Here is a 288,358-nt window from a genome sequence, read left to right on the forward strand (position 1 = left end):
ATGTCTACTAGAAAATGACAAGGGAAAGTTGAAATCGGTCGAGGTGTATCAAATGAAGTTTGTGGAATAGAGGAAATTATCAACCTATTTGATTCCCCATGAGCAAAGTCCGCAAAGTGCCCTTCACAACGCACTCAATCAGGTATCGGATAGCCACTGAAATATGTAATGTCAGCCACAGCCGGGACTAGAACCCGGCCCGACGGAGTTTTTGGATTCGATTCTGGACCTCGACTGCCTGCACCAAAACCAACCGAACAACCAACCAACACCAACCTTCGCGTTGAGTGAGCGACTAATGCAATATTCTTCTTCTTCATCCTAGCGGTTGTCCCGCACTATTGCAGGGTCCGCTGTTCTGCAAAGTCATCTCCACTTGGCTCGATCCTGGGCGTCTACTGGCATGGCGTTGATGGTCTTCATGTCTGCCTTAATTTTGTCGAGCGCATCTTAGGTCGTCCTCGTGGTCGACGTCCTTCAGGGCTCAGCTGCATTGCTGTTCTCGCCACGGAGTTCTCGTCACTACGCACCACATACCCATACCACCGCAGTCGAGCCTCCCGCATCTTGTCTGTGATCGGTGCAACTCCCATTCTTTTTCGGATGTCTTCATTCATGACGTGATCCAGGCGGGAGATGCCTAGGATCCATCGCAGCATCCTCATTTCCATGACATGCACGGCCTGTTCTTGTTTTTCTGTGGCCGGCCAACATTCTGTTCCATATAGGGCCACTGGGCGGACCACGGTCTTGTATACTTTGGCCTTGAATCGTTCGGGCATTCGACGGTCGCACAATACGCCAGTCACTTGGCGCCATTTCAGCCATGTTACATTAATTGGAGCTCGTGTGTTGGCGGTTGTGCTTCCATAGTTGCTAATGACAGAGCCCAAATAGTTAAACTTCTCGACCTTCTCAAGGTCTTCGCCGACGATGCTGATCGTGCCATCAGTTTGAGGTCCACACTCCATGTACTCAGTCTTCTTAGTGTTTAATCGCAACCCATAGTTGTCGAGTCGTATCTTCCATCGTTGAGTTCGCTGCTGTAATTCGGGTCTGGTGGTGCTGGCAAGGAAGACATCATCGGCGAACAGTAGCGACCAAGGATGTGATTCTTGGAGACAGGCCGTGAATGTGTCCATGCACAGGATGAAGAAGAGCGGAGAGAGGGCCGATCCTTGGTGGACGCCAACAGTGATTGGGGAAGGCGGTGATATTCCTGATGGGCAACGGACGGAGCTGGTGACGTTGGTGTTGAAAAGCTTCACCCATGACACGTAGACTTCAGGGACGTCGTGAGATCTGAGGGCATGCCAAATAAGGTCGTGTGGCACGCGATCGAAGGCCTTCTTCAGATCAAGGAAAGACATATGCACTGGCTTGTTCTTCTCTCGGTAATACTAATACAATATTATGGATAGGTGAATAAATCGCTCTGATCATTTCCACGCAACGCGGATAATTGCGGGTGGGTTTTAGCATGTGTCCCTTCCCACTCAGTGGTCGAGAGCACAACAGAGGGGGGATGTGTAGATGGATGGGAGATGTCAGGGGGGCGGGGGAGGGTGAGTCGATGTCGCAGGAGATCGGAGGCGGCGCAGCCAAGATTCCGGGCGGGTGGCATACACATAACGACATTTCCATTTACCAATTACAGATGGCATTCACGTCTGCGCTGGAATGGAGTGGGGTGGGAGGCGCGATGGCTTCTCAGCCGGGATAATTGCAGCCGCCTCCCTCCCCCCACACCCCTTCTAACCTTCCCCCCATCTCTTAAACGCACCCTCGCATCCACACTTCATACTTGAACCTCTCCTCTCCTTTCACCAGCACGCCCTCTTTGCCACATGGAGTAGGTAGTGCTAGAATCCGCAAGCACCGTCCACCTGTCCTAAAGGTTCCATGCGATGCATATACCGTGGCCCTTCATTCACTTCATCATCGCTTTTACCTGCAATTCATTTTCCTCCGACCAATAAAGGGCTGTAATAGATGATAGGCGAAACTCCGTGCGCGCAATTCCTTTTTTAGCTGACAGCTGGTGTTCTATACCACACCTATTGAGGCTAAGAATTGCTGAGTAGAATTTATATGAAGATGTTTGATCCATTGCCACATGCGCGATGATTCGCTGCCTCACTTCTTTATATGAAAAGAGGCGTTTTCGTAAATTAAGCCCTAATACCTGGTAAAAATATTCACTAGTTTGCGGGCAAATAAATCCTTGGTGGCTCAATTTATCACAAAAACTTAACTTCGCATTTGCACGAGAATAGAGTCGTTCACTGAGACCCTAAATCGTCATTCATTGAAACAAATCGGTCGATTGCAGGGAGAGGTTAATTGCGGCGAAAAAAAATCTTCCAAACGAAAGTATTTTTCACGGGTTGTCCACTGCGTCAGAGCTCCCACTCGGTGAGGTTAATGTCACTCCTGCGATTCTTCGTGACGTGGGGATTATTGGACGCCCTGACCCTGTCCTCTTCCAGAAATTCTTTTGTAAGTTCAAATAAAAATTGAGTTCCAGTTTTTAACATTCAGTGACGTCTTTAGAGCTTTTATTTCATATATTTGTCCCGGGAGAAGTCATAGAATGCAGGAATCGCTAGCAAGAGTGTAAATAGCAACGAAGAATGCGAGGTCCGTACCCAACATCTAGGAGTCACTCAGAAGCAGTGAATCGCAAGGCAACGGTTCGTGATGTCATAAAATAATAATCTGCGAAAAGATTATGGGTGATGTTTTTTTCCAGCAATACCTCTTGAAGTAAACCATTGTTTGAAAAACGGAAAAAAATATACAGGTCTCTTTATTATTTCGTTATCACTGTCGGCCATTTGCAAAAATTTGTGAAGGAGCCCATTTATATGGAACTGAGAGATCTTGTTATCCCTGCAAAATAATTCAATGCCGTGGATTTGGACATGAAAATTTCATTTTGCTAGGTTGAAAAGCATTACCTCCGTTTTCTTGAGAGTATATCGTCTGCTCGTAGTTTAATTTGTGGAATGCGGTAGAAGTGTAAAAGTTGATGTTTAGCGAAGCGCTTGCCGAACTTATTATATATCCACGGCGCGGTATTGTCAACTGTCGCCTCCGTAGCATTGCATTTCTACGCAGCTGGCGCATTGGAGAGATAGGTTCGAAGATTTCCGCAGCGAATTGATACGCTTCTAGGCTTACAGCATTGACATTGTAATCAATTACTCAAAACTTCGGCCTTCAAATATTGCTTTACGGGATCTCAGATGGAAAATGAATTTAAAAAAACTTCGTTGGAAACTGATTCAGTCATCCTTCAGAAAACCCTTAGAGATAATGCTTTCATTCTCGGTTCTATTAAAAATAATAGAATTATACCAACCTTTTTTATAGGTACGCCAAGTAATTCTAGTCTATCATGGCACAACATGGACTAGACAATCAGATCCTCTCGGTTTACAAACCTAAATGCTCCTTCATGGAAGGTTATTCGGGAATTCCACTGGGTCAGGGTCTCCAACTCCATCTCGGTCGACGTTTCGATGTATCGTCATCGTCATCAGGGAATGCCCAACAACTCATATGGATGGACAACTCATAAATTGAAACGTCGGCCGAGATGGAGTCGGAGACCCTGACCCGGTGGAATTCCCGAGTAACCTTCCACGACTCTATACGCCGGGAAAGCCTGCGATCATGCTTCTTAGCGCTTCTTGTTTAGCAGAACAAACGATGCGAATCATCCTTTGGAAGAGGCTAGCAGGCCTCGGGAGGGAGAGTAGAGAATTCGGAAACTTGATGCTTTGCATTCATGGTCACATGGCAGAATTTATAGGCAAAGGAGCAAAGCAGGTACGATGATGGTTCCCCTCCACCCCTCTATAATGTCTGTTGATTTGAATTTTAAGGGGGACGGTGAGCGAGCGAAAGACGCAAAGCACAAGCAATAGAAAAAGACTGTTTTCGTGTGCCGTGATCAGAATCAGCCCCGCTCCACAACATTGATCATTGTGTGTGCCCATGCAGGCGTAGGCCAAAAACGTCACGTGAAAGCAGGTGCCAACACAAAGGTCCACACCGAAAGGATTAGAAACGTTAAGTGTAGACTCCATTGAGTTATGATTGCCCTTTGATCGTGTCAAGATTTGTGCTCACCCGGTGGGATGTCCAACCTCAGAGGTGGTGTGGCACGTGACGCAACAAACGGTAATGAGAAAACAACGCAAAGGACGCGTCGGACACTATCTAAAGCAGCACTACGGGCTTTGGGAGAGTGAGATGCACCTAGGTACTAACTTTGGTTGCAATCCGTGCAGCCGTGTGGCAACGCATAGCGGACAGACAACCAGACATCCTCTTTTATGCATGTAGATGTCTGACTGAGTAAATTTTCTAATTGCATCACTTTGGAGTAAAAAGTAATCAGTGTTAAAAGATTCCAATTTCACTGTTTGTAACGGAGACGTCAATTCTTTCCATGCCACTACAATGGTCATATATTCCATAAACAATTACTGTCCAAGAGGATATTGAGGTTACTTTATTATTGACTCATTACTGACCATAGGAATTGAAAGCATTTCCTTATTAGGGCATACAGCAAACTGAAAGAAATCTGGAGTTAAAAATCATTAAGGAATTAATACTAAGTCAAAACTGCTAACAAAAATATTGTAGTGTGAGCTGTAACAACTTCACCGGAAGTAATAGGAGAAAATAATAATTTCAATTGTCACAATAATTTTCTTGTAGGTATGTCTGTAACAAAATCCATGCTAACTACAAAATAACGATGAATATGAGAAGCATTTGAAAGATACATTAGGTACTAAAAATATCTCGGAATTAATTGAACTCCTCCACAATTAAAAGTGGAAAAAGTCAACATATTTAATTTTCGAGATGTTAACGTGGGGAAGAAAGCCAGTTCTTTTCATAACCGGAGAGTAATCTTTGTTACTACTATTGACGTTTCAAATAAACCAAAATTTTTCATGAACTCTCATGCGTTATTCATTTATTGAAGTAAATGGTACGAATATATTATAATCTCATAGAGAAATGGGACAATATCTCGCAGCTTTTGGTGTAAAAAGAACTTGAATTCTGTCACATGAATGGAAATTACACTGCTGTGATTGATAACATCACAGCAGTGTAACAAAAAGGGTAACAGAGAGAAAAGGCAGCATTACGTGTTCAACATCAGGGTAGGTACGTAAGTGAATTGTCACATGTCCCAGTTATTTGAATGCTCACCAAACTGTCTCTCAACTTCAATACCGTGCTTTTACTCCAGCATACACTCCCAACGAACATGGAGCGAATGGTAATAATTCGTTTTGCATTCCCACCCTCCTTGGCACAGCGAAGTTTTCCGCGGATCCAATCCTTACGTATTCTTTGCCGAAGTTTTTTTTGGTCCAATTCACTCTAGTAAGCTTTCTTCAAGCCCAACATTTTCCGAAATACTTATTTTTTGCTCGCAGATCGTGAAACGTCACCACCAGCCATACCGTAGCAATCTTCTGGGCTGCGATGGGATATCAAAGAGGGGAAAATGGATCTACGGACACATGATTTCATCTCCAGTAGCTACACCAAGTTTTTCTCCCGAAGATATTCATGTTTTCTGAAAAGTGCAGCGAAGGATTTTTTTTCAAAAGTTTTTCTGGACACCTCTTTTCTTCCGGAACTCGCCTTCAATTTAGACTAAGAATTTGAATCCAGGGTCAACTACCAAGAAATATTTCAAATCAAAGCTAAGTAGAAATTCTTTTATCTTTTTTCACCTACAAACAAAAAAATTAAAGTAGTTCTTGGCAATTTATAAATTCCGATGTAAATTGGTAAATTATAGCCTTTGACAGAGAGAAAGTCTATAATCCATTATAAGTCCATTATAACAACATTTCTAGTTCCTATTTTGACAAAAATATACTATTCACAGTTTTTCTTCATCTATTCACCATGAAATATGAAAAAAATATGAAAATATCAGCATGAAAAAACTATGCAAATTAAGTGGCCTAAAATTATGTTTTTTATAGTTCAGTGTTCTTTTTAACGCAGCAATCGGTCCTGGCCAATAATTGGAACTATCTACTGCAATGACTTCATGTGGAAATAAGGCTTACGAGTATGGAGTTCAGTACAGAGTTTAGAGGGAGCATGAATTGAATCATATGACTGTTGATATATGTATGTGATTATGTTTGGAATATTTCAATAAGAGTAAACAGCTAGTAGGCGTCACTGATATGAGAAGTCATTTTGTCCTGTAACTTTGTGCACTAAAAATTTAATTTTTTTTCTACGAGGAATTCGGGGTGTGTAACTCAAGTCCTTTTGTCTCCTAGAGCGGGAATTTTTTTAAATTTATGCTCAAGTTTTCCTTTGTTGGGCGCCATTTTCGCTTCTAATGAAATCCCTAGAGGGACAATTTCTATCCCAGGAAGTGGACGGTTTTTATGGCAGTCTTGTGCGCGCATACTCTCGTACGGTCGTAAAGTTTCGTAATCATCTTAAGCCTTGCCGAGAGGGTTTCACTGCTCTTCCCATGCATATTGATGGTTCTTTCTTGAATCCTTGCGGTCGAAATACTTTGCCTTCTTATTTTGCTCGTTTGTTTGAATTATTACGCTGCACCAGAGCTACTGGTGGCGCAAGTCAATTAGCGACAATTGAAATTCTTCGGCATTTCCCCACAGTTCGCGACATCCTTAGTCAGAAAATTATGCTCTCGTTCATCCTTCACCGCGTTATCAATTAATTATGCAAACTGAAATGAATCCATAACTGCTTTCATTTTGCATTGGCGAATATTTTGGTTGCATACCTTGACTATTGTTGAAACATATTTTTTAACATTTAAGGGTGGAACGTTTTCAAAATATTTGGAATAAATTTGTATTTATGCTAGGGAAACAAAATGTAATTTACTTTATATAAATCATTCAAAACTAATTTGAGTTGGCGAGTTTGATAGTTCTTAGCTTTCATACGTCACGCTTTCTTTTTTAGCCGTCGATAGTTCAAACGCAGTGCTTAAATATCAAATTCTTTACTGCTGGAATGAGAAGGACCTGGAGTCATCTATATTTTTGGAATATCATTTTTTGAGGCTTTAACTTCTACCAAAGCTGTTTTGCAATCATCATCAGTGGTCAAAAATCCCAAGATTGGTTGAACGGCACTCTTTACTCAATTCTTCTGTCAGATTACCTTTTCACATCTACGTATTTCTTATTTTTCACACCCTGTGTTACCAATTCCATGTTATTTTCCGAGATCTTCCTTTTGATTTCCTTCCATGTACTTGTCCTTCGACCATTGCCTTCCCGAGACCATCTTGTCTCAAGATATTGCCTATGAGGTTTTTCCGTCTTCTCATTAAGTTTTTCACGAGGCTCCTCTTCCATCCTTCTCTTCTTAGGACTTCTTCATTACTTACTCGATCGATCATTCGATCCTCATCATTCTTCTGTTGCTGTCTGTTTCAAAATTTTATGCCAGTAGTAACGATTCACAAATTTTGGCCTTAACCGGCCAAGGTTATTATAACTTGTGCCGTTATCTAGCATTAGGTGACACAGCCGCAGTCAATATAGTAATTAAGATTCCTTGGAAATTTTCGATTTTTTCAAACTTATTATTAATACGATAACATTCCATTGAGTTGATCCTTATTAGATTTTATACTTTTCCATTGATCCCTGATACAACTATGGTTTTCATTATTTTATATCCCGAAAAAAATTTTAGACTTTCTCAGACAATTACTCTCGTAAATTTTATTTCGGGTTTCCACAGGACCACATTCACTCCTGACTTATTCCGGCATTTTCTGATTTTAGAGGTGCATTATCTTGAAGATAGAATATTAATGCGGTTGAGGATGCAAATTTCGTCTACCAGTTGAAATAATCTTTAGTGTTATTTCACTGAAAAATATCCCTAGGACTGAGCGCTGAAGCGTTCAATCCTTTATTAGCACAATATATTAATTATTTAAGTATAGTATATTCGCCTTTACATTGGTTAGTTCAAAATAAATACACAATTTTCCCTGTGGAATTTACGCAGTTCGAGTTAACTTGTGTCTGACTCAGCGAATATTACCCGCTCAATAGTCGATGCCATTTCCTAAGAATCTTTGAGTTTCAAGAACTTCATGACCCTGAATAGAAAACACTCAAATTTAACTTGACCTAAAAATTTTATTCATAAATAAAATAAAGGAAGTCAACCATTCCAGATCATAGACCAGTAACACCAGTTACCAGTGAACATAAAAACTTGAGCCAAGTTGTGCGTGTGACTGTTCAGAGCTTGAGGGACGGCTTGGACCGTGTAAATAAGTGCAGAGTGTGATCTTGCAAGTTTAATCGTGAAGAGGAAGGAGGGCTTCCGTCCGTAAAAGTGGTCGTCGAAAAGAGTTGATGCAAAGAAAGAGAGAGAGAGAAGCGGGTGGAGAAAGGAAAAGGTTGGGCTGCCGCCGTTTTTGGGGCTCCGTCAAGTTAGGGCGTACTCGCGTCTGAAATCAGCGAGCGGGAAGGAACCTCGCCTCTGGAAATATAAAGAGAGGGATGATATGATGAAGATGGTCGAGGGAGATAGGGAAGTGCAGATGAACTTCTTCTTGGAAGGGAAAGAGAGGGAGGAGATTCTTCCGAGAAAAAGTGACGTAAACTGAGTCAGCAAGCAAAGTGAGCCTCTTTTTTTTTTTAGACCGCCTCTTCCTTCGGTGGGAGAACGCGTCCGGATGGAGCAGTTCTCTCCTCTGGGGTCCTAAGAGGGGCTTCGTGTCCTATGAGGAGGGAGTGCCCCAAATCCATATTTCTCGCCTCCGCCGTCGTCGTCTTGTCCGGGAGAAGAGGCCGCGGCAGTCGGCGTGCGGATGGATGCTCTTCTTGTTTTACGACCCTCGTGTCCATTCCCCCCTCAACGATGGCCGCGGTCCACCGGACTACGAAGTATATTTCCCTCAACAAGAAACCGTCTAATGCTTCCCCTCACCTTCAAAATGGCAATATGCCAACTGAACTTCAAAGGAAGACAATGGTTTATTAACTACCTTTTTCCTTTAAAATTTGATCATTTCCTAACTCTACCGTTGTATATAACGGCATTGGGGGCCGCACTGTTGCACCGTTGTTCTAAACAGCATAATTTCCGATCAAGAATTAAATATTGACCAGCCAGACATATTAACGACTTTTAACTGCTTGTGTCGGAGGCATTCGAGAGCGGCTGTGTATCACACGTTATTAAGCGAGCCTTGGTGGCCATTACAGGGCGCATCACCAGGCGATAAATGAAAAATTGGAAGATGGATGTCATTAATGTCACTCGTCGTTAATATAACCTTTGCTGCATTATTCAGTCTTCGAATCTTCTAAGTTTTATGGCATATATTACAAGTATCACAGTCATTGCCCTTACCGTGCATCATATTTTATTAGAACGATGAATATGTCCAACGATCTCAGATGTATCTATCGGTATTTACTATTCTCTCTCATTGAAGATAATTTTGCAATGGCCTGTATCCTACATGTTTAAGTCGTCATCTATCTTGCCGTTCAATCTTAAAGCCTCGACCGAAAAAGAACGGAAAAAGTCCGTGCTCCGAGACATTATGACACAAACGATGCCAATCGATGCCCCAAACTAAAAAAAATTACGGACTCATCCTCGTTTTCTCATAAAGTAGTGTGGCTGGTATAGATGTGATTTATTTTTTTAAGCTAACTTTTCGGTTTATCATGTATGCTTCCAAATAGTCATAAAATTGAAAAGATCTTTATATGGATGATTATTCCCGCATCCGACCAATTAAAAAAATTATCAACATTAAAACACAGAAAACATGGAAAAAATGTTGAGAATGCCCCGGTGTGTCAAAATACTTTTCCTATTATAGGATACCAAGTATCATATGAAACCCCTTTTCGTAAATTTCCGTCATATTTTATGTATTTTCACAATCGGGTGCTTAAAATATAAGAATTTTCTATTAGCAGTTAATGGCGATGCCAATTTTTAAGATTTAGTAATTACGCCTTCAGAAATTAATGCAAATGTTTGTAAACTTGCATTTGATCCCGATACTTCAACTCCATACAAATAATATTTCACGAAACTGGTAAGACTTGGTAGCGAGCGCAACTCTCCTCAGGGGTCCGTCCTCGAGCACTGTATACAGGGGCTTCTGTGCTCCCCTCCTTCTCCAACCCCCTCTCCTGCACCCCAATCAACGCTTGTTTTCATAAACACCACACTTCCCTACAAACCAGCTTCCTTCTGTTGCCAAACTTTGGGTAATCTTTTCCTCCCCGATCGCATCCCTCGGATACCCACTCCCGTGTTACATTTACATCCCTTTGTCTATTTCCTCAGACCACCCTCTCTCTTCAACACTGTCTTCTGAATAAGGGAAGCGTATCTGCGAAGCGAAGGAGAGAGGAGGTTCTATCCCTTTTCAGCTTCACCCGTGTGTCGTGGAGAGAGAGGGAGGCGGCTGCCAGCCAGCCACCGAGAGCGTCTTCCTTGTGCGCGGTATCCGCAGCCAGCCTGACTCCCCGTCCTCGCCCCCTTCCTCGCATCCCTTCCTTGCCTGTGGTGAATAATTCAACAGGCCGAACGGGCGCAGGGAAACTTTCTTCCTACCGAACCCGCGCCTCTTTCTTCGCCTCCTCTCCCCATTCTCATTCCACATTCCCTTCCTCATTCCCCCACATTCTCCCTTTACACTTCACCCTCCCGCCGTGCCGTGTCGCTCTCCCCTGCACCATTCCTCGGGACGGCAAATTGGCTATGAGTCAGGTTTGATGCGTTCGTCGTTCTTTGATGTTTCCCCACGTGATGGGGAGGGGGGGCCTCTTCGGGCCGCCGCCATATTCAATTACGCCCACGTGGGCGGTTGGGGTGTGCGCGCGCACTTTCAGACCGGGCGTGTTGTTTATCGCCAACATGATCCTCATATACTGGCTGCTAATCTCCCGGCATATTCCGGCTCGGGAGTGTTGCCTGAGATTCCGCTTTTACCCCTTAAGGACCAAGATCGCAGGATTCCATGGAAGTAGCGTTAGGTGCCATTCTCGAGTTCTGAACACCTGAAACTCGGCGACTGGGAGCCACTTGACAACCACGTTTCCTTTCGTAAAAGGGTTTATTTTTCGTTGTGTGAAAGTGTTTGTTAAAATTTTGACTTTTGTTCCTAATTTCAATTTTGTTCTTCCTTCAGATATTTCATCCCACTGTTTAAACTATGGTCAAACTAAGTTTCGGCCGTCCACGAATTCAAAATTTCTTAGTTTGCTAGCAAATGCTATGGATAACAAATAAGCAGGGATCAGTAAGTTTATATTCTATTATTGTCAGTATAGCCTATGGGATTTCAACATTAAATTTGAACCTATGTTTTCTTTTCTTTCTCCAATCTCGGATTGGTTCATGAAAACTTTTTTTGTGAAACCCATTGTCAGCCATCAACAATAATTAAACAGCAGTGATATATTTTTTTGTTCCCAGCTGCTTCGGCGATATTAATCAATATTTTATATTTCAGTCCCAGCTATGAATCATGGAAATCAATTATTTTAGAGGGAATATTAGTGTGTTTAATAAAAAGTTCTACGTTAAACTATATCCATAAATATCTAAAAAGCATATAAATATTTCTCGTCGTCCAAAATATCAATGCGTATAGTTCCCCGAGTGGTTTTCTACTCGGTGTCCTTCTCGATCGACCACCAATAACTACACTAAATATTGCGAAGTTGCTTCGAGGAACTTTCCCTTCGTTTTATTTCCCACATTTTAACAAAGTCACTTTCTCGTTGTATTCTTAAATGTGGTGACTGAAACTACCAATAAGTCACTTCACGTTACTATTATTCATTTAATCTGCAATATTGATGGAAGATTGCCAGATTCGTAACTGATTGCAGGAAACAGCTTGTTTATATCACTGAAATTGCACACATGTTTCTAAACTGCTCAATCCTATGATGACGTACCAATAAATCAGTCAAACTTACTAAGACTTACAAATGAATCACTTGGAATTGATAGACTCCGCTGGGTGCTCTAGTATATTGGTGGTATGATCAGTAAATCAAGGTGGCTAATTCGAAGGATTGAAAGCATTCGCGATTTCCCTCGTTCCCACCGGCATTAGGTATTCTGGAGTCGTCACTCTCGGCTGTGGGTGCTCGGGGAGAGGTCAGCTTCCCTTATTTCGGGAGAGTGTGGGGATGAGGGATTATCCGCGGGCGACGAGGGCGTAATCGCCGGAACACGCGTTCTGCGACTCGGCCACCCCCGGGCGTCAAATTGAGAGGGCGTTGCCAGCCTTGTTAGCGGGCGCCCAGAGATCTCCTCCTCGAATAAATTGCGCCCGTTAATACCTCGCGAAAGCGCCATCACCTGTTGTCGGAGTTGTAGTGTTTCCGTTTGCAAAAAAAATTCCGCTCGCGCATTCAACCAGAAGATTAATTCTATTCTCTACAGAAATTCTCCTATCCTGTTTGTATTCCAAGGTGATACATAGTTGTGATTTGGTTTTATTTTTATCGTTCTTGGAGATTGTTTTTCATTGGTTCAAATCTTAATAAGTCAAACTTTTTTTCGCATAGCCTCTTCAACCCGCCTAGCAACTTTCGGATATTACATAAACGGGGCACTGAAATGAAACACAATATGTGAAACGGGAATAGGTATGGTCTTCATAGTATTTGATATTTTGCGAAGAAATTTATTAGGCTTGAGTAAAATCCGTTATAAATTTGTACCTTTTGTTGTACGATTGTCATTGCCTACTGCATATGAGGGATAATAGTCCTTTTACTTCATTAGGATGCACTGCGTTTTGAATATGCATAGAGTCCTACCGTTTGGAACTGAGAATCGGTTTCGCTGATTTACTCTAGAAAATATATTTTTTTATTTCTTTGAACGAATGCGTCGTATAATTTTTAGGTCTACTGCACTCTTTTTTCCTCAGACATTTTCAGGAGGAAATAAACGACAAATTAATGGCGTAGGTCTCCGAAACTCAATTAATGTAATATATGATCCAGTCAGCATATTGAAAATCCCAACTTCAATGGAAAATCCTCTAATATTAAACATTATCCCGTCTAGTTTAGTTTAAAAAAAAAATTTAATGCAATACAATTTTGGGTCATTTCATTTAATTTTTTTGGAACTCGAATTTATTATCCGATAAACATTAGCAAAAGATTTACCAAATTTAGCTGACTAATGTCCATTCGTTGTCATTTTATTGAATCTCTTGCAAAGCAATGGACCGAATATCATATATGTAGTAGAAACTGTGATGTTAGTGAATTAACAAGGTAATGGATATTGATGGGTGCCTTCGCATAATATGAAATGCGACGCGTACCTCCATCCTTTTGAGGTGTTTTAGTTAAAATAGCCCGTATTGAGCACAAGGGTAAAAATTCACGAAGGTAATGCATCATAGTCATGGCGAATCCTCATTATCATAAACTTTGGAGAGTCAGACGAAATGGACTCCGAAATCGCAGTGATCGAATTGGGTCGTAATTGAGCCCTTTGCCGTTGAAGCATGAAAAAACTCTCCCTAGCTAAACTCTTCCCAAGCAATCGAAAAAGTGTTTTTCACTTATAAAGTCACCCATCTTCTATAAAGCCTAATCCAAAAATGAAATATAAGATATAAATTTCGTTTTAGTGCATATTTAATGGGGATGATCCAAGATTTACTTTCTTCAAGCTATCGGGCAGGAGTCATGAGGCGTAACAAGTTGTAAAATCTACCTTTCTCTGAAACTCGTGTCAAAAGGTATCATAACTTTTGCCGAGAAATAACTTCTTTTAAGCTTATGACGGGTACTAATTTTTTATTAAATATCTGACGATCTAGGATTTTTTATGGGGTAGGAAAAATTCAGGGTATGAAAACTCAAGTCTGTAGAATGCGGTTACTTTGTGCTCAGGTAAACGATAATGGAATTTAAATTACCTCCAAATTGTACGTAATATTTATACGAGACCCGTAGACCCATGATTTTGGCCAACTTTATGGGGATAATGTACGAACATGGAATTGAAAATCATCTTTTTAATGTTGAGAAAATGACTTGGCTTCAACCGCAGTCTTAATCGTAGATTCCCGAACAGACTCCCTAATTTATGTGCTCAAAACATTGATGGCTTTGCTAATATAAGAATGACAAGGGAAGTGCAAAGTCCACCAGTTTGAATGGCCAATTTTTAACGCATTCACACTACATTCTTTAATCCTCGACGACCCACTTTCGCGTCCGAGCTATTCCGAGTAGGATTGCTACCGTCGCGTCGTATGGGATTGGCGAATGTAGTCCCACGATTCATCTCACGGCTTGTTTTCGCTCGCATTCGAGTGAAGAGAATCGAGGGGGGCCGTGAGGGAGTGTGGGGGACCCCCGTTTTTCGGTCGGTGGACCTGGAGCCGCCCGCGTCCGCCTTGGCCGTCGTCATGTGTTCGGCTAACAGAGCGGAAATCTCCAAGAATGGGAGTGATTTTTTATCGCGGGCTTGTGAGGTCCTAGGAGAGCGCGGTGGCATCGGTTACATTTCCATGAGAAGGAGGGTTTGCCGGCGAGGGTTGACGGAAATGGCCGGCCATTCTAGCGCTCCCCACCAACATGGCGCACTGCACCTCCTTCCTCAATCCTCGTCTTATACCTCTGTGCCACCATGGAGTGAAAGATTTTCAGACTTTGCGCAGTGAAGCCAGCCTTTTAATGTGGGATTGCAGGCAAAAATTTGCTTAAAATTTTGGAATTCATGTTTTTTAATGACTACAAAAAATAATAAGCCATGTTAGTTTAAATTCTTTATTCCAGAAGTGTGATTGAGTGGTAGAATTAGATAAGGATCTCTCCAATCACACCTTTGGTTTGAATATGAATACCACCCTTTCATCTAGTTATCTCCCGCAAAATATCGCTAGTTGTTGAGGTGATTTCAATGGCTTTACTAATGATTTTCTTTCGGATAACCTATGAACCCATTAAGTCTCGTTTCCCAATCTATTTGAGATTTCAAGTCACAGTAGAGCCCACCAACTCCTTTTATTCGTCCTGGCTCCATCGCAACCACCACTGATGAAGAACTTCAAGGCGATCATTTCCTTTCACAAGGATTCATTCAACCAAGAGGCAATAGGGAACATGCACAGATTTTGAAAGGTACTTGTCAGAGTGTCGCTTTTGGTTAATCATCATTCCGCCTTTTCAGGCACTCTGATGTTGAGTCAATTCTAATGTCCTGTTCCAGGACTGGGAATAACTTAAATATTCCGTTGATGAGGCATGTGTTCCGGATTTCCTGTAGCGGAAATCGGACGGGAGTAGCGGTCCCAGGGATTTATGTTTGCTACTCCTAGAGTAGCAATGTCAGTAACTTGTGATGATGATGTTCTTTCATAAAAATTTTTCCCTAGGTCCTTCAGTTTTTCTTCAAGTGGTGTTTCCTCCGTAATTAAGTAAAGTGCTTCGTTCCCTGCCCATTTAGGGATTTTGGTGATCGATCTCAGCGCCTTCCTGATGGCCTTGTCCAGTTTTCTTAGTGGACCTTTGAGAGCAAGCCCAGACCAGATAGGTGATGCGTATGTAATTGCCGGAATAAGTGTTGCTTTAAAAATTCTCAGTTGTGCTGAGAAGTGGCTTGAGTAGCCAGTTATTCTTGGCAAACTGTCGTTGCGTTTTACATACGTGTTGACGGAATTGCAGCTTCTTGTCTAGTTCTATTCCCAGATATGTTGCATGTTCACTCCATGGGATTGTTACTCCTCGTAGGTTTGTTGGAGCTGCCGGTCGAGGGTTTTCTCTCTTCCTCCGCTGAAATAAAACCGTTTTGGTTTTTGATGGATTTAGATTTATTCTCCATTGTGCATACCAGTTTGCCACCTTATCCAGGGCTGCTTGAAGGTACTTTGCAGCGTTTCTTGGTCTTGTAGATCGGCAAAGTATCGCAGCGTCGTCGGCGAAGAGGCTCACTGTAGTATTCCAACCAAAGTCGTTTGGGAAATCAGCAGTAAATATGGAATAGAGTTGAGGACCGAGTACCGATCCCTGCGGAACTCCAGCTAGTATTGGGCGATCGGTGGATTCTGCTCCATCCCAGCTGACGCGGAATGTTCTATGTTGGAGGTAGTTCCGGATTATCTTGATTATCCACTGAGGGTATCGGTATTTTTCCATTTTCCATATAAGGCCTTCATGCCAGACTCTGTCGAACGCCTTGCTAACATCAAGGAATGCAGCGGAACAGCAGCCATTAATGTTGAATGAGTTCGTGATGTAATTGGTTACTCTGAGGAGTGCGTGCAGTGTAGAGTGCCGACTTCGAAATCCATATTGAAAAGCTGGAAGAATATTGAATGTTTCAGTGTGATACAGCATAGATTTTTGGATTAGCCTTTCCAGCATTTTCCCCATGCCATCAAGCAGCGATATTGGGCGGTAACTGGATATTGCGGATGGTGTTTTGCCAGGTTTCTGCAGGCCAATAATTTTGGCTTTCTTCCAAGTGCTTGGAAAATAACCAATTTTTATGCAGCTGGTTAATATGTAGGCTAGCAAAATGCCAGCAGCTCTCGGTAGTTGTCGCAGGATTTAGTTTTTTATGCTGTCCGGTCCAGGTGCTTTCTTCTTTTTTAAATTTTTGAGCTCTTCGGCGATTGCTGATAGAGATACTACCGGCGGATCAGCAACAACGGGTGGTAGAGGTGTTTCGCTGATTGCCAGCTGGTTTATGTTTGCAGCAATTTCCGTTGCTTCATTTGGTCTGAAGCAGTCTTCGAGGTAGTCTGCGAAACACGTTGCCTTCTCGGACTTGCTGCAGGCTGTTCCAGTCTCCGTTCGAATGGGCGGGACCGTAATGAAGGGTGCTCGTAGGTGCCTCGCCATCTGCCAAAGGCTGCCGTCATCTGTGTTAAGGGAAGACAGTTTCTTCTCCCAGTTGTACTGCCGAAAGTCAAGTACTGCAGCGTGCACCTTCCTTTTGAGGTCTTGAAATTTTCTTTTGTCACCAGCTTGATGTGTTCGCTGATATTTCTTTCTGGCCAGGTTTTTTCTTTGGATTAGTTCCTTTATTCCGTCGGGGAGATTTAAATAGTCTGGCGGACTGCGTGTCGTCAGCGGTATTGCATGATTTGTTGCCTGCTGTATGCTGATTGTCAGTTCTGCAACCAGATTGTCCACTTGTTCTGGCGTGTCTGCGGAGTATACTTCCGGCAGGGCTGTGGTTATGTGTTGCCTGAATAAATTCCAGTCAGCTTTTGAAAGGTTTCGATGTGACGGTAGTGGCAGTTTTGCGGGCTTAATTCCAATGTGGCATATCACTGGATAGTGATCGCTCTCCAGAGATGGTATTGTACGACATGAGACAGAAACATAGATGTTGGCCAATAGAAAGATGTCCAGAACGCTGCAGGATCCGTTGGTTGCACAATGCGTTGCCTGGTCAGGGCCTAGTGCACGAACAGCACTTGTGGTTAGCCACTTTCTTAGGCTGTTGCCTCTCGCGTTTTGAGAGGTAGAGTTCCATTAGGAGTGTTTAGCGTTGAGGTCTCCGCCGAGTACCGTTGGAGGTCCTTTGTTCATGAGTTCAGCGTAGTCTGCTTCGCGGAAATCATTCCCAGGTCTATGATACGCCGCAACTATGTTGAAGTATCCAGCATCAGTCTGTACCTGCACCATTGTAGATTCAACGGAGGAGTTGGTTTGGGCAGGAAGTTGGTGTCCATTTAATCCGTTTTTTAATAAGATCGCGGTTCCACCGCTTTATCTCCTTGCTGGGTCTAGACCAATTCGGTCTTCGCGAAAAGTCTTATATCCAGGAATGGTCCATTTTTGAGTTGGTGTTAGCATGGTCTCGCAGATTAGTGCAGCGTCTATTTTGAATTCTTGAAGAAATGTCAGCAATTCCGGGGATTTCCTCTTGATCCCTCCATTCGCGTTCCATGTCGCGATGATGAGGCGTGGTTGCATCTTATTTTGTCTATGGAACGCGCTGGTTTAGTGCCGCGAGAACCTGAGACATCAGAGCATGTTGCTGCAATAGTTGTTGTTGTATACTCGGCGTTACTGCAACGAGAGCCTGGATAGTTGCTGTCAGATCCGGTACACCTGGATTTGTATCTGGTGCAGGTGCAGTCTTTGATCTTCCCTCATTGATGCCCGGGAATTCCGCATCGGAGCGTTGGTGGGGAGTGGCAGATGGCCCGCAGGTTGGAGCGTTTACGTTTCTTCCCCAGGGGTTTTGTCGCCCAAGGGTCGGGATCGGTGCAGGAGTTGGCTTGGTTATGACTGGTTGCGCTTTTTGCTGCGATGCTCTCAATTTTTCCAATTGTTTTTTGTACACAGGGCATTTCCGGGACATAGCCGGATGGTCGCCTTCACAGTTGCAGCAGGTGGCGGGTGTTGATTTAGGCACGGTACAGTCGGAACCGAGATGAGGGCCTGCACAGGACCAACAGCGTGGTGTTAAGGTGCAGTGTACGCTGGAATGTCCAAAGCGATTACAGCGATAGCACATTTGTGGCCTATCGTGTTTATAGGGAGTCAAGCGAAGATGGACTGGGCCGATTCTCTTGATCGCTGCAATATCTTTTCGCGTCCATTCAGCAGTGGGGCGGACCGTGATTTGATGAAGATCACGTTTTTCTTTGTTGCTGTTGAGTAGAGTTCTGACGGAAACAACCGGAACTCCTTCAGCTTCAAATAATTCTTTCAAGTAGTCAACGTCGAAATCTGCTTCTAGTCCGCGGACTAGATACGACATTGTGCGGTCGTCTGGTAGGGCGTATGATACTGCTTGTGCTTGCTCTTTAGCTAGTAGTTGTTTCAGTGCAGCATGGTCCTCAAGAGTTTCAAGGTGTACTCTGGTAAAGTCTCGGCGGATATCTAATCGGAATTCTCCTTTGACAACCGTTTTTATGAGCTCAATGGACTTTCTATAATCCGAAATTCCAAAGATAAGGTACGGTGGCGGGCGCTGACGTCTTGGTGGACGTTTTGGAGCAGCAATTTCTTCTTGGAGAATAGGTGCTTCTGGTGCTAATGCATTTGAAGCGTTTGAAGCTGTTGTTTCTCCTTCTGGGGATAATGCAACATATCTGTTGCTTGTGGCGACTTGTTTAGCGGGCTGCAGCATGGTAGGAGACTTGCGGCCTCTCTTCCGGTTGTTCTTTACTGGAATGAAAGCTCCAGTAGGAACATATTCATCATTTGTATCCATAAGGTCCGAAAGAGGGCCATTTTGGTCGCAGTTCATGTACATACGGTCCTTAAGAGGGCCGTTGGAGGTACTTGGCAGCGATTGCAGGCTTTCAAGTGAAGGCCGGGAGGCAGTAGGTGCTATTTGGGCATCCGGAGACGAAGTTGCAGTAGATATGGGCCTAAAGAGGGCCGGTAAGGAAGATCTTAATAAGGCCATTGCCGATTCTTCCGATTCAGCGGTTAAGGCATTGGCGTTTTCTTCGTTTGCTGATGGCGCATTGGTGACCAATTCCTGCTGCGGTTCCTTGGCTGCCATCCGGCTGCTGTAGAGCGTTGGATGTCCATCATTTGCAATGGACAAGTCGTCGTTGGAGGCATGGGCCGCCATGGATTCCATGGCGGCCAGTCTGCTCGTTGTGGAGGGCAGGGAGGGCTGGTTGGGGCCTAATACCCTAACGAGGGGACCCGGTCGTGTCCCCCAGGCGTGCAATGAGTTTTACCTCGTGCCTGGGGTAGCGACCGAGAAGACCTGGGAATTGTCACCGTGTGCAAGGCGCCGACCCGAAGGTGATAACCACGGTGACCAGGCTTGAATTTAGGAACAAGCCTAGCCAGCCGTGGCCCCCCGGGTGCCCTATTGGCGACGGGAAGGGCGTTGACGGGGCGGGTTTTCACCCGCTGATGCTGCCGATTTCGGAAATGGTCCTCTTAAGGGCCTAAGAGGCCGATTTCCTTGAGGGCGCTCGACGTCTTACGTGGTCAGGGTGCCCTGGCGGTGATCTTGACGTTTTCAAAATTGTGGTCGCAAATGGTCCTCTTAAGGACCGGTGGCCGGAGAACGCGACGTGGCGTCCTCGACGGCCCGGGGGATGTCGCCGGTGTCGCTCGCAGGCGGCTCCGATGTCGACGCTGGGCTGAGTAGGCAGGTTCAGGATGCTGGTGGTAGTCCACTTGACAGAGCTGACCGGCAAAAGGTACTTGAATAAGAAGCTACCAGCCCAAATGTGCTCGCCGAAAATTTCGCGGATGAATAATGCTTTTTAGCTGAGTTATGAGTCTTTAAAATAGACCTTCATCGGCTGCATGAAAACACGACATCATCGGAGCGTGACGTCACGGCACGGTATCCACTGATGACAGACTGAGGAAGTGGATAGAAAATTGATCTACGAGGGCTCAAATGCAAATTAGGTGGAAATAATTGCTGTTTTAACGTCAAAATGCGGACTGTGAATATATTAGGTTGCCAAGGCTTTGTTGAAACAAATAAAGGGGATTGTTTAGGGAGATTTGGAAAGATTAAATGAAAATAAATTGGTTACAGATTGTGATCTACGTTGGACCCCCATATCATTTGGTTAGTGGAATAAGTGTATTGCAGCATGGATATTCGATAGACAAACTTGCGAAAACCATATATATCGTGTTTATTGCCCCGCCGCTCAAGTACCTCTATTTTCTCGCCGGAGAAGATTTTTCCTTGTGCCCCAAAGGACAAAAATAAGAGAAGAAAGTGGTTGATGACCTACGGAATGGAGTTGAATACTTTAATTACATTGTCAACGGGTTTTTTCTCAACGTAAGTACACTCTTGAATCCGGATTACCGTTGGGTTTTATCAAAACGCCAGTATTTCTCGGATGGCCACCAAATTTAAGATGTATCACTCGTTTTACCTTGTAAATAACCCTAGAAATGTACCTAATAGTCCATCGATTGTAAGATTATAAACATAAAGAAGGTGGCTATTCATGAGAATAAATACCAATTACAATTAAACCACGGGTAAAATAAGGAGTATACGAGAAATATGTGGCTTTTGGTAAGGTAAATTAAGTATTTGCTGCTCCGATGCCCACAAAGTTCGCTGCATGTCAACGCAAAATCTAAAACTTCGTCTCGTTTCTGCAGTTAGTTTCTGTTCAAAAACAGGAACTTGAGTGCAGAGTAAATAGTATTTGAAACTTATTTCTGTGTCTATCAAATACTTTTATTTTAACCTTTTCACGGCCATTAGGGTCTCAACTCCGGCCGATTAGGGAAGACTAAGTTCCGCATGGTAGGTAACTAAGTAAATACATAAGATATATTTTCAGCTAGATATATTAAATCTTAATGGACAATAAAAATATTTAAAAACGTTCGCAAAATAATTTTCATTAATCGCATACTTATTTAACTGCCTTATTTTACTCGCGCATCGCGCTAGTGACGAAGCAATCACTGCTTTTCAGAAAATCAACCGCCATAAGGAAGTCGACCAAAAGTAAACTGAGGTATTGTGCTTTCTTAAATCCGTCTTAAGGCAATTTGCCCTTGTAGGAACTACTACAAAGCTCGACGAAATTTTTTACTTCGATATCTTGCATTGAATGCTCAACCACTCTTCTCTCTTACTTAGCGAAGTGAATGTTGCACCGTGCGATGACGTCAGACGGCGCTTCAGGTCACGTGAATGCAAGCGATATTTGAGCATTTTTAATTAGCGTTTATTGACGGTTGTGGAGTACTAGGAGAGTTTTGGCTTATATATTTGGACTCGTGAGAAAATTTTCTTTTCAATGAGACTAAATAGCATGATGAACAAATTTCATGCATGTTCCCCATTGAAATTTCCCTACTTTATTATGCAGCCGGTAAAATCCACCTTGACCTCATGTTCAAATGAGGGATTGATTTACGAGAAGAGCAAAAACTTTCAAACTAATACCAGTCAGAACGGTAAGACAATTGTACTACCTCTCATCGTAATTGAACCACCTTTTCAAATTGAATGCAAATCGACTTTAATTGATATTGTCGGCACTTGAGAGCAAATAATTATTTGGATTCACGTGCTATTCGGGAAAGTTTACTGCTTAAACTGGTTGAGCTAAAAATTAATTGTACAAACTATGACAGTAGATTTTAGGGCACCATCGTGGTAATTCGCGGAATGATGATTCATCGTGACTTCAGAGTGGAAATGAAATCGGCAGGATTCATACATGCAGTATTTTCCCAATATTTTATAAATTCAATCTCTAATTTCTACCATGACACTTCACTATCAATTTTTGCATGCATGATGGTGTGTGGAGAAAGCAACCGAATGTAACATTCAGTGAGAGATTTATTGCCTTTATAATTGGCACATACATATTGAAGTAGATAAACATTTAACAACCTTAGCCGTATAACATTGTAAGTAACTATTTGCATCTTGTCCATTGCAGAGAGACTGCTGCGCGACAGCCTTTGTATCATCCTGGGAGCTGAGATTGGGTTCGCGCCATTCTTACTAGTGAGTTAATAACCACCCAGATTTCAAACCATTTACATGCATCGAATGAGCTGCAGACTCATTACAACGTGTCGCGCGTCGGCCGTGTAAATGAATTCATTCGACGCGCAGGAGAATTTGAAGCAGTGCCTGGGCGCACACCTTTGCCGGGTGTGCTGGGTTGGTTGGGTGGGTCCCTCGAGTCAAAGTGTGGCGTGGATCAATCGAAGGAGAAGCGTAATTTTCTGCCACGTCACGGAGAGCCTTAGTCGTGGCGAGGAACCGCTCGCATGCGCAAATTATCTATGAGGGCACATTTCTCTCCTGGAGGAAAATCTGCAACCCCGGATTCTTGACGCGCCAATGTCACTGCTCTACTTCCGCATGAAACTAGTGTGTCATTCTCTGCAAGACGTCTCATCTGGGCCCCTTTTTCACGTGGCTGGATGTATTACATCTCTGTGTGCGAGAGCATGAAAGCTTGATTTGCCGCTCCTGCATTTTACTTCATTTTATAAAAATTAATTGCATTAAGGGCAAATGGACTCATTCAAGCTGCACTCACGTGCATGTAGTCTGTCATAGTAGTGCAAAACACATATGATAATCAGAATAAATTCCATCAAATGAGCTGCAGTCCTATTATTACGCTCAAAGCAATAATTTAAATCAAATTAACAATTAAAACACTTCGTTACTGCCACCCTTTATTGTAATTTGATAAATTGTGAAAGTAACGAAGTGTTTACATTGCTAATATGAAGCCCTTTCATCACGTATAAGCTTCAAATTTCGATTAAATTTAGAATAAGTTTTTACAGTTTTTGACAGTTACTGCACTTAATTGATAAAAATACCTTAGTCCTTAATTCATGATCCATATTTTTTCTTTCACCACTATGCTCGAAAATTACTTTCTCATGATCAAATTTATTTCTTTGCATCGAATTATTTCCTACGATGCCATTAACTCTCGAATGTATCGTAGTTCTCGATTTTTTTTTTATTCTGCCACTTTCTCACGGAAATATTCATTTCAGCTTAGTTTGAGCAATTAAGTATGTTCCCACCATTCAGTTTTATCATCAGAAAGGAAATGCTGGAACACAAGGCTTTGTATCGTTGGTAATAAGCACTAATTATAGCTTCTTGTTATGCAGGGGAGCAATCAGAACGAACAATCGCAAGAAAATAACTACTAATGAATTCTTTACTGCTTACGCTACGCTACGCTATCTCGGGTAACTGCACTGCAGTTATTCTTGCGATATTCAGCTTTTGCTGGTAATCGATGTTGTGGTGTGGTTTTTTTGAAATTGGCGTTTTTGAGTTAAATGGCTATTATTATGTGTCTATGGTATTGGGCGTGTAAGTGCTGATCTGGATCGTGGGTATTTGAAATGTGGATTGTCTGTGTAGTTCCATAGAGGAGTGAGTAGATTGTTTTGTGTTTTATTGAGTGACTGTTTGAATGATGTTGCCATATCATTGAGGCTTTGTGTCATTGTTTTGATATTTAGATTTTCGTGTATGTAAGTGTTTCGAACGAACCAGGGAGCTCCCGTGATTGTTCTTAATGTTTTGTTCTGTATGACTGTAAGTTTGTGTGAGTGTGTTTTGGCTATGGATCCCCACGCTGGATAGCCATATGTGAGAATTGGCCGAATCATGGCCGTGTAAAGGATTTTCTTGGTGTGTAATCCCAGGTGGGGCCTTTTTAAGAGGGGAAAAATGGCTGCAGACGCACTTTTAGCCTTTCACACTGCTGCTGTGGTGTTGGCGCTCCATGTCAGCTTCTCGTCTAAGATGACGCCCAGGAATTTGGAGGTTGTACTGCGTGAGATTCGGCTGTTGCCGTAGTAGATTGGGGTTGAGAGTGATTTTTTCCGTTTTCAGGCAAACTGCACAACTTGGCTTTTAGCCGGATTCAGCTTTAACTTCCATCTCTTCATCCAGTCTTCGATGTCGTCTAGGTGTTCCTGGATCCGATCAGCGGCCGTGTCTGGATCGAAGGATTTGGATATGATTGCGAGGTCGTCAGTGTATAGGAAGGTTTCTGTGGACGGATGGGAGGGTAGGTCGTTGATATATATGTTGAATAGGAATGGGGAAAGAATGGATCCTTGCGGTACTCCAGAGGAGATTGGTTGTAATGGAGATCGGGCTAGTTTGACGGAGGAGTAGAAGGTGCGGTCGGTAAGGTAGGACTGAATGAATTTAACTAGGTTAGTGGAAATGGGAGTGCAGCGGAGTTTATGGAGGAGGCCCTGATGCCAGACATGGTCGAAGGCCTTGGACTGATCCAGGAAGACACCCACGACGTACTTCTTGATGTTGAAACTGTATTGTATTGATTCAACAAGTGTTGTTATTTGGTGAGTGGTGGAATGGCTGGAGCGGAATCCTGCTTGTTCATCACGGATAAGTTGATGTTCCTTCAGTTCTGGGAGGAGGCGGTTTAAGATGGTTTTTTCGAGAAGTTTGCCGAAAACTGAGAGTAGGCTGATAGGTCTATAGTTGTTCGGGTCTTGCGGTGATTTTCCCGGTTTGGGAATATGGATGACTTTAGCCGACTTCCAGTCTTTCGGGAAGTAGGATGTCTTGTAGCAAGTGTTGAAGAGATGGCGTAGGTAGATCAAAAAATTCGGAGGAAGCTGTTTCGTTAAATGATTGATGAAGTTGTCCGGACCTTGGGCTTTCTTCTTTGGTAGCTGTTGGATGAGAGATTGAAGTTCGGCGGGAGAAACTGGAAGAAATGATGGGCTAGGGCAGAGTAGGATGGAAGAGTTGGATTCCTCGCATTCTTCAGTGGCGTCGGAGTTGTCTGCATCCCGGAACGTTTCCGCCAGTTGTTCAGCGAACAAGTTCGCCTTTTCGTCGTCAGTGATTGCCTGAGTGCCATTAAAGTCCACCGGGGGGGAGTAGTTTTACGGCAGCGAAGGGATCTGGCAAGCTGCCAGACTGAATGGTCTTTGTGAGACAATGTCGCGATTTTTTCGTCCCAGAGTTTTTGGCGGTGAGCTCGTATGGCGGATGTCACACGGTTTCTGAGGGCCTTGTATAAATTCCGGATGATTGGGTCCTGGGTGCGTCTCCACTGTTTCAGCGCGTTATTTCGTCGTTGAATCAGTGGGAGAATGGATGGCGGGAGTGACGTGTCGATTAATGGCGTCGGCTTCGGTGTGAAAGATGCTTCTTTCAGACAGAGATTCAGGCTGGCGTAAGGAGTGAGACGTGTTTTTCCACGTCTTCCGTGTTGGTACTGGAGCGCAGATCCGGGAAACTGATTTTTTTAGCTGATTCGGTGAATTTGTTCCAATTTATTGCCGGAGGTTGAGAGATGGTTGGGTAACAGAATGGGAGGTTGAGTAATATTGGGACGTGATCGGATGCTGTTTGCGGTAAGGTTGACGGTAGGAGGAATGGAGAAAGGTTTTTAGTGAGAAAGAGATCAAGAATATCGGCGGGGTGGTTGGAGTTTGCAGTGAAGTGGGTAGGACAGGGTGGAGGTAAAATGGTGAATGGGAAGGTGATATCGGCTAGGTGTAGATTCCGTCCTCTTAGATTAGTGGATTTGCAGCCCCACGCGCTATGCTTTGCGTTCAGATCTCCCCCTAGTGCTGCTGTGGATGAGAGGATGGATTGGAAAGCGTCCAGGTCTTTGGGATGGATACCATGTCCTTTCGGGGGCAGGTATGCGCTCCAAACGTTGAGATCGCCGTTTGCGGTGGCAAATTTAGAACCTAGTAGCTCCAGCGCTTCTGTGGGTGGAGCTTTGAGAGGAGTTTCAATGAGATTTTTTTGAAGAGAAGCATCACTCCGCCGCCATTTCCCTCTTTCCTGTCGCGTCGCCGAATGGTGTAGTTTGGGATGGTAAAAACGTCGTGCGGTCTCAGCCAGGTTTCCTGGATGAGTGCTATGTCCGGTTGATGCGAGTGTAGGATATGCAGGAATTCGCCTTTTTTCATTTTTATGCTGCATGCGTTCCATGACAGCAGTTTAAGGTGGTTGAGAGTTTTGTGGATTTTATAAGCCATTAACGATCAGTATGGCGCCTGTGATGGTTTCTTCGAGAAGAATATAATTAATTATTTTACGGATGAGCCCTGATAGCCAGGCTTTTAGGTGAGTTTTCCGCGAGTCCGTGGTGGCTGTGGGATTTTGTGGGGACCGGGGGGGGAGGTTGGCTGTGTCTTGAGGGTGACGGTCGGGAAGGGTTTCTGGAGGTTTGAGTGGTGGTTGGCGGGACTGGAGCTGATGGTTGGGATCGGGAAGGTTGAGGGATTGATTGAGAGGTGGAAGCTTGGGAGGCTGCTGAAGGTAATTCTGTTGGTGGCGGACGCTCAGTTTGGCGGCGGGAATTCCTTACGTTTGCTGGTGGAGGCGGTGGAGGAAAGTTTGCCTCGTTGAGATTTGGTGGAGCTGAAGCCGGGGTTTCACTGACGGTCTTCAGGCGCAGGATCCGGGCTAATTCTTTATATTTAGGGCAACCTTTGTAGACTCCTATGTGAGCGCCGTTGCAGTTAGCGCATTTTCCTGGTGTGTCTTTTGATTTCGTGCAGGCGGTATGATAGTGGGGTGTTGCACATTTAAAACATTTCGGTTCCAATCCGCATGTTTTATGGGTTTTTAAGCAGTTGCGGCATTGAATTGGTCCCGGGGATTGTTTGAATGGCACTACTTTAGCGCTAAGCCCGAATATATCTTTCATCTGCGTCAGTCTTGCTCTTTCGTCAGGGCAGTCAAGTCTGACCTGGAACATGGGTAGCGGGCGCAATGGCAGTGATGGAAGCGGCGCAGTGGGATCTGCCTGCCGGAGCTGATTCCGCTGTCTGTCATTACTGCTTTCTAATCATTGGAATGACCGCGCCGTAGGCGCGAACTTATGAGCTGTGCCGGTGAGATATTTCTCACCCTAACCAGCCAGTTAACAAATGAAAACAGTTAATGGCGTGCGTGTATCGTTGTCGGTGTAGTGATTTGTTCGCGAGAAAGAGAAACTTAAAATTAGACTAAATATTGGCGATTACACTATAATCTAAACAATAATATTTTACATGGCATTACATTGAGAAAGCGATGAGTACAATGTTTACATGGATTTTCTTTTTCTTTTCCTGCAGTGGTTTAATTCTTTTATATTTTTTTTAAGTTCTTTTTTTATAAATTTATATATTTTTTTTCGATTTTTTATAGTACAATATGTACTATCTTTTGTCATTTTTTTTTGATTGGGTATAATTTTTTTATTTATATTGTTATTATTTTTTTTATGTTTTTTTGTATAACAGTTTATATATATATTTTTTTTTCGAGATTATTTTTTACCACTGCAGTATATATATATATTTTTTTTGGACATATGCATACTAGAGTTTTATGAGGAGAGCCAGTTATGGACAGTTGGCTGTGGAACAAACAGATTTAAATGCAGTTACGGAATAAGTTGATAATTAATTAAAGTACTTAAAATTTAGTAATAGATGTCGGACTAAAGTTATAAGATTTGCAAGAAGATAGGAAAGACTCATAGAAGAGTGATTTGGTGAGGCAGTGTGTATTTTGTCGGGATACTTGGGTCGTAATCCCATATGTCTGTAAGTAGTGTGTTATTCGTGCCCTTCAGCCTGGACTTGAAATTACTTACAAGGGCGGAAATGAAGTCGTTCATTGTGGGAATGTTGTGAGCGGAGAGGACGTCGGACATACGAGTGAGTCGACTGATACGAAGAAGGTGCCGGAGAGACTTGTTTTGGAAAGTTTCCAGTTTCTGACGGATGCTCTTATTTTTCGCATAGATCTCTCACGCGTATAGTACAATTGGGCGAACAATTGATTTATACAATCTGGCTATTGACTGATGGGAAAGGGGAGAGGTGGGGGAGCAGAGGCAAGAGACTGCCTGTCGGACGCCGATGGCTTTGGAGATAACGGATCGTAGGTGGTGGGTAAAGGTAAGCTTGCCGTCAAGAATGACGCCGAGAAATGTGTGCGTGGTAGCTCTTGGAATCGTCAGCTTGTTGATATGTAGTGTGGTGTGCGGGAAGTGTTTTCGTCGACGTGAGAAGTGTAGATGAGAGCTTTTTGTTGCGTTTATTGTGATTTTCCAGGTTTTTGTCCAAGTATGAATAAGGTTTAAGTGTCTGTTGAGTTTCCTGATGTTTTCGTCTCCTGAACGAGACGACGCTGCGATGGCAGTGTCGTCAGCGTACATGTGTAGTGAAGTTTTAGGTGTACTGGGCATGTCGTTGACGTATAGTGTGAATAGCAGCGGACTCAGAAATGAGCCCTGTGGAACGCCTGCTTCCATAGGCCGAAGGGAAGAGTTGACCAAACCTTCGGCGACACAGAATTTTCTATTGAGGAGGTAGTTGGCGAGGAAATGAATGTCGGAGGAAGGGAATTGGAGAAGGTTTAGTTTATAGAGGAGTCCCTTGTGCCATACTCTATCAAATGCACGCGCAACATCAAGAAATACCGCGTCCGTCGTGTGTCCTCGATTGTATGCATGGCTTATTTTCTCCACTAATCTCAGGATTTGGTGAGTAGCCGACATTTTACGTCGAAAACCGAGTTGGTCTGGACGAATAATTTTTTTCTGAGTGACAAAGGATTCCAGTCTTGCCAGGATAGGAGCTTCAAATACTTTGGATAAATTGGACAGCAGGGAAATAGGTCGGTTGTTGCCTGGGATTTTTGGATCTTTTCCAGTTTTTGGAATTAGGATTACTCTCGCGTGTTTCCATTTTGAGGGAAAATGGGAGAGGGAGTAGATGTGATTGAAGAGATGAGAAAGGAGAGCATTGAAGTGGTTGCTGCGGCTGGCAAATCTCAACTGGAGGTTATTTATTTGATCTAGACCGGGGGCCTTTTTGGCAGGGAGAGTGGCAAGAATAGTACGGACAGATGAAGGGGAGGAAATCAAAATGTTATTGTCAGTTGCTGGAAGGCGATCACAAAACCAAGTTACTTTGAATTCAATGGGAGAACGTGTGGAATCTAATGAAGTGACTGTTTGTGAGTGATCGGCTTGGATTTCTACTTTAACTGCAGGATCAAAGATTAGGCCTTGGTCTGTGGAGATTGGAACGTGTGGATTTTTTTGTTTATTTTTTAGGCCTTTGATAGTTCTCCAGATTGGGAGGGAATCGTGGAATGAGTTGTCAGAGTTTTCTGGTTTTTGGTTTTCGAAAGTTAGTTTGGAGATATGATTTTCCCAGTATTGTTGATTGAGTTTAACAATGGACGTTTTGACGGAGTTGGCAAGTTTGTTATATGCTGCTTTGTCAATTTTGCTTCGGGACTGTTGCCAGACACGACGAGCGGTGTTGCGGCGCTTGATAAGTGACACTAGGTATTCAGGGAATCTGCGGGATTTATGAACACGGGCAGGAAAGGACTTGGTGGCGCGCTCTTTGGCAGAGGTGAGAGCGGAGGTAATGAATTCAGTTCGATTCTCGATTGCTTCGGGGGAGGGGTCGGAGATGAGAAGTTCGTTTTCGAGAGATTGGTCGAGAACTGAAAGGAATTTATCCCAGTCGGTAACAGCAACAGAACGAGGCGGAGAAATTAATTTAGAGAGAGAGAGTGAGAAGAATAAAGGCATATGATCAGAAGTGAAAGAATAAACTATTGACGGATGGAAAAGAAAAGGAAGGTTGAAAGAAATACCGAAATCTATTACGTCACACGAGCGTGGGGCGTAATGAGAAGGTTGTAAAGGAGCGAGAATTGCAAAATCCTTTTTACGGATGAAAGAATAGAGAGTTTTTCCGTTCGCGTTTGTTCTGTTGCTATTCCAACTGGGGTGTTTGCAATTCCAGTCGCCGAAGAACAGCCCATTAGGACTAGTAGAAAACAGGCGCTCAAGAGACTCAATGGTGATTATTTTGCTTGGCATGTGGTAGACAGAGTAGATGTTAATGGGACCGGCTTTAGTGTTGATTTTGACTCCAAGAGCTTCGAAGACTTCGGGGTTGGGAGAATTGAGAAGGGAATGGGTTAGGTTTTTGCTGACTAGAACTGACACTCCACCGCCCCTGGTGTTGCGGTCCAATCTGTATATGTGATAGTGTGGTGAATAAAAAGAAGATACGGTTTCAAGTGAGTTTCTTGCAAAAGGATTATGTCTATGTTGTTGTCGACGGCATATTGAAAGAGTTCGTGTTTTTTATTCAATATGCCGTTGCAGTTCCAAGAAATGACTTTAAGCTCGTTGGGTTGCGTGGTGTGTGTGTTCATTGTGTGGTTTGGAGAAGCATCAGTTCCTTGAGAAGAAATATTTTCTTCTCATTGTCAGTGGCGAGGGCGGAAAGTTTTGCAGTGATTGCAGTAAACCACGTGATTAGGTCACTGCTCTCATTTGCGGTCGGTGGGGTAGGAGCGGAAGGTTGAGGCTGCGGAATAATGGAAGGAAATTGGTTGCTAGAGGTGACAGCGGCGGCGAACGAATGAGGAAGAGCAGGAGGAGGAGTGGAGCTTTGGTTTACGGTTGTCTTGCGGCGCGCGTGGAAGGCAGCCTTGGCTTCTTTGTGTTTCACGCAGCCGAGGTAGGTGGCAGGATGCTCGCCGTCACACAATGCGCATTTGGCAGGTACGGAAGTTGGCTTGGTGCACTCGCGCCAGAAATGATTTTCCGCGCATCTGTGGCATCGAGGTTGCATAGAGCAGTGATTTTTAGAATGCCCAAATCCCTGGCATCGATGGCATTGCAGGGGCTTGGCGGGTTTTTTATAGTCACTGATTGTAACGCTCAGCCCTGTGACATATTTGATGTCCATGAAAAGAGTCATTACTGCTTTCTGTAGTACAAACCAATTTAATTGTGCGTTATCACCTAGTCCGAAAATATTTTTCCAACTTTCCTTTACTTTTCTCTTTAACGAGGATATCTGGCCAAGGTGAGGAAGAGAATCAAAAACAGAAAAATGGATTAAGATGCGCTCGAAGAGCTCTTTGTTTTCCCAAATCCCCGGAAATCCACGAAATCAACTGTATAAGTAGGTGAATCTTGGGAATGGATTCGGCCGCCGAGGCCGTTAAGAGGACCTTTTTTGGCAGTTTCCAAAATTCTTGAGGAAGTCGTCGCAATGGCTCCCGGACATCCAGGAACGTCAAGCGCCCTCAAGGGCTAAGGCCACATATCGATTGGTATCGTATAAAGACAGTTCATCTAATCACATTGGCCCTCTTAAGGACCTAACTCAAACTTTACTCGTAAATTGCCACACCACTTGCTCACAAACATCATTACCATACACTACATAACACTAGGTACACTCAACTGGCAAAGGCATCTGGGGGGAGGCGGGTGCAAACCCCAGGTGGCGCTCTGACCGGCCCTTCATTCGGTCGCTCTCGGTCGGCAACCCCAAGGCAGAGGGCAACCTCACTGCACGCCTTGGGGGACCCGTCGGGTCCCCACGCTAGGATACAGACACGCAAACATGGCATCAAACATGCCAGACTCAGACTCGCCGACCTCTCCGGCGGCAGTCCCATTCACACCACTTGCAGAAGATCCGCGCTTCCTTGCCCTCTTAAGTGTACGCGGCGCCGAACTTAGTACATTTTTTCTCGAACAGGCTGCAGCCACTAATGCCACCCCTGCACCGACCGCATTTACTCTTGTCAATGCTCCAAAGAAACGCAAAGCAAATACTCCGCCTACCTCCATCACCACTTCCCGCCCGTCCTCGCCTGTACTCGATACCAACCGCTTCGAGGTACTGAGCCAAGACGGTGAGGAAGACATGGATGACGAAACGCCAGAACCTGAACCAACCTCTAGGATCCCGCCCATTTTCATCAGGGATACCACAAACTGGCTAGAAAAGAGAAAAATCATTTACTCTGTCTGCACATTCCCACCGGTAGCTTCATTACGCAGCAACGATATTCTCATTCAGTGTCAAAGAGTCGACGACTTCCGGGCGACTACTGAAATCTTGGCTGACAAAAAAATCCCGCATTATACGTACCAGCTAAAAGCGGACAGGAAACCCCACTTTGTAATAAAAGGAGTGCCCGCAGACTCCACACAAGAAACGATCAAAGCCGAATTGGCCGCGAAGGGCATTACGTCTGAACATATTGTCCAGCTCCGCATATCCCGGCCCACGCCAGCCGAGAACAGACAGCGGAATCAGCTCCGGCAGGCCGATCCCGCTGCGCCGCTTCCATCACTGCCATTTCGCCCGCTACCCATGTTCCAGGTCAGACTTGACTGCCCTGACGAAAGAGCAAGACTGACGAAGATGAAAGATATATTCGGGCTCAGCAAAACTTCTCGAAAAAACCATCTTAACCCGCCTCCTCCCAGAACTGAAGGAACATCAACTTATCGGTGATGAACAAGCAGGATTCCGCTCCAGCCATTCCACCACTCACCAAATAACAACACTTGTTGAATCAATACAATACAGTTTCAATATCAAGAAGTACGTCGTGGGTGTCTTCCTGGATCAGTCCAAGGCCTTCGACCATGTCTGGCATCAGGGCCTCCTCCATAAACTCCACTGCACTCCCATTTCCACTTACCTAGTTAAATTCATTCAGTCCTACCTTACCGACCGCACCTTCTTCTCCTCCGTCAAACTAGCCCGATCTCCATTACAACCAATCTCCTCTGGAGTACCGCAAGGATCCATTCTTTCCCCATTCCTATTCCACATATATATCAACGACCTACCCTCCCATCCGTCCACAGAAACCTTCCTATACACTGACGACCTCGCAATCATATCCAAATCCTTCGATCCAGACACGGCCGCTGATCGGATCCAGGAACACCTAGACGACATCGAAGACTGGATGAAGAGATGGAAGTTAAAGCTGAATCCGGCTAAAAGCCAAGTTGTGCAGTTTGCCCGAAAACGGAAAAAATCACTCTCAACCCCAATCTACTACGGCAACAGCCGAATCTCACGCAGTACAACCTCCAAATTCCTGGGCGTCATCTTAGACGAGAAGCTGACATGGAGCGCCAACACCACAGCAGCAGTGTGAAAGGCTAAAAGTGCGTCTGCAGCCATTTTTCCCCTCTTAAAAAGGCCCCACCTAGGATTACACACCAAGAAAATCCTTTACACGGCCATGATTCGGCCAATTCTCACATATGGCTATCCAGCGTGGGGATCCATAGCCAAAACACACTCACACAAACTTACAGTCATACAGAACAAAACATTAAGAACAATCACGGGAGCTCCCTGGTTCGTTCGAAACACTTACATACACGATAACCTAAAAATCTTAACAATGACACAAAGCCTCAATGATATGGCAACATCATTCAAACAGTCACACAATAAAACACAAAACAATCTACTCACTCCTCTTTGCAAAAGTCAATAAGTATATGTAGCGCTCTCAAGGCGTTTCCAGGAAAAACGCTGTTATGAACATGACGAAGAGGCAGGCACCAATGGAGGAGATTGGAGGAGACTTGGACGAGGTGCAAGGGATTGAGCGAACTGAAAGGGAGAATGACAACCAAGTTTGAAATTATGACACCGAGCTTCAAGTATTCCCCATTGCGCAAAAAGATCTCTCCAGTCTCTTATAAACTACTCTCAGTTAAAATGCAAAAGCGACCATGGAGTGCAACTAAGTCATTAGAGGATAATAGCCGTCGATATTAATTTCTTAAGAATTGCAAGAAATAACTGTCTCCGTATTTATTCAATTGCCCTTTACACACCAAGGGATGGCATTTTCGAAAAAAATTCTCTGGGCGTGACTGATGTTCAAACCAAGATTTTGTTGGCCAATTTGTTTAATATTTTATTCAGTGCGCCAATTTATGAAATATATATTTGGTATAAACAGAGCTTCAACTGAAGAAAGTTTGCGTAGCATATCAACTAAATGATGCGTGATCAATTCCCGGTCAAACAGAGTTAAATATGTTATCATATGTTAAACGATATGGATATCGAGAGAATATGACAAATCAATTTAGATGGACAATATAAAATTCTAAAGTTACAAGTGTAAAATTGAAGAATAGATTACTCTTAAGACTCTTATTTTTCCAAGAAACAATAAAAGTTCACGGTAATAATAGAGCTACTTCCACTTCACCTCAAATACAAACTTTACGTATTTGTCTTCCGGTTACCTCAGAAATTCCTCCTCCAGTCCCATAACAGCTGCTAGTTACTTTCATGAAGGTGTAGACTCTCAAGATAAGGTGGTAGGCGACTCATAGGAAAATTTTTGCGTCAAAATTTAAATGGGAATGATGAGCAGGAAGAGGAAAGCGTAGGTGGGGAGGGAATCGACTCAAGAAAGCTAAACTTTTGATTGAATTGGATTCTGGCGGGAGATAGGTGGGGGTTGAGTGCATGGTTTGGGTTTGAGAGGAGGGGGGGAGGATAAACAGCAGAATAGGGAGGGATGGGGGAAGGAGAGCAGGGTGCGGGTTGAGGTCTTGAGATGGATGGAGAGAGGAGAGAGCCAAATGACCTCAAAGGGAGTGAGCGCGAATCTAAATGTGAATGCTTGGGAATGCAAATGTGGGTGGCGGCGTGGAGTGGTAAAGGAGGGAAACAGCGGCGGCCGGGTGAAGCAGGAGACTCTTGCCTACGAGACTCGACCGCCAACTCGTGATTCAAAAACAAACACATCATTCCTTGCATTTTCATTCAAGTTCACACAAGAAAGAGACACAGCTATTTTAGGCCAACCATCGATTTTAGAAATAAACTTTGGCGTAGTCAGAGTGCATATTTAATTTATACGAGTAATGTAACCTGATTCCAATTCAATTTTGCAAGTAATGCCTTTGGATCACAATGAGCCAAAATTTAGGGAAATTAGCGTGCTTTCAACGTCTTCATTATAACCTATACGCATTATACAAACAGAATTGAATGATAATGATATTTGATATTAAGTATTCAAAGGAAGTGGCTAAAAATCACAATTTATACGATGTTGATTCTCACAACTGTGCATCATTTAATTCTTGGCTAGCACACCAACTATCAATCTTTTTCACTGTTTCGTATAATGTCAATACATCTGTCACTCAGCTTACGAGATGCCTATCATCCCATGAATTTTCGTGTTGATCAAATCCGTTATCTATTTCACCTAGCGTTTAAGATCAATTTGGTGCAATTCTTCGGGCTACTAGGCAGCCTCTTATAAATAAAAATAACTCTTCTCATAATTCCTCTGTACCATGTATATGGCCGTTTTACACGGGGCATGGAATTGCGCTGGTTAGAGCTGCATTAATTTCTAAAATGGCGTGGAATTGCGCTAATGCATGAACGTAATTATAAAAGGGGCTATTTTGCCATCTCACGTCCACGCATTCTCGCATGTGTTCAAGCAATTCACCGCTTTACACGACGCAATTTTGGTTGCACCTTCGCACGTACGTCAGATTGCGCAATTCCGTGTACCGTGTAAAACGGCCTTAAGGCGAGTCAGTAGGATTAGACATATTCCCACAGAAGGGAATTGTGGAATTTTCTGATTGTATTTCCATTTTCTTTCAGTCTACGTTAACTATTATCTTAGAAATTCGTGAATATTATGTGTAAAATATTTCTCATTTCTTGAGCTGATCCATTTGCAAAATAATCATAATTTGCAACCACATTTCCCAATGTTTTATTTCTAAAACCCAATCTAATTATTAAAGTACTTGTTAAACATTTAGTAATTTTTGGAATAAATAATTATAAAATTAATTTACGCATTGCATCCAAATAGTAATCTATAGCGAATAATGTGATTAATATTTGTTTCCTCTATGAAATAACTTTAGATTTGCCTTGAATGTGCTAAATGCAAAATACCCATTGGTTCACTATTCTTGAATTATTTTGAATCACCTCTTCATTCGAGTCCTCTATCGGCTCATATTTTCATATTTACGTATATCATCTCTTCTGCATCATTTATCGTTAGATTTCTGTGAAGACTTCATTTTTTGTTATACATCCGTCCATTACTACTAAGTAAGTCTACCCATTTCATTTCCTTCATAGGTCTTTCAAAGGACTTCTATTCCTTGAGATCTACTTCTAGTTTCTATCGCTCTCTTTTGATCGTTTGGCGTTTCATGAACTTGAATAAAATTTGAAACACTTCCTCGTTAAATATTTGATCATGCGAAAAACCTTCAAGGTGTTGATTTGAATGTAATCAATAAAGAGCTGATGCATCTTATCAGTAAAAGCGATGTTCTATAAAAATAACAGGTGAGAAATATGTTCGAAATGAATTTTTTAAATCGATTGCTTTAGTGGTAGTGGTAGTACCTCCTCGACTCAATCGACCTCAACTCTCTTTCCAATCTCAGCCTTTCGTTCGCTCTCTCCTTTTAGAGTCAACCGCCTTTTTACTCCTGTACGGAGATTGATCCTATCCTCCCGAAGAGTCTGGTGGGGGTCCCCGCATATAAGTCCTCCCCATCCGACCTCCGCCTCACTGCTAGAGAGCACAGTGTCCTCCTTCTCTCTCTCTCTCCCTCTGCTTTGCGCTTTTCGCTGCTCAAATATTTGTGTGTGTTGAATGTGGGTCCCGTCGTCAGAATCTGATCGGACGTAATGAATGTGTCTTTCCTCTCATTTTGACGTTGGGCGGGGAAGCGGAGAAGGGTGAGGGGAGGCTGGGAAGCGGGTAGGAATGGGGGATGGGGTGGAGGGGAGGGGGACGAGGATGTCTCGAAGTATGCGTACATAATCACCCGCCCCTCCCACCCCACCCCTCCAAGTTCGAATTCCTTTCGCTCCAATTTCTTCTTTTTTCTAATCATCATCGCATCCCCTTCCCTGCCCTCCCCTCCCCCTCACCGGGTTCACATCATGAATTTCCAAATTTAATGCTCTCTTTTCTTTCGTTTCCCTTGCTCAACGAACGCAGTGCCTGCTCCTTCTCTCCCTCTCCCGGCAAACTCTCGAAGCGCGCACCGGCGCAAACAGTTGAAACAAGGAAACTACTGATCATCATGTATTCGGGGGAGGAATACTCAATTTAAATGAACATTTTTTTCTTACGGAGCACCTACGGCTAGTGCAGGGGGTCCTTTCAAAATATTCCCCTTCTGTTTACGCAGCCCACAGGGCTTTTTGCATCGGAAAACTCGCCGTTTGGAGATTAAACGTTCTTGTTTAGCAAGCGTCGATTAGTTCCAGTCGATAATGCTAAATTAGTTTCTTCCGGACGGGTTTATTGAATTGGAAGGCCTATTTAAATCCATCCAGGGATAAAAATTTATCTGGATTTTATGTTCGTTCACGGTCGGCTTAGTGAGCAAATGAAAATTTCCGTTTGTATTAAATACATGCCTTTACCAGCGTGGAGTCATGGAAAATGCTACCATTTAAAATATCACAAAGCACTCGTTACGGACCGTATTTACGTAATGAGGGCGGTCCGAATAATATTTTACCTTGTTTCATGTCGATGGATTGGCTGCATAGTTGAAAATTATCTTTATGGGTATTATTAGGAAAAAACCTCTTATTAGATCTTACTCTAGAATATTTATGCTGAAGTTAATTTAGTCATAATTACTGACATGCTTACATTTATGAGATCTAAGAACCCTTTTAATCTATTAAAATAATTTCATGGGACTAGCATTCGTTTTCGAAAATATACTACTATTCTGTTTGAAAGCCTTTCTGAATCAACGTGACACATGAAGAAATAGCAAAATTTACAGACTTGGCGAAGATTTGCGGCGGAATTCAAGCCTAAGATTATATCTTAAACTCCAAGAAGATTGTACAAAATTTTTGTACAGAATTTTTGAGCGTAGTGTAATTCATTATGAGGGACCTAAAGCATATTCAATTTTTCTACCACAAGACACCAATGAGTTTATGCATGTCTACGTAGGTTTATTAATAGAATTATTTTGAGAGTAGCCGGAGCCACCGTATTACTTGGAAAGCCGGAAAATTTTTATGAGTAGTTTTTAAACATTTCTGCCATCATTTTAGTCTGCGCAAATCTCGAGGAGAATTTCTCCAAGATTCTTTAATTCCCTCCTCAATTCAACCTAGCGGCATAGTTTCTCCGGGTTTCGGACAAGTTAAAATGAAGGCAAGAAATAAAGTTAACCCTTGCCCACCCAAAGGACCTAAAGTTTTACATTTAAGAAATATTTAGCCACTTCCACAGGGAAGGTGGCTGTCTTGTTAAATATTTCTTTTTATCGACGGAATTTTAAAGAGTAAAGTAAAACCACTAATTGCCGAGCACTGTGTTGATCTAAGCAATCCGTAAAATGAGCAAACGGCTGTGTAAATTCGTATTGTTGCGATGTGCACGTGATTTAATTGCGGTGTTTCACTCCAATGGTTTCTAGAATGTTTGATGTCTATATTCAATGTGAAAAACGCATTCATGATTTGATTTGATTATTAACCTTCATAAACTCGAGGAAACACAATAATATCGCATTTTGGAAGATGAGAAAGCAGCATAGATGTGAGAGTTGGTTCTCTAACAATAGTAGCAATCCAAACGGCGTGTGGGATTCATCCCACGGTTTGCTCGTAATGGACGCTATCAAGTGAACAAAATTCATCTCAAATCATTGTGTTTAAACAATAATTTAATATCACGGCATAAAACCAGAAAGGGTTAATAGGCAGTTTGGAAGTGGAGACCCATATGGCTTCGGAGGATGCATTGGTCCTTTTTTCCTCCAATTAGTGCTGCGCCGTGCTAATTGCAGCAAAATTGCAATTTGACGGCCAAAGCGGTGAGGAGGCTCTTGCCGCATGGCTACATACACTGAGTATGAATCAGATTGAGCGCTCATCCACAGCATGCTAAGTGATGTTTATTGGCTCAGGTTAAAAATAAATTCATTACTACCCTTGGGAATGTGTGCGAATGGCTGCCCTAAAGCTATGCTCTTTATGCGTCTATTCAAATTTATATCAAGTGCTGAAATCGAGTCTGGCAAAGGCTAACTAAACATATTTCACAAATTGACTTCATGGAAATTTTAATTTATATCCGCTATTTATGAAATTATCATAATTTAAATTCATAAGTTAAGAACGATTCAAATGCATGTGTTTATCCCCAATTTTTTCGAAGGAAGTTGCTTTCAGTTTTAAAATTCTCAAATTACATTCAAAACCTAGATTTTAATATAGCTATACCTTATCAAGAATCGTAGGCGATGTGTCCACGCCTGGTATCGTAGCTAAATTTTTTTAACATTTTATTTAAATTTCAGTTTTATCTCCATTGATGGCCCAAGAGGACATTTCAATTTCTTGAATACAAATTAGATCTATATTGAATGGGAAAAACGTATTCACGATGGATTTATTTGATTATAAGTCGTCAAAAGTTTAAGAACGAATAAATAAATTTCTGCTCTTAAATATATTCTCCTCCTTACTTGCTAGTTATTGTTTTCACGTGACTATGAAATAGTGATTATCTAATTAGACATAGAAATAGTATCATTGATTTCCAACCAATCGAAGTTAAAAATACTGATTTCACGTCAATATTATAAAAATGATAATTTAGTATTTCCATCTTGTGAACATTGATGCATGAATGTGGAAGGTAAATCTTTGTCGATTGGAAGAATCAACAAAGCTCGCCAGATGAACAATTATTAATAAATAAGTGAAGTAATGAATAATTAAAGCTTTTATTTATTCTTTTAATTATTTTAAAATTAATTTTTATTGGTTCACACGTGATGGGATTAATAAAAATTACTTCGTGATATGCATCTTTAAATGTTTGCCCAATGCACAATAGAATTACTCGCTCTATTTGCCCAGTTTTGGTGCGTTGTACTATTCTTGCTAAAACTACCTATAACATTGGATAAAATGTTGTTTTAGTTCACAAGGGAGATGAGATAGCAACTCGAGTAGCCTTAATGCCTTGGGTGATCTTTGGGTATTAGCCTCTGCTAATATTTGGGTAGTATTTGGGATATTTGGGTATCTGCGAGTATTTTTTAATCATTTTTTGCGCCATTATCGCTGTGCTCTGCCGGCTCTGCTGCATTCTTCGTCGGGTTGATAGTAAACTTGAATTTATTCGTGCGTTCTCTTTTATTCATGTCTCCCTCTCCTCTCCACCCCTTCACACACCACGTCACGAGCTCACGCCGAACGGGTCACCACTTCTCAGTTGTTCATTTTTCCTCGCTTGATTCGTTCTTCTTTGTGCTCGTATTATCGATTCCTTTCCTCAGTGAAAAGCTCTTTTGAACGTATCTGCGAACTCGAATACTATTGACGTCACCAACTCATGAAAAGCGGGTGGCAACTATCATGTTTCCTTATTATTCATTTACGATCGTGCCAATTCATCGTACCATCAAGGTTGAACGTTGGAGCGCGTCGCATCATTCCGAGGTCTCACTAAATCATTCATCCGGCAGTTGCGGTGTGTGCAAATGGCAGGGACGTAATCAACGCGAGCTTATGGCTCGTGCTTACAGGGAATTCATCGTTCATGGGAATAAAATCGCAATCCCCAATCCTAGCGCGAGGTAGGTTTAGTAGGTTGGTTACCTTTCGGGCTGGGAGGACACGGTGGTTCCTCCAGTTAGGCGCGCGAGCGGCCCTGGGCATCACACACCTAAATCACCTTGCTCAATCTCACGCGGCTAGGAGACACCTGTCCCTCTCAAAAGATTGCCACGTCGGTAGCCTAGTTGATCATGATGCTGAGTTAGCTGGCCAGAGTCTCGTTCGTTATCGGAATTAAGCGTACAAATTGCTCCACCAGCTAAGAACGGCCTTCAGCCACTACCCTCTGAATCAAGAAAGAGCTCATATTCCGGTAAATCATACCGGTATCTGGTCCTGGTAACTTTTTCCGCGCTGAGCCGCAGTCACAATCACTCCTAACGACGACTCTTTTCCAAAACCTTTAATTTTGAGCTTTGCAACCATATTCCTTCAGGAACCAAAGAGATTTGGCGAAAGAAGAAAGTTTTCATTGGAAGAGATTCACGTTTCAGAAATGGGCAGGCATATTTATCAACATTTATTTCAGCGATTTCAGCCTTCAAGGTTTGTTTTTTACTGTATCTTACACCTAACAACTCAGGCTAACAGTACTTAGAAATTACTTCAGATGATCGATCGATTAAAGCTAAGGGTCCCAGATCACTGTGACGTAGGGTCAATAAGTCGACTGGGGATGAATGGTATTTCGTCATGACTTGCAATTTCCCTTCCATCTATTTATTTCAATGAGATGCGATAATGAGTCCGGGTGAGTGACCCCTACTATATTTTTATTGAAATTCTTAATTGAAAACTATTACTTAAAATTAGTCAACCTGACTTAAGAATGACACTGAGCCCCTCTGCTACAGTCGATCAACCATAATAAGTTATTGCATATTACTGTTAGCCTCTTAGTGTTGGTTTGCGTGAGGTGCAGTGAAAGACTGACCCGGAAAGGCCAAAACCGCTAAACTAAATTTAATAAATGCGTCCGTCCATGTCAGGAACGCTGGGCTATTTTCTACCAATGAAGTGTATTAGTATTCTATTTAAACATTTCGCGGGCTCAACATGTGGAGGAGGAGGAGATTCACACTTCCCCTGCCGTCACGCTGGTGATTTTCATCGATGAATTAATGCTTTTTCCTCAATCGGTCTAATGTACGAAAGAAAAGAATTTTGAACTGAATTTACCTGTAATTTGATTCCCCAAAATTAAAGTTTTTCGAGTCTTCATTATGACTCGCTTACTAAAGATCTTTGTGTAAAATGTTTTAGATGCTAAATAAGATGGATGAATGGAGTCTGAGAAGACCTCTCTCATCCCCTGTCGAAGACAACCCTTGCGATGAATCTCTGAGTAATTAGGATTTTGATGAGAGAAAAAACAATCCTTATCTCAGATTAATGCAATAGCAATCATTTAGATATTTTAGACGTTTACTCTATCTGTACAACTACATGGAATTGTTTCTTTCTTTTCAAACACTGGTGGCCAGCGCCATCAAACCAATAACTAATTTTGAAATCTCCCATTTTTACTCTTCTCTTTCCCCCTTATCAAAACTCGGCTAATGTAAGTCCTTTTCGTGCATTCCTTTATTTCTTCTATTTTTCATTATCGCCATCTATTTTTCATCTCGACCTTTTCATTGACGAGTTTTACAGTGCCGCAGATTGTATCCAAACCACCATATCGATGGCTAAGTTCTAACAACTCGTATCTCAATTTCGGCCATTTTGAGATAGGTATCTTAAACAAAGTGTAATGAAATACACAAAATAGTAAAAACATTTAAAAAATTAAATACAACCAAAAAATGACTCTTTGTTTGCAAATGAATATTTCTTTTTCAGTTTTATGAACTTTTTTCGTGAAGTTTTTAATTTCAATGTACCAGTAAATAAATTAATAGTTTTTTTCTCTCCGGAAATGTTTTATTTTTTAGATACGTGTTGTTAGAACTTAGCAATTGATATCATCTCTTTAGTGCAGCTTTTCTCAAAGACCATGAAATTTTGTTTGACAGTGGTTTTGTTGTACGCTTTTTGATTTTCAATTCTTTTCCTGCATAACGTCTTTCTCGAATCGCAGATAGCTGTTTTTATATCTTCGCTTGCTTTTGCCCGGATAGCTATTTTAATGTAGCATTCTCCCTTTTTTTCCACATCAACTTAAAATTCTCTATCTCGTAGTACAAGTTTCCGCAGCGTAGCCTTTCATATAAACCGCAACTGCTTTCAGCGCAGCGGAGTCCGGTGTTTAGTATGAACATGTATGCTTAATGTATTTTTTGCTTGATGTTGAATCTTCTCTGCTCGGCATCTCATGTTCTGGGCATATTAATGTAGTGTAAACACGGTGAGGTCTTATGAGTGATTACGTGCTTTTGTTGAAGAAGATTTAAGATGGATTTACTACATCACCACTCAGCTGAGAAGGACACGTTAAACGTCAGGGCCATTTTGTTTCCATTAATTTTAAAAAATTATTGCAATTAATTTTTGCATATTTTAAGTAATGCAATATTACAGACTAAAATTGAAGGAGCATTAATATAAACGTACACGATAGGTGTTTTAAGCATAGGTTCAACTTGTTTCCAGAATTCCATCTTCGACTGCATTGGTGAAAGATTTATCAATTCAAAAGTGTATAAGGTCACCTTTTCGAAGTATAAATGGGCGATGTAGGCAGTAATGCTGAGCCTTTCAATGTCTTCGACTGCACGCAGTCTCTGAAAATTTTGAAATTTACAGCCACGATAATCTGCAAAGACATATGAATGTACTCTTTATATTATTATGAGAGAAATATTTTTTTAATGATTTCAGCGTCTAGGCAGAAACATGGAGATTATCTCGTGAGTAGTACCTCAGACATACTTAGCCACTAGACAAACTTTGCTTCGCTGTAATTACCCCTTGCGCACGGTACAGAGAGCGGGGGCAACAAGACCGTTCTCGCAAATTAGAAAGGTGGGCGCAGGGGTATGAAGCAAGATTTCATAATCACCCGTGTTCGGAACTTTGAATGACGTGCCAAGGGGGCGAAAGCCACACGAGGGAGAGCCAGCCACGAAGTTTCCCTTCCGATGCGCTGTTTCGCACAACCCCAGCTATGTTCAGCGAGGGAAATAATGACGAAAGCCCACGGCAAATGGGCGCATGGGGTGGGATGGTGCACGTAGCCTTCAACGGGAATTCTCTCATTCTGACTTACATCACTCCAACGCTCACTGCGGCCCCTCATTTGTGAACACAATCCCTGCTAGTTTTCGCCAATATTATTTCTAACGAATCAACGGCAACTGCCATGCGTTGTATAATACATTCCTCCTGTCCAGTCAGTTGTCTTCGATACAAATCTTTTGACCCAACCGCAGCTAACTTCTTGAGCGCTAGTTTTCTGAAAATATCGTTTTAACATTCTTTAAATCTTCATATTCAAGTTATTTAGATATTGCTGTGAATGGAGTAAAAGGTTATAATCTTCAATTTTATTTGTAAATCAGCTTAAGGTAGGAAGGCGTAATTTGGTGGAACTTGTTCACAGGAAACATAATGAAAATACACTTTTGTATGTTCCACAAGAGTTTTTAATACCGACCCAGGTTTCGGCAGTACACACTGTCCTTGTACACACTGTACACCTTGATAATGACAGTGTGTACTGCCGAAACCTGGGTCGGTATTAAAAACTCTTGTGGAACATACAAAAGTGTATTTTCATTATGTTTCCTTTATTTGTAAATATACCTGATGAGATTCTGGCAGCGGAAATCTGATTTGAAAGTGATTTTCTTTTTTCAGAATCACCTTTGATTATATCCTACGCATATTCCTTCGTATCCGCAATCGGTAGATAAAAATAAGAACTCTAGGCAATCCTTCTTTTTGGCTGTAATGAACAGCAATAATTCAGATGAATTATTTAAAAATTTTAAGTCAGCTTAATAGCATTAAGAATCATGTATTCATGAGTTGTTTTTTTTTAAATATTAATCTCATATTAGTGATACGGCTACCCAGCATCAGAAATAAAAAATGGATTCGGAAATAAACAATATTTTGTTACAGAAGGATCTTTTCCTGTCCTTCCGTGTATGCTCCCATAATACTGCACCTACAAATCAACGATGAATCACCCGCTTTTGACGAAAATTGCAATCTCGCTCTCAATTATCAATACTTACCCATTAATTTGACTCAAAAGTTTCGATCTTTTCATGTCGATTACTCGCTCGAGGTATTTTTTTATTCGACAACATTGTAAATTCTAATATTGTCTTTAAGGAAGTTTTCTAAATTACGTGCCAGTATTCAGTAACAGACGTCATAATTGTTGCAGCTGGTACCAAACTCTCTTTCATGTATAGTATTCCTATGTTTCGCATATTTTTACAAGAAAAAGTATAAAGAAAGTTCTTTATGATGCAACGTCTTCTCTATTTAAAACCACACCGTTTCCTTAGCATACTCATTCCCTTAAAATTCTTATTGATAGCGTGAAACTGTGAAATTTTTTGCACTGGTTGTCTAGTTGTTCATCATGTTTATAATTCGTGGTTGAACATGAATTGATCGAATTCTCACCTTTTGACCGAAAAAAATCAAGAAAAACTGTAGCAGGAAAAATTAAAGTTAACCAATACTTTTCAAACTTTACCTCGAACGGAAATAAAATGAAAAGAGCTCATTTGAAATTATTTGAATAATTTTGGAAATAAAAGAATGTTTCCGCATTGTGAAACAACCAATACGATATCAATTGGCTGGCGAAACAATTCACCTTATAATACTTAGTTGAAGATAAATATTCTTTACGATAAAACTTTGCAAAAAATAATCTAGCCGATATAATAAACACAATTTTACTAGAAAAATATATCAACCAATTTATCTTCTTAAAATTTAAGCGGAAATTCGCTGCTGCGAGGAATAGCTGCTTTGCATGTTAATGAAATACGTGCGTAAATTGCGCCCTTAATTTTCTTTTGAGTTTGAAGCCCTACAAGTAAACAAGTATGCGTATCACTCATCCTTTGAAATTTAATCATCTTCGATATGGAAAGCTCATCCGCCGTGAAGGGATGTAACCTGCGCGTACCCACCGTTCAACCGACTGTCCATTTATTCGGATGGCTGACGTCAGCTTAGAAGGGGCCGAATGAGAACGCCATTTAATCCGCAATCTTTGACACAAGAGGAAGGAGCCTGCCTTGCACATTCTAAGCGGAGCAGGCCGTTTGAGGAGGGAAACCACGAATCACTATGTGGAGTGGAGGGACCACTCAAGGCGGCCGCTGATACGGGCGAGACCAAGTGCGCAGCTCACTGATTCAGCGAAAGGTCGACTTCATTTCTAAGCGTGCCACCCACCCAAAAGCTAATTCTCTTTTTCATCTTCCTCTTCGCGATTTAGGCTTCCATCTTGTGCAATCTCCATGATTCATTCATGCCCTGCCTTCCTATCCATGTTCTCGGCCTTACAGCTCCTTTCCCGTCCTGCCTAGTTGCCTCCACATATTTTCATCAGCCATCCTACCGATTTCTCTCTATCCACTTCTGATTTTTTGTCATGAGCATTTCATATCTATTTGGCATTTTCTCTTGGTACTTCTTCCATCTTGAGTCTTTTGGTCGTTTCTGCTATTCAACTTATAGCCTTTGTGAACAATTTCTCAATTTTTTTCATTACTTTGATGGATTTTTTCAATTTTTACTGAATATTATTTACTGCTATCCGTTTTCCCTCTTCGCATCCGAAAAAATATTAGCCTCAGCCATTCGTTCTATTTTTATCCCATCCCTAATTCTTTCTTGAAAGTACTTTCAAAAATCAAAGAATTAAATCGCCGCTCTGATATCAATGCTTCTGAAAAACCAGTTGCTTTGGTTTCCCTGAAGGCCAGTTAATACAAATCAGGGGCCACTTATACCTTTTCTTTTAAAAACTCTATGTGATATGTGACTTTCCTGGCGATTGGATTCATGGTGTAGTAATGCATAAAGAACAAACCTACAGGCTAACATTTGCTACTAAAAATACTTAAAGAATATTATTATATCTGTGAAAATACGTTGGTGAATTTTTCAAATTTGTGAGTCAAATGTTGGCTAGGGTCTTCTTAATATATTCCGGAAATTTGAGGATAATTCCATATTTATGGTAAAAGTAATGCGTCTTGAGAAAGAGTGGTTAAGCAGGAGTGATATACCGTCTTAGACCACTAGATATCCCTTCCGACGAATTGAACGATCGCTGAAGTCTTTGAAGCTATGTCATGAGTCATATCAATCGTCTTGAGGATACTTACTCATCGTCGAAGTCCATTTTACTAGATTTTCAATATTGAATCTTTTTGTCCATACTCTTTTCACTGCTTATTCAGCAATGAGGGGTCGAGGAGGAGAAAGTGAAGGGGGAACGAGAATGTAATGCCAAATTTTGATTTGATCCGTAGTGATCTTTGCAATGGGCAGTAAACTGAGATCCGTATGCGGCTCAAAGATCGGTCTTGACGTGGGTCTTAAGTCGTGATGGATGTGGATTAAATTACAATCAACGCGTAAGTCTCGCAGTATAGCAAAATAACATGTATTTACAAGGTAATCAATGGCTTCAATTTCCTCCCTTAGAACTATCTTAGATGAACAGTGTCATAGCAACTATGTAGCAAATTAAATGAATTAAATTTTCCTTATATCAATGACCTACACCATAGTAATTTTCATGAAAAAATAGGCCATACCTTCTTGAAGTTGGGTATGGCTCAGAGTTTCTAGTCCTGGTAAATTGCCAGTGTAAATTCATTTTAATTTTATCACAAATGTCGAAGCGATCTCATTCCCAGCAAAGTTTTTATTCCTTAATACATAGAATATTAGACTTGAAATGCATTTATCATTATCAATTATGATAAAATCACATGGATAAATCTCATCACTTGGCCTGAGGGAAGGCCTGTGGCATATACGAGCGGTTTTTAATGCCTAGACTGATTCAATGCCTTGAATAATTAACTGTGATTGGGATTAAATTTTGCATTTGAAGAGTGATTTTGATATGATAAATTATTACCACTCATTTTGGGTTGAGTGCAGGACGTTAATTAAAATGGACTCCTTTTCTATTGACGTAATATGTATACGTATTTACTCAGCTAACGAAATCCAGCGGATTTTACTCTTTACCTATAATTTTGATCAGATTAATTTGTTATTCTTGATATTGAATATTTTTTTGCTTGAATAAATTGACATGTATTCTGTTGACTTTAACTTGGCAGGTGGGAAACTAGTACGGCAAATTAATCCTCTACTGTTAATGCTTGCATTTAGACATTTAATGTCATTTCTCGTTAACATAAGATTTTCGATCACGCACATCAATGCTTTATACTGGGTCGGCCTTCAGTTTTCGAACCCTGGACCTTCATTGTAAAAACCTCACCTAACAACCCATTCCTATTCGGTGTAACACGACGAGATGACGAGGACGTGGCCGCTTATCCACCTCCAAGGCTCAGGAACGCGGCTAGACGATGAGGAATGCGAGACAAAGATTTGTATGACGAATGAGCGGTAAGAGAGGCAGGAGTAAGCCGTAAGGGGAGGTTAGGATTAATTAGCGCACACAAACAAATAAACACTGCATCCCCTGCCCCACTCCACAACTCGGGGTAAAATGGCACACCACCCCCTGCCACGCTCCGAAACCGAGCGCGCCATGTTTAACTTGCTCCCACAAATTGGAGGAGTTAATTGGGGTTTACAGAGTGGGGTGGGGTGAGTGGGAGGAGGTTGGTTGTCGGTGGAGAGCTGCCCTCTCTGTTGTCAGGTTCCCGAATCCTTGCAAGCTCACGCAAGCATATATCGGCACACACATAAGCGTACCACTGAGCAGGATTCCCTTGTATCGAGGCGTAGGTCCCAAGGGAGAAGCACAAGTGCCACAACTTGAGAGTGTTTTTTTCTCATTCGTAGGGAATTTTTGTGGCTCGAGGGATTATATAAATGAGGGGTAGATGTTTCATTGCCGACATTTTTGCCTTCAAATTATCAATTTACTCCTGAAAAAGGTGTTGCCAAATGGTAGGTGAAATTTGTGGTTGGAGACATGGGGAAGTTTACGGTCTAACATCCGTTAAACGAAACAACAGGCCTTTAATAATACTCTGCTATCGGTGGATATGATTTTGATCTTATTAACGAGAAAAGTCTATTCTTTTACTTATCCGATGGCACAAATATTAATGCATAACCATTCACGGTTTCCGAGGAACGGTTTTTGAATTCAATCTCGACAATAAAAAATGAATATTTCTGGAAGATTCGTGAGCAGAGTTTTCAAATAGCCAAAGTTTTATTGAGTTTGTGGGAAATGTTTGCTCCAAGTCACATTTTTGTTTTTGATGCTTTCTTTTAAAAAAGCTGACCCAATTTATAAAAATATATGATATAAAATTAATAGTCAGAATATCCTATCAATCAAGGTACAGGAATTATTATCGTTTTATTAGTCCTGTGATTGATAAGAAGTGTTGGAAAAATATGTTTCAAGCTTATAAGCTCTCTCTTCCTCAATTTGCTGAGAAGCTTACTTAAATATGGATGTCGGGTAACAATAAGTTCGCGGGAGGGTTCATTCGGTGCTGATCGCAAGGCATTATAAAGAGCAAGGTTGGAGGCTGCGTTCATTGATCGAGCACAACTTTCGCATCTGAAAACTTCTTCACGACATCGAAGGTGCAATTTAAAGCTCAAAATTTGGGGAATTGCCTTACTTGGTTTTTATGCCATAGCAAGACGTAGGAAAAACTGCATGGCACCTTTTCGTAACTGATTACAAAGTACAACAAATGAAACAAGTGACTAATCACTCACGCAGTCACGCACACGCGTGCAAAGTCATAAACATAAAGGATGAAATTCGCAGCATAGCATATTTAACTGGCATTCAGGAGATCCTTATTCGAATCCCGACTAAGCGAAATATTTTTTCATGGAGAATTTTTTCCTTGATGTATGCACGAAAAAAAATATTTTTGTTATTCATAAAAACACCCGTATGCTGTTGAGAATTTGCCAAAAGGAAAAAGACTAAACATAGTAAATAATTTGTTGTCCTATATAAATCTCATTTTGAACCGGTGCAAACGTTATCCCTACTCTTGAATCTGAGACTCTTCCCTGTGGGCATATTGCTTATTCTTATGATATGCAGAGTGCATTTTTTTCATCAAATGGAACCGTATCATCTTAGAATAAACAGATTTAATTGTGAAAAGTTTCTTTGACCAATCGAAATCGTTTTAGCAGGAAGGAGGGCAGGGGCACTAATCCACAGAAAATTATGAATTTTAACGATAAATACACTTAACTGAGACTAATCTACATAAAAATATTCATATATCGCAATAGATACGTTTCCTTTGAGGGCATTATTTAAATCCAAACAGAACCAGAGGACCGAAGTTGATTTTAAGTGAGTGCATACTATGAACTTGAAATCTTAGATGAATCAAAACATACACTTATGATGGGAAATTTATTTATTTCTCATATAAGTAAACAAATTAAAGTAAATGCGCATACGTAACACTAGGTCTCAGGTCACACCTTGAGAATTTGCAGAAAGGAAAAAATAATTCTTCCGATCAGCGTTGCCCACTGAATAGGATTCAAAGGATAGGGTAAAAACACTGCGAGGGTGGGTAGGGTGTCATAAAAAAACCGAAAGTTTGAAAGTTGAGGGGGCACTTCCATTTTCCTATGCAAAAGCATGAAAAAACATCCCATAAAATTTTTCAGCTCAATCGGACAATATTTGACCCTGCCGAAACGCATTCTAAGTTTGAATTCTTGAGTTTTCCAAATTTCATGCAATGTTGCCTACCCTGAAGGAGGCTCGAGTGTTAACAAACCACCAATTTTAGCTCTATAGTCATTGACAGCAACACTTGAGTCAAAATGAGCTTCATAGCCACAACTCGGTGTGTTTACAAGTCCCGCTCGCCGTTGCGGCCGCCAGGCCCCAGTCGAGTACATATTGCTGATATGGCCCCGCCGTATCGCGTTAAGATTCGAGTTTTGCGCTTTCGGAATATCGCTCTGTTTATGTTAAAAGTATCCCGGCTTAGTCTATCTATCACTCATTGAGTTTAGTGTTGTGCACTAACTGAGAATGTGAGGTATTGTCGTGTGTTCCGAGGTCGAGGCTGTTTCGGTGGTGGCCAGAATGAGCGTGAAGTGGAAGGGTAAGCCGGTTATGCGAAGTGCGACAAGTGTGTGGTAGGTGAGCAATGAGTCCAAACATTTGCCCGGCAATGATAAACTCCCAGCGCTGCGTGAGGTTCTCAAAGTTTTCTTGTACAACTTACACTGTTCTCCAGGACCGATGTCAGTGGCAGATGCAGCAAGGATTACAATCAAAGAGTTACTTGTTGTGTGGGGAATGTCTAATATTCCTACACAGGAGGTCCGAGCAGCCATTAAGAAGCTCCTGACAGATTACGAGAACTACCGTGCCCTTGGGAAAGACAAAAGTAAAACTAGTGAGAAGTCAGTGTCCGCAAGAGAGGAATTCAGCAAAGTGCTCGACCGTCTGTTTGCCATCAGCTGCATAGGCTGAATAGCATCTGAATTGGGTTTTAAAGGGGATGAAATCCATTTAGTATCTTCCAAATCTCATCTACATAGAATGAGAGTGAATAAAAGGACCGAGACAGTAAGGCTTATCAAGCAAGACTTTCACCCTCAAGTACCTTTAGCAATGCACTGGGATGGGAAATTACTTCCAAGCAATGAAGGTATTAATACTTTCTTTTTATGGCGTCAATTATTTAATTGTTACTTATACTTTCTCCTATAAATTGTGATACTTAATATTTTGATTGTAGATAAAAACAAACTGGCCGATCGATTGCCTGTGCTGGTCACAGGACAAGGTATGGAGCAGCTTCTAGGCGTCCGGGTCCGGGTTTAACACAGCCTATTTAGTCGCAGCTCTTATCAAGGACTGGAAACTAGACAGTCAGGTCTTTGCCATAGTGTTCGACACAACTAATCAAAATTCTGGCCGATGGAACGGAGCTTGCGCACTTCTTCAGCAGCAACTTGGCAAAGAACTCTTACACCTTGCATGCCGACACCACATTTTTGAACTGGTGATTGGTGCCGTGTTCGGTTCCTTGATGGGAACAAGTAATAATCCTGTACTGCCGTTTACTGACACCTTGCGCAAAGAATGACCGAAATTAGACAAAGGCACTTGTCACTTTAAAGAATATATAATTTGTTAAATTTTTACTCGAGCTTTTAAACTCACATGCTTTTCCTGATTTTCGCAGACGCTTACCGTACAGGCTGTTTGAAGGATATTTTAAATGTAGATGACATTATCAAATTTTGTATTCTTCAGCTGCAGGTTCGTAAATGGCAAATGTCAGGATGATCATGGTGATTTAAAGTCCATCCTCAGGATTTATATTTAAAATTATGCCCCATATTATTTCAGAACCACCATCCTCGAGACGACTACAAAGACCTTTTGGAGTTGTGTATAGTGTGGTTGGGTGGTGTGGTTCCCAAGAAAGAGGAGTATGTGGTTCGCCCCCAAGGCCCAACTGACAAATCACGGTGGATGAATAAGGAGCTCTACGCTTTTAAAACGTGGATGTTTGGCAAGCAATTTCGTTTGTCGACACATGGCAGTGACAATTTTTTCAAATTGTGTTGCGTCATTGCAAGTGCATTTATGAAACATTGGTACACCTGTCCCGTGGTAGTGAGCGCTCCGAGAGTGGATCTTGAGCTACTTAAAGTCCTTGCTCGGAAGAAAGACCCTCACTACGCAGCAGCTTTGGCCAAGTTTTGTAACAATCTATGGCATCTTTCAGAAAACTTGATTTGTATGGCCCTCTTCGATGAAATGGTTTCTGACGACTAAAAAAGAGACATTGCGGAAGCAATCAGAGACTATTAGGGGCCTGATGATGACGCACCTCGGGCTACTCTTCCGCCTAATCGACCTATTAGTGAGCTGACTCTCGCTGACTTCGCTTTGAAAAATTCTATGAAGTTTTCAAAATTATTGGTATTTTGCCGACATTTTTGTCACGAGATCCGTGCACATGGAAAAGTGATGTAGACTATCAGAAGGGCCTATCTATACTTCAACACCTTAAGGTTGTTAATGATACTGCAGAGAGAGGAGTTCAATTAATAAAAGATTTTCTATTCAAGAAAAAATTGACAAATGATGAGGCTCAGAGGCAACATCTGTAACTAGTTGTTAAGCGGCATAGGGAAATGTATGGAAAAAGTGGCAAAAAACTATAGTTTTTCATATTGCTCGTTGTTCCCAGTGCTTTTGTATCCGCATTGTGACAGTATAATAATAAGAGAGCATTTTCTTTCAGAGGTTTCTAATTTTAAATCCCCCAAGACCCTTAGAGCTGGGCAACATTGCATGAAATTTGGAAAACTCGAAAATTCAAACTTTGAATGCATATCGGCAGGGTCAAATGTTGTCCCACTAAGCTGAAAATTTTTATGGGATGTTTTTTCTTGCATTCGCATAGGAAAATGGAAATGCCTCCTCAACTTTCAAACTTTCGGTTTTTTTGGGACACCCTAGAGGGTGGGGCATGGCTTCAAGTGAGCCTTTGGATCAGAGCATTTTGCAAAAATAGTTTTCTCGTGACTCATCATCGAATCAGGGTAGGCAACATTTCAGCACTTCCTCTCTTTGACCGTGCCCTGAGGACTGTGACGGATTCAGCCACAGATGCGTTGGCAGTTAACTCTAGTCGACCTGCTGTAAAGGCCGAGAGAACGCATTTCGTTGTTGCATTCTTCATTTTTTAAAGCACTGTCGATGGAGATTTATCCTGGATTTTTTCCACGCTTGCATTAATCTCTCCCGTCCATTTCGTCGAACGCTTGAAAGACATTTTCAGCGTTGCTGGGATGTTCCGCCGTGATTCCATCGTGGACTGGCATTCCATCACGGACAGACGCGTGGAATGGGCTTGTGGGGATGGGATTCGCAACCCCAAACTTCTGGTCGGCAAGTAAGTGCGCGTAAACTGGATTCTGTCGTCGTCACCTTTATTCCAATTATCCGCCGGCGTCATAACACGGCATGTGCCGACGTGGATATTGCGACAGACAGTCCCGAGCGGGCTCTAGTCTGCGGATTACTCCAAATTTCGATTGAACATCGGGAGATAATGGATGCAGGTGATGTGGACGAGATGGGACGGCGGCTTTTAGACCGGGATGGAGTCTGCCTGACTCAGTCTTTCTCAGATGAGCAAACGAAGATTTTGATATAGATGGAGAAGGCAGTATTGAAAAGGTTTGTAACATTTTCAATCTGGAGATCATCACGTTAAAAAACCATTAAATGCGGTGATTAGGCCTTACGAATGATAAATTAGTTTTTTGTATGTATTTTTATTGCCAAAGTTACTTTATTATCGAGCTTAATTTTAGCCTAAATTGCGTATTGATTTTGCAGTTTATCATAATTTTAGCATATAATAATTAATTACCGTAAGTAATAAAATGATATTCATTCAATGTATCTGTAAGAATATGCATTTACTGGCCTTTTAGAGTTGAACTGAATCAAAAATCCTATTTGAATCTTACTCAGAATCGTTATTTGCTATGAAACTGGACGCTTATTTTTTCGCGTAATTATCGCAAATCCCTTGTTTTAGAATGTTTACCGTAAGTGTTAGAAAAATAAAAAAAACCTGATAGCAGGATCCATTTCAATCCACTAAATGCGTGTACACATAAGATGCATAGTTAAATTTAGGTACATTTGAATTTCCTCAGCATCTATTACTCATATGTAAAAATTGAAAGAACCAAGAAGTCACATTTCTGTAGAAGCATCATGTTTTTTAGCCGTAGACTTAATATTTTATGCGTTCTTCTGCGAGTTGAGATCATTTTTCGACCTTTTTTGCGCGGATTGCCATTTAACATTTATTTTATCGTTATCATGTTTTATTTCAAAAGTAAATTTTCTGAATCAACATTCACGGAATGAGTTACAAGAAACTTACAACTTATTCCTGGAATATTGATAGATATTGTTGATAAACACGATTATACAATGCGTTTGTAGTTAGTAATACGAAAAAGGCAATGTGCTGATGGGAGTTACGGAATGTAATTTTATATTCCCCATAGCCATCTTTTATTTATTATTCATAGCATTTTTATTTAGAAAGGGTCCATTCGCTACAAAATTAATTTGAGTACTTGGTATGTTTTACTCCTTAAAATGAGATCGATATAAATTGAGTATTTGTTTTCCCTGAATTCCAGGTGACTCTTGCGTGCCTTTCGTCACCGAATAGTTTCACCAAAGATATGAAGTTACAAAAAAAAGATGAAAACAACACTTTATTCCCGCACTACAGTCATAAAAATTAAATATTTGACTTAAACTGACATTGCTTCAATTCATGCATGAGGAACATGCATAAATGACTTTAATTACTGCTGTAAGCCCGTGGTTAAATTTTCTACCCTCGTGTGTGCGGTTGGATTCACGTCGATGTCGGTAGGTGTTAATCCGTAGGTCCATCCAGTCTCTTTCTTACAATATGATAAAAGCTATATATATCTCATTTGAATATCAAGTTAATTTTCTTCCTTAGTGTAACTAATGCTTGTCCCGCACATCCTGCGGCGAATTTTATTTCTAGCTGATAGTCATGAAAATCTTATTGTAAAAGAGAGAAGACCGTGGAAAAATATGACCATCTTGATAATAAATTTTTCATTATAATTTCATTTTCCTCGTTCAAGGGGAATCGTATGCAAAGGGATTAGAACTTCATTTCACTTTACATTGAAAATATCGATATTAGATGAAGAAAGGCTGACACGGAGCATAAGAGATTGGTAACTTAAGACTAATATTACTATATTTGCAGTATTGAGGAAAACTTGAAACCATACGGTCAACAGCATAGGTAAAAATGAAATATGTCGTTATAAATTCGTATAAATAATCTTCCTTATAATGGGTACCTCATCAAAATGTAATACAAATGTGCATAGAATATTTTCATTTTCGCAGCTATGTTACCTACGCATATATAACTCGTGCATCGAATGCACATTAATATCGATCATAACTTCAAATGTAATTATTGAATACATTTGGGTTAGCTTTTACCTGATTATACACTCTAATTCTACTTTTTGCTTTGCGTTTCTATCTCACACCTCAATCAAAAAAACGGTATTAGCAAATATATCGTATCCTAGGAGATTGGTATAAATGTTACTCGCACATGAATCGATCAAGGGGATTGTCCGTTCCTGCAAACGTTGCCCTTTCAGGCGGAGAATATTGAGTGCCAGTCGTTACTCACATATCAGGCTCATCGACATTCATTTCTAATAAGCTGCTTGTTACTATTTTATTTTTAGCTTTTTTAACCATGGATTTACTACTCATGATTCCCTGACTAAGAGTTTCCATTTGAATTCATCGGCTTTCCAAGGTATCTCAAAGAGTCTATTTGTTTATCTATTTTGACCTTCAACTATGACTAACCCCTGCTCCCTTCCTGATCCGCAGAACCTTTGACTTAAGAACATTTTTTTTCGTTCTATACAATTCTGCAACCACACTATATGCTTTGTATGATTTCTGTCTCTGTCACAATCACGTTTATATAACTGCTTTGCTATTCTTAATGGCTTGTACGACCCAATTAGCATTACCCCATTTTATTCCAATATGTTTTTATTTGGTACGAGGTTCGCACTTAGTACTCGCACTTAGATCAGCTACAAGGAGGCAATCATAGTATGTGCTTCGGGGAAATTTTACGCTTGATTTTTGAGATTTCAATTGATTTGATTTTAAATGAATTTGCAACCTTGAAATCAATTGATATTAACAAATTTTATTTGATATTTAGCTCCATCTTCTGGAATTTTCCAAGTATTCGATCATCTTTTATGATTCTTGAACCAGGTAGCAGCAATTCATACATTTAATGACTCTCAAAAAGTTATGCATTTTTCCTATTTCATTTCGCTTTCCAAGTCTGTTTAGGCCAAACACATTTCCTTATCTTCCTCTACCAGTCCTTCTGTTCCAATCTCTCTATGTCCGTCCGATCTTACCTGCCCCTCACCATTTCTTTCATACACATCTTCTATTTGAACTTACACCTAATATTTTATGAAAGCATGCGTCAGAAATTTTCATATCGACGCCATTTCTTATTTTCCCGCTGAAAATTCTTGAAAACAATTGAGCATTTCCTCCATTAAATAAGCTTTCAAATTCCGTAAACTGCATTAAAAAAATAAGCTTTTTTGACCGAGATATCTCAAAAAGAGTGAAAATCGTATTTTCGAGCTGCCGGCCCTGGTGGGCCTCTAGTGAGCTGGAATTCTTGGGAGGTTAGTCCTATTTGATTCCAAATCGCATGCCCTAAGTACGGAAAAAATTCCGGAGGGGGGACTTTTCACCCTCTTATTCAGTTGTGCCCTTTCAAAAATTTATTTTATTTAAAATATATAAAAACTATATATTTTAAACGTAATGAGGGAGGTGAAGAAAATTTTCCCATCAATTCTATGAATGGTGAATGATCATCTCCTCGTCAGCATGGACGATAAATTATTTTACGGGGTATTTCTAGTAATTTCAAGCCAACCGGAATCCACCATGGCTGCAATGCATGCCTTTAAATAATTACTGAAAACATAATAGCCCCCGGAAAGTGCCGGCGCTGTTAAAAGTAGGTACACCATCAAGTTCTTTGGCCGGTTTTGTGGACTCTAATTAAATGCATTTTGCTGTATCACCAAAGGATAAATGTGCACTTTAACCCCTTGCTTGTTGAAACACCAGTGTTTGACTTCGCCAACTTCGCACTCTTCCCCGCCTAACACTCCTAGCCGAGAGATGCGCATGCGCGTTATACGCAATGCATGGACTCCTTCCACTAGCTGTTACCCAGGTTCTTTTATGGCACCACGAATTCAGAAACAGCGCCAATGCACGAGTATGACGAATTCTTCTGCAGATGCGTAGTTAGTAGCTGCCCTCAACATCCATCTATAATTGCTTCATGTTATGTTACCATCGCTTTATTCCCTGTTTCCTATTTATACCTATTAGAATTACTGTTTGAGATAAGCTATCAACCCAAGTAGTTGGCGTCTCCATTTTTGTTATTCATTCCAAATAAAAGATTTTAACCTTCACTAACCCTTAGATGCACTAGGGGGTATTTCAACAACCCTGGGCTCTTTCATTTAATTCCTATTCATCTTAGTGACGTAGGACTCCAAGGCGGTCCTAGGTAAGTGTTCCTATTCATATAAAATTTTATTCATAAAGATTACGTGACTGAAAATATTTAAACCCATGCGATAGTTTGACTACCTTACTTGGGCTACTACGGTGCGAGATGCAGTCACTTCTTTTCTAAACGCCCTGTGCTATTTTTATTCCCTTGCCAAAAACGGTCAAGTTTTTCAACATTCTACTGTAAATCACTACTATTAACTTAACTAAAATATACTGTAGCTATAATTTTGCTGAAAGGTTTTCTTTTGTGTGCCTTACAAAGCTATTTGGTGCTCGAAAGACCTTTCAGTAAATTTTGAAAACAAAAAAATGTGCATTATAAATATTATTAGTCATTTTAGTGGCATATCATAGATTAGTACCAGGCTGCAAATAATAGGTTTGCTGAAGTGCCCTGGAAGCGAGAATTGCCAACGTTGAGTGGTGTACCTCACCCGACAGACAAGTTAGCGCCAAATCCTGTGGTTTTAATTTAATAATAATTAATTGTCTCTTATGGTCCGCCTTTGAAAATCCAACCTCTTTTCCTTTTTTAAAATTCATTTTCTCTGACACTTATAGAAACAGGTTAACACTTATTGTCGAGTCCAGTCTTCACGCAATTAATTAGTTTTTCATCAGTATATGTAACAAGCATAAATGTATCATAATTTTATGATTTTATAAACTAACTAATGGTATTTTTTGTTACTGATTGTATTCACAGAAGTTCAATACTGCAAAAAAGTAAGTGCAATTTCGAACGTTTTTTTTTTGTGTCCCTTCTGGTTTTCTTGAAAACCGAATGCTTCTATTTTTTTCGAGGTGGTTAGTTTCACATATGCAACGATAAAAGCATCTATTTTTGTGGAAGTAACATTTATATTCCTTTTTGACTGCATTTAAATTAATTTTTATTTACAATTTTTTTGTTAAAGATCTTATTGTTCTTTTGACTGAAAAATTGAATTTACGTCACGCAATTTCGGATCGTACCATTTAGTTAACTGTTTTTCTCATTTACATATCCTGATTTTAATACCATCTATTCCACTTTACTTCGTGTATGTTTATCTTAATTTTTCTCTTTAACTTTATCTAATTTTTTGCTCTATTTTAAGCTTAGTAAAAAGTATCAATAAATATCTCCGAATGAAATTTCAAATTTGAAGCTGCGTAATATCCTATTGAAATGTAGGAAGCCAATATCTAATGCTAAAAACATTTATGCGACGAAATATATTTCTACCAAGTTGCATTTCGGATCTAATAAGGATAGTTGAAGAAAAAGTGATAGATTCCTTAAACGAGATGGAAAATGGCTCAAGACAGTAATTTATTTTCCGAAAACTGTCTACAGTGTTTGCAGAGTGCATCATTTTATCTAGTAAGATTACTTAGTATATATCATTGATTTTAAGCAATCTTTAAGGTTTCCTTATGCAGCATTATGGACATGTTGCTTTAGTTAGCCAGGGCAGGTCCGGTCGTATGTTGTCAGGGTTGTAGCAAGAGAACGAAAAGAAGTCTTAGATTCTCCCATTCCGCTGAAGTTCTTTCACTTGAAGCAGCAATGAATTTAAGGGAAGAAGGCAATGAGGCCGCCTCTAAAGTAGTATCGTAAAGCAAGCTATAATGACCACACCTCTGTGTTCGTACCCGAAGTCTATGTCCTCAAGAACACGTTATAATCAACGTAAGGCTGGAAGGCGATACTTGGTGGAACTTGTTGAAAGGAAGCATAATGAAGATACACTTTTGTATGTTCCACAGAAGTTTTAATAACCGACCCAGGTTTCGACAATACACTATATCATTATCAAGGTCCACGTACCATGATAATGACATAGTGTATTGTCGAAACCTGGGTCGGTTATTAAAACTTCTGTGGAACACGATAATATGTTGTCCTTTTGAAAATTTAAAGATCACTGTCCATATTTACCGAGCATAAGATCGATTTTAAAGTCAAAGGAGTATTTTCAAGGAAAGATTCATTTACCTTCGTTTTAACTACCGATCTCACGAAATCGTCCAAAATAACTGTTCTCGAATTTCTGTAAGGGTGACTGATTTTTTTAAGGTGTCATACAAAGTCCAAGGAAACCTTCCTTTCTCACTTTTTAAGCAGTGGATTCCGATCGCTTAGTTGCTTTTCACGAAGTTTCTCTGCAGATTTCAGTGATGCTGACAGAGTTTATGAAGTACGAGAAAACGCTGAGCACCAATTCGCTTCCGCATCTTCTGTGCTTCTCACCTTTTCTCCTCCTCTTCGTATCGGACATAGTGATAGGGCACGTTACAGTAGAGATTGGCATAAAAAGCACTCTACAGATCTCAAACTTATAGCATACCACACAACACTCGCTCACTCCAAAAATGCAACGGCTAAATGAACCTCTTTGCTAATTCTTCCCCTGGCCCCCCCTTGGCTGGGGTCGCTCCTCGTGCACATGTTTTATGGTGCTTACCCTATCAATGGAACTTATGGGAAAACTCAGATCGCCCATTTGTAAAAGGCATGAACTGGAAGGAGTAGTCTTTCGCACGGATTATGGGATATTTCCTGTCTTGGTGTCTGTGAATAGCCCGAAAGACCAAAGACAAAATTAGCGTCTTATTTCTAAGCCGTCAAAATTTGCTTACTTTCATGTACCATTGAAATAAAAACATTGCTGTTACAACGTATGAGTATTCTCTGTTCACGATTTGTAACGAAGGAGTACATATTTCCTGGTATGGATGGAGAAAAATCTCCTTTTCCACCCGATATTTTTCTCTCCGTTCGCAAGGAGTTTGCAAGGAAATGCAAGGAGAGAAGCTCGGCTCAGCGGCGCCCTAATACTTTTTCCTAAGATTAAAACCTCGTAACTCTCTTCAAAATTAAGATAAGTAAATGATTTTTTCACTAAAAATAACTTGGTTGTTTTTTATAAGTTTGATACGCAGCATATTGAGACCTGCGGCGTATGGAACGTGAGTTTGTAGGCGACTACTTTTTACCTTTCAAAAATCCAAATTTTTCTGTCCTAAAGGGTGTTACATCGGTATAACTACATCTTTTCTCAATTATTGTAAAATTGGTGAAAACCTTCAAAGAGAAAATAGTATGAAGAACTTTGCGTAGAGGATTCGATTAAATATAGTTAACAGTTATACGGCAATTGTGAGCAGAAGCTAAAGTAAAAAAATACACGTTTGTAACGTAACTTTAAGGAAATGTTTTTTAAAGCCTTTGCTATAATTTTTATGTAACAGCCATTGGCGCCAATGAATGCAGTGTTTCTTTCTGCATAATAGTGCACTGTTAAACTGTGGATAGCGCAATATTAATTTTTAAGTTGCTATTGAAAACACCACGCTCCCAGCCCTAAAGGTGCCCGAATCTCCACAAGAGCCCATGCTGACTGTGGAACTGAATGTGGAACGCTACCGAACAATACCGGAAGCGACCGCTGCAGTTTGAACTGGAGGGGAAGTTGTTTGCGTGGAAGGGGGGACTCGACAGCGAAGAAAAGCGCGGTAGGGGTGGGGGACTGGATTCCTCCCTCTGCGGTGTCAGATCTCGGTCCGCTGGCGGTCTGGTTCTCCGATGTCATAGAGAGGCCTGAAGAGTTTTTTATGTTACAAAAATGTGTCGCGTTAGGTGGTCAGCCCCTTGGTCGGTCTCTTTTGCTCTGGAAAGTTCTTGCATTGAATTCCGCCCCTTCAGGGTTCACTCTTCAGGGTCTCATGTCTTTCTTCATTCGTCACTCCAGCAAATGCATCGGTATATCGATAATAAAATATTGCATTGTGTAATTGTTAAATTAAACCGCATGACGAGACTTACTCCACGTCCGTAATCAATACTGCGCAACGTGAACGCAAAAAATTATGTATCACTTTCGTTAATTGCTGTTTCCTTTTTCTCTCCGTTTGTTGTTGCAATAAATAACAAAATCCACTTTTATATAACGCCATTACTCCGCATTATGGTGAACTTCAATTCTAAATTTTTCCTAAGATGGCAACGAAAGCATAATTTGTAGTACAGCTGGGAGGATTCCTAAATCACCTCTATTTCGAACGCTTCAACTGCAATAGTGAAAGGTTTTCACATTGTCTTTCAGAGTCCTTATTATACTAATAAGTACGAAAAATGTCTTAACATTCGAAAATTTTTAAAATGGGTGAACTTCATAAGAATACTTCATGAGAGATATATACGTGTTTATAGTTACATTCATTAAAATTCGTGTAAAGTTATTAAAGCTGAACTCCCGAGGGTTCCTGCCAATTTCATTTTTTACTTAACTATGAAGATGTAGTGCTGTAATCGCAACTAAAATATCAGACACCCGATGCTACTTCGTTATCAGCATTCTTCACTTTCATTATTCCTCTGGGTTCTACCTATAACAAATTCGTTTATCCACAAGAATACTACTCCATCTACATGCAGACATTTCATTTTTTCCATGAGCCGTTCAAGTTCCACTCTTTCAAACGCTTTAGAAAGGTCAAGAATAATCCTATCTAGTTCTAGGCCCGCAAACATAGAATATGCAATTTCTTGGCAAAACCCTAACATCCGTGTACCAGTTGAGTGACCCTTTCCAAATCCATTCTGGCAATCAAAAAACCCATTTTCACTCTCCAATAAATCCCATAAGTAATTAGCTTCCATAAATTTTAAGATCTTACACAAAACGTAAGTCAAGGTTAACGGTCTATAATTGTCAATAATGACTTCATCTCTCCCTTTGAAGAATGGAATTACTCGGGCTTTAATCAGCCACTATATAAACTGCTGTTATTTATGGTTATATTCAATAAATGGTAAATATATTTAAAAATAGCTAAACTATCAAGTTTTAGTAAATCAATGAAAGCACCATCTGATCTTACAAGGGGAGACCACGAAACTTGCTCCTCCTTTTTCAATGCCGTATTTTTTATGGCCTTCGGAATGGTGAACACATACCTGAACTAGTAGTGGTTTCGTTGAATGGGCCTTAGTTTGGCTGTAATTAATTAATTTTCATGCGGCACTTTTCACAATCAGCCTATAGTTTTATAATGTCTCACCATTCAGCAGGCGGGTCAGGTGGGGTAGTGGTTAGCGTTTACGGCTACCACCCAGTGGACCAGGGTTCAGAGCTCTATGATGGCTGTAAATTTTGTTGTCTTCATTGTGATAATACGGCGTCATCTTTTTCATTAATTTTAATTGCGACAAGCATAGACATGAGACTATTTTTTTATCATCATAATGGCGTTTAGGTATTTAAGCAGTGTCATTTCCAACGCGGAGAAGTGAAGGCTCGACTTTTTTCTCTCCTCAAAAACATACCGAAAGATAAGAGGGGGGGCTAAAACAGTGGCTTTTTTCTTCGAAGAAATGACATTTGTTGGTGGGCATCTTGTTATTATATTGGAAGGGCTACGGAAGATTTTGGGAAGCGGCGAGCACAAGACACATTTGGTGTAATTGTTGCTTTTAACCCTCTAGCCAGCACGACTGTTATTTCTACACAACCGGGCGAATGGCGTACTTTGCCCATGTTATGTGCATATATGATAACACTCGATTTTTTTTAATTAATCTTTATTTGTATAAATTAGTAAAATCTTGTACATTTATAGGTGATACAGATATAAAGGTACAAGGCGGTACACGGCTGGTCGCGCGGCGTACTTTATAGGCCACGTGTGACGGGTTCCTCTCGCTGATCTAAAAAAATTAGCTACAATATCTCGAACTTTGAAAACTCGCTATAAAGACCGTCAAAGTACATTGTAGGAATACCCGAGACCATTCTAGCCCAGAATAGTACGTAAGATGTTGCAATCCTTGGTTTTCGAAGATTGACGTATTTTATACGCCAGCACGCCCGGTCCAGGGTCATCAACTTTTATTTCATCCTATTTGTTAATTAAAATCATATTTCGGAATGGTTCTTTTAGCACATAGGTACTGTGTAAGTAAACTCCCTTTGGAGTAAAGTGAATGACAAGTGTTCGAGAAATATGGCATTTTATAGTCGTGTACTTATTATGTCTGTACGTATGTTGTTGATCGCCGCCAGCCTTTAATGGCACGTGCTCTCACAAGAGTGGTTTTCATTTTTAATGTAGAAGTTGATCAGTATAAGCAATGAAAAAATTAACATTTTGGCGCACACTAACCCTTGCTAGTGTAGTCGTCGTATCTCCGTGTTTGAAATGACACTGCTTAAATACCTAAACGCCATTATGATGATAAAAAAATAGTCTCATTGACATTGTCATGGCACTCTTTTCACTCTTATATAACCACTGTTTCCTTTGCTAGTGTAGTCGTCGTATCTCCGTGTTTGAAATGACACTGCTTAAATACCTAAACGCCATTATGATCATAAAAAAGTCTCATGTCTATGCTTGTCGCAATTAAAATTAATGAAAAAGATGATGCCGTATTATCACAATGAAGATAACAAAATTTACAGCCATCATGGAACCCCGAACCCTGGTCCACTGGGTGGTAGCTGTAAACGCTAACCACTACCCCACCTGACCCGCCTGCTGAATGATGAGACATTATGAAACTATACGCTGATTGTGAAAAGTGCCGCATGAAAATTAATTAATTACAGCCAATTCAACGGAACCACTACTAGTTCAGGTATGTGTTCACCATTCCGAAGGCCATAACAAATACGGCATTGAAAAAGGAGGACCAAGTTTCGTGGTCTCCCCTTGTTAGTGACATATTCATATGAAATCATCTAATGCCATTGCAAATTTCATAATGTGAGGCTTTGATTGGTCTTGATATAACTAAACCCTTTTCTTCCTCATGCCTTATGGACTACATGACATTTACATTGAGTCTATTATATTTCCCGTCTATTACTACATTGTGTAAGATTCCTCTTTCTAAAGATCATGCCCTATGAATAAAAAAGTTATTTATGAGGCTGAAGACAGCTTTTAACTCAAAATCCTTTAGCCGCAGGTGCCCCATTAATCCTACAATGAGGCTGTCACCCTGTGTACTTGAAGCGAGTCAAAAATTGAACGCAATTTTGGAGCGTAATTTATTCAGCACTCCCTCACTTGCACTTTTAAAGAAGGCTGTTTAATCTCTCACGGCGCGGAATGTCACCTGAGCATACAGCTGAAGCTGTGGCTGTCTGTTGTTTGCATTTAGAAATTATGGCATTATTCATGCGGATTACTGGTGAAATTAGTTTGATTCCCAATTGAGGAGATGGACGCGTAATATGAACTTCATGCAGATTTCCTGCAAAGTGCTGTGTTCATCTCATCCACAATTTTTAAAGAATTGCAACCCATGTTAAACACTAATTAAAGCGATCCTAATTTGGCCTTCAAACTGACTCTAAACTTTAATCTGGGTCGCTATTATTTTAAAACATTGGACCCAAAACATATTTTTCGCTACGATTTTCTGCGGAATTTTGGTGTTAAAAAATACGCCCATGCGCCCCAAAGGATACAGTGCTGCTACGTAAGGAGCAACGATCCCGGACTGACGGCCTAGGAAGCTTCATTTAACTTTAAGCGCCAGAATGGCCAGTTGGCGCAGTAGCGGTAATAATTGTTATGATAATAATGATGATGATTCGTTTTATTACTTTCAAAAGAACAACAATTTTCAAAATAAAATCACCGAGTTTTCGTACAAATCTTTGAAAAACTGTAGGTAGACTCTAAGCAAAAACTGCAGTGAAGATACCTTCCCACAAAACAAATCTGCTTATTTTTGTAAGAACAATGCATTAATTGCAATCAAAAATAATTTTACAATACAGTTTTACAATGACCCAAATGAGAAAACGACGAATAAAAAAGTAAACTTCATGATGGTATAAAATAAAATGTTTACTCTTGGTCGAATTAGCAACCATTCAGCTGTCTGTTTGAGAAGATTATTTTTAATTAAATATTGATCTTTAAATTCTGTGATACAATGTCCCAGGTCCGATGTACAGGAATTATGATTGAAAAAGAGGTTTTATCATCCGTTCAATAGGATGAAAATTAAGTTACATATTAGATTATGGTTTGTTCTTTGCAATGGTTTGTTTCCACTTCTAAAATAAAATAATTTAAGGACTTTATATACGTAGGGTGAGTGCCTTAACGTTTTAGAGCAATTTAAAGGCTGAAAACAAAGAAAAAGACTTAATATTTTGATTTACAGACAATGATTCTCATTCATATTTCCTGCAGTTCTGTAAATCATTGAATTATATATTGATAAGTTCCCTTTAGCAAATTAATACCTTATTTAATTTAGGCTGAACCAAAGCAAAATAAACTGTTTTTACCGGAATGGATTGAGCACTTATAACGCATTAAATATAATACTTGAAAAATGAAACATATAACATATGAGTCTCCCATTTTAACTGTATCTATGATGAGTCAAATATACTTCATTTCATTAGCTGCTTCAATCACTAAACAGTTACAAGATAATTTTGGATAGTCTACTCAATTGTAGTTATATATATGCTTTACTCCGGAATCCTATCCACCGCGCCATATAGTCTTTTTGAAGCAAATAGTTAATTTGATACGATTCTGGAGCATGATTAGCTCAGATCTGGCTCACTTGCGCTCTTAGGGGTGTTTTTTGGTCTGAGATAAATAAACTGAGCTACTTTTGAAGTTGAGCATACCACTTTTTTGTAATGGAATGAGTGAGATATTGTGATGTTGGTCAGTTCAATCACAAGTTGGAAAATCGCGGAATGGTTGGACTCCAAATAAGGAGGATGAACGAGAATTGTTGAGGGTGGACGGATGGGCGGTGGCATAGCTTTAGGGTGTTTCGTTGATACTCACATTTTTAAATAGGTACTTCAACCACGGTTTTGACTTATAAAATCACTATCAAGGCCCTTGTTGACCTTTACGTTGTTTTTGTCTTGAGAAATGTGTCAATGCCACGCATAAATGGCATATTGATCTAAATATATTTTTATTTTCCCTACGATTTCCAACTCAATTCTGGTTATTACATGAACCAAAAAAATTAGAAACTGAACGTTTCTCTCGGCTGTTGTAAATTTAAACCCAAGAATTACCTGGCTGTAATACTCCAGAAATCCATCTTCTGGTCCATATAATCTTTGAAGCGATTGCAATATCTGAGGCGAGTTTACACCTCAATTCGCCAATCCTTCCTTCACTTTCATCCGTAGTTAAGTGTGGTTTTGATTTCATATTAGAGTTCGTAAACTGGGCAACGTATCAAGCTGAGGCTTCTCCTTGTTTGTATTTGGAACAGTTAGAAGATATGGCATCAGAGGAGCAAATGACAAGGTGACGACTAGCGGAATGAATTGAGCTGCGAATCGGGAAGACGAATTTGGTGGTGTGGGGTGGGGTGACTTCTCGTTGACTTCGCCGTAACCGTGGTGACGAAGGAGGTCCCGACAACAGGCAGCACCTGCGGGTGCCAACCATCTCTCGTCTCAGCCTCGTCAAATCGTCCTCCCCCCCTCCCCTCCCCCACCCCCATCTTCCTTCTTACGACCTTTCCCTGCACCCCCCAACCTTCTCCTCCCAATTTGTGTCTTCCCTCACGTTCCAGGATAACACCGAGCCATGAATTATGCAGGCGTTTTTCGTTTCTACCCACGCAACAATCCCTCACAAGGAGTCACGCAGGCGGAGGGAACGGGGGCAGAGGGGGTAGGGTTGGAGTAGGAGCGAAGGCGTCGCGAAAAGGAGACGGGATTGGATTGGCGAAGCGAAAAAACCGGCAAGAAGAAAATGATGATGATATGGAGAGAAATGCACGGCATATTTATACTTTACGTATAGGTAAATACTACCACGTAAACCTCCTCAATAGGCGTTTGGCGGGGACAAGCCGTCGACAAAACTAATGAAAAGAAAATGGGGAGCATGTTGAAGATATTTAGCTACTTAATCCCACCTAATATTCATTTAAGTTCTTTATTTTTTGGTAAAAAATTTGATTCCCGAAACTATACGTTTGAAAAAATAACTCTCTTGTCGTTTCCGTCTTTCCAAGAAATGCACTGAGATACTACGATGATCTTCTCCATGTCGCTGTGAAAGATTTTCCATTGTTCGAGCAAACTAAGTCTAGCACCTAATCTCCGATTCTAAATCGGCTAATTCTCGGGATTGAATGGTGTATTCTTATTTTTACCGATGTAAATCTGCTTATGTATGAGACGGTCAAAACATTAGCTCTCTTGACTCTTGAAAAGTCAGGTGTTCTACCACTTGGATTTCCAAGGCGTCTTCTCCCTCTGCAGTTTTGTTGGCTTTAGAGTACAATGTGGTTCGTGCTGCCAAATGTGGCACTATATGGTAAAATTCCTTAAGACACCATGTTTTTGCTCACAGCGCCGGAGCGCTGCGGCTAAAGCCAGAGCTGAGGACTCTCGGGCGTCCATCGTTAATATGACGTTTAAGATATTGCTTTCCATGCAATCGGCTTTGTTTCTCATTATTTTAGTGGTTGAGAATTTTAAAAACATAAACCACAATTACTCACATCCTGTTGTGTAAGGCACTTCAAGGACAAGACTGCATTCATTCGGTGAAATGTTAAGCTGTGGATCCAGTATTTCCGATAGTTTTTAACCACCTCCCTACATGACTTAGGATGTCTCTATCCTCCCACTCTCCTACGCCCAATGCTGGCTTTTAAATATGCCTGTGATTGTCCATTTATAAATTTGAAATAAAAAATGGGTTACATCGGGCACTTAAAAGAAAAAAATATTTAGAGCATCATGAGGAGAGCCACAAGTTGATGACATTATATAGGAAGCAGTAGAACAAATTTGTAAGGATCTTATATTTATACCGCGTATTTGTGAACTGATCAAGCAAGAAAAGAGGAAAAATGAAGGGTAATTATTCAATTCAATATTCAAAAGAGTTGATCACAAGGATTGCAGTCAGTTAAACATTAACTCACGGTTATTTTACATGGAGATGTGGTGCAAAAGATAGCTCCTTGGAACTAGCAAATACGTTAACTATAACATAGAAGAACAGGCGTGGTCCCCACAGTGGTTGCGCGTACTTTTCTGTTCTTTCTTCTCCCTCTTGTCATCGCTCCCAAATCGGAATTATTAAAATACTTCGGTTTTCACATTTTAACTAGCGTTTATGAGTATTGAAAGAATAAAAGCTTTTAAGCTTGATAAAAGGAAATTATTGATATGTTTGCTCAAACTTAAGAAAAGCTGAAACATTTTTACCTTTAACTTTGAGTTTCTTAATTGAATTAGAATATTTGTTTGTTATCATAAAACATGCTAACCATAATGTGTCTTCTCAAGGGTCGGGATTTGCATGTTGAAATGACTCCACCTTGTAATAATATATGCCATTATATATGCAATATATACCATGATACAATTATGCATCTACCTTATCGTAATAATTTACTTTGTGTCCATTATTGAGCATGAATGCTTAAGAATTGTAAGCAAATTCCTATATAATATTTCATTTGAGATTCTTGGTATTATTCCATTCTACTTTTAACGGATTTTCCATAATTTTTATACATTCATTTGACTAAAGCGTATTAAGCAGAAATCTGTCGATGGTACACGAGGCCCCGCTGTATATATTTTACAACCATAGTTTTTTTATATCTTTGTATATACCTATTTACATTCCTAAAGCGTTATAAGGCTTATTGTTTTGTTTCCATTAACTACTGAACTCTTACTATCAGACTATATCCCGGATCGGAAATCTAAAATCGTCGTCAGACATCGTTTTGAATAACTTCAGTGTGATATTTAGTACTTCTATAACGTTAAGCTTTTTGAATGTTTAAAATCATGATATTGATTACCGTATGCATTAATATGTTTCATGTTTATCGCCCTACCCACATGTGTAGGGGTACAATACAATTGTAAACAATCGGCACGGTAATTATAGGCAGTAGTTGCAATGCATTGAGTTAGATAGGAAGTGCGCAGTTACCATTTGCAAATCATGGCAATTATCCTGTGCTTCATAGCTGCGGCCGAAACTTTTGAATTCGGACGAATTACTGGTTATTTCCAATAGATAATATAGTTACTTTCTACATTTGTAAAACGAAATTTGCTCAGAATTTTAAATTCACTGAAGTTTTCAAAATAATTAGACATAGCTATGTAGTTCTATCTAGTCTATAATGCTTTAGTTCAACTTAAATTGCCTCTACGAATCACGCTTTCCGTTTTCTTCTAGTACATTTCTTGTGCTATGCCGCATTACTTGCAAACAGCATGTTTAAATTCTTTGCAATATAAAATCTTAGTCAAAGAACAAACAAATTAGGTAAAGCGAGAGATTTTGCCAAATAATCTTAAAAGCAAGTGGAAATGTTCTTCCAAAAGCCGTGTAAATGTGGGAGAAGTATGCAGAGTTGCTCTTCTTTGCATTTTACTGAATTTATCAGCATTATATTTTCAAGCAATCAGTGAAAACTTAACAATGTCGACACAGTCACCTGATGCAACCAAAATCTGACGTTTCGCATGAAGTTACCACACTACTTCACCCCACTTCCAACCGGCATTTAAGGTATAAATAATTTTAAGGCATTCAACTTGGTACGATGTCAAAAAAAAACGATTGATGATGTAATATTTATCTTCTAGAGTACTTATGCTGGTACCAATTCCATCGGACAGATTGGCTGACCTTTGAAGGACAAAATGATCTTTTAGATTCGTTTGACTATAAAAATGTTATGAATAGGTTTTTAAAAAATGTGCAGGAAATATGTAATCGCACCAGACAACACTTTATTTCAATAGGCATTAAGGTTCAGTTTAGGTTTCATCCTTTCTTTAAAAAATCATGAATTCAGGAAATTAATGGTACATATGTGCAAAAATAATAAAACAACGGAAATCAGTTTTCCAATAAATAATGGAGCTCTTAGCATCCGAGTATTAGCAGGGTTCGAGAGCTAGACTTTGATTTTTTTGATGGTGGTGGAGGTCATCATTACGATGTTAGTGCCGTCCTTTTAACGAAGCAATTATATAAACCGAAACGCGATTCCAACGACGACATACACACGACTCAACTGTAAACAAATTAGTGTCCGTTGAATGTGTGTCACCCCGGGGAACTTTGCATTAGTTGAGAGAGGTCGCAGCAGTATCCGGGACGCAATTAGCGATTTCCGCTCGTCGTCCACGTGGGAAACAAACGTCTCGACGAGCGACGCTTACTGGGTTGCCGAATCCGTATCGACGCTGAAAGGGAGCCAAGGCGACCGACCAACCAACAGGCAGGTCATCGCAGCCGAGCCCAAACTCATTTGTGAAGTTGCACTCGGAATATACACATGAGAAAGGCCCTAAAAATGAGTATTCCCGGTACAACGCTCGGCGTGGTAATGAGGTCGCCAACGCAACCGAGCACAGCTCTCTCTTAAAAAAACTGAAAATTGAAACTTCATTGAACGGCGATCTTGGCGTCTGCGAAGTTTCCCGATTCCTGCTCAAGTGTTGTTGGTAGTGGAAGTTTCCTGCGATCACTAAGGCAGAGCTTCTGCATTGCTTTCCGCTCAACTTAGTGTTGTAATCCTGCCTTTTCTTTCCCCAGATGTTAAATTAGGTGCGCCAAATTCCAAAACAGCCAAGTTTCAAACTATCTTGAGGTTTCCTTCGCCAGGGAGTAATTTCTTGGTGAATTTATTAAAGTATACCGGGACTAGCCACGGTGATAACTTTTTACGGAGTCACCCGCAATGCACAAATAGTGCAAAAATCCACAGAGGAAAAATCATTCACCTTGACCGGGATTCAAACCCGGATCCCTCGATTTCCGGCCGAGTGCTTTAGCCAGTTAAGCTACCGAGACGTCATTCTCCCCTTGTCCGGTATAGTCCACAAATTTCCACAGGGGAGAATGACGTCTCGATAGCTTAACTGAGCGGACGTGTTTACTCCTCGCTCCGAGTTTGCCGAAGGACGAAAAATCCCCGGGTTGGGACGGCTGCCTGGCCCGCGGCCTCACCACCTCACCGATCGGGCTTCCCGACCGGCAGTTTTTCTTTTTGAGTGCACATTAGGCCGGCCCTTATTTTTCAGAATTGAGAAAAGTTATGTTTTCCTAGTCTCAAAATGATCCAAATGAGGTTCATATTCACGTGTTAAAATTTGGTTACTTTAAAATAACGGCAACCCGTGCCCCAATGGCCCTAAGTACTAAGGACCCTCAATTGAGATTTTTGAGGCCGAAAAAGTGCTAATTCTATGTAAAACGTAAAAGTAAAGTTCTTTAGGGCCGATGTTTTGTTTGTTTTGACCTATCTCTAAGCGTTTACGAGATATTGTCCGTCGTAATGCAATCCACCCCGCGCAAAGGGCGCTACCCCGCACCGCGGCGCCGCTGAGGTACGGCCCGCACCACTTACTAGAGACTTCCCCTCCACCCCCTCCACTCCCTCGGCACAGACTTTGCTCCTGCTGGCAATATTTGCATGCTAGTGGTACAGAATTGAAAAGTTCCTCTTGTGTCATGATTTATGTTTTTAAAGCATACAATGTCAATCTTAACCCTTCAACGCCGTCCTATGTACTGTGCACCGACCCCTTAAACCTTAGTTTGTTGCCACCATACGACCGCGCACAATTACCGCATGCTTTGTTCAAAAGTGCTCTTTATGTACAAAATTTTATAAGTATTTGATACAATTGTGTTTATGAAATATAAAGGAATGAAGGAAATGAGCAGGGCTTCCAGGGCCATAACAGTTGATAGAAATATTATATGAAGAAGAAACGAGGCAGTCAGTTCACATTTGTAGATCAATGTGGAGAGATAGTTAGTTCTTATTTATAGTTCGCAAAGGATAGAATGTGCTAAGTTTTTTTAGGATATACGGAGAAAAGTGGTGAAAAAAAATAGTTTATCATGAACACACGTGGCGTTCATTTTAAGAATAGGCCAACAAGAAAAAGTATGAAATTAACACTAAATTCGCACATTGAAGTGGTTGAAAAAGAAAGTGAAGAAATACTTGGCTCAAAGTTACTTACAGTGAGAGAAGCACTGTGTGTTTCTCTATAACCTGATGGGTTTGAAATGTTTCAGACTTAGTGCGAGAAAAACAGAAAGAAATGCGTTTCATCCATGGAACAAAATGAGAATTCCTGTTATTACAGAAAATAAGGTGACTGAAATGTTAGAAACATTACACAATGAAGGGATGAAGGTGCGACGACATAAAGAGAGAGTGGGAACTACCGTGGAGATTTAGAGAAGAGAATCTTTCGTAACAAAACTTGATGATTTGTTTGATATTGCAAGGGGCGGTGCCATTGAATTTTTGACGCTCGGTGTTAATCTCTCAGATAAATGTGCGTGGGATGAAGAAGTAAAATTCTAATGCAGTCAAATAGGAGCAGGAAATGCAGTTATTGGTGGAATAGATTTCAATATGCTCAAGAAAAAAGAAAAAGTTGTGGTTTCCCGCTCCTCGTGTTGCATCTGCTCCCAACAGTGACTTTCAGATCCTAAAATTACGAAAGTGTTAACCTGGACATAGCGAAAGGAGTACTAAAGAGGTTTTCAAACCACTTGTGGTACCTGAATGAGGAGTTCACAGGCCTGTCATTCTTTGACGGATTCTTTTCTGGGTGTGAAAAGGAAAATGTGATACGCCATATGAGGACACGTGAGGGAAAATATGATCCACCAAAGATGGCATTCTATAAACGTAAAGACATGAAAACGGTATCTATATCAAATGTTGTCACTACTAATTCGAGAAGGCTATTTGATGCATTGGAAATATGAACTGCATTCTTTGATGTGTCCACGCAAGAATGGTATGAACATCCTGATTACAAGAACGATTTGCAAATTATTCGGGGCCTTCAAGCGGTAGATGATTGTGCAGAGAGAGGGGTGAAACTAATTCAAGATTTTAAGTCAGTCACGTAGAAGAAAGAGAGCTTTCAAAATAAATTACTAACAATAAATGTGAATTTTCATCGTGGCAGCCCCTAACGTGCGCAAATACACTTTAAATGCCAAATATGGGGTGTCAGTGAAATATTAGAAACACGAAAATGTATTTTGTTTTGGTTAATATGTACTGAAATTCATGGACAAGTGAAAATACGAGTTAATTGATCACTTTGATTGGAAGCATTGTGAAGGCAATTCAATTCTTTTTAACGCAAGCACATTTCTTCAAAGACTACATCTTGCCATCAGGAGCAAAGTCTGTGCCGAGGGAGGGGAGGGGGTGGAGGGGAAGTTTCTAGTAAGTGGTGCGGGCCGTAACTCAGCGGCGCCGCGGTGCGGGGTAGCGCCCTTGGGGGTGGATTGCATTACGACGGACAATATCTCGTAAACGCTTAGAGATAGGTCAAAACAAACAAAACATCGGCCCTAAAGAACTTTACTTTTACGTTTTACATAGAATTAGCACTTTTTCGGCCTCAAAAATCTCAATTGAGGGTCCTTAGTACTTAGGGCCATTGGGGCACGGGTTGCCGTTATTTTAAAGTAACCAAATTTTAACACGTGAATATGAACCTCATTTGGATCATTTTGAGACTAGGAAAACATAACTTTTCTCAATTCTGAAAAATAAGGGCCGGCCTAGTGCACATTGATAGTGATTTTTGAAATGTGACTTTAACGGATTTGTTAAACAACGGAGGTGGTGAAGAGACAACTAATTAATCCAGGAGTGTCTTCTTCGTTTTATTTTCCTTTCGTGGCTTCATCATAGTGGTGTTTTATCTTGGGTACTTTCGCGAGTAACAGTTAGTGCTCGCCCCTGCCTGTGCAAAGTCTGTGCCAGGCAGGCGGGACCTGTCCCTCTGTTTCCCCCCCTTTTTTGTGAATACCCCACCCCTACAACACGTGTGACATGGAGGTCCAGCGTGTTAACACTGTGATAATATCCACCGACGACAACTTCAGAATCCCGACGCCGTTCGAGGTCCATGTCTTCGTAAGGGAGACATTGGGCCTCACGGTAGACTGCATTGACGGAATACAGATCGGTTATAACCGCCGGAATGTTTATTTAAAACTGAAAAACGAAGACATAATGAAGAACTTACTCCAAAATAAGACACAGAAGCTCCCATTCCCGACCAAAGAAGATAGGCTTACGGAAGCAACGATCGAATCGGCCGGGGAGGTGCCTACGATCGTTAAAATCATGTGCCTCCCTTTCGAGATGCCCTTGGCTGCTATCGCCGAGGAAATGCGCCGCTTCGGCGTGGTAATCACTTGTTGGGAAGGAGTGTGGAGAGGAAAAGACCTTCTAGCCGGAACGAAGACGGGGACATTTTTTGCGAAAATAAAAATAAAGCGAAATATCCCATCCTATGTCCCAATCAGGGGGCACAGGGCAGTGGTTATTTATGAAGGGAAGAAGAGAACTTGCGCTAGGTGCCACGAGGAGGGACACCTTCGAAAAAATTGCCCACGGAATGAGTTCGGGCGCCGATTCGCTGACGTGGCCGCCACCTTTACCTCGTCCCCCCAGGATGACGAGGACACAGTCGCTGATATTGCACAGCAGCTGTCGGCTGTGGAGGCTGACCCGACAGCTCAGATGACCCCCTCAACAAAAAGACCCCCCTCCCCATCCACGCCTTCCAAAGAAACCGCCGATATAAACAAAAAATCACGGAACAGCTCGACGAAAAATCATACCTTCCCCTCCCGGATTCCCCAGCCCCACGTCCCCAACGACTTATGATATAAGCAGAAGTCCACCTCCCACCACCAGCCACTTCCTCAGATGCCGAGGAATCACCCGCGGTGCGAGAGGAGCAAGAAGTCGAGCCGGAAAAGCACGTTAGTGCGAATCCAGCGTCTCCGACAATTTTGCCAGCCGAAGTGGACGCAGACTCAACAAATCTAATTGAATCAATTGCCTCCGAGGCTTTTGACATAACATCTGCGACTATTAGCCTCATATCCTCTCCAGCCGCCTCCCGCTCCCCCTCCCCCTCCCCTTCCAATATCTCGCACGTCAGCGAGACGGCCACCCTCCCATTCCTAACCCCCGTTCCGGCTGAACACCAACGCGACGGGACGCCGGAAAATGAACACGCCAGAGATGACGATAGCGGGGATTCCCGGGAAGGGGAGTCACTGCCGCTGCCACCACAGCCACGTCGCTCTAGATCCCGGCCCGGATCGGCGAAAAGAGGAGCTAAGATAAAACGAGCAAAACAAATAAAAACAAATGGTAAGTCTTCACAGCCTTAGCAGGTTTCCTGCCCACTGGCTAAATATGAATTTTTTAACGCTAAATATTGCGGGGGTCTTCAACCCCCTGAAGATATCATTGTTAGTAGACATGCTAAAGAGGTTGAACATCGACGTGGCATGTCTGCAAGAGACGATGGAGGGGGTCGTTGCCATATACCCTTAATTTATTTCCTATTGCTATTTCCGATCACTGCGCCCTTTTCCTTTCTCTCCCTTCCCCCTCCCCTCCCACTCTCAAATCCCCTTCCCCCATGTGGCGCATGGACACTCGGCTTCTTCGCGAACCCGAGCTGCGTGACAGGGTTCGGGCGAAAGTTGCTCAGATAATGGGCACTTTCGAACCGGACAAAAATCCTACCGAATGGTGGGATTTAATTTTTAAAAAGCAGATCTCTAAGTATCTGAAAAGAATAACACGGCAATGGAGAAAAGAAAAAAATAAGACGATCGACTTTTACAGGGATGCGCTCTGTGAGTTAATTACTATGAGAGAGCGCCCCAAAAACTTTAACGAAACAAGAAAATAATTGAAAGAATGTATTCTTTCTCATGAAATAACACGCTTCGCTCCTCGCTGCTGGCAGCGGGAGCTCGAAAGCGAAAAATGGGGCCCGCTTACACTCTCAGAGCTGAAGAGGGTCATTAAAATAAGGCATCGTAACTCCACTGCCCGCATGGATGTCCTTTTCAAAGAGGCAGAAAAGCATTTTGTAGATATCTATCAGCGCTACCCCGCCTGGCGGGAACAACAGTGTCCCCCACTCCCCGACCTTCCTACCTTACCATACGAAAAGATTAGCGAGCTCGAAGCCGCGATCCAAGGGGAGGAGGTGGAGGAGGTTCTCCGCTCACTCCCCAAGGGTAAGTCCCCCGGCTCGGACGGGATCCCATACGAGTTTTACACCTTATGCTGGGATATTTTAACTCCTTTTTTAATTAGACTATTTAACTTCTTTTATCTCTCCGGCGGCGAGCTGGCTCCTAGTCAGCGGACCGCCGTGATCTCATTACTGCCAAAGAAGGATCGGCCGACGTCGTGTGACGACTTGCGGCCGATCGCGTTACTCAATTGTGACATTAAAATTTTTACGCGTATTTTAAAAACAAGAATATCGGCCGTTGCCGACATTATCTTACATGATTCCCAGCATGCGGTGTCTAACCAACGTAATATTTTAGACGCCTGTGTTTTATTAAGAGACCTTTTTATCACGCCAACGGACGATTCTTTCTATTCCATTTTAGCAGTAGACTCAAGTAAGGCGTTTGACTTCATTCGTGTCGAATATATTTTATAGGTTTTAAAAAGAATGGCTTTTCCCGATATATTTTTAAACGCAATTAATTTATTGTATACAGATGCCACGGCCTGTCTTCGGGTAGGGGACGGGATCATAGGACCCATAGCAATAAGAAATTCAGTTCGTCAGGGGTGCCCCTTATCCATGGCCCTATTTGCAGTGGCAATGGACCCCATCATTAGGGGACTGCAACTGGTTGGTATTGGCATAAATCGTTTCGGCTATAGATACACGGGGATCGTGTACGCCGATGACGTTACCCTATTTTTAGACAAAGCAGAACAACTTCAAACAGCAAAAGAGGTAATTGAGGCGTACACGGCGGGGGGAATCGAGATCAATCACAAAAAGAGTTCAATCACAATTGTCTTGAAAGGAACCCCCCCACCAGATCCCTGCTGGAAGGTGACGACGAATCCGGTCAAAATTTTGGGACTGTGGTGGGAGATGCCAATACCCGCCATGATAAATCATAATTCGGAGACTGTGCTCAGGACAATAAATTTCAATCTAAATAAATACACTTGCGTAGTTCTTCCCCTGACGGTAAGGGTTAAGATAATCAATAATTTAATTTACCCGAAGATATGGTACGTGGCCCACACATGGATCTTAACTAGACAACACCATGCAATGTTAATTAAAAACACCAACATTATGATTTGGTATAAAATGCTTTTTAAAGCCAAAAGGCAGCAGCTTTATTTTAATCGCGATAAGGGAGGGTTAAATCTGCATGATGCAGGTCTGAAATCGAGAATAGTTTTTTACAAATTAAATTTTAAAATCCTGGGCGGGGAATCTGCGGAGAGGCGAGCGCTGCTTAAGGCGGCTTGGTCCGCCGGCAGCGCCGCCTCGCGCGAGTTAAAAACATCGCTGACGGCGGCTCAGTTAGTCGTCGAGCTCCTTCGCCCGGGCGAAGCTTACACATGTAAAACAATTTATGAACGGGTTTTAAGGGGAAGGGAGGGGAGTGCTGCTCCCCCCTCCGCAAACTCGTGGAGGAACTGGGCGGCATGCGGGGTAGAGGAGAGTGTCGCGAGCGATGTTTATGGCGTGATCGTGGGCCTATTGCCCACGCGGGACAGACTTTTTAGAATCAAATCCGCCGACACACCTCTCTGCCCTGCATGTAATCACATAGATGACATGCCACACCACGTCCTTGGTTGTGGGGATAGACCAAGGGCTTGGAAGGCTATACAATCGATTTTCAGAAGCTTTGACTCACTGGGTAGTGGTGCCACGATTACGGATTTGAATTTATTAATTCTGAACTTTAAACTGTTTCCAAATTTAAAAAACATCATACTTTCGGCCCTAATTTCCAAATTTATTAACCTTGTTTTACGTAAAAAGCCAGTGGGTGAGGGACTGCTAAGGTTTGTGATGCTTACGGACTTTGGTGGAATGCCGACAAATGTCAAGGCTTTCATTAAAAACGTTTTCAACGAAATTATTGAATTTGATCCGGGCTAGGTACATCTACCTACCTACCAATCAAGAAGACAAAGAGAGTAATATAATTGTTAATTTTTTTTCTTTGTCATTAATTTTTTCATTGATTCATCTGCAAAAACCTTTTCTCACTTTCTCAGTGTGTTTAATTTTGGCTACAATTTTGCAACAAAACTTCTAGTTACTGTTTTTTTTTTGTATTTCTAAAAGTGTATAATTTAGCTTGTGTATTGAAAAAATGGAAATAAAATTTATTGAAAAAAAAAAACTGGCTAAAGCACTCGGCCGGAAATCGAGGGATCCGGGTTCGAATCCCGGTCAAGGCGAATGATTCTTGGTGAAAATAAGTCTTGCTCTGGAAAAATTCGTTGTTGTTTGAAGAACTGGTAATTTTGGTGTAACATATAATACTTATCCAATCGTGTTAAATCAAGTGCACTAAATTCCTAACAGCCAATTTTAAAAATTTCTTTCAGTGGCGAGGAAAAAAATATCCTTGCTCATTATTCTTTCTCTGTAATTTTAGCTTCAAGAAGAGGTAATTTTTGTACAACATGTGGTACGAATTCAATTGTGCCGTAAATTATATGAAATTAGGGCTCGGTTTCAAGTAAAATAAAAATTATTCGAGCAATCTAACATCAAGTTCATTTGCCACCATAAATATAGGAACATTTTTATTCATGTCATAAAATTACTGTCCCCCCAGCATTTCTAATTTGAGCTAAAAAGAAAAAATAAACCACTCTGCGTTTGGCACAAAGTCCAGAGTTTAAATTTTACAAATGAAAGACTACATTTTCAAAGCCATTAATAGGCGTTTTGCGCATTAGCTTCATACTTGACTCTGCAATGATATAAATTCATCTTAATAGATATGATGTTTTAGCCGTGGTATTTTAAAGAATATTTACAAAGGAAAAATTTGATTTAAATTTCTAAAATGATGCTTACCACGGTTTTGGTTCATGTATTTGAATTTGATTAAAATTTTAATTAGTATTATTATTATTTTTCCTCTTCTATTCTTGACCTTGTTTAATACATTTTATGATATTTCTTGGAGTTTAGGTCAATGTAAAAACAAGTTATAGCCAACGTTTCGATTTATTTAAAATCATCCTCAGGGCTATGAAAGAGAAAACATGAACAATATAAAATACAAAGATGACAACGATATACAATATTTTTACATAAAAATGTTACGATCGCGTTTCTTATACAGTAATATAATTTAAAGTATACTCACATATATATATAAGAACAGAATAGAATACACAAAAAATTTTGACATATCTCTTAACTTTGTACATATCTATTGATGTTGTGTTACTAAGGTATTGCCACACCTAGTTACCATCAATTTTGATTGATTAAGTAAAAATAAATTTTACTGAGGTTATCAATGTCTGTTTTTTTATTACAACTGTTTTTTGTTTTTGATATGTAAACCATTTCTTTGAAAAGTCTTTACACTACTAACATGCATCATTTTCCGGGGTAAACAAAAAAATAGACTCTGTGCTATATTTTATGGAATTTTATTTGAAAATAAGCATTTTTATACATGTTCATGTGGCGGATTTTTTCAACTCAAAGGAAAAATGATCATCATAGCTAGTATATAAAAACTCATATAATACCCGTTATACCATATGCATCAAGATAATAATAAAAGGTGGGCACTATACCGTATAACATGTGAGTTATAGGTAAACGACTGCTGTTTAGGAAATGAAATCACGATATGAACATGAAAATAGCGCTAAGTTCGGATTGGATTACATAGTTCTCACTTAAAAACAAAAGCCGGCCTCGGTGGCGGTGGGGTAAAGTCCTTGCCTGCCAAACCGTAGGTCGTGGGTTCGAATCCCACCTGGGTAGGAGGTCCCTATCCAGGGCATGGATGTTTGTGTTGTGTATTGTTTATCCTCCGTTGTAAAGGCCTTAAAGTGCTGTTAACGGGGAAGTTAGAAATAAATAAATAAAAAAAAATAAAAAAGCATTGCGTTATCCATTTCCCCGATTTCTTTCACTCTCCTATGTAATCAATATTCAATCGGCAAAAGAGAAAGGGAAGAAATAAGTGCGTGGGAAAAGGTTATCTGTCAAGAGAATTGAGCTGCGTTAAACCAACCTTAGGATTGTTGAATAGTGATGATGATTTGAAAGAGCTCAGAAACTGAAGAGAACGCTATTTTTTTCCATCGATCGTCGCTTGTTTCTGAATCTAACCGTGGCGGAAAATCAATGGCCTCTCACGGGAAAGTTGATGGCGTCACAACGTACGCCACACATTCTTTGGCCTTGTCCGTGGGTTGCTTGTGGCTCGTTGAGTTCACTCATGTGAAAGAACTCTTCCCTCTTTGCCCCTGAATATGAGACAGATCCCTAATAATCATGAAATGGGCGTGGAAACTTTCGAGGTTTGTTCTAATTTTACACTTGCAAGCGAATAGCTGAATGGATAAGAATTTCTCTCCGTCTTCAATTTTCTATTCCCTCCTTTCATCTAATATCTAAAAAATTATACCGAAAGAGCATGGTATTATATTTTTAAAAAGGTCTGAGTAAAATACGGAGTTGTCATCTATATTTTTGTTAAAATAGCTGTATGCTTCCGAAAATCTAATACGCTGCGCGACTTCTTTTTGTAAATGGGTTTTGGGAGAAGTAGACGACAGCTGAGGTCATTCACGACAAGGGCAAGGAGGGAATACTGGAGAAGTACCGGGTGGTATTTATTTCTTCTCTTTCATTTTTCCCAATTGAATATTACATGGGGGAGTGAAAGAAATAGGGGGAATTAGGGAAATGGATACCACAATGCTTTCGTTTTTAAGTAAGAACGTAAGAAGAAAGTATGTTATCCAATCCGAACTTAGCGCTATTTTCATGTTTCTGCTCTTAGCCAAAGGCGGACCTCGGCATAGCGTCCCATCCGACGGACATGCTTGCTGCACTTAAAGTTTCCTTACAAAGCACGCAAACAGTGACTCGAGCAGTCTCTGTAAGTTCTCTCTCCCAGTCAGGATTTGAACCCGAACCTTTCACGTATGAAGCCAGTAATACTAGCCACCATTTACAAGTGTCCCAATAGCTGTTGTATCTGATTGTCTGAGGGAGGTGTATAGGCGGGTGAGGTAAGGTGTGGACGCGTATTTACACAAGCTGAGGTGACACTGCCAAACACCTCACGCGATGCAAAAATAAACAGCCGTCAACGGCGGAGTGAGCAGAAAAAAAGGAAGCGGTTAGTTTGATATTCGGTGCCAAACAAAAGTGATGAGGCGACGAAGGGGTGAGGTGACGAGGGGTTGAAATAGAAGACAAAAGCAGTTATCGCAGCGACGGAACGAACAGCAGCGGTGAATTTCCGCCGGCGGCGACGCGGATCAGCGGAAGGGAGTGGTCGCTGGAGACATTCGGGGAGGAACTAACGGTGGGAGGGATGCGAATAAAAGAGATGAAGAAACAAGGGGGTTGTACTATACGAGTGAGATATGCAGGAGTACAAAGAATAAAAAGAAATATTCACTCTCTCTCTCACTTATTTCGTAACGTATTATTTATTTTAAACTTAAATTGCCGTCTTCAAAGTCTCTAAGCTTATGAAATGTATGCAATTAAATATTTTCTTAGATTAATTTTTTTATTATTTTCGCCTCCGGGAAAATAGATGAAAATCGTGCTTGAGATGATTCAATTTTTTTGTCAGGGCCTGACAATTTCAGGCGTTAGCGTTCGTTTAAAATAAGTAACATTTCACGATAATTGTTACGTAGATCCGGAATGTGGTAATTTTGCTGTCAATATTAACTCCGGAAAGTTCAGGACAGGATTTTTTTTAAATATAAGCAAGGCAAGATAGAGAATAGAGGTGTGTTAAACAGTTCATTTCGACGAACCTTTCACTTTGAACCTTTTCAGTAAAAAGAACAGTTTAAAATATCTGTTCACGGCGGCCAGTCAGGGTTATTCAGGTAGAAAATATTGATTATAGGGTGTTTAGAGTATATGAAAGTTTGGTAGCATATGTTTGTGCAGCACGTCGTAGTGATGATTTGAAGCAAATTCTGTCCCGGGACTTCCATTGGTTTTCCGCGTGCGGACCAGAAAATGTTTTAAATGTTCCTCTTATGAGCAACTCAGACATTCATAAACAGCCTTTATAAATAATTTGAGTATAAACATCATTTGTGAATATCTCTTTAAGTCTCCTCTGTAAGATAATAATTTTTTCTCTTCGTTATAGCCTAAGTTTATCTATCCACTCAAACGATGCAATTAACAGGCAATAATAGCACGAGTAAGACGGTGAGAAATAATCAGTTTCATTGCCAAATTAGTACTTTTGGTTGAATGCAAAAAATAATTAAATATGTTACAACCATGTAACGTATTTAAGCATCAGATAGGGAAACAAAAGAAGAGTTAACGCTCTGAGGTGTATGTATGTAAAATCGCCATTTCGTACCTTTTATAGCAACACAAGGTAAAATATATATTAACCCAGTTAAAAGTCAATTCCGTTACGAATGATTTAATAACAAAATAAATAGTGAATGTAACATAATTTAAAAATTTCTGTATAACTTTTCCGTTGGTTGAACTAGATTTTTGCATTAACATAATTAATCAAAATAAAGTTTTAACATAATGTTTAAATTAACTTTGAACCATAGCACAAATTACGAACAGATAACCGACCCGTACATTGACCGCGAACTTGAATCATCGCATCCTGCAGCATATTGAATATATGCCCGGAATAAAAACTGACGAGTGTGAATTGGTATGACATGTTTTAATAATAGTAGTTAGGTAAACATTAAAAAAACGTAACTTATGAAATAAATAAATACCTTAATATTCTCAATCAAAAACATTCTCATCATCACAAACCTTTCACCTATTACTTGAAAGAAAAAGCAAATACGCATAGTCATCTTTGATATCTCCTCTCGTCTCAACCACCCGAATATCAGTTCGAAATTGACCTTTTTTGAGGAAACGATATCGCATCAGAGACATTAATTTAAGTACGTCAAAACATATAAATTACACTTAATTTACGACGTCATTGAGAAGTTAAAATAAAGTATTTGAATACATAAATTAAATCATTTTACTTGTCAATAGCCGCCCGACGTTCCGAACTAAATTAAACACTATAGAGAATATCATTTTTGTAAATGTATTATAGCGCAGCTATAGTTTAGCTAATATACTATAGTGCAACCACGACTAAATCAAGCACGCAAAAAGGATTTCATTTCAATTGGGCACACGAATTACACACACATTACATAGATAAGCAAATGTAAACGTCCTCATCTTTGTATCTCGCTAAGTAAACTAACACGTACAAATTGTATTCATGTATGTAATTTCACTACTCATTCACGTTATTAAAAACATAACTCTATGATTTATAAATTAAATTGAATGCATAATTCTCGTTATTCCAAAAAAGATAATTTCATTTCAATTGCACACACAGTACATAGCGAAGCAAATGTAAACTTCCTCATCTATATATATTATAGTAATCAAACTCGTACAAATGGTATATAACTGTCAATTTCCTGCAAATTCACGTAGTTAACAACATAACACTGCGATTTATAAATATAATCGAAGATATAATTCACCCTATCCCAAAAAAGGACATACAACGTGAGCATGAAAGGTAATAAACATTTAAATTCCATCCCAAACCTCACCTGCGAACGATTCGATAGCCTTAACGTCAAATGATGTGTTAACGAAGAGATGCTTTCGATCGAGAGCCGGAACACTTTCGAACGTAATGTTACACAATCGCTCCTTCAATTGTTTTCGACCTGTTTCGATCTAAACTCCACAGGAACCGGGTCTTTACGCTCGAACGTAAAGTTACACAATCGGCCCCCTGTTCATCGAACGCAGATGTTCAAATGAACACGAAATCAAAATGAACGAGAGATCCCAAATGAAAAGCCAGAGGAAACGAACGGCCTTTTCATACTGGTTCATTTCAGCGGAAAGTTTGGTCTGGTGGGTCGGTTATTTTTGACCCATCTCTAATGGAGAAAGTATGTTGATTACACAACTATTTGAACAAATAGGCTAATATACACGAGTGTTTATTGGCAGCAGCAAATTGTACTGCAGAAAATAATTCACCAAACAGTGGTTGATTCCTAGTGCATTACCGTCAAAATAACATGTGAGCTGCCAGCAATGAAAGTATTGGCAGCTACATAATTGAAAAACCAGCTAATAATATTGACCAGCAAAAACTATTGACAGAAAAATGATGAAGTTAATGCATACAGGTTGAAAATGAATGATGAGAAAAATGTTTAATATTTCTAATCCAAAGGAATTCTTTTACATTAGCCGAACCAATACTTTTTTTTACTTAGCATCGGGTAGGAAATTCCAGACATAAGAAAGTTGAAAATACTTTCGGCAGGTTGCAGTGCAAACGTCTTGGCATGAAAGACATTTGTATGATGACCAATTGACTATTTTTTAGGTAGATGATGCCCCTGGGAATTCACTTCCTATAAAAGTGAAAATAAAGGAATGTAGTCAGCCGGAATGGTTTGAGAGAATTTATGAAAATCCTTCCAAGAAGCTGAAAATGAGGAGAAATTCATGTTTTTGGTAAATTATAGGAGGTGTAGAGATGACGTTTGTAAATTAAATACAGATGAGTCGCATCAGGTGTAAATATATCATGGTATAATGGGTAGAAAAGGATAGTAATAATAAATAGTAATGAAAATTTTAAAGCAAATTTTTGTAAAAACATCGATAGGATGGAGAAGATAGTCTATTAAATACAAATGGAGTCGCCTTTATATCCCTCTGCACTTTCACTCTCCTTGAATATGTGGGTGTAAAGTAAATTCAAATTATATCATACACATATGTTAAAAACGTATGAATATAAGCTGCATATACAATGCAATGGGAATGATTAGTTCATTTTTCTGGGTTTATCTGTATGCCTACTGACAGTATTGGGATAGGAAAAGCAAATTTTGGTGGGTAGAAATAAATTAAAAGAGAGATTTTACTTGAATATGCCTCATATGGAAGAAATTCGTTGGATGTAGAAATTATGCGTGGGTGGAAAGTCCGATGTGGATATATGAGACTAATTGTAAGTTATGAACATTCATGAGGTCCAAATATTAACCATTAATATAAAAGGCTAAATACACGAAAAAAATACAGAAAACATTACTGATAAATAAATAATTAAGAGTTCATTGGATTTATAAGGAATTAGCTGATGATTTGGATGATATTGGATGAAGGTAATTGTCGATGGAGATGGAGGGAGGATTGAAGATGAATGTAATAGGAAGGTTGTAGGTAAAATATAACCTGTTAGGGAAAGAATGAGGATGTGATCCATCACCTCACATGAAGATTGACTCGACGGTAGCACTCGGTAGCAGCCTGGGTGAATGTAAAGGATAGCAGACGTCATCTGGACTGAAATCCGTCAGGGCTCATAACGTTATACTTCCAGTGGAATATTTACCAGTGGAAGTCCGAGGGACAAGTAGATACCTATGGTAGATATCGGAGGACTCTGGGAGCCTCAGGGAGAAGAAGTATCTTTGGAAAAATGAAGAACTGTGCACTATGTTAACCAATCTTATGATTCCAATAATTTGCATGTATTTAGCATGCACTCCTCCGTGTAGTCCGCTACGCCGTCTATGAAGTACACTTTTTGCCTCCCTTTTACTCGTATCACCAATGTAGTGATTTCTCAGGGATTTTTAATCACCACGATATTTTTCTACTGATTCAGGACAAAGGAAGAGCATTTTTCACAGAAAAAAGTTTATCTCTTGCAAATATGCCGCAAACGAGGTTCCTGAGAATTAATGCGCGTGATAACCTTTTTTTGACAGTATTTGTGTATTTTTTCGAGCGTGTTGCAGAGTTTTCTCACTCGCATGAAATCTGCTCCTGCATTATGGCCAATCCTTCATGGCCTATTGGCGCATGAAACTTAGAAAAACCAGAAAAGGTTTTTTCCTCAGTGCCAGCGGAGGTCGAGGATTGAATTTTTTGTCTCATTCTCTCACAACACCATATTTTTGATTAATATGGCATTGTTACGGCCTAATTTGGGTTTTTATTGAAGGAAATATAGTGGTCTAAGACTCGTTATTTGAGTATTAAATTTCTTATTTTTGCGTTATTTCGTCATGTGAATTTCATGATTCTTACACTTACTTAGGTTAAAGCCTCCTTAGCCTGTTTAGATGATAAACTTACTCGGTTTCAGGGTGAATTTTTGATTTCTCTTTCGCAAAATATTGTTTGAGTCAACTGACTCGCAATAAATGTTAATTTCCTGTGGTAAATTACATGAATTTCTGATGAAATATTCTGTTGGAGCAATCCAATATAGCAGGTACATAGTCAGTTTTTAACTTTCTAAAGGCCGTTTTACATGGGGCACGGAATTGCGCAGGTTAGAGCTGCATTAATTTCTAAAATGGCGTGGAATTGCGCGAATGCATGAACTAAATTAGGACAGGGGCTATTTTGCCATCTCGCATCCGCGCATTCTCGCATGTGTTCTAGCAATTCACCGCTTTACACGACACAATTTTGATTGTGCCTTCTCACGTACGTCAGATTGCGCAATTCCGTGTACCGTGTAAAACGGCCTTAAGGGTGCTTAATGTATTCAAACACGGTAGTATGAAATATAAGACATGGCATAATATTGCTTTGATTTTATTTGAGCGTGAGAATTTCTTTACCAAAAGAACTTCCTTTTAGCAAAAAGATAGTGAACTATATTTGATATGATTAAAAATAAGTCACATACGGGTGTATGCCGCGTGTCGTGATGGAGATAGCCCCGACGTTTCGCGACCGACTGCTGGTCACTTTTTTTTATATATTTGATATTGATAAAAATTTGAGATTATTGCAAAAATTTTGATAGATGCCTTGTTCTTGAAAAATATAAATTCACCCAGAATCAAAGAAATGTATACATGTATACATATAATGTACAATATGTGTATCTGAATGTATGCATGTATTATCATGGGATAATTTTCCTAGGGAAAAGCCTTACTTCTTATAAATAAACACATCATTAGTAAAAATATTTCAGGAGGATACTTATAAGAGTATTTGGAGCCCACTATTTGTTCCTTTTGAATTTCAGGGATTCACAGTATCACTGTGACCGAACGGTTACGAGATAACTTTTAGCTTTAAACAAAAACACAGTGCAAAGACAAGATCTTACTCGTATTTATCACTAAGTTAGTAGCTATTCTTAATTATCCACAATAAATAATAAAACAAATGCAACGCAGCTAAACCCGAGCCTATTTTTGCACTTATTTCTGGCGAATCATTCCACTTAATATGCGAAAATATTTTTTAAATTTAGGCCAGCATTTTTTGAAGATTTATACGGGATGATTAATGGCTGCTGATGTTATCATTTATTGTTTGCGGCTAAGTTGCTTGGGAAAGTAGAAAACTCTGCCGGTTAATTTACAAGTCTGGGGAATAATCATTCAGGAATTATTTGTCGCAAATATCACGAATGGAAGGATGGATATGCACCCGCCCTTAGGAAAACGAATTGGAGGGGCAACAGATTGTGCGGAATGGATTGTTTCAGCTGCATGATTTACATAATTCCCACGGGTGAACCAAAAGAGTCCCTTAATTATCACCCATCTATCGTCCTTCCAACTGGAACTATGTTAGCATTTGATCCGTATCGATAGTGATGTAATGTCCCCGTTGGATTCTGTGAATTTTTGATGTTTGATATCTTCGCGATTTAGCCTGAAATAATTATTATGGGAAAAGTTGCCAATTTTTTGATCCGTTGAGGATCTCCCGCAACTAATATCCCTCAATCTCTCGTACTTGCGTGACCCTCATTTCCTTTTCCTCGCATCCACTTTGCTATTTTTACTCTCTGAGATAAACTAACGCTATGACTAATTTCACCTCTCACCAATGCACGAATTTTCTCAAATTTTAATCGAGTGATAACAATTTTTAAGTAGTCTATCCAGCGATTTAAAATCAACCAGTTCGTGCTGCGTTCATAAATTTCATATGCAGTGATGAAGCGGTTAATCCATCGTATCAGGATCCACTAGTATGTTACATCACAAATGCATTTTGATTGAATTGCTAATTCTCCGATTTAGTTTCAATTCTTGCCCTCATTATCCTTCACACAAGGTACATGCAAGATGCATGGCTTCACATTTTACACTCACGGATGGAATCAACTCTTTTGATATATCCGCTGCAGTCTTGTCAAAGCATCAACATTTGCTAAACCCTCCGACTCAATATTTTGAGGAAAACCTTATTCCATGGTTTACACTTTTCTATGCGACGAACACCATGGGCAGATGGGTGTTATCTAGGGCTGTGTGAGACTCTCGACCACCCGAGACGAGACTTTCACTGTAGGGACGAGACTCTCGGCGCGGCGAGAGTCTCGCCTGGGTCGAGAGTCTTGACGAAACTCGAGACGCCTCGCCCCTTCGAGATTTCTCGGCATCCAGCGAGACTCCCGTGACTTCGCAACAAATACAAAAATTCTATTTTAGTCCTCTATTTATACACAAAATATTTTGAAAAAAGGATTATTTAAATAAATGGAATATCTTTCCAAAACCAAAAATAGTTGTAATGAAAGATCGAGATTGAAAAGTTTAGCATTTGCTATTATTTAACTAAACAAAATTGACGGGTAATCATTACCTTAGTTACCATAAATAAACATTGCGAAAAAGTAAATCAAATTTCTATAGAATTCTATAGTCTTTTCTTTTTTGTTAATATACTACAAAATATTTCTTTTCCATTATATTACTTATTAAGAAACGTTGTAACCCTGTGTCGTGTTTATGTATCAAAATTATATGCTTAGTTTCATTTCAAGCCCTGATAATGGTTTATAAGTAAGCCGATACGTCAGCAAAACTTTCATTTCAATTTAAAGACCTACTCTCCAAGACTCAAATTTAATATTAATAATAGAGGTAGGGCATAAATAATTTTTTTTTACTTTTCTAAATCTCTTGTTGGGATCTGTATTAGCATAATGCACACATATTACAAAAACGGATGTGGAGGGTAACTTATTAAAAAAATATTTATAGCGTGAATAAATCCGTAAAAGTCGTAAGGGATACCTTAGTAAACTCTATCATCGACTGATTGTGGCATCAATCGGAACTTCCCGAATTGCCCGGGAGTCTCGACGGGTGTCGAGAAGTCTCAAAGGGGCGAGACTCTCGACTCTCCGCGCCGATAGTCTCGTCCCGAAAATGCCGAGGAATGAAAGTCTCGTCCCGACCTCTCGCACAGAGCACTAGTTGTATCCCACGTCAGGAGCTTAAGAAACTTAGACGGTTTCAAATACTGCGCAAGTTTACTACTTTTTTAATTTCTTTTTATTTTCAGTGAAATATAGCGTTATAATTTCAATTCGTAAATATAAATAAAATACCTAAAGAGTAAAGATCCTTATCAGTGATGCCTAGGCTGAATCCGTCTATCATGTAGCCTTAATAAAAAATCTTCCGGAAGCATTTTTGTTTTTGGTTGTGAAAGTATTTTGGTACAATATCGTTTTCCTTCCATTTATCATGACCTCAGTTGTATTCTCCCTCCATCCACTCATTTGTTCTCTGTTCTTTCTTCTCAGTTTGACTTAATTGTTATTTCATCTAAATATTCATTCGATTGAACTGCCGTATATGTCTATCTGTAAATTTTGACATTTTTGGATCCATGGCCGCAGTAACATTGCGTCTTTGTCCTTATTATACGAGGGTAAACTTAAAAAATACGGTCTCCAAGGTCGTTGCGTCCCCGCATGAAGCGCTAGGCGCAATCTGCCAACACCACCTTGGTTCCTCCACTACCACTCTTGACCGCCGCGAAGCGTTTTCGACCACCCATTTCATCTGATAATATTTTTATAGCAGCCGTCTCTAGGGAGCTTCCCCTAACGTCTCCATTCAGGAGTGAAATTCGGTCTGTGATACGATTTTTGACAGGAAAAAAGGTGGCACCTGTGGGCACCCGAACAAAGCTAGTGAACATCATTGACGAAAATTTCCGCAGGAAACTTTTATTCCACCTGTTCAATAACTTTCAGTATTTCGCCTAACCGTTTCATTTTTATTATGTTTCTATTAGAGAACCTCTCATAGTACTGCTTACAGGAGAAAAACACAAGTATAAGTATATCTTTCTTGATCATTTAGTGCTTAAGTAAAATATACTTCCAACTTAATTGTAGAGTGCTCAGCGGTCAATGAGTCGTGAGCACTGAAGTCAACTGGTGAGTGGTAGGTTCGAGGACTATGCCCAAGTGGAGATTTTTTGACTGAGAAATCAAAGAATAAATATTTTCCCTTAGTATATACTCTCTATACCTTTTATCACATTTTATCAAAAAATATATCTGCGCATCGATTTTTATGCTCCCGATAAGAAAACTATTTATTTCTGGGCGTGTGGGCTTCGTAAAACTTCGACATAAGGAATGAAATGTGCTCTAGGGAAGGATTTGTAGCCTGCAACGTGCAAGTTTTGATTCCCTGCATTGGAGGAAGTTCAAGAACACATGTTCCTAGAAACTGCGCGAACCATCATTGTCTGGCAGTTTTTTTCTTCTCTTTGTGATCCGCAGGGCAGGAGGTGAACTCATGGACAGCCATCACATCCATGCCACGAATCCTGCGTGCGGAAGTAGTGCAAGTCAAAATATTCCCACGATATCCGGACGGATTTCTAGCACTTATGAACATCAGAAGCAGCTATTGCAAACGAATAGGCTGGCAAAGGTCGCAACAGTCTGAGCGAGCTTATCCGCTGCGCCATCCAGGGTAATATATCTCATTACACGGATAACGGCGCTGCAAGAGGGATGGATTCCGCAGCAGTTGTATACCTATGCAGTTTTGCTCGCTCGTGCACGAAGGGACTTTGCTACGATTTCGGGCGCCGACTGGGAGGGTGTGAGTTTGAAATGGGTGAGTTGTAGGCAGTTATGAAGCACCTAAGCAGTAGATATACATGGCCAGTGGCGACCGTTGGTCGAAGGTCGATAGCTTGAGTAGTGAGAGGGCTGGGTGGAAAAGTTTCAGGGCCCCGAAAACAAGGGAGCTTGGCAGGGGTTGCCCAGTGGGCGGCCGGGTGAGTGTTCTCCGCTTCCCATGACAAGACCTTCCACCGCGCATATATGCTCGAAAATTCTCGCGAAAGCGCCAAACTAGTCTATGGATCGTGTCGGATGCTGTTGCCTGCGAGGTAGTAGTTGAAGAAGGCGGAGGATACTATGTTTTCGGCAGGGGTGGACTTCAGGGGCAGCGGCTACGTGGTGGTGGAGTTAGTCACTCGAGCCGAAGCTTCATCCATCCCCCTCCAGCAACCTTCCCCTTGATCCTCAGGTGAACAGTTTGAGAGTTCCGCGTGAGTGTTTGGCGGGGAAGTGTGGAGGGATGTTTTCGATGAGGCAGGGTGTGGAGGAAGAGGCGGCGCTGGTAGCCGACGGATATGCAAATAGAGAGAGTACATACATTCCCACTGCCTTCACTCGCTGTGCCGGCGGTGAGCGGTGAGGAAGGAGGGCCAAAGCGCGCAACCCATCCCACGCTCTGCTTCTTTCGAGGGCTCTGCTTCCATTATCACCCTTATTCGAGGACAGGGTGGGGCGACTAGATGCGTAGACGGAAAAAGGGGCATCGGGCTGGTGTGGTGGTGGCTTCCCAAAGTATGGGCCCGCGTTTAAATCCCGGCAGTGGCGGTGGGTTTTTAAAGAATGCCCTGTGCTTGAGTGCTTTTTGTAGTACGCTTCAAGTTCAGCACTCCTCCCGTCAGATGGGACGTTTAGCCTTGTGCCCCCTCGGTGCCTTTCATTAAGAGTGCAGGATATTGCCGACGCCGGGTTTTTCTCCACCCATCCTTCCCTTATGGGTCAAATGACATTGGCTGTCGATCACATCCTCCATATATGTAAAGAAATGAAGCCGTGTAGCAAATTACATTTTCGGAAGCCTAAGTATGCCTATTTCAGCCATAAGTATAAATCTTACTACCATTCATGTTTCACATTGTTTATGTTCATCTCATTGTTTTGAATATCTTTTAAAATTATTTGAATGCTTTCTTAAGTTTTAAACCCTGGAATAAAATCACATTGAAGGGAAATGTTTATGGATGTACCCAATGTGAATCGTGTAACAACGCTCTAAGCCAACAAAACTTAAGAATAATTATACAATTTCCTTACAAGTTGGACAAACTTTGCTGTCATTGCTGAAATTAACATTAAGTTGATAGAATATTTGATGACCTTCGAAAAATAGCGTCTTTTTTACAAAAAGATGATTTCTACGTAGTACTACATTTCCCACCGTGTTTCTCTATTTTGTTGACTTTTAGACTGACTAGAGGATATATTTTTCTCTATTTCGAGTTGAAAATGTCTATGTAAAAATTTTGATTAGTAATCGGAACTGTAAAAAAAACGCTTGGCTTCGGAATCCGCGCTTTATGTGGATGGAGAGAGAAGAGCAGTTTCCAGTATTGAGGATTTAAAAAGACTTAGGCGCTATAACGCTATTCTCATCTCCGATTAATGTGCTATACATGGAAGCCCTAAGACGAGGACAATCTATAAACGTTAAAGAATTTTAACTAAAAAACTCAAGCTTTTTCCTCATCTATTGTAAATATATCGGTTATGTTAAGAGCTAATTTAGTAAATTTGACGGCAATGTCTGACTTCATTCCTCGCAATTATGCATATTCAATGTTACTGTAGTCCGTGGCCTTTTTTTCAGCGCATCTGTCGCAACCGTGCTCGGCCATGACTTCGAGGAAGCTCTTTTGCTTGCTTACTGTGTGCTTAGCTATCGTGCTGCCGCTGCAGCAGCTCAATATTTGGACTAGCCTCGGTTGTCATTTTGGATGAGGTTTTCTCCCCCGACGCCATCTTCGCACCGATGAATCATGATCGCGTTACAAAAACACGTTCCATGTCCGATTTGTATCCGTACCTTCCTAAAAATAGCGATTCCTAGAATCAATTTTGAGCATGTTTGCATTGAAGAAGAATGCTGCGAGTAGGAGTATTTCTAGCAAAGAATATAATTATTTTTGAACGAATTTTTACTTGAGTCCTGCTGTCCAAATATTGAGCTGCTGAATTTTTACTTGTTTTTCCTGTTCCAATATGAGTTAGTTTTCCAGCCTAAGATAAGTTAACTAAGGAAGAGCTTATTTGAAACTGACATAATTAATATCGGTCACATAAAAGTCAACAACTTAACCTCAAACTGAACTGTTGGAGATTCCTTTAAAAGCAAAACCATTTCTTTTATTTTCAAAAATGATTCAATCTTACAAACAAAGTGCCCACATAATTTGGAATACCAGTAATAGCATGAGTTTGTTCCTAGTCATTCTTCTTCGTCTATGACTGAAATTCGGTATTAGAATATGATTTAGCTATTCCGTCGACCATCATTTAGATTCGCCGCCGTCGTGAAACGTTTGCAACTCCATTTTTATTAACGTTTTCCGTATATACAACAAGATGTAGAAGTTGTAACCATGAATATCTTTTGTTCATTTTTTCTGCATTTTGTTGTAAATTATAACCAGGGTCCTAATTATTCTAGCAAGATCTTTTTCCGTGTAGCAAACATTTTGCGTGTAAAATGAGGTGACTTCAATTAAAGTATTCATTTGCTGATACCACCAAATTAACATGTTAGTGTGCCATCATTTTGTTGATATCGTGATTTTTATGTCATATTGAACATTTTTTACAAATGATGTGTGTTTAATTTGCCTTTGCGGTTTGCCTTTGCTTAAAAAAGTACTCCATGCAGGGGAGAGTTGCCTAAATCGCACCGCATCCCTAATCGCACCACCATCCTAGAAACCGATGCATTTGCATATTTGCAATTTAATGGCTGCATTTTGAACTTCACGTATCACCAAGTACACCGTATTTCAATTGTGGCCACAAGTGTAGTGACAAGTCAGGTGCGTAGGCATTGATAAAAGAAGTATCTCTTCTGATATTTCTTTCGTCTTTTTACAGGAATATTGATAACAAATACGTCGCATTTACATCGTTTTCGCCACAAATCGTATTTTTGAATTTTGTTGTGTTTCATTAGTGCTATTAACAGCGTGGTATGATCACGTGTTCAGGCAGTGGAAATGATTTCATATAAAATGGCGGTCACTCCAAAATTGCACAAAGTCTCTTTAACTGTTCGATGTAAGAAGCCTAAAAAAAAAGACTATTCCAAAGCATAAACACTCCTGCAAAAGACTTGTAAATCTTGTTTCAATTATTGCCGACTTTTTATCAAACAAAAAAACTAAATCTATTATTTATGTCCAAGATCTGACTTATTTAGTTATTTTCGTTCCTTATGTTACGGGTATTCTAACGCACATGTTTGCTCTATTAAGGAATTTAAAAAATAACCTTAAATGCTTCTATGCCTCTCATTGTCATTGAAACATCATTTCCTTATTTTGGCCTCCAGTGGTTGCGATTTGGGAAGCCGGTTGCCTAAATCGCACAGTTTGCAGAGGTTTGAAATTGAATTTTTATGCATGCATTCAACTTGGAATTGATTGTTCCCAAAAATTGTGGTAGAAGTAGACATTCCAGTTAACATCAAACAGCATTTTAAACTTATACTGCGTCCTTTATTTTTTAATTAATTCGATTTTTTTTCAAATTAGTGCGATTTAGGCAACCTTCCCCTAGAAATTCGTGTAATTGATGATTTTCAAATGCAAATTTCTGACATTTCATTAAGTATCTTTCAAAGGCCTGTGGTCGATGAGTCACAAATGGAATAGCAAATTTTGATGTGACGTTCACGGATACGAGATAGGATTCATTTCTCGGTCCGACCCCTTCAAAAAATCAAAGGACCTGAGACTCACGGCGCTTAGGATCGAAGTACTGGAAGCTTGTCGCAACCATGAAATCCATCTCTCTTTCCAACGACCGAGTGTGTCGTCTGGAGGTAAGCGAGTGAGAAATCCTACAACCCTCCCTCCACCCACTTCCACTTTTTTTTAACCATCCCCCGCCCGGCGTCTTTTCGTGGAGGCGAGAGGGAGGGTGGGATGCAGAGAGGGATGAACGAGGGGTGGGTTGGCGCAGGGGGGGCGGAAGGGCCGGAGTAGAGAGCGCCACAAAGGGTTCGCATCGAGGGTTTTCCCTTTATTTGTGGTTTTGCGAGGGGAACCGCGGAAGTGCTTTTAACGGCGGCTCGGGAGTTCCACCGCGGGAAACGGTTTCAGGGAAAAGGTATGCTGCCAACCAAGATATATCCAGCGATATGACGGATGGATTTGAATATTATCTCATGCAGGAAAATCACGTGGTTCCATTTCTATGGGTATGGAGCTAAGGCTTTTCTCAGAACGGGATGTTTTGAGCAAGTTTTGCCGAACTAAAAATAATAGGCCTCATTTAAAGTGGAACCAAAGAAGGAACTGGAAAAAAAACTTCTAATGAGACTAACTAACTAAGCCTATACACGCTGGATGATGAAAGTAAAACGTTTGCATTTTATGTAGTTTTACCCGGAACATTTTCCAAATAGTGAATGAGCAACGTGAGAATGTATTCAATGAAAAAAGTACGAGTCATTTCGTTCCCACGTGTCGACTGTCTATCTCACTGTTTTATGGATCTACATAATCGACTTCACGTATGTTTTCTTCAAATATATCATTTTATTTAATCCAAATAAATTTAGAGGTAAGGAAAGAAAGGGATAGGAACATATTATAGAAAAAGGACGAGGACAATTTGTGGGCCAAAGCAAAGGGAGTTTTCTTTGTATAAACCTCCGCCGAAATCATAGTAAATCAAAGCTTCCTGGTTGCGCAACTGGTTAGAGCACCCGGGAGGTTCTGGGTTCGTGTCCCAATCAGGTAGCATGGATTTTTTCCCTCTGATTTCTGGCTTTTTCCATGTACTACAGCACCGTTGTGCTCGTACTTTTTCTATTATATGTTCCTATCCCTTTCTTTCCTTACCTCTAAATTTAATAGAATGTTTACGATAAACTTGATTGTTTCTGGCTTTACTTTGTGAAAATCCATTCTTAATAGTAAAACGTTATTGTACTTTTCCACACGATTTAATTAATACGACCGGTTTCGTCGCAGAGGTGACATCATCAGGTACAGAAACCGTTGTAATAACAGTTATTTTGTTCTTGTTTATCTGGTTGCTATTATGTTGGTAGGGGAGGGTTGCGTTGGGGTTGGAGCGTCACTCAGCTTCAGGGGAATCTCCAATAGCGGGGAATAGTTTACAAAAATATTTTCATTTGCTAAAATTCCATTTTTTATATGCTTCCTTATCTCCAACTCCTCCAAGCAGTCCATCCTTCTTCCCTTTCCCTCAAGGTGGAGAATTTCCGGAACAAAATTGCTCCTGTGGTCGCTCTCCCATAGATGTTTCGCGAAATGCGATTTTTCTAACTCCCCGTTTCTCAAATGCCTTCCGTGTTCCTCTGCTCTTACTCGGAACGAACGACCAGTCTGACCTATGTAACAGGTCTCACAGTCACTGCACTTGAGTCTGTAAATGCCACTTCTATCATTTAAGTCAATTTTATCTTTTGTATTGCATAATAACGCCCTTAAGTTAGATGTGTTATTATATGCTATTTTAAAGTCTTCTCTGGGAAAAAGGTTTGCGGTTGCCTGTGAAATATTTCCATAATAACTCAATTTGCACCAGCGTTTCTTATGCTCATTATGAATGGATGAATGGTATATCATTTTCTGTGCCCGGAGGGAGTATTTATTCCTTAACAATTTATCTATGACACTTTCTTCGTATCTGTTTTTAACTGCAATGTTTTTGATGGTTTTGATTTCCATGGCGAGGTTCTCGGCAGAGAGGGGGATGTTGAGTGCTCTGTTTAACATGGCATGAAAGGCGGCTAGCTTATGAGAGGGGTGGTGGCGGGATTCGGAGGGGATGACATGGTCGGTGGTAGTCTCTTTCCTGTAGATTTTGAAGTCGTAGCCTTTTTCCGAGGTTGAAATAGTGATATCGAGAAAGTTGATACTATGGTTGGATTCTTTTTCACATGAGAACTTTATGTTTTTGGCTTGTGTATTCAGTTTATTCAAAAATATGTCCAGTTGCCTCATAGTACCAGTCCATATGGCAAACACATCGTCAACGTACCTGTACCAGCAATGGATAAAATTGGTGTTCACTGAATCTTCACTGAAAATTTTTTCTTCAAACTTGTCCATATATAGTTCCGCTAAAAGCGGCGATAGCGGAGACCCCATTGCCAAACCTTCTTTCTGTCTGTAGAATTTGTTATTAAATTTAAAATAATTCTCTTCCACACACACTGTCAGCAATTTCACAAAATCGTCGAGGAAGGGTGGATCGGCTTCGGCTTTCCTCAGTGTTTCTTCTGCTATTTTAACAGCCTCGGAAATTGGAATGTTAGTGAATAACTCTTTCACGTCGAAGGATACTAACGTATGTTTGGATGGCGGGGGTTCTCTTTGGGTGAGAAGATGGCACAGTACAGTTGAGTTCTTCACCCCGTATCTTGGCTTGAATCCGGTGAATTCTCTGAAGATTGAATTGAGGTGGGAGGCTAGTTTTCTTGATGGTGCAGCAACACTTGAGACTACGGGTCTATGAAGATTTTAATTATATCCCTAATTGAAATAAATCTAAAATGTACTAGGACGCCAATACATGGTAATTTGTATGAATCCGGTCGAAGAAAATTAATGCCCATTTTGGAGAGCTCAATAAGAGTGCATCTTGTATTGCATTCATAATATTCATTTATACTTAATTAATATTCTCTTCATTCATAAGAGATTCTCTTTATTTTCTCCTTAACTATTTCTTTCTTTCACTGTCGTCAGTGAACCTTTGCAGCTTTAACACTAGCATGACCGAGGGGGGTCAATTGACCGATTGCGTTTTTCTTTCGCCCACCACTTCATTATTTTCCTATCAATGACGCTGAGAGACTTCTAATATTTTGGAACAAATAATGTGAAAATGAATTTTTTTGGGGGGGGGGGAGGAATTCATGTCAGACCTAGAATGGCCGAGAGCGGTCAATTGACCGTTTTTATATTTAATACCGTAATTTAGATCTCACTATCGATTCTAGGTGTTAATTTCGTCAAATATCATAGAGTGCATTTTACCACACACGAATAGTACTCAAGTTTACCTTTTCTGTCTTTAAAGCAGTTTTAACGTGTGATTTTACAGCTTATGTGAAGGAGAGACACATAAGCAGAACCATGGTATGTTACGTTGTAAAGAGTCACTACTAAGCATTCTATAGGCAAAGGTGAGCATTCATGAAGCTTAAATTCATTGCTGAGTTGGTGCATAGCTGCTGTCAACCAAGCTAGGTGCCGCACAGTGGGCTGAAATCGAAAAAAGCTGGCAAAACCTCAAAAACGAATTTTTTGAGTGCGGAATTTGAAACTTTGCATATTTGTTGTGAATACATTAGTGCATTTTTTGACGCAAACCATTTTTCATTGGTAAATTTTTTAAAGAAATTACTTCACCTCAAAGTTGAACAAATGTCGCAGAAATTGCCCTCATTGAATTTTTTTCGAAAATCAGCCTGTTAAAATTAATGCCACACCTTTTGTAGACATTCAATAGAAACAAAAATTTACAATATTATTATTTGGTTTATTATTGTCAATTCTTGATAACTTTCGCGATTCAGTTGTATTATTTGAGGCCGATAGGATACAAAATGACGTACCCTGTTTTGTCATCGAAATTTTGTGTTCATGTAGGATTTTAAAAAAAGGATCACGGAGTTACCTCGAGATATTTACACCACATATACAACAAAGCATATAGAGTGTGATACCAGAAGTACAACTGCGACCACCTGCGACGCCGAAATTAAGATCGATTTTCGAACTTGCGGCACAGTTCGCAGTTTTACCAATGAAAAACGGTTTGCGTCAAAAAATGCACAAATGAATTGACATCAGCTGTGCAAAGTTTCAAATTTCGCACTCAAAAAAATCGTTTTTGAGGTTTTGTCCAGCTTTTTTCGATTTCAGCCCACTGTGCGCCGTCGCGTCGCACCCCCGCTTCTACAGCGCCCCTCGTTGCCTGCGGGGCTGCCCGAGCCCGGGGAATACCCTTTCGTCGACGTGTTACAACTTGCATGCCGGTCACTGTCTCGTCATAGGTGCTGCAGTTATCCATTCGCGTAGTTCAGTCCACTCTGTGATATTGCCCTCAATACCTATATAATATAACCTATACGTCAATATAACCTATATATCTTTCGAATAAATTGGGTGAAAACTTTTTTGTTTTCAGTTCATTGGAAGAATGAAATTTATTTGAAATGCGACAAATCATAAACATTTTTCTTAAATTATAAGTGGTTGAAGTTGTCACCGGTTGAGGTACAAAGGTGCATGTTAATTTTTCTTTCCCGAAATTGATGCGGTCTGTCGCTCAGTGGCATTTGTGGTGATCGTTACCACTGTCATGTAAACCATGATAATTGATGTTTCCGAACACTTCCCCGTCAACTCGTTCGCTTTCACGAAGTGTCGCTGTCCCGTGAACTTCGCTTCTTCTGAAGCACTCCTTCAATTTTCCTCCGTCCTGCATGTTCCACGGATATTTTCTACAACGTTCTCATTGAACGTGTTTGAATATATTTCTGGGTCGATCGGCCAGTATCATTGTCCCGTCGCGCTTGGTCTCTATAAGACGCCTTACTAAAACGCTAAAGTTAAATCACAGATTCAGAGGAAAGACAAAATGAAATACATAATTACACATTCCAAAAGAGTTATTTCCTGTCTCCTTGAGATTCAAATACGCATCTAATTCCACTATTTCGGTCACTGTATCTGAGCGCTTTCTCTTTTTCTGTCTCGAAGTTTAACGTGATGCTCTTGATTCTTAGATTTTTCGCGTTTTCACCGCGTTGTTTGCCATAGGCTGACGGCAGTTTCGCCTAAATTCCACAAGGCGTCTTCAGAATCGCAAATATCGGCATTTTGCGTCTCCTTCACACCACAGTTTCTTATCCAAATTAATCCTACGTTTTTTTATTTACATGTGCAAAAATTAATGTTTATCGATATTCTAGGAACACTGAATTTAACACTGATGTGTGTATTCTAAATAAATGTGTGAACACCGTGAACGTAATCAGAAAATTTGCTAACGTGCTAAGAGAGTAAAGAAATACACACCTTGAGACCGAATTTCTAGTGCTTCATGTTAATGCTATCTTTTTTATCCTTTTTTCTGATATGTATGTTTTATAACCAAATAAACTACAGGAAATAACGTGTATATTAATGTTAACTGTACTTTAATACACATGACGTATTATGTTTTAACTATGCGTATAAGTGAGGCATATTTTTATTTTACAATGTAATTTTTTTGGCGTTATTAATATTTGTTTGCAAGGTACAACTTTTTCCTAAAACTAAATCTAATCGCAAAACATAATAAGAACACTTCAAAACACACATTAGGTAAAAATATGGAGGGAAAACGAATGAAATAGCGCAAGAAAAGGGCTAACGGTCAATTGACCGCTGGCGGTCATTATAGGTATGCAGCTTACCCCGATCATTCTAGTGTTAACTTCTCCATCCTATGATATGTTTTCTTTCATTAAATATTTTGAGAATTCTACGTTTTTGTTCTATTTTATTGCCTTTATTATTATTATTACTATTATTGGTATATTTTAGCTCACCAATCGCACTCCAAATCCTCTCTTGCCCTGGTGGTGAAATGTTCCGTTCTGGTTATTGTATTCAAACAAATTCATTGATGATCGTATGGTAGACGATAAAAATTGATATTTTCCTCCACGGATAGTACAAACGCCAAAGCTTTATCTGACTTTCATATTAATATTGTGATAATTCTCAACATTAATATGAAAGACTTCTAAAGTCTCAATCAATGTGGACATCAAAAACATATTTCCCAAATTTTCATAATCTCTCTATTAGGAAATCTTTTTGATATCCTCATTGGGAAAATGTTCATGATAGTACAAAAAGTTTTCAATACCAGTTACTTTGAGTGACTCTTCCAATCAGAACTTACTCGCTTCCCTTTCATGGAATATTGTCTCCCATAGATATAACTATAGAAATTAATTGTTTAAGTTCTTTATACACTCTTAATGAACCAAACTATTGTCCTAAACGATTATACAAATTGGTTCATTTCACATTTTTTATCCCAAGGGGACTTCTTGGAGGAAGCCAAATATTCTATCCTGATTAAGGTTGATTTCTGTTGCCACTTCGGTCGCATTTTAATCGGTTTTCAAAGTTGTCCGCGGCGCGGTGATGAGTGCAATGCGATCCACTTTTTCCAATATTTTGCAGAATATTGTTTGACACAGCGAGGAATAGCATCGAAAAGTTATCAATCGGATAGATCACATAATCATGTATTTAAATTTCGGTTAACACCACTAATTATGCCTTATTTCCCCGTGAATCACTTTGTCCAACAGCGACGCGAGTGTCGACTTCTGTAAAACCATTAAAATGCGCGGTGGATGAAAGCACATTTGGAGGTCGACTTGAGGCTGATCCTCTTCTCTAATATTCGTGGTGTCTCTATTTTGAAGCTTCAACCGCTGCGATAATCATTTCATTTTTAAGTAATCTGATTCCCATTTGAACCCTAATCTAATCATTTATTATCAAAATCACTCATGAATACCCTCTACATCTCTTTTCAAAATTTTGGATTTTTCTCGCTTGATGCTACGAAAAGCGTGGGGGAAAAGCGCAGCAAATTAAGCTGCAGATTTTCCTAATCCTTGCAGCTATTTTCAAATATCCACCATCAATACTCGAGACTGGATTATAGTATTTCGCCAATCACATCAAATGCATAAAATGCATCGAGTTTTTGACGTAAGTGAATGTGACATGGATACATTAATTATTTTTATTGCCACGAAAATTGTTCAAAGGAAACCATCTGGTCAGTGAGACGAAAAATGTGTATAAACAAAATATAAAATTCGAAGTAGAGAAACCAAAAGCTTTCTCGCAATTTATTCGACATAAGGTCGCCATAAATATTCAGGTATAATTGGAAAGAGCTCCAGCATTTTGTGAGGTAAACCATTCCATCGAAAAGGGCAGGACGGAAAAATTTAGCGTATTAGATATCTGCATCGGAAGCTTACATGTGCGATACTTTATCACCAGATAGCTTGGTGCTAGGTTCACGCAGGATCACCAATGCATACTTAATAGTTACTACTCACACATGCTCCCTTCCTCTAGTGCTCCAGAGCCATTGCATATTCGCTATGTCCGTAGCACTTGCCTTCCTTTTAAATTTCCCATTACAAATCTTGCAGCTAAATGATGAATATTTTCCTTTGTTTGATCTCCACATTTAGATGAGCATCCCAAAACAGACGCGATCCTAAACAATCCTAGATAGGCGAAACAACAGTTTTGTACGCGATTTCTTTAGTTTTGCCGGAACTCTTTCCCAAGATCACCATGAAAATATTATGCTCTGAAAGATTTCGTCTTTGTCCTTCTGATTCTTTGAAATCACTCTTATAAATTGATGTATACTTTTTTCCATCAGCAACTTATCCATGGTGTAACAGCCATTCAACACAGCACTCTTTGAAATCTAATTGTTTTAGTTTTCTTCTCGTTAGACCATTACTCCAGCAGATTTAGATCTTTTTTGGTATGACTATCGTCTACTTTAAATGTTGCAATCGCCTATTAATATATACCCTATAAATATTGCAATCGCCAGAAAAATATTTAAATAAGACTTTTTAATCCCTTCATTTAAGCATAACAAGGCTATTTTTTCATTAGAGCATCGTGATGATTCTTATATCAAAATCTTTTGAGGAATCAATGAGAACTCCATCGATCGACTTGCCATTGTCAAGCTCCTCCGGAGGGGTTACTACCAAAATACTTCGTAAATACTGCATGAAAAACTACCTCAATTGATAGAATCTTTCAGTTAATAAACGCCTCACCTTTCGTCGTACTTGGGATATCCAATTCCACTTAAGGTGGGTAGAGATACCCTTCAGCAGCAATCACCGGTTTTTCTCTCCTGCTCACAACTGAGACCTGATACATTTCGCTCGGCAGATCAAGTATACCTAGACTAATGGCATTTGGAGATTTATAAACCGCTGTTATTTTCGCCTCGAAATCCATTCCTACAAATAAATACGCTGCACATGCCGTAGGTTTCGTCGGCCCGATGCAAAAGACAAGACATGCTTTCTTTAACGCCTATAAATAACTCACCCCCGTTCGTCGTTTCTACTGTAAATCCCTCAGTTGAGTTAAATACACATTCAAAGAATCCTTTGGAACTGGATACTGGCTTTCTCCTATCAAAGTATTTGAATTTTTAGAATGAATAAAAGTGCGCATTTTGTGAAGCGACCTCGTTTAACTTTTGAACATTTTTGGGCACATCACATCCCACACTCTTCATTAGTTATAACCAGTGCTGAATTTACTTCACTTAACTGTCCTTTCAACTTGTTGGAATCTCTTCTGTTTCGGATAAGTCCAACTGTACCCAGAACATATTCCTTAATCCAGCAATTAGGCTCATTAAAAAATCAGACCCTTTTTTTACATTCCCTTAATCCCTTCACAATGTAATCGATTCTATTAGAGCCGAAATTTCCTCTCTTTCAGGTACCACTAGCAATGATTCTCGCTCTTTCATAATTATTTCGTGTTGGTATGCACTAATCCCCAAGAAAAAGCTGTGTGATCCATAGTTTTTGCATGTATTGTATCGTTGGCAGCAGCATGCAATAAAAACCAAGTCTTCAACGCGCTGATGACCCGGGTTGATAATATGTTTTTCAAGCAATTCCGTTCTTATTCTGAGCAAAGGGCTCATCCAATAATGTTTTCGACACATATTGCCTGCCAACAAATCTCAGCAACGAGTCCCCCATGTTAAGTGCACTTGCCTCAGCACAATTTATTACTTCTAGTTTCCTTGCTGCTGATTTGGCACTAAATATCACTCAATTACCTGAGCCATCTCACTCAATCCAAGGCCTCGACTAAATGTCATTTTTATACGCCGATAAACTTTCGTCCTTCTCGGCAATAATCTCGTTTCCTTTTCTTTCGAGGCTGATCGTGAGACGGCGAGGAAGATTGTGATCCTGAGCAGGTAACTCGCACTTAGTTACTGCATTTACTCTCATTTACTGTTTAGACCTTTTTTTTTGCATTCTTTTCATAAGTCTGCTTTCTATGCATTTTTACTATATTTTACCTCTTCCTTCCCTAAAACTGAAATTGCTTTGGCATCAGCGTGACATTCATGGATGAGTGCAATTAATAAGAGGGTCTGAGGATTCAGTCTTATATTCAACCTCATGACTCTGATTTGCGCTCGGAGATTCCCAAATGTCGAGGTAAAGCAGAGGAAATTTCAGTCACTTTTTCTGGTAAGATTTTCTGAACGGAAGAGGTAGGGCGAAATCTGGATTTATTTTATATTGTCGTATGCGAATGGAGGATCAAAACTTTAAAAAATTAATGAATGAGGTCTTCTTTTGATCATGAGGTGCAACCAATTTCATTGAGATGGGTTCCGCAAAAAAGTTTCCGACAAGTTGACAGCGGAAATGAGCATTTTAAAACTATGTCGTGCAAAGCCCGGATACTTGATTTACGTCCGCTTCCTAGAAAAGAGGGTGATTAGAAATGCGCCCAAGCACGCCTTCCAATCCCAAGTAATCTACTTGGTGTGACCGAGTCTATTGGCTCGAATCCTTTCTGCTGAAAGAAGACCTTTGTGTTGGGAATAGTGGGGAAATCACTGCGATCAGTGACTTTTCCGCCGCTAACTCATGATTATTGCAGCTCAGACGGATTTATAGGATAATCACATGCCGCGAAAGGCTATGCAAATAGGAAATACGTCCCCCTAGGCGTGAGTGCAGAGTCTCGAAGCATTCGCATTGGACGGTTATATTCGGATTCGACGTCGCGGGTGGCGCGTAATAAACCCTTTTGGAAATTTCATTCCTTGAGTAATTCGTCTGAGCGTGGATGTCTGGAATAGAAAGTCACTCGGCTCAATGGAGACGTGTGGGGATTAATCGGCATCCGGTTTCATCGGGGCCACGCTGACGGAATAGGCAATTACGGCAAAAAGATCGGGGAAAGAAAAAGTAATGAAATGGAGAAAGATGAGTGGGATGGGGTAAGGTAATGCTCAAATAAGTAGCAAGAGGGCATGGAGATGGTAGAGAATAAAGTAATTCGACTGCGTTTCCATTAACCCAGAAAATTCCGCATGAGAGCAGAGAACACTTCTAAAGCGATTGAATGATCCCTAATTTATAACACCATGCCTAAAAGGGTAAAATGGGTAAATTTGGACACGGAGACGACGGGGAAGGAGAACGTGGAAAAAATTGCTGGTATTCGGGCGAAGCGGAGATTTTTTTAGTGGAAAGGAGATGAGAAATAGGAGAGAAATTATTAAGGGTGAGAATTATTGTCCTTCCCTACGTCTGGCACCCCTCGAAGACGTCTTCTCCCATTCCATTCCCTCGATAATATTTTTTTTCTCACACCACTCCCTCACACCCCCTTTTAGCCCCCGCGTCAAAGTCCTCTCCTCCACATTCCGTCTCTTCCGCCTCTCTTTTTTATTGCCGAGAAAAATATATTAAGGAATGATTTTTTCATCAGGAATGACATAATGATGAATGCTCAGATGGGAAGAAGCGCCATTTCACGCTTGGAGGAGTTCGTTCTCTAGCCCCACCCCTCCGTCCATCTCCCCACTCCACTCAACCATTCGCACTCCACTCAACCATTCGCACTCCACTCTTCCTTTTGCCGATATTTCTCGTCTGGCCAGAGCCTCGTCGCAGTTGTCTCCTCATCGCGCCAGCACTTAATTTCTCATTCGTGCTCGGATTCTCCAATATGTTTTGCCATCCAAAATCACTCCGTTTTTCACCAGCTTCAGTGGAACGTAGCATAAAATAATCCATCTTCTTATGCATCCAAGAGATATTCCCAAAAAGATACACGAAAAAAATATTTTGTTGCATACTGGTGTCAGTGCATGTTCAGCTGTCGAAAACTTAGTTTTTCTGCAATATTTTTTTCGAAAATGATGTCTGTCCACTGTTAGTCAGTTAAAAATAGTTTACTCGTAATAGCATTGCTTAACAATGATAATAAGTAACTTTTGATGTAAAATGATTGCAGTTAATCTGGAAATTTATTATGTTTAACCCTTTCAATAACCCAGGATTTCCGATATGCAACATCTAAATTAATTGTGCATCATTAAACTGCAACGCTTTTTCAGTGTATCGTAAAAAAGTAACTTTATGTAGTAAAATTAAATGTTCAAACCTGTAGCTTCCGTTATAGCATCATAGAATTGTAAATAAAACTGTTTTCCAAAATAACAAATATTCAAAACTGGTGACTCTTAGACGCGATACTGATTCAAAAGACAGTTTAAGGTTTTTCTCTCACTATATAACTTCCCACATTAAAGCAGTGTACCTAAACTTTCCAGTGTCTTCAATACTCGTGCCAAATATTGATCGTGGTTCTCAAGTACACAAACCTCAAGACGTCTTGATGAATACATATCATTCATTTGAAGACATGACGCCAGTGTTTACCGCCCAAACACCATGCACAAATATATTCCATTTTAATGGGGGTTGACCAATATTGTGGTGAGATTTCTGATCGGTGAAAATTTTATTTAATATTTTTGACAGCATTGATACGGATATAACAGTTTGGTTAACTGTGTCGTACAAATGAAATTGACGTATGTAAATCCATTAATGCAATACTTGAGCCGAGTTTAAACCATTTGAAATTTGAAAATATTCGCTACTTGATAATTTTATCTATTATTCGCCAAACGCATTCTTAATACACATATTCAATGTTTTACATAAGCATCTCCCTACATTAATGTAATAAATCTTTCCAGTATCCTCAAGCTTTGTTCCAATTCCCACCATAATACTCACTTTTAAAGCCTATGATGTCATATCAATGCAGAGCTGATTTCTGTCATATGTATTAGCGTAACGAGGTCAAATAAAAAGTAATAATGCCTCGTCATATACTCGATCCTCAAATGCGCAATTGCAATTGCCAATCGAGGCAACTCTGGAATCTATTAGCAATTCAATTGTTCTCCATCTATTTCAAATTTTGCGTGGCATTCTAACTGCTCTTCCAACATTTATTATTTGCTAATCGGATAAATTTTTTATGACCATTTCCAACCCCTCTCCGTGGAAAAGTACATTTCAACATATTTCAGCGGATTCTCTTTACATTCTTCCCTTACGGATCGCAACTCAGAATCACTAGCAGCTAGCGCACCATATTGAGGACCACCCCTCACGGACGTAGAGTTGTTTTTTTATTGTCGTCACTATAGTCGCAGTGACGGCCGAATCCGAGGATATTTTCAACAACGGTGGACATTTCTACACGATAAACAATAATTCCCCGCCGCGCGCAATCACGATCGCAGAATCGTAGCATCTGCAAATTTATTTTCTTTTTCCATGTCGCACCGTCGAGAGCACTCGTTTTGCGGGCGTAAATACGGCTTCGCGAAATGCAAACAACGCAGAGAGTGGTTTGGGAAAAGAGGGGGGGGGGTCATTCTCTCCGTCCATTTTATACCATTCACCTCCTCAGCAATACGGTGTCACATAACTGCTCCAGTTATAGCAGTGAAGCGCAGTGAATAATAATTGATTGGGGAGTCCTACCCTATGCTGTTCGTTGAGACCACGCGTTTGCCTCGCTGAATTATTAAGAGGATGCTCAATTGACTCGTATTTGCGACTTATTTCTTTAAATTTTATTCAAACTTTCGGGGCTTCTGTTTCATAGTTAAGCCATCTTCTTGAAATATTCAGGTCTAGGCCGTTGCCAACGTTCGCCTGTGTCTCGAACTCGATAATTCTACCCGAATATTTTCTCAGATGGTAGTTATACATGATTATTTATCAGGGTATACAATAAGGTCATCAAACAACTTTTTTCGAAATTTAAAGTTCGACATACGTCAAAATGTAGCCCGAGGTACCAAATGAACAGAGAAAAAATTTTGTTCCTCTAGGTTGACATCCTACGGTTGCACCAAGGTCGTTTATATGGAGCGTAGGCAACCCGCAACGCACGCCTTCTTTTTACGCTGCTTCGGTGTAAATGTCGTGATTTTAATAGTTTTTTTTCGGGCGATTCTGCACCATTCATGTCTGAAATTGTCGAGATTAGCCACAAAGATCGAATAGTCACGTCTTTTATACAATAACTGGTCTTAAAGTGCAAAGACACGTAAAAAACTTTGAAAATTACTTAATTAATAGCAAATATTTTAATTATCTGAACTCGCATGGGCATGATCGCACTAATATGACCCTTCCACTTATATATGACAATATCTTTCCCCTCTCACATCCTAAGGTATGGATCTCCTCATCTACCTATGTCCCGCCTTTGAACTAATGTCAACGCACTGCTTAGGCTACATCGTCTACGAAAATGGCTCCGTGGTCCAAATTTTGCAGCTCTTCGCCCACCAAGAGAACAGGTACCACTCCGGCTCTCAGGGTGACCCAGAACTCACCACGTGGAGGTGGCTGCAACTCGAGCTCCTCCCGTACCCACCCACCCTTCAACTCTAATGACTTACTAGTTAAGATGTAATCTTTTCTGGATCAAACTTTGACATAATTTTCCTTGATTGTATTTTCTGGTGTATGTTTCCATCCCTTTCGTCCGCTGAACTCATGCTCTCTGATGCCTCTGTGACCATTTTTACGTGTCTCTCGACGGCTTGAGTGTGGCAGGGTAAGTCAGGGATTTTGATCCGGGGTGGACTTTCCTCCGTCTGGTCGGCCAACATATATTCAAGCTCCGCTGTCGATATGTGATCCAGTAAAGGTGGTACTGTAACTGTAGTGTTTTCCCAATCGATAAAATTGGTGTAGTCAGATGCATTAAAGTTAAGTGGAGGGATGTGAAAATCCCGGATTCCTTCCTCTGGCGAATACGCCTCTCTTCAAGGCTTCTCTTCACACTTCGGCACTTTTATCATTCACCATTGCAATTAGGATGCTCTGGATGAGCGAAGAACGCATTTTTCTGGATGAATTTCTCAAGAACCTCCCTGTAATTTTTAGGGAATTGTCTTATTCTCTGATGCATTTCGCAAATATGTTTTGCTCCCTCCGTAATCTTCCAATTTTTCTTAATTGTGAACCACATAGGAATATAGAGTTTCATGATAATCTTGGTTATTGTTTTCAAAGCCGCTGTTGGTCATCTTGTTCCTATGTAAACGCGCATCACTCTGTTGGCCGTCGTTCCCCATCTACTATTATTCATTTCACCAGGATCGCGATCAGCCAGCTCTTGTGGGATGTATCCCCTGGCAATACCACGAGCCATGTCGAGCGAATATTTTTGGTGTGTGCTGATGAGTGATAGATCTAGATCAGGATCAAGCAGATCAAGATCAATCGTCTGAAATTTCACCACAGGTAGCTTCACAGAGGTCTTCAGTTGGCGACCAATTGGTCCAGTGTAGCTATTTGGTCCTGTCGTCGGCCCATCAAATTTTTCCATTATATGTCGAAGAGGGAGTTCATTTGAATGCAGCAGACACACACAAGTCTGTAAGACACGCCCGAGACGCACTTCCATAAAGCGTATAGCGCCTCCCCTCCAGCCGGTGTTGGTAGGACAACCATCGCAACCGATGCACCGTATGGCAGACGTGTCAATTCTAGCGGCTTCGAAAAAGTCAAGGATGGTGTTTCCGAAGCATTCTGCATCTCCTGTTTCAGGTGATGCATGTCCCAAATAAACCCCGCCGGGTTCTGCAAGAATAATTACATGCTCTTCGGTGGAAGTCGTGATGCGCACCTTATTGTTGCTGCACAATTCCCTGATTTTTTTCTTGTCTTTTCTTCCATCGAAGAACAATGCTATACTTGGTTGGTCTCTAAGCATTTCCATATCCTCTGCAGTCGCAAGCTCTTTGTATTTCTTCCTTTGGCGCGCAATTTTTTTCCGGTCGACAATCTTCGATGAATTTTCAGGTATGTCCTGTCCGACGTCTTGAAACGCTGCTGTGACGAGGGCTGCTGCAACATCGCTTGGAACGTTGTACCTTTCCCCAATTGGCAGGTCACAGGCAGCTTCAGGATGTTGCGCGAAGAGCTACTTGAGGATGGGCGGGAGGATGGCTGCCATTCATCGTCGAGCACAGGCGGCGAGTCATCTGGAACTTTAGTGCACAAAGACTTGAGTTTAGAACCAATATTCTGGGTGAAGGATGCTGACGCCTTTTTTTTCAAATGATTCCTCCATTTTCATCAATTTTCTTGTTTCTTTGGCAGCCTTCTTCCTATGTCTTTCTGTTGTTTTCCAATCAATGGCCCCAATCACTTGTTGTCTGGTTGATCTTTGGTCTAAAAGGAATAGTATTTCTTCCTTTTGAATCAACGTCTTCAGCTTACAAATGCACTTCGCCGATTTCGGAAGACACTTACATTAAGCAACATGAAATAGCCTTTTAGCATCTTCCTTAAATTTGTTGGAGTCTCGATGAACAACAGATGAATTTTTCTTCTTTGTTCTTTTTAAATTGTTTTACATTTTGTATGGTATCTCAGCACTGCCATGAGGATACCGCGGTTCGAGATGACAGGAACAGACGCATCGTTTCACACTTGCTCCACTCTATCGGCGACAACATGAGCAACCTCCTGGGCCTATGGATCAAATCCTCTTCTCTCTTGCCTCTTTTTCATCTCCAACCACATGAAATACTTCATAACATCTTCAAATGTGGGAATATTTTAAATTAGCTACTTTTCCCTCGTTAGACCACATTTGGAATACGCTGCCAGTGTTTGGGACCCTCATGAAAAAGGCTTAATAACAGAGTTAGAACGCGTGCAAAGAAGAGCTGCCAGGTATGTGAAAGGTCGTTACGATAGTCTTGTTAGTGTAACTGACCTCTTACATAAACTCGGATGGGAATCTCTGTCGGACCGTAGATTGAAAAATAGACTAAACCTTTTAGATAAATTCAAGAGCAGTGTCTTTTCTGACGAAGTTAACCATATCTTGCGGACGCCAACGTACTACGGAAGATCAGATCATATAAATAAAATAAGAGAGATAGATTGCAGAACAGACAGATTCCGAATGTCATTTTTTCCACGATCAATAAGAGATTATAACGGCAGCAATAGAACGCGTAAATCGATTGCATGACTTGTAGTGTAGCCTACTAACCTATGTAAAACTTACTGCATGTTTCTGAATTTCTATTCTATATTCTATTTCTAACAGCATATATTTGTTATTATACGGGACGTTTCTTGGACGGTGTGGTGTGCATGTGGGAGTCCAAATGCATGCTGCATGCTGGTGATTGATCACCCCCTGCCAAACACCCTAGAGGTGGCTCGCAGGGTAATTTGTAGATGTAGATGAAGATTTCTCCCAGACAACTGTTGAGGAGCACCGAAGAGATGATTCTCAACTGAAGAGCGTGTCAACACATTCATTGTTGATTTTAATTGCTATCCACTTAAAAAAAATCACTTCGGCACGCAATCCTTGCTTCACCAAACCTTGCGAAGGGGCATCCCCAAGAACAAGACAATTTTTCAATGGCATATGGGGAATTTATATAGTAAGGGAGCATGGAGGGGAAAGGAAAAAAGAGGAGAGGATACCAGCAGTTGTTACTTTGTGTTAATTAGTATTTACATAGTCTTTAGCCGCTCACTACCTTCCAATTTCATTACTTACCATTCCTCTCCGCCAGTTTTGGATCCAAAAAAGATTGCATCTTAACTAGTAAGTCATAAAATTTGAAGGGTGGGTGGGTACGGGTCGAGTTGCAGCCACCCCTACGTGGTGAGATCTGGGTCACCCTGAGAAATTTGGACCACGGAGCCATTTTCGTAGACGATGTAGCCTAAGCAGTGCGTTGACATTAGTTCAAAGGCGGGACATAGGTAGATGAGGAGATCCATACCTTAGGATGGGAGAGGGGAAAGATATTGTCATATATAAGTGGAAGGGTCATATTAGTGCGATCATGCCCATGCGAGTTCAGATAATTAAAATATTTGCTATTAATTAAGTAATTTTCAAAGTTTTTTACGTGTCTTTGCACTTTAAGACCAGTTATTGTATAAAAGACGTGACTATTCGATCTTTGTGGCTAATCTCGACAATTTCAGACATGAATGGTGCAGAATCGCCCGAAAAAAACTATTAAAATCACGACATTTACACCGAAGCAGCGTAAAAAGAAGGCGTGCGTTGCGGGTTGCCTACGCTCCATATAAACGACCTTGGTGCAACCGTAGGATGTCAACCTAGAGAAACAAAATTTTTTTCTCTGTTCATTTGGTACTTCGGGCTACATTTTGACGATTGTCGAACTTTGAATTTCGAAAAAGTTGTTTGATGACCGCCCCTAATACAACACAGACCCTGATCAACGTTTGCTTGCAATTCAAATTAAATATTTCATTCCAATACTATCTTGAATGTAAAATGAAAATATTTGAGATACAGGAAAATAAATCAAGTTACACTCAAAATATTTTACGAAGGCAACATGAAGTTTAAGCGAATTCATCACGAAATAATTTGAAGTGTTATTGGTAGAGGAAGAGCGATTCGCTCGTTCTCCTAAAAATGAATCAATACATTGAACGAATACTTTTCATCGGCCAAACGTCAAACATGCCCATTAATATTTTTACAGCACTTAAAATTTGCACTCATTTTTCAATCAATTATCATCAAAAAAGTGATTAAAATGTTGAAAAAGTTTATTCCTCTTTAAATTAAAGCAACAATTCGATAGAAAAGCAATTGTTTCATAGCCTATGGTGAGCCTCTAATACTTCCGCCAGCGCTAGCGTTGCATCCCCTTTCTTACCCCGTCCAAGGGTGTACATCGTCCGTCCATCTTTGGAGTTCTACAGAATTAAAGAGTGGAGATTTAGTCTGGAATAGGTTGATGAAAATAGAATAATGAGGGAAAATATATCCAGCCAACTTCCGTACCTAAATGTTAGCCAAAATCTCCAAAATCTTCAAATTTAATATCCCCGAGTCCATTTCACGGTACAGGAAATCATTATACTATTGAAGTCAAATTTTTATTTCTTAAAATAACAGCAAAAAAATTCATGAAGCAATTATGACTCTGTTAATTAGGATTTGCGTTGAAGAGTGAAAAAATCGTGCGTAAACTTAAGAATGGAATGGACTAGGACAAAAAATGGCTTGTTTTCGCAGTAAAATTGCATTCAATAATTGTACCAAGGAGCTTTGGACTCCTGATTTCATTTTTCCCGCAAAATTTGGACAGGTGGCATAAAAAATTATGCATACAGTAATAAATTGAAGCCAATGGATTACTTTAATAAATTTGATGATCATATATATCTAATGACCGGCGCATTTACACGACTTAGCATTCATTTGAATCACAAACCTTCTATTTTCCGGGGCTCTATGACAGACTGCGCTATCCGGAGTCCGTAATTAGCCAATGAAGCGGCTTCGTTTTGGTCGTACCTTGCTACGCATTTCACCCAAGGAGACATCAATGGCGGTGATCGAAAGTAATCGTGATTGTAAATCGAAAATTTCATAACTGTGTTTTTTGTTTGATAGCGTGCGTTGCTTTTCAGTCAAAGTGTTTGGCAAGTTTCTCGAAGCCAAGAAAGACAGCTGCATCCGTGATAATGGAGCCTTCAAAGGAAGAAAAATCAGGGATTAACTGGAAAACATTTTGGCTCTGAAGCAGAACGTAAGAATACGTTTGATTATATCAAACATGCCGTGTGAACTCGAGGGGGTAAAATTTACAATAGTTCAATGAGAAGATTCCTTTCGAGCAGAAATAATGGGCCTTGAAATTTTGGGGCCAACATGCAGACAAACACTTGAGTTGTATCTCTACAGTCCGCCACGTAACACACCCGAGGGGAAATTTCCTTCCTATCATTTTTTAAATTCATTGAATTTCGTTAAACCTTAATTTAATCTAATCATTCAATTGAAAAACATTCATCAATTTCAAAGGGTAAACCAGTGTAGTCGATATTTTGAAATAACATGTCGTATGATGTTATTTCCTGAAATATAGGATATTCCTTTAGTCACTACCTTTTAGATCATGTGCCTCATGGAGCGTTTAATTTTTTTTTAAAGTGAAGTGGTAAGAATACGCAGTTTTACCTATACATAGCAGCTTCATGGCTTAAAAGTCACATTATGCTGGACATAATTCAGCATATATATTGCTTTTTACAGTCACTAAATTAGCACATCGTATGCGCATACCTATTTTAATACGTTTAAAAGGGCTAATTCGTTGAATTTAGTTTCATAAAATGTAATATGATACCAACTTTTCATTATAAACCTATCGAATCTAATTTTAAACCTGAAATTATAAATAAAATAACAAAGTAAATTTCTCACATTTTGTATAACACGACCGATATTGTTTTGGTGTGACCATCTGACCAAATGAGGTTATTTTATTTATTATTTATCCATTTTATTCCTTATGAAGCTATTTAACCAACGCCTAAAACTTTTGATAATGAACTTGAAAATTGCATTTTATTGCAATGGGAGACATTTTTTAGTCTGAGATAGCCAACCCTGTTCGTTTGCAGTGGAAGTTTTAGTCAATTTTGGATGGATGTTATGATTTCTACCATGACCAATGGGAAGGGCCGAAATGGGTTGTGAATAGGGAGGGACAGACAAGTCAGAGGTGTAAATCCGATTATTTCCCGCCCCCTGTATATCCATTTGGATAACGTCCGTCCTTTCCACCAAAACACCCTTCTCTCTCCATTTATACTCCGAATGTTTTCAGCCCCCCAACACTCCTCGTCCATTAGCTTTTCGTATTTCTGCCGTCCCCAATCTTACCTCTCCTCTGGCCCACACAAACAACATTTGAAGCGATCCCATGTCACAACCTTATTCGGCCCTTCTCACCCCCCACACCACTCCGATGATATTCTGCATTTTCGATTCATTTGTTCCTTACCTCTTTTTATATTCTAGACAGTTAAAATTCATGGAAGTGGATCGCAGCGATCCGCTCGTCCAATAGCGTGAGAAATTACAAGAGATTTCGGTGTGCAACACTTCAGGGAACTAATTGTGACTTCGGAAGAAGGCTTAACATTCCCCAGTAGTTTCACTGGAATAAGCTGAATTCTCGAATTCAGAAGCCATTTATGCTCTCAGACGTTTACATGGAATCAGGCTCAAAGCAGCCATTGCTGGATTCGTTATATAAGAGGAATGGGAATCCGCGGAAAGTTTTTGAGTTTTGTTTTTTTTTTATCGTTTATCCTCCGAATTTTCTTGGCGTGGTGGATAAGCATCAGACATCATCCAAGTGGATAGGTATTCAAGACACAAAGTATTGGATATGAAGAGTTGTTAAAGGGATTTTAATTATCCAGAGTTTTAGAAAAGTATGGCAGAGGATTCCTTGGGGGTAGTCTTTGTGTAAAACTCTTTGGTAAGGAAGGATACGATGAAGTTGGGAGCATTGTCAGAACTGTAGGAGTAAACAGATGGAAGGCGTTGACATTCATCGCTACGGATGAAATGAGAGTTGAAAATTACCATGGTGTTCATGCAGCTTTGACTGAGAGAGAAAAGCTTTTCGGCTTCCCCCATGACTTTTGGAAACATTACACATCTCTGGGAAAATCTTCTAATATTAACGTTCCTATTTAAGAAATAATTGAATTTAAAATGATAATTAGTTCTTTCCGTATTGATATTTTGGAATGCGTCAGTATATTACACACTTAATAAAATTTAAATGATGCCTCCATACCATAAAATTGTTTTTAGGAGATATAACGTTCTAAATTTGAGTCGCAGACAGTGCAACGTTATGATATACTTATTTAAATTTGATAAGTCGGTCGAAATGTTTAATGATAACCATCCACATCATTTATACACAGCAAATACTGGCAATTATTAGAACAAGCTTATGTTTAAAAATGAGTGAAAATCTATTGTTTTTCCTGATAGTTTTAGTTATTATTACATATAAAATTTATATATTCATGCTTATCTAAAGCAATTGATCAATTATCAATTTGCCATATTTTTTTATTGACTTCGTTTTCACCAGTGGAATAGGCTAATTCACGCTTGCATGTATGTAAGTGATATGTCTTTATTAAAAAAATAGTGAATCGCATTTACCCTCCTCTGTTTTTGTATCTTAATTTTGCATATTATTAAGCAGTCTTACTCGTGACGTTATATTTAATTTGGAGCGCATTTTAGTCAATCCCGAACTTTGCTTTTTAGCAAACATTTCGCTCATATTTAGCTCACATACCTAACAATTCATGGAAAGTTGAGGTCCTGCTCGTGATACGTCGTTGTAAAAAATCTCTATTTTCAAATGATAATTAACGCTTTGATTAATTCATGATTTCCAATTATTTTATAATTTTCCGATTGATAATTTTCGACCGATAAAATGCTGCCCTAACATGGTCTCAAAAAGGTAATTACTTGGCCTTTCCATTAAAATCAATATTATGCGCATATGAATGACAGTAATGATTAATTATTAACACAAATACATGGGCTTTGGAGAGCAAAGCTTGATTTGGCGATTGTTGATTGGTGAATGGTTGATTACATCCGGTCATAAATTGTGGCTTGCATTCGGATGTCATTGAGATCAAAGTCGATAAGCAAAACGCATGGGATGGCCATAAAACAAAATCAAATAAATCGCATGGGATTTTTTCTTAATTGTCGGTCAAAAAATATTTCCTTGTTCATGAACGATTTCTTACACATTTTGATCTAATATTATTTTCATAATATATCTAGTGGTTTTTCAAATCTAAAGCTAGATTTGCCACGCTACGCTAAAAATAATGCTGATGAACACGCTCATCCTCGTCGTATAAAATAATATTTAAATTAAAAAACAAAGCTAAATATTTACCCAAAATACCTATTTAAGTTTTTTTGATCTAAATAATATTTTATAATGTAACGTTGAGTCGTCATGCATTAGCTTCACTGTATGTGAAACAAATATATTTAACGAGCAAAGTAACTTCACTACTTGTAAGTTATAGAATTTCTACAATATTTGTTGCTTTAATCAATTGATTTTTGTCGATGGTGGTTTTGTTAGAAATATGCTTTATATCCCATGATAGATTTACTTTATATATTTTTTTTAATTTCTTACTCTAAAATAAAAAAAACATATCTACCTGATTTTGCTGAGAAAACGAAGCTGATAAGTGGTAATAGTGCGTCCAAACGATTAATTGTTTTACTGATTTTGTGCCTCAAAGTTGTTTTCTTTGGATCAGCTCCGGGATTGCTAGTTAATGTGTGAAGACTCAGTTAGAAGCCAAAGAAAAACTTCAGAGTGAACTTTTGTCTGTCTACTTAACAGTGATAATAAAAAATGTAGCATTACTTTTTCTGCCCTCTACTCTAATAGCCCGTATTATTAAAATAACCGTACTTAGGAAGTGCTCATGCTTCTGTATCTCTTCTATTTTACCTTTGTAATTCTGGATAAAGGATTTTTTTGTTTTTTTAATTATTTTCTTATCATTTCTTGCTATTGATGGTTTTATTTCTTTCATGAATTATACGATTTTACGACTAAATTGTATCGGGTTATTTTGTTTTATAAAAATTGAATAGTTATTAAACTACCGAAAACAGAGCCAGCCAATCTTATATTATACTATCTTACCAATTCAGTTAGGCTTGCATGGAGTTCTTACGAAGAGATCTTGTAGCCACCCCTCCCTTCATGCACTTACCTGTTCAATTCACAACAAGTCTTAATCCCAATCAATCAATCTAAAATTCCTATTCTCTTCCTTCCTATACATCGTTTACCCAGCATTCTTCCCTGTAACTCTGTTTTCAACACCACATCCCCGCTCAGTACTCGCTCCATCCAAACCTATTTCTCCTCCGAATCTCACGTGGAAGCTGCCTCATGTCCACCCCACCCACAATGTCCAGCACTTATTGCTCCTCCTCTCCGCCCAATTTACCTTGCCAGCTAACGAATTGTGAAATTATTCATTTTCTTTCAGCTGTAATACATACCTTTTATTGAATACCGATTTCCTGCCATCAAATTTTACGCCAAATTTTTCTACTTGGAGACATTGAAGGCGTAAAGTGGGTCGTAGATACAAATCAACTTCGCGTAAAATGAATGGGAAGCGTCGTCCTTGACCGAGATGTTTTAACAAGCGTGCTTTCTTGCTTCCTCGACCGCCACCATTCAAATCTGGCGTACATCAAATGGGCTTCGTTGAATTCGCAGGAGTGGGACTAATTAATGTCATGAACCATAAGTTATGTGTGCTGATCCTGCCGGAGACGAGGATTGTATTTTCAGTTTGCGCTATCGTTTCAATGGACATCACCGTATTCACTTATTACAGATATCAAGTTCGTTGCATGACTTGCATCGAACCGTCGAGGTTACCTCAGTATTAATTCTCTTTCGTCATGGCGCTTCCGCCCATGGTGGGCCTCTGCCTCTACACAAAAAATGTTCCTTGTTTTTTTCCCATCCCTCCGTATTCATTAGCCGCGGATTTGCTGCGTCCGGCATCGTGAGTCCATCTGATTCTCTGTCTTGTGACGCACAACTTTTCCCTCATCATTGTTTTGAGCATTTGCCTCAATGGAGTAGCCTACCTACTCAATTCAGTTTTCCGAATTCCTTCCTACGTAGCCTAACCACTTCATTGTCCGTACTTTCACATATCTACGTTGTTATGTGTCTACATCATTATGTACCTAGATCTTCAATAAATCCACCCATATGTTCACGATACCTTAATCTTCATTCTTCCATTACCTGGTATGTCACAGGTCCATGCGCCTTCCTCCGTATGTTCCGCTTGAATTAGAGCACTTTCCTGGCCTGGCATCTTTATAGTCCATGTGTTTGATCCGTACGTACTCACTGGTCAGAACAATGTTTTACATGTTTTTAACTTGGGATTCGTTATTATTATTTGGTCTCTAAGTATCTATATAGAGCCAGTCTGAGGGAAATATGAAAATATATCCAATCGTTCGATGTAATTTTAGATTTCAGGAAGTCACACGGGCGTCCCAACCCATCTCATCCCTAACTATATCCTTTCCCCTTGCTCTCAGCATGAGCTATCTTATTGAGCAGCGCCGAACATTGAGCTCGCGAGCCTAGTCTTAATGAAACTGGGAATTGAATCGTACTTCGAAGTTCCCTAAATGGTCGTCGTGGCGGGCACTTCGTGCGATGGCTGAAGACATATCATTGCTGAGTGGCCGCTCGCTGGACGGAGTCATTATCACTGCGAGGAAATGTCCTCCCCATCTCGGGACTGCGATTTCAATCCGAGTGAGTGATTTCTTCATCACATCAGCATAGGAAGGAGGAGCGTAAGGAAAGCGACCTGGTGATTGGTGAGGATCGCTTGCGTTGAAGAGCGAAGACAGGAGGACGATAGCATTGTGGGGAGCAACGGACATTGACGCAAATGATGATGCTTTGTTGAATTTAGGAGACACGGGCAAGAACAACCATAGTGGGGAGGAAAACGAATTTCCTATGAATTCTATTCTTTTCCTCGAAAAAAAATCTTTCAAATTAAATGGAATCATATTTTTCTTCAAGTATTTTTTCCATCATCATCACTGGTCAACAATCCTAAGATTGGTTTGACGCAGCTCTCCACTCAATTCTCCTCTCAGCTCATATTTTCACACCTACGTATTTCTTCTCTTTCACATCCTTCTTTACTTGTTCCATATATTTTGTTAGAGTTCTTCCTTTTCCGTTCTTGCCATCCACTTTTCCCCTGAGGACTGTCTTCATCAGGACATCCTGTCTTAAGATGTGGCTTATAAGGTTGTTCCGTCTTCTTATTAAGGTTCTAATGATGTTTCTCTTCTCCCCTACATTTCTTAGGACTTCATCTTTCTCTCGTTCGATCCATTTGATCCTCATCGTTCTTCTGTAGTACACATTTCGAAGGCCTCTATCCTTGCTTTCTCCGCTGTTGTCATTGTCCATGCCTCACTTTCATGTATTCATGACTAGATGCCTCACTTTCATGTATATTATTCATGACTAGATGCCTCACTTTCATGTATATTATTCATGACTAGATGACCCGGTGAACTTCGTATAACCTTCCTATCGATCTATGCATGCATTATTCAATTGTAATCAGTTCCGCTAAGCCGTAATCCATATTTCTGGTTATAAAATATTTGTGGAAGTCCATACATTTTATGCTCGTCCCGCCTTTCAACCGCGTATATCTAATCATTGTGTTACAGATGCCAAGAAATAAGAGCCTACCTACAATTGTTTTTGGTCTGTCCTGTTTGTGGCCTGTTACCATTAAATGCGGTTATTTAATAAAGCTTTCTTGCAATTTGAATGGTAATAATATCTTCATTTATATTAAATACAACACAATCACAATACAGTTCAACAACTTAATACTTTCTGATAAACTGAACTTTTTAATTTAATTGTGTTTAAATATACAAAACAACTGTCATATATTTACATTTTGGCCAATCATTTCCCACTGCAGAACTAATGAGTTTAATGGATCTGATGGTGACACCAATTGTGGTAATTTTACTTTTCCTCCACCGCGACATAATCTGATAGATTCACCGCTGTATGTTAACGACTTACAATATTGACAAATGGTTTTCATTTTCCCAATCGCTACTGATTTATCGGCACAATAATCTACATCCCGATCGCAGTTGAATGCCACTCGTTCCAGGATCACCGCACCACTTCGTCCTAATCGATTGATTTCATTGTGTCGTGATCGCCGTTGTTGGGTTTGATTTTCACGAACTCGAAGTATTCCAAGCCTTTTCCCTTCATTTTCAGGACCTCTTTAACGAAATTCTGCCTCATCAATATGAATATTATTATTATTATTATCTGTCTCACCTGGTCATCAACACGGTTAGCACGTTAGGCAGCTCGTCGCACACTTCATTTAATTTTACGACCTAAGTTTGGCCGTAATCTCCTTAGCACTGCAAAAAAATCAAAGGAAAGAAAGTTCTCGCGGACTTAGCGGTAAATAGTGTTGCTATGTCAAACAGCATAAACTAATGACTGTCTTAACATATACTATAAACGATTAGTAACGAAATACCCCAAAGTAAGTGAAAACTTCTTGATTTTCTGGGTTTATTACGACGATGGATATTCAAGTTGATCAATTTTAATAACACTTTATCAGAAACAAGATGGAGAATGTCCTTCTTAAAGGAAGACATCAATCAACAACTTCGCCAATACCTTAATGTGGCATCCCACCCCCGACTCGCCCGGATACCACAATAGAACCGGGGGGAGACGTCGCACAAAAATAAAAAAAAATACAAATCCGCGAAGATCCCCCCGCATGGGACCTACGGGACAAAACTATGCCACTCACTTCTCGTAATTCACATAAAATAAAGAAAATATTCCCCTTCTGTGAGGATGATTGCGGGTGGGGGGTTCCCGATTCAAACTGATGGGTGACGTTCGGGCGCTGATGCACTCGTCCAACACGCATTTACGGGAAGGAAATCAGACGGGGCGAAAGGAAGGACGAAGGATATTTTCAATGGGGTGACCCATGAAGGAATCAGAACAAAAAACACTCTCTCAAAAACACTTTCAATTAAACAAAATATAATTCACACAAATAAGGTTGCATATGACAAAAAAACAAAAGGAACCCTCTTATACTCTAATGAAATATGAATTGGTGAAAGCCACTTATGAAACATCGATGATAAATAAAAATAAAAAACAATATAACTTGGTTTCTAGATGAAAATCAATGTAGAAAATGATGATAACAAAGTAAAGTTCGGTGGTGAACACGTAAATATGATACAAATTCAATGATTTCTTGACTGGGGAGGTAAATGATAGTCCATCCCGTCGAATGTAAATTTGGGGTGCGAACGTTAATTGTACTTGGTGACTGATTTCACTTTCACTTATGTAACGGGTGCGTTCCGTGACTGTTTGTCTTAACTTGGCTTGGCAGGAGACACAAGGGGGCTTTGGGGGGGGGGATAGCTGCAATCTTACTTTATCGTAGTCCGAGTCTGGACCAGGTTGGATCCAACACTCTCTCGTTCCATTTACTGCACTCCTTTCTCCCTTGTTGGAGGAAGCTGCATCCGGAACGGAGATAATGCGTCCTCTTCAGCTGGTCCTTTGCTCCTTCGGACGGGGGGGGGGGATTCTTCCGGATCAATCTTTCTGGAAACGCTTGGGCCCCTTGTCTCCTCCTGCCGTGCGTCGCACTGATTTTGGGCATAGGCTCCGCCCGACAGTCACTTTGGAATTCTCTCGTTCTCTTTCGTGCACCACCTTTTTATCATACCTCAACTAGGGGTGGGGGTAATGCACAATGAAGGGAGGGAGGAGTAATACGCCACTCATTCAGGGAAAACCCGAGCTCCCCTCCTCCCACACACACACACTCACACACAACCATACAAAAATCGACGGAAAACACATTCATCCCCTCTGACTCAACCCACGCCTTCCTCCACGGGCCATGGTTTGGGGGTGGGGTTTTGGAAAGGTCGTGGAACGAGCGGGTAAACAGGTAGGGAAGAAAATGCGCCGAGTAAAAATGCATTGTAATGGGGCTTGAACCATTACATTAAGGAAAAAAATAAAAACCAATATTGTTAATATATCCCAGGCGAAACGGAAGCGTTGAGGAAGTGTTGGGGAAGCGTCGGACGGAGTGTTCGGGAAGTGGCGGGCGAGTGTTGAGGTAGCGTTGAGGAGGTGCTGCGGAAGTGTCCGGGATGCAGATTATGGCCCACTTGGAACGCTTCCGGAAGGGGTTCGGAAGCGTTCAGGAAGTGTCCATCCAACACCTGACGCTGCCACATTGCAGAAAAATATTTCCATGTGGAAAAATAAAATTTTAATTGTAAATCATGGAAATAATAATGAACAGCAGGTTTTTTAAAATGAATGAGAGAAACAATTTATGAAAAAAATGCCGCGTCCAAGAATTGAATCTTAGGCCTCCGGGTACGAGTCGGGTTCGGTAACCACCTGTCTACCGCTCTTAGATAGTGACATGGTAATTCTAAGGCATTAAACCAGCTGCGACCCTCGCTGGCGGCGGTGGGACTCAGGAAATCTACGGCGGCACGTCCATCCTCTTCACTACCATGAATTGCACTGTGTAAAGCCGTAGCTGTTTTTAGTGTACTACCGTGATAACATTTAAAATGCTCCTTATTATCCCACACAGCACTCAACCGCTACTTCCACTCCCGCAATACTTCATCGACGCTCCCGTTTCACGTGGGTTGTTTGTGAGTTCTCTCAAATGCAACTTCAGCTGTTATTTACCCTTTCAATCATACTTTGTTAATTACAAATTAGCAATCCTTTGAGGAAGTCCTATGACCAAAATAGCGAAGCCTAAGTGTCGAGAGACGGGGAGTGTTCAGGAAGCGTCCGGGAAGCGTTTCAACCCGATAGTGGCGAGGAAGCGTCAGCGAAACCGAAGTGTCGAGAGACGGGAAGTGTTCGGGAAGCGTTTCATCCCGGGAGTGGTGAGGAAGCGTCAGCGAAGCCGAAGTGTCGAGAGACGGGGAGTGTTCAGAAAGCGTCCGGGAAGTGTTTCGACCACGAAGTACCGAGGAAGCGTTAGGCAAGCGAAAGGTCGACAGTCAGGTAGCGTTGAGGAAGTGTTTGTGGAGCTGCCGGGAAGCGTCCACATACCGTTAAACGCTTCCTGAACACTCCCGCAACACTCCCCGGACACTTCCCCGAATAGTTCCGTTTCGACTGGGATGGAATAACAAAAATGAATAAACAAAATACAAACGATTACATTGCACTTAAAGTAATAGAAATAGCTCTGTACAACAAAAATCTTATCGCGCCCTTACTTTGTGAACAAGTTATGTCAAATAAAATTCTTAACGACTAAATTAAAGGATTTATTTCCACGTTTTATTGTAGGTACTCACTTTCTCGTTTGTTCTTCCGGGAAAAATCTTGCATCTCAAATTTCGACAATTTCCTGATGAGCTAAGGCGCTACATTTCTCAAGATAGCTTAGAACTGGATGACAATGCAATGTTAATATACTTTTACTACGATCGGAACAGTACCTCGATTAATGTTCAGGAATAAAATTAACTATGTTGCTCCCAATATGGCCACTAAAATCTAATGGAGGCGTTGCAATCATTATAGGGGCAATAAAATAGCTGCTTGTAATGCGTAAATTATCCGTGTATTTTGTTTTTGCTGTTTATCTTTAAAAGAAGACTGTGATACACCATTTCTTTCATGACTTGCCCTGAAAATTGCATATTGCCTCGTGGAATTTTCGACTTCGCACATAACTTTTGTCGTCTCTATGTTCTATTCAACAATTTAAAAAAAACCAAGTTTGCCACAAAGCTATTTCAAATTGAAGGGCGGAGCTTAAAAAATGCCGTTTCATTATTTTGCCTGCTAACCAAGAAAGCTCCGGTATTATGTTTGAAATGGGTTTTCTTATGGCTCACAATTATAGTAAACACTATCGTTGAAAGTTAAAAGTCGGGTATAAGAGACAGAATATTTTGGACAAGCACATGGCGATTGCTTTTAAAATTTTAATCAATTACAAAATTCCTTTCCAGCAATTGAAAAAGTCTTAAATAGTATAAAAGCATTAAAAATAATATTTTTATAAAAATACCACGCTTTATCTAAAAGAAGTTTATAACGGCCTACAGCACCTTATATCATTGAAAATTTCAAATTTGATTGATGAGAAAGTTAAAATTAGTTTTAGAATGGCATTTAAGATATCAAAATCGAAAAACGTGGTGCGCATGTGAGATTATAAATTTAATACTCTCCGGTCAATGCATATCAGACTTGTACCTTGGCGAAAGCGAATATAAATTTTTTAATAAAACGTGGTTTTTTTCATGAAAAAGTTATTTTTCATGCCTTCATATGATTTTGTGAATAAACTTGGAAAGAGATGTCTAGCAACATTACGAGGGTAGGCTTTTTAGTGTCGGGAGTGAAGAAAACTATAAGAGTTCCAATAACGCAATTTTTTTAATTGTTTTTCAAAGTACTCTCCACGATAGTCAGTGCCTTTTTGAATTCGATGGAACCAGTCGTTATAACAATTATTTCATTCCTAAGTAGGGGTAGGCAAGATGGCTGTTTTGTAGGCATCAACCGCTACTTCAGACGTCTGGAAGCGCTTTCCTCGTAGCATATTCTTGATTCTGGGGAATCTGAATCCACCTGCATTTCACTTCCGAGCCTCAAGGAACACTACTTCCAACTACCAAAGAAATGTTATAACTTTTCGCGATTCTTTTGAGCTTTGAGGTTTATATTTTCATCCTCCTCACTTTAAAAAAAATATTATCCAAGCACTCGCTTTTAATATTCCTGAAATCGAAATTTCTATTTCAATTTGGTTAAAACATCAGTTATAACATTTTTTCTGAGGCTATCAAAAGCATAGGTTTGCGAGGTTTTAAGAATCAAGTTTTTAATCGAAGCAATGAAAGGAAAGTAACTTTCACATGCATTGGCTAACGAATGATATGCATTTTTATCGCTCAGAGTTCTGCTGAATTCAATGTCTCATCCCATCATCTCATCTCAGCATTATTTGCACTTTCCTCAACAATAAATCTCTTATCCCGTGTGATATTGCTACCATAGTTTCCATATCACGTTTCTTTTCATTCAATTCCTGCGAAAATATCATAAACATCCGAATTGGATAGAATGTATATATAAAGCTTATTTTATTTTGTTTTTTATTGTAACTACAACGTAAATCTTTTCAATAGATGTACATGTTTAGTAGTTGTCATAACCTTCAGCCATAATGAGAGATGAGTTTCAGAAGAATCAGAAGCAATATTACGATAAAAGTAAAGAATAAAACTTGGGACAGGTTATGTCAAAAGTTTTGGATCTGCTTATCCAAAGTGGAATGTGAAGAGGTTGAGAGGGCCGAAAATGCTCATTTCGGAAGTGAAGTCAAGAATTTCGATAAATCTTCGAATGGCAAAATGAATCAGGTGTGGGAGAAGAAGGGAATGCTATTTAAAACAGAAAGCCGATTACAAATTGCTGGAAAATACACGAAAACGTTCTCACGAAGAAAAGGGAAAGATATTCTTGATGCAAAGTTTTTGGGGAAACTTTTAAAAGGAATTCCATGCATTTATGAAAGAAAGAAGAGTGGATAAATATCTAATAGAAGGAGTCAGAAGAGGGGAATATCGTGAAGCCAGGGAAAATCATAATATGAGGCTTCAAACTGGAGAGACAAAAACTGTGGAAAGTTGAGATGGTGGAAACTGAGGAAATGAAACGAAAATTTTATATTGAAGGGATGACGTATCTGTAAAAACAAAGTTCGAAGGGAAACAGAAAAAGAAATATTGAAGCATGTAAAGTAATGGGAGGAAAAAATATTGGTTTGGGACGAAAATTCAACAAAGTGTGGTAGATTATGGAGTCTGAACGGAGGGAGAGATAGTAAGCAGAACGATTCAGCCAAGCTTGTATAAGAATAGAAGAAAAAATCCCAAAGGAAATATGTATTTTCTTCTTCAGTTCGAAATAGGTATACATATTTGTTTGTTAGGAATTGATAATAAGCAAACTATTTTTTAATAATTTCTATTATTTTATTAATTTGACAGAGTTACAATTAAATTTGGCCATAAAAGCCTATTAAAGTAATTTATTTTGCTCGTTGGTGCCTATTTGGTAGTACAATTAAGACATTCTAACCTTATATTCCAATGCCCGTTTTATTTTTCAAATGATATCAAGGTCCTTGACTCACATCTGTGCATATTTTAATTTCTTTTACCTACACCTTTTGCCAATAGTTTCACTTGTTTTTAGTTTTTCCTATGTTTGACAGTGTGTAGTTTGCGCAATTTGTCGCAGATTTTCCACATGTGAGATATTTGGTAGATCTTACGTACCACTATTTTCTGTCAGCTTCGTTTGAAACATCTACAGTTTATTCCACCTGAGATAATAATGCAAAACATTGTAGTTAATATTGTTTCCCGGCAGCTAACTACCTCATCATCATATGATTTAAGAGGTCGTCCACAATGGCGCAACTTTTTTTCATGTGCATACTTGTTGACAAATAAAAAGATACTAACCAGCCCCTTATTCATTTACTGCTTCGTAGGCCAGGGTACCTCCCTGTTGGTTGTATTGTGCTCACCTCCTTGGTGGAAGATGGATACACTTCTCGGATTAGAATCGTAGGATTGGTCTGCAATAGTCTTTCACTTTATCCCCTCTATATTTTCTCTTCACTGTACGATTGGTATCCGTGGTACTTCACCAACTCTCCCATAAAGCCTATTCTAAGTCAGACGTCATAGTATTTCCCTAATGATGTACTCTCCACTATGGCTTGAATCAACCTTTTATAACGTAATTTATGGCCAATCCAGGTGCTTCTTCTCCTATTTAGCATTCTGATTGGACGCTGTTTTTCCCTTTCCTTGTCACGCCTCCTCGTTTGTGACTATTACCACCCAGGATAGGCTCAGTCTTTTCCTTCACACTTCAGATGCGTCTCTTCCTTCCTCATCTCTCTGACTTCGTGTCAAGGTCTCGCTACCACTGAAAGTCCACTGTTGCAATTTCCGTTTCGCGAATTATATGCCACTTAAATGCGCGAATCTTTTATTTTTATTGAAGGAGAACTTAACCAGCTTTTGCTGCTTACTATTTTCTTCTTATTCCTTCGATCTGATGTTATTATGCTTTCCAGATAAATAAACTCGTCCACCGCCTCCAATGTATCTCCTTTCAGTACCACCTTTACTCTAGTGCCATGCCTGCTTGCTACTACCACTTTAGCCTTGTTTTTTCTTATTTTCTAGTTATTCTGCCAGCCTAAAATCTCTTATAATTCTTTCAGTGTTTCTTACAGTTCTATCTTGCCCTCTCTTCAAAAAGTGCAATGACATCAGCGACCTTTGTCCTGTCAGTCCTCTCTCCTTGTTCTTTTAAAGTTGTTGAAATGCTCAATTATTTCTCTCATCTCTTTTATTGCGACCTGTATGCATGCATAGGACAGTATTGCAGTGATTTCGCGAATTTATATTTCCCTGCGGCTTTTTTTATTCTTAATAAGTTTCGGAAATGGAAAAAGTCGGTTAATTGTAATTTTTGAAGTCCATTTTTACTCAATTATCTTCACAATATTCGGTTAAATGTGGAACATGAGGAATTTTTGAAATTATATCACAGGACCTAATTATTTATATTAAATTTCCAATTAAATCTTTCATGTCCTTCCAGTAATTCTGAATTATGGAATACGGATTTAGAGTTTCAGTTGTTATACACTAAAAAAGCTAAATCAAGTTCAGCATTTTTTTATTTTATAAATCTTTTGGAAGGACGTTTTAGGGTCATTCTCCTGTAATCGTATAAAATTATGTTCATGGACACTGTGGACATAATTTTGTACATTTCTACACATTGGACATACATAAATTTGACATATTGGACAGCCATTAAAAAACCAAAACTGTTAAATCAAAAATAAACTGGCATATTATTTTATGCACCATTTTTATAATTTTTGTACCAAGTTAGTAAAGATAAAAATATTGTATTCCTCAAATTCAATGTCCAAAGATTCCTCATTGATTCGACATACCCGTGGACAGTCTGACACAGATTTTCGAAGAGGTGCTTACTGTAATCTTTACTAAATTAATTGTTATAAAATCTATCTTTAAACAAGATAAACCAATATAAACATTACAAAATAGTCTTTTTGGGTTGCTTTTATTTCATAATATTTATTATAAAATGAAATAAAAGCATTTTTCCAACCCAAAACAGCAAAGTCCTTGGATACGCAGGAAAAAGAATTATTCATAGATTTTGGCAGCGCTGAACAACCAGTGTAAATAGAAGAGATTGTGAGCTATATTGAGTTTTTTGAGTTATTTATAAATATTTTCCAAAAATTTGAAAAAAGATTTTTCTCTGTTTTAATGCTGCGTTTCAAGATAGAAATAATAGCTACAGCAAGGAAATACTTGCAACAGATCTCAAATTATATTATAATTTGAGATCTGTTCCAAGCCAATCCAAGTCTTTTAGCCAATGAGATGAAATCTCTTTTTCGGAACTTCAATCACACTTTATTGTCTAATGTCTAATCATGGGTAATTTTGAAACCTGTTTGCACACGTGCGACATCTCGTATGGAATTGCGAATTACTATTTGTATGTGCAGCAGTGCGCTCACCTGAGGTTTGCAGAGCACCACTTGAAACGCGGCGATGTGCCCGCTGCCCACTTGCAAACTGATTCCCATTTCCATTCGCGGCCAATTCTTCCGCGGAGTGGATATTAAATCCCATCCAGGGCGGAGAGGCGTAGAGATAAACCCGAGGAAACTTTGAATGTATTTTTCATTCCAACTCCCCGGAGGGCGTGGAAATTTCGCGTGGGCCAACGAAAAAGATGATAACTTCCAGCGGAGAGTGTTCCCCCGCGTGGATGATGATGAAAATTAGCGGAAGCGCCTCAAAAGAACTAATTTCCTCCCAGCGTCAGCTTCCCCGTGAGCAATAGTTGGAAAACACTCTCCACTCTGTGAGGTGAGGTATTCTTGGCCGTTCCAACACAAGGCAACAATCGAGCATTCTCGCTCCCTCCCCAAGGGACTATCGGGGGAATCTCCTCAGCACCCTCATCTTTCTCCATGCATTTTTGTTTCTCGTCTAAACCCCATCCACACTCCAAACCACCAGTGCCCACCATTTCCCAATTTCATTCCCTTTTCCCTCGTACCTGAAACACGCGAATATTTGTAAGATATGTTGTACCATATATTTTGCAATGACGTTATTACGTAAATGTTTTGCAATATCTTCTAGGCTCACTCCATATTTTTGTTGATTTCATTGATTTCTTACTTCCTCCCTTCTTACTATCTGTAGATTTCGTCTCAAAAATAAATATTCTCTACAACAAAATCTCTTTTTATCCATTTATACTTTTTTACAAGCAGAGATAACTAAGTGGCTCGTGATATCCTATGCATCAGGTTAATTTTGACGAAAAGTGAATGAAGGCCTTTACGAGTTATACCTCAATCAGTACATCTTAAAAACTGTTTTTTGTACAAAAATTAATTTTCTTTGTTTATGAAGACTGATGCACCTGTAATAATAAAATCCATTACCTAGTCTTCGTGGCGAGTTATCTAGACTTTATATGAAAATTTTCCATAGAAACAGATTATAGCTTAGTTCAATTAATTATACCGTTAAAATGAAGTAGCCGTGATTATAAGATTGATCAGAATATGTCTATTTCTTTCGGAAATGGGTTTGTAAAGATATGGATAGAAACTTTTTGTATAAGACAATCCAGATAAGTTAAAAGCATTATCAAAAATATATTTGCGCCATTTTATCTCGGCGAAGATGTGAAAAGTAGCTTTATCTCACGGATATCTTAAAATATAATGGTCTACTTTGACGAATCATAATTTGGAATTTGGTCTAGGTACAATTATGTTGGAATAAAAACAATAAATATCTGACGGAATAAATTTTTACATTTATTCCAATGAAAAGTTTAAAAAGTAACAACTTGATATTCAGCTTGGCTAAAATATGGCTACATATTTCCCAGCAATGACTAATTTAACTTACCGAGATGCATAACTTTTAAAAATGACAAGAACCGCCAAAGTCGTGTCGTCGGTAAAACTAATTGTTAAAAATCCTATTTCGGCTACTCATTATTTGCTCCGACCCGGAACTTAGTTTGGAGCCCTTGGGGGATTATCCCACAGACGTATATAGTAACTTAATCGTTCACGGTGGGCTAACCTCTCATTTCCATAGTGTAATTTGTACTGCAAGAAAGAGTCTAGCAGGCTAAGATGGTGAAAAGTTCCCCCAGAGATTTTGAAAAATGAAAAATATACACTTGAAGTGCATCCAAAATAACACTCTGGCGGCCATATTGGACATTGACGTCACTGACAGCAGCGCCGCCATCGGTCATTTGAGTCTCGAATGTTTCTTCAAAGTTTCAGGCCTCAATAATGGAAAATAACCCCAAAAAATTGAAACACGATTTTTAGTTTTTTAACCATATCTCCAGTTTTTATTTGTGTAAAATCGTTATCTTAATTTTAAAATGTAAATACAATTATGTTCTATCATCCTGATATTTTTCAAAATTATTTGACCAAAAACTCAACTTTTACATAAGTTTGAAAATTTCAAAATTAAATTAAAATATTTAAGAAACAATAGACACGCCGAAAAAATGTGTTGTTACTCCTACCCTGAAGTATAATCTAAATTTTTTTCCAGATTTTTAAAATTGTTGGAACACGGTCAAAAACACGAATAACTGCTTTGCGCGATTTGCATCTATGTAATCCAAGAGGATATTTGATTTGATTGTTGAGAGCAACTATTATTGATCAGTTGATATTATTGATTAAGAATAAACATTGGCATGAACAATGCCTACCACACTTAGATTGATCGCAATTATTGTTAATAACCATACTGTTAAGCTTTAATTTCCTAATTACTGCGCGAATATGACAGAAGCGGTGATAATTGGTATATCGTCTTTTCGAATATGCATAACGGCCGTTACCCTGGACAAATCATTGTGTAGAATAGTATTGAAAACATTTGTTGAAATTGCGAGAATCCGAGCCTGCAGTTAGAGGAGGGTCTTTTTCCCCTCTGGGTCTTCAGTATTCGTGCTAACTCTGAAAAACTCGATACTAGCAACATTTTACTTTGCTATGACGATTAACACCCTTGAATATGTGCGCGGCCACGAAACGTGTGATTTACCCTTATAGCACCTGAAATGTATGCTTCAAAATGTAATTGAAGGCTGCTTGAATTGTAATTGAATATATCGTATTTCATATATTTGGAATCAAACACAAGTTTGCGTGGTTTTTCCGCAGGGAGTAGCAAATATTTTGCGCTCCGTTTTTATATCCCGGTCGCAAATCTTCAACTTTTTCTCCTCCTATCCCAGCCATCTCGCTCATTTTTTCGACTCTTTCTTCGTCTGAAGAGAGATACGAAAGAGAGACGAGCTATTCCGCTCTCTGCTCTGCTGCAAGTGCTGCCTCCTCTCGTCAAAGTTGGACAAACTTCTCCAGTTTGACGTCGGCCTCCCCCAAACGCTTCATCTCGTCCTCCATTCCGGCCTTCCTCACCCACTGCAACGCCCCCCCCCCCCCCGCCCCCCTTTTGCCCTCCGGACTGTCCCTCTACTTCTTCTTTCTTTCCCAGGGACCTTTCTTGTTCGCCGCTTTCTCCAAAAGTTGCTCCGATTCGCACAGCCCGGACCCACGCCTCCAAGGAATCCTATGCAACCCCTTCCGAACCCCTGGCGTGACGTTCGGTCCACGGGCTCCCATGAGTGATGCGGGAGGGAAAACTTGGACGACTCGTAATCGATGGTCATTCGTGGACTCTCTGCAATTTCTCCAGTCATTTGCGGCACTGACAGTGTCGCGCCACGGGGCCGTTGTGCTCCGCCCGAAATGCAATGCATGCAGGGCCGGAACTAGCCTTACATTTACGACGAAAAATAATAAGAAAAGAGAAATGAGGGACTGGAAACCAAAATTTAAATAAAGTGAAAGGAAGAAATGACGGGGGTGGAAGAAAATAAGTAAGGGAATCCCGCCTTACCTTGGCTTCCGCCCGAACTCTGCACCCCATGCGTCCTTCCACCACTTGATTCTCGTCAGAGCTTCGACGAGATAAACGCGTCTTCGCCTTGACCTCAGGCGAACGAATCCTGTCGTCTTCGCCCGGACCCAAGCGAATGAATGAATACCGGTGCCGCAGGCCTGCACCGTTCTTCCGGTGCTGCTCAAGCCCTCTTTAGGCAAAACAGTACGGCACAAAACAAAAAAACCAAGGCAGGCGGGAAAAAGAAGAAAGGAGGGAAATTCAAATGGAAGAAAAGAAGACATAAGGCTGTTCCGGCCCGAACAGACAGTGTGGGAATAAGGGGGGCTGGCTAGTCCGATGCAATGGGACAACGAGCGGTCTATCCACATATAATACGCTATTCAGTGGAATAGACTTTTGATACATCCATTACATTTTTTCCTAAACTTTATTTTTTTTGCTTGGTAAAAAACAATCAGGGAGCGTTACTTATTGTCTTCCGTATGTATATTCTTTGCAGATAACCGTAGCAACGCTGAAATGAATGCCGGCAGACAGTGAGCCATTCAGTTATACTCGTACAATGGTTCTCCGTGCTATGTTAGTATGCCCATCTGATTATTTTCTAAAATATTTCTTGCTAAATGGCGGACTTTTATCAAATTACCGTCTACCGCATTATATTCAGTAAGATGCACAAATACTAGGATGAAAGCTAATAGCAGAGATCTTTAAAAAGAATTTGTTACTTTGTGGGATATTAATCTGATTTTTAAAAAACTATTCTTGCATGTCAAAATATTATATGGGAGTATTACTAACACATCTTGCATGGTACATTTACTGCACTGTGCATGAGATATCTAAAACTGGTTCTCTTTTTCCCTTCTAATGAGGGATTTACTGTGAGAAATGGTGACGTGTTGAGACACAGAGTTAGAAAGAAATAATAACTTTTTTCTTTTGAATTCTCTTGAATGCAGCCGGTTTCAGTTCAAACGTGTCATTCTCAAATTGGTACTTGGCAAAAGTCACTCTGTGGTGGTATTTCTGGCTCAGAACCTTCAGTCTTAACGAAAGTGGAGTATTCAATATTTAGATAATTAAATCACTCTGAAATTCTATGATAAGCACATGTGTATATAGCATGCAACCTGCACAACACATGCACTATATTTTTCTCTACTATGTATAGGTAAAGGTAAGTGTAATACCTGTTGGTCGTCCCATAATTTGTAATTCGTGAGTATATGCTTCTGAGATAATTCGGAATTTGAAAACTAGTCATTTAAACATTGCATATTTACCGTGAATACTTATTTCAGCTATGGAAAGTAGGTAGCCAGCTGAGGTTCTCCAAAAAAGAATGTTAAACGCGTGCGGAAATACGATGCATTTTACCTATAACATATCCAAACTGCCTATTTTTTTAGTTAAATGTTAGAGAGAGATGAAATCGTGAAATATCTTTTATATTTCTTGAAAATCTTGAAAATTTATATACTGAGCACTATTTTGTTTCTTTTTTTCTGGGGCCCGTAGAATTACATAGGTAAAAGTGATTTTCTGAGTCCACATTACCATTACCAAATCGAATCAGGGGTGTTTTTCAAAAGTCTATGAAAGTTACCTCCATATGCATTACCCCGAAGTGATAAAGTTCAGGTAAAATAAATAATAAAATAATAATGAAATATCGTCTTATCTAAAAAAACAAACTCTTATAAAGCCAAATATATTATTATAATTTTAGACGTAATTTAAGTTTCCAAAAGTATTCTTTGGTTCTAACGTACTTCAATGTGCAATGTGTTAAGACAAAAATGAGTTTAGGGTAACATTTTTTTGAAAACCTTATTGCTTTCTCGCTGAATTTGGAATTGAAATCGTACATTGAGACTCTTTGGGACAAAATCAGTTATTTTTGCAGTCAAGGCTCCATCGGCTCAGATATTTCAATAGTAATTCATTTCTAAGAGACAAGGATTAAAGCTGTATTTTATGCAGTGATCGCCGTAACTCGGAACTCCAATGCAGCAGCTATATATCAAATGAATTTCTTGTGTCGGCTTAAGGACTAAGTAAAATCTTTACTAGAATATAGCTCTGTTCATGAAGTAGCACAGAGAGCAGAGTTCTTGTGAGTTCTATTGTCTCCGATGGATTTAGTTCCTTTTTTTGTCTTTAACACGCTAGAAAAACTTTGAAAGGTTCACTAACTTACTTATTTTCTCATCGTTCATATAGAACATAATGCTTGTTTCTAGCAATTGGTTCAGTTCAAAAAATTTTTATCTATTATAAAAAAATGTGTTTATATTACTGAATTTCTTTCAATTGAAATGTAGTCAGGATTTACGCGATAAACACCGTAGTTCTTGTGAAAAATGTATGCTGGAGGCCAAAAATCGTCGACATCCAAATAGTCCGTCGTTAACTTTTCAGTTTATTCTTCATGAATTGACAACCATTTAAAATAACTCCAAAAATGACAAATATTTGCAGTGAAAATTTATTTTTCGTTATAAATATAAAGTTCAAAACCAACATAAAAGTTTTTCTTATTGATAAAAAAAATAAAATTTATATTTATTACTTTTCCGTGTTATTGTAAAATTATTTGTTGCAGCACTGTTATAAAATTCACATTTGAAAAATGAAAAATGAATTGAATTTGAACTGATTTTTGAATAAACAAGTACCTAAGTGTACTTCTTCAAGCTTCGAGGACTCATGCAATTTTCAAGCCGGGTAGCATTGTACAGAGTTGCGACTCATGACTCCACTTTTGTTTGTTTCCACCTTGTTGAAACTTGCGTTTCCATTAACCTGATCCTCATAGTGCCTCATTGCTATCTATATATCCTTTTTTTAATGTTATATTATGTATTTCTGGATTGAAGCCTTCATCATTCCCTAGAAGAAGTGACCAGCAGTCGGTCGCGAAACGTCGGGGCAATCTCCATTACGACGCGCGGCATACACCCATATGTCACTCTTTTTTAATAGTTATATTATGTAGTTAAAAGAGCTTTGGCATCAACGCCCAGTGACATACGTCGAATATTCCTAATTCCATCCCTCTCGTCAGAAGTCAAAGATAAAAAACCTGCTCCAAGGAAGTCGGAATGCCGGGATTCCGACGAAGGTCGAATGTAAGAGCTTTGATGTGAGTGCGTTTGAGTTCTGGTGAGAAGGAGGTCAATTGGGCGAATTGAATGGATGGAAGGAAATGAGGGCCCCCTGGACCTTCAATGGCGGATAGACGGGGGGAGGGAAATAGGCTGACGGGCAGAGAGGAGGAGACTTTGATAGTAGATCTCGCCCGAGAATCACCCATTGGTGTGGATACATCCTATATCAGCTCCAAACTACGGAATCATCTTTGGTGTTTCTGCGATTTAAAAGTCCTTCAGAGAAGAGTATGAGCTTGGAATTTTTTCAGGTTCTCCACCGGGAGAGAGAATTGAAGGCTGCTCACACAGGACCACGACTTTTCTACCTGTGTGACGGTTACGACTAAAAGTAAATGAGTATAAGACTTCAGTAGCGGTGAGAATTTAGCCTTATTTAGACTTAGTAAACGAGCCTTTGGATTATTTTTTTTATTCTTGGACTTATTGGCCTAAATAATCATTTTAACCCGGCATAGATATCCTGAAAAAATTGTGATGAGAGAATGGACGAGGTGTCACTGTATCTATTACAACATTCAATTGGGGTGCAAGTGTATTCTTAAAGGACAGAAGTATTGGAAATAACTTCCAAAAAAAATTGGAAGTATTGGATTTATAAAACAATTTTTCAAAATTAACGGTCAATGATGTCTAAATAACCTTTAACTGAATTCAATGCTTCAATTTAACATTAGTTGCTAAGGAAAGAGTTCTAAGAATATTTCCACTTGACACGCTTAATCTTTGATATCTTGCTGTATGAAAATGTTGCCATGGAAGAGCTCGTCGCGAGATGCTTCTTCAGATGCAAAGAGAAGAAAGTTTGGACTGAGCATGACGAGATTGTCCTCGTGTCTATCATCATCTCTGATTCATAGTCCATCCTCTTCGCCATCGCAGCAGAGAAGAATCGAGCGTAGTGAGTCTTCGGCCCGCACCGATTGAGACCCCCTGGGACTCACACAAGACGAACGAAAGTTTCGGTGAATCCACGGAGGACGTTGAATTGCACACGGCTTTTTTGTCTTCCCTCTCTCCTTGATTTGATCGATTTTTTTCTTTTTGCATCGCCTCGTGTGCATTGTTTTTCGAAAGAGACGCAATTTATTGGCCAAACTAAAGAGAGAGGAGATCCCGGCTAGCTTTTGCTTTTTTTTGTCTCTATCGGCCCCAATCGGATTGCTCTTTGCTGTAGGTCGTTTTTCTGGACTGTTTTTCTTCGTGCTAGTCGAGATTGTCTCCCGGCCAAGTGAGTAACTTCAAAACAATGAGTTCATTTGATGGCATTATAGTGAACAGCGTCCTCATTTGTGGCCGCTATTCGTCGAGTCGATGTTATTAAAAAAAATAATAGCTGCATGGACGGATTCTTTTGTAGCGCTCAAGCACAAAAAATATATATTCTGCAGTAAAATGCATCTACTCTACCTTTTAACAAGAACTTATCTTTTTATCAGTAATTGGTTAAGTATTTATTCCTTTGACATTTAGTTTTTGGGCTACACGGAGAAAATATATTTGTTTCACAGGGAAATACATTGCTTCCATGAAGAATATGTTTAAATTCTTTTTTGACATGATTGTTTGTTAATTTTCCTGTCATTCAGATGGAAAGAGATATTTATCATTACAATTATTAATTGAAAATAAGTTTTATATAAATTGATTCAAAATTGAGTGCCTTTTTGTACATATATTGTGATAGAAATGCAAGCGTCAAACCTGCAAATCCCCACGTTGTTTTGACTCCATAAAAATTATGTAGATTCGGATATCATGGCGCAAAAATGTGTAATGCATGTGCTTATAGCTAAAATCTAAGATAATTTCAAAATTTTTACTTGATTTTTTTCATTTGCTATCGTGAAATTAATTCTCAAAGTCAATTAATTTTTTTAAATCTATTTTCGTGGCAAACTCACTTCGATGTATCAACGTAGATTCTACTCGTGAATTAATTTTGCTGCCCTCTGGATGGGCATGCAGCAAATATACTAACAGTAAGGCAACAGGGAATGAAGAGAAAGAGAAAGAAGAACCCGATATAGGGGAGAGTTACCTATATTGTACCACTTTTTACATTTCATTTGATGAAGATCAAATAATAAGTTACATAGTGATTAATACGAGAGTGGTTTGATAAGTCCATGACTTTTTGCAGCTATTACATTTTTTCGGCAAAAAAATGTTTTATTCCTCTACATAGTCTCCTTTAAGCTCGATACAGTTAGTCTAACGTTTTTCCAAATATTTTATTCCTTCTAAATAATATCTTTTATCAAGGCCCACAAATTCAGCATTCGTTGCAGTGATAATCTCTTGGTTCGACCCAAATCTCCAACTGTTTAGTCATTTATTCATATTTTGAAACAGAAAGTAGTTAGAAATCTGCAAAATTTGCATAATGGGGTAGCAGTTCGTGTAGCCTAGTTTATGGATTTTTGCCATGATGATCACACACGTGTGCACCCTTGCATTGTCTTGATGAAACAAAATGTTTCTCCTTCGTTTGCGGTCGTTTTTCCTTCAGTTGATATCAAAGTTTCCCAAAAGCTTCGTCTAATATGCTCCGGTGATCGTTTAACCCATTGTAAGGTATTCGAAGAGAATGACACCGCGTGCATCCCAAAATAAAAAGACTGTGGCCATGACCTTGTTGGCAGAGGGACCACCTTTGTATTCTTTGGCGCACGCTCACCCACAGAAAGCAATGGTCTTGATTGCTCTTTGGTTTCTGGTGTGTTTTGATGGATCCACGGTTACGAAAGGGCGCAAAACTTGCTCGGATTGCAACTTAATATCGCCAAACACTCCTTTGAAGTGGTGATACGGTTGTGCTTAAGCATGATCGTGAGCAATCGCGTGAACAGCTTTTTCATGACCAAATTTTCATGTAATATGTGATGTTCCCGCTCATTTGAGATGTCTACATCATCAGTAATTTCACACACTCATTCTTTCATCGCCCAATATTAATCCATGGATTTTATCCATGATTTCCAGCGTGACGACCTCTTTCGGGCGCCCTGAATTTCCGACGTCACTTGAGCTGGTACGGCCACTACGGAATCCAGTAAACCACCTCTTCACCATTGAAATTTATGCTGCAGAGCTTTCTTAGTATTTACAAAGTCTTGCCTTGGTTTCAGTGGCAGTTTTTTTCGCGGAAAAAATAATGATTAGTTAGCACGCGAAATACACTTTTTTCCGTTATTGTTAAAATTCTTGTAAAAAAGTTCGTCTGAGTTCAATGGCAGTCAAAAGCTACCTATATGAACTACTCGTCAACACACGGGCTCCCTGTCTAAGCTATGGAGCTCAAGTAGAAGCTAATCTTGCTTTTTACCTTGGGAATTGGAGATATAGCTAATTAAATAAGCTGCTATGGCTAAATGTAGTTCATCTATGCTCCACTTTTCATAATTTCTTTCAGGAACCATACTGTAATGGAAATTAGTAACGATAAATAGCAAATTATCAATGAATTACAGTTAAAATATTGCATTAGCTAAAAATATATTCATATGTAAGAAAAGCTAATTCATCATTTAATAGCGTACCGGTGTCCTAAATTTTACCTAAACAACTTAGAAAACATCTAGTTGTTCATAGTAGGCAACTCTGTCACTTTTTCTTCATCACTTCCTTCGAAACTAACAATAAGATTTACAGAATCATATTTTCGTGAGAACTGAGATATAAATACGAGAGTAAACTCCAAAGTAAGATCTTCAATTTTTTGTTGTTAAATGTGACATTTATTTACACCTTTGGTTACATCGTTAGAAAGGTCGTGGTTTCCGCTACTTCTTGATGTAGTCACCTGGTGCTCGATTACTTTCCTCATTCGCATGATGAACTTTTGAATCCCGTAGTCATACCAGATTCCGTCCGTTTTGCGTTGGGCTACTCTTGCACCTCGTCGTCCCTAGCGAACTTCATCCCTCCTGGGTGTTATTTCAGGATAAGCAACTTGTGGAAATCATTGGGTGATACAGTCCAAAAAATCATCTCCTCCTCCTCAAAACTTCTTCCGCAGATTCCACGCGCTGCTTAAAATTGTCTTCGGCGAGTTGTCTGGTCACCCACCTGGCGTGGCCAGAAAGGAAGGCCACTTGAGGCTCCATTTACAAGCGCTTTTAGCATCCATACATTTTCACGGTAAACCTCAACCAATTGGCGATTAATGTCGATATGTTTTACCTTTTTTCCGGTCAAAACTCGTATGACAGACCGAATATTACGCGTGGACGGATTCGTGAGAGGAAGCTCCATGGAGACGGCTGCTATGCCAACAATGAGCGGTCGACAATGCTTCTTCACGGTGGTCGAGAGTGGCATTTGAGGTAACAAGGAACACGGTGATGTTGGCGGATTGCGCCTATTGTTCATGCGGAGACCTAACGACCTATAATTTATAGGAGACCTTTATTTTTAAGTTAACCCTCGTATATGTATTTTCAGCTAATAAGTAACAGAGGTTTTTTCCACTTTGCTTATTAATGCTATCCCCTTATAGCCCGTTCAAAATAGGCATTGACCCTTGCATAAATTGCCAACCATCTGAAAATTTGCATGAACCTCAAGGATACCACTCCAATGAAATCATGAAAAGTCCCCATCGATACCGTGTGTGCAAAAAATTTTATTCAAGGTCAAAAGTCACAAAAATGAGTGTTTTGCTAAATTGGCCAAACGGTTAGTTTTATGATAAAAATTTCTCCGATCAAAATTGTAGATCAGAAAATTATCTACAGAATTGTCACATCACTTTTTTCTCTAAGATTTACCGTTTCTGAGAAAAAGTCATTCGAATGTAGGCTGGAGCTCTATTCTCCGTAGCATACATGACTATATTGTTGCGCTCTCCAAACATTATTGGACGCGTAACTCGCATATTGGTCACTAGCTCTCACCTGTCCATCCGCCAACAATCGCGACAGAGGATTTAGTATTCTCCATAATATACACACGTTTCCTCGCCAGTTGTGGTAGTTCACGAGGCGCATTTTTTAAGCGTAGTTTCCCCAGTAGTTCTACTCCACGGTCTGTTTTACTCGTAAATCAGGTCTTATTGAGCTTCTCCGCATGTATTTCTTCTTCCACTCCAATCTTCTTCTTCCTCTACATTCCCGTGCGTCGATGGAACTTGTTATAACAGCGATAAATTACCTGTTTCGTCGTTCATGACGGTACTTCTTCTGTTGAAAGTTCAACGTATGAACACGACTGGGCGTGACGACTGATGCTTGCCGTTGAACAAAATAAGCCCACTTTTTGCAACTAAATTTTGAACTAGACCCTTCCTTTAAGTTGCAAAAAAATAATAAAGGCGTTAAGGAGACGGGCGTAGAGTATGGATTAGCTCCAGTACATTGTGAATTAACTTCCAACTCAATTCTTCTGTACAAGGGCGTACCCAGGATCAAAACTAGGAGTGGGAGGCAAGCCATAGTTGTTCAAGCTGTAGGTAAGATTTAAGCGATTTTTCATTCTATGGGGGCAGCTTAGAATGAAAAATCGCTTAATCGGCCCTCTTCTGCCTCTCGCTGGGTATGCCCATGCTTGTGGATCCAGTTTATTGCCAAGTCACACTTGAACCTATTGATAAATTCGATAAAAATATCGCTGAGTAGAAGCTGAGGTTAATGGAAGGCAAGCAAATTGCACACGTTTTTTATTACGCGATTGTTTAGCAAAAAAGGACAAGTGCACGTGATTTTTGTTGGAGATAAATAGACTGAAAGAAGAAAGCGAATTCTGTGAGCGAAAGGAGTATTAAAAATTTGCATGCGGTGTTTTCAGGTGAATTGCCGATGAAAAAAACTGCAATATCCAATTTTAGCTGGGACTTGAAAGACCGAGGTCTAACAGCAGTCATAATACTAGGACAAATTTGTACATACTGATTTCATAAGTTCTTAATTTAACCGTTTATCTTTTAAAATAATTTGCTCTAAAGCATGTGTTAATGACCACGGAATATATTTTTAATATCTACAAACATGCGACTTTGTGGAGGATAATGAGAGTTATCAATGGCTAACGATTGAATATCATCTGGGATGATTGCTGCCGCAGCTTCCAGGATCTTACGTCACTTTTCTTTTCTTGATTTAAACGATCGTTATGATTATCAATTTAGCATATAAATGTTAATTTTCCGGGTTTCTCAGTGATAATAAACTTATTACCATATTCAATATTAATCGCAATTAAACACTTCTATTATCAAGATATGAATTTTTGCAAACAGTTTTTAATTCTTCCAGTGAAGACAGACAGTCGTCACTACTCTCAATGTAGGCAAATATTTCTTCCATGGCCAGATTCAATGCTTCATCTCGGGGACGACCAGTTTTACTTCCAATAGGTGGTTTTAAAAAATAAAAAAGGCAACCATGACTATAACTAGCTTCAGCAGCTACTAAATTATGTTTAAACCTTATGCGAGCGATAATTTTTTAAAATTATTATCAGAACGAATTATTATGAGCTATATGCAGAACACATTCTTTGAATGAAATTGTAGTAACTTTACAAATTTTAAGCCAATACCTCACACCTCGTTTCCTTTCTATTCTTCATTCCGTCCATCGCCGCAAAAGAAGGAATGATTTTTGTAACAAAACGTTGAGTCTTTTATGTGTACTATATACGATTTTATTTATTTTACTTTCGATGTACTGGCCTGATCCGCTTCACGATGTCTTTCAAACTGAAGCAATAGTTCTACTCCAAGTGTAATTTTTACAACATTGCACATGTTTTGCCACTGATTTTTGGCTTTTTTGGTAGTTATTGAATTTATTACTTCTTTCAGCACTTGCACCAGCAAGATGTCTTTCAGCCACGATCAGCAGAAGGTAGCAATTTCACTTGCAGGCAAAGGTCATTTTACAGATGAAGCCATGCCCGAAAGTTGCCAAGTACTAAATATAGCACAAACTTTAACTTATAATTCTAGCAACAACTACATGTTTTCACTAACAGTAAGAGGGAATATTTAAAACTAAACCCTCTGTCCCGATTGTTGGCGAATGGACAGGTGAGAGCTAGTAACCAATATGCGAGTTACGCGTCCAATAAGGTTCGGAGAGCGCAACAATATAGTCATGTATGTTACGGAGAATACAGCTCCAGCCTACATTCGAATGCCTTTTTCTCAGAAACGGTAAATCTTAGAGAAAAAAGTGATGCGACAGTTTTATAGATAATGTTTTGATTTAGAATTTTGATCTGAGCAATTTTTATCATAAAACTAACCAAAAAAAATGCAAAAAAACTCATTTTATTTTGACCTTAGACCTTGAATAAATTGTTTTACACACAGGGTATCGATAGGGACTTTTCAGGATTTCATTGGAGTGGTATCATTGAGGTTCATGCACATTTTCAGCTTGTTGGCAATTTATGCAAGGGTGCCCCTATTTTTTGGGCTAATTTGAGAGGGCTATTAGCTACGTGGAGATAAAATTGCTTTAACACTGCAAAATGAAAGGAACCGGAAAAAAAAACAAACCGTTCTCGAACCCACAAGTTGGTGACTGGTATTTTTGCATCTTTTACGACCTATTTGAAGCTGCACACGACATAAGTATCAATATCCTGCATCCTTCCGTTTTACCGAGGTGGTAAAAATTAGGAGCTGCTACAATATAGGCAACTCTCTCCCCTTATCGGTTGGCTGCTTTCAATGCGATCTCCCCTGCCTCCTCCCTCCTTGCTGCTCTATTGTGGGATTTCTGGAGCACAGCGGGCCTCAATGAATTTTCGATTCCATTCCGCGTTCACGTCGTTTGCTCCAAGTCATCTCTCATCTTGGGATGTCCTCCTGTTGGAGGACATCCCAAGAGGGAACTGTTGAAAATGCCACCGACCAGCGGCGAGACTAACGGCGGGTCTGGTATAATGGAACTCTCTCTCTCTTCGCTTCTAGCCATCGCCTCCTCTCCTAGATGCAGCCGAAAACACCCCTATTGATTCTCAAAGGAGAGAACATCAACGCATTGATCTCTTCGGATCGCGCCTGTAATAACAAGTGCATATCACCGCTCCCCTGCCCTCGCGTCTGCTCCAACAAACTCCCAAGAAATGGCACTTTGCGTGTGTTTGTCCTTCGCACTACTGGAAACAGGATCAGATCCGTGTATGAGCGAATGGCACATGGAGTTTAGCCTCCTTCACTTTTCACCGCTTTCTGTAGTTTTTTTTTGCAATTTAAGGTGGCGTTTCATCGTAACTAAGTGAAAGATATTGTCGATATCTTCTTTGGATTAGCTTTCTAGTCCTTTACATGGATCGGTTAGAATCGATTGGAATATGGTCGATTTGGAATAGATCTCCTTGTATTTTCTTTGTTTATCTGATTGGAATGGGATTTTTGAATGATTTTCGGCCTGTGTTCTGTGCATAATTCAAGTAAAGTTTATACTCTTTAATTTCGGTTTTATATCCATATTTCCGGGTTATTCAACCATTTTCACCTTCGCTAACATTTTTGTTGAATCACGACTGAATAAACTGGGAAAATGACATTTTCATCACCTATTGTCTGCTGGATCCGATGTAGGCATGTAAACTTGAGCCACTGAAGAGGCTATGGGTTTTGTTTCTATCTTCACCGTTACTTTATCGTCATCAAATTTCAAGTAGCTTATAACGCACATCCCAGTTTTCATCCTAAGTATTGTCCCCCCTCAATCATTCCCATTTAGCAGTCCTAAGCGTATTATTCTGTTTCTCCGATTCCAAAAGTCTACTTCTTCAGTCCAACTGAGTTTGCTGCATCCTAATACGTCTTCATACATTCGTCTCAATTCATTCTTTTTATTTCCACCTTCAAGTTCTCTAGCCTACCGTAACATTCTATAATCATTGACCGATGCATTTTTGTTTCCAAAATGTTATGAGTAGCTACGTTCCATTCACCGGTTGAATGAAAAAAATGGTTATTCTATAAAAAAAACTCTGCAGTGTTGGCATAAGAGCTTTAGTCCTCAAAGGCTATAGGCCCTCAATTCCAGAGAAAGGTATCCTTCAATCGGAATCTAAAGAGGGGGTGAGTGAGAGCCCGAAAGATCCAATCGGTGGACACGAGGTTCCTTTGCCCCACACCATTCCACCCACATTTCCACACTTCTGCTGATCGTAACTGCAGGTATTATAGCACGGTCGTAAGCTTTCATCATCGCAGTTTCTCTGGAGATCTGAAAAGAGGACAAGTTTACCTTCATAATACTTAACGCAAGATAATATCATCATGTTTTAATATAAAATAAGTGGAGTATTTGCAACTTTTTGGGATAATAGTGCGGTAAGATCTCTTTGCCTTCCACTCTGCAGTATTGCAACCATTAATGTGAATGGTTATGAGAAACTTAATAGTTGGTTGAGTAAGGGTTGATCTCCACTTATTCGGAACCCACCTTTCGATTAAATCACTGAGTGGATGAGGATACATAGTGAATCAGTCAATCAGTTTTTCGATGAGATGTATACAACAAGCTTTAAGGAAACCGTCTGACAAGTACACAGAAATTAATGCCGCTTCCGGAGGTTCCTTTGCTACTCTGATGCCGTGCCTTCAACTCTTGGCAGAATCACATAGAGGCAGGTGGGGTGCAGTAGAATCACTCGTCCGTTCTCCGTGGGAAGGGCAGAAAAAAAGGCCCGTTTCTGTCGCTTTCAGACGAGGCGCACATAAAAGAAGGACCATAGCAGGGGGTGGTAACGGAAGTGTTGGATAAGACTGGGTCGCCGTCGTCTCCGGGGAAGCCGGACAACATAAAAACGGGGAGACGAGGGGCGGGGGTGGGCTGAGGGCGGAAATTTTAAAGCCCCTCTCTGAGGTCAAGGCCGAGGGTAGTCTCCCCACCTCTTACCGTGAACGCCGGCGCAATGTTTTATGCCTTGCCTCGCGTTCTCCAGCCACTACGGCGTTCTCTACCAAGCCTCTCATCTCGTAGCCTCTTAACCTCCTCAAATTCTCGTCCTGCGAGCGTAAAATTTCATAGCCAGTCAGCCTAGATCCTTGCGTGAATGGTTGGAGAGGACAAAAAAAGCGATTATTAACCGTATCGTGCAGAAAGACTAGAATCTGGCATTAGAATATTAATTATACCGGCTGGAGTACCACCTTTGATCGGGATAAAGTCAGCCCAGTCTCACGACCAACCTGCGAAAGTAGGCATTTATGCTTAAATATCCAGTTATATATATAAGTATGTGGCCGATCGAGGAGAACGGACAAAATAAACACTAATTAAAACATAGAAACACGTAGAAAAGAACACTCACAAAGAATCTTGCAAACGTTTCAGCGGGTTGACCCGCTATCCTCAGTGTTGAAAGTGAACTGCAGATCCTCCAGTAGCTCTCCTTGGTGAAGTAGTGGGGGTGGAAGAAATATACACACACACACTTCGAATTGTTCCTCGACGAGGTAAATAACATAAAAAACCCAGGTTGGGCAGAATCACAGTATACAATGAAAGATAAAAAACACTCACAATAGGTACTAAATTTTCGGTAGCGTACTACCACCTTCCTCAGAGTTAGGTAGGAGACTAGGTAAAGGAAGCTGAGGGAAGGGGATATAGTGGGTAGGTAGGGTGCAAAGAGGGAAGGAAAGAGTGTGCTGAGGCAATTAAGGGATTATCGGTTGATATTTAAGCCGGGAGGAAGAATTGCTTGAAATAGCCATATGTTCGTTAATTCAATGGAGTTAAGTTTAAGTGGGTGGTCTGTGGGGGAAGGAAGGCAAAAACTGATATATTGTAACAATCATTGAATTAACGCCGATGAGTGGCCTTATGTTTCGCCACCGGGAGGGACGCAAAGTGAGAGGAAGTGCATGATGCCCTGTGGTTATTGATCCTTAGGTTAAGGGGAGATGAGGATTTGCCTATATAAAAGGAGGGACAGTGTTGACATTGAATGAGGTAAACTACATTCTTGGAAGTACAAGAGGCCGCAGGGGGTGGTGGTATACAGGAGACGAGATGACTAGGGATAGAAGGAGGGGTAAAAATTCGGCAGGTCTTACATCTAGGAGGACCGCAGGGCGAAGGTGTACTATTGGAAGTAGTGGGTGAATTGTGTAAGGGGTTCGTTGAGCGGAATAAATCTGAAAGGTTTGCAGGTCGTCTGAATGTGACAGTAGGGGGTTTGGCAAAAAGATTGGCTGTCTACTTATTATTTTTTAGAATAGGGAAGAGGTGTTTAAGGATAGATTGCAGGGATTGTATTCCAGGTAAATAAGTGGTGCAGAGGGAAAGGTCACGTGGTTTGTTTCTATTGCAAGGTTCTGGGGGGCATCTGTGTTTGAGAATTATTTTATAGAGAAGGGACTCTGGGTAGCCTCTCCTGAGGAGGGAACGGTAAAGGTTGTGAAGAAAATTATTCAGGGCATCAGGATTATTACAAATACGGTGGCCTCGAATGGGAAGGGAGCGTTTAGTGTGGGAAGGATGACAACTGCTAAAATTAAGGTACTGCTGCTTATTCGTGAGTTTTATACGGACCGAGGGGAGAAATTTGTTATTGACAAGAGAGATATTGACATCAAGGAATGTAATCTAGGAATTAGAAATGGTTGAGGTGAAGGAAAGAGATGATGAGGAATTGAGAGTAGCAATAAAATTTTTGAGGGAATCATTACCATGTGGCCATAGGAGGAATATGTCATCAATAAATCTAAGCCAAAGGAGGGATTTCAATGGATATTGGGAAAGGAAAATTTGTTCAAAGTGGCCTAGGTAGAGGTATGCGTAGGAAGGACTGAATCTACTACCCATTGCGCAACATTTGATTTGTAAATAATGCTTATTGTTACATGAGAACGAATTGTGCGTTAGGACGATATTAGCTAGGCCTAAGAGGAAGTCGGTGCTAGGGGTATGAGGAGCTGGGCGTTGGGAAAGGAAGTGGCGGAGGGAGGAAAGACCTTCAGAATGAGGAATGGATGTGTAGAGAGAAGTGATATCTATGGTGGCCGTGGTAATTTGGGTGTCAGGAGGAATTGGAGTGGATTGGAGACAGTCTAGGAAGTTGTAGGTATCTTTGATATGGGATGGTAGAGACAAAACTAGCGGTTGGAGGTAATAGTCAATGAATGCAGATATTCTTTCCGTGGGTGAGTTGCAAGATAAGATAATAGGACGGCCAGGATGGTTGGGTTTATGTATTTTTGACAAAATGTAAAAATGTGGAGTAAGTACGTGGGTTGAGAATGGAATTAAGTTTGAGTGGATGGGTACCCACTCAAACTTAATTCCATTGAATTAACGTACATATGGCTATTTAAAGCAATTCTTCCTCCCGGCTTAAATATCAACTGATATCCCTTAATTGCCTCAGCACACTCTTCCCCCCCTTTGGACCCTACATACCCACTATTTCCCCTTCCCTCAGCTAAGTGACGATTTTTCTGCATAGAAACGTTCCATGCCACGGATAATTGAAAGGATCGAGAAAATAAATCGCGATGAAATGTGCGGAGAACCGAACGAAGCACTTACTTTCACAGCTCGCACCCATATGAATACGCCCGAATAAATTATGAGACGTGAGTAAAAGGCGAGAAGGGTGCTGTAAGTACCCACACGCTTTGATTCCCAATTTGTCGTAACTCGACAGGGAAAAAAATCTCTAACTTTGTTTCCAGGTGAAAGGGTTAAAAGAAGAGCTCATATTCTTCATTACCCCTTATGCGATTTTATACACTTATAATGGCTGGCGGGCAAAGAGAAATCATATTTCCCAAGAGAGGATTTCCATATATTTGACTCCGTTGCTGAGACGTGTCACAGCTCTCTTTGGTGAGGCAGAATTGTGGAGGTCGCAGTAGCAACGGATAAAAATTAATTTCTACAGATGTGTAGCTGTATATTACTGCCGTAAATAATACTCTACGCGAAATAATACAAATTATACATTTTTGCGTTTTAACTGAGAATTTAATTGAATGGATCGTTTTTCAGAGGACGATTGAAATGTCTGAATATCCCATTTCCAGAAATTACCTCGCAAAATTAATTTCAAAATTTTCCCTATTGAACTGGTACTCATTCAATTAGACTTGTTGTTATTTTGTTCATTTTAAAAGTCTACATTTTAGCAAATATCTGATTTGTCTCTTTTAAGACGCCTGAAATATCACTATTTTCTTCTTACCATAGCCACCGTGCTATTTGCCCGTATGAATGAAAACGACTGGAGGCACATTTTCCCTTTAAATGTGTGTGTAAAATAGTTCGTAATCATTATTCTTACACCAACGTAGAATTTTCCTTTAAAATCTTTATTAAATTCAATGCAGTTCTTTTTATAAATCATCGTCTGCCAAATACGTAACGCTCGTACTTTTACATTTACTTTTGTTAGTGTGCATATTTCACTTAAATTAGAACAAGTTCCTTAATTTCTTTAACTCCTGGCATATGCTCCTTTTTTGGAGGAAATGTAATTTAAAGACTGCTGAGGAAACATAAACTGTGAGTCACGTAAATATTTGCAATGAACTAAAAGGTCACTTGCAAGATTAGAAAGATAAACCGAAATATTCCTATATGTCACTTAATCTAGTGCTTCTACAATGTCCATTTAATGAGGAGAATATTGGTTAAGGCTAATATGCATATGCCTTCCATAAGTTAACACCTCTTTTTTATGTTCAATATTTTCACGGCACTATAGGTAACTTATTTTCCTATTTATCGCTCCTTTCCTATATTTGTGGTGTAAAACACTTACTGTGATATGTTCATACATCACATAAAATATTTCCTTAACAACTTCATTCACTTTCATTGTGTGATATTTTAACAGCAAACAAATAAATACGAAGATGTCGAATGCATTCTTTTAATTAGCGGTCGTGATTGATAGTGTCCTCTGAATAAAAACATTATGTACCTCATAAAACTCCCAATTGACTCACATACTCCACTTTATATTGACTCCGATAACCTCCCTTCTGGACAAATGCATTTTATCGTCGAAAAAATGGCAAAATAGATATTTAGATCTATGTTTTTGGTGATGCTATGGTTTTTTTAATAAACCATTCCATTGCAACATAATGGTTTGAGCACCGAAAGGTAAAAATATGTAGCACCGAAGTAACTTCGGTATAAATAATGAAATTTCTGTGAAAATTTAACAAATTGATTTTTTTACGATCAGAGTATTTACTTAGGTTACGCAAAGAGCAATCAGGATTTGCAATACAGGAATGGTAGTTGTTAGCTATGCTCTGGGAAATATCAAATTATTCATTTATTGCATTTCTTCATTGGTTATTACTTATTATCCATAATAATTATATAATATTGGTTTCCAAGGGTTTACTTACAGTTTCTCAATTCCTTGTCGCCCCATAAATGTATTTCTCGATATACTTAGGGTAATACACATGTGTAATTCATATTCCATCCTATCGCTATTCAGTAATGAAATTGTCATCAAAGAGTAAGTCGATTAGTGGTGCACGACATGGAAGATAATTCAGCGGACTTCTATTGCTCTCTTGCTGCGGTGGAACTAAGTGGCCAAGTATAATTGTTAAATTTCCGTTCATCAAAGCTTTCTGTAAATATCGCGCTAAGCATGGAATTCAATTAAGAAAGTATGATAGATTCTACCGCAATCCACTGCAATTACTATTGTAACTTAAATCGCTCACTTAAACTGTCAATTTCAGGATTCAACGGGTTCCCTCTCCTCTTCGCCTCGTGTACAACGTATCCATTGATTACCCTACAGTTCCTTGGCCCAATTTTTGCATCTTTTTTTTCAAAAATTAACTTGTATTTTTTATCAGTGGTTCTGATGATCAAAGGATATGAATGATTCCTCTCTCAATCGTACGTCATCAAAGTACAACTCTTTCTTTTTGAAAGTAAGCAAAGCACCTGCAAGTATAGATGAAAATATTGATGTATATTGTAAATATTGTATAATCATGGGGTTTTAAATTGCTTAACACTAAGACCGCGGGACTTTGGTGGCCCGCCCTTTGAACCGCGAAGGCCCCAAAAATGGAACCCAACGAGTCATTGCCTTTTTTATCTTTTACAATGAATAGACGTGCCTTCTTTTGAAAAATTTAGAGCTAAGTAAGAATTTTAGGTACTTTTTATGATATTTATTATTTTTTTATTTAAAAAAGACACAACAGTGAAGAACTTAACGAAAAGTTTTAAAAGTAATTAGTCCAATATTAAGTAATGGTCAGTCTTTATTTTCTAGCGTGAAGGTAAACAAAACAGTAGGTATTCCATTAGCATAAGATATACAAAGACAATCTTCAAAAAGTATTGTAATTATCAACCAAAGAACAAAGACGTTAAGTCATTGGCGATTGGTATATGTCATGGTTACAAGCACAAAACCAAAATAAATATTTATTATTGCATTCTTCTTCCTCTTATTCAGGTTTACATGATACACACATTTATAACTCACGCCGCCTGTACACTTTTTACACGCAAGATACGCAATCATAAGAAGTTTTTCTTTCTTTTTTATTTCCTTTACCACAACAAGACATTCTGACTTGGCATCGTCGACGCCAATCACCCATGTCCGATAGCTCAACGGGAGCAGTCTTTATCCTCTTTCTTAGATCAATGAGAGGTTTAGTAAGTTCTTCTCCCAAGGCTAGAAAGAAAGTCGCGGGTAGAAATTTTAGCATTAGTAACCTCTCTGTACATAATACAACTGTTGATTCCTGCCAAGTCTAAAATATTACAGAAAGTGTGGAAAGTCCACCTGCGGGAAGACCTTTTCACAAAATATTTTCGGGTCATTTTGTCGAAAATATCCACTCCTGACTTTGTTTTATTGTAAAATGTCACAGTCTCGGGCTTTGCTTTGATATCGTTACCTATTTACACGTCCAAGTGCATAGAACTCATTATAACAACATTCTTATGTGGCTTTCCTTGATAAACAGTTAGCGTTATATCACTGTTAGTAAAAATCATACTATCGAAATGTTTTTCGCATGCCTTTTTCACACATACAGGCACTTCTTCGAATTTTGTTTACTGTCCCGACCAAGCTAATAGCCGTCGAATTGAATTATTCTGCTAAACGTAAAGACGTAAAAAATTATCACTGGCAATATTTCTACCCTTGTTTAGTTAAGGTGCCACTAACGTTTTCACCACATAGTCACCGAGTCGGTAACCCTCAAGTCGCTCATAATCTTTTCAAGATAAGTAAATGTGTTATTCGAATACTTGCTGTCATTATCGACTACCCTCAAAATATTTGGCCATTTTTGTCCGGTTATGATGCCATGAAGTGTATAAACCGACTTCTAGCTTTTGATGGAAACAACTGTTCATCGACCACTATGCTAGGACCTGGTATGTAGTTGCTCTGACAGTTTGATATGAATCTCTCCCAAATCTCAGAAATTAGGGCAAAGTTATTGTCCTTCAATCTTTGAGAGCGAGTTGATTTTTCATCACACCTCAAAAACCTCATGATTTCCCTAAAGCAATCGCGCGGCATAGCATCTATGCACAACCGAATACCGTTTTTTTTCAGACCAAAGTAAGTCGACCTCCATGCCTTTTGACTCGGTTGCGCCTCGCACATACAAAATTCCGAGAAAGGCATCTAACTCTTTTAGCGATATTGTCCAGTCATTGTTGCCATATACCCGATGCGCTTCTGTGAACGTGCACTTTTGAATACTTTTTAGCATAGAATCGTCAATAATCAAGCGCCCAGCACTTGAAAACAGCCCTGTAACATTTTGCATTTACGGTAGGCCCTGATTTCTCTTTGAGTATGTTTTGGTAACTGCGCCTACCAGTAGACCGAGAATTAGGGGAGGCTACTTTCCATTTAGAACCATCTGGTGCCTCAACAACTAAATCAACAGCTAATATTTTCAGATAACCTTTTCCATTTCTGTCTTTTGTTGTACGTTGGTGACGTGCATCACCATCTCCTCCTAACCCAGAAGCCACACCAACATCGTCTTCATCAGGTGACGTATCACCGGCACTCACAGAACCCGATATACGCGGCAGAATGACCTGACTTACCTGAGGAATAGCGACGTGTTGAGACAGTTTTGAATAAGGTGGACAACGTCGCAGCTTGACTATATGGCTCAGTATCATTTCTCTGGCGCATACTCTTTCTCCGGCCTTCGTAAGGTTTGCTGAAACAATAACGACTTTTCAGTACTCACAAAATACCAGTACACATACATATGTATAATTTTAAAATTTGTGAGCAATTGCATTTATGATTCTACGAATTTGTCTCCTCAGTAAAACTAATAAAAAGCTATCAATTTATTTATTATATACTAATGTTACTTTGCTGAACAGCTGGTACGGGGGTGGGATCCTCGTCGCTGGATGACTTTGCAGATGAACTTGAGTCGATTTCCTCTTCATAATCGCTATCTGGTGCAAACACCTCAGAAATATCTTCACCCTCAGAATTTCCATCTTCAACAACGTTTAGGAGCGCCAAAATTTCATCGGGACGTACACTTTTCCGACGCGCCATCATTCACTTTGTAACAGCTAATGAGGGCAGGCGTTGCAACTATGACAGCATTCACACCTCATGCACGGACAACCTCAAATGCGTTTGACCTGTCGTTCACAATGTGTCGGATTGCTTGCACAGGGACAAAGAAGGGGAAAGCAACACATGCACCCGCGTGGAGGAGAGGGGGACACTTACAAGTGCGCAGAGAGGAAGTGAAGGAAAATCACTGCCCGAAGAGCGCTCAGAAATGCTGGGACCCAAAAAAGGGACCTCCGCGGTTTAAGTGTAATCACGATTTTTTTCAATGAAGGATGGAGCAGGAGTTATATATTTTACTCAGTATTATGGCTATGAAAAATAAATAAAAGTCAGAAAGTTTAAGGACCGTACGGAAAAATCGTAAGCTGTGAGACAACTGTTTATGGTGACGGGTCCCAAAAAAAGGACACTCGCGTTTGAAGTGCTAAAAGATAATTCTGTAAGCATCTCAATTGTTCTACCTCGATCCATTGGAATGCTCTGAAATCAAGTATCTTTGAAATTAAAGAAAGAAGATTGATATTATTCTGTTATTTATTATAATATCTAATGTATTTTGATTTGATTGAAAGAATGTTGGTAGCTACATCATATACTAAGCTATAGCGCGAAAATATTTATTCATTATTTTATATTTATCTATTAATTAGTATAATTAATCTATCATACAGGATGTGACAAAAATATATATCTTTTTATATCTATTATAAGATTTATATTTTTATATCCCGCTTTTTAGGTTTTGCGATATATTGCCTACATAATTTACACTGCAATCGTTACAAGTGATGGTATAAACTACATTACTTCTGAAAACTTTAGGAATGGATTTGCATAATTGTTTTTATTATTTAGTGCAATGCGATAATCTATTCCATTCTTCAATGTTCTTTTCATTTTTTTAATGAAACTTCTCATTAAAATATATATCACTCTCCATGTATTTTATCCACCAGTGTATGCTAACTGTACCGTCTTCGTTTCTTGTGATTATGGAATCTAGGGAAGGGAAGTTTTTAAGTAGGGATGGTCGGATCGTATACCCCGGATCCAAATATCCGCGGATATACCCTTCACAGGTTACTTCGGATCCAAATTCTCTGAATGCATCGAATCTGGATCCGAAATTTTAAATGTATTTTTCATTGAATACATCGTCCGATTAGAGGGGGTGGAAAGAATTCTGATCGTCTCTTCGCACGCGCAGTAGCACAACAGCGCTTGTCCTACGCATGAACCATTTCACTTAAAAGCTCTCCTAGGAATATCTACGCAGTAGAATTCAGCCGTGGAAAATTTTAAGGCAAAGTACGACAGTCATAGTGTAGACTCTTCCCAGAGGGTTGCACAATCATCGGGGTAATCTCAACGGCAGTAAACACGTCAAAAGTAACTGCGTCGAAGATTTAAAAAAACAACCTTGCCCATCCATCAGCCCGCGCTTCTGATGTTTTTTTTCCTTACCGGGGCCACACAGTACATAAATCATTATCTTCGCAGGAAAATATCAAGTTACTCGAGAGCAATAGAAACGTATTTCATCCCCACCCCATCTCACCATTTCATTTTCTCTGCTTTTTATCCTACCTGCTTCCGATGACATGCATGAAATTCAAAAAAGAATGAGACCAAACGCGTCACATATCTAACATTATTGAGATTTTTTAAGCCCTCATTGATTGGGAAAAAGGTTTTTTAGTCACAATAAGACTATACCAGTATTCAACATTGCCCAAAAGGCACAAAAAAATAGCGTGTCATCAGTACCGTCAAACAAAAAGATAAAGCCTGGAACCGCCAACTTCAAGTATCACATAGCTCGCCCGGCTTCACTTAGAAGGTAGCGACTTCACAAACTAGCAAGATCTGACATGTTCGTCCTTGACTCCTTCATTCGTGGCATCGTTTCTGGAAAGACGGAGGGAGCGCGTTCCTTGCCCTCAACCTCTCCTTTACGCGCTTTTGCTGCCCACCACTTCATATAGCCGAGCGGTTGTTTATTTCTGTTCTGTCAACTCGTCCAACGTGGGGTAAATATTGTTCTAAACTTTGTTACTTGTGTTGCAGATTGCGTTGTCAAAATTTAATTTCGTTGCATAATAATAAAAATGTCTTCCATTTTCTATAAACATTTTTATTGGGATTAGGAGACCCATAGGCGTGCACTGTGACATAAAACAAACCTCACCACAGCTGAAAAACTTGCGGGAAAAAACATCAGTATGCGATGACAAAGTGCAAAATTTGGGGAAACATACGTGAGGCATATTATAATTTCAGTCATTTTTTAATCCGAAGATTGAAACCTATTTTCATTTCCAAACGCAAGCGAAACAGTTGAGCGTGTAAAGATATTAGTGTTTTTATAAAATACCTTGAAATCTCATTAAAATGCTTTTTAATCAGTAAAAATATTAAAATTTGTGTGAAATCTAAATATTATTCCTTTGATTGCATATACCCAGAAGAAACTTAAATAATTACTTCGTTATATAACGGGCAGTTGAATTTGCATTTGAATCCGAAAGTATCCGAAGATTCAACACCTGAAATTTAGTATCCGATCCGGATCCGAGTCCTCAAAAAATCCTAGATCCGTCTATTCCTAGATTTTAGTCTCCAATAATTTTTAACTTAGGGTGGTACCTATTGACTGAGCTTTCAACAATATCAATCTTTTCATTGAGCAAAATTTTTAGAAATGTTGTCAACATATTTACATAGGGCTGTGAGTTGAAAAGGTAATATTATCATGACTTCATCGAGCAAATAATTCAGCCAGATCAGCTATGATGGTGGCATTAAGGCAACCAAGGGCTACTCCATCCAGAAATTTGTTATATTCGTCACGCCTCGATCTGTAAAAATGTTTATGAGAATGATTCATTGTGTGGTATGACAGGAAATATGAATTCAATTACCTTCCACAAATTTTATTTTGCTTATAAATTGTATTCCCAGGTTTTTCAAATGTTCTTGTGTTTTTTAACGTTTAGTTTTTTATGTACTCATTTATTCGTATGCCATGGAATAAACCGAAAAGTTCCCATGTGTCAACTTTACTTTAATTTTTAACCTACATCTAACAAAGTGTTTAAAGTTATCATTATATAGATATTTGTCTTGCGTATAAATCCAGCAAAGAAATATCTCCCTGTTGCACCCTTTAGAGTTTCTGGAAAGAAATTATTGCATAAAAAGTAGTCAAAATAAGTTAATTACGTCGTATCTATTCTTATACACTTTTTATGGCTTCACTCCGCAAACGGGTTAAAAAAAATGAAAGAAAACGTTCCCCGGAAAGATTCTAAAGAGAAAGAAAAACGCCCGTTCTGAACGATATTTCAAATGAGACACCGTCTTGCGCAATGTTTCAACTAGCACCCCGTCGCACCCCATTTTTTCATCGCAAGTGTATTTTTCCTCTAATGAGGCTTTTCTTTATTCCAATCCGGTTGTCTCCATCCGACCTCTCTCCCATTCACCGAGAAAATATTACTTGTGCAACTCTCTTTCTGGAACTCTTCCGACAGACGGCAGGCAATGAGACCATGTAAATGATTCATTCTACATGATTCAAGCATTACGTGAGCACCAAATGAGATAATGTCCTCAGTCAAACTTTTTACTTAAACAATATGGGCCATTTGAAACAGGGTAACTAAATTGATGGATGATATGACTGCTATTTTTGGCTATTTAAATATATTGGCATGACAGCTCGCGGTGAGTATATAGAAAGTTTCAATGCTGTATGAAGAGTCAATTTGAAGCCAAATTGACTCTTTAGGATGCATAAAGTTAACATCATGGTATTTTTAGTGAGTTGATTGAGCTGGATACTAAATTTTCGCAAGTAGATTTCGCATTTTGACGGAGTACACTGAAAGACGAAAGATGGAAAATCGCGAAGATAATGGGATACAGCAAGCTACACTTAATGCATGTAGTGCAAAATAATGCTATTTTATCCATGAAGTGGCTCTAAGTAAAATTAATCCATGAAAAGAAAATATTCAAGGTTTTCAAGCATTTATGATTCATGATTCACCACTTACTTCCTTTCATTCACTCAGTGATTCAACGTGATGGTTGGTTCGGATAGGTGAAGGAGGAGCTCATCTCAAACTAAGAGTTGTTTGAATATCACACATTCAGGGCAGGAGGCCTAGTTGCTTTTGATAGGCCACCTCGTACTTTGAAGATTTTGTTTGAATTTATCTGAAGCCTTCACCTGGCATTTGAACCTGGGCCCCTCCGATTGGCATCAAAACCCTCCACTTATCGCGCTCCTCCATACTTGCTATCATTATTTTTCAAAGTTTGAAAAATAGACAAAGCCCACATTTTCGTCGTAAGCAAATATTATTTCTTCCTGTTCTTAGCTGAAAATGATTTTGAAATAAAAATCGGAGAGCTGATCATTCGATTTTTATTCTTATTTCCAACTGAAAATCGTGCTTTAATTTTTATATAGCTTCCTTTTTATTGATAGCTAAAATATATTTCTTAATCATATTCGCTGTTATCCTATAGGTAATTTTTATAATCACTTCAAAGGCTATCATTTTATAGCTATTTCATTAAAAATACGTGCAGATGTGTTTAAATAAAGGAGTTATTTCTAACCTCCTACACTTCAATATGGGGTTATAATGCTGGAAGAACTGCTAGAACGGAGACAACTCTGCAAAATTCTGAATCTGAAATCCATCTTAAATATTCTTCATAGATATCTTTCAAACATGCAAGTACGATGGTTCATATATTTATATTAAACATTGCACAGTTGGTAATAAGTAGTATCTCATTCAGGATATTTTCTTTAAGTTCTTTGAAACGGACGTTCTTTAAGTTTGTAAAATCGGACTCACAAGCAGGTGGGGCATGTACACACGCTCTTTGAATGCGGAATCACGCTCATTTTATCCAATTTTCGATGCTTACTTAGTTGCATTTCTTTAGTTGCATTACAAGTTGTTAAATAGCTATAAAATGAAGGACGGCTAAAAAATATTAGGTGGGTGGTTATAAACGTGCTTCTTTCTTTAAATTCCCTGGTTCTCTAGTTAATTATCTACGCATTTTGTGTAACTGTTGCACTCGGAGGTCGTTTTTTATTATTATTATATATAATATTTATATAATTATATATATTTATATTTTTTTGATAGGCTGGAGGTCGTTAAAGCCCGTGATTTTCAACTGCACTATAAATTGCGTGAAACCGCGTGGTATCTTTAAATTACCAGAGACGGAGAGTTTCAAATTCCTTGCATAGAACTGGCCGTGGAACTAATCGGGCGGAATGGATATAGGGATAGTATTTAAGCTCTTAATTGGAACTTTATCCTTCATAGCCCAAATATTTGGACGTATAATTAATCGTATCTCCGTGAAGCGCATTATGGTATGGCTCTGAGCAGAGCGAGTAGAGATATGCATCAATGGGTCAACGTCCTTTTTGCCAGAGATGAACTTCCAGTGGAGCTCAATTTATTCTCCTTAATCAGCCAGAGCAGCCCATGTATCCAGCTCAAAGCGAGCAAACCGCGGGCACCTACCTGCATATTGGTGAGCGATCGATAGTAAACAGCAGCGAAATGGAACAAAAAACATCCCCTTTTGCGTCAAGCATTTTGCACCGGAAATTTCTCCTGGTTTTAAAACATTGTAAAAACGTTGCGATGCTGTTTCAAATGTTCCGAGAGCGAATAATCCTTCAATGGACTGCAAAAAGTGATGAAACATTAGGGACACCGTCCACGGCCGCGCGCAACAGAAGTTATGATATAAACGGCAAAATATCCGAGTGTTTGCGTGCGGAAATGTAAAAGAAGAAGTTTGGAATAGCAGATCAAAAATGCAATGTCAGAGCCGTGTAAATTCTCGCCGCTGCTCTTGGCAAATGCACTTCGAACTCTTGCTGCCCAAACATCCATAATTTCGCAGCATTGTCACGTTTTGTTTTAAACACAGGCACTTTACCTCGGCAACACTTTTCAACTTGGAAACAGCCTCCGGATATGAGGTTTCCCAAATGTGTTGCTGCACCGCAAAGTGCAAAAGAAGTAATATATGGCTACCTTCCAAGTTATATGCTCATATTTTTGGTGATTGCCCCAAAAAAACTATTTCTTAGCATTTTTGTGTTCTCTTTCACAATGCGATTTCTTAAGCTCTATTTTTTATGCAGTAATGTTGTACCTTTGGGAATTGTGCGAGCACTTACGATTCAGAGAAAACAGAGCGAAAGAAACCACATGCTCCTGAAAAAGTTCCGTTAAAATGAATTGTTCCCTATCGTCGATCACAAGCATCCATTTTAGCTAGCAACTTTGGTGACGGCATTGCCCATAAATTCCCAATTTTTGTATGTAGTTTTTCGATATATGATATATTTTTGAGTTTCAGCTCTTTAATATCCAGTTTTATTTTATTTATGAATCTAAGACAGGTACAACCCACTCATTCTATGACCAAAAAAATCAGTACATTTCACCGAATTTGTAAAACTAAATATCAGCAGTTATACTAGGAATTCTTCTCACTTTTTTAACCCACGATATCTAAGAAATGTAATCATTAATAGCGTAGAATCGATAGAAGTTCCTACTAAAATAGTAACAAACACTTTTGACTGACTGGCTGGAGTGTTTTTTTAAGGTCGTTTTCAATCACTTCTTAAATAATTGCGATTGACCGGTATCTCAATGACAAATTTCCCAACATGCTGTTCGCAGTTTTGTAGGCATGGAGTGAGTGACGTCATTTTCGCCCGCACGACGTGCCGAGGCCACAGCGAAACTCACGTGCTGCTGCATTAAAAGTAACAGCCTCGTCCCGGCGAGCGGGCGTTAACGGCCCAAACCGAATGCATAAACGCCGACTGGATTCGTAACGTTTCGCAGACGTCTGCTCACGAACACGCTCCCGGCGGCCAGTCTGGGAAAAAGAAGAGAGCACGCGGAGCGGCATCTGTGGAGGGGATGGCGAAATGGGGGCGGACACCTTTTACGAGGCGAAAGAGCAATAACCCTGCCCCGAACCCTGCCCCGAACCCTGCCCCCCAAGCAACAAGAGCGCTGCTGGACAGCAGGGGGGGCTTATATTTAATACTTCAGAAACGCTTTATTTTATATGTACTGGGTGCCTCTCAATCATTACTCACCTCTGTAAAACAATCACTTTTGAATTATCAGTATTGCCTCAGGCTCAACTTTGTGATGGTCATTTTAATAATAAAATAAATACACTTTGTTTTATTCCACCAATTTATTTAATGGTATGACGACTTTCGACGCATGGGCGTCATCACCAAATCGAATGTAATCAATCTGATGATGATGCCGCTGCCTCCAAATTAGTCATGCCATTAAATGAATTGGTGGAATCCAACAAAGTTTTTCATTTTATTGTGAATTATCAGAATTAATCAGGAATTGCATTTTTAAGCTCCGTTCTGAGTTCCTATTTCATGGTTCAGGGCGTATTTCGAAAACTTATAATTAAATTGTCGAGGTCAACTATCTTTCCATTAACAATTTTCTTCGATACAAGGCATCAAAATCTATTTTCAAACGATATTAACTGTTTTGTAACTGTATTAACATCGTGATTTCTCAGATTTTAAAATGTAAAATTTCTTCAATGCGCTTTTAGTACAAAGAACTCCTCAATTTAACGAAATTTCCATTGAGTTTCACAAGTTGACCCATATTTCCACACCACAACAGCTGCGATATTCAAACGTTAGAAAACCTTGTTGAGTAGCTAGGAATTTGATTGCTTGCATGAAGGCACTGCGAAGGCAAGGTCACATAGAATTGAAGTTATATAGTTCAACTTAAAAATCCTCGGCATGAAATATCTTCTAATATTGAATATATTTATATTTCAATTAATGGAAGTAAAATTATTTAGGTGTTTGTTTTTACTTCTACCCATTTTTATAATTTTAAAGTTGCTATGCTGTAGTAAAAAATTCATGCCTACCTATTGTAGGAGTGTATTTAAAACGTTTCTGTTGTATGGATAACGGCCTAAATATTTCTGTAGGAAATATCAATTTGATGTCCAGTAGTAGTTCCCACTACATCTTCTCTATGCCCCCCTGATCTCCCAATTACTTTTAATAATAAACCACTTGCAACCTTCCAATTCTGCCATTTTCAGTTGATTCATGTCCATTCATATGCTAACGCATATCTAGTTTATTCACTCCTAAATACTTTTCAATCTAACCCTCAATTTCCATCCCAGTACTCCAACATTTTCCCTCTTTCAGTTTTTTTTAGATCAATCGTAATTAACTTCAGTTTCTTTGGTTGTTTATTTCAATCCCAGCTGCCATATTATAAAAAAATACATATTGATTGTAAAGCTCTTGGATAACTTTTTCGGCTCTGGAAAATTACATTTTTTCGCGATTATTCTCTCATAATTTGTGTATTGTGTGATGCATTTTAATCGAAATTTTTAATTATATGATCACTTTTTAATATAAGAATAAAAATCTCTTTTAGTCACGATAATTTTTCAAACCGTTGTGTTTAGGGGCTCAGCGTAATAATTTATTTATAGGCTTCTCCGCAAGGCCATGATCTGAGAATAAGCCTCTTGTCTCACGCCTAAAGTCCCCTGAAAAAAAAAAACAAACAAAATATTGAGAAGCAAAAATTTCATTGCGTCAAAATAATTCAAGAAAATATTGCACTAATTTGACCTTGGTTTTTACTTGCGTTTGCAAATAAATGCACAGATATTTCTTCTGTCACCTTTTGATTCCTTTCCTACCTTTAATTTGATGCCGGCAATTAAATCCTCAGCATCCTCTAACTTCGCATGCCAAGCCTTATTCCCCTACTATTCGCCTCCTTCAGTAGCGCCCTTTTTCTAGTAATTCTAGTAATTTACTAGTGATGGATGAAATAATCGAGTACTAACGCATATTATTGATCAAGTTTAATAGACCTACGGTCATATGGATGCATAGTCATGAAAAATAAGGAAGACATCGATTCTTTATTTTCAGCCCAAGGTTGGAGTTCACCGAATGCGCACAGCATTCTTATCTTTGACCAGCAGCTCTTCATATAATCCCATTACATGGCATCGCCTCGAGCATCGAATATTTGGAACTATTACCAAATTTCAACCAGTGAAAATTATGCTATATGTAATCTGTGTTCAGTAAAAATATCTAGAGGAAAAGAATCGCACACTACTTCTGCCATGTGGAAACATCTGAAAGCTAAACATTCATCCAGGTTTCAAGAATTGAAAGGGTCAAGTGCATTAACACCAGTGCTGACTCCAGCTTCTCCTACATTTGGTCCTTTAGTTATCAGAATTGATTCCCCAACCAAAGGTATTGGTGAACCCACTGCTGATGGTAGTCCTAAATCGATTAGCTCAATTCCTAGTCCAGATTCTGCTGCTTCCTCCTGTGGAGAACTCAGCCCTTTCAGACAACCTCCAGGGAAACGCAAGTTATTGTCTACCAACCATCCAACTCTGAGATCATTTGTTGATAAAATGCAAAGCCTGGAGACAAAAGAACTAAAACAATTACCAAATTAGTAGCTGAAACGATCTGCAAAGATAACCAACCACTGTCCATAGTGGAACATGAAGGTTTTAAAAAGCTGATTAACCACCTTGAGCCGAGATATGTAATGCCAAGCAGGAAATTTATTTCCCAGAAGGTAATTCCAGATATGTATGTGGAAGAAAAAGTAAAAGTTAAAGAGAGTTTAAAGAAATTGACTCTCTTGCAGTCACAACAGTTATGTGGACTTCAACGCCTTCTGATGATTACCTTAGTTTGACTGTTCATTTTTTAGATGAAAACTTTGAGTACCATAAATTGTGCTTGGAATGTATTCCTTTTGCAGAAGTTTCACACACAGCCATAGCAATAGAAACTTTCATCACAAGTACTATGAAGGAATGGAATATTATGAGGAAAGTTGTGTGCTTCATAAGAGACAATGTTCCTAATATGGTTGCAGGTTTAGAGCGCAGTACCTTTGATCACTTACCGTGCTTGGCTCATACGTTTCAACTAGTCGTTTAGGATGGTTTACTGAATAAGAGTGAAATTAAGACAATTTTGACATCCTGCCGAAGTGTGGTGGGACATTTTAAGCATTCTTCTAAAGCCATGAAAGTGTTACGAGCTTCTCAGGCCACACTAAATCTCAAACCTCATCGTTTGCTACAAGATGAACCTACAAGGTGGAACTCACAGCTTCACATGCTCCGTCGTCTTGTGGAACAAAAGCAAGCTGTTTTATTATCTGCTTCAGATTTAAACATTCAAATTGATCTTTGTGCTCGACAGTGGACGACAATAGAGGAAGTGATACAAATACTGGATGTATTTGAAAGAGCTACTTTAGTTGCCAGTTCAAGCCAAGTGACAATTTCAGAAGTAATTCCTTTAGTGAATAGCACCATTCATGCGCTGCAAAACTTCAAATCAACTTTAGGTTCTGTTCAAGGCTTTAGAAATGATTTATTTTCATCTCTAAAAAGGCGTTATCAATATGTTGAGACAGAAAAACTGTATGCTCTTGGTACAGTACTTGATCCCCGATTCAAGGGCAGTGTATTTTTGAGAAAAGAAAACCTTGAGCAAGCTCAATCAGCACTGATTGCTGAAATTTCAGATATTAACAGCCAATTAAATTGTAATGACATGCCATCATTGGACCATAGTGAAGGAAACACCACTGAACTAGCACATGAACAGAAAGGAGGCCATAGTATGTGGAGTTACTATTCTCAATTAATGATGCCGTCTAATAGCAGAGAGATGAATCACGCTATGTCCCCTGAAGAAGAAATAAATGCCTACATGGCAGAAGCATTACTTCCGCCGTCTGCAAACATCTTTAAATATTGGAAGGTCAATGATAAGAACAAAAATTTGAGGAAACTCGCAAGGAAGTTTTTAATTTCACCTATGTCAACAGCATTCTCCGAAATACTATTCAGCACATCAGGAATCATAGTCGATAAAAAACCGAGGAGGCTGGACCCAGAGAGAGTCCGCATGCTAGTTTTCCTGAATAAAAATCTCCATTGAAGTTTTAAAATTTTTTGTGGCCCAAAACGATTGTTATAATTATTTGATTGTATCTTGTTTATTGTTATACCTTTGATTGTATCTTCTAAAAAAATACATATTTCATGTAAAAGTGTGTGTTCACAAATTCATTTCTTGCCACATGAAGGTATGAAATTCAGCAACAGTTTAAAGCTCCCTCTTTTTAGGCTTTGCTTCTCTTTTCTTTGAATTAATAATCAATTTATTTGGTGGATTCGAAAGATTCGAGATTCGAAATATTCGAGATATTCGAGAACCTTCTGAGATTTGAATTTGGATTCGGATTCGAGAAAATATAGGATTCGTCCCATCTCTACTTTTAAGTAATTTTTACGTCTTATGAAGAATATAATATCCTTTGTATCAGGCATAAATCTACGTTATTGGGTGATATCTGTTAGCTGCAGTTACACATGAGGGACTTTAATTTGGGCGAATAAAATTGAACATGAGAATGAATATGCCAGCTAAATAAAACTAATATTTTAACTATTTAGAATCGATGAATCAATTTCAAGTGTACATCTTCTAAATGCGTTAGTGTATCCTTCCCATTAAAGCTTATTTGAATGATGGAATTTGAAGTACTCAAAGTCTTATGGCTCTGCATATCGAAATTAGAAATCGCCTATTCCTTCCATTTCCTTCTATTACCTCATGACTCACTAATTTTTAACAAGATTGCATCAAATATATGTTATTATATTATCCAAACTCAGATATAAAATAACAGAATTTATCCTTCACAAATCTTTATGAGGAAGCGCTAACGATATTGATTGATGACCATAGGAATAAATTATATTTATTGTCATACTTCCATTATAAAGGCTTTTTGTTTTATGTTTGGTATTTCTCAAGGAAAGCATTAAACCATTTTAATTTTTTTACTTTCAGATTGCAATTCAATAGAAACAAGAGACATTAGGACTCGAGGGTTTACAGTCACCGGTTGGTATTGCGGTGGAAGCTTACTCATAATAACTACGGCTTGAAAGGTATGCTATGTTTCCTTATGCATAAATGTGTTGCATATTTTTTAAATTTTAAATGGTAATTCAATTTAGAAAGTCAATCTCAAGATCAGAAAAACGATTAACTCCGTCGGAAAGATACCTCTCGCAAAGTCGGAATATTTAGTTATTTCTATTCATCCTAATTTATTTCTTACGTTTTGTGGAACTTATTTATATCTTAATTATTTATTTACCTGTGAGGCAAAACTAGTAGGACCACCACAGCTATTTTGTTTTATTTTTTTCCCTCCAGACGATTTTTGTTCCAGTGTGAATCACCGGGAAGGGAATGCTTTCTTAAACCTCGTAGATCTCACGCACTGCTTATGAAACAGATTTATCTAATGGTTGTTTTTTTTCGTACCCATGCCTCCATAACTGTTCTACTAATGCAATTTCTTAACTAGTTAAGTTACATTTGACAGCCACGCCAACAAATTCCAACAGGGATTTTGTATCTCTATTTCAAAATCATTAACTTTTATTTCATGACCTTTTTTCAAAAAAAATATGTAGGTATTTACCTACCAGTTCTGTTTCAGTGCCTTATATTTTGTTTGAGCACTTTTTTCTATAGATTTAAGAGATTCCTTTCTATTTTTGTAGAAAATAGGACACATATTAGCAATTTAGGACGCATAAAAATATTAAATAGAGATTTGAGATTTTTAATTAGAATAAATTCATTTCTTGAAGAAACTTATACTACCATAAAAGCCTTACAAAGCACACCACTATTAAATTTCAGGTAAATTCTCTTGATGAAGGATATAAATTGGTAGCTTAATTGTACCCCGAAAATTGATAATTACGTGGTCATATTTGAAAATTTTTGGTATCAATAACATGTAACGCAGGAGTATATCTACCAGGTTTATTGATTAAATACATGAGATTTACTGTAGCTCCCAACGTATAAATTGTTGACAGCCTATTTCGCATTTTTAGGGAATATACCTTTCAATTCTTTTTTACAAATCCTCAAATATTTCATTTGTTTCTGAGGAAATGCTTGAATACCCTATAATCAAAATTTTTTTTTAAAAACTATACAAACAAGAAGCAATTGGCATCCATAATCGGTTGCAGTGAAAGAGAGCCTGGTTATTTTGAAAGCCAACCGACACACATTCCAGGTGGCTTTTTCATCGCATGAACCGATGCGGTTTTCCGAAATTTCACCTCGATCTCATCAATGTCCTTTTTGTCTGATCCAGTGACCAAACGTTGACGGAGTAATCCGCTCTTTTTGACCGTGGGGCAATGAAAATGAAACTCCGTTAACGCAGCAATCGCGTTCACATCACTCACTGGGTACGTACACAAAGGTTTCACATGACCGCTTGGTTTCTATTCCGTTTCACTAGATACTTGAACGCCGATAGTATTTTTTCACTTATATTTCCCTAGCATGTAATGTGATATTTCAAAAACAGATGAATTTCTATTGTCAATCAATTCTTTTCAATTACAATCACAAAATTTTTTTTATAATTAACCGATAATTATTTGCTTTCTTTTCTCATTAAAACATCCGTAAAGAGCAGAAACATTCCAATTGATATTTCGAGGCTCTTTTGAAATGCTACGGAAACATTTTGAGAAATAGTATCACATTTTTTTATGATATCCAGGAAATATTTTTCACTAATTTGACGAGCTTAAACTTGTTACTCTACAAATATGCTCCAAAACACACCCCCTGTACATTTCCCTAGGCGTCAGACCAGGGTGTTGAGGCAGTCATTTTCTTTGAATGCCTCGGCAAGCGGGTTGATTGTAATATCCAATTTCCTCTCTGCGCTACGGCGCTTTTGTCATCCGCTTGCATCCCGACCCCGGTGTCTTCCCTAACCTCACTTAAACTTCCCCCATCCCTCTCTGAGTCTCCCCACCCCTGTTCGACACTGGAATCTACTTCTCCTTCACCCCATCCAAAGTCTCCCACCCGCTGTGGCCTATCTTAACGGAAGAGGCGAACCCCCACCCCTCCTCCTATTCCTCCCAATCGCCTTCTACTTACCCCACCCCTTCTTCCTTCCGTCTCCCACAGGAGAGCAATGGCCTACGTCTTACGTTGCCATGGTAGCAGTATGGATCTCATGGCCGCTGACGCGACGGCTCTCCCCCTCCTCTTCTCTTTCTCCCGTTTCCTTCCTTCCTCCCTCTCCACGTACCCCCACCCTCACCCTCCTAGAGACATTCCTCCTCTATCCATTCTGCTTGCTCAATCACTCTCACGAGGTCTTTAAGAAACCGCAAAACGAATTCATCCTTTCATATTATTCGTACCTTGGGTAACTGTAAGAATAATGCGGTCTCTTAGTAGATTTTGAGACCAAATTTTATCAATTTCTCATTTTTTATTGACAAAGATAAGCTAGAGTTGCAGTTACTTTCGTAATGTGATTGGCTACAATGGGAAAATCATGTAATTAAGAGAATTACCACGAAAAAAGTCATCAACATCGTTGAGTATCACAAGCATGTAAAACTCGACTATCTAAGTTTATAATGTTGGTAAAAATATAAAAGGTGCGGAGAGGATATTCCAAATAAATTTACAGTGATGCGAAGGCTGTTTTAGTCAGAGAAATATGTATTACCATCCTTTCCTCTTCCGTCTCACCGACGCACAAACTCGACACATTCCACCTTTGCTCATTCTGCTGCCTCATTCACTTTTGCCAGGCCTTTAAGAGATCTCCTACATAAAGCGAAGTTATCGTCAAATCATTTGTACCTTGTAAAAATTTTTCTCGGGATATTGCGCGGGTAAGACTATATAAGAGCACCGACGTTTCAGGTACACCCATGCTCACGACCGCTGTAGCACGTACGGGTGTAGCCGTGAGCATGGGAAGCGAGTCGACTCGCTACCCATGCTCACGACCGCTGTAGCACGTACGGGTGTAGCCGTGAGCATGGGAAGCGAGTCGACTCGCTACCCATGCTCACGACCGCTGTAGCACGTACGGGTGTAGCCGTGAGCATGGGAAGCGAGTCGACTCGCTACCCATGCTCACGACCGATGTAGCACGTACGGGTGTAGCCGTGAGCATGGGAAGCGAGTCGACTCGCTACCCATGCTCACGACCGCTGTAGCACGTACGGGTGTAGCCGTGAGCATGGGAAGCGAGTCGCTACCCGAAACGTCGGCGCTCTTATATAGTCTTACCCGCGCGGTATCCCGAGAAGAGTTTTCACATGTTGTTCGCCGGGAAAGAGTATAATCATACATTTGTACCTTGACTAATTATTAGAAGAGCGTGGTCAATATTTTACTTATGACTTTTAGACATGTTTAAGCTGAAGTTGCAATTGTTAGTGCAAATATAAGCCATCACTCAATCAGACTTACGGCACTTCTAAAGATACCGAGTGAAAATTCTTGCTTTTGCATCTATGTAATATTTATTTAATCATCGCCCTATCACCACCTTGAGCAGTCATGCACCATGAGCATTTAAAACCCGATTTTCTAAATATATAGCTTTGATAGTGATGAACTAAGAGCGCAAAGATACACAGTTACGTGCAGTCTATTTCATCTGAAGAAATACGTAGGTACAATCTCTACTCCACCATCACGCCGCAAATGAGGTCATCATCATTTTCTTCCTCCCTTGGCTAACTCTAAAGATATGTGGTCTGTTAGCTGATTTTACTGCACGTGTAGATTTTTTTATATTTTTTTACAGAAAGTAAGTAAACAAATTTTTTAGAAGTTGAATTTTTTGCCGATGATCAGGTAATAATGGCGAAATTGTGCTACTAACTTGATGAATACAATTATTTGACTGTTAGATATTAAATTAATCATCACCAGCATCAATAATTGCCACGAAAATATGTAACGCAATTTTTATGCATGATTTCGCCAGAAAGTTATTGGGTACGGAGATAATGTTTAAAATAAATGCTCAATAATGCGGAGGATATTTTTAGAGGACCACCCCCCACTCCTCGTCTTTTATCAGACATCATAAAATATTCCATCTTCCTCATCCTCCCTTTCTTATTCCCTTTACCGCACTCTTTATGGAACGACAGAAAATAGTCGTCGTCATTTTTTTCTTAGCTTGGATAATTGTACTAAAACCGTGCTTTCTAACCCGATTTCTCCAACATATTTTATCAGTTTTTCATTTGTCCTTTTTCGCAAATGTAGGCTGAAACTTCCTGTTTTTATTTCAAACATTGATATGGCTAAAAATTTATTATTATATCGATATATTGATTGCTATGAAGTATATAATATTGATTGATATATGTATGACAAAGATTGATTTGTGATAAAATAACTCTATTCTATAAATCAAGGCATTTATTTTTAATATGGATAACAGCATCAACTGCGTTTAACATGTGAAAAGCGTTGTCTTAATACATAATCTTCGATATTTTTAAAAATCAGAACGTCCAGGCGAAAATATTTGGATGTTCAAAATGTTTAGGGACTGCTTTGCGGTGGAAAGTCATCTTATTACCATCAAGTTAATCGTCTTTTTGGCCCAATTACAGAAAAAATGAGAATCGTTCATACAATACAAACACAGGGGTCTTAGAAGGCCCAAAACAGCTGTCCAAATAAAATAGCATAGGGGTCAATGCAAACTCTTCCTTATTAAGTGCTTACAAATGAGATATTGGATTGTAAAGTTAACCGTTAGAAGAATTAAGTTGACAAAGTTTTATTTGCTCTCCCTTAACATTAAAAAGAACTCAATTGTAGTAGTAGTAAAAGCACTATCTACTCAAGTACTATCATGGAGAATAAATGGATTGATTTGCTCACATCGACATGCTACGGATATTTTTGAAAACCGATTAAATTGCGCTCTAAGTATTGCCATTGATGAAGCTTCTACGGCACGGAATGTGACCTCATCTATATATTTATTTTTCTCTTTTAAATCTTCTCATTTGCAGAAGGAAACGCCAATTTGGTCTCAATGACAGAGAAGCTAGAGTGCAAGTAAATGGAACCGCTCTTCCGCGAAACTCTCTGCGGAAATAATGCGGTACAGTTCCATGGAGAATTGACAAAGTATAAACGAGCCCACGTGCTCCTGTTACTAAATGCTAGTCAAAGTAATGAGGTGCATGTTAAAGATACGAATCATACGCTACCAAAAACCATGCACGTATTAAATATCAATGCAGTGGTGAATGAATACATACAATAATGCATACAAGTATGATTCCTTTGGTAAGTCTTTTAATGCTTCAAAACATTTACCGTTAATTAGAGAATTGTTTCTTTGGTGTCATCATTTGAAATTAGTACTTTATAGTCATAATTACATTTCGAAATATCATTTTTTCTTTACGTACCAATTAGAAATATTCCATTTACATTACTTTAAAAGTTCGTTGCTAGTTATTTTTTTCTCTCAAAAATTGAGTAAAGTACTAGAATGGAGCACAAATCCTGGAAATATCCACACAATCTCGATGCACAAAAATATTTTGGGATGTAAGTTGTCTATTTTCATTGTATCTTAAGCAAGAATCTAGATTCAGTGTGATACGACACGCGTATATGGTATTTTGATTACTTTCCTTACTGCTGTTATTTATGTTTGCAATAAAATATAGCTGCTTTGGTAAATTTCAATTTTGACGCTCCATGGCTAAGGTGCTGCCAGGAACACAGAGAGCCCGAAATATTGCCTTGCTTTAACAACTTATGCAGGCGATACTGACAGAGCATCCTTTTAGTACAGTGAAAGGACTGAAATTGGATTAAATAAGAAAAACATTGGACAAATGTCGGAAACACTAACATATGAATTTGAATAGTCAAAAACGAATGCGTCCGAAGCAACTTCAATTACAAAAACGGAAGTATGGGATGATTTTTTCACGCTTTGTTATGGATGTAAGTTCAATTTTTAGCTGTTTATTCTGCAATGAAGTATATTTCTAAGTAACGCAATCGAGACTTAAGCTTTTTAAAATGTTAAACTTCCTCCAGTGATCTCTATATGGTGGTTTGTAAGTAATACCTCTGCTACTAATTTAAAGGAGCTTAATTGTGATCTTGCATGAGTATTTCCATTTTTATTAATTTCTTTCAGCTAAGCTCATGAAAGTTTTTAAGGAAATTCCTAATGAAGGCTATTTAATTTACTTTCCATCCTCATCATGATGATCCTCATTATGATGTTGGGTTTGACTCTTTAGTCTCCAGTAATTTATTGAATAACTTTTACCCATCCAAGTGCCATGAAATATAAAATTAGGACTTAAGAAAAAATAGGTGATTGCGCTTTGGATACAACTTTTATGAACAATATTACTACTAACTTCTAGCATGTTTTTGTTTGAAAAATGGGCTCATAGACTAATTTTATATTTGAAATTACCATGTAACATTTTATCTATCTCTGTCAGCATTGAAGATATTGTTTTTCTTAAATTCCCTTCGTTTCTTACCAGAGAAGTTAATTAATTAAATCATAAGATGAAAATTTACATGAAATCGTTGCAGGCACCATTGCGAGTGAACTGGATAGTCTAGCCGAGGAATATAAAATGTAGATACCCGACTGGAATTCATTATTTAAGCTATTTTACGGTATCAAAGCTCCGCTGCCCTAAATTATGACCCTTGCATTGAGATTGGATAGTAATGTCCAATTGAAAGCTAAAATGATAGCATGTGTGCCTTTATTTGCTTTTTTGGTCCGTTTAAATTGAAATGAAACTTACAGCGGCTAATTAGCTTAAATTTGAATCAATTGGAAACCCACAGTAGCGATTTCCCGTGCACCCTCATAGAAGGTTTTTTTTGCCTCGGTTAACTGCATGCTATTAACCTGTGTATGTTTCGTATCCGTCTTCTCCAGTAATTACGGCTGCCTGGAGAAATAAAAGTTATTACATTCAATGACCAGTTTCAATGCTAATTCTACATTTATAAATGGAAAGCGGGAAAAACAAAACCTATTTTGTAACAAATTTTGTAGACTGCTATTTAATCTCAGTTGTAATTCAACAGAGGAATGACTCGTGAACTCTAATAAAACCTCAAATTCTTAGTACTAATTTTTTATATATATGTGCTTTATTTTATGCTTCCGAGTCTTCTTACATTGGCTTCTTTGGGCCATTTGTAGCGAAAACTGTCGATAGTAATGTATAAAGAAAAATGTCAGCATTTTGGCAAATTTTTGGCGTTTTCATCTTTTCAATAAATTAACTTAACCTATTTTGATAATGATAGATGCCCCTCTGCCCGATGGCATCTCTTTATTGATTGTGTAGTTTCTCTTGATCACAAATTTTCTAGCTGTTTCATCAACCAACTCGCTTTCATGTCCTATTTTTTCGTAAGGGAGCTATCCTTCTTGACTCAGTTCTCGGATTCCTTTTAAGTGTACAATTTTAAAGTTTCAGTATTAACGTAATATATATCAAATTTTTGGTTCATACATGTTTGAAAATATAGCTAAGTCAGTCTGAGTCGTTTTCTTATGCATGGCACAGCGTATAAAAGTTAGAGAGAGAATCATAGCTTTTGTAGATTTGCAGCTGAGATAAAGATCAATTTCCTTGAGGGATATAAGGATAAGCGCATTGAGTTAATCCAATAATCGAGAATTGAAGGTCACCAATTGGGTCGCAAAGGACGCCGAAGTGAAGCTCCCTTACTTCCCCTTGACCTCAATCCTCGTCGCATCAAATGTAGGACGCCCCAAAGAACAATGATGGTATCAGGAGGATAAAGCCTACAGAGGTGCTACATTTTAATGCCTATATGAGAGTATTACACTAGGTATTAATCAAAAACACTACCCCACAATCCGTCTCTACAGTTCGGGGGTTGTTGGGCTCCAGCCATTTGCAACAAAGAATTGAAAGTTAAGGATATTTGACTAATGATTCCCATATAGCATTTGTTTAAGCCCCACATTGTTCGGAGGAAAGCAAATTTCTATTCCGTTCGGGAAAAAATCTCTCTTAGTTCATCGTTCGTGGCGGATCTAGGAACATGGTGAATAGAAGGGATTACACTACCAAATATTTTGTCTGATTTATAAAGCATTGGGTGTAAGAAAGGCTTTCACCAAATTTTACCATTGAGCGCAGAATAATTTCGCCCCTAGAGCAGTTTGAAGTTTCAACTTGAATTCCGCGCCAAAAACGTATTTCTCGGGCGACGCCATGTTGATGACGTGTGAACCTTATAATGTCCGCATCGCTTGCATGAGGAGTGCATTGTCGTATACGTTATTTCGAGTATAAGTACATACTAGACAAAACGGAGAATTTTAAATGAGTGGTAGGAAACCTTATGTATATTATTGTGTGTTGTGACATGTGAATTTACCTCTCGTTAAACGCCGGAAAAGTATTTTTTGTGGTGCCAAACGACCCAGACCGGGGAAGGCGGTGGTGCGACGCTGCACGGAGACTGCATATTCCTTCAGAAATAGGCTGTTTTAGAATGTGTGAGGGCCATTTTAATGTAAATCTCTTCTGCTTCTCAAAGTGATTTAGTTTCCATTACTCCTTTTGCTGTCTTTGACCACAAATCGCAAAAATTTCGTAGGTGCTTAAATATATACGCACTCAACGGGAAATTTTACTTTTTAATTGCAAATATATCATTCTGCTTCAATTTATGTTGGATATAATGATTATTTCGAGTGCATTTACTGCATATTTGCCCTCGTGTTCTCTCTTTGTTTCTATCTTGCGCATTAAAAGCCAACCACTGCAACGGAAAGGGTGTTCGACGCTAACCTGGTTATGTGCCAAATAGTACAAACTAATACATGATAATCTCAAATTTGTACTCCAGGAACACTATGATATCGAATTACTCACGATAAATAGAAATAAGCGCGTTTGACTCCCGGTGCCGCCAGGTCTATAAATAGAAGAACAAATAGTAATAAATAATAAACACGGATAACTTTGCAAATCTTACAACAAAACAGCGAAACCGGAGTCAAATACTTACTGAATGAATACTAGCAAATAGTTTGAACTATCATTAATCGAAAAAGAATAATTGACAAATAATAAGTTATAATGTGAGACTCCTTTCGCCAGACTTCAAACTGTACGTTAATGATAACGCCAGGATTTTATCCACGATTTTTATCTCAATTTTAAAAATTCGCATCGGCAATAATAAAAGCATAGTATCAAATGCAGCGAAATAACGATTGTATAAAACCTGTTAATAAGAAGGGAAAGGAGCTGAAGAAATTATGAGAGACAGTGCCGACCCCTAAATCTTCACTACTCGAGCTCAAAGCGTTGCTCACTAGGTCACCGCCGCGGCGACCCGTCACATGACAGAAATCATATAATAATTACTTTAACCACTAAAGGTAAAAACCGGTGCAAGTATGCAGTAAATGCTCACGAAATAATCATTACACCCTACATAAATAGAAGCGGAATGATAAATTTGCTGTATAAAATAATTTGTACCTTTGTGTGCATGTATATAATCCAAGCGGAATGTCAGCGGGGTGAAGCAAATAACTACGAAAGGAGTATAGGATACTAAATTTCCTTGAGAAGCAGAAGTGGTGCCACAAACTTTGTCCTAAAACTTTTGAAAGTGATTGTACGTGTAACTCTGATGTAAATATAAGTGAACTTACGGATATTTTCATGTAAAAATCCCCATCTCTGAGTTACTCTTATATTTTGATGACAATAGTTTACCATTTTTCATAGTACAAAACTGACTTAAACAATTATCAGGAACATAGGTGGACTTAAGCGAGACCTCTGCTTTAAAAAAATGCTGTTCCGTCGAAATCTGAATGTTAATTCTAAAAGAAACGGAGAGAAACCCGAATTTCCTCCCTTCAGAGGGCAAGAAAACAGCTATAACTATAGCACATTTGTTCATTTATTTCACAATTTACATCCGGAAACTAAAAACCAGTAATAAGTAAAGGATTATATGATGGTAAGTCCACAAATTAAAACATCCACGATAATTGCCGTGATTACTGTCTCTTTCAAAAGTGTAAACATTTCATCTTAAGAAGTTTCATTTCAATGAAATGATTATTTTTGAGGCAAAAAATTGTCCAGAGTCCGTGTTAATAATGTCAGTACACTTCTGGTATCTGCCAGAACAAAATTATCATTGTGTTTCGCCATGTCGATAAACTTTAGGCCACTATTTCCACGAACGCAGTGTGTTTACGGCTTCTTCAAGCATTACTCTCGCGACATTCATGAGGTTCACACGTCACGCGGCGTCAGCCAATGGAAATACGTTTCGCGCCGTGGGCGTGGCCGAAGCTCTGAGCGGACTTTCAAAGCAACTTATCTCGGTTAAAAATTGAATTTGAGCTCTAAAATTTGGCGTGTGTGTTTTTCATTCATATCGTTTTGGTTTTAAATAACGAAAACCAATTTTTAATTTTGAGTGTTCCCTCCTAAATGAAATATATCTGTTATAAACTGCTCCAGTAATCTCAGCCGAGAACGAATATGTCCTAGCTTCTCCCAACCTAATTCTTACTGAAGCTGTAAAATACACTGTCTCCGTTCACAGCTATTTGTGGCTCATCGCGCAGCTTTTCATTTACTTAGTTCGTGGGTTAAATCCCTCTGCGTCGCCTCGCTTATGGTCACCGAGTAATGAAGTCACGCACGGCCTGTTGAGTGTAAAACTCTCTCTCTATCTCTTCAACCTGAATACATTCCCGTTACACACTGGACGAATCATAGCTAATTCTGGGATCCTCTATAAATATTTATTATATATGATTCCCGCGATAGGCTTGTTTATGCAGGGAGCTATTTGACATAAACTGACGACTTGATGCTCACTCCATCCACGCCGTAATCATGTAGATAGTTTGCAGCCCTGCGTAAGAAATGTCTACTGCGCATTTTTTTAGGATTTAGTCCTAGTCACCACTTTTGGCTGCACGCCTGAAAGTTGCTTCTATATCAGGATGGTGATGATGGTATATTGCCAACGCTATCCCAAATTAATTAGAAGATTAATATAAATTTCACTTTTAAGGTGGATAAGTAGGTATGTACCATGGTTTCGCTGAAACTTTTTGGATCTAGTTACGGAATTAGTTCCTGTTATATTTTGTGGGTCAATTAGTTTTATTGCAGAAAATATTGAAAAAGGCGCTAGCATAAAAGTTTTTTCTCTTCAAAAAGTTATGATAAGATTAAGGGAAACATTTTTCCACGAGCTCCTTTTAATTCTCATAAAATGAACAAAGAGCATTCCGACAACTTGTAAAATTAGATTTTATGACTACGAGGGTCGTTTCATAACTCCGTTACTTTTGAATTTCCCGGTTAGATATAAAAATACTCCCGTTAATTTCGACATATTAGTAAACAAATATCTGTGACAAATAGAGCTAGTTCAGTCGTTTAGTTTGCTGTTGAAGCCATTTAAAGAAGACAACCTTGTAAATTTTAACGATAATCGGAAAAAGTGAATTTGCACAAACTAAACATATTTTGCGCGAAAAAATTATCACCGAAACCAAGAAAACACTTATAAAAGATAAATACAACGGAAACTCTGCGCCATCAATGGAGAACTTGCATGAATTTTTTTTATTTCACAGGCGGAGAGAAAATTATTCTTTGAATTCAACAAAGAAAACCGCAAGTATATCTGAGTTTTCCTTTGCGAGATATTCAATGATAAATATAACGAAATTTAAAGCGTGCCAAAAACTCCCTCACCCTCCAAGCCACTGCCAACTAAGCCTCGATGACGTCATAGGTGCCTAAATATCGCACGAAGCAATTGTTGTGACTGTTTGTAATAGTTTCCAGTAATTGTGAGAGCTTCGTTTCTGAGACGTGTTGATTATTTTCTATTTAAACCAAAGTAACCGACGATAGAGGCTCTGAAGCCCTCATATTTTGTATTATTTATAATATTAATATCTAAGTAAGGGCATAAAATATAAAACTGGAGCAGTTAATCCAAACATTTTATAATACCTAAATAACATCGTTGTAGGAGTCTGAGCCATGGCCGTTGGAAGGGGGATAAGTTAATTGTAAGTTGACGTAATCGACGGCATATCATTCATTTAAGTACCTATGTAATTAGAACAATTTTGATGTTTACTAATGCTTACATTAACTTCATCCATTTATTCGTAGGTACAGGAGATTTGGTTGTTTAGAACTGCCTGTGCATGAATCATGAGGTGAATTCCAGTCAATGCAACTTTTTTCTCGCTGATTGGAGACATTTAGGAACATTTTTGTGCCAAAATAGTTTTATTTTGAAAGTGACATCTCCCGTTAAGCTACTCCTAATAATCTTGGCTGCGGACCACGGGAAAATGGCAACAGTGCTTTGGAATGGGCAAGGTAGCGGGCTGTTCGAACGAGTTACGAGCATGATTTCGCCATCTGGTACGCTCATATACACTCCAAGGCTTCAGTTATTAACCAGAGTATTTTTTCAGTCACCAGCTATTGATACCAAGTTCGCAGGCTCTCAAAATGTCAATCTTCCATCGTACTACAAAGGATACACACGGTGTCTCAATTAATAGATTATTACTTCTATAGCACCTGGAAATATAGTGTGGCTCTAATATTATGTTCTCCGTGTCGCTCTTAAAGATATCCATGTCCAATTGTTCAAACAATATACGCCTAGCGCGCAGCCTCCGAGTCTCCAGCGGCTCCCAGCCTAATTCGCTTAACATCTACGTAACGCTGTTTGTACGCCCGTAGCAGTTTTTGTCGAAACCCGCAGCTTTCCTTTGTATTTTACTCAGTTCGCAGCTTAAGTATTTCTGCACCGGATCCCATACGGTAGCTGCATATTCAAAGTGCAGACGGACGAGTGCGAAATAGCACATTTCTTTCACTTTCTCATCCAAAAATCTTCCCACAATACGCTTAACGAATCCTAATTTCTTCAGGGCCATGCTACAGATATTCCTTATATGTGTTCCCCACAAGAGGTTCAAGGTAACTCCCAGGTACTTCACTTTATGTTAATACCATCCATAGAATAAACATGGTTATAGTTGGACGAATTCCGCAAGAAATGTACCAACATGCCTTTGCTGAAATTATGTTCGAGTCCCCACTCTTGGCTTCACAAATAAACGTTGTTTGAGTCCGATGATATAATTTCATACAGTGGTCACTAATTTCGCGATAGATGACACCGTCGTCTGCAAATAAACGTATTTTCCTGCTAATGCGGGTGTAATGTATATAATGAACAACAGGAGGCCGATTAAACTTCCTTGTGGAACACCTGATGTAACTTTTACAACATCAGAGCTAATTCCGTCAAGAACTACTTCTGGTTTAAAATCACTGAGAAAGTCGCGTATCCAGTTTACAACTGTTTCGTTTAATCCACATAAATGTAATTTGTATAAAGGTTTGTTGTGAGGTACCGTGTCGAAAGCTTTCTTAAAATCCAGAATTAATGCGGCAACTTGCCTTTTCGATTCACCAGATTTTAGAACATCGTGTGGGAAGAGCGCGAGCTGTGTTTCGCATGAAGAACGATGCGGAACAATTGTAAAAACCAAAAAACGAGACAAAGGAAACTCTTCTGGGGGCATCGAATGAATTCAAACGAAGAATATTTGGCGAATATTTATCTGTCAACCCTAAGGTTGTCTCATTATTCGTAAGAGAGATACAGGGAAATAGCGCTGTAATAATAACGGAAGGAAAGAAAAATTTCTTAAGAATACATTAACTATCGCACTGACAAGTATTCTTTGGATTTGGCAAGATATTTGTCATACGTAAATGCACCCATCTACTACTCACAATCAGTCCTCTTTCAGCCATTGCGGCTTAGTTCTTTGTAGATAAGGACTCAAAAACGCTAATAAAAACGCACCCATTAATTACCATCCAGATTAGTCGTGCAATTTGTATTGTACATGGAGGGTCGTAGGAATGAAGGCGAGGTCGGAAATTCCGATCTGAACTCTCAGCCTAATGACGGTCGGTCAGAACTAGGTTGGGTTTCGAGCAGGTATCAAAAAAATTAGCTGGATCTTAGCGATAACTCAAAAGCTTAGGTACATCGTGCAATTTGTATTGTACATGGAGGGTCGTAGGAATGAAGGCGAGGTCGGAAATTCCGATCTGAACTCTCAGCCTAATGACGGTCGGTCGGAACTAGGTTGGGTTTCGAGCAGGTATCAAAAAAATTAGCTGGATCTTAGCGATAACTCAAAAGCTTAGGTACATAATTTTTCCATGGGCATATGAGACAGCAATTCATACAATGAACTATAACCGTCTTTACCAATATTCTTAGCATTAATCGGTACAGTACAATAGTATCAATAAAGTAAATTGATACTAACCAATGTTGCTCGGATCCTGGTGAGATTTCGGTCGAAATAAATCTAGTTATAAAAGCTAGTTAAAAATTCGCGAGCTGCATTGCTTGGCGCTAATCTAGGTGCCTGTCATGGGACGCCGAAGGGAAAATTTCTACGGGAGAGAAAAGCTCTACTGTCATTAAGGCAGGTAATATCAGATATCAGTAAATTAAAGTCATTTAGATACATCTACATAATACCCCTCTAGCCACCTCTAGGGTGTTTGGCAAGGGGTTATAGTTCACTGTATGAATTGCTGCCTCATATGCCCATGGAAAAATTCATCAATCAATATCAATATCAAAATATCAATCATCAGCATGCAGTATGCAACAGGATTCCCACATGCACATCATATGGTACAAAGATCGTGACGCATGATAAGGAATTATACCGAAAGTCCCGAATCGCAATATAAATCCCAAATAGTTCCGAAGTAAGAATCCTGGCTGGGGTCAATTGCCGTAGTTAAGAAATAAGAATCCCAATTTGCAACATTTTATTCATCGTACGAAGTGTAACGTTATTATTGGAACAGGAAGTTGGCTAACAGATGATGATTCAGACAAAGAGATCTTCCCAAAATCGTTCACCGTTTATCGGAAAGATAAAATGAAGCGAGCTGGAGGCGGAAGCTATTGCTGTAAAGAATTCAATCGTCAGCCAAGCGGTAACCGTAACTAAAACCATCGTTGAATCTGTGTGGTGCTCAATTAGTTGCTTAAAATCCAAAACTATATTAGTATGCACGTATTACAGACCACCAACTCAGATATCGCATCTATGTTGGATTTTGGAAACCCAATTAAACAGCATAGCATCCAAGTACCCTGAAAGAAGCTCAATTGTAGGTCGAGAATTTCACGTACCTTCTGAAGATTGGAGACGCATAGCTTCATTCCTGGTGGGAGAGATAAACTGATTTACGAGTCACTATTATACGCCTTTACATAAAATTTACATACATAAAAAAGTCTTAAATGGCATCCGTACCCAACCGAGGAGAAATTATTCTTGATTTATTAGCGACAAATGTACCTAATCGGGTAATAAACGTGAGCACACTCGAAGGAATAGGTGGCCATAGGGTAGTAACTGCCAAGCTATCTCTAATTACCGCTGAAAATTTTAAAGAAGAACGCAAAGTTTTTATTTTAAAAGAAGCTGATTTTTATCGGTTTAAGATTCATCTGTAAAATGCTTTCCGCGCGTTTCAAGAATCAATACCAAAGTTAAACTTAGGGGTACTTGGCAAGCTTTTCTTTCGCTCGTAACTTCGGGAATACATAGCTACATCCCTAGTAAAATTAAAAAAAAGAAGGCAGCGAACCGAGATGGTATGACGCGGAAGTGAGAAAATCATGGAGGCGACAGTGAACGTGTCATGATAAAATGAAAAAAGTCGACGCGAATTTATCCGCTAATGAGCGCGAGTTAGTAAATGAACAATATAATTGCCTCAAGCCGCCACAAAGGAAGCGTTCAAGAAACACCAGTAGGGCAGTTACGGGATAACCCAAAAGCATTTTGGTCTTATGTCCGGAAAGTTCGAGGTAAAACGATCGATTTTTTCCACGATCAATACGAGATTATAACGGCAGAGATAGACTCATAAATAGATTAAATGACTTGTAGTGTAGCCTACTAACCTATGTAGAACTTAATGCATGCTGCATATCACCCCCTGCTAAGCACCGTAGAGGTGGCTCGCAGGTTATTATGTAGATGTAGATGAACTCATTAATTTCCAAATTGCAGTCATAGCGGTCACTTTTAGGGAGGGAGGCCCCCCACTGGGAGGGTCGTAGAGATGGGTCTGCGAGGATGAGCGCGTCGAGGAAAGGGTTCGGGATTAGGGACCCTATAGAGGGTGTACCACGCCCATCTTGGAACTACCAGCTCCATGGCCCCGCAAAACGCATCTTAACCGAAAAAAATGCTATTACGCTATCGATAAATGTCTAACAGTAGAGTAAATATTGTCACTGACGTGTTCACCTCCGTTGCTTATCGTAGATATGACATTTCACGATCAAGCTATCAAGATCAAACTGTGTGTGAAGGTTTATATCCTATTATTTCAACGAATAGTAGTGAGTAAAGTCACCTGTTTCACTTGCGTGGGCTAATTTAAGGCTTTTAATCAGTAATAAATAGTTGTTTTAATCATAATGAGCTCTGTTATTGTATGTTGTACGTGATAAATATAAAAATGGTAGTGACTTCCTGTTTTTGACTTTTTTTTTTGCCTATTTCCCACTATATTTTTATGGTATATGCTGGTATATTGTGTATGGATTTACCTGTATTATTGAAATAAGTTGTAGCTTGTGTGTGTTCGCAGTAGAACCGATTCGCGATCTCACATGTGGATTGTGTGCAGACTCTGCAGACAGGACGGATAGGACTACCTCCTCTGCTAATACGGCGTTACTAAATTCAACAGCACAGCTCGTAAGCTTACGATCGTTATTATCAAGTATTACTAGTTTCCTTTATATCTCGGTTTGCCGCCGACGCATAGCAATAATTTGTCATAACAAATTCCATAAGGGTCGTGGAATCAATTTTTGGTGTCCTAAAAAAAGGCTTGTGTCCTAACACCCCCTGCCACACGCCTTTTAGGTGACTTGCGGGGTATTACGTAGATGTAGATGAATTTCAGGTGTACTATTTGAACGAGTGGCAACGTTATCATCCATTTTTCTGTTAACTAAAACATACGAAGTGAAACGCTTGCACTTCATCATCCCGATGTCGCATTATTAATATCCCAAGTAATAATCGTGGCACAATACCAATAGGAGAACCTGCCCAAGAGTAACAGAACAAAATAAAGTGACGATGAGCGGCTGAATACTCCCTCAAAACTAATTTTACAGCATGCGCTTAGCGTATTTCCCAGCTCCCTACGATTGTTAAGGCACCTATGACGTCATGCCTACCCTCGGCAACGCTCGGCTGACTTCGCGCAGTGGTCGGCTCAGAGATATTTTTCTCGATTTTAAATTCAATTTTTTAAATTTCTTTTGATGATAAATGGAGAAACTTTAGGTATATTTGCGAGCTAATGTATAAATTTTACTTATTCAAAATAGTTTTTAGAGCAATCGACGACCCATGCAAGTTCCCCATTTAACACTAGCATGCCCGGCCAATCATGCCCAAGTGGGTCAATTTGACCCAATATGACAAGGGTTACATATTTAACACAAAACCTGTAATTTCTTCCCAGATGATTTATTCATAATATTTAGAAAGAATTTGGGAAGGAAGGAAGAAATTTAGTCTGAAGAAAAACAATAAACTATTAATTTTTCAACAATTCCTAAGAAATTATGGGAAACTTATTTCCACAAATTTGTGAAAATCAGTCTCTTTTTCTTTGCAGGATTTGAGAGCTACAATGAATTTCAATGGCACCAGGTTGAAAACAAAAATTTTAAATAACATTTATAGTACAAAAATCCATAGTGGTTTATTTGATTTATGCAACCGAATTACATACCTTCGATTGAAAAATTTTTCAAAATACTGGATATGAATGATGATGCTGCTTAAAATTGAAGAGGCATAATTAAAATTAATACTGTCCATGGAAAATAAGTTAGCACTATTCCAATTACTTAAAAAATAATACTGAACAAAATATAAAAAGAAAACATTTTTCTGAATTTCAATTACTCTCCGTTACGACTGTAAATTTCATATTTGAAGTTACAGCATGCTAAAACCATAGAATTCAGCAAGTGAACATGGTTTCCAAATATATTTACCAAAACAATGCATATTTTTCAGCTCGAAAATTTATTGTTTTATGCATATTTTGCATATATATTTGGACTCCGCTTTGTATTTTCCGCACACAATTTTTTTGCAGCAGAAGCTCTTTTCTATCGTTTTGTTTTTTGCAGTCCGTTTTCACTTCACATCATTTACGTGATGTTTTCATTCTACTTCAGAATCTGAATAATCCTTTAGTTTTTTGGTATTTCTACACTTACAGTAGTCTTCCCTCCGTTCCTCAACTATTTTTTGGATAAAGTTTTTACGGAAAATATTTGATCCTATTATAATGATGTAGATAACATAGGTGTTGATAGCAGTAAGATAAAGTACATTATGAAAAGAATGAACTGGCCAGCGTCGGGCCGAAACCTTTGCTAAATACTTTCTTGCCCTATGGTAGACAATATTAACCCCGTACTTCGTTTCATTGTAGAAGAAAACGGTCTCGGGGGTCTTTTTATTATTATTTGCAAAACCAAGTGAGTGGTGGGGAGAGCTGATAAGTGCAACACCTTTAGATTTTTTTTCCTTGGTAAATTGTACACGTGACGTCCTTATTTTTTAGAACTTGAGTAAAATACAATGGCTCTCGTATGGTTTTCAATATCTTCGCGCATTGCTTACAGAACCAATGATACTTGTAAATTTATTCCTAAGTTTCTTTGCCCATTTAAATGAGGTGAAAATATTGTTTGTGGTTACGTCTCTAACACATTTAAGTATGGCTCCATTATCCATAGCACCAGTTGTCGGAGATACGCTGTTCAACCGGTCTATAAACATTTTTCCCTCAGTAGGAAAACCCGCTAAAATTGTATTTTGATTGCACGCATACGGCCACCTAGTACTTCTATCCATATTTGTCTGGTTTTCAGGGAATGAATTGTGCAAAAGTTCATCTGGCTTTACTTGGAAAGAGTTGTTCATCGACAGTAATATTCGGTCCAGGCTTATAGGCCACGATACAGTTTACAATGAACATACTCCAGACGGTAGAGGAGAGAGCAAAGTTATCTTTTTTCGGGCTAATGGAGAAGGTATTGCTCTCATATAATCACAAACACCACATCATTTCACATAAACGGCTTCTAGCCATTGTGTCCTTACAAAATGGAGAGCCCTATGAATCTGATCACAAATAATGGATGTAGAATTTTGCGGACCCTGATATTCCTCGAGCGCACAATATGCCAATAAATGCTGTATCTGTAGGCCTCTGCTAGCGTGCACCGCCTTTATGCGTCGAAGCATAGATTTATCTATAAAAAGTTGCCACGCACTTCTAACACTTTCTTCTGAGATGCCTTTTTGCATGAGGTGTAGGTCATGGTGTTTCCCTTAGAAAATTTTGCTGCTCCTGCCTACCAAGGGCAATTGCACCGAAACCTACTTCTTGCCACTTGGTCGAACCTGTAGCTTTCTATTCTATCCCTATTGCACATGAAGCTTCACCGCCACTCATCTCACACTAAGCAAAATTTGCAGAGTTATTTCCAAGTCAATTACGATTTCCTTCATTCACGCGAACTACTTGCTGAAATCAACCTTCGCCATCCTCTATTGTGGAATACTTTATCAGAAAGGGTAATTGTTTTTCCCAGCAGGAGTAGAGTACCGTTTTCAACCACCTGCAATACCTGAAAGCCCGCATGCATGCATTGACTGTGGTTGCTTGCGTGAGGGAAATATTCAAATTAAATTTGAATTCAGTAAAAGTATTTATAATTTTTGAATTAAGTGAATAAAGTAACTAAGTTAGTTCTATCTTCCTTATTTATTACAAGGCTTAGTGATGTCTCTCTTGACTATTTCCACCTCAACGCTATAGGTTTATTCCTGACTAGAAACATTCTCTGTTGAAGTGGAAGCTTCGGAATCCTGCATATAGCTATCGTCACTTGAGTCAACCGTGAAACAGTCTTCTCCACAGTCAGATTCACATTCGGGGACGCAACGTAGCAGATGCATGATTTCTCTTGCGGCGAGAATTAGTTTGGAAGCCATGCCTTAGAATCAAATCTATTTATTGAAATGCACAGGTATCATAGGCACCTTATGAAGCTACTTATTCTGCTGTCACCCATTCAGAACTGAGCAGGTTGAAATGATAGCACATCGTGCTGAAGGATCAGACAATTGGTAACGTTAGAAGAGAAGAAGGGTAATGACCAATTGAGGAGAGTGGACGCAAGTAAGTCACTCTATGTGACCCAAGAGTTAGAGTTCAATGCCATGTATCACTTCTGAACAACCCCTAAAATAATAAAGCAATGAATGCAGATGGAAATGAACTATTATAACAGCTGTTAAATTGCATGCAAAGGAATAGTCAATAGGATTCATATGAATTTCAAGGCTTGGGTCAAAATGACCCATCCGGGCATGGAAGGTATAAGAAATGAGAAAAGGTTGAAAAATTAATACTTTCAGGCTAAAACTTTGCAGAGAGGAAAATCCATAAAAATAATTAAAAGTCAAGGAATATGAGGTTAAAAATTTTCATCATTTTAAAATATCAAGATAAATTTTATCTATTGGGTCAATTTGACCCAGTTGGGCATTCTAGTGTTAAATTATGAAGAAGTGGTTTGCTGAATTACTTCGTGGTCGTACCAGCATAAGTGACGTCGAGCGTTAAGGTCGCCCAATAGAGGTCGTGTAAATCCATTGAACGATACTGGATGATCGAAGAATGAAAGAAAATGTTATAAATGATGTTGTAGGCATCTCAAGTGAGCGCTCACACAAAGTTTAACATGAATATTTGGACTAACTGAAAAAACTATCCGAGAGAAATGTGCCGAGATGGCCCACATCAAGCCTAAGCACAACCGTATGAACATTTCAAAGGAGTGGTTAGCGATGTTCAAGTGGAGTTTAAACGAACTTTTTCGTCGTTTTGTAACCTTAGATGAAAGATGAGCCATCGCGATACAGTAGAGGCCAATGAACAATCAAGAAAATTGTTTTCTTTTCGGGTGAACAAATACCAATGAAGGCTTATGTGGATCTATCGGCCGACAAGGTCGAGGTCACGGTTTTTGGGATGCACACGGTGTCATTCACATGTATTATTTTAGAAAGGGTAAAATCATCATCTGTAAATGATATTCAGAGATTTTGGACGGATTCTTCACGATTTGAAGGAAATCACATTTGATGGAGAAAAAAAGAACTCTGCCGTCAAGACGGTGTACGGATGCACACGTGTTTAGTCAGCGTGCTGCAAATCCATAAATTAGGCTACGAACTGCTAACCCCCATCATATTTTCCAGATATAAGCTCCTGAGACTACTATCTGTTTCCTGACATGATGAAATACCAACGCATTAAGAGATATTGGTCGAACTATGAGGTTATCATTTATAGGTATATCCTTTATACGCCTATTTTGAGGGCCTTGGTAAATCCTATAATTTAGAAGAAATTTTCAAAAATTGAAAATGCGTTAAACTACATGAATCGGGCTAAAAGGAGTTTGTGTACTGGTACACTTTTTGGCCAAAAAATATACATTTTATTAAAAAAGTCTCGTCTAAAAAACTTGTGAAACCACCCTCGTATTAGTCATTAATTAGATAAAAAAGCCACACAAGGACATTATTCACTGTAACAAATATTCAGATGTTCCGAATGCCTTCTAATTACACTAGTTAACAAATTTAAACTATTTTTTGCATCTGGTTTGTAAAGGAGTGGATTTACCTAATTTTGGGGTGCTGAATATACTGGTAAAATCAGTTTATCTCTAGGACGTCATATTTCCTAGATCCACAGCAGAATAAAAAATGGTAATAGCAAAAATGGACAAAATTAATAAAAAACGAAAATAAACATTCAGAACGTTTGAAATCAATATACTTTTGTATGATGTATGGGCATGATGCCAATAAAATATCCAAAATGTTCAGAAGATATTTTCACCTTTGATCGTCTTTGGTTTTTGAAAAATGCGACAACGGAGCTCTTCTTTTGTTTGCCGTTTCATCACTCTCCCTAACAATACCCCAGCAGTAGTCACCCATCATCAAAGGGTTCCAGTGACCTTGGTAATTTTGTTCCATGGTAAGAATGTCTTGGTGAAAGCGTTCACCATGCTCATCGCTTACGGCTCCCAAATTTTCCAGGAAGAAATTAAGGTGAGAATGTAAAAAGTAAATTTTAAGCGACATTCTACACCCCATGTTCTTGCAGTTTTCCAACAGATCATTCACATTGGTAACATAGTTAATGTCTTTTCTGTTTCCCAAAAAGCCCTTCACGATTGCTTTAAAAGAAGACCAAGCAGCTAATTGGATATCTGTGAGTTTGGTATCAAAGGTTGGATCTTTCAGCAATTTTCTTATTTGTAGTCCAACAAATATACTCTTTCAGCTTTGCCTCACTTACTTTGGTAAACTTCTCTTTTAAGTGATTGAAGGCCTCACCTTATTTATCCAGAGCTTTTACAAAGTTCTTGATAAGGCCCACTTTGATATGAAGGGGAGGCGAAATGATTTTATCGGGCTCAACCACAGGGTATTGTTCACATTAACGTTTCCAGGAACGTATGACTTCCTTATAGGCCATTTCTTGACTCTATAGTGGTTCTTGGTGTCGCGGCTCTCCCAAAGGCACAAAAAGCAGCAGTATTTCGGGAATCCAGCCAGTAAACCTGTAAGGAGTGCAACAACTTTGAAATCACAGCAAAGCTGCTATTCATGATCCTTATATTTGATTGCCTCTAGCAGCAAAGCCATGTTTTCATAAGTTTCTTTCATGTCTACTGCGTAAGCAAAAGGTACCGATGGAAATGCATTGCCGTTATGCAGTAGTACTGCTTTCAAGCTGATTTTACTGGAGTCAATAAATAGTCGCCACTCCTGTGGATTATGTTGTACACCTAGTGACATCATCAGACCATTGTCATCCAGTACATAAACATATTGAATTCTGCAAATCGAAATATTGAGCGAAGGAAGCACCTCTTGATCTGAAATAGGAAATTTTTGTCCCTGGAGCTAGAAGGTTCCGTTGTTGCAGTCGTGACCCCAAGAGTTCAGCTTGTTGTTTTGAAAGTTTTAGATTGCGAACCAAATGGTTCAATTCCTCTCGCTTAAAGAGCTGAGGCGAAGTGTCATGATCTTGAGGGCAATACTCTTCTATATATTCAATACTTTCTGATTCACTTGACATGATGTCTGGTTCCGTGGCTTCCAAGTTACAGACAGGAACAGGCAACCCCTCATCATGGGGCACAGGAAAATGCACTGAAGGTACATTTGGATACTTTATTTTAGGTCTAATTTTGCTTGAATGTCTCGAAATATTAGTAAGACAGAAGTAACAGTCTGAATAATGGTCTTTAGGCTCACACCACAGCATCGGAACAGTGAATGGCATGGCTCGGCGTTTTCCTTTCAACCACTCGGTTAAGGTTGTAGTACAGGTTATGCAGGCAATATGAGGTGCAAAATTTTTATCTTGATCACCAAGAGGGCAATCAAAATAAGTTTTATAACCTTCTTAACAAAATCAGTGATTTGTTTTCTTTGGGTTTTTGGTGTATATTTACAATTAAACATCAAAACAGAAGGACAGCAAAAAGCTAAATACTGAATACAATAAATAAAAAAACCTTTAAAAACTCAAAAATGGTACGTGCTAGAACATTTTGAAAGGTATATTCGGATTCTACACACCAAAATACATACTATTTGATGTATCACATCCCAGATGCAAAAGTAGACTAGACTAGGCCGTTGACTAGTGTTATTTGAAATTTCTCTACCCCTCATGTGCTAGAATCTGCCAGAACAAATTTTATGTCAAAGTCTCTGTGATTTTATCTTGTGTTTAAGTATGATATGTCGTCAGTGGTGTGCTACCTGTTTTTATGAGAGTCGATTTCAAAATGCCGGGGGATATATTTTATTCTCATTCTTTAGTCATATGGCGAAATGAGAAAAATACCGTTAGAAAGGAATTACTTATGAGTAAGAAGGGCATTTTATTGCTTCTCCCATCATTGCTTAGATAATCTGTATGAAAAAAAGAATTTCTTTGATGAAGAAGAGGAAGGCCCAACTATGGCTAAGATCAGGAAAAGGAGTCATATCTGGAAATAAATGGAAACCATACCGAAATCGCAAATGTGGAATATTTAAATTATTTTTCTAAGTTAACTAAGTTAATAATAAATTGACTATTGGAAGGTTACTCGGGAATTCCACGTTCTCCAACTCCATCTCGGGTGACGTTTCAATGTCCGAGTTGTCCATCGTCATCAGGACAGTCATCATGGAATTCCCGAATAACATCCCGTGATTCTGTACGCCGGGAAAGGCTGTGATTTTTCTTAATTAATTCACTGTAAGAACTAACAGGAATTCCAAATTCATTACTTTACCTAGATATAGCATGTAATTTTTCATCATCATTTGATCCCAAATGAGACTTGGTGCAGTGAAAATACCCCATCTGGTAACCAAGGATTATAAAAATCGACATAACTCGGCACTATTGCGATGCCTGGATATTCCTTTAGACGTATCCACTGTGGGAAGTACTGCCTAAATTTTTTCTGCACCTATGTATGCCTTCTCCTCCCATCAATCTCTTCCCGAGTATTAAGCAGCAAAGAGCAAGAGACTGCGTTGTCTCATCGTTCAGTGATTACGGCAACTCCCTAATGCACGCGACGTGCATGCGCGGGTTGTGTAGGGGATCGAGGCGGCCCACGGTCATGCATTTGCTGATGAACCGGGGAAATATGACTGTGAAAGGGTTTTTGTGCGAGCAAAGTGGTTGCAGGGATTATTGGGGGGGTGGAGGAGATTGGGAGAAGAGTGTAGCGAAGCAAAGGGGGGAGGAGTACATGTCGAACCCTTCTGGGACCTCTCCCACTCTCTCTCTCTCTCTCTCTCTCTCTCTCTCTCTCTCTCTCTCTCTCTCCCCCTCTCCCCCCCTCTCTCTCTCTCTCTCTCGCCTGTCTCCTTTATTAGGGCAGCAACCAAAGGACCACCTCCTCCCCGCCAGCAACCCTGCCCTCATCGTCGTAAACTCCTCATTGTCTTTCGCGTAAATAAGTCTTCTAATCATACCTCCTCTTTGCTCTCCGCCAATAACGAATAGTAATCAATTATGGAAAATGGAAACTTATTAAGCTGACTACTAAATGAAGGACGGGGAGGGGATGATAAAGTCCGCGTTAAAGGTAGAAGTTCTAGATAGAGAGGAAGGGGAAGGAATGCAACAGGATTACTAGATTTAATGAGAGGGACTATTCCTTTGTGTGAATTTAAGAGGAAGGTAGGGAGTGGTAGGGGGTTCGAAAATAATATAGATATAATAATTCATATTTACAAATCTTTTGATGAATAAATTTTTCTGAAATAATCCTGTCTCATAATTAAAATATATATATAAATAACGACATAATTTTTCCTGAATGTTAACCATCATTAGGAGCAACTGATTTGATAAGAACTATTTTAAACTCTTTCACTTCTAAGAAAACTGATAAAGGTAATGATTTGTATTTCTCATTTAGCAGCATTCACAATAATTGCATTTCAGGACACGACATCATTTATCAATTACTATGCGACTTATATAGCAGGGTGATAAGAGAGCTTTGTTTTATGATATAACAAATAGATCAGATATTATTGTATTTTCAATAATTGCACTTCATGTCAGACCTTATTTCATTTAATTGAACGCAATGATTATAATTCGATGCCATGCTTAGCCTAGAAGAATTCTATCGTTGCATGTTAGCATAAGTTTATAAACTGCTTATCACCATATTCGTATTAAAATGACATTTATGACCTGTATATTTTACCATCTGAGACGTCAGATCGACTTAATTCAAGGTCTACCAGTTGAATAAAACAAAAAAAAATTGTATTTATATTGGGTTCACTTTCCTCTACCTAAGTACGACTAAGCGAATTAAACTCTTTGAAATTTAAGCCGAATGAGTGACAAATTAACTTTATTTAAGTCTCAATTAATAGCACTGGCCATATATGCATATGTCATTTAAATATTTACATTGAGATGTAATTCTAACTCCTGCAGTCCACGTTTTTCCGTATCAATATCTATATATTCCGTATCAGGGTTCTAGCTCAAAGGAAAATTACGAAGCCATAATTTTATATGCATCGCGTTAAGAGGTTATCAGAGCGGCATAGAAATATGACATGAAGAGCATTATGAGCAATTCTGGTCAATCATATGAAACAGATAAGGAAATTATTGGATTAATTGATCTAAGATATCACAAATGGCATTTCTATTTCCCCAATAAAACTTAAATTCCAGTTAAACCATACTTACGAATGAATTGTTTTCGCATTGAAATCAGTTAAAATTATTTGCTGCTGACATTAAACTTACAATTTTTCGAGTAGCTATAGTTTCATTCTGATATATTTCAGTTTTCGGTTCTCGTGGATTCCATTTAGTTCAAAAACGTGACGTTGTCTCGCCATGGCGTCGCCACTTTCCGGGAAGGCATCGATTTGATCAGGTCACTTGTACGAGCTTGATGATTCATTTATCTTAGACTACTAAGAAATGGTTGGCTATCAGTAACAGCCATCCCTAGTAGCAACACGAAACCTTAATATCATAGTTAAAAATTTCTGGCAAGGAAGATTTTAAATGATTCCTCGAGCATATGCTATTTTTTCAATTGTGCTTAAATCACTTTCATGTTTAATTAATATTGATTATTCCTCTAAGCGTTATAGGGCTATGTTACGTCTAATTAAAGAATGTTGGCCTGTGATTTTGATGAAAATTTGTCTGTGAAAAATTATCTTTATATATGCTTCATTAGGACAGTTAGTTAAATATTATTTGGAAATATTTTATTTTTGTGAAATATTTTCGAAATTTTATCGTGTATTAAATGGAGAAAAAGATATTCCGTTTCAATAATGAGTTAATAATGTTGCATAGCATTCCGATGCAACAGTGGAAACTAAAGAGCTGTTTCCAGATTTTCTGGGGTGCTTGATTTTTTATTCTAATTTTCTCAGATGAAAATATAAAAAAAATAAAGAAATTTATGCCGAGTAATACAGCCAAAAGTTTATATTTTAAAGGGTAGTTACAATATCGTAAAAGAATACACTTAGAAAGACTGTTGCACCAACAACTGAATCTACGTGTGCGAAAAGAAAGGGAAAAGGAAAAAATTATTTTATGAAGAGTCTGAGATATAAGTAGAAGAAAAATAAATTCTCAAAATTTAGAGGGCTCCGAGAGCAGGCCGAGGAGGCCAAACGACTACTTAGGTCTAATAAACTACGTGCTTATAAAAAAGAAAAGACTTTACATTTATATAGTTTTCTGGAAAATACAGAAAATGGGAAAACGCAAAATCATCTCATAACACATTAAATCTCTTAAAAAAAGTGCACACTGTGGTAATTTGGGTTTAAACAGGATGAAAAAATCATTGCAGAAAAGGCTATGGTTTTGTAAACTTGGAGATAATATTTTGGTGGTTTAAGTAATGCCTGAGATATCAGTTATACGTTTTAATTTGGCATTGAAAGAGGCACATAGAGAAATGAGAAAGACGGAGATAATGGAAAAGGGAAAAAAGATACCTTGGTATACCTTGGTACTATAATCAGCTCGAACAACAGTGGATCACATAGCACCTAAATCCGAGTTAAGCAAGGCAAAGCCGATTTAAATAAAGTTTTTAGACCCACAAGAAAAAATGGAACTTTAAGAATAAAACTTAATATGAAAATCGGGGATCTTTTTAACTCATTAGATGTTGAAGCTGAAGACAAGATCCGGAGATTTCCATGAGTAGGCCGCATCACAAGATGAGAACAAGAGACCCTATTAGAACAAATTTTGACACAAAAATCTCAGAATGGAACCGACCTCCTGGACGACCAAAAAAGATGGCAGGATGACGTAATCACTGTTATGAGGGGAATGGGAGTCAGAAGCGAAGAGGACGCAGCGGATGTGAAGAATTGGAGGCAGACAATTGCCGAGGCCAAACACCAACAACTACGGTATAAATGACATTTGGCGAGTTATGATAGTGTAAAGAAAGCAAAGGTCTCATGTTCTGTACCGCAAGAATTTTGTATTGGAAGATTCTAAATTCACGAAATATTTTATAACATTTTTACATGGTCAAGATTGAGTGGAAGTAACATTTTTATATTGATATTTCTTTAGATCCTAACTACTGGAATTCATTATGCTACAATAATGTTGATAGACTATCTTATCAAAATAAATGAAGCTTACTAAGACCATAAAAAACTATGATAGTAAAAAAATTGGTATTTGGAAGTTTTTATTCTTGGTGGATATCATTAAAGTTCACTTAGTTAAAATGGCGTGAGTTTCATCATGCAGGTTTCTTCACGACAGTTTGTTTATCATATCCTCGGCGAAAAAAAAAAATTCACGCTAGCATAAAAAAACGAAATAAAAGAATTAAGAGCAGCTGTTGCGAGTATTCGGCTCCTCTTGAGCGCAAACTTTGGCATAATTCCTCATCGCCCCAGGCGGAGAGGCCCATGATGTAATTCCCTTTTTGTCTGAGTATTGAGTGGCCCTTTGCTATGGAAACAAGATATGCGAGGCGAGCGGAGAGGAGATTTCTCAAAATCCTTGCGCCTTGGTGGTTCTCAGTGGCGTGGCTGCGAGGGCGGGAATTTGACCGGACTATTCCTACTCGCGGAAGAAGACAAAAGATTGGCCAAACAGCTGCGAAAACATCAGAGCGTTCCACGACCACCATGAATGCCCGAGTGGGATTTCAAATCGTGGTAAGCGTTAATCCTGAACCAGATCTCGAGAGAGTATTGGCGCAGAAGATAGGATTTGATAGAATGTAAAAATGTACACCTAATTAATAAAAGTGTGTCGTTTCGATTGTTGCGCAGCAGTTGCATTGATAACGTGGAGAATCCGTGATGGAGGGATAAGAAGAAGGGGCTTAAATAGAGCTTAATCTGGTTCGTATAGCATAACTTCTCCGGGACGTTCTTCCCAGCTCCCTCGAAAACTCTTTTTGAAAAGTTTCCCTATCTCTTTCAACCCCTCTCTCCCATTCCTTCTCCCTTTTTCGGTCTCTCTACATTCTTCGTCCCTTTTAACCCACCCCCTCTCTCTTTAAAAGGGCTGCTCTGAAAACTTTTCCGTTTCTTCTCGCATTTCCTCTCCCATGCCCTCGTATTCCTCTTTCTCTCTCTCAACTGCCTAACCCTTTCGTTTATTCTTTATCTCTCTTTTCCCTTAGGTACCCCCAACCACCTCAAAACCACCTCCCCCGAAACGACGGTGCGAGGAAACAAATCCAATCCTCAAACGCAAGACCCGACTATCTCTCTTGCATTTAATTTTTTAAAACGCACTGAATTACTTCCACTCATTTTATGTTCATCTAAGTTTAATAACCTAGTCTTAAAAAAAGTCTCGAAGCGATACCCAAAAGTTTCATTGAAGTTTCATCACGCTTGCTGCGGCGTGACCTCACGCGCGGCTTCCTCCCAGAGCAACAGAATATTTACTATTATTTTGTCTCCATTTTGCGAATGTCGCCATTCAGTGGAGTTAGAAGTTAGAGACTTGGTTAGAAATGTATTGGGTCCATACTGCACGCGTTAGTGTAGGTGGTGCGACCAGACCTTAAATACGACCAACCCATCTGGGACTACAACCGCCCAGTGGTTCACAATCTGGAAAAGTGAGGAGGCACGGTGTCCTATTGAAGGCAAAGTAGAGAATATAGCATCTATAGGTTTTGAGATCACTGATTAAGATATTGGCATAGGAAATCCAAAAAATATTATCACTTGGAAAAAGTTTAAAATATTTGTTAAATAAAATATTTTAGTGCCTTCAAATGAAATTCGATGATATTTATTATTTTATGAAAATGATTTATCAGCTAAATCGTGTAATATTCCTCGTTCCAAGTTACTTGTAATGGCTATACGCAAGACGATATACCAATTATAATCGGAGAAAACTTCTCGGCATGCAATTTCATGTGAAACGCCCACATTCCATGATTCACACGGCCACACTCCCTCACGTCACATCAGAATGGCTTTATAGTTGAAAAATGGGATTGGCGTCACCATGGTTTCGTCTAGCACTAACCTCTGTCTTACGCAGAGGATGCGAAAGCCCAGACCAGCACCGAGTACCTACAGCGGGCCCGTGTCGCATTCTTGAAGCAATGTGCTGGGAGAGCCTCTGTCGTTGTACATCCCCAAATCCTGTAGGTCTGAACAGTAGCGCCCACATGTTCCTTAACTTCCCCTTTAGCCGCTTCTATTTGTGGAAGGATCCCGAATGAGGCTCCACCTCTAGGCATTGGATATAATATGAGCCTATTTTTGACCCACTAGTGATTCTCCCTACTCTGTATTCTATAATTTGCTTATTTTCATTACTACTACAGGTTTTTACTTCATGAGTGTCTTCTGTAAATACTTGATAAAAAAATCAAGAACAATCCCAACAAAGGCCATTTAATGGGATTATTCATGAAGGGCTCAGATTTATGAAATATTTTCTAAATTTACTCACCAGCAATTAAATTATTTTGCCCTATATGGCTCCTGTAGGATTGATTGTTCTTTGGAAGATCTTTTCTCTGGCTACTTTCGTCTTACCTCACTCTATCTGTCTCTGCCTTAAAGAAGAGTTCGAGACACTTTTTACTTCATCTAAAGTCTTTTTCCTTTTCATTCTCTCATAAAAAAATCTCTAGTCTCTCTTATAAAAACTTTCCCTCTCTTAAAATAAACCATAAGTCAAGTCTCTTGTTTCATTTTTCTATTCTCTCTCTCTCTCTCTATCTCATTTCATCACCTCCTCCGAAAAATAGAATCTGACTACTCATCTCAAAAACAAATCCAAAACACTTCCTGTTCTCCATCTTCATTTCAGTTATTTTACGTATTTTCTATTAATTTTTGTTCACATAAGGTTCTCAAACGACTTCCAATGAAACTGGAGCATCTTTTCAAAACCTAAATTTACATTTGAGAATATTATTGATCTGATCTTTGTTATTTAAAATACGTGCTCTATTGAATAATTTCATGGATATATATTTTGCTTTAGATAGATGATACTGAAAAAATAATCTCTGTCGCTACCCTTAATGTGCCCCTTCGGTGCACATTACTTACGGTGCATAATTTCTTACAGAACGGTTCGAAAAATATTACTTGAATATGTGGCATTCAACTATTTTGTCCATATTGATTTCCCCATGATAGATAAATCTAAATATGATAATCTTTCTCACCCAACTTTGCTTTTATCCGTCCAACTCGGAGTTTCTCTGCCTTGAAAACAGTTCAGTGAAATTCTTCACTTTGCCATACCTCCTCTCCCTCCTGATCCTTTCTCTGTCTCCATCGTCCTAGACTTCCCCAAATCTCCCTCGAAGCGCCACCCGCACATGGAATCCAACCTCTAACGCCTCTCCCTCCCGGCTCACTTCCTCTTTCGTTCGGAACACCACAACCCCCACTCCTCCCCTCCAACCCTTCTGCGAGCCTTTCGCTTGCCAGAGCTCTTTAGACCGTCTGCTTCTCCCTGGCGCAAAGTGCCCGCGCGGATAAAAATCCACCCTCCACCCAGTCTCCCCTTCAACTCCCGTTCATATCAGTTTCCCTCTGAGCCCCACGAGAACAGCCCCAATTCTCTTTTTTTTGCCTCGCGCTCACACATGATCCAAAAACTTTACCTTTTCATTGTGTGGCGGCTGGGGTTTTTATACATATATATTCACACACACATCTACCCTCCACCTCCCTTTCTGGGTTGTTCTCTTTCGCTGCTCCTCCGCACCACCCCCATCACTCTCCCCTCTCTTTTCATCCTCTGTCGCTCGCTCGGAGGGAAAAAAGACGGATAACACATTTCTTTTACGGTGCGCGGCACACAGTCGAGTGCTGACAAAAGCGCAGTCCTTCTCCCCTCCTGCACCCCCCCCCACCTGCTCCCTCCCCTCCTTCCCCCTCCTCTCTATCTCGCCGATCCATCTGCCCCTCCTCCTCCTCGGATGCTGTGTCTACTCTTCACCCTCCTCTCATGCTCTTCCATTCTCCTGTATGTACGGCACACTTTCTCCCTCCTCATCTAGACACTTCTCCTATCTCTATTTTGATCGCTAATCCCTGGGATATGCTATTATGCTTACCCCATATGTCATATCATCATCGGTCTTAATTTGTCACTCAATTGGAATCATATTGCTCATGTATGCAGCTTTACGTTACTTTAATCACAGATAAAGTAGAATTGACTCACATGGATTTCGTTATAGGTTTTTAATTATATTCTTATTGCGTAACTATGCGCACTCATTTTTAAGGTCAATATCTTGCAGTACTAGTCAACTCATGCACCGCATTAAAAAATCAGTTTCTATATAGCTCTCTAAGTATAATTATCAAAGGTGTAGGCAAGTGGAATTTTCACATATATATACATATATGCACGTTCAATGGTGTCAGGCTCAACTTTGTGGAAGTTGAAGTTCACAAATGAAAAAACGACTTCGTTTTCTTCCACTAATTTATTTTGACGGTACGACATGTTTCGACCTTGAGCGGTCATTTACGAGTACCTTGGTACCGTCAAAATAAATTAGGTACTCGTAAATGACCGCTCAAGGTCGAAACATGTCGTACCGTCAAAATAAATTAGTGGAAGAAAACGAAGTCGTTTTTTCATTTGTGTTCTATATATGCATTTTTTCGTTCATGGTCATTCATGAATGAAGATAAATCGCAAAGGATGAGGTGAGTCTCAAGGCGAAGAAACGATAATTTTGGAAAATTTATATAGGCGTGTTATTAAGGAGTCACATTTTATGTATCCACGGACGAAAGCAAATTAACGAAAAGAAAGGGAGGCAAACAAAATTGCTGCTACTCTTTCTGCAGTCTTCTTTCTCTTTCTTTCCTTATTTGCCTTTTCTCCTTTTGTGAACAGCTCACACTTTCACACTGTCAACTGCACTCTGGCTTTACTCTTTTAATGTCATTTCGATCGACTGATGCTAGCTCGTCACGAGCCTCTCCTTCAGCATCGATTCCAGCGTCTCAATCAAGTGATTCACATTATTCATTTCTGTCTTCGCAAAGTATCTCTAGTCTTCCGCAAAGAGAATACATCTAACTGTGCCAGTATAGGGTGCCGACAGACCTAGTAAATTTCATGCAATCCTGTATCTCTTGTAGCTAAATGAGCATGCGTCTTCGTCAGTATATTTGCAGAATATGTTCACACTTAGCTCCTAGAAGAAAAATAGGCACCATCAACGTACGCCAGTTTGGCATGAATATTTCTACGGTACACAGGAACCTAAGGTTCAACTTCATCGTAATAGAATAAGGGTTCATTATTTAATTAACTTCAATCCTAACTTAAGTACAGGTTTAGCTATAATTTGCAGAGTTTACTTATAGTAAAAAATAGTGTAATTTAACAGGTAAAAAGCAGTGATTTAAATCGAAAACTTGATTCTAAGAGAGAGTAACAGAACGCATTCTAGTTTCCATTCCTAGTTTTTAATTCCAACATGCAATGATTCAGAGGCTGGGGAACCCAATAAAAGTCCACGAGCAGCACCAAAATATGCCAAGGAAGTCAATATTTATTTGAGAATCTTATATATAAAAATGAATCGCAAAATGTGTTGGTAAGCGCATAACTCAACAACGCCTGGACCAATTTGGCCAATTATTTTTTTTAAATGTTCGTTGAAGTCCAAGGATGGTTCTTACGGCGAGAAAAAAATCGAATAATTGCCGGGAAAACCCTAAAAACAGCCCTTTTCTTTTTCACATACAAACGTTTTCTAACTAAAACGTAGAATCAATTTGAGCTTTATTGCTATTATATAAAGTTCATATTAAATTACAAGCACTCACTGTTATCTAAGAAATTTAGGTGTGTTCCTAACGTCAAAAAGTAAATTTGCACTTTCTTACCGCTATACAAAGTTCAAATTCAATCATATCTATCAAAACAGTGTGCGTGTGTGCGTTGGAGCACAGAATACGTCGTTGGAGGATTTAATGTCGCGTTCCGAAACTAAAAAAAAAGTGATCGCGGACCCGACCAAATTGAATAGTCACAAAATATAATAATAACAACTTGGTTGGATTCGCGATATTATTTCTTTTGTTTTACTTTCGGCAGGCGACAAAAAAATAAAACATTGGTATGGCTTTAAAGGATTTGACTTCAAGTCATATCAGATTTAAAAAAAAAACAAATTAAAAAAACAACTGTCAATGTCGATTTGCCGCCTTTGCCGGTGTTGTTTTTCTTGGATTTTCTGTTATACTCTACTGAGTGTGCTTTTGTTTTGTTTGCAGTGTTTTGTTATCTACCTATGAAAAAAAAGTTATTGCATGTGACACAATATTTTAATAATGCCTCCTATAAGACGAGGCAATTTAAGTAGAAGAACACGAAATGCTACAAACCAAGCTAATTACCGATCTAATCGTACTGCACAAGAACGTGACGACCGAAATGAACATGAAAGAATTAGGATATCACAAACACGTGAAGCGCGAGCACGACTTTCAAGTAATAATCGCGCAAATTTGAATCGAGCTGCTTCCAGTTACGATGTGTCAATTGACTACAGTAACTACCAATGTGTTGTTATTGGTTCTATGAACTCGGTTTGCTCACATTGTAAAGCATTAAAATACAAAAACGAAGCCAATGGATTGTGTTGCGCAAATGGTAAAGTGAAATTAATACCATTGAATCCACCACCAGAGCCATTGTACTCATTGGTTTCAGGAATAGGAACAGATTCCATACACTTTTTGAAAAATATCCAACAATATAACAATTGCTTTCAAATGACTTCATTTGGGGCAACAAATGTGGTTCGGGAAAATTTTATGCCAACTTTCAAGGTATGTATTAAAGCAGTTAATCATAATTATTTTAGCGAACAATATTTTCTGATATATAATTTATAATAACAAATATTATTTAAGTTTGATCACTACATACATAAATTTATCCTACACATTGCTTATTTATTTTATTTTATAGTGTTTTGGTACAAATGTAATATATATATATTTTTTAATTTACAGATACAAGGCCAAATATATCACAGAGCAGGTTCATTGTTACCAGTGCCAGCTAGCAACTATGAATTCCTGCAAATTTATTTTATGGGCAATTCACAACAAGAAATAGATCAGCGTTGTGCATATAACAATTTAGTAAAGAGGCCTATTGTAGAACAATTACAAACTTTTTTTCATGAACACAATCAATTGATTATATTGTTTAAAACTGCACTTGATCTGATGCCATCTGATAATCACAAAATTGTAATCAGAGCTGATAAAACACCTGCGGGTCAACATGCAAGACGTTTTAATGCACCAACTATTGATGAAGTTGCTATCGTTGTAGTTGGAGAAAACCTTGAATCCCGTGATATTGTTTTACATCGTCGGAATGATCAATTACAACGTATAAAGGAAACACACCGCTCATATGATGCACTGCAATATCCCATTATATTTTGGCAAGGTGAAGATGGCTATGATTTCTCAATAAAAATGATAAATCCCATTACAGGTAATTAAAATATTAGTTTAGCTATGGCGATAATATCTCAGTCAATATATTATGTATTTTAATTTTATATTTCAATGTTATTAAAACAAAATATATTTACAGGTTCTGAAATCATCAAAAAAGTAAGTTCAATGAATTATTATTCATACCGCCTAATGATTCGGGAAAATGAAGACAATCACATATTGAAATGTCGGCGATTATATCACCAATATGTTGTTGACATGTATGTTAAAATTGAAACGGAGAGATTAACATTTATCAGGTTGAATCAAACTAAACTCCGATCTGAAGAGTATATTCACCTTCGAGATGCGATTAATACAGATGGCAATGCACAGAATGTGGGACGGATGACAATTCTTCCAGCAACATACATCGGAAGCCCTAGACATATGCACGAATATGCTTAAGATGCCATGTCGTATGTTCGTCATTATGGTACAGCAGATTTGTTCATCACATTTACATACAATCCACACTGGATAGAAATCATGCAGGGCAATCACCCATTGATCGTCATGATATTACAGCCAGAGTCTTTAGACAAAAGTCGAAATCTTTGATGGATTTCATCGTAAAACATCATGTGTTTGGTGAGACACGCTGCTGGATGTATTCTGTGGAGTGGCAGAAACGAGGATTGCCACATGCACACATTTTGATTTGGTTGGTTGAAAAGATAAGGCCAAATGAAGTTGATGCAGTGATATCAGCTGAAATCCCTAATGTACAAGTAGATCCTGGATTGCATGAGGTAGTTATCAAAAACATGATACATGGTCCCTGTGGAACTCTTAATCAAAATTCACCGTGTATGATGGATTGTAAATGTTCGAAACGATATCCACGGACATTAATATCGGAAACAATTACTGGTAATGACGGTTATCCACTGTATCGTCGCCTATCGACAGCAGACAATGGAAGATCAACAATTGTAAAAATAAATCAACAAGATATTGAGATAGATAATCGCTGGATTGTTCCATATTCACCCATTTTATCAAAGACCTTCAAAGCACACATCAATGTTGAATCTTGCCATTCAGTGAAATCTATTAAATACATTTGCAAATATGTAACCAAAGGGAGTGATATGGCTGTGATTGGAATTGGTGCAGAGAATTCCAATGATGAAGTTACTGAATACCAAATGGGCCGCTATGTTAGTAGTAATGAAGCAATTTAGCGAATATTTTCTTTTCCAATTCATGAGAGACACCCTTCTGTTATTCACTTAGCTGTGCATTTAGAAAATGGACAAAGAGTGTATTTTACAGCAGAGAACGCAGGTCAAAGAGCTGCTCATCCACCATCTACTACATTAACAAGTTTTTTGAGACATGTCAAAACGATAATTTTGAACAAACATTGCTATATTCTGAAATGCCAAAATATTATACTTGGAATCAATCCTCAAGGAGATTTATACGACGGAAACAAGGAAAACCAGTACCAGGATAGAAAGAATTAATTCAAACAAATCTTCCACTGTTGAATGAACAACAGAGGTATGTATTTGATACTCTTATGAAAGTAACAAATGATGAAACTGGGGGGATTTACTTCTTGGATGCACCTGGTGGTACAGGAAAAACTTTTTTGATTTCATTAATATTAGCAACAATTCGCTCACAAAATAAAATTGCACTTGCACTCGCTTCGTCGGGAATCGCAGCAACTTTGCTTGAAGGTGGTCGAACAGCCCATTCAGCACTAAAATTGCCATTAAATATGCAAAGCAATGAAACTCCAACCTGCAACATTTCGAAGAACTCTGCAATGGCAAAGGTTTTGCAGCAATGTCAATTGATCATTTGGGATGAATGCACGATGGCACATAAAAAATTTTTGGAGGCTTTAGACAGAAGCTTAAAAGATCTACGGAGCAATCAGAACCGATTTGGTGGTGCAATGATTTTATTAGCAGGAGATTTTCGTCAAACATTGCCAGTGATTCCACGATCAACGCCAGCTGATGAACTCAACGCATGTCTAAAGTCATCCAATTTGTGGAAATATGTCAAAGTACTTCATTTAAGCAAGAATATGCGTGTTGAGTTGCAAAATGACCAATCTGGAAACATATTCTCTAAACAACTCATTGACATTGGTAATGGCAATTTTCCTATTGACATGTTGACTGGATGCATTAACTTTCCTCAAAGTTTTTGTCATTTAACTCAATCAAAAGAAGAACTCATTCAGAAGGTATTTCCAGATGTTGCTCAAAATTACAGAAACCATGATTGGTTAAGGGAACGAGCTATATTGGCAGCCAAAAACATTGATGTAAATGAATTAAATTTCAAAATTCAAGAACAAATTACAGGCGAATCGAGGATATATAAATCAGTTGATTCAGCAACTAACCAAGACGATGTAGTTAACTATCCACCGGAATTTTTAAACTCGCTGGATTTGCCAGGATTGCCACCTCACAATCTTCAATTAAAGGTTGGATCGGTAATTATAATGTTGCGAAATATCAACCAACCGCGCCTTTGCAACGGCACACGGTTAGCGATAAAAAAACTACTAAACAACGTGATAGAAGCAACTATATTGAAAGGAAAGTATAAAGGAGAAGATGTTCTCATACCGCGCATCCCAATGATTCCGACTGATGTGCCATTTGAGTTTAAACGACTACAGTTTCCAGTGCGGCTTGCTTTTGCTATGACCATAAACAAGTCCCAGGGGCAATCATTAAGTGTTTGTGGTATTAATTTGGAAAACCCATGTCTCTCACATGGTCAATTGTACGTTGCCTGTTCCCTTATTGGAAAACCATCAGATTTGTTTGTCTATGCGCCAGGTAATCAAACAAAAAAACATCGTTTATCACAAAGCACTACAATGAAAATAGAACTGATTTTTTTTGTTAATAATTATGATTTACATGATTAAAATTACTTACTTTTAAATGCTTATAGTGTTTTATTTAATTATTTTTAATTCACACCGAATTATTACCAGGGTGACGGTTCTGTTCAGGATAATTTTTTGCAAAGAATATAAAAAAGGTAGGAACAAAACACTGCCACATTACAAATTTTTTTGACAGGTCAGCTAGTTTTTCAATATAAATAATCCTTTCTCTATTTGCTTGTGGATATGAAAAGTCAAATGGAAATGACATCACACCTACTTTGGAATTGAAAGCTACAGCATGAATTGCCATCACATCTACTTTTCTCCAAATATAGGTAAATCTAATGCTGAAAATGTATGCGGCAAATTCTATTCATAGAAAAATCAAAGCAGCAGCTCTAACAGCCTTGAAAGCATGCATAAAGCCATCTTGCCTAAATCTGCACAGCTGGGCTTAGAGTAGGACTTACGGAATTGTGAGTTCAAGGCTTTAATTGAAAGTCAAATTTTTTCAAAGGATGAAGCTAAGTATGGTCTCCTTATCAAAATAATGTCAACTATGCAATTTGCCATTCATAAATGTGTTTTTGAAATGTTTTCTATGCCAGAAGGTTTGATTAGATTTGGCAATAACTAGGGAGGTAAATTGCACTGAAATATATTGATTGACCAATGGGTCTTCCGCTGTGTACCAGTATACCAGTATAAGGGATATATTTTTTTTTACTCATTTACTCATTTATTCATTTTATAAGTATGTACCTACAAGAAATAATGTTTATACAACAGTTTAAATTTTCAAATGAAAACAAACATTCTGGTCCCGCTAAGCCGAAATTGGCTTGTCAGCAGGTGCCAACTTAAGCATTAAAATTTGTGTCTTGTAAAAATTACTAAATTAACAATTTCATTGACAAACAAATTAAACATTTAAAAAATCATTCTTAATAGCAAATAAGCGTATCATTATATAAAATACTTTTACATTCCATTATAAACAACCAGTCAGTACCCTGTCTTAATTTTTCTTTTTACTTCACTCAACGTTTTTAACTATTTAAATTCACTCTTCGAATTATTAAACAGTTTACGTACAACAACTTTCAATTGCCAGCAACCCTTATGCGTATAACATCGCGGAATCTCATAGTTTCCTAAAGCCCTCAAATCAATATTACTATTATTTCTTTTCCTTTTGTATCTATTATTAAAATAATTATCAATTATTAATATGTACTGATACAATTTATCAAGTGGTTATTTACCAATGTCTTTAAAATACGAGTCACCTGAATATCCACCATCCTCCTCAAAGTTTGTTTGATGAATCTTTTTTAAAATCCTTTTTTGGTTGGACTTCAATCTTTTCATATTAGTCACACCACATGATCTCCACACAGTAAGGCCATATCTGAGAAGGCTCTCAAAAAGGCCGTAATACATAGTAGTACATTTTTCGTGACGCTGTCCTTCAGATACTAAAATTTGTACATAATGCATCTGAGCTTTTGGTTCAATTTTGATACATGAGAATTAAAAGTGAAATTACAATCAACTATCAAACCCAAATATTTATATTCGTTCACTTGTTCTAAAATATTACAGTTACAAGTTATCATGTTGGAATGTAGACATTCATGACCGTGAGATTTAATTTGTATTGATTTAATATTAGAAGCAAGATAAGTGATGTACATTGTTTTAGATTTTTTTTCATTTAAAATTAAATTATTGTCATGGGACCATTTTAACATATTATTGATATCATTCTGCATATTATTCACGGCATTTTTGAAGTTGACATGACTAGATATCAAGACTGTGTCGCCAGCATACAAAAGTAAATTACATTTTTTAATACATTCATGCATATCATTAACATAAATTAAATACAAAATTGGCCCCAGAATCAATCCTTGGGGCACTCCCATTTTTATGCTGATAATATCACTAACAACATTTTGAACTTTCACTACCATCTTTCTATTAAAGAAATAATCTTTAAACCAATCAAGCAACAACCCTCTCACTCCAATATTGTATAACTTTTTAAGCAACCATGTGTGATCAACCATATCAACAACAATACATACATATATAACATATTTGTATATTAATATTATTAATATACAAATATGTTATGTATTATATAATAAATATGTCAAATATGTTATATGTTGTTATTTATTTGTATATAACATATTTGTATTATAATATTTATTACATATTTGTTTAATAAAGGTACTCTTTTTCAGTATTCCTATTTTATATTACACATTCCTAATGAAATGTTTGACGGCTCCTAACACGTTAAATTCAGGATAAAAAAACTAGCCTCTCATGTTTCACCCTTAAATTTAAATGTGTAATAGTGTAAGAGATGTTAATTGGGTATGGCTCATCGCTTTCATTGCCAATTACTTCTGCTTATGTAAATCATGTATTGCAAAATAATTTATTTTTTGAAGTCCAATGTTCGTCAGATTTCATTCTTTTTTACCACAATTAATGTAATATGTTGTAATACAACACAAGTGCTGAAGAGCACATCATATGAATTTGAAGCCACTAACTGAATCTATTGAATACTATACATGGCTGCGTGGTGCCAAGAAAAAAAATTACGTACAAGTTTTTGATATCTAGCGGTACAAATCTCTGGTTATCGGTAAACCATGAGCAGCCAATATTTGAAATTCAGATGCCCCTCTAGCAATTATAATTGCTTCAAAACACTTTAACTATAAAGCTAATGTAACCCTCTTCATTATATCAATTTAATGTCCAAGTTCTCGACCAAACTTCCCTAAATATGATAGACTTAGCCCAACACGCATAATTAGGCTAATTTTTCTTTAAACCCTTTTTCAAATTTATGTTAATATATTCTACACTGTCCATTAAGGCAGGGAAAAGGCAATAGGAGCCATTCAGGGTGCTAAATTAATGGAGTATACAATCAAAAACCCCATGTATCAAATTTATTTTAAAATATTTTCTTTACGTTATTTTCCAATCGAATGAAAAAAGATTTTGTTTTTAACGTTTAGTTTTTTGGGCACTCTCTAATTTCTGTTTTACCAGTTCGGATAACGTTCAACAAAATAGTTTCACTGGATGCTTCTAGAATGGCGGCTGCAGCAGTATTCATCGTGTATGATTTCAATTGCATTTTTGAATCGCGAAGTCTTTCATAAGCCTGTATGGTAGGACTGATAATTGATTGCGAAGTGATTGGTGTCTTCGAGTAGCTCATAAGCGCAAAAAAACATAAGCAACCAGGAAATGAAATGAAATTCTAGTTAAAAGGTTCTAGGCATTACTGCCCTGAGTCAAGAAGGCCATAGCTTATTCTCTTATTGGATGAAACTTCCAATACAAGCATGAAAGACCAATGGTTGAGACTAGAAAATTGATACACAGTGCATTTGCTCCTTAAATTGTGTTCAAAATTCATTTTTTACAAGACGTTTGGGAAGACCAGTGGCTAAGAAAGTAATATCTTGCAATATTTGAATTTCAGGAAAAAAACGTAACATTTTTTTCGGCTAGAATGAAGAAAGTTTCTTTAGACGTGAATTGCGTTTCGTTTATTTCAAGGTGCCCATCACTAGCCATAAGTGATTTTCATGGAGCCTTTTCTTTCAGGGAGCATACGGTCAGCAAATAATTGGGCTCATTGCTACCCTAGAAATTGCGTAGTTACCTTTTTTGAAAATAATACCTGGTTGCCTTGATAAAACAACGAGTTTACATTGAAAAAAGTTCAAGTTTTGAGGAGGGCTGGAAATTTTTCAAGTATATGCTCTATTTTATATGAAAGCACTAAATTTCCAAATTGGTAGATTTTTTGCTAACTTCGTACATTTTTTTATCATTTTGTTATGCTATGTGTTCCTTTAACTAATAACACAGATTAACAGTGGTTTTGGTGCCGGAGCTTTTAAAGCTGATTTAAAATATAATAGGGGTGCTGAATCCAAACATGATATTAGTTTTTTTTCCTACCACCTCTAGTTTTCAAGATTCAGATATGTTGTTACTTACGTAAAAAAATGTTCATTATGATGACATGGGATAATTGCATAAATGATAAAACCCACAAAATGTAAAGACTTGTTTTATCTATAGGAATGTTAAATCGCCTTCAGTTACAATAGTTTTACAATACAAATAGTAACATTTTTTACTGAAATAAAGCACTTTAAAGAAAAAAAAGACGTAATAACGTCACTCAACACTTCGGAAGCTTCTTTTGCGCGATTTTCTTGCGTGCACTTTGTTAAAACAGTCTCGTTTTAGTCACCAGCAGTAATCTGCCATCATATGGTTATCCTATCTTCCTTGGTTGCGATCTTCCATTTTTTTGATTTCCTGGTGAAATCTTTCACCTTGTTTTTCACTTCTGTCGCCTTAATTTTCAGGAAAACAGTCTAAGTGACTGTGTAGGTAGTGAAATTTTATGCTCATATTACATCCAAGTTTAAAGTTAGTGAGCATATTGTTTACCAGCTCGAAATAATTCTCACGTTTGTGATTTCCCAGAAATTTTTTTATTACAAATGAAAGCCAACTGTTTTTTTCAATCTCATTCATTGACTTGACAAAAGCAGGATCCTTTGTAAGTTTGTCTGATTTGTGGCCCATCAAAAATACCAGCTTTAAGTTTTTCTATACTTATTTGCGGTATTTTTATTGTTATGTAGCCGAAGCATGGTCCATCCTTGTCAAGAGTCTTTACAAATTGCTTCATTAGGCCTAGTTTAACATGAAGGGGTGGTAAGGTGATTTACTCCCGTTCAACTAAAGACTCAGCAATAATGTTTTTACCCAACAATTAAGTTTTCTCTCTTTGACCACTCCTTCTCAATAAAGTGGTTTGTCTGTCCCTGCTAGCACAGAGGCACAAGAAACAAGGATATTTTGTGTTGCTAAATTGTTGCCCAAGAAGAAAGTTCATAATTTTTAAATCTACACAAATCACCTAGCGATGTCCCTGGTATTTTATCTTGTGTAAGACCAATACTATTGTATCATATTCTTCTTTCATTTCAGTTGAATGAGCGATTGGTATTGAGCCAAACTTGTTATCATTGTGAAGAACACATTTTAAATTACGCTTGGAGCTATCAATGAACAAACGCCAATCACTAGTTTCATATTGCGGTAGTCCCATTCCTTTCAGAAGACCTCTAACGTCTAAACAAAATGTAGGATTGTCTTGTTCAGTAAAGAAGGGTAGCAGATCCTTTTCTCTTGTGCGAAAAAAAATAATTTTTGTACCTTGTTCCATTAAATTCGTTTCATGCATCCTTGAATCTAGTAGTTCAGATGCAGAAATTCAGTTCAATAAGTTCAATTCTCTAACAAGAGTTTATCTTGATTAAATAGTTGAGGATTTGTTGATACTACCTCGTAGTACTGTCGCTATCGTCAATAGAATCAGGAATGTGTTCACATAGCTCGTAATCATCCTCACATACATCTGGTAATGTCTGTAATATTAGGATCGGAATTTCTTCTGAATGGGGTACCGGGCGTATAGCTGAAGGCAAATCTGGATATTTCTACTTCTGACGATTGTTTCTATGGATTCCCGAAACATTTACTATGCAAAAATAACAGCCATTAATATGGTTTGTAGGTTCTCTCCAAACCATTGTCACACCAAACTTTAAGCTTTTCCTTTTTCCTGTAGTCCACTACCCCTGAGATTCTGTACATGTTTTTACACACAACATGCGGTTCCCACTTTTTACCTTGGTCACCAAGCTGAACACCAAAATATCCCGGGTATGCACGTTTCACAAAGTCTGTAATATTTTTCCTATTTTCTTTTAAAGTATATATCCCACAAATGTAACAAAACACATCACAATGATTTACACAGATTCTTCGAATTGAGCTCATTTTTAGAGATTGCTTTACAAAAACTTTGTGAATTTGAACATTTGTTTTCGGAAATCCCCTTACCCATTACTTACTCCCGCCTCTCCATTTTCAAAGACACGCTCTCTTTTTACCCTATCCCCCCTTTTTTACTCTTCTCCACTTTTCTGTGATTCTTCCCACGTATCGTTATTCTACAGTTATGACTAGGGTCCTTTTCCACCGTGGGTTTCCCACTTCCCTTAGTTGTATCTTTTCACTCTGTCTCCACTCCGTACGCCTGTTTCCCACTTCTTCAAACACGCCAAATCCTCCCCAACCCCTTTCTCAAAGGTATAAAGGTGATTTTCAAAGCAAATACTGCAGTGTGGTTATGAATTAGTTTATTTATAGATTGAGTTAAATTTGAAAAATATTTTCTGAAATATATCAAAAATTTAAAAGAATCTAATCATAAAATGCGCCGTATCTAAAAAAGTAGAGCTGTTACATAAAAACGGATATCATATTTGGATTCAGCACCACACATATTGTCAATATTAGCTCAGAAACTCCCGGTACCAAAAAAAAAAATTTTTTGTTTGCCTGTGTAATTTTTCACAGTAGTTACTAGCCGTGAAATGCAAGAGCTAATGTACCAAACAGCGGCTAGAGACTTAGTTGAATGAAAGTGGTATAGTTGCCTGCATCCAAAAATAAATAAAAAAGTTTATGCATTAGTGAAATGTTCAAGAACAGTGTTCATCGTCATTCACCTGTGGTGCTATTCCTTCTCTCTTTTATTATTCCTCCTCCCATTCCTCATTCACGTCATCCTCTCCCGATATTCTCACTCTTCTCAATCCGCGAAAAATACGCTCTGCCCACGGGCACCTTCCTTCTCAGAATTTTAAACACGAAAGGAAGAAGGGGAAGGATAGCGTAGCTGACATGGCGGACCGAAAAGAAGAGAAACAAAGTGATATAACGAGGGATATGTAAGGAGGCAGCAGAGAGATGTGTTAGCGGATGGGGGAGAAGTGTACGCTATGGGTGATCGTCAGAAAGGTCTTTTTTTTTCATTTCAACTCAGGGAGCACAGGGTCAGGAGAGATGCCTTGTAGTCTCACTGCCTCGCTGTGCGTTTTCCATAGTTCTCTCTTGAAATGCTCTGCTTTTTCACTGATAGGTTAAATCGGAATGATTTTTGCCATTTTTACTCAAATTTTAAGCCGTTCAAATACAATTAGATTGAGGAATATCGGAAGACAGTCTAAAAAGAAAAGTCTAAAAAGTATAGTCTATAGAATCTGTTACAATTTAGTTATCCTACTTTTCTAATTACGCGTTTAAATCTTATGATGACTGGCATGGAAATCTATGGATAAAGAAAGCCATGGGACCATATGTTTCTCAGGTTTCATAACGTCAACCTAACTAACAGTTTTTTACAGTAAAATTAACTAACTAAATCGAATCATTCCAATAACTTATTTATACTTTTATTACCCCATATCTGTTACGTATTTACATTAAGACGGTCGAAACAGTAACTCAGACCCCTTGATGTTTCAGTGACTCCTGAAAGCACAAAAATAGCAAAATTATATCTTAAACATGAAATTCTGTCATCTTTTAATTTCCTGAATGATAAGTGTTCACTTTCAATCTATACAATGACAATATCAAAATTCCTATTCTCCGATTTGAGAGTAATTTTCTTTTCTTTTCGGTTACCTACCAAAGGATATGACAACTTGGACATGCAGTAGAATATTTATGACAAAAACACCTTAAAGTAAGTTAGATCCTGACCTAAGTTTACATAACTTGGTGTCTGGATTCCCTGAATTCTGTTTAGGAAAGGTACCAGTAAAATATTAGGGATTCAGTATGTGAAAACATTCTCGTGAGCTGTGGAACCCCATAAATTGGGCAATAGGAAAATCTGACCAGAAAATACTTTAATCCTTCGTGTCAAAGTGCTGGCTTCACATCGAAGAGCACGGAATAAGTGTGAGGAATGAGCTGAGAAAGGTATATCAAATAATAGGAAAAGAGTAGAGGAACTGTAGAGCTCAGAACTTGGAGGATAGATAATTTCATAAGGTGCAATGCCTATGGGATGGATATTACGTAGGCGAAAATTGCAGGAGTAATTCCTTGAGGAAGTCCTGGATGAAGAAGAATAAAGAAGGAACGAATAGACCAGGGAACTGAAGGAACAAACTTGAAAATATGATAAAAAAAAGACGAAAATAAATAGGAAGAAATCCTAGAAACTCGTGTGCGGAAGGGAGAAAAATGCGTCAGATATTAGATAGGGATAGCTGTAGTTTATCAGTCTTTGGATAGAAATTCTGTACGGTTGGATGATATATTGCCGAGTATTTCTCTACAGGCTTCATAGTGAGGAAATTATTCCTCAAGCAATCACTTTTTTATATTCCGGTAAACTCAGCAAAACGAAAGTTTCGTCAGGAAATAAATGAAATTGTTGGCTGTATATTAGCGGCATAGTCAGTATCGCAGTAATTCGTGTTTTTTTTTACTCCTATTTTTTCCAAAAACTGAAGGATACCTCACGGGACTAAAGGAACTAGAATGCGAAAGAGATAACATGGAGTGGGGACCGCAGTAGAACAGTTTTAGTAGTGTAAATATATATTATGAGTATCATTCACACGTCATTGCCATCCGATTTGACTTTGCGAAAGGATTCAGCGTCGGCAGATGTTAATTTTGGAATTACTTGCTGTAGCTTTGGCGGCGGGAGCGTGCCAACCAATCTACTGCTGGTAATAAGCATCCATTGCTGTAAAAATAAAGGAAGGACATACCTAATGCCCTGAATGAACTTAATATTTTACTTCTCGGTAATTTGGAGATCCAGGTTTACATCCCCTTTAACCCAAATAACTTTCATTGTAGTGAATAACAAATTCCGGAATTTTTTTCATTATTGCCTGGCTTAGGTTTCTCATCAAGTCACAATTTTGGATTCAACGACACAAAAATAACAGAACGACCAAACCCACTACAGCGGTTTCCAAGAAAAGTTTTCTTGATTGCTGCTTTCCAGTAACTTACAACACTACACAAAGCCACTTTCTCAAGAAACGCTTCTGACCTCAATGAGCTTGAAACAAATCCCTTTCATCATTTGCGTGACGAGAGAATCATTTTGTATATGTTTATCGAAAAGGATAGTGACTAGTGTGATACGGAGTAGAGCACTATATGAGTCGGAGACATGGAAACATGGACACTAAGGAAGGAGGGCAAAGAAAACTGAATGCGTTGGAGCGATGGGTGCGGAGAAGATGAAGAGGGCGAAGGAAAGACCAAGTGCAGGATGGGAGAGGAAGTGAGGTGACAGAAGGTATTTTAGTGGATTTTAACATCTCCTTCCCACTAAGATCTCGCTCCCTTCATTAGAGGCATGAGCGACAGGTAAACGAGGGAGGTGAAGGGCGAGAATAGGTTTCATTGATAGAATAATAGGGAGTAAGCCATAATGTGGATTGAAGGGGAAAGTCCAAGTTTGGGGAAGATATTTTGCGGGTTCAAATGCTAAATGCTACTGGTAAACTAAAATTAATCGGTAAAATACTTAAATAATATCTGACGTTCGTGCATTTCGGCGGGAGCTTGGGAAGAACTGTAGTCATGTCGCTCACGATTCGGATGTTAAAATGGCGGATGCCGCCATGATAAGGAACCATCATTTAAACACGTCACGCAAAGGATGGTTTTTTTCGAGCTGGGGTGGAAGGTGGTGTTGCACGCATCTGTTGTCCCCAGTCTAGAGCATATAGTGACGTTCGCCGCAACAAAAGATGAACCCCGAAGTCACGTTGTTGTTCACCTTTACTGAAAACCGCGTGACTCGTGCTCGTTCGTGCCAAAACAGGGATCGATTCCCTTTTCCCCCAACCGACGTCCATGTCTTATGAAAAGTTCACTTTTTCTTCTCTCAATATTCCTTGATTTCGTATACTTACACAGACCCGAAATCGCAATTAATATTTCAAGAAGAATTCGGTTTATTCATTGAAACGGAGGATAACTTACGACGAAGAAATTATTCCCCAATAACCCCTCACTCTGTCATATGTTTTTACTACGAGAATACGCTATTTTGTGATCATTTTTCATGGGTTGTTCATGCCATTAGTTCATCTATTTGTTCATATAGGAACGATAATTGAGAAGTGTATGAGTTCTCAAGAGTTCAAATAACAATAAATCACGAGGGAAAAATGCGAGATAGAAAGCTGGGAAGCGGTGAAAGGTATGAGTTCGTGACGTCATCATTTTATTTGTGCGTTTGTACGAGACTAGGGTTTTTCACCGTAAATAGTTCCAAATGTGGGCGAAGGAAAAAAAAACGGAAAATAGCAGAATCCGATTTTTTCAATCTATAAAAATCAGTAGTGAAAGAAATTCGTGAATGAGACCATAATCGCTATGCAATGGAAATAACCGAAATAGGTAATCCCACCCTTTAGAAAGGCTTCTGAAAAATATCTGGCGTTGAACTATCGAAGAAAGCCATGCAGATTCCTTATGTTCCACGCGATGGAATTTTATTTCAAAATATCTTGTAGAAGTATCTCAATCTGGATATATAGATGTTTCTATGAATGACGTCGGGGAGTTTCAAGGTAGACGATGCTTCAATTCTTCAAGCATTTCACCTAAGGTCTTCCGATCAGTGCTACAACCAGGCCTCAGTATTTACCAAGGTGAAAGATAAAATCAGTGAAATAATCATCATCTGCATTATTTTATGTAATCTAATTTTACGTTTACTGACTAGCAAAGAAACAGTCGGCAGCTAGGATCGTAATATTTTTATTCATTTTTTCCCTATTTACACTTTATGCTCAGCAAATATAGTTTACGAATCAGTTCTCTCCTCCATATTACTCAATATATTCTTGATTGAGGAGACAAATCAAGCTTTTGGAGAATAGGGAAAGACGATAATATATAAGTATCAGCGGAGTTTTTGCCTTTACACACAATGACAACAACCCTCTAAGAATGACGTATGATGATTATTATTAGGGTATTATACCGATTAAGGTAGGATTCCATGGAGTGTAGAAGTAACATTCTGGGAGCCACCTTTTCCTTCAAGCACTGCCCTCTTAAATTCACAATATGGCCTACCCCCTTATGAAAACCCTTTTCTTTTCCTTCCGCTCCTTCGTTACCAAACATTCGACCCTCTAATAATGTTTTCAACATATCCCTGCTAAGTACTGGCTCCATTCATACCTTCTGTATCCTCCGTTTCTCGTTTAGAAGCTGCCTCTCCTCACCCACCATGTCCAGCACTTCGTTGCTCCTCCTCCTCTCTGTCCATTTCACCTTCTCCAATCTTCTCTATACCCGCATCTCGAATGCATCCAATCTTATCTCGTCATCCTTCAATAGTGTCCATGTTACCGCACCGTAGAGAGATACACTCAAGATCAAACACTTCACAAATCTTTTCTTTAAAATCTTACATAGCGATCCTGTCAGAAGCTACTTCCTGTTCATTAACTCCTCCTTTGCTACTGCAATTCTCTCCCTGATGTCCACACCACTGCATCTGTTTTCCTCTAACGTACTGCCCAAATAGTTGAATTAATTTTCGTGCTCAAGATTTTCCCTACGTACTTTTATCTTGAGTCTCGCATTCCTCGCTCGCGATGCTTTACAATATATGTATGACGATAAAAATAATTAATTTCAGTGAACGGAGAGCACTTGCTCTCTTCTGCAATTACTTTGATGAAATGAGTTTTCAAATTGTTTGAACCAGCTCTCTCATACAAATTTTCTACTCAACTTTTATGAGCAGTGCCCACATCGTTTCTTAATTAGAATATCCACGAATATTAGAAATGAGGATTCTGGAGTCAGCCTCTGAATGTCTTGTCACCGACCGTGTGTTCACCAAAGTCACTGACGGACAAAGTGGTCCAAAGTTAACGGGGAGATAAGGTATAGTTAGAAGTATCAACCAAAATTAATGTACATGATGATGTGATTTATCAAATGCATAGCTTTCCAATGCCATTACTCGCAATTACGATCCTTATACTGCAAAAGTTTGGGAAAAAAGTAAATCGCTTTGCACTCATCACCGCGTCGTTTATATTTTTGAAAGCTGATTAAAATGTGACCAAAGTGGAGAGAACAGAGATCAAACTTCGATGGGATGAAATTTGGCCTCCTATATTCAATCCCCATGAGAATTTCTATCGATTCGTATCCCTTTTCGTAGGCACTGCGTGAACAAGTGACTTTTTAGTGTGTAAACTGCGTGCACTGGTGCTAAGTTATTTACACTGAAGGTGAAGTTTGCTATTTAAAGAAATCATGCGTAGAGAATGTGCCTTGGAAGGAGGCGGCTTGTTGGTGTGCTTGACCGGCATTCGTGTGATCCGGGTTCGAATCCCGGCATAGCGAAATGATACTCCGATGGCAAATTTCATCCTTGAGGTAAACCCTTCACTTGTCTTATTCATATAAACAGATTCCAGTTACAATGATTACTTACGCCAATGGCGCTATGAATCCGGCTGAATGCAAACGCTAATCCTTTTCAATTTTTTTGCGAAAGTTTTGCATCAACAATTCTCTAGGAAATAAACAGCCTCTCTTGGAATCATCATTGGAAGCATTAAATCAGTGAAAGAAAAAGTTTTCAGTATCAACCAATCGACAAGATGTTAAAAAAAAAATTCGGCAAAATTCGGCCGGCGGATATATGTATGTATACTCGCTTTGCTCGCTGGGGGGGCTCTGCCCCCCCTAGGCCCCCCCGAAAAAGGCCTGCGGCCTGTTATGCTCACTGTGGGAGGCTGAATATCAATATCTAGAACAAATGCGCCTTAGCATGAATTGGGGCTAGTATGACGAATTTTATCGAAATATAATTTATCCTGACCGCGAATGATTTCACTTCAGAAATACCTCTATTTAAAGTTTTAATGAATCGAGATACGCAAATATCTCAGCTTTAATATCCAACGCAATGCGCAATAAATCTGGTGAGTAACGAATCACAGCCTTTGGTGTACAAGACATTGTGAATGTCAAGATTTCGATAATTTTCACAGTTGTATTCAAGTCACTCAAGGAAACGTGATTTCCGCAAGACAAATAATTGAATAAGAAATACCTTTATTTGCACTTATCTTCCATATTGTATCATTCACTGCCTATTCACTCCTGCAGCTCACGAATAACATTGTACATTAAAAAGGACATTAACGGAAAAAAGAACGTAAACAAAAATAAAAAGTTATCACCATCACGATAAATTAAAATATAATCATTTTTACCTACCTATATTATGTAAGGCTTGTTTTAAAGTCTTTCTACTACAATCGTGTATCGCGAACAAGATACGAACTATAGTCAACAGCACGAATCATATTTCTAAAATGGCATTTAGTGCACTTGTTAACTTTGAAATTAATAACCACCACACTTTCGATGTAATATACCAAAAACAACAACTTATTTCCTACCTTATATTTCTCCGCTTTTCATTTGAATGCGCTTTGATTTAATTTAAACATATATTTGTTCTTGCGGAAAGAAGACGCAAAGCAATAGACACTTCAAATATTATTTTCCTTGTTTCCTTCCTTATATTTATCAGTTTTTCGTTTTAATTCCTTTATCTTCTTTCCCAATTTAGCTCCTCTTGTTTGCATAAACAAATATGTTGCTATGATTGTTCGTTTGTATGACTGCCGCGCCGCCATTGGAATTTGGTGGCCATTTCTTGAACTAATCCCCATACTCAATTTTATATGAATAGACCGATAAATAATTGTAAATTTCGTGTTTTCATAATTTTTCCTGGGGTTTCAGACAATTTTAGAGGGGGTCTTCATTAGACTTTTTTCCGTATCTCGTCTCGTTCACCCCAAACATTTGTATGAGTGAGTGAATGAATGAATGAATGAGTGGTCGTTAGGGGACTTTATGGAATATAGATTAGTTATATATGAATATATGTATTGTAGAGACTTTAATCATTCCCTTTCTCCCTCTCTATCTCTTTCTTTCCCTCTCTCTCTCTGTCTTGCAATGAAATGATTCATCAAATAACCTCGGTTAGTTTGTAGGCTGTGTTGTTCATATATTTTCTAAGCAATCCTTCAGACTTTCAACTATTCGCCACATTAAATTACGGCTTTGTTTTACTAGGGAATACAGCATCTATAAACTCACTAAGCTTTCTTTGTCAGCTTTAATCCATCGCCAGAAGTGATGTACAATTCAAAGTAAGTCTAGTAAATGCCTTTCATGGTAATGCTAAGGAACTATGGAACCATCACTGCAATACGAGTTTAAAAATTGAAATTAAATACGGAATTTAACTTTTAGTATAAAAAAGAATTAGCTAGTCCGGTGTGTTTTATAAATGTATAATTCGCCAATACGAGCAGTGAGAAGTGGAGTCACTGCTAGATGCATCACACAAATTTTAATCGAGCTTCATTCAATTGATTTCTCAATCCGTAGACTCTTATCTTCAAATATAAGTCCAAAGCCGAATAAGTATTCGCTCTGGGTTAATTTTTTATCGCTAGTCCAAAAACTTATTACATATTCGTTAAGTAGAAGTTACGTCGTAATGTCTCTTTGATATATGTGAGCCTGCAAAACTAAAATTTTGCAACCAAGACGCAGGGCTAAGTACAGATTCATCTTCCAACTGCTCGCGCTGTCAAAAAGCCATGTGGCACGAATGTTTTTTGCGGCGAATAAATATTTAAAAAAAGGAAACTGGCGCAAAAAAATCACGGGAAGTAATCATCGCCTAATCGTTCTCGCGAATGGATGATTACCTTCCAAAGAACACGGCAAACAAAGAAACTGAGTCACAGGCTACACAGCTCGGAGAACAGAAAAAAGGAGAAGAACGCCACCCGTCTCTCTTTTGTCTCTTCAAAAGAAATAATCTCGGATAAATAGCCCCCTCGCTCCGAAGCCCGAAAAGAAATGGAAAGAAAAGGCATCCACCACCAAAGCATCGAATCTGCACGGCCCGCGAAGAGAGTCAGACATTGGGAGAGAAGAGAAATATATATATATGACGATTTCGGAAAAAGACGAAAAACAGATAGAGGTGGAGGACAATCGGGGATGGGAGGGTGAAGTAGGAGAGGAGAAAGAGATGAAAGGGAAGGGAAACCGAGGAGGAAAAAATAAAACGGTCGTGTGAATGCGACGGAAGAGCGAATATTTGGTATAGGGAGGAAAAACGAAAGGGAAAAACACTTCGAGAAATCCATCGAGGAGAAAAAGAGAGAATGGAAGAGAGGAGTCAGTGAGGAAATACCGCCAAGTGGCAAATGGGCCGCTTCTGGGATTGACAAATACACGGTTGAAAATGTTCGCTTTTTTAGATTTCGAAATTTGTGGAGCCTACCGACCAACAAGTGAGAAGCAAACCTTTCTTCCGCTAAGCTCAGCCCCGCCGAGGTTTCTGTCCTCAACCGCGGACTCTCTTTCTCCCCAACGCCTAGGATTAATCCCACTGCTCTCCTCACTGACATTCTGCATTTTTGCCGAAACCTTCGTTGGAAGGTTTTCTGGAATTCCCACATAAGACAACAGGCGCCGGAGGGTATTCACAACGCTCTCCTCAAATTCCACTCCCCTTCCTCTCACCAGCCCAAACCTCTTCCTCCCCACCACCCGCTTGAAATTTTCATCAACTGTCTCCTCTCTAGGGCCTCGAGTGATTCTTTCCTACGCTCTCTCCACCCGCCACCAAACCCCTCGGAGTCCGCCGCCATCAGGAAACTCCAAAAAAAAACCCTAACATAGTGATTACCTCGGCTGACAAAGGTTCCACGGTCGTTGTACTTGACACCAGCGACTATATATCGGAGTGCAACAGACTATTAGGTGACTCTTCCTCCTACTCCCCTCTCTCATCAGATCCTACCTCTGATTTTCACACAGAATTGAATGCCCTACTAAAAACAAAAGGTCCCTCTAAGGGCCTAAGCCAGTCGGATATTTCCCTTCTCTTACCAGCTCACACCACTTTGCCATCTTTCTACATCCTTCCAAAAATTCATAAAGCTAATAACCCAGGCCGCCCCATAGTTTCCTCTCGAAACTCTCCTACGGAGCGCATCTCGGCCTTCGTTGATTTCTATCTCCAACCCTTAGTTCAGTCCCTTCCATCATACATCAAAGATTCTCATGACTTCCTTTCTAAACTCAATTCTATTTCCCCCCCCCAATCAGCCCATTATCATGGCCAATATTGATGTAACCTCACGGTACACTTCAATCCCTCATTCTGAGGGACTCGCTGCTCTCCGCCACTATCTTTCATTACGACCCACACCTCAAAACCCTAGCACTGACTTTCTTCTTGATCTTTCCCATTTCATTCTCACCCACAATGCCTTCTCTTTTAACAATAACTACTATCTACAAATATCCGGCTGCGCCATGGGAAGTAGGTTTAGCCCTTCTTATGCCAATCTTTTCCTTGGCCTGTTTGAAGAAAATTTCCTCACCAATTGCACTCTAAACTCTACAAATTACACTTCTTTGGCTCATATACATTGACGACATTTTCTTTCTCTGGCCTCATGACATCGAATCTCTTAATACCTTTGTTTCTTCACTCAACGCTTCTGCCTCAGTTTCTTTTACCCCTTCCATCTCCAAAACCAATATCAACTTCTTAGATGTGGACATACACCTTGCAGATATAAACAAATTCAAAACATCGGTTCACATCAAAGCTACTAACAAACAGCAATACCTCCACTACAGCAGTTGCCATCCACCACACACCAAACGTTCCATCCCTTATTCCCTCCATGTCCGGGGACACAGAATTTGTAATAATCCCGAAGACCTTCAAAGTTCCTCTCCAAACTTCACACCTCTCTTCTTCACCGCGGCTACCCCGAAAAACTTTTGATGAATAAAATAAGAAAAAACCGGCTATTTCCAATAAACCCCGCTCGGACAAAAATTGCTCTCCTTCTCTGCTCACTACCTACTCTCCTGGTGCTCATGTGCTACAAAACATATTGAAGGACTTGTACCCCATCCTTTCCAAGCACAAGTCAGGCCACAGGCGAATATACAATCATAATTACATATAATAGAAATTGAAACAAAGAGGTAGAAACATAAATGCAGGACGATGACACTGTGGCGTGGAGATGGAATAAAAGGCCGATTATACATGGAAAAAAGTTCACCTGAACGGGGAATCGAACCACGGACTTTCTGCTTTCCGGGCAGATGCTCAGACCACCGAGCTATCCAGGCTAATCTAATTTCCGGTGTTTTCGGCGGGGGTTTATACAACCAAATCCCCCTAGGTCTAGCCCCATGAGTTGGCCAAGAGATGGCTCTGGGCAGAGGTCCCGCCACGAACGAAGAATTCAACGCACACAGAAGAAGAAATGGACCTGCTATGCTATACCTGGACCTGGAACCGCACGTGCTATATCTATCTTACTGTGTGTGTGATTGTGACCATCTTTAATTCCATTTCTTCTTCTGTGTGCGTTGAATTCTTCGTTCGTGGCGGGACCAAGGCCATATATGTTGGCCTTGGGCGGGGCCAAGGCCATATATGTTAAAGGTTCTGACAACCCTACCTGGAGGCCATTTTGATTCCTGAAGCCGAGAATGTTTGCTTGTATGTGAACGCTTACTACTCGCCAAGGATACTGTTTATTTTCTTTTAGCGACAGAATGAAGGACTTAATTGTTTCGATATTACTCCTAATCATAGGCGGATCTAGGGGGGGCACGGGGGTACCAGCCCCCCCAGACCCTTAAAAAATACTCAAGACTTTTAATACGGTCCCATTATCATTGGGTTCATTCGTATTACGAGGTATCCTTAAGCCCCCCAGAACAAAATCCTGGATACGGCCTTGCCTGTGCCCCCCCCCCCCCCCCCCAGAAAGAAATCCTGTGTCCGCCCCTGCTCCTAATTACTGATGTATCGTCTCTCAGCAGTGAATGTACTTCTGAAGAAAGTAACAACGGTGTAGGATACTTCAAAATGCTTTGAAAATCTCTGCATTCGTATTTAAAAAATGAGGCAATTCATCTCCAATTTGTGGCCTCAACGCATAGAAAAGTGAGCGAAAATTAAGGAGCGGTGATGGTCCGACGAATGCTACGACGTTGATTAAAGTTGAAAAGGAAGCAAATGTTCCACTATTTTTAAAGACGGGCTATAATTGTTAAAAAACATTTGAAAAATTTAGTTGAAACAATTCAATGTACTAAATAAACATATAGTGCTATATATACTATATAAATAATAATATATTAAATGAATTATAAAATATAACATGCACGAATAAAAATGGTTTTCCTCAACCTTAATTAATCCAGAAAAAAAGTATTACTAATAATCTCTGCTGAAGGTAATAAATATTTAGTAAAACCAACAGCATTGAACACGCACGTTATTTATTTCTATCAATTTAAGCGCAGTTCCGCAGATTGAGATAAGGCACTTCAAATACGAGGCAGTCACGTCACAGGCTATAATACAGTTCGATTACCTTTTTGCATCACTCCCATCCCCACATAACATATTGATACAGGTGTCACACTGTACCAACCCGCAAACCTGTTTCACCACGAAACCACTTAAATAGTATAGGGAGCCCTGATCTACTTCATCCATAGGAGTACAAGTGGCCTTAAAATTAGTCGATGTCTCCTCCTCTTGGACCTCCTCTACCCTTGGTCCAGAAACATTGAGGAAGTCTGCCAATTGAGCTCCCTCATCGGGATCACAATTCCCCTTGAAGGGGACAAGCATAAATTGACCAATCCTTATAATTTTGATGGAATTTTTTAATTGAACAGGGGATGGAATTGGGTTTTTAACCCGCACACAGGAGAATAAATTCTCTAGCGAGTCCTGGCAAAACCTTGACGTTAAAACATAATGAAATGAACAATCATTTAATCGATAATGTTGTATTTGCAGCATAGTCTCTGTAGTCAATTTGATTCCAGTCTGGACAGGCTTCCTTTTGCCATCCCCAACACTCATCCTTTCACTTACTCCCACAAAGTATTTCAAAAATTGAACACTTGTCTCATATACATCCAGTCTAAGTTTACTGAGAGCCATTACAGTGTTCCTTGAGCACATTAACTCAAACCACCTATCGAATTGCTCAAAAAACCAAGCGGTGGTGAGAAATTCATTATTCCAACCTAAGTGCACCACACAGTACCTAATTCCAGCAGCAACATCATGGCTCATCAGTTCTCTTGCAGTGCGCACCCTCATTTTTTGGTATTGCCCTACTTCCACATGGCCCTCGTTCAATTTGGGAACTATTTTCAGTTCTCTGTTCGCCTGCAATTCTACAGGTTTCCTCACAGGATCTAATGAAACTCTACTACTAGGTAAACCATTATCCCTTACATCATCTTCATTAACATAAATAAATTTGCTATCAAGAAGGTGGTTGCGCAAATTCTTAATTATATGACAAACATCTACCATGAAATACACCTTTGAGCCAGTGTTACTTGGATGAGGAAAAGTATTTGAAGTTACTGAATACTTCCCACAAGTAACTCCGAACTCCCTCCATACAGCCCGATTACAACTTCCCATGTCACAAGTAGCACAAGTTACTAACAAGCCAATATCGAAGCAATTTTCAATTAAATTAATAACAATACCCTTTACATCATCGCTATTGAATGAATTGCCTGTGTAGTGGTAAGCCACTGCTTGTTTCCACCGTGTAGAAACCCCAGCCAACATAAAAACCAAGGCATGCGTAGCCACTGCCTCAGAAGGAGGCAGTGTCCGGTAACCAAACAAGGTTTTAGAGCTCCTGTCAAGCTCCACTCTTTCCTCAATGGCCATTTCATCCATTAACAGAACACACATTCTCTTCCTCTCATTCATGAAGTCCACCATAATTCGAAGGAATTCAACAATCTTATCTTGGACTCCAGGATAAAACTGAAAACCCTCGAGCTTTCGGCTCAGAGTTTTATCACTGGGCAAGGGGTAATTTAGCTTTAAAATGCAATTATAGCCTTTGACACCGTACGCAAATCTCAGCTGTAGTGCACTTTTTACATTGATGTTTGACCACTTGTGCCCCTTCGTTGCTTTCATACCCAGCGCTAGTATTTGGTCGGGGTTGAGGAAGTCATTTAGGGCTTTAGTTGTCCTCTCCAATTGCTGCTCCAAAGTCCTCACCTTCCTTTGTAACGATTACGCTTTCGATTCCAGCCGTTTAATTTTCTCATCCTTGTCCTCCTCTGTCTCTTCTGCCAAAGCTGGAGCACTAGCTTCAATGGAAGCTGTAGGTGATATTGGTTCATCCATGCTGGGGTCCAGGGATGATTCATTATCTGAAATATCCATGGATGATTCATAAATTGCAATGGTTCATTCTATGTGCAATCCGCCAAGTTTGAAGAGTTAAATATTAGAATCCTTAGCATAATAGCTTATGAAATAAAGAAATTTATCCCTGGATGCCAATATTTTTCACTTGGATTTTTAAAACACAGGTTTCGATTGACTGATCACTAAGGAAAATACAATGGGATCTAAACTTAAAAAAAAAATTTTAGTGATGCCTAATGCGTGGACATATATCATCACATTCCTTCATAACCAAATCTCATAAATATTTTCATCGCAGGTTTCACTAACATAGTTATTCAAGTCCACAATCATCGACTACACAATCAACCTTTCATCCGTTCCTTGTTTACAATTATAATTGAAATAAATTAGTCATCTAGACCCTGAATTATGCCATCGCTCGTTAAAGAGAGAGACTTTATTCGTGGATATCTTAAATACGTTTTTACCAATACTATATATACCAGATAAAATAGCATTTCTACTCACCAATCAATAGGGAAGAAGCATCTCTTTTTTTTTTGGTGGCTTTCGAGGAGCTTTCGCGGGTCGGTGAGCGAAAATCTCTGGGATGGCAAATGTTTTAAGGAGTTTACGACCATCAGCTCTCTTATTTTCAAGGTGATGAGAACCGAAGTGAGCCTATCAAAAAGAAAGGAATCGTAAATTTTAATCTTCTAATCTGATTACAAATCAAAATAACACATGATGCATAAATAACATCAGCACATTATCTTTTTTTCAACGTTTTCCTTGTGAAAAACGTTCTCGGGCATTCGTTCATGAGCAGTTTGCAATCAGTGTGAAACATCAATATAATTCCGAATTCGCTTAGCATAAAACTGTGATCATTTACGTACTATCACTAACAATAGAATACTGTCTCATTCAAAGAAAAGTTTAGTGAACACTTACCTCGCATACCATGCTGTACGGCGTGGGCTTCCAAGCATCGCGGCGAATCTTAGCAATCCAAATTTTCTTCCGCTCGGGATCTGCAGGAAACCGAAATAACCTAAATCCCTTTTCCGATCGATTATTACATCCAACAGCACTACAGCAGGGCATGATTTCGCAGTCAACGAAATAGTTGCCTTGCAATGTGCGGATTTCGATCACTATTTAGATAAAATATGAAAATTAATTTGATCTGAACGTTTGTAATGCTTGTAAGATTTCAGAACGGAGTAAAGCGGCCAGATAAAACGTTTCCGGAAGACACGAAATACTCGAGAACACCAGTATCAACCTGTCGCAAAGGAATAAACAAATAGATTGAGGAATCAAAATGGCGTCGGAGAACACCGTTGTCAGCAGAGGGCCCAACAATGGTTGTCAGAACCTTTAACATATATGGCCTTGGGCGGGGCCTCTGCCCAGAGCCATCTCTTGGGGCTAGATCTAGGGGGATTTGGTTGTATAAACCCCCGCCGAAAACACCAGAAATTAGATTAGCTCGGTGGTTTGAGCATCTGCCCGGAAAGCAGAAAGTCCGTGGTTCGATTCCCGGTTCAGGTGAACTTTTTTCCATGTGTTTTCGGCATTTACTCCATCTCCACGCCACAGTGTCATCGTCCTGCATTTATGTTTCTATCTCTTTGTTTCAATTTCTATTATATGTAATTATGATTGTATATTCGCCTGTGGCGACCTGTGTGAATGTGAATTTGATATATAAATTGTAACCCACCCGTCCGCACTCCGTCCGGGTTCCACTTTCAGAGGGGGGGGGAGGATGGTTTGGAGGGATTGCTCAAGGTGAGCGGGTCGTGGTTCGATGGCTAGGGGAAATGGAGGGAGGGGGAAAGAAATAGGAACATAAGTTGGGGTAGGTTCACTTGCTGAATGGAGGCTGGCGCGTACGAAATAATGAAGGCTTACGTAACAGTTTACAATTCCAACAACACGTTTAATGATCACTTTAAATAGGAAATGTTCCACAAAATACATAAATGAATAAATCTTTGAATAACACAAATTAAATTACTGCTACTGGCCAGTTAGGAACCTAATAACATCAATTAATAAATGACAGAAAAGAAAATAAACCCTGATTACAATTGTTGGCGTGAAATATTATAAAAATGCTTGAAAAATGACAAACGCCAATTCCAAATAATCTTTTATTGTCCTACTAACTACCATTAATCATTCACACACACACGGGGACACGGGGGAACTTAAAAAAATATAAAAAAATGTACGGGAGAATGGAAGAGAGAGGGGAATGGGGAGTGGGGCTCTTCTGATTCTGTTGAAATTTGGGGATGTTGGTGGCTAGAGTACTTATCACTCTCGCTGATTTGCTGGTGGAGAAGATGTCCTCGACTGGCTCGATACTGCGACTAATATCGCTGTGGGATGAGAGAACTCCTGTGTTGGCGGCGTGGATTGACGTCTTCTGCTGCGCGTGCTAGGAAGATACCGTCTTATCTCCTCTTTCCAAAGTCACCGCCGTTTAATACTCGCGTCTTTTTCCACGCTGGCTGCCTCCCTTTCTTTCTCTCTCCTCACAAAACTGGTGCTTCGTCAAGCAGAGCTTTCGACTGATTTCTCCAGCAGAATAGTCCTTGCATGTCGTCCTTACTCCGATTATATAGCCACTTTCTGGGAGGGGGATGGGTGGACGGAAAAACCCCGGGCATCGGGTTTTTTCGGCTATTCTTCCGTAGGGGAGGGGGGGTAGTTTCTGTGGAGGGCGGGGTTGGAGGATTTCATCATCTCCGTACGCAGGTGTTCCGGCTTCACAGTGGGATGGGGAGAAACATGCTACGTATCACGTAGGCACCAGAACTTTCCACTTCGTAGACGGGAGAATTGTGGTAGGGATGGGGGACGGAAAAATACAAAATCTAGTCATTCATTCATCACTTTACATTCATTCACACATTCATACACACATTCACACAAAATTACATGAGCATTTACATGACATTAAATAACACTTTACAATATTTATTCGACCCTTCATAATTTACGCAAGACTTCCCTACCTCGTAAATGCCTCTTTACTACACCATGAACCGAGCCAAACGGCAACGGCTACAAAATATATATATACGTGTACAAAGCTAAGAGTGGTTGCAGAGACTGCATTCAGGTCACAAGTTTATGTTAATGGGGATTGGGTAGACTAGATGGCAGAAAAGTTTTGTTGGAAGGTAGGGAAGATTCCCGACACTTAAAAATTTTAAAAATGCCCAAGTTTGAGATGTTTTCGGGTAATTTTTATTCAACGCTCAAGATGATGGAATCGGAGCGTCACCGACAGAATATGATACTCGGAATTTTATTGCGATAGATAGGGCCGTCTTTTAGATTTTTAAAGAGTTACCAAATTTATTGTTAAAAACTCAAAATCTGACTTTTCATTTTTCTAGTCATGCAGTTGCAATTCGCGGACTCTTGCATTGTGAAGCGTGGCGTGAGAGAGGGTAAGCAAATCAGAAAATATGCCGCATTGCCATAATTTTAGCGCATTTATTTTATCCAGGAATTATTAAAAAAAACTAGTTCGCCATTTTTGATAGTAGTGGCCGAGTAGTAATATGTGTCTTGAAAGACCATCCTCAATATTTTCGATAACCATAATTCTCTACGGTGAAATATTTACTATAATCATTGAAGATGAGCCAGAATAAAGCGTCGTGTCAATGGAGGATTTTTGAACGCTAATTTCATGTCTATGTACATTTTACATCCTATTAGTACCCCCTGATTTATTTAGTTTTAACATATATTAGTCAAAAGTCTTATGACGCTTCGTTAGGCTCCGTACAAAAATGTATAACGTAAAATAAACTTAAAATACAATAGACTGAATACAGATATTGAATGCCATAGTTCTTATCTGCTTATATGATGATATTTGTGATGCACTTGTCAGTTATAATGCAAAAACCTGAGGGTACACTTTTGTCTAAGTTTTTTATTGATCTTAAAATTTTAATTTTTACTGAATAATTGTACTTTTAAAGAGGATTGTAATAATAGGAAAATTGAATGATTTTTTATTCTCAAGAGCTAATCAGAAGGCGAAGTCTATTATTAGCCTAGTTAAATGCAATATTCCGCTCAATAGAGCCTTAGTGTAATTTTCACCCTGTTAGTTTTTTACGTCTGGCCCAGCTGTCATAACTTGAATAAAATGCTTTGGTGGCACTTACTATCCGATGTGGTGAGAAAGCCTTGCGTCAAGCTAGAGAGAAATAAATACAATACTTTGACCAAAATAGATGGCTCTTCCGAGTTTCCAATTACAGGTGGTCGGTGAAGCCCACGTGAACCACGTGTGGAAATGGAAAAAAAATTGTCCTCGCTCAAAACCTTACTTGCTTCGCCTTGCAAGATTTGCGGAGGTTGGAAATTAGACCTGATCAGGGACTCGCATTCTTCGAACTCTCTCTCTGGACATGTAATACTCGCAGGAACAATTATGCCTAAATTTTCCGATATGTCCATTGCAAAGCTGATATCTGCTTCCCGGCTAGAGGAGGGGAAAAATGAATGCTTTTCAGTATAGGTTACAAGTGATACTAGTACACTTCAGCCTCAAGTGCTGTGTAGAAAACATTGCGTACTCGCGCTTTCTTGCAGTACCTACTTTCTCTGACGATTCCTTGCAACCTAAGCTCCCAGTTGTATCCACTTAACTGGCGGTAACCACAAGTACATTGTAACCGATACTTCACTTTTGAATTATCTTGGAGGATGTGGAATGGCGAATACCGATTCATCCGTAGTGATATCAGGTACTTGGACACATCTCTGCACCCACATCTCTGCACCCACAAATCACCACCCACAAATCACCACCCACAAATCACGTGAAACAAATCACCACCCTTTCCATAACCTGATGCTTCATGTTATTATATTCAAATTCTGCAGAAAAAACAGGCGAAGACAGATATAGGCAAAGAATGGTGTAAAATGGAGGACCAGAAAGGAAGATATATTTAATGACGAAAATATTATACCACTAAAGGGGACAATATACGTCGGCGGTAAAAAAACACTCGAAAGATAATGATAACCATTGGTACTCTAATGTTGGTTTGAAAACCCACGGGAGCACTGCATTTTAAATACAACTTCGCAATGCAGAATCTATACATGCAGATTTTGACTTCTATCGATAACGCCTTACAATAAGCATGCATTGATCGTGCTTTATTGCTAGTAATGCATAATTTGGGTCATATTCGGTTATTTTTCTTGGGTTTCAGAAAAACAATAGATGGATTTAAAGTCTTGCAACAAGAAACATATGAATAAATTAAAATTGTAATTGATGCAGATTAGCTTCATTGTCTTTCATCCGGGTGAGATGAGTGACCAACATGATTTGGCGGCTTACTCATCTTCTTGGTATGGTATTGGAGGAGGCGACCGACAGCTGAGGTCATTTGCGCCATTAGGGAAGGGGAAGGTAAGGAAGGGTGGAGAGAAACCCGGCGTCAGCATTAGCCCGCTCTTAACGAAAGGCGTCAACGGGACCACGGCTTAACGTCCCATCCGACGGACGGAGTGTTGCGCTTGAAATGTCCTCCACACAACATTCAAGCAGGGATCGGGCAGTCTCTGAAAATTCTCTGCCACCGCCGGGATTTGAACCCGAGCCCGCCGGGTGAGAAGCCAACACTCTAGCCACCACACCAACCCGATCCCCTTACTCGTCTTCTTGCCCACACCAGGGACGGATAGAGAGTAAGTGACCAAAATATATCGGAGATGTTTCTAACAACTTGGGTGGAAACCTAAGGAGAGTAATTAAAAATAAGTCCTCAAATCAATTCATCAATGATTGATTATTCGAATCATTAGGAATTTCACCGAACTTTGGGTTTATATAATAATCAATAAAAATTTAAATGTAATTTTAAATGGACGCCGTTTTAAGTTTCTAAGCATTTTGTAAAATTGCCAAAACTGCAGTGCTATTTTTTCTTTTATTCTACTCGTTGTGTTTTGCGTATGCGATCTATACCTCTGTCTCGTCTTCCGTTTTTATTCAAAAAGATCAATAGCTTTATCTCATCCTATGTAATTATTTTATTTTGTTTTCGTATTCGTAATTCAGGTATTCAAGACATACCTTCTATATCGATTCCATACTTATGTCACTGAAAATGGAGGATGGTTGAGAAGGGAATGTGATATCGAGCGATCGAAGGAGCAGAGGACATGAGAAACAAAAGCGCAGAGAGCCGCAAAAGCGCGCGCGGGCGCCAGAGTGTAAACGGAAAGGAATTAAGAGTGGAGAATGTGGATGGCGGGAGGCGGGAAGGATACAAATGGCATAAAGGATACTGAAAGCGGAGAATGTGTGCCCCCCCCCTCCATTTCCAGTCATTGATGTTCCCGTTTGAAGGCAACCTTTCCTCGCAGAGTATCGATAAGCAAGTCATGCATTCGCTTGGAGTATGAATGTGAGTATTTTCGTTGAATTTCTAAATCGATAAACATCGTGATTGTAAATCTCGAGTATTTTCACTTGCTAAAGTATTTGGAGGTGAAACTGCGTTTTAATGAATTGAACCTTGATGAGATATTTTTTTAATGCGTGGATTGTTTGACTTTTCTGGCAGAGTAATTATATTTTGTTGCTTTGACAACGCTAATATTTGCGCCTGGTACTGTAACGACCCATTTGAAGAACTTTTACGCATGGAAGCATCGAAGTCGCCCTAAAACGGAGTGAACCTATATCAGCATGTTCCACTGTATTGAAGCTGTGATGTAGGTGGAATAAACATTTTTCACAACATTATTTTTTTCTTGGGACTAGTATTTTATTTATGAGGTTTTAAAGTCATGATAAATAGTCGCCAGAAGTCGCAAAATGTTTGAAGGCTACATTGAGGAGTACGTTGTCTTTATGAGGATAAAAATACGTAGAGTAGAAATCTACGAAAAAATATTTGCCCCTCTCCAAATCACCCCTCTGGCAAAAGCCTTCCTTCATGTATCAGGTGTCGTGAAAGAGATAATAATTATGGGACTATGTTCCCAATGCCGTAAGACATCTGAAATAAGTGGAAACCGTAGAGTTTTACGCAAGACTTTGAAAGGCCAAAATAAAATTTCACTTTTTCAAAATATATGATTTGTTATTTCATATAACATATTTTGCTGAAAATTGACCATTTGACGCCAGTTTCCCCATTTCAAAGGTTTAGGGTTATTGATAAACCCTCTCACCTCAATCTCCTCTACACTGCAACAGCTGCTTATCATTTCAATAATTTTACTTTTGTTCAAGATTTCGGAATTTACCTGAAAGGCACTGTCTACTGTTGTATTTTACTCTCAAAACCCTGTGTTCTGAAAATTTTCTTTCTCCTCTTCTACATATCATATATTTTTCCTGCTCTTTGAAATGGATTTACTGGAATAGTGCTGCTTATCAAGCTTTCTGTTTGTCGATTTTAAACAGTTGAATGCATTTAGTTCAACCATACCTACTGTTTTACACCACCGTTTAATGAATTTTCAAATTTCAAATATATTTTTAAATATTTAATTTCAAATATATTTTCATAATATTTAATTTCAAATATATTTTAATACTATTTTGCAATATTATTTAACGATTTTCCTTTCATTTTGTTAACGATTGCGAATTTTACAAGGGATTAAGCACCTTTTATCTTGCCGTAGAATTAAATTTTTCACTTGAAATGCTAGAAAGAAAACTTGCACCACGAGTTAAAACAATGTTATTTATAGAGCCTTCCTATTCCCATATTATTCACTATTGGGTTCATGATGTGGTCTTTGGATTACCAATTATACGTAGATACATGTTGGCTTCCTCCTATCCTTACAAGAGGCCACGAATGAAAATGAATCATGTTGGTCGGAAGATGTCTCCGCTTGCAAGCGGCTTTTCTCATTCTTTCTCCCAAAGGAGGAAGCTGTCTCTAAGTAGAGAAGGCCACTGTCCGTCCCATGGAAGCTTGATTTATGTTCCACTTGTTGAGTGCTCTTTAATCGGCCCAGAGCGATGCATTTATTTTCAATGTGGAATTTTTAATCGCAAGGAATAGCATTAAAATGCATATTTGAATTCTATCGATCAGGAATATAAATTTCGGATAAAGACCCCAATTATACTGTATTTCTGCGTGAAAGTCGGATCTCTCTACTAGTCAGTGACACGAGTGACGTTTTTGTAAACCCATTAAATGCGCCATGGCGACAGCAGATTTATAGGTCTCTCGCAGTATTCGTGATTTCCCCTTAAGAAAGGGAGTGTCGCCGCAGCGGTATCATGTTGAAACTTAGCAGTGTGCTTGATTGAGCGTCCAATGTGCCTCAGTTTTGAAGATACATCTTATCGAGAGAAACCGCTGAGAACACGCCTAACCATCGTTGCACTTATGCTAAGAAGTAATGCCAACGAACCCCTTCTGCGCTCTTCCCCGAGATCCCGAATATAATGACAATATGAAAAATATAATAGTAATAATTTAATTATAAAAAATCGAGGTATTGCTTTGTCACGAGTTGCTTAACCAAGGCAATTTACAAGTAGTTTCTACCGATCTAAGGCTATGACCCATTGGACGGTTGAACAAAAACACGCATAACATTCTCCATCACGCTGAGAAGTTTGAACGTGTGGGACCTGTGGGACAATTGTGTATCTTCCCTTGTCTAGCACTTCACACTTTTTTCGAAAATAAGAACTTTTCTGATTATAAGAGAATGCTGTGGTCATCAGCGATAAAAATAAATAATTGAATGCTAGATTAAGGTGAGAAGATGTTGAGTTACTTTGGTAGTCCTAAAGTTAGGCAATATGGAAGCAAGAGGCCGACTTTTTTAGGCATGTACTGGTGGCTTGCCGGCCTCTGGAATAAAAGTGTTCGTAATTTTTTGCTGACTATGGAATCACCAATTTTTTGAAGTCCAAAATTCAGTTTCTCCTTTAAGTCTTGTTCACAACAGCCAAACTTGCCTTATTTTGTCGTAACTACGAGTTAGAAACTAATAAATTACTTCTGTTGGTTCACAACGACTTAAAATAACGAAACCCGACTCAGAAGAGTCATTTGTTGATAAGAGCACTATTTTCTCTTTAAATCAAGAAATCGTAATAAATTTAATTTTTCCCATGGAAACACGTGATCATAATAATAATATGTTGGGTTGTTGGCGGAGGTCTCTCGAGTGTCGAATCGGGTGAGCTTTTCGATGTCGCTGGGAAGGAGAGATGGAGAAACCTCACCCGGAGTAACACCCGAGAGATATTCCTCAATGCTGTTCGCTAGGTAAGCATCAGGCATTATTCCGTACCGTAAGGGTTCCCTAACATCAATTTCACGACAAAATCGAGGTTTTTATAGTGATTAAAGGAAAATGCCATCCATTGGTCTGGTTCATGAGAAGTCGCGTTACGCAAAGTTAAATTGTGAGAATGGGTTTTGCTCGTGGTATGAGCTTTAAACAGGCAAATCGCAACCTACCTTAAGAAGGAGTGCAACAATGATGAGAGGGGAGGGTATGTGATACCCCGAGGGAAAAATAATGAAACCGAGATGACCACGGCGGGACGGTGCATAAAAGCTGCCAACACTGCTGCAACCACAATCACCACTCCTCTTTAAGAACACGCTGGGACGAGGGGGGAGATGGAAGGGAATGGGGGGCGGAGACATTTTCCAGCGCGGGAATTAAGACCGGGGGGAGGGATAGGATTCTGGGCGGGAAAGGACGGAATAAAAAAAAGGCGAAAAAAGAAAGGTGAAAGGAGCGAGGCGGTGTGCGTGCGTATTTTCCCCGACTTGCAGAATGAATGTACGTCACAATGACACGTAGTGCCCGTAGCGGCGAATACTCGAAAATGAGTACGGGTAGTACTACTCACTCCCCCCCAACCCCTCGCATGCCTCCCCTCCCGTCCCTACGCCACCAACCCCCTCTGTCGGCCACGCCACCAACCTCTCTCTCGTCCTCCCCTATTACCCCAACGCAACGGGGCGCTCCGTGGTTATTTCGTCCTCTCTCCCTCTCTCTCTATATTTCCTCTAAAATGGGGAGAGTGGCCTCCCAATTCAACTACCCCATCCACCACTCTCTTTTTATCCTTTCTCTCTCTCTCTCTCTCTCTCTCTCCCTCTCTCTCTCTCTACCTTTCACCGCGTACTCCAACATCGATTGAAGAAATAATTTACCCCCCATTCCCAAACCGAACCTACAATTTCTTCAGTACTACCTAAACTGTTTACTTGATATATAACTAAAGGTATTAAGGTCAATGTGGTGCAATTTTTCCATCATGCACTATAGAATAGTTAACAATTTTCCACTCTTATAAAAAAAGTTTCACTGAATATAATGATACAGTGCATCGAATCTTGTGATCATTAATTTTTTTAATTAAAGTGGAAAATTGCAATTTATTCTTCATTATATAGTGACTACTATCTAGAAGAGAAGTATATAAAAGGAGAGACGATGGGGGGCCGCCCACCCCTCTCTTCCCTAATAACAAAACTTTGAAGCTCTTAAGCTGTCTAACGCCCGCCCGCGCCGCCTGCAGTTGTAGTAATTCCCTTCGATCTCCTAGTACTGTAGTATTTCCTTAATGTTATAATGTCACATTCATTTTCAGTATTAAGTTTAATGATATAGCAAACCAAACATTAGTCTTTTCGTCCTTCCCAACCTCAAAAAGATTATATCCATGCACGCTACTGGTCCAGAAAATATACAAACATGACTAAAATTTCATTTAACGAATACAATGAAAGCAATTCACTCGCCCCAGCGCATTAATGTTTCCTAAATAAATTCAATTCAATTCATCTATGTACTCACGTTCCAACCTAAGGTCGCGGGTTCGAATCACACCTATGTGAGTGGTTCACCACCTCATGATGAGTGGCTTTTTTTGATTGCCCCCCGCTTGCTCATTATCACAATTCCATATGCGATCAAAATTCATCAATGCAAAATAAAACGTTAGTAATTAATATTGGAAATTTATCTTTAATGATTACCAGGTGAATAGAATTTATATATTAAATTATTAAGTGAAAGCCGTGATTGATTGGACACATTAATATAATTATTCTTGTAGTTATAGTAGATCGAAAATGAGAAGGATTGGCTATTAATGCGAGCACGTCGGTTTTCTAAAATGTCCATGGCGCGGGGATGAGTGCGATTAGATCCACTTTTTTATTAATTTACAATATTTTGCAATATGATATAAGGGATTGAACGAACTACGGCCGTTAAACAGTTGAAAGAAAATTAATTTCCCAAGACCGTGCTCTTTGATGGGCGGATGGGAGAGGTAATAATGCTAACACGGGGAGTGATGGACAAAATAAGACACTGACGGAAATACAAACTTGAAACTAACACACGCACAAGCACTCACTTACTCAGGTTTGTGAAAAACACGATACCTACAGTGACCCACCCACACAATAGAAAAGGACAAATGATAAAATAAATAAAACACGCTTTCATTCACGCACCTCGCGGGTTTGCTCCAAGGAACAAAAGGACGCGTAGGGCACACGCACTCACTCACTCAGGTTTGTGAAGCTCTCGCTTACGACAGTGACCCACTCACACAATAGAAAAGGACAAATGATAAACAAATAAAACACGCTCTCATTCACGCACCTCGCGGGTTTGCTCCAAGGAACAACTGGCCGCGTAGGACACACGCACTCACTCACTCAGGTTTGTGAAGCTCTCGCTTACGACAGTGAGGTGCGTGAGTGAGAGCGTGTTTTATTTATTTTTTTCATTTGTCTTTTTCTTTTGAGTGAGTGGGTCACTGTCGTACATGTTAATTAAGTGTATTTCATATACATGATTTGTAGTAACTGGAGGATATTTATTCTTTTTAAATATCTAATGCTAAACGGTTCAACTATCGTCTTACGCACAGGGTCGTCATTTCTTTTGGGGTACGGATTCATAATTTTCTGCTGCAACTTGCAGTGACACCCCTCAGCAGTTATTTTTCTGAGGTCTAATATGCGTATGGGAGTGGCTTCTTTGTATTCATGAATCAGTGTTTTTTTTAGTCTGGTAAACTAATATATTTCATTGGAGAGCCACTTTAAACACTGCCATCTTCTTAAATTTTCCAGAAATTCCGTGAGAGGGGCCGCCTCTCCCATCTCCCCCCGCCCCCGCCCATACCCGCCCCCTTAAACCGACATTGCTGTGGCAATGTACAACTCTTTCTCTGTACGCAGTGGTCGCCAGGACCCCCTCCCCCTTTCTCCTTCCCGGCGGCGAAACCACGTCGTTGCTGTGGAAAAAATGAGTAGGTACTTTTTTTACCACCCCTTCCTCCGTTCCTCAATTCATCTCCAGCTTGACGCTATTCCACGGAAGTAAACGTGGAGTTGTAGAGGAATGGCTGGAGAGAGAGAGAGAAAGACAGGAAGTCCGTAATGGTTTGTGAAAGAGGAGGGAGGGAGGGAGGCGGAGAAAGCGGCGCCATCTTGCTTTCCCCTTAATTTCTCCCGCCATATCCCCGTGTCAGCGAGCGGATTCATCGTAGGGCGATGAATGTGCACCCCAAAACTATTGCGCACCTCGGGAAAAATGGCGCGGATATCACAATGGAGTCGACCAGTCGATATGCTGTCATCCACGGCACATTGAAATGGATTTGCGGAAGTTGCTATCCGCGATATCTTTAGTAGAGGGATCCTGTAATCACCGAATTAAACTTTAATTAGAACTTTAAACCAAAATTTACACCCAAGATGATATTTCACCATCGAATTCAATGCTTTCCTCGCGATTATAAATAATTGATAACATTAAACATCCCTGTATTCCATTTCGTAATTTTACGTTCTATATTCGTAAACATTTAAATATCGTAAAATTCTACTTAATATTTACGAAATTATATGTTAAGTGTTTTTGCATGCAATACAGAATGTAGAATAAGAATGTCCTCTTACTAACATTCCGATAAATTTTTAATTTATGGTCAATACAGCCAACACAGAATTGCAATCATAAAGCATGCTGTATTTATGTTTTTCTGCCCAAAAAGTAATTAATATGGGAGCAAAACTATAAAATACTTATTACATCTTTTTTCCTTTTTACTCGTCTATAAATGTAAGTACCTAAAATAAGTGCTTTGTGTATTGTGACATTGTAACTGATTAGATTTATACGTTGTAGTTTCGCCCTTATCAGACCCAGAATAAAGAGAATAAAGTAATTCATTGAGAATGTCGATCGATCCGCTAAAATATCATTTTTGAAAACGGATCGCAGGCTAAGGAAGGAAGTGGAAGCTAAAATCAAGCTTCCCCGAGACGGCCTTCTCTACGTAGTCAGTCCTCATGGTAAGAATTTACAAGAGTGCCTACAGCGCGGAGGAATCAAAAGTTAATGCCGACATTGAATTACTCAACTGCGGTATAACTCTGGAGAATGTCAGCATGTGAAGAACTTCAAGATGAATTTCATTAAAATCCCTTTACCTCACTTTCTTGGAGAGCACTATGATAAATACGTATGAAATTCCACATCGACATTAAAATCATTAAAAAAACACTATCCCTTCTTTAGTAAAGACTGAAACCACCAAGAAAGTAGTATTTAATTCCAAAAATTGAAAAGGTTAAAAACATTTATATTAATTTTGAAAGCGAAAATATTTGCAGATTTTTAAAGGTTTGACACCAAAAATTTCGAGTTAAAATGAAATAAAACAATATGGTCACTAACTTGAATACGCCGGTGGATTGATAAGCTATTTTGGCAGAAATTTTGAGGGCAAGGGACATAACAATAAGGATCCCATGAATACAATTGCGCTGGTATTGAGGGCGCGTTCGGGGATATGAAGAAGCTTATGAGATAAACGATGTCTAGAAGTGTAAATAAAAGGTTAGCAAAAGTTCTGATCGGGAGCGTTGCACGAAATAGTGGGCGCTGAGAAAAAAGAAGAGATGGGTTGGGTGGAGAGAGGGGAATGAAGGAGGCTGGTAGAGAGGAATAGGAAGTGTCCGGCGTAGTAGTTGGAGAGAGGAAACTTGAAGAGGTATACAGAAGGCCTTTGTGGAGGGTTTTTTAGGAACTGGGGAGGGAATGTTGAAAACATGTCCAAGCCGAAGATTTAACATCAAATCACAATTCTCTACCCACAACTGAGTGACCATTCGAGGTCAAATGGCTGAAAATAGAGGTCTGAAGTCATCTTCAATGACATTTTTATCCATCCATCATTTGATGCGGTAATCGCTACCGTACTGTCGCTGATCCTTACAGTCTTTACACCCATGCACGTCCATTTGGGGACAAAAGCGAACAGAGAATTTCTTCATTGGATTTTGCACGAAATCAAATATGTATGTGATTTGTCCTTCATGACACAATGCTCTTTACATATATTTTACTTACCTTTGACCCCGGTTTGACTCTTCAGGTCAAATTGTTCCCAATGGTTATCTGAATGCGTCGTCATTGACTTTCGCACCCATCGTAACCTAAGATTTGATATCTATGTTGTTACTTTTATCAGAGTCGGGCATGATTGTCTCCCTGTATTTTGACCCCTACTTAATGTTAGACATGTGTCTTTTGCAGTGGGAAGTGTAATTCTCATTTATTTTCCTTCCAGGTCTTAAGCTTCGTGAGAGATAGATTAGACTTCAATTTAGTTTCGACCCTCGTTATAGATTCCCGGGTTTATATCCTTCTCACACCGTTCTTGCATTTCGTTTCCAAGAAATAAACTTTTGAAAATTTCATGCATTTTAATATACTTTCGTTTTGATTGCAATCCCCGTTGAAATCCACGTGAGAGGGAAGGTTCATGTGTGAGTGAGGAAGAGAAGGAGACAAACGTGGTTGTGGAAAGAGTTTAGTAAGTAGGTATAGTTCCATTTTACGGGCGGTGTTAAAGATATGGCGGGTAAATACACACAAAGAATCAAATAGTTTTAATAATTACGGAATTGGTAGACCAATTATCAAATAAATATTATTAACTTCCTGCGATATAAAAATTTTCTTGCAAAATCATACGTGAAACTCAGCACTGAGAAAATATCTATGCGTAATACTTTGATTTTATCTATCTGAACTTTTGGTTTGTCATTTACATTCACGTACAAACCACATATCAATATATATGATTTTACACTTTCCCGGCGAACAACTTTAGAAAAATCTTCTCGGGATTGCGCGCGGGTTAGATTATTTAAGAGCGCCGACGTTTCGGGTACCGACTCGCTACCCATTCTCACGGCTACTGATAGAAAATTCGAAAAGACCGTTGAAGCCCAGCGTTAGGAGGAGCCGGATTGGTCGAGATCCGATTGTTGTAGCGGAAGACCGTGGACCAGCGCACGGTCTTCCGCGACAACAATCGGATCTCGACCAATCCGGCTCCTCCTAACGCTGGGCTTCAACGGTCTTTTCGAATTTTCTATCAGTAGCCGTGAGAATGGGTAGCGAGTCGGTACCCGAAACGTCGGCGCTCTTAAATAATCTAACCCGCGCGCAATCCCGAGAAGATTTTTCACATATCAATATTCGATGTATTATTTATTTATAGTCAAGGGGCTCGTTCAGCTAAAACTGTGCTAAAGTATAAAAGGAACAGAGTATCCGATGAGAGGGGGGGGGGGACGAGGAAATGAATAGTGAACCTGCAACCCGGTGAAATAATCGGGAGAGATTAGTTTTCGCGAAAAAAAACGAGGGTTTTATTTTTTCCACCCACCATGTTCTTTCGCCCTTCGACTTTTTTTCGGCTGACGCAGTCTTCCGCGCTGAGTATACATCGCCACGGAATCCAAAACTTATTCCCTTCGCCGACTCGAACCCTCGCGTTCTCTCCGCTCCGTATGTATGTATCCCCACCTGCTCTCTTCCTTCTTCCCATTCCTACCTCACATGCGAACGCCGCTCGTTTACCGCGTTCGTCCAAATGCCACCGCCTACACTGGGCTTCCACGCCGCGCCGATCCAATTCAACCCGCTAGAGTCAACATTACTGCGTCTGAGCGGGATACGGACGACGAGAGGTCTCCTTCCTAGCGTCCGCTTTCAATCTATTCGAGCAAAATGAATTGAATTACGGCCGTGGATTGTGGAATGAATTGCATTACGACAAAAGAAAACTTTAAAAAATCGTATTTTTCGCTTATCGAATGGTGATTTTGGACCACTTTTTATATTCCAAATATACTCATCCATATACCGAATGATTTTCCATTAACACTATAGTCAAGGTTGGCATAAATGAATGGTTACTGTTAAAAATAAGTATTTGAATTTCGTTTAAAAGTTTTCACGCATATTGAATTTCGAAAATGTGTTTTGATGCACATAAATGCACAATGACTCGATGTCTCATTAACTTAATTATTTTACATGAAGTACAGTGAGTCCTCGTTTAACGTCACTTACCGTTCCTGAAAAATGTGACGATAAACGAAATGACGTGAAATAAATGAAACGAAGTGAATATCGGCTCCTAGACCTCACAATTCCTATGAGAAAAAATTTCAGCGTATCATATCTGGGGCATTTTTTTACGGTGGGAATGCCAAGCTATAGCATAAATATGAGTTCCTGTATTCATCGACGACAATAGCAGCACTGACGTAAATCCTTCTCCATTTTTGTATCTTCCAGCATTTGCTTTTCGGCTTCGCTATGGTGGTTGCCCGGGCGAGCGTCGCCTGGGCATCATCCAAGGTTCTTAGAGTACAGTCTAAGAACCTTGGGCATCATCATCGCTGAAATATCGTCGCGGTTACAGGAACCAAAATTATTGTGAACTCGGCGAAAAAAGTGACGACAAAAACTCCGAGTTCTACACGGAAAAATGCCTTGAAATCACTTTTTAAGGTTCCTGAAAACCATTATGCCAAGTAAAACCTTGCGCACCTACGCAAGAATTCATTGCTAAGAAATTTTTGCTAAAACCGTAATCGCAATTATCAATAAACAACACTGTTTTACACTTTGTATAGACTGACTATATTACCGCCCACAAAACGAACAACCTGCAACGCCCGCCGCTTCGCCTTTTTTTCGCGCGAAATTTGAAAGACGTTACGTTATCGCGAAGCGTAGGTGCGATAAACGAATGACGGTCTCAAAATTTTCGTGACGTTATCGCGAAATGACGTTAAACGGGGTGACGTAGGACGAGGACTCACTGTAAGTTATTTCACAATTGCCCATTGTGACGTTTTCGGCACCTTCGTATTTGCCGACAGTAATAAGTGTTAACAATTATTACTGTCGGCAGAAACGAAGGAAAGGTAGAACTCCCACTTCGATAGGAAGACGTCGAGTCAAACTACGCTGAAGATCGTCTGCTTGCTGTTTTTTTTCTTTTAGTTTTTGGCTTTCATCCGTACGTTTATGTATTTCTAAAATTTAATTTGTGTGCCTTTTAGTGTTCTAAAATGTAATGTGTAATCAAAACATGAAAATTTTTCAGACTATTTGAAATTGAAGGAAGAATAGGTCTGTGACGAATTCGTACCTCTGGACTCGTACGGCAATATAGAAAGATGCAAGACAATAAATCACTATCAAAACCTGATGTCTAATATTTCATAAATCCTTCATGATGTCGTCGTATCGATGTACTTTAGAGTGAAGAGTAGCTATAAGGGTAAATTCTAACATTTATACATGGTATTATTAGATATTTTTTTACTCTGTTGCTAATTCACAAACTGAGTCCCGTAACTTTTTATGGGAAAGGGAGAAGGGATGTTGTTCAAAATTTTATTGTGATACCAGAGAATACCGATGATCCTTATGTCGTTGAAAGCTTGAGGAATTAAGATTTGGAATCTGAGTCACCTGATGACTCTGATAGTGCTCCAGAAAGATTTGGTATTATTGACAAAACTGTCATAACTATCACAAAATGTGTCCCATTGATTTACGAAATATTTACTTTAAAATATTCATCCTTCATTCATTACAGCAGTATCAATTCGACCGAATCGATTCGACCAGATAAAATTTTAAACATTTAACATTTTACAAGGAAAAATACTGGCAAATATCTTTGCATTATTCTCGCAAGTTTCATAAATATCACAAATTGTATCCCATTAAAAAATCAAAACTTCACTTGCAAATATTCTGTCTTCACTAATAAAAATTGTGTTAATGATCCGTTTTCCAAGAGATAAGTATGGAAAACTTTGATTTAACAAGAGACACAATGTTCACAATTGATCTTGCATTACTCACGCAGCTTTCATAACCATCACAAAAAATTATAAAAAAATAACAAAATATCACTTGCAAATATTCAAAATAAATGCCGATTTTCACATAGTGACGTCCATGTTTTCAAGAATACACCACACATTTTTTTCAAAGGTTCATTCATTCTTTTCTGTTTTGTATTTCAATATCGATTTTGATAATTTCTCGGTCCTTTTTATGCTATTTCTGTCATGGAAGGTATTTATATTTAAGGTATTTTGCGACGAAAACTCGACAGTCCGACAACCCTAAGACAACTTTGCGCATACAAAATCCCTTTTTTTATTCTTAGTCTCTATTTTTTGGACTAGGAGGTAAGTAAAGACTGAAATAAAATATGTACCCTTCTTCACTTTCTCGTGATTTTCAACAATTTTTTTTTCTAAGATAACGCAAATATGCTGCGTCTTTTCATAATTTGGTGACGTCATCTGTGTTGTGTTTCATTTAGTCGTTTGCTGAGACCTTTCATTAAGGGTTGGAATAGCTCATAACAATTGCGAACCACGAGAGAACCATGCACAAGGTTAAGGAGCAGCGACGATGCGGTCTGCCGCTAGACATGATTTCGAGGCCTATCTTTGAAATGTGAGTTCAAGCGATCGTTGATTTTTCGTCGCGAATAGCTCTGGAAGTGGGCGAAGCACAGTGCGCTGAAATAAAAAAATATTTGGAAAAAATTTTGGTTACGTTTTTCATGGTTCGAACCTGAAACTTTGCGGCAGTATTTAAAAATAGTTAGCAAAATATGGTGTGGAATCGCAATTTCCGTACGAATTTGCCGATTTCATTTAGCATGCATGCAAATTTGACAAAAATTTTAAGGATCGGCAGTTTTCAGTTTTCTTGGAGAAACTCTCAGCATTAGCACCTTTTGACACTGTCGGAATAATTAAATGGGATAAGAAGCTGTATTTTGTAATTCCTCGTAAACTTTATTTTAATCTAGTTAAAGAGATTTTGAACGGAGTTTGAGGGCATTTACGTTACAAAATGGAGGACACTAATTATACGCGATTTTTTACTTGCGATGGAGGAATGGTAGTGTTTAAAAAATATGGACGTCGACATATTGAAAAAAGTGTCTAATGAAGTGTTATAAAGGCATATCTGAAAAAAAATTAAAAATGCGTTGGCAATGCCGAAAGTTTCACTAATCTCTTGAACGCTACGCTGGATCTCAGCTGCGGGCGCTGAATGTTGGAAACACACGGTTTGCTTCATTTTTTCGAGTTATGACGATGTTTTCTCTTCAAATTCTCCATGTTTTGAACGTTTCAAGCAGTCATAGACATTTATAGATCCTATAGCGATTTAATACGCAGGATATTGTGCAGAATGAAGGGCAATTAATAATGCTTCTTCGCACCTTTCCCAGAAATACATCACATGAACACCCTTTACCAAAATTAACTGCGTTTTAAAACAGAAACATGACTTGGAATATGAAATTATGAAGTTCTATGATGATAATTTTGTGTAATTTTAAACCTGTTATCCACGCCCTTAAAGACGTAAAAAGACAGTCGTCCCAAATAGGGAGTTTTCGGCATTATGATTCTCTCTTCATAGTATTGAAAGTTGATTTCCAATCGTAATATATATTTATTTTCCGAGGTCCCTTTCTAGCCTAAAATGAAATGATATTTTTGCGTGAAATTAATGCATTGAAAGTTGGGAATAACTGAAGCATCGGTATTCCTCCGCCTATTTATTGTCCTATTTTCTGTATATAGTAACTCTTACTGAAATTATTTAAAGGCAATGCTAAATAAATCCTTTGATGACGGTTTTGACGAATTTCAATTTTCTTTAGCTGTGTGTGGAATGCACTACTCTATCGTCACAATAATTGTGGCCCTTTATTTAATTCTAAAAGGTGGACCGCTGGCTTTTTCATCGCAATGAGACTTTCTTCGATAATTTTTCTTTCAATTTTGCCTATTCATTTCTTTTTTACGCGAGACTGGCAAGTTACAGACAATAATATTGGGAGCATTTGCAGCATGACCTGCAATAACATGCAGCAGATAGCATTAAACACTCACTTTTAAGTGTTTATTTTTAGGACTCTGTAAATATTTAACAATGAGAAACCACACAAACTCTTAAAGCATAATCAATAAATGCGTGTATTTATATGGTGGTATGTGGTCACTTTTGGTCTCCCTATCGATACTTTAGTGTTGGAAAGAAAGAAAATGTAAACCCGGCTGAATATACTGATCGGATAAAAATTATGTTTTAATAATATGTTTCAAATCAATGCAGGCCATGAATTACAGCTTAGCAGAGGATGTTTAATAATCACAGTTTTTGACAGCTATTCCATTTGTTCTCCTACAATAATTAACATGTAGAATACTTACCTACAGTAGCAACTATAAAAAGCAAGTAAGGATAAGTAGTAACTATAAAAATATATTTTACTAGTAAAATTATGATTGACCAAGGAATTATGGGGTAAAGCTGAAATATTGTGACATAACAACTGCAAAACTAATGACGATGTTGGGCTCTCGGTTTTTTCTTTTTAAGAATTAACTGAGGAAATGAAAGCATGTAAACTTTAAATGTACAATTTGCTGTTAAAAACGCAGAATATCTCCATTTCCATTCAATTATTCTAATATTCTAATAATTATTCAAACTCGATCAAAATTGACAAATGAATAAAACTGTTAATGGAGCTTTTGTGAACCCATCATGTCAACATTCTCACCACTAGATGAAGTAATGCACATATTAAAATTTTTAGTTGTTGTTTGTAAGTGAGTTAGCATATAAATGAATACGTTTTGATTATAGATGGCGTACATTGATTACCATGTTTATTTGGTAATCAGCACCAGTATTTGCTTATGTATTTGACCTTCTCATTTACTTATTTGACTCATTAATTTTTTGTCTCGGCTTCGTAACTTTTGACTGGAATAATTCTCTTCATCGAATCATGTAAGATAAAAACAGTGTGTTAAAATTGAAAAATTTAACCCTTGACAAAAAACCTACAATAAAAACATCTGCGAGCAATTTAAAAGTTCATATGATCATGGAAAAGGGGGGAAAATTAATGTAGTAACGTTTCAATTCCAATTTTACTTAAAGTTAATCTCTCGCTAACTGAAAAGTCATTCGCTCTGAATAAAAAATTAGTTTCTGCATTGATATTTTTCTAAAGTTTTCTAAATTTAGTTGCCTGAATACTTTGAAAGTTTTTCTGACAAAAAAAAACGATATCTGCAGCATAATAATATTTGGAAAAATGAAAATTTATCACTAGAAAAGATGACACGATAAGGGAACCTTATGTAATCCCTCTGAAGACTTGGAGTAACTGTTCTGTCATTACAGATATACCTATTGAGTCTCAGTATTAAAAAATCAAATGATAATATTAATGATACTGCCCAATATATCGCGCAGTACATGAAATAACATAGATGGTTTACATCAAAGTAACATGAACGCATTTCCTCTGCTTTGTAGATTTTTTCATGCTGCGCAGTATCTTGAATCTCTCCATATGGCCTCTGAAGTCAAGTGTCCGCGCGTAACTCGACCGTATTCCGCCCGTTACTAACCGTTCATTCTTGTGCAACTGGTCACATTCTACGTAAGCAATACATAGTAAGACAAGTACATTCTAATAGGTTCATGTGTTTTTACCAGTTAAAGTTCATTAGATCAAAGCAATTCACAGAATTGTGATGATGATTTGCAATGTACATCTGGATTTTGGTAAAATAATTTCTCGCACGGAACCCATATTTGAATTCATATTACATTGGGGTATGCATAAAAGCAGGCTTTCATCAAATATTATCTTTAATCTCTCGGATCTTAAGCCTAGGTGGCTGAATTAATATTCTATTCCGGATCCTTAAGTGTTCAATTTTACTGTCATTCCCTTTTCCACATTAAAAGCATAACACTCTGGAAATTTATTGGAGGGGCTGGTTTCACCTGGGCTGAGGAAATGCACCAATTCATGCGTGAGAGAGGAAGGCAAATGGGAATCTCATTTCTTCCGTCACAATGAAGCATTATGATAAAGTTTTCCTTGGCTTAAAACGGCAGGATCCTCTGAGATAGAACTTATTCAAAGGGAGAGCTACTTAAAGAGAAAATAATATCGAGTCTTCACCGCTATCAGGAAAAACTTGCATCATGGGTAAATATTGGGCCTATTCCGTTTAGTTTTAATATTAATATTTCATTCGAATTTGAATCAGTTGTTTTCTCTGCAAGCTTTCACAGCTATGGATGCTTAAGATATTTCCTCCAAATAGATAATAACTGCAATAATTTTTTTAAAGTTGTAAAATCAATTTTAGATTTATAGGTGGAGTTATATCATTTTCTGATTTAAATTGGATTATTTGATGTATTTTTCCACATTTCCACGCTAAACATCAAATTATGAAACAATGGTTTAAACCATTTTGTCGAATCAAGTTAGTAATTACGTTTACATTCTGACAGATCCAATTACTTACCTTCATATTTTCGGATAATCAAAGGTACGTTCTTTTCTTTCTCTACATTTCGGAGGTACTTTAATTAGCGGTAATATAAAATTCTAATTTTAATCATTAATTCAACGACTGCAATGACAACAGTAATAAAGAGTAAAGATTCACATTTGCCGATCTATTTATTTAGGTTTTTACTATTTCTCACATTTTTATTATCGTCTATGCTAATGCGCTAAACATTTTTGTCAAGACGATTAATAGCGCAGTTTTTCTCTGGCAGATTATGCCTCCCTTGAAAGTTTTACTTATGAAATTTAGAATACTCAGCTCTTGCCGAAAATAATTCTCTTATTGTAGTATTTCAACTTTTTGATTATGACTTCATATTGCAGAAGAATGTTTGATAACAGATTGAGTTAACTGCACTGTTTAACCTAATTTCGCTAAGAACAAGGTTTCATAACTTTTCGGTAAAAAATATGATTTTGATTTAAATATCTGATTTGGTTCTCAAATTAATGTCTAAATAAGACCGCTAGATACAAGAATTAATTATTATTATTATAGTATTCTACCGATTAAGGTAGGTTTCCATGGAGTATTCGAGAAGCGATCTGGGAGCCTCCCTTTCCTTCCAGCACTGCCTTCTTTAATTCACTGTAAGGCCTACTCTCTTTCAATCTATCTAAAAATCCTATTCTTTTCCTTCCCCTCCCTCGTTTCCCTAACATTCTACCCTCCAACACCATTTTCAGCATCCCCTCACCACTGAGCACTAACTCCATCCATACCTTCTCTCTCCTGCGTATCTCATCTAAAAGCTGCCTCTCCTCGCCAACCATATACAGCACTTCGTCGTTCCTTTTCCTCTCCGTCCATTTCACCCTCTCCGTTCTTCTCCATACCCACATCTCGAATGCCTCCAATCTTCTCTCGTCTTCTTTCCTTAGTGCCCACGTTTCCGCACCGTAGAGAGCTACACTCCAAATCAAACTCTTCACCAGCCTTTTCTTTAAACTCTTACACAACGATCCTCTCAGAAGCTCCTTCCTGTTCATGAACGCCTCCTTCGCTAATGCTATTCTCTTCCTGATGTCCTTACTACTGTAACCGTTTTCCTCTAACGTACTGCCTAAATAGTTGAATTGCTCAACCTGCTCAAGTTTTTCACCACCCACCTTTATCTTGAGTCTCACATTCCTCGCTCATGATGCTTTACAAAACCGCATTACCTTAGTTTTCTTGTGATTAATCCTCATCCCATGCTCCTTGCAACGTTCATATAACGCATCCACTAGAGCCTGAAGCCCCCTCGCAGACTGGCTGATCAACGCTTGGTCTTCCGCGAATCTCACTGATTTGAACATCATTCCTCCCACTTTTATCCCAGCTTCTAACTCATCCCACGCTTCCCTTACCATCTCTTCAGCGTTCACGTTTAAGAGTAGCGGCGATAGAGGACAGCCTTGCCTCACACCTCGGCCAATGCTTGCCCACCCAGATTCTCCGTCCGCTATCCTCACTTGCGCAGTCTGGGCCATATACAGATTACGAATCAGTCGTCGATCCCTCCATTCTACACCCATTCTCTTGAGAATATCCATTAACTTCACCCAGTTCACCGTATCAAACGCTTTTTCAAAATCCACGAAACACGCATATACGTCCTGGGTATATTTTAGCCTCCTCTCCACGAGGAAATCGGAATGCCTAGCCTTTTTCTAGCCTTCATATCACGAAGTGCTCTCTCTATTTCCGAATTATTAATCGCATTATTGCTATTGCATCACGAGTTGACTTCCCTTTTCTGAAACCAAATTGATCTTCGCCCAAATATTCCTTTGCCCTCGCCTCCATTCGTCCGTTCAATATCCTCAGTACCACTTTCGCCGCATGCGATATTAGGCTGATAGTCCTATAATCTCCGCATTCCACAGCTTTCTTCTTTTTCGGAAGCGGAATTAAAACCGTTTTCACGAAATCTTCCGGCCAACATCCCCCCTCGTAGATCCTGAGCACTAGTTCGAAAAACCTTTTCTTACCTTCCTTCCCTAGATTCTTCAGAAGCTCACACGGGATATTGTCCACGCCTACTGATTTCCTAGCCTTCATATCACGAAGTGCTCTCTCTATATCCGAATCTAATATCTCCGGTCCAATATTATCCTCTTCCACTGCACTTTCCTCCTCTAGAGTCAATCTCTCTGGCCTGTTCGTTCCGTCATACAGGTCCTCCACGTATTCCTTCCACCTACCCTGTACCTCTGCTCGTCCGGTTAGCATCCTCCCATCCTTAGCCTTAATTTTAGACATGGCTTGTCCTCTTTTGCCGCTCGATAGCGACTTAACTTTGGCGTACAACGCGCCTTCTGGAACTTTTCCATTTCCTCACATTGTGTTTTCCACCAAGCCTCCCTTGCCCTCTTAGTTTCACGTCGTAATCGATTATTCAATTCCCTATACATTCTTTTGCCCTGTTCTGTGTCCACGTTCTTCCACTTCATTCTCTCCTCCATTTCTTTTACCATTGCCTCCGTTATCCACGGCTTCTTTATCCTTCTACTGTCCACGTAGCCAATTGACTTCTCCGCCGCTTTGACTATTCCCGTTTTAATACTATCCCATCTTTCCTCAACAGTCTTGGTGCTGTCAATGTCCCGCATGCTGTCCACTAGTTCCTGATATGCTCTCCTCATACTCCCTTTCAGAGCTTCTACGTTCCATTTCTTCGTCTTCCTAACTCTTATAAGTCTTTTGAATCTTACGTTGCATTTCATGAGCACTAGATTGAGGTCCGAATCCGCATCCGCTGCAGGGAAGGTGCGCGAGTTTTTCACACTATTCCTAAACCTCTGTCTTGCCATAATGTAGTCTATTTGATATCTCCCCGCATCCCCTGGACTTTTCCACGTGTACCTTCGCCCTTTATTATGATTGAACCACGTCTTTGTGATGAATAATTTGTTTCTCCTACAAAATTCTGCTGCTTTCTCTCCCCTGTCGTTCCGTTTTCCTAGACCAAAATCTCCTATTTCGTTTCCATCCCTGCCTTCCCCGACTGAGGCGTTCCAGTGCCCAATTACAACCAGATTTTTCTTACCCGGTGTGTCTCTAATTATTTCCTCGAGCTGTTCATACTCCTCATCTACTTCTTCCTCCCTATGATTGCTAGTGGGCATGTAAACTTGGACCACCACAAAGTTGGTGGGCCGCGCCTCAATTTTTACCACCAGAATCCTATCGCTTACCTGGTCTATTCCTACCACACGCTTACCCATCTTCCCGTTTAGTACTAAAGCTACCCCCCGCTGGCTTTCTTCCCCTCCACTATATATAACCCTATACCCATCACTCCAATAGTCCCCCCCAACCCTCCACCTCACCTCGCATAATCTTAAGATGTCTATTAGGGTGGTGCGAAAAAACTCAAGTTCCAAATTTCGTGTCGTAATAGTGCGGAAAAGTTGCGATACGTTAGTACAAGAAAAACAAAAAAAGAATTATTAAAATCGGACGTCATCTTCCGATCCCGCAAAGCACCTGAAAAAATGACAAAAATGAAAAAAAAATAGTTTTTTTTTCGTTGTAAAAAAATTAAATTAAATTAATACCTTTTAACGCTGTAGCAAAAAATGATTACAAATAGCATAGGTTATTATTTATATATGCATATTTATGGCTTTTAACTGTTATTACCGATCGCACAAGATCATTAAAAATGTATAAATTTTGCAATGTAGCTGGTTTTTCAGAGTTGTGTCATAATAACTTAAGGTAATATTTTAATCTAAAATATATGTTTGATTATGCAGCTCTTCCTTTGTTTATAAATGATATAATAATATTGAAACAACCCAGAACTCACCGCGGAGAGGTGGCTGCACTCTAAGTTCTACCCGCACCCTCCCATCCAACCAATGAGGGTTACTGCTTCTACAATATTTAAATTTTTTGTCCTTCTTTTAAATTTTAACTTTTGAAAAATACTTTGTACTGCGATTTAGTGGTAAGGTCTGGCATAATGGACCTTGATTTGAATTAGCCCTAATAAATCCATCTCTGGATCGATAGCCATAAAGCTTAAGGGATGCCTCCGTTACCAATTTCACACACGGCTCCATTGATTGCGTGTGATACGGGAAGTTATAATATCCCAATCTTGTTTATCGCCAGATTCAATGAAGGAAGCTATTTCTTCATTAGTAATTATTCTCATAAGAAGAGGTGGAGTAGATAGTTTGACTACATTCCAGTCAATCAAATCTATATGGTCAGTTATTTCGAAGTTCATGGTAGGAGTAATGAAGTTTACGATAGGTTTGTCTTTTGGTTAAGTCTGTCTGGCTTTAAATACTCTTTTTAGCCCTAGCTCTCTAATGTGCCTTCTGTAATCAAAAACCATCGCCATCAATACATTATCTTCGTGATCAAGGTTAGAGTTCCGTTCAATAACAGAGAAAACTACTTTCTTTTAATATCCAGGTACGTATCGAGAGGTTTCCTTTGCTCTGTTCACACGAGCCATCTACCATGTGAAAATGGGCCAGTATCCCGGTTTGCTAAGTCATTTGGAAAGTCGCCACTTGTGATTGCTTGACTAATGTCAATAAGGTATCTTTGGTTCTTGCTCAAAATTTATCCATCAACTTGTAGAATGTCACATTCAATAGTTTGGAAATGCAGTTTGGAAGCTTTCCATAACCATTCGTATTTGTCCAATTGGCCCACTAAATGTTTTTTGGCCACTTGTTTCACCATCTAAATACTGAAAAATATGACAAAAGTAATTCAATGAGAAGAAATCACCCAACTACCCACTGCAGCGGGTGTCATTGGTGTTTTACGAGCTTTCTAATAGTCCAACCTTTCCATCTAATGTTGATGTTCGTGCCATCACAGCAAACTAACTCTAAGAACTCTAATGATACTCCTTGACCAGAGAGATAAGATAGTATGGAGACCACTATATCTTTAGCAAACCCGGAGCTTGGAGAAACATAGCTCAAATACACAAAAGCCGGTTCTTTTATTAGAGAATGGTGTTCCTCTATAACTGTCCGACAGTACTCCTTCGATTCAATCATTTCTATTACTATGGTATTGTCTACCCTTCCGTCAAAGTATAACCGTGTAGCTCACCTAAATCAAGAGGGATTTGCTGTAAATCGCTTATAATATTTTTCTTTTCCCTTTTAATTCTACATCGGTCAATGAACTTAGAAGTATATTCTTCAGTTATAACACCAATGTCTACAAGTACACTTGATGCTATAGCAGCAGCTGTACGGTGAGACACCCCGTATTGAACAATGAAAAGCTGTACTTTGGAATTTTACCCTCATTTGCCAGGGTGATTTATATTTTTTTGGATGTACTAGGCATGTAATCTTCCTAATCAACAAATTTCTCCTTGATTGTTGAACTTTGCGTTGCGTCATTTAAAACCTCAACATCTTCACTTTCGGTTTCAATAGGGTTAACATGCTGCCTTTTTAAAGAGCAATTTTGCCTTTCAATTCTATTGGTCAGTTTTATTGTCATTTTTGATCTAAAGAGCTAATTAAAACTTCTCAAAAATTATCCTCAAGTAATTATTACAAAACTCTGAAAAATAGGCGAAATTGCAAAATTTATACATTTTTAATGATCTTGTGCGATCGGTAATAACAGTTAAAAGCCATAAATATGCATATATAAATAATAACTTATGCTATTTGTAATCATTTTTTGCTACAGCGTTAAAAGGTATTAATTTAATTAATTTTTTTTACAACGAAAAAAAACCTATTTTTTTCATTTTTGTCATTTTTTCAGGTGCTTTGCGGGATCGGAAGATGACGTCCGATTTTAATAATTCTTTTTTTGTTTTTCTTGTACTAACGTATCGCAACTTTTCCGCACTATTACGACACGAAATTTGGAACTTGAGGTTTTTCGCACCACCCTAATGTCTATCCTCCCTTTATCCATTTCCCTTTTGATATTTTCTAATTTCCCCGCCCTCATCATAGTCCTCACATTCCACATCCCTACATTTACAGCCGACTTCTTCTTCTCCATCTTCTTGCTCTTCTTTTCATCTTTCTTCATTGCTGATGCTGCTGCTGATGGTGATGATGATAAGTCTCTGCAAGGATTTCGCATGTTGGCGACCCCGAGGACCTTGCCGACTTTGCTGCCGTGCCCGACACCCGCCCTTTGCGGACGGGTCCCGGGCGATGAGATTCCGAGGCTCATTTGGTTGTACTCCATGTGTTCAGGGAAGAGATAGTTGGTAGGGTTTCCCACTTCCATTCCAACAGTGTTTTTCACGTGACACCATCACGTGGACTACCTTTCGTCTGGCTCCTACCCTTCGACTTATCTGGCATGGGTGGCCTTACCGGGAATAATTTAAAATTAATCCCGCCAGTGCAGCTCTAGGGGTCATAGGAACGCGCTAGCCTTTCCACCGCGACAAGGTTGTAGCCCAAGGGAAAGGACAAGAAACAATAGTTTCTTTCAAATATTACTCCAGTAATTATTGCCAGTAATTATATAATTCAATGCAAGGCAAAAAATATGTACCAGCACAAATGAAAATTAGCTATCTCTGGTGATGTCTCATGAGTAACAATGAAACCTGATGATGGCAATTATTGATGAAGAACACTAGATTTGTTTATACTATTCACGTGTTGAAACCCGAGGAGGGTTATTTTATTTTATCTATCTACAATGAAGCTAACTTGGTAGGTATGCACTTATTTTCAAAGAAATTTTTACAACTTCTACGATGAACGCGATCAAAATAACTCCTTTTTTCGGAACCAGTAGCTGAAAAGAGTTGAGTTCGCGAAAGTCCTACAGTTCAAGAACTTAATTCCTATAAATTTTCTAGTTATGAGACAGTTTTAGGTCTCACGAGAGAAACTATCATCTCCAAATAATGAAATTTTTGATTTTGCGAATGCCGTTCTTCCTTTTTTTCTCTCCTCTTCCTTCCGATCACCGGTATAAATTCAGACGTGCGCGCGCCCCGAATCATTGGGAAAACAAACGAAAAGCGGATTAGAGGCAGTTGTTAAGTGCAGGAGGCCTGCCCTTAGCGCAAAAATGCAATTATTCCTTTAAGCGTCACAAATATCTTGACTTTTCTGAGCGAGAAGTTGGGCGGGGGGTGCTGTGTGCCACTCCCCACGAGATACTGTGCAGGTACTCGTTGAGCTCGCAAGCCAGCCGAGCGAACGTAAGGTTGACTTGCGGAGAGCCTTCCCGCGCGAGAGACGAAGGGAAATGAGGTCCACCACTGGCGTCTCCTTCCGGGAAACTTGTCCTTTTCTCTTCTTCTTTCTTCCATCTCCGCATTTCCCCCATATAATAACCGCTACCTGTAGTACTTTCCGGTGCGCCGAACAAATTAAATTGTCTTCCTTGATGTCGGGAATCTCGACGTCTTACGTTACCGAACCCTGCACCCCACTTTAAGTCGCACAGTGACCACCTCCTTCAGGCGCAATAATCGGTGCAATTTTAGCTATTGTTGGAGAATGTAAGCTTCAAAACATAATTTGACGCTCTACGTCATTCTTATGTCACGTTTTTCAGTTTTATAAAAAGTACAATATCTAATTCTCCTGACCTTCAATATGAAATTTTGTCTCTGGTTTGACTGAAGTAAATTATTCACGCACAGTTATTACCTACATACACAATTTTATCTAACCGTCACCTAAAAGAGCAGCCCGCGCCATTTTGTTAATAAATGACTGCCTTCGATACCTTGTAATTTTAAAAGTGAACGAATCTTTCCGACTACAAAGATGGAGATCTTTAGAATCCTTTTTCGAGTACTTTTTTCCTGTTGATATGCGTGAGTAAAAAAATTAAGCCGAAGAGAATGCGAGGGCCAAATTAATTTTATTTCATATCGCTCTCACTCATATTAATCAAATATCAATTGAATGTATCACTGTTACCTGTTTCTAATGTTAATTCAACGGTTTTATTTTCGATTTGGTCTTTCTTTAAAAAACAGATCCTGGAGAATATTTTAGTTCCATTAAACATTGTTATTTCAGCGTATTAGCAACAGCCATCAGATTAAAACATAACTCCAGCGCAACCTCTGCAACAGATAATAGACAAGCACATGCCTGCAATGGGATACCAATATTACTTTGTTGCACTACAAAAAATAGTTATCAACCTGCAGTGATGATACAGTCATTCAGTTAGACCCGAGATCGCAATTCATTGAGATAACGCTGTGAATGGGTGGGAAGTACGTATAAGTTATGAGGAAAAAATTATTCCTCAATAATTAAACATTTCCTCATAGGTAAGTTTTCAATTCATAAAATGCAAGACTTGCTGGCCACTTTTCATGAGTTAGTGACGTCATTAAATTTTGGACCATTAAGTCGTTCAGAGAGACGCAATGAGTAAAGAATCGCTTGTTGGAGTGTTAATGCCACTTGAGACGCGGAGGAGAGAGGCTGAGGATCAGCCGAGAAGTGGTGATGCGCTCGGCAAGAGTCAGTGACGTCATGAACTTTGCCAACAGTGGTCGACATTTTACCGCGAATAACTCAAGAAGTGGGACGGATCTAAAAACGGAAAAATAAGGGTCTATTTATTTCTGAAACTCTATCGCATTCATCAGTGTTATAAAATGGTGAACGAGTCCATTGTTAAAATTGCGCCTTTATCAAAACGTAATTAGATCCTCTAATTCAGGGGTAAATAAAAAATTTAGTGTTGAATAAACAATATCACTTAATTTTTGGTGAAATATCTGAGAGGAAATTACGTGAAAATAATTAACATGGCACTAATGGAATTCCTTTTTAATTGTATTTCATGAGTCTCGCATTTCAATTGGATGCGCTTGTGATGTAATTCCCGATAGTAAAATTGGAATATTGCATGGCTTTCAGGCTAAAATCAACTAAAACGTGTTACACTCGTGACACAAGATTCTAATTGAGTTTTCATTATTAATTGCAAGTTAATAATTGATTTCGGTCAGATTGCCATGCCATTATTAGAGTCATGATATAACCCCATCAATATGAAACTTACTTTGCATCCTTTAAAGGGTGACTACTCGAATTAGATGTTTTTCTGAGTTATGGGATATAACTTTTCATCATAAGCATACGGAGAATTATACATTTTAAGATATCATGGTTAAAAATATTGGAGCTCACCAAAAATGGTGACATCAGTATTTGACGTTAAAAAATCCCGTCCGCATGTGCAGCTTATCGTATAACATCAGTTTCGTTTACGAAAAAGCCACCGATTCTATCGGACACCATTACAGTGGCATTAAGCAAGAAGAGTTACATTAGGTGTTTGGTTCAAAAGTCAAAGCGGTTCAAAGTCAAGTGATTTTTTAATCACCACGAATTTGGGAAATAGTTTCCTTTTCCTTTGAAGCAAAGTGATGGTCGACAAATATTTAAATTGCCATCTTTCTTTAAAAAGCTAGGCTGACAAAATGACAATGGCAAACCGAGCGTAAATATTAGACCTAATTAAAATGAGTTCAATTTATTTTCTTAATTCGTAGGCAGTTTTTGTAGCTTAAAGTGCTATGATATGATGTGAATAACATTTTATCATTTTAAATCGAATATAATACATTCGAAATAATTTACATTTGATTATTACGGAGGTTTCAGCGGTGATCAAATTGATGATTATTTTCCTGGTTTATTCGGCGTTGATTCATTTTCGGCGGACGAAAAAAAAATGAGTCGATACGGAATAAATCCGGAAACTAATAATCGATTTACATTTGATGTTTGAAAGTTACCAAGATTTAGTCCATTCCTTTGCAATATTCAGTAAATAAAGACTCCGCGCAAGTAATTATGTCTAAAAGCTGTCAGACATGGCTTGATAGTAATAATATTACTAGATATTTTTTGGAACCTTGGAATTGTTCGAATAATTGATGATATCTAAAATTATTTCTCTAAATTTTTCCTATTGCATTCACTGCATTTACAAAAAAATGGCTTCATTGCATGGAAAAACTTCTTTCAACCGATGAAAATATGTATTTATTTTAAATTATTATCCTAGATTTGATGATATTTTGGGTATTGATGATACACTCAATTTAAGAGAAGAAAATTTAATTTTAGAAACGAACTTCAACCTGCACTACTAACTTTAACACGCTCTCTCTAATTATGCACATTTAATTTTACTTCAAATTCTTTTAACGTGCGGCATTACATCTTCCATACTTATCATTCCCTCTTTTTCTTTCCATTTTATAAATAATTGATATTTTTCTCCCCGATTAGGGGTATTTAGATAGCCTCAGAAGAGGTCAGTTTATCTCTAAATGAAAATACTTAAGCCTTATAAGTAAATTTTCACTATCATTATTATTAAGGTATTCAACCGGTTCAATTATATTTGCTAATTAGCAAATTGCGAGCTGTTCTTTCTCCCATCTTGGAACTTCCTCCTCAGTTCACAATAAGGCCAACTCCCTTTCAATTCATTTATAAAACCTATTATCTTTTTCCTTCTAACCTGCATGCCAAGAATTCTTCCTTGTAGCACTGCTTTTAACTCCCTGTCCACTTCACCGTATCCATCAGTCTTCACGCCGCCATCTGAACGCCCTTTGTATCTTTTCATTACCATCCCTCACCGTCCACATATCCGCTCTATAAACTGCTTCACTCTAGATCAGCCCAGTGCAACTCCCGAACCCTGGCAATGCCAAGCGATGTCGTCCTTAATGTCGCCCGGCGATGGTTTCAAACATAGATAGCAGCACCAAAGCTCGCTCGTGTGCTCCTATTCATTTACCTTGTTAGGACTTAGCGGAAAAGGCTCTCAATATGAATTTATATCTTTTAAATACTGACTTATGCGCTGAAACTTATTTTCACATTTAAAAATCTTTATTCTATGAAATAAATGCGTGGAGAGCCATGAAATCAGCCCCAGAATATGACATTCTCTACCTCATTGCATTCCGTCCGCTAGGCTTCAAACAGTACAATCAACGGCGTCAATCAAGCACAAACTTTACATAATGGGTTTATAGCTAATACTTATCGCAACAGCTTATCAGTGGAATTCAACTTCCTGAGTTATAAGCACGTAATTCCGATTTAAGGAGATATATCATGCTATGAGACAGTCCCAGACTAGATGTGATAGTATTTTATCAGCGTATGTTATAAAAGAGGTTCTAAACAACAAATTTAATTCCTTTAAATATCGAATCAACCCCTGAATAGCATTTTTAACGCACTTTCCTGCGATAGAAATGTGAAAAAACCTAAGTGTAGGCCCCCGAACTTCGCATTTAGTGTATCATTAAATATCATCTGCTAGGATTTCATTAGGTCAATCAACAATGTAAAATAGTAAACTGTACAAACTGCAGGGATAAACAGTTAATACTTATCTCAACAATTTATCAGTGAAATTCAGCGTCTAAGTGGTGAACAGGTAACTCCGTTTCATAGCATATGTGATGCTACGAAAGTGAATGCTAGACTGGAAATAATTGCACGTCATAGTTGTTTTACTAATCGAGGCGGAAGGAACAGGATAAAATGATAAGACCCTATCTAATATAATAGCTTAAAGTGCCCTATTTCAACAGGAATAGCGGGTTCCAAATTAAACATTTCCACTGTGTTGTGGTCGAAAATTTTGAGACTGAAAATCATAAGCGATAGATATGGAAATGTCAACGAAGTCAGTTCTACTGCTAGGAATTCGTCCTTTCCCTCGAAAGAGTCAAAAAACTTCATCGAGAAAAATTTCCTTACACATCGCAATTGGTATCTCAAGGAAATTGATCGTTCTTAAGTAGCTTCTATAATCGAAAGTTTGCTGAAAAAAGATCACTGCCGTACATTCACCATAGAACTCCCTAGATGTTTCGGGCGAGCTACAGTGCTGCCATCTATGTGCATAATTTCTCTTCAGCGACAATAGCGACGACAGATGAAGCTTTAAGTGCCCAATCCTGATTATTTTAAGTCCGTGCTCCAGATAAGAAATCAATGGTCTTTTTCTCCTGACTATTTCGTAACTGTCCTCCCGTCAGCTTCTCCTTTGCCATCAAAATTGTCTTCCTTATTTCTTACCGATGCGTCCGTATTTCTCCAGTACTCTGTCCTGTTAGTAGAACTGCTTCTTCTGCTTACGTTTATGGCAAGCTGCTATTTTTATTGTCACATCCCCTATTCGCGATGCTTTACAATACCGTAAAAATTTGGTCAATTTTTCATTTATCCTCATATTTTAAGAAGCTCTCATCCGTCGTGACTATAAGGAATATGCGCAGAGTATGAGGTCATCTATTTGCGCCACCCCAAAAAAATTCTGCTCTTTTGTGAATCGCCGACGTTATCATTCTCAAATTCCGGACACAGTTTGTCATGGAAACAATAATGGCGAGGGCTCCAATAGACCGAATGTTTCTGCTAAATTCTCTTCAGATTTTTTAAACCCTGCTCCATTCTCCCTTCTATTCGAGACTATTTCGTCCTCACATCTAGCTGTACACACTGTCTATCCCGCATTGAGACTAATCCACAGAAAGTATTTCACTTCCATTCAAAAATACCATTGCACCAGGTCCTGATGGCTTGCCTGATCCTTTCTACATGACTGCGCCTCCTCCCTCGCGATTCCTCCCGTTGAATCGCTTCCTCACACTCGGCGACTTTCCGCACCAATTGAAAATGGCCAACATTATTTCACTCCATAAAACTGGTCTAAATGTGGAGTTGCAAACTATCACCCGGTTTCATTACATCCAACCGTATCATAACATATTGCACTACTTACTTTACGCACCCCAACCCATCGAACAATCAAAATGATTTCTTTCCTAATCGTTCTTATCTTACTAACCTAGCTGTCTTCCATCACTATGCTGTCAAATCAATATCAAAATAATATTTAAGCATAAAAACAACATTTAAAAAACACGTTTTGTTAAAAAGAAGAAAATAACTGCCTATGGCCCCTTAACTTATTGAAAAGTTCAAGTATGATTGACGAGAAAGTATGGTATGTTTTAGAAGAATATTTCAGATATGGAAAGTGGAAACCGTGGTGCGCATGTTAGTCTTCTAAAAAATAATAGCCTGAGAGTGTTAAGCTGATCAAAATATTCTAATTACACTGTTCATCTTGACAACCTGCTTTGACCTGATATCCTGAGATTGTTGCTAACACATCGTATTATTGGTGGTATGGTATTTGGTGGAGGCGACCGACAGCTGAGGTCATTTGCGCCATTAGGAAAGGATAGGTAAGGAAGGGTGGAGAGAAACCTGGCGTCGGCATTACCCTGCTCTTAACGAAAGACGCCAAGGGGACCACGGCTTAACGTCCCATCCGACGGACGGAGTGTTGCGCTTGAAATGTCCTCCACACAACACTAAAGCAGGGATCGGGCAGTCTCTGAAAATTCTCTGCCGCTGCCGGGATTTGAACCCGGGCCCACCGGGGGGGAAGCCAACAAGTCTAGCATCCACATCAACCCGATCCCCCATCGTATTATTATGATGTTCCTTACTTTCTCTTCGCTTTCTTTCACTTCACTATATTTTTTGCAGTTCAACTATTTTACCTATTTATTTCTGGACTCATTTCATTCCCATTATTTAAAATGGACAAGATATCTTATGAAATTATGCCTCAGTAGTAATTATAGCCGTCAATAGTTTCCTAATACATTCTAATCAAACTATTTATGCTACCAACCCTCCTTGTTTAATGTCTTGGTATCGATGGTTTAACACACCATATTATTATGCAGTCCCTCACTTTCTCTTGTGTTTAAAATCTCTTCATTTTTAAATCCAATTTTGTTAACTTCGTGCTTCAATTTGAAATAGTTTTGTAGCAAACGCTTGTTTATTCAATTGTTGATTGGAACATAGAGACGAAAGAAGTCATGTGTGAAGTCGACAATTACACGTAGCAATGAGCAATTTTCAGAGCAAGACATAAAAGGAATCGCATGGCTTCTATTGAAGACAAACTACAGAAAATATACAGTTACTTTACGCTTTTTTAACCAATACTTTATTGCAGCTACTGTGATTGCAGCGCCTCCATTGGATCTAAGCGGCCTGTTTTAGAACTCCACATTTAATATCCATTTCTAAATATTACTTGAGGCACTCTTTAAATCGTGGTTTAAGTGTAAGAACATTACATTGTCATCCAGTTCTGAGCTATCCAGAAAATTTCAGTGCTCTAGTTAATCAGGATATGGTCGAAATTAGAGTTGCAAATTTTTTTTCCCGGAAAGGACAAACAAGAAAGCGAGTATAATAAAACGTGGTAAAATTCTCAACTCGACGCCTTATATCTTGATTTCTTCAGAGCCTTCGACTCTCTTGACCTCCTCTTTCACAAACTTGGTCAACGGTTGCACGTCCGCGGCAGTTTTCTTGATCTCATCAAATCCTTTCTTACCAATGGAATTCAATAGGTTGTACTTTCTGGCACCTCCTTTGACTGATCCCCGCTAACATCTGGTGTTCCTCAAGGTAGTGTCCCGGGGCCATATCTATTTAGCCTCCTCATTGATGACCTGCCCATGCTTTTGCCTCCACCCCCATCTCATACTTAATTTTATGGGGATAACTGTAAAATATTCAAGAAAATTCACACTACTTCGGGCTGCAAAGACCTTCAGAATTCCTTTTATATGGCTGCGAAACTGTGCAATACTTAGGAGCTTAACTTAAATTCCAGGAAATGGAATTCCATTTCTATTTCTCATAAAAAGATACTCCCAATTACATTTCAATATTCCGTTCACTCCGACCGTCTGCAACGCGTTTCGGCTGTGAAGGATTTAGATGTCTCAGCTGACAGGAAACTTAACTTCTCGGATCACATTCATTAAATTAAGTACAAAGCTATTGGTCTCTTCTGCCGCTATATGAAAATAACCGATTCTCAGTCTTTTAAATCATACTTCACAGCATTTTTTCTTTCAGTCGCCGGATGTTGTTCTCCCATATTGCCATCGCAGCTCCCTCTAATCTGACTTTTTATGAAAAATGAATGGCAAATTTCGTGTTTTCTTTTCATAAACTTACGAAGGAATGGCAGAATGGCGAAAATTATTATTTTCGTCGTAACCTCTCTTTCCTTCCCATCGCTTCGAATTATTTCGATGAATTGAGATGTCGGATCTGAGTGAACGAACCAATCATGCTATTTATTAATTATTATTTGAATGTGTGACATTGATTTACGGTCAAACATGGAACTTCAAGGTTTATTCATCAGTTTTTACGCGAGGTAATCACACGCTCAAATATGCCTTACGAGAGTCATCCATCAGCTACCTGTGCCGATATTTTTACAGTAAAATCAGCCCTCTCTGTAAATCAAACATCATGACCGCGATTACACATGCACCACCATCTCCAGGAATACCTCGTGGATTCGCTCCCAGATGATGAAAATCAGGTGAGCATCGAGAAAAGGAATGCCTCGAAACAAAACGAGGGAAGATGCAAGTCTCGGAGGAACTGTAATCTCCCCCCGGCTTCTGCTCAAGCTACGAGAAACGCCACATTTTTCTGCTTTCAGACCATCTGAAAGGAGAATGGCGGGGAGCGGAGGGGAAGGAGTCCCACGCGAAATGTGTCGAACCGTTCATTCATCGCTCGGAACAAAAGCGAATCGCAACAACAAACGCTGGTGATCTCAATGCCGCTCAGCATTGCCGTTAATGACGGCGAAGACTGGAGGATCAGTCCAGCAGAGGTTTGGCATCTTCCCTTGTGAGAATACTGCCTCACTCTCACCACCAAGCGCTCCAAAGATTGGTTCGACGCAGCTCTCCGCTCAATTAATGTATCGGCTAGTCTTTGTTGATTAATGTATCGGCGACACTTACATAAATCTTCTGTTTAATTTTCATGAGACCACCGTGTCTTATCGAGGGATACGGAGAATTAAGTCATTCCGCCTTTTTCCCTAGGTACGTATAATTCTTCGAACTATAAAAGTTTTCAGATTTCTCACCTACTTCCACATTACACGCTAGATCTAAACATTTGATCTTCATCATTCTCCGTTAGCGCTAAATTTCGAAACCTTGATTTTTCTGCTGGCTTCGTCGTCCATGCCTCGTTGGCATAAAGAAGCATGCTCGAAGTAATGAATTGCTTCCTCACTTCAACGGTTACATTCCCAGCTGCGGATATTTACTTCGTCTGTGTTGTGCTTACTTACATGTAAATACTTCCTTCACTTACAAATAATTGTGTGTAAACACTTGTGCTTTATCTTTTGTTTGAGCTCATGAAAGTTTCTTTAGATCTGCCCATGCACGATATTCTCTCCACAAGTAAAATTTTTTATATCTATTCACCTTTTTCCTTGATTGGTGTAGGATTCCGGGTTTAACAGACGCGTTCGATAACTTAAGGAGACAACCTTTTTGCGGCCAAATTGATTTTGAAAGGGCAAAGACTTTGAATGCACAAAAGAGAGCCGCTTCTATACAAGGAAAATCTGAGAAACCATGAAAACTTCCGCGGGTGCAATTAGAAATGTGAGGAAGAGTGTAAGCCAATCAACGATCAGAGGAAGAATGGCCAGCACCAAATTCTCCAGCAAAATTAGAGTGCTGGCTTTGCAATAGTCGTCCTAAAGATGAAAGCAGGTTGGCTGTCGAAACTTTTGTCACAAGAATCCAGCAAGAGTGGCTGAAGCATTCAACACTTATCATGAGTATCGCCGCAGATATAAAGGCAAGAATATTGCCTTTACCTCTACATGGAGAAAATAAAACTAAATATTTTACCAATCGTCCGTTAGAACACTCGAATTCATTCTCTCTCGGAATCCCCTAAGTCTGTGGTTAGGAGGAATAACGTCTTTGAAACTTTGATGCAAATACCATCATATCTAGTGTTCAGTGGCAAAATATTAGGAATCGGAGAGTTGAGCGGAGAACTGCGTCAAGCCAATCCAAAAATCGTTGACTTATGATGATGAAAACTTGTATAATTGTATGACGAAAAAAAAACTCGCAGATACACAGGACATAAAAAGATTAAAAAAAACACTCACCATACTAAATTTGCTGTGGTATACATATACCTCGTCGAGGAACATTTCAAAGTATGATATTTGATTTTCAAATTGATTAGGCAATACTATATGAGTAGGAAGGAAACCAAGAAGAAGGAAGGATATGACAAGAGAAGAAAGGGAACCGTACTGGATAAAATTCGATAAATAAAGCAGCCACTGGTGTCATAAGCAATTACGTGAGGAATGCTATGAAAGATTAGATAAACGAAAAAGTTTTCTGCGGAGGACCTCGAGATAAGTATTAAGAACAGATTAATAAAGACACAATTAAAATGAACATTACGAAACTGAAGCAAGCAGTAGAAAAAAGGGATGAATTGGAGGGCTGCGTCAATCGAAGGATTCTACTATTATGAATGGAGAGTGTTGCTAGGAGTGTTCGGAATTTTTGCCCTTCTGTGAATGTATTTCCTCCCTCTTTACTCTTTATCTTGTCGTTCTTCGGATGGCTTCGATTGAAATTTGGGATCGTGCACGGAGGATGGGGTGTCGGGGCTTCGCGCACGCATGCCATTGGCACGGCCGTCGCACGAATTTCACTGGGAGGGAGAGGATCAATATATGCACGCGGAGCGAAGGGGAGCCCGGTGATGATGCGAACGAAAGCCGCAGGGGATGCCGGGAAGACTCCGGGAGTAGAGCTTGGCAAAAAAGAAGAGGCACGGGCCATACTTAGAGTTTTTTGATGAGAGGGTTTGCGTGCGTGCGGTCGTGACCAACATCCTCCTCATATTCATCCCTTTCCTTACTAGACGTGGTGGCTAGAATGATGGCTTGTTATCCAGAGGGCCCGGGTTCAAATCCTGACGTTGGCGGATATTTTTGCTCCACCTCTGTTTGTGAAAAGCACTTCAAGAGCAGCACTCCGCTCGTCGGATGGGACGTTGACACGATGTCCCTTTGGCGCCTTATGTTGAGAGAAGGTAAATGCTGACGACAGGTGTCTCTCCACCCTTCCTTGCCTTTGGTGCAAATGGCTCAGGCTGTCGGTCACCACCCCCGAATACCGTACGTTAGTTCAACTTACTGCCATAGAGTGATAAGAGAAAAATCCTTCGCACTGTAGATGGAAAAACGTAATCCTCCATTCATTCAATGGCATGGGGATTCCTCGCATCCCCTTGGAATACTTTTACCAAGTCCCTTCTTAACTTCAGATGAACATTAACCTCTTGGTTTTCCTCCATCGAATTTCGTTTTTTCTCTTCATTAAACCCTACGTGTCCTCATAGGCTGACTGCGATCACCCAGTCTAATGTTATTTCCTCCTCTCTTGCGCCCTGCCTCTACTCCCTGCGTCCTCCTCATCTTTCCTTTTTTTTTAAACATTTAAATAAAATAAAATAAATTATTTACTTTTATAAAATCATCAAGTGTGTCGCTATAAAATTGTACAAGCATACAGAAAACAAGGTTTGCATTAAGAATCACAAGAAGGAGGAAATTATTGAGCTAAATCAGTACAATAAAACAGAATTTATGGAAGTTCTCAGAAGTAAGGCTTTAAATGATAATGAACGTCAAATTATTATTGTACAATCATTATTTAACGGAATATTTTATCGCCTACAGAATATAAAGAAATATTTGACTCATAAATTATTAAAATATTTAAAGTAAATAAAGCATAAGATAGAATGTTTTAAACGATTGCAAAAATTGTTCCGAACCAATATTAATGCTCTTGGCACTATTTTAAGGTTAGCCTGTAGATAAGTTGAAGTAGAGGTTACATCAATCCATTCGAAATCTCCCATGCGGTCGTTCACCCGAACCCCATAACACAATTCATCATTCAAGAATTGGACTTTGGATGGTGGGGAAAGATAATTCACTACGGAAATAAATTTTTCTCGTTCAGCCATTACTTCATATTTTTTTAAATAAAAATCGAAAGTTGATGCCCACATTTCATAAGTTCTTAAGACGTAAATGGAGTTCAGCTTCTCAAACTTGTAGGGAAAGGATCGTTCATTTTAGAAAAGAATAGCTCACAAGAGTGTAAAAACCAGTGTGCTTACAAGAACCTGTAACTGTTTTACACCTAGCAATTTCAGAGGACACATAATGTTAATACTTGCGCAGAGGTCCGCATTGGTAGGTGACGAGGTTGGTAGGAATTGACACCCCATCCTACCGACCCACTAGAGTATAGAGAGTTTATATCTGAATACTTTGAATTTGGATTGGCTTCTGTGTACGTTATTATTATTTTGTATGCTTTGTATTTAAATTCTGTTCGCTGGATATGTTGGAAGGAGAGAATTTTGGAATAGTTTTTTTACTCTATGCACTGAAGTTTGAATCTGGATCTCAGTGGACTACGTTCTTTTAATATGATCTTTAAAGATAGCTATCGCATTCTGTCTGCAAGCGGTTCTGAGGCAGGAGTACTTAAATCGCAGGCTTTCGACAGGTAAATCGCGAGCGAATGTATCCAAATCTGTGTATCATATCAGTGTCGCCGGCGGAAAGGAGAGGTTTTCATGCATCCAGCTCTATACTATTGATATTAATTAATGCATACTCTCTTTTGCATCTTGCAAGAATCCGGAAAGAGAGAGAGCATCGCTTCATTTCTTCTCTTCCTTCCGTCTCGTATTGCTTTTTTTATTCTTCGACATGTCGTGGACGCTTAAACAAAAAATGCAAATCGGTGAGGAAAACAATAGTCTGGGGGGGAAAAGCTGAAAATGTCGAGAGCTGGAAACTGGAAAGGGGGGTATTGAGCATTAATTAAATGCGTCTGTGCCGTGGAAATAGTGGTGAGGTGAGGCAATGCAAAAAAGCAAAGAGACAATGTTGCCCACACTACGAGGAGAGTGCTTCTCTTCTCATAAACACAACCCGTCACTCCGGAAACAAATTCGAAAAAATGTAAACGAACAGAATCACCGTCGGTGGTATGTCTACACTCCGGTCATAACTGGCGCGCCCTGGATGCGCAGGAGTCCACCGAGTGGAGGGGAAGGCGGCTGTGGAGGAGGGGAGCTTCGGAGGGAAGGCGGAGCGCTTCGGACCTACGATTAGTCATAGAAAATATACCTACATTGAATGGAGTCAAGTCCCCCGCCAGAATGGATGCACCCACGCGTTGCGGTTCTTCTCCAAGAGAGACTCTCCCGAGCCCAGATAGGACGTCCGCGAAGGGGTCTCCAAGGGGTGTACGTTAGGAACACGCCATGGTGATGGCAATAATGATATAAACACTTTATGTCACAATTCCAGACTCAAATCACAGATGGCGGCGTTGAAGGCGCTGACGTAAATTGCCAATATGGCCGAAGCATCGAGTATACATAGTGTTGTGATGTTGACATTGCTGTAATAAGATGAATCGTCGACCCACTACAAAAAATGAAGTAGAAAATGTAAAGAAAGATTTTTTCTGTTTTGATGAGGCATTTCGATGCCTGGGAGTGACGTCAAATAGCAATCAAGATTCTGAAAGAATATTATGAATGAAAATTATGGCTTAAATAGCCGCTACCAGCACACGGCGATAGCTAAAAGGGTTTCTTGTAACTGTAAATGCGTGACTCTGATGAAATAGCACTATTCATATCAGAGTACAAAAGAGAAATTGCAATATCTTGGTTACCTTAAACTCCTTAGATCTGTATTCTGTAATTGCATGATTTATCTGTATTCTGGAATTGCATGATTTTGAATATGGAGAAGAAATTTTTAAATTAAAGTCAAATACCGGTCAATGAAAGAAAAAAATGCACGATGCCGTAGGATAACTGAAAACCGCTCACCAAAACTCGGTTATCTACGTTAGCATTATTAGTCAGTTATTCACCGAGAATGTTAATTGATAAATTGTTATCACAGGCTTGCATTTCCCCATGAAAATACTCATATCTTGAATAAGTTTAGTGAGAATTTATGATAAAAATAGCTTCCTTCATCTGCATGCTCCAGAAAATTATCCAATCATTTCATGCCTTAGTATTCTTATTAGGATTGTCCTCATAACATATGTACCTACCACTGCTTCTTATGCTTGTGAGAGCTCTGATTGTGTTGCCACTATATATTATATTGAAAATCGAATCTATGAACGTTATAAAAAATTTTCGTTTTGATTTAATTTACATTTCAGATATACCTTGCCAAATACTGATTTTCTTCGAAAATTTTAAAATTCCGGCCTTCTTGATAGTAACGCTTTGCCTCCAGAAGATCATAACACTTCTTTTAATTGCGAATGATTTTTTCCAAGAAGATCGAGACGGAATATTTTAAACGTAAATCTATCCACATAAATTTGATCGGTCGATCATTTTGAATTCAAACTAGAGTATCATTCCCAGAATCTGATTCTATTTGATATAAAAGTTCGTGGCGAATATTTATCGTGTATTTTTCTAAACACTTTATCTTTTTGAGTCAACCACTACTTATTTTAAGTAGAGTAATTCAATCGTATAGAGCTAGAAGAGCCTCTATCCTTCAAGCAAATATATTTTATTTTTATTTTTTAACGTGAAATACCATACCGATCATGTGTCAATATAGTTAATATCGTTACATGTTATGCTATGGTAGTGTAATGAAATACACCAAAGACTGCTTCACTTAATCTCAAGATTAAGATAGATAATTAATATCATGGAAAAATGTTTCTTCGTGAATGCCATGCCTCGAGGAGCCGTGGCAATCTGGGCCCTGTTTCTTGAAAGCATATTTCTGGGCTGAGAGACTACTTTCCTCCATTATCGGAAAACTTTTTAAACGGGGCCGATTACCCTTGACGAACGTTCAAGACTGAAGGGAGGAAGTGAAGCGTGGAATCTAATGGGAGTAATTTAAAGTTAAGCGTGGATCAGCGGAGTACTAGTGGGGGAGAACAAGGTGAAATTAATCTTCAGCATGGCGGGGAGGAAAAGGGAGGTCGGGGGCGGGGGCGCGGAGGAGGAATGGCTCTTCCTTGGGAATGTACGGAGTGGGAGAGTAGGAAAATCTTAATCCTTGAGGAATGCTCGAGAAAGAAGAGGAGGAATTGAGGGAGTGTCTCGGCAAAGAGCTGAAAAGGTAATGGTCAAGGGAGAGTGAGAGAGAGAGAGGGCAGAAGACGGATAGGCAGCACACAGAGGGTTGATGTGATGACCACAGGAGGAAATAGTGTCTGGGTTTGGTAGGCTTAAAGATGAATGGCTGGAGATTAACCCGGTGAATCATGTTGACGAAACTCTCCCGGGCATTCATCCGGGTTATATTTGCCTCCATGCCGTCTTTTTGACAGCTATCTCTGCTGTCGTATTCAGGGACTGAGCGCCTTGATAATTACGGTTAGGCTTTTTGTAGCACAGATCGGTAGAAGAGACGCTGTTTTCCCCCACGTCCTCCTCATGCTGTTCATGATAGGTTGCGGCCTGACTGGAAACTAGTGTCACTCTTCATTCTCTTTTCCTCCGATCTGATTTCATTAATTTCTTTGCCCACAGTGCCCCGCAAGTGGGCCGCCAAAGAATTGTCGTCTTTATCCAAGGGACTTGTGGCCATAAAGAGGACTGTGCTCGCCCACAACCGAATTATCCGGTTCTCAGAAGAACTGCGTAGGTCAATTTTGGCCGAGCTCGTGCTTCTTTGGTCTTGCATTAGTATTTATTCCCGTTTCTCAACCACAAGTCTCTCCACTTTCACACGGGATGCCGAAAATTCCAGAGATCTTCATTCCCAGAGCGAAAGATGTCTGTTTTATAAAAAAGCCTACTCGAAATTATCAAGACCCCCGAGAACGGCAGCTTGTCGGAATGGAGGTAACTCCAACACGGCTGCAAGCCCGAGGGTGTTGTATCAACAGGCTTAAATATTCCCTTCACGCAAAAGGAAGAAAGAAAGATCCGGTGCAAGTCTCAGCCATTATCAACTCTTTGATCAATCTATCATATCGAAGTAAAACTATTAACATCTTATTATTAGGTATTTTAAGACATCAAAATACCATAAATTATGATTATGAGAGATTTTTTTGCATATCATTATTTTTCAAAAAAAATTATATTAGAAGAATTCAAATATGACTTATTTGAATTACTTCTCCAAACTTCTGAGTAAACGTTCATATAGGTAGTTAGCAATTAATTGCTATTAAATACATACATAGGAAGACTGGAAAGCAGTATTATTTAATGTATTGCAACTTTACCCATCGTAACTTTTTTTGTCTAAAAGAGACTTGCGACCTGCTGAGGTTACTGTTTTTCCGAAAATTTTCCCCGTTCAAAAGTTCCTTCATTTTTCGTGGCTTGGTTTTACACTTCAATGCCACGTTTTACCATTGGATTGGAAACAGTAATCAACTTTTCGTTTTAGTTTCAATGAGATAAGATACACAATAAAAGGGCCCACGTTAAGAAATTCCTTTCAAAGTTACCCAAATAGTTACAAGAAAGATAGAAAAACACCTCTCAACTTATCATTTTCATAAATAACACGAAACGGCAATCTACTATAATTTTACTTACTTTCATCGGGCACATTATTGCAAAGTTGAAATGTTCTGTTTGTTTCGACCTACCGTGTTTACAATTGAATTTGAAACACTTGCATAGCGTGTGTAGATGTGTATTAGGGTTAAGACTTTTTGTACAAAATTTGATTTCCTGTACCACAGAAGGATGAACTTTCGCCCAAAAATAACGTCCGAAGTCTTAGTTTTGTTCTATTTTTTAAAAAGGTCACCCCCAACATGAAATTACTAATTAGAATTTCAGCCCTATACAAGTTCTATCTAGAGTCTTGTCACACGTTCTTCAAAGATCTCAATCTGTATGATGGAACTCTATAGAGTAGTCTGGATGTTTGTAAGACTCTCTGAAGTCCTCTATGGCGGTATTGAATTTTATATTACTCAATAAAAATGTCCAGAAAGTTCTAGAACATTCTCCAATTTTAATTATATAACTGCATACGTTTGTGATATTCTAAATAATTCTTATTCTTAATTTCTTATTAATCTGTTCCAAGTCTCCAACTGCAATTGAAATCGTAATGTCTCATAAGGTAAGTGCAACTACTATTGAAGGGAACAAAAAGATCTGGGAGAATAATGCTACTCAGTATCAAGACTCAAATTGAAAAAAAGAAGAACTGCTCTGAAGAAAAGAAGAAGCTGGAAAAGAATAGCAGGATAGCACTGAAAATCCAAATTTTTGGCCGCTATCTAACCCTTGGAACATCTATCAGAGGAAGGAAGGAACGAGTGAAAGAGATTATGAAAGAAGTTACAAGTTTGTGGCGAAAGAAATTAAATTTCCTAACTTCATCAAAGCAAGTAGTACAATCAAAACCAGAACATGTGCTAAGATATATGATGGATGTGTAAAGCAAGGAAAATAATATTCTTTGAGTGAAGTATTTGACATAACAAAAGATAATGGTGAATGGCTGTGAGTGAGGTTAGGAAAGTTATATCATCCACGAATTGAGAGTAAAGGAAAAGTAGGTTATTCTACAGAAAGGTCAGCCAGTAATGAATCTATCTATCTATCCAGAAGAAGAAAAATACCTTTGGCCTATACTTCCTCAACAGCAATTGCAACAATAATGTCAGCTTGTGTATCAGAGACTAATAGTGAATATCAGGAGTTCGAAGAAGAAGACTCCACAAGCACATGTAAGGAGTACAGCAAAACCACAATTTTAAATTTATCAAGCAGCAAAGTATCAGCAATTTGTAAACAGCTATTTCAATATGGGATTAATGTGGATATGCCTTCACAATCGGTTACTTACAAATCCACTATTAAAAAAGGCGTTACAATAAGTGAAGAAACGAAGAAAATGCTACAATAAGAAAAAACTTTAATTAAAAAAAATAATGGAAATTAGAATCGAGACAAATGGAAAAATTTATGGAAATATGCAAAGATGATTGTTGCTAACACTACAAATGTGAATACTGGAAGAAAGAATGGCGTTGTCATAAGTTATTCAGAGTTTGCTGAAAAGAAACTAGGAAAGCCACAATCCATTGCCTGTCAGCACCATGTTCTTGATCGAGTTCTTCACTCAGTAATGGATAGTGAAATTGAAGGAAAAGAGACATCTCCCAACATTGAATATCCATTTATTCCGGAACTTGTCAATAATTATGAACAGCTAAAAATGAAATTCAACAATCGTAAAGGATAGATTACTGAATGAGCGGGATGACGTGTTGATATGAAATTTCTATTTTATTTAACTCAGGTTTTCAGTTATTTTTTAAGAAACTGGAAGATTTCTAAAGTAAAGTTTCAGAAAATACCTAATTTAAGTAATGTCAGGTGGAATTACCGAGCAATACTATTGTCTCTAGCTCTTTTGTCATTTATTCTTTTATCAAAAAAAAAGACCTCTCAAAACTTTTAGATTAATCCCCGACAGTTGGGCAGATCCAGTAGGGTAGCCATGAATTACGTTCGGGGGGTGGAATTTTTGAAAAACGGGGTTCTAAGTTCTACTTTAAACTACTTTTAACATTTTTATAATCGAAATAACTTCATTTGTGAAAGATATATTTTGTAAATTCATGATTTTTCAATATTTTGTTTGCCAACTGCCTCAATTTCCATCTTTTACGAAGATAAGTAATTGTGTTTTATATTTCGGTGGTGGGGGCTGGTCAGGACCCCCCGGACCACCCCCCTCGCTACGCCATTCAACAGATGTATGTTAATGCATAAATGTAATACAATTGCATCATTATTATCTAATTTAAAATCTACATTTTAAAAACTGGTAAAAAATGATTTTTTCACCGAATAAGTTACTATGGTAAAAGGTATGGTTTTTTGAGTTGGGGGTGACCTTTTTTAAAAAGGAAATTAAAATAATGCCTTTTTCTTAAGTTTTAAACAAAAGTTCATCAATTTATAGCACAGGAACATGGGGTTACAAAAAAGTCTTAACCCTAAAGTGTATATTCAAATAACAAAACAAATTTTTAAAATATGCTTTAACTTTGATGAAGTATCAAAAGGCATACTTTTATTACGCTCTAATTCTGTTTCAAATAAGAGTTCTTGTTCTCATCCACTTAGTTTGAAACAAATACGAATTCAATATTCCACGATTACAACCTCAGATTTATCACGAATTTAGGGACTTAGTAGTCATATCTGAAAGAAGAAAGACACGCATTTAATGCTAACCGTCTCAGCAGTCAGACTCAAAAAGGATGTTAGAAAAATTAAATGCACGATTTCTAGAATCTTAAGCTGATACATTTTGAGAATTTTAAATATAACATATCGTGAATATAAAAATTAAAGTATAAAAATTGTTGCAGAAGTCTAACAATTTGAATCAAGACGTCAAGGCAACTTCTGTGACAGTAGTAACCATCCCTATGCATATAAAAAGTTATGAAAATGATTCCTTATATCATATTGTTCGCTCGCACCCAAAGAGTCATTACTTTTGAGTGTATTCATTACAGCTCACCAATTGATTCGGTTTTCATCAGTCTGTAAATAAGGGCCCTTTTCCTCCTCGATTATTTTTCCCGACTATTGTGTCGTCCGCCACCCAGGGGAGCCGCAAGAGCCAGGCGAGTAAGGGGTGGGCGGGATGGCGGAGCGAAACAAATTGTCTGAGCAAAACCCAATCTCTTCGCTTTATTGAATCAAAATAATCAAAGCGGCAAACTTGTTTTCCGCGAGTGTCACACGCACCCACCCTCCCCGTTGATAGAAAATTATTAAGATCCCACCGCGACAAAGGGCGTACACTTTTTTCCCCTATAAACGCAGAATTGGAGGGGGCGAGGGAGGGTGGGTTAATGGGGGAGGAAGGGTTGCGGAGACTTAATTAAGGGAGAGGAGGTACCGCCAAGAGTGGCAAAGGTCGAGGCGAGGCAGGCGGGTGTGGGCCAAGGCCGAACTGCAGAGAGGGAGACGCTCTCGACAGAGGGAGGGAGGGAGGTGGACCAGAGCCAAAGGTATTGGGGGTGGGAAGAATGGTGGGGAGACAAGGGATGGAAAAAAAGATAATCAAGGAGGAAGGGAGTGAGGCAACTATAACGGGAGCCCACGAAGAAAGTGTTAATTAAGAAATTAAATTAACTTCAAAGAACATCCGCCTTGGATGACGAAAATCTCTGCAAAAATTTAAAATTGGGTAAAAATCAATATGTGCTTGAAAAAAAAGTTGGATCGGAAAAAAATGAAGAGTAAAGACAAGACATTGTATTATTAGTTACCGGGAAATAAAGAGAAAAAAGCGAAAAAATGAAAGCTTGGTTACGGAATGATTTTCTGCTGCACTTTTGCAATTGTAGTCTTTTTAAATGTTTACAAGAGCGTAAAAACGAATTGAGAATAATCAAAGTATATAGCATGTTTTATTTCTTTCCTGAAGCCAAACCACCCACCTAAATTATACAATACCCATATTGATAAAATTATACTTACTTCAATGCCTATAACGCTATCTGTAATTCGTATAATAATTTAATATTTCTCACAAAATCAAATAAAGGGAAATATAAATGCAATAAATAATACTGCAGGTGACAGGACTGTGTTGCAATGATGCATGTTTTGAGGCTGTAAAGACCAAGAAGTGCTAAATATTTGAGATATTTTGTGACAAATATATTAACTACGTAACTTATAAGCCGTAATAGCCATTTATTTGGAACCATTAGAATTAAAAAGCCGTCATTGAAGCATTGCAGCAAAAGGAGAATCAGTTGATGAAAATAACATGGGAGTATTTGCGATGCGCACTGGAGGAAAAAATAGAATCCAAATGCCATTCAATAAATTAATTGCTTATGGAGTATCCACACATAGGTATTTCTTTCTCCCTGCCGGTGTCTAATTGTAAGTACTGGCGTCGTTTGCATGCATAGAGATACTAATATTGAGAGGAGAACTTTTGGGAATTATATGTTTTATCTGATTATGGAAAACAGAAAAAGCCATTATTAGAATAATCACCGCATGAAAATTCTGTAAATTTGTTTCAGTCAAGTTCATTATTGAACTTCCTTTCTGATTTAAGGATTACTAAAACACGGTATTTCTCGTAGATTTGCAGACTCAAAATTCACTCAATTGAGCCAAAATTTTGAGATGGTGGTTATTAATTCCTCAAGTCCCATCACTAGAGGCGACACTTGAGCACTAATTATATGATAAAAAAATGTGTCTCTTTGTGAGCGGGAATGAGCATAATAAGCGAACGTCGCGACGCGTCGCTTCGATGTCCATGTCACTCTGACGGCCGTGAGCCAAGCCGTAATATTTCGTGCTTTGTTACGTCAATTACTCATGAAGAAGATGCTTATTTGAGCTAAGCATTAAATTTCAGATTGGCTGCTCACTTCTCGAGATACTCACTGCAAAAACTCGACCACCTCACCCCCTTTTTGAAGTAAAAAAAAACTGCTGAGCGAGTCTCCGTTTCTTCGCTGCTCGTTTCTCTGCTTCCCGCACCTCTCTCTTGAGTGCTTCGTAGTTGTTTGCACTTTTTTGTGATATTCCTCCGCAGGGATAAACCCTTCTCCCTGGACGAATTGTTTCACCGCTATTCAAATGGCGTCACCAACACATGAAAATTGGGGCAACTTTCGCCTTTTCTTTAACAAAATGAGAGAATGGAAAAAATGCCATTTTTTTAGGCGTAACCTATCTTTCCCTTCAATCTACTGAATATTTCCATTATAAATTGCGTTCCTTTGGTCGGAGTAAACAACTACATTGGAGAGAGATGGTTCTAAGTGGCACTGAGAAGAGTAGACGGAAAAATGATTTTCCTGAATATGGAAAATAGGATTTAAAACTGCCATCTGCGCGTCGAACGCGGAATTCGTAGGGAACATGGAATGGGGGTGAGTGCAAAATAGTCGCAGTGATAACGGTTTTTACAGAGACCACATCGGTCGGTCCCTGGCTTTGCTTCCTGGGAGCTAATGTGCTAGGTTTCCTAATGCAGGAAATCCGCCCAGAGTGGAAATGCATTAGGAGCAATAACGGTTAAATATGGATAATTTAAGGTGAGAAAAGGTCATCGTCATTAGTCAACAATCTTAGGATTAGTATGACGCGTCTCTCCATTCCGCTCAACCATCCGCCAGTCTTTTCACATTTCTTCTCTTTTACATCCTTCATAATCTCTGCTATTTAAACTCATTCGAGGACGCCATCTTTTCTTCCACTAGTCCACCCGTTCCTCAACGATTGTCCTCATCAAGCGATCATGTCTTATGATATGATTCTTACAGCTGAGAATACAAGCTTAAATGTAAGGAAGTTATCCCACCTTCATCTTATGGTTTTCAAAAGACTTTCTTTTCCCCCGCTCTTCGTAGTACTTCCTCTTTACTTATTCGTTTAATCCATTTCATCATTATCATTCTTCTAATACCACATTGCCATTTCTTCCACTATTGACTGCTCTGCGGATTTCAACATCCATGTCTCCCTTCCATGCATTCGTCAAATGCAGCATCTAATGAAATGTTTCCTAACTTTTATTTTTTCCTTCATCTATCGCTGATAATTTTACTTTCAAGGTAAACAAAAACTCTTTCACCTCTTCAGCTTTTGTTTTCCTCGTTTAATGATTTTCCTAGGCTCCTCTCTTCTGCTGCATACCTTAGCCTTCTTTTCAATGATTATCAATGATTAGCCTTCTTTTCAATGATAACTGCCTAGACTTTGCCAAATTTGCGTAATTTTCATGCTTGCCAAATCCATCTTTTAATAATTCTCCATCTCAGACGTGACTGCTATGAAGTCAGCAAAACGCAGAATGCTTATTCTTTCTCGGTGGATGTTCGACGTATGCGTAACGCTGATCAGGAGCATGCTCCTAAAACCTTCACACTTCTCAGCTCTCTTCCTTTTGTAAATAGAAATGGTGATGACGATGGAAAGGCCCACAGACAAAATTTTTTATGGCACACGAGTTTTTAATTACAGATCCAAGCTACGAAAATTTCCCTGTTTGACGCACCGGCCAATGTGCATCATCGTCTTTTCAACTACCACCAAAAATTAATCGAGAAGAAAGGAGTTCAAAATTTTAATATTGATTTAGACCTGAATTATGATAGTAGACTCTGGATAACATTAATTTAATGATTGGTAACCACAAGTCATTTCATTAGCCTAAAAGGCCAAAAAAAAAGGCTATACAACAAGTAAATGAAAGAGATGCAAACCTTTTTTATTCTCCCATTAGAAGGATTTGGATGGAAATATCGTGATTTACCTGGGAAGCCGAATTACCAGCGATGGACGGAGCGAAAAAGAAATACACAATAGAATAGTGCAGGCGAAGAGGGCTTTCTACAAAAAGAAGAATCTTCTTACAGCTGAAAATACCAGCATAGAAGTAAGGAAACAATTCATCAGATGCTACATATGGAGTATGTTTCTCTATGGAAGCAAGGCTTGGACATTGACAGCAGCAGAGAAGTCAAGAGTGGAAGCATTCGAAATGTGGTGCTACCGAAGAATGATGAATATAAAATGGATTGACCGTGTGAGTAACGAGGAAGTGCTAAGAAGAGTGGGAGAAAAGAGAAGCTTCCTAAAAACATTAAGCAGAAGAAGGGCAACTTAGTTGGCCACATTTTGAGGCACAATGGTCTGGTGAAGACAATCGTTGAAGGACAAGTGGAAGGGAAAAAGGGCAAGGGACGTCCCCGAATGAGTTATATGACAGGTTATAAAGGATGTAAAAGAGAAGAAATATGTAGCTATGAAAAGATTAGCGGATAGGAGAGAGAAATGGAGAGCTGCGTCAAACCAATCTTAGGATTGTTGACTAATGATGATGAATCATCTGAGGAAACATTTTTCTTGATAATAGCGATTTAGTGATAAAACACTTTTTTCTCCTATTTTACAGGAGATTATACTTGTAACTTACAAAAGTAGATTAAACTGGCAACCACAGAATTGGATTTGTGAAAGGAGACCCGCACGTGTTGTTGACTACAGATAAACTAACTGATGTGTCTCTCATAAGTTTTGTTCTTTAACTGCGGGGGGCGGTTACCTGCGTCTCCTCGCGCTCCACGGATTTCATAAGGGTGTGTTGTCATGCATCACCCGCGATCGGAACCCGGCACATTTAGGCAAGCAGCAGCAAGTCACGACGCAACGCTCTCAATATTTTCAACTCTTTTAATATGGGCTATAATAGAGAATTGGCGAATAATCCCAAACGGCAGGAAAAAGAAGACAATGTAGGGCCCTTTTGATGTGCGTCGTACTGGGAGTCTGGTGTTAGGTGCGCAGACTGTACGGGTGGAGGGTTTGTTGGAAAAAGAGGGTTGATGGAGAAAATGGAGGCGAGCGTATAATGAAGGGAGGCGAATTTGTATGGGTCCAGGGGGAAAGCAGAGAGGATCCCTACCACCCCACCCGCTGGTCTCCTGCTGGTGCTCGAAGCGAGATGCCAACGCAGCAATCTGTAACCAATTGTGGTCGGGATGAAATTGCGACCGAAGCGCGCGCGCAAGAAATAGTAATTTATTCTCCCGCCCCGGCGCTACGGTCCGCGGGGAATACGACAAGGAGACTCCGATAGGGTTTGAGCGAGAGGAGTGAGTTTGATGTGGGAAGGGTAGGGAGCCTTTTTTATGCATACATATCTATCAGAAGAAGAGGGCTGGGACGATATGGCTGCCAAGTGACGAAAGAGGAATGGTTACAGAGGGGACGAGAAATGTGTGATGAGAAATGGATACGCATAGGACGTGCACATGGCATACTTGTATGTTCGTCTATTACCTCGCTTGCCGCCTCAAAAACCTTAAAGGATTATTGAACATTGATATCAATGCGACGCTACGTAGATGGTGACGTCATGACGACTGAATAGTGGCCCTCGGCGCCACCTACATTCAACGTCGATGAAACGATGCTGTAGCTGTCGAAAATCGTCGTGTTTGTGTACCGGTAAATGCCTCTATTCTAATTATTAAATATTACGTCATTTGCGCCCTATCAAAAATTTGCTACTTACTAATGGAAGGTGCACTATTGAACTAGAATTTCCTTCAGTAAATAAGAATTTACCAATGGGAATTAACTTTTATGTCGTTTCAACCTTCTGTTGTGTCATTTATTATCCTTGAAGAAGTGCTTAGGACATTTGCTTGCGAAAGAACTTCATTGACTTGACCAAAGACGATTATCGGTCCGCGTCAATCCGACGAAGTTTCATTTTCAGCGTTGATGTGTCCATGGTACTTGGCTGTGGGATCCTCGTTATCGGTCGTCATCGAGCAGTCTGCGTACGCTTGATGTTGATATGACGTAGTTTATTCGCAGAACAGCGATGATTCGCTGGGGAAGACGTGTGGTTGGGGGCGTTATGACACCAGCCGGAGAAAATAAAAAAGAAAATAAGAATAGATGGTGCCTGTGCAAAAAAAACAAATGGGCGCCTAGGATTTATCTGACCGCCGAGTACCGCCTTGGATTTATGTAAGCCTTTTAATGTTCGGGGAAAACTAATTCCAATGCCTATTCTTACACTCATGACAAAACTTTAATGTTTTTTATTCAAAATATGACGGCATGAACATTCTTAATTTCACTGCTCTCTCTAAAATTTTCTGAAAATTTAAAAAAATTAGGGTTCCTTCCTAAACCTCATGGCTATTTATTAATGGTGGAAATAGCTGTTGGTCGAAGCTATTGTTTCCGTGGAAAACGATCATTCAGCCTAAAGGAACTGAATACCTCAACGAAAAATATTTAACATTGCTATTATTGAATGGAAAACGCAGCAGGACGGATTCCAAACCTTCACTTCATGAGCTACCATTATGTCTTTCTCAGATTCCTGACTTGATTTCACAATTAAAATAAGTTAATGCGAACAAAAGGCTCATTATATTATGTCACAATTAGTAAACCAAACCTTATCTTTACCATTCTATTTCTTAAAAATATTTAACGAAATAAGTTCTTTAAAAGTTAATAGGTAGCATCATACCTCATATGAAATGGTAGTCCTCACTCTGTACAATCCAACGGATTGAAGTGAACTACCACTAATACATTAAAATTTCGTTATAGTTCAGGAAATTTCATGCTTAATCCTAGCGTAATAGAAAGTCGGCATGATTAATAATAATTGCTCACCTATGCACCTGTTGAAATGGCTCAATCTTAAAGCAAAACACATTATGATTCGTTGGATTTGCTCGGTGTTCTATCAGTTTGAACGAATCCATCGTGACTGATTGTTATAGACTGCACTTGAAATGCATTGCATTGAGAGCAGGGGAGGGGAAGGGAGGGACAAAAGGGGTTTGTCGCGACGTATTGAGTCCTCGCCGTTGCAGAATCAGGAAAATAAATACTACGATCATTAAAAGCTGTCAATTAACTCCCAAGGCGAAGGCAAAGGGATTTCCTACTCTTTTCTTACGTCGCTTCGCGTTAGCGCGAGTTACGTTAGCTCTGGTTTCGGTGTGTGCTGCCATCTCTGGGGTCTCTGGGGAGATTACAGCTTTTTAGCATGCCCCGCGAGTGCTGGAAATCAATTAATGCATCGCAAAATTCGAATCGTTCGAAAATATTAGCACCAGTTCTTACTTTAGAACGTGAATCCCTGAACGTGAATATATTTATTGCTTAATAAAATGAAGGGTAAAATCAGCAGGAAATTTTCATCGCCATCACAGGTTACTTCGACTTAGATTGACATAGGAAAAATTTCCAAAAACTGACCACCAATACACTGAGACCGAGAATTGGCAAAGGATCTTGGCTTCTTGGACCACTGCGCCCATTATGCTAATGCTCCCTTGACTCCCATGACATAGTGTTAGGTGCAAAGACAGTTTTCTCGCGACAGTAATTCTAAGGTATTACCGGCGTTAACGCGACAGGTTTGAAATGCGTCACAGCTGTTATAAAACATCTCATCACTCAAATTTTCTATTGAAGATCTTTCAGAACATCACTCTTATTACTCATCCAGTCTTCATACAGAGTTGAAAAATTAAACAATGCATACATGGGAAGAGTAGAGATCCCAAAATGGTCTATCTGAAGATGGTTCTGAATGGCAAAGATGAAATTTTGCATTCTTTTAATTGCAGTTTGGAAAATATTTCGTATTCTCAGTTTTCAATCACTTTTATCAACAGTGTAAAAACCTGCACAAAGTAAAAATATCTTATGTGAATCCGGTAACATTAGATTAAAATTATAGCGCTCACCCACAGCATCATTCCTTCGGCGAAACTGTTTTTAGTAATTTTTGAGCCGCTAATATAAAAAATAGTTTGATATTCCTAAATAATAAGAAACATTGGAGTCATGTATCGAAATACATCCCTTGATAATTAAAGGAGCTCGGCTCATTGTCAAAAGATTTTCTTATTTTAGATGGCAAATATCATATCGTTAATTCACTTCGCTTTTATTCGCACTTATTACTTTCGATATAATCGCCTCGGCCATTTAGGGATTGGTCGTGCCTCTGGATAAGCTTTACTATTCCTTCTTCATATGATATTGCCGCCAATGATTTCCAATGAATTTTGCCTTTGTCCCGAAGCTCATCGCCCGTTTGAAAATGCTTACCTCCTAGCCACATCTACATCTCAGCGTAAAGATGGATGTCACACGGCACTAGGTTGGCATTCCTCACCGGGTGATCGAAAATGCCCCATTGAAATTGCCCAAGGAACAGCTGAACTCCATCAGCTCTGATATGACGGTCGTTGTCATGGATCAGAGTAATTCCAGAAGTCAGTGTATCTCTTCTTTATTTTTTTGAATGGGCGTAATGTTTCACACTCTAGCCATAGTGCATTAAAAAATTCTAAGGACAACATAAGTGTACCTACTCAATATTCACCAAAGCAATAATTTTTAATCAGTCATTTTGTCTTCTGTTCATTGCCCATCAGATCTTGAAAAATGGCCTTTACTTTTTGTTAAAATAAATATTTTTCATTCCAAATAAAAAGAAGAAAATGAAATAACCAACCTCGGCCCAAGGTTCAACGTTAAATCAAATTTTACACATAAAAAAATACAAAAATTTTCAAAAGCAAAAAATGTGGTGCAAATCAAATGCAACTTTTTAATTAAAATTCTTTATCTGCAAATATTTATTACAATACTACAGCTGAAATCTCAATTATATGATAATGAATTCATACCATTATAGTCGCAAATATAAAGCGAATGCGAACCACTTTTTTGGTTTTCAACATATAGGTAGCCTTCAATCTACACGCACAATTTAAACGTGGGACCTTGGAAGTTTCAGTGAATCTTGTTGGATCTTTTGTTCTGCTTTTTAAAAGGCTAGTTTAATTTTTAAAAACACGTTTTTGGAACAGCTGAACTCCATCAGCTCTGATATGACTGTCGTTGTCATGGATCAGAGGACTTCCAGAAGTCACTCTTCCTTTGTTTTGAATGGGAATGGACGTAATGTTTCGCACTGTTTCACACCGTAGCCACAGTGCATAAAGAAATTCTCTTTCATCGGCATAAAGTTGAAGACTGATGGCAATGTTGAAGCCATTCGGTGAGTTTTCTGGCTTTCTCTCCGCAGAGCTCACTTGGCGGGAGAATCAATTGAGGCAGTGTTGTTGATGAGATTGCCACTACCCTTAAAATAACAACTTACGGTCAGAAATGACTTGAGCGTGTGATGCGGAGGATGTGCGTTGTAACGGAACCCTCCTGTCGCTCGTATTGTGTTTTTGCTGAGCTATCGGAGTTTGACAAAAAACGCCCTCGTATAAGAGATAATACAGGTTATACGTCTTAATAATACCCCATAATATTATGTATTTCCCTCAGTAGCAGGCGTAATTGTCTTCTGGACTAAGTCTTTGCTGATTCGAACTTTCCTTTTGCCTTCTTGTTACATCCACAGTTATTTTTAGAGTGTGTTTTTAGGCTTAATATAGTCTAATTTTAGCGAATAAATGAGAGGTATCGGCAATTAAACCCAATTATACGTTAATGATACGAACTGTAGCGCAACAGGTCGTATGTATTCTGAGCTAAACCTTTCCATTCATCCTGGTACGGTATGGTATGTGGAGGAGGCGACCGACAGCTGAGGTCATTTGCGCCATGAGGGAAGGGTATGGAAAGAAGGGTGGAGAGAAACCCGGCGTCGGCAATAGCCTGCTCTTAACGAAAGGCGCCAAGGGGACCACGGCTTAACGTCCCATCCGACGGACGGAGTGTTACGCTTGAAATGTCCTCCACACAACACTCAAGCAGGGATCGGGGAGTTTCTGAAAATTTTCTGCCACTGCCGGGATTTGAACCCGGGCCCGCGGGGTCGGAAGCCAACACCATAGCTACCACACCAACCCGATCCCCTACCATTCATCCTTTTCCTTCCATTATCTCCTTGTCACGTTCACAGTGGTTTTCCACCAAAGTAGCGTGATGTCTGATCTTTTTCACCACTTGTAAGCTCACTCTGACCATAAAACTTTAACTTAAATCATAAAAGGCTATAATATTCAACATTTTTTACTAATTTAAACGCGATAAATTTATAACTAAATATTTGTTCAGAACTGCTATTTCATAAATACGATTTCGGCTTTGGGAAGAATTTGTCAACGTTCCATTAATATATTGTCTTTATTCCACGAAAATCTCTCGTTTTTCTTCCGCGTAATATTTTGAGGTCACCTGTCATGCCAACCTCATTTTTCTGTCACCTCTCTCGACCTCATTTTTCTGTCAATAGATTACCCTCTTGAAAATTATGCTGTTTTCTTTAAATTTTCCGGGTACATAGAGTAGACCGTAGTCCGTATTTTACTTTACCCCTTATTTGAAAATTTAGCCCCTATGTCAGATACAAAACTCAGGTACAAATTTGTGATATTTCTGAAACATGAAAATATTAAGTGCCACTCTGGGAATTTCGAGGTGAAAGCGCAAGTTTAAATCTAGGAATCGGTAGGCCAAAAAATCCGGTCGAGCATTATTTCAGATGCAATTTTATTATATTTGAGAAACAGCCAAGTGTAGGAAAAAAGTCGAGGGGAGAGAGGGAGAAAAGCTTATTGTATTTACTCTGAAAATTTCAAAGTAAGCTTTAAAGGTGGAACGCATGTTTTAAGGAAGCAATGCATAACGAATAACGGCAAAATACGACCGTTGGAGGAAAAGAATGCGAGAAAGCTCTTTCTCCTTCGTTGACGTCAAAATGTTTGTTGGCGTGTGGCTGCACTTATATTTCCACTCGCATTCCCTCCGATCAGCCTTCGTTCCCGCCCCAATCACTCCACTTGTCTCCTAGATTCGACTCACAGCCGCACTCCACTCCACGCTTCCAACGTTCGGGTTACTGCCACCCACCCCACACAAGACATCCCTCCTTGCACCACGCTTCTTCCAAGCCTATTTATTTTTTAATTTTATCATATCCCCAGCCGCACGACGAGGAGAGACGGAACTGACATGTTTCATTTCGCGTGTAAACCTGTAAGCCTCTTAGCTTATGCAAAAGCTAATTTATTTTCGAAGAAAGACTCGGCTATAGACGTCGGAATGTGTCAGTGTTCGAAAAGATGAGGAGAGGAGAGCGGGGGACGGAGGGTTTTTTCAGAGGAGAAGGAGATGGGGTGGATTTACGATGACGCGGGGTTTGAAGGGAGGGATTGAGGGAAGGACGGGGGTGAGAGAGATTGAGGAGTTCCCCCAGGAACCTCTCCTTCCCTTCTCTCGTGGTCCCCGTCTTCGAATTTTTTCGCCGCCGCCCGATCCGATGGTGAAAGGCTGAATTCTCCTTTCCTTCCACCAATCCGAACGAAAGTTAATGTTTCATTTTTTTATTAATAATTCCACTCCTCCTTAGATTCGTCTCCTCTTCTTACCCGTCGCCTATGAGGGACGAAATACAAGGGTGCGTTTTTTCAATGATCCGAGAAAGGGTCTCAGGGCGGAGAACTCCGGCAACGTATTTAGTAGGAGTAAGTTTGATAAGAAGGTGTAAGAAAGATGGGGGCAGACGTTAGGCATGATATAGGTGGTGAGATAATCCTGCTTTTACTTGAGCCTATTGTAAGCAGTAAAGCACTGCCACACTGATTGTAAAGCCATGTTTAAGTTTAAGCCACCCATTTATTTCAACATGTGCCCAGTGATGGACGATTATGTCTGCGTATGAATGAAATTGAGTTAAGAGTCCAAATTTTTTGGGTAGAATATCAGTTAATTACAGTCATGAACGATGCAGTGTATGGAAAAATTATCCCTGCAAATATTTGTTTCACAATATAATCGCCGTTTTATCTTCCTTTCATTGCGGGACACTCGACGGCCAAAGTGAGTTCGAGGGAAACAGCAAAATATCATTAGTCTCCTCTCAATTATTTCCTCCCTTTGTTCAATCTGACCGACTGAATACGATTTTCGGAAGTGAAATTTGCTGATATAGGCCACGATTATTTTTCGTCCCCACTTTTACAAAAAAATCGAGGGTTTTTCCTATAAACACGGCTGTTTAGTTTATCTAGTGGTTACTGGAATTATGTCTTCTATACTTCCACTAGATTTAACTATGTTTAAGTAATTAATAATAGTTAGCCATGAATAATTGATGATGCAGTTTGGCTGTGGGCGAGAAGATGTATAGCACCAACTTGATCATGTAATGATATGAAAACGGCTTTTTTAGATAAGGAGAAGTAATGTTATTGTTCTTCTCTTCCTTTAAAATCTCAAATCACTCGAAATATTCCTATTATGAATTTATATTTTCCAAAAGTACTATGAACTCCATATTTATTCAAAGACAGAAACTATAAAAAGAATAAACTAACCAAACCTCGATATACGGTTGGGCGTCATTGCACTGGCCTTGTGTACATTTGTTATCAAATTAGTTATCTCAACGCCTTGGAAAAAGAAAATCCAACGGTGGAGGTAAACTGCTTTTTAAAAAATTACAATGAATTAAAGCTTTGATAAAAACGTAGTTCTTTAAATTAAACTAGCCTTTTAAAAAAGTAGAACAAAAGATCCAACAAGATTCACTGAAACTTCCAAATTCCCATGTTTAAATTGTGCGTGTAGATTGAAGGCTACCTATATGTTGAAAACCAAAAAAGTGGTTCGCATTCGCTTTATATTTGCGACTATAATGGTATGAATTCATTATCATATAATTGAGATTTCAGCTGTAGTATTGTAATAAATATTTGCAGATAAAGAATTTTAATTAAAAAGTTGCATTTGATTTGCACCACATTTTTTGCTTTTGAAAATTTTTGCATTTTTTTATGTGTAAAATTTGATTTAACGTTGA

This window comes from Ischnura elegans, chromosome 5, assembly GCF_921293095.1.
Source record: "Ischnura elegans chromosome 5, ioIscEleg1.1, whole genome shotgun sequence".
Taxonomy (NCBI): Eukaryota; Metazoa; Arthropoda; class Insecta; order Odonata; family Coenagrionidae; genus Ischnura; species Ischnura elegans.